Source organism: Acipenser ruthenus, chromosome 20 (assembly GCF_902713425.1).
Source record: "Acipenser ruthenus chromosome 20, fAciRut3.2 maternal haplotype, whole genome shotgun sequence".
NCBI lineage: Eukaryota > Metazoa > Chordata > Actinopteri > Acipenseriformes > Acipenseridae > Acipenser > Acipenser ruthenus.
In genome coordinates, this window is record NC_081208.1 from 22,171,727 (window position 1) to 22,376,820 (window position 205,094).

Here is a 205,094-nt window from a genome sequence, read left to right on the forward strand (position 1 = left end):
CGTGAACTGTTTGGATATGATAGAAGTGTTGTAATAATAATATCCCCCCCCCTTATTTCCATTGGCAGAATAAAAATGTTCGAGCAGTTGGTTATAGCTGTTGGTCATCTCTGTTGAAGGTAACAAAAACAATTGCTTATATATATATATATATATATATATATATATATATATATATATATAACCCAAACGTATCCTACACGTTTCAAGAATGCTGATCATTTTATTATGTTTATCTATGTCTAGAGAGTGAAGGCTTTAGTATATTCCTATAGTAGTTTGAAACTTTTAAATATGTTGATTGCAAAAAAAGTGTGCAACAAAGATTTCTTATGCAGAGACTTGGAAGGTATGTGTGGAGAGAAGCATGAAGAGTTGAGTAAGTGTCAGGCCAAAGTTTAAACTTTGCATGTTTAAAACTACCATACGCACCAGATACCAAGAAATTTGATACAGGGAAGAGCTTTTCATTGCTGACTTCCTTATTGTGTGCATCATATCATCTTGATCGTGTTGGATAGGGTCATTTTATTGCTGATTTGTCAGTGCTGTAGATTTACCCAAAGCCGGTACAGCACACAGTATACTATAGGTGAAAAACTGTAAGACGCTTGCCAAAAAAAATTGTGTTGCAGTTTCTTTAAAGATTTTATAAATGAGTGTGGAAGTTATGTTTTAATGGTGCTGATATGATTCAATATTGTGTCATGTGACCACCACTCTATTAGTCTCACCCGAAAGGCGGAGCACAAGGAGGTTAAGTGACTTGCTTGGGGTCACACAATGAGTCAGTGGCTGAGGTGGGATTTGAACCGGGGACCTCCTGGTTACAAACCCTTTAACCACTGGACCACACAGCCTCCCTATGTGACATACTGTTGATTGTCCTGATTTAAGCCTGATATTGATTTAAGCCTGATATTTGCTACGTCTCCCCTAAACCAGAAAGTGGTGGTGGTGGTGGTGGTGGAGAGAGGGAGGGAGGGAGGAGACAGGAAACCGGCACAACTTGTTTTGGCAATTGTCAATCAATACTCCTCATGTACAAAGACCAAGAAAGAAAATCTAAACATTCCTCATTTGACTTTTAAAATGTCACTTTTAAAAACAAGCAGCTGCTGGAAATGTAGCTAATGTTCCAGTTTGCTCAACACACCTGAAATGGAATTCAGCTTGTGACATTGCAAATGCATTATTTCAAGGCTGATCAGCAGAAGAGACAACTGTGTCCGTTCTGAAAATCATGTTGGATATCTGTCAATTAACTAATTGTGGCACCTTGTGGTAATGTCTTTATGCTCTTTTAAAAAAAAAAAAAAAAAAAAACTGTCCCAGTGTGTTTTTTCACATTATTTTAGAATGAAAGCTATAACATACAGTGCTTTAGGACTCGTTCAGGCTTTGTTCTCATGGTTGAACACTTTATACAAAGTCATGGTAATGATGTAACTATCTCAACCAGCTGTTATATTGTTGTGTGTGCTTCTTCTCCCATAGGACTTTAAATGTAACATCTTGCTGTCTCACCCAGTCCCTTCTAATCTTTATGAAAATAAATAGTGCAGGCGTCGCTGTTAACATGGCTGATCATTCTTCAAGACTATAGCTTGGTTTAAAGTGTTTTTTTTTTCTGTGTTTTTAACAAGGCTGATCTTCTGGATTTAGTTCTACACATGCCAATTGTTAGGTATAAATATGAACATTGTTTTTTTATGTATACTGTTTTCACCGTTCAGTTGAATTGTTTTGCATTTTGATATCTCCTGGGGTTTTTTTTTTAAATTGTACATTATTAATATTAAACATTAAATGTTACGCTAAATGCAATTGTTTCCTGGGTGATGGTTTTGTTTGACTGATTGTTGGAAAAACAAATTTGAGACGCATGTTTGAGGCGCACCTTGCCAGAATATAGATGACTCATTAACTGGTTGTTGAAGACCAAACTGTCAGAATAAAGCAATGGAGAATCACTTACTTTTCTGGAAACAGAATACAGCATTAGCTGTTTACTATTAGTAAATAGTAAACAGCTAGTAATTGATAGATCAGCCCTTACTCCTGGCAATTAGTGTTGTCATTTGCTGCTACAGCAGGACTGCCCATTGGTAGTGCGACTACTAATTTGACAAAGTTGTAAAGGTTGGCCAGTCGCCACTTTAAAAAACAAATGTATAACCTTTGTATTTCATAATGTCAGGTGCTGTATTTGTTTTAAAACTGCTTGGATCTATTTATTTATGTTCTAAAATGTGTGTGTTAACTGCACTTCACTTTATTATTTGCATTTGGCTACTTTAAGCAGTTTAGCGTAAGTGGTTTATTTGATCTTTCAATATAGAAGTATTCACACCGTAATTCACAGGCAAGACAGACTCAACATTTTTTTTTTTTTTCCATCGTCAGCTTTTCATTTCACACAATGCATTTTTTTTTTAACAGAGATTTAGGGTACACAGGCTGCGTGTTTGCCTGAGTAGAGAGACACCAATATCTCAATATCCCTCTCTTCTAGTCTTTATATGGAAGATGCAATGTATGACAGCCTCATATGAGGATGACATTTTTTTCCCCTCATATAAAGCAATGGGGGGGGAAAAATATATGAAATATGTACAGTATTGTGTAAAAAAACCCCAAAAAACCCCCCCATAAATATATGCATGAAAGAGTTAAGATGATGTGTGTTTTGTTTTTGCCACTTCCACCAAGAGGGATGACTCGAAGCCATTTTCTTTAATGTGTAATTTTGAAGTAGAAGCTCTCAGTTTCATCCTGTGGTCATGTGTAGTATAGCAACAATTATTTTTATGCAGTCCTGCAAAACCCTATTTTGCAAATGTGTTTGTAGATCAAGTTAAATGGACAGACGCATTATGAATAGTTTTTGATACAAATACAATATTCTCAGCTCCCAGAAACCATAGAATGTTCAATGGTGTATGTTTGTGAACTAAGAATTAAGAATCACCAAGAATTGAATTATTACACTTGATTGTAAAGTCTATTTTCCATTTTGGAAAAAAAAATTAGTAAATAGTGAATGTGTTTAGTTTAAATTAGTTAATGAACAGCTTATTGCTGTAAATCACATGTCGGGAGAATAGCATTCAGAGTCTTGTTTTAATATTTTTTGTTCTTTTTGGTTTAGAATGATCAAACTTGAGGTCAAGCTACAGATGGAATAACACCAACACCCATGTTGGCTTCCAGCACAGTGTGAAGAACTGTCTTTACTTTCTAGTTTCAGGAAGGCTGTAATACTGAAGAAAAACAAAATGATTGTTTAATAATTAACTTAAACAGCAGATTATCTGATATGTAGAAGGGCAAAGGCAAAAGTCTTACTGTTTTCCTGGTAGGACCGCCAGTGTTGACATCCAGTTTTATTTCAACTCTTCAAAAGTGTGTTAAGTCTTTCAGACAAAAGCAGACCCGAAAAAATGACAAGTGTTTCAAGAACTACGATCAAACTCAACGATGGTCGGCTGATGCCAATTCTGGGTCTTGGAACATGGAAGGTACTGTACTAGATTTGTTTGTTTTATTTGTACTCAAGTAAAAGTTTACCACTGTGAATTTGCACAGTAACTTTGCAGTTTTCCCATGCTTTCCCATTATTATAGTATGCATTTACCATGGTTTGCCATCTTTAGATATTCTTTACCATACTGTACCTCTCTGGACTTTACAATGCTTACAGTATGCTTTCCCATGTTTTTTACGCTCTGCTATGCTTTTACCATAGGAAATCTTTTTATAAGTTTTTTTTTCTTTTTTTCTTTTTCTTGTTTTGATTTTACTTTAATCGGCAAAATCCTTTTCTTTAAAAAAGGCACTTTGATCATTTTAAACAATTGTAGGCATGTATGCAGATCAATGAATTCCTCCATGAAAAATGTAAGTGCATTTTTGGCTTTTGTTAACTTTCAAAAATGCTGTTTGCCTGTGCAAGGGCATAATATTTCTGGACAAGGACGTTTCATGGAACACTGAACTTTATATAAGGTGTGTTCAATTGATCTAATAAATCAATAAAAAGTCACTCTAGACTTTTACATATTATGTATTGCAGAGATGTAGGTGTTAGTTGTTAAATGTTTGATTTTCATAATGTTGGTTCTCACACTCTAATTATCTTGGTGTCTTTTGATCTGCCACTGTTAATATCACATAAAAGATCCTGAAATATTGTTACACATACAGTACCATTCTCTGTGTGAAGAAGGGTCTCCTTCTCTCTGCCCTCAGTCTATCTCCACTTAATTTCTTCTGGTCCTGGTTTCTGTACCTCGCTTAAAGTAATGGTTCAGGTTAACAATGTCAACTATTTAAGATTTTAAAGATGTCACTCATGTCCTCCCTAATTCTTCTTTGTTCCAGACTAAATAAATGCAGTTCTTTCAGCCTCTCTTCGTACAGTAGCTTAGTCCTTCAAGTCCTTGGATTAGTCTAGTTGCTCTTCTTTGGTCTCTCTAGGGACACTGTGGTGACCAGACTCGGATACAGTATTCCAAGTGTGGCCTCAACAGTGCATTATACAGCCTCATCAGAACATTCTTGGATTTGTACTCGACACAAACGTTCTGTTTGCCTTTTTGATTGCTTTAAGAACAAATCCAACAAGAAGAGGATTTAAAGGAAATGTGTGACTCTGATTTAATCTATAAATAACCTCACAAAACAAACCCAGTTAGTCAAGTACTGGAGACAAATGTTTATATAGCCCAGTGAAGCCGTGTTTAGATGTGAGGCTGAAAATGTTTTTTGTTTTTTTTCAATTTGAAATTCACTATTCTGCATACCATCCTTCTAGAAGTTTTACCATGATGCATTTACATGGTTATTCTGCAGTTGTCCCATGGTTATAATATGCATTTAGCATAGTTTACCATGCCATGTTTTTTTAATGCTTTACCATACCTCTCTGGGCTCTACAATGCTTCATACTTTCACTATGTTTTATTACTCTTTTGTTATGCTTTTACTTTGGTAAACTTTAAAAAGTGCGGGATTGGGAATATTGCATTGAACTAAAACAAAGGTCTCCCCGTTAAAAGATAAGACTGTGTAATTTAAATGCTTTTTTTTATTGGATTGATTTCTATGTTTCCAATACAAAGGGCAATGAACCAGTGGGTAAAGAGACATTTTGAACTGCAGTAATCTTTTCTATAAACCTTTATTATCCAAGAAAAATAATGGGAAGAAAAAAAATGATTAATACAGAATACTCTATACAAGTTATGTTTTAGAAAATGATTACAGCAGGTCAGGCTACTTGGCTTTTGATATCATTTCAAGTACACCATCAATTAAAGTAATCATAGCTATATATATATATGTGTGTGTGTGTGTATGTATATGTGTATATATATATATATATATATATATATATATATATATATATATATATATATATATATATATATATATATATATGTTTTTATTGAAATTTAAGCAGTTCAAGTCCAGTGAATAACCTGAAATGGTACAAAGGTAAGCGGTAAACTGCCAGAGGTTAAAAAAAAAAAGTTTAGGTTACCAAAAACTGAAAAATAATGTACATTTCAGAGTTATACAAAAAAGCCTTTTTCAGGGAATAAGTAATGGGTTAACAACTTACAGCTGTTCTGCAGCAATGGAAGTAAATTAAGCCTTGAAAGTTGATGCTAACAATTCCTACAGGTATCCCAACTTTTGTTGATTACTTACAAACCCTCTGTCTGTATAAAAGCAGTGTTGGAACAGACTGTGTTACTACACCCTCTTAAGCATTATTTGGACAGTATTGTACTGCAGGAAGTAGTATATTACTCTCATAATGGCGAGAAAAAGGCAATTAACAAAGGAAGACAGACAGACCATTATAACCCTTAAAAGAGTAGGTCTTTCCTTTAGAGAAATTGCAAAGAAAGCCAAGGTGTCAGTGAGTAAAGTTTCCTACACCATGAAAAGGCACTTGGAAACTGGAGGAAACACTGACAGGAAGAGGTCTGGCAGACCCAAAGCCACAACAGAATCAGAAGACAAGTTTCTGAGAGTCAACAGCTTGTGTGATAGGCAGCTCACAGGACAACAGCTTCAAGCACAGCTTAACACTGGTCGAAGTAAGCAAGTCTCAGTTTCAACTGTGAAGAGAAGACTTCGAGCTGCAGGTTTGACAGGTCGAGTGGCAGTAAGAAAGCCATTGCTAAGATGGCAAAATAAGAAAAAGAGGCTTGCCTGGGCCATGAAGCACCGCCAGTGGACTACTGAAGACGGTAGAAGGTCTTATGGACCGATGAATCAAAATTTGAAATCTTCGGTTCATCACGCAGGGTTTTTGTACGCTGTCGAGTAGGCGAAAGGATGGTTCCTCGGTGTGTGACACCAACTGTCAAACATGGAGGAGGAAGCGTGATGGTCTGGGGCTCTTGTGCTGGATCCAGAGTCGGCGACTTGCACAGAGTGAGTGGCACCCTGAACCAAAACTGCTACCACAGCATTTTGCAGCGCCATGCAATACCCTCTGGTATACGCCTAGTTGGTCAGGGGTTCATCCTACAGCAAGATAATGACCCAAAACATACCTCCAGGCTATGTCAGAACTACCTTAGAAGAAAAGAGCAAGACGGTAGGCTTCAAATCATGGAATGGCCAGCACAGTCTCCAGACTTAAACCCCATCGAGCTGGTTTGGGATGAACTGGACAGAAGGGTGAAAGCGAAGCAACCTACAAGTGCAACACATTTGTGGGAACTTCTGCAACAGTGTTGGGAAGAACTTTCCGAACAATATTTGATTTCCATTTTAGAAAGAATGCCACGAGTGTGTTCGGCTGTTATATCTGCAAAAGGTGGCTACTTTGAGTCAAGAATTTAGATTAAATTTTGTTAAACAAAACGATTCCATGATTTCTTTTTTTATCTCCAATTGTTTATTTGTTCTATGCCTTAATTTGAGTACATTGAGACATTAAACTGCATAAATTTCAATAGAAACTGGAAAAATTGAGGTTCTAAAACTTTTGACCGGTTGTGTGTGTGTGTGTGTGTGTGTGTGTGTGTGTAATATATATATATATATATATATATATATATATATATATATATATATATATATATATATATGTGTGTGTGTGTGTGTGTGTGTGTGTGTGTGTGTATATATATATATATATATATATATATATATATATATATATATATATATATATTCCATACATGTTGTACTTCCATTAACTACATAGAGTTTAAATAAACACATATTATTGAAAACATGTATTTTCATTTTAAAACAAACATCAGGTAAAAAAAAAAAAAAACCTTCAGTTTGGTTGCCTTACCTTTCAGGAAGTCTTTTACTGCTTTACTTCCTTGGTTATTTCATCCCAGCAATGTCTTCTGGACCAAAGCATGTTAGTGGCTGAGAGCATGTCTGTCATTAGGGGAAGCAGCTGACTGAAAATACATGGTTACTAAAAAATGTGCACCTTTGAGACTGATGAATACAAGTGCATGGCAGAGAAAATAAATATGGTAAATTACTTTAAATTACTGTGCAAAAGGTTCATTGCACCCCTCGCTCTACAATCTGCCTTCAGGTGCTTCTACTGTAAATGAAATCCCTTGTTTAAAGATTGTGCACATTTGAACTTGGATGTAGATTTAATGAGAGCCGGGCTATGGTTCGTCTCTCTTTACTGCAGACTTCATCATCACAAGTATTTCAAGCAGCGGTGGAGACAGCTATTGCTGCTGGATATCGACATTTGGACGCAGCATACTGTTACAGGAATGAGAAGGAAGTAGGGGCAGCCATAAGGGCCAAAATTCAACAAGGGGTCATCAAAAGAGAGGACATGTTTATTGTTAGCAAGGTAAGAATAAATTTTTTTTTTTTATATTTGGGATTTTATATCTTTCTAGACGTGTTTCCGGTTATTCAGAATAATATAGACATCTATAATACAAGCTGGCACTGAAGGCTATGTGCTACTATTCATCTGGCACTGAATACTGCTGAAACCCCACGCTATTGTCTATAGAAAATTTTAAAAAAAGCGATAAGCTAATAGATTAAAAAACAGTGATTTTTGTAAAGAATGTAAGACCTGATTTTTGTTGCTTTCAGTTATGGTGCACATATAACGCCCCAGAAGATGTGCCTTTATGTCTAAGTAAAACCCTAAATGATCTTCAACTAGACTATGTGGACCTCTACCTCATCCATTTCCCTGTTGCTTTACGGGTAGGTACAGAAGCAGATTTCTGTGAAATTTGCAGGACTTTTGCCAATTTTCCACACCCACTCGGGACCAGTCCTATTTGTTTCCATTGGTAGTAGACAGACCATCATATTAGATTGAATTGACTGTCAGCCCCAGTTAGAATGGAAAATGGTCCCTCCTATACGCTTTGATGGAGGAAGTAGCCTGATAAGAGTTCAATAGTGCTGCAACTATGTATTGCAAATAATGCAATCATCAATGAATACTTTTGATTAATCTTATCTCCTTAAAAAGCATCATTAGCTTACTTATTTTTGTGGGGCTAAAAGTAAAGTAATTCGCCATCATTTGGGCTTGTCAGAGTAAATCTGAATGATATACTTTACTGAGTTCTTAGAATTATATTGGGTATTTCAGAAATAGTTTTTGTAGATGAACTGGAATATTAAAGTAGTGTCAAACACAAAGAATTAGGCAAACTGTATTTGGTTAAAATCCTTAAATTGAGATTGATATTCTGTTAGTTATTCCAAATATAAAAATCTAAGCCAGAATTGGTTGGTTAATCAACAAGGGTGCTAATCGTTTCATGCAGCTGTAGCGTCCAAGGCAAATTATGCTAGTGGCGGGTGGCGGCCCGCGGACTGCAGAGTCTCCCAGTGGCTCACCTGGTAAAGGCGCAGCCACGTGGTGAGCAGAGTGTGTTATACAAGTTTGTGTCCTGGCTGTGTGAAGTTGCTGGTCTTTGCTGGGAGTGCAGTTGGAAATTTTTAATTGGGGAGATAATCTGCGGTAAAATAATTAGGCATACTACATTTTATAAAAAATAAATATGCGATCAAAACAAAACTGGGACTGCATCATACATTTTCCTTGAAATATTAGCAATGATGTTAAGGAATGATCCATCTTAATTAGGAGTTATATCTATGTAATGTACGCTGTCGTCACTCTACAGTCATCTTGACAGTCTCACTAGATCCTTTTGAGTTTAGACTATATTGTACCACTATAACATGTCCTAGAATGTATTTCTACTGTATATACCCTCCCATAATTTCTTTTTTAGAGGATAGATGATGAGGTCTTTCCTATGAAGGATGGCAAAGTCCTTACTAAAGACACAGACTACCTTGACACGTGGAAGGTAACCTATCCATGATCATAAATATTATTCAAATATTTTTATTCCATTAAAATACCAGGCCATCAAGATTGAAGCATGGGAGCAATGTATTTTGTCAGCATACTACGACATGAGTAGTTTATAATCAAAATTATGAACAAGGAATTATGTTTAACAAACTGAAGAGGATATAGTTTCTGTAGTTTGGTAGATAATCTAGCTATTGTAATATATAGATATATATAATTGCTTCATTCAATAATGGTACTTAAACTGTTCAAATGACTATTGTATGTGACAGTAGACCTTAGTGTGTTCAAAAGATGTCCACCACAATTTCTTCTTTCTCATTAAAGCAACTTTTTTGCAAACACCGTTTACTAGTTTCTTAACTGATACCCAGAGGAAATCTGTACAGTTTAAAAGAGGGTATTTTTTCAGGCAATGGAATCTCTTGTGTCTAAAGGCCTTGTAAAAAGCATTGGAGTCTCCAACTTTAACATCCTTCAACTGGAGAGGTTGCTCTCTGTTGCTAGAATACCACCAGCTGTCAATCAGGTAGGTATTTTACAACTGTATTTCGGTAATACAATCCTCTGAAACACCTTATAAAAGTTGCAAGGTAATTTTGCAGTTTTACCTTGTTTTTTTTTTCCATGGATATACTTTGCATTTACGATAGTTTACCTTTGTTTGCAATGTTTCTTAATATGAATTACCATACCTCTCTGGGCTTTACAATGCTTTATTTTGCTTTCACTATGCTTTATTACTCTGTTATGCTTTTACAATGGGAAACATTTCTAAGGGAAAATTCGACATGCTGCTATTAGCAATTACAATGCACATTTGACCACATTTGTTATGATTTTAATGAGCTTACTGGTCCACTGGGATGTATTGGAAAAGGTAAACCAGTGTACAACACTATGCAATCTTTTAAAATATGGCATGGCATAACTGCTCCCAAAATCGATCATTTTATTTCATTCTAGTTCATTTAATGTTTCCCCATTTATTATTTTTCAAAACTGAAGGAAAAGTGACCCATTTTATATCAGTTGTATGCTGTTGTAATGTTCCAAATTGTGTTTACTATTGGCCGATTGCTTAACTGAGATACTGTTTTTGTTATTGGAAGGTTGAACTACATCCTTATCTGACCCAGACTGACCTTGTGAAATTCTGCCAATCCAAAAGCATTGCTCTGACGGCATATAGCCCCTTTGGATCCCCAGGGAGGCCTCCACAAAAGTAGGCTAGAATGGCTTCAGTATTTTAAAAATACAGTGTATATTTACAGAATTGATGGTCTGCATTTTTCTAATGCTTTTAAAATAATTTTACCTGCAGTCATATGGGTGATAAGGATCCAGAGAAATTACTAGAGGATCCTGTTGTTGCTGCCATAGCAACTAAACACCAGAGAAGCTCAGCACAGGTAGGAAATAGCGTGTGAAATGACATAGCAATGCAATATTGCCAGAACTGTAAAGTACAATTCAGGTTATCATGAGATTGTATAATGCACTGGTGCAAGAGAAACCAGACTAATGAATGCTCTATGAAGATAGGTTGAAAGAATTTATTGAGCATAGACCAAAAAATCTTGTGGACTTGATTGAAGTCTTTAAAACTTAAAAGGTGTTGACAGAGACTAACCCACAACAAAACAAAACGTTGATCACTATACGTAACATTTACCTTGCTAGTTTGGCCAGTGTCTGGAATGTGTATTGCATTTTCAAATGATGTGCATTACCTGCATCTGTATCCCCCGATTCTGATTCACCTGCCAAATCTGAAGCATCACTTTGTTGATGTTGTGTTAATACCACACACCACTTGCCATTTTAAAAAGGCCTACGTAGGAGACATAAAGTCTTACGTAGGAGATATAAAGTCCTATGTAGGAGTTAAAAATAAAAATAAGGAGTAATACATGCACTACCTTCTACAAACAAGCATTTGGACCCTGTGTATTGGTTGTGATCTGGTCTGGTTTGCACAATGTATTAAATATCTGGTGTTATTGCTGACACAATATAGAATTGGCACTGGGTACCACATTAGTGGGAAGTCTATTGATCAAGTACTGTACATAAGAATATAAGAACATTTATGAACGACAGGTGGCCAGTTGACCCAACTGTGCTCACCTGGCTCCTCGTAGCTGATTAATCGCAAAACTTTGGCTCTTAAAGGATCCCAGATTTATTCACCATTTCTGTGTGAAGAAGTCTCTCCTACCCTCTGTCCTAAATCTCCACTTCATTTCCAACTGCGTCCTCTGGTCCTGGTTTTTGTGCTGCACTTAAAGTATTGGTTAGGGTTAACTATGTCAACTCATTTTAAGTGTCCCCTAATTATTCTTTGCTCCAGCTAAATAAATTAAGTTCCTGCAACATATCATCTTAGCACATTCATTTAAACCCTGGGATTAGTCTGGTTGCTCTGTGTTGGACTCTCTCCAGGGCCACAGTGTCCTAATGGTAATATGATGACCAAAACTGTAGTAGTGTGGTCTCACAAGTACAGCTAGCAAACTGTAGAGGTTACATTTTAGCCCAGCCCTGTATGCAGTTTGAAAAACCTGAGGTTGCTTTATTGTAATCACACAAGAGTGAGGTTACAGCGCTGGAGAGAACTTCAAAATTCTCTAACGCAGCAGAGTTCACACAACTTTTTTTATACATGCATGCAAAACAACATCAGTATACACCCCACAAACTGTTCATGCCTTTTGTCACATCAACCTTCACAAACTGTTTGTCTCTGTACTTTCCTTTTATCTACTAGCCCCCCCCCCCCTTTCTTGTAGTCTGTTCTCTCTTGAGATCTGTTTTTAACTGTTTATCAACTCTAGGCAACTTCTCCTTACAGGCAGCATTGGTTTACAGAAAAAGCAAAAGAAGCAATAATAAAGCAGACTCACATTAACTGTTAATCTTAACTAGATTTTGTTAGTAATGTATACATTATTAATTCAAGTATTAAAAGTAATGAAAGAAAAGTACACTTCTCAAATTCTCTCATTATATTTTTTTTAATTGTTCAATGTGTTTAAATTGAATTGTTATTGTACTGTATTAATACATCATTTACTTTTCATAGATCTTATTGAGATATCATGTGCAACAAGGGATTGCTGTAATTCCAAAAAGTGTGAGACCCAATCACATTCTGGAGAATACCAAGGTAAAGATCTCAAGCTTGCTTTTTCTTGAAAATGTGATCCTTATGCTTCCAGTTGATGTTTGACATATTTTTACTGCTGTACTGCCTCACTGAGGCTGTAAGCTGACAATGAATATTTTCAGTATGGCAGTAAAAATGTCAGCTCTTAAAAACTTTAATTGCCATTGATTCAGTTGCCAATTAATTTGTTAATTGCCAACTGACTCAATTGTAAAGGTGAGGGAAGGACACTTTCTTGTTTTGAAATCAACACATTAACACAACACATGGATTTTTTAAATACCTGCCAATGAATACTTCTTGAAGGCAATTACGAACAAGAGTACTTGTACCGGCACACTATCATTATTGTTGGTTTATTTTTCTTGTTACTTCAATATACAACCAACTGATGTCCAAACCATACTGGTTTGTCTTTTAAAATTCTCATCTCTGTGCTTGAATCTTTCAGATTTTTGATTTTTCTTTGGATGAAAAAGATATGAAGTCCTTGCAGAGTCTGAACAGAGGCTGGCGGGCTTGTAGTATTGAAGGGTAAGGCATGGTCTATGATGGCATTTTTTGTAATAAAATATAAACAAAATCGAGAGCTGCATCTGTATTAATTAGTCAATGGGACTAAACATGCGTGGCTTCCAAAAGTACCTTAAATGGCAATTCAGTGGTACTGTTCCTATGTTGAAGCAAGTTCAAAGGCACGTTTTGTAAAATAAGTACTTGGTTTAAACCTACTCAGAACAATAACTGGCCTGGCCCTTGCTGAGGTGAAGGAACATAATTGGAAATTCTAAATTGGGGGGGGGGGGGGGGAAATAACTGGGGGAATACAATTATAAAATAGTCTCGTATCGTACAAGGGTAGCTACAATGAGTGGTAACATATTTTAACATGCCAATCGTATCACAATGGTACTGTATAAACCAATACACACTGGTAATCCAAAGCATTTCACCTGGGTTTGATTCCTAATTGTAACATTAAATTATTTTGGTGGTCTCTACCTAGCACCCAAACAGATATTTGTCGGACTTGAGAGGCCCAGGACATGAAGGTCTGGGAAAGGAGCCTGCCTGCACTATGCCTCACTGTATTTAATATATAGTTAATTTATTTTTGTATAACCCATATTCTTTATACACTCATTCATGTATACAGTTCCAGGTCGTGCTGGTATGGTGACATATTTGCACAGGTTATCAAATGAGATTGCTCCCTCTATTCTTGCCATTTTGTCAATCTTAGATATCTTTTATATACTGTACCATTAGGTGAAACGTATGTCTGCTTGAGTTTTCAAATTATTTATGTCTATTGCAGGGTCAAGTCACACCCCTACTTTCCTTTTTAAAGAGGTCCCACACAGTGCCATGAAGATCACCATTGAGGATGAGGACTCCAGTAAATGAGTGGTTCATCTTCAAAAATAATTCATAAACTCCATACAGATGATTTGTTTCTGTGGAAATGCACGGGAGAAACAATACCAGTATAATTTATATGGATTTAATTACTTTTTTTTTTGGTTTCTGTTTTCATTGGTTATAAAAAATGTGTCCTAATAACTGATAAATCCAAACTTGAATGTTTCAATGTGTTTCACTTGCAGCATTAATAGACTGTTCCTAAAATCCTGTATACTGTAGGTCTCCTATGTTGAACAAGTATTCAGCAAAATGTATTTGTGCAGCTAACAAAATTATTGCATAAATCTTATCTGTTGTGCACTTCCATATACTGTGTGTGCGTGTGTGTATGAAACCAAAGTTACGCCACTGGCAGTACCAGGTGTTCTATTATCAAATTAAAATAGACCATATGCAATACATACAGATTTACCGAATAGTTTCACAAAAAGCACTAAAGTAAATTCATGAACTAGTGTGTCTAATTTTATACAAAATATTTTTGTGTTATAAAGTTTTGTATGACAACCAGTTTTACTGGTCACTTATTATACCTGTAAACAGTTACCTGTGATATGTAACCTTTGCGCACCAGCCACAAGATCACACTCGTCTGAGATAAAGCAAAGAATTATTGGCAGTACTTAAAACGTAAAGTGATGAAGTCCTCTTCGCCCCCTTATCAACATGTGTGCCAAGTTGGTGACCCAGGGCTTTGTTTGAAGGCATCCCCAGTGGACCCTGTTGAGATCTGTAGCCCACAAGTCCAGAAAGTGATCCGAACTTTAATCAAAGTAATGAGAAAGCTGGACTGCATGGGACTGAGCGCCCCTCAGATTGGAGTCCCTCTTCAAGTGACTGCTTTAGAATTCACAGAGTGCATGCTTCATGAAAACCCTTTGAACGCTAGAGAGATAAAGGGGCTAGCACCCTTCCCACTAAAATTCTTTGTGAACTCCAGTGTTCGTATTCTGGACTCTAGAACCGCAGCGTTTGTGGAAGGGTGTGAAAGTATCTCTGGATTCTCTGCCTGTGTTCCGAGGTACCATTCAGTGGAAATCTCAGGTAACATTTTAATTATGTAACAAAAAGTTCATTATTTTAAAATCACAATTTGTAAAACAGATATAAATGTGTGTTTTCAGATCTACATTTTACCAGTATCACGTGCAAGAAGAACAGTATTGCTCCCTTTTAAGACTTATTCCATAACTATTAAACAATAATTTGCGTTAAAAGATCAAGTAGGATTAGAGGCTTTCTAAATGTCTTGCAAATAATGGACAGAACACCCCTCCCACCATACTAATACAAAACTGGCTTCTTTTTCAGGTTTGAAAGAAAGAGGGGAGTCTGTCTCATGGCAGACCAGTGGCTGGCCAGCCTGTATCATTCAGCATGAAATTGACTATTTAAATGGAGTGTTGTACATTGATAAAATGGACAGCAACCCCCCCCCCCCCATAATAACTTTGGGGAGTGAAAAGGATTTCAGAATATAATACTTGATTTTTTTTTTTTTCTTTTTTTTTTATATATATCCGACATCTGTAATTTTAAAACCACACAAGTATTGCTGTTTTACAGCATCTTTTAAAACTTTGTAACATGCAATATTTGTTCTTCATTAGTTTTATTAAGCCATGAAATATCCAATGTATTATTTATATGTAGTTAAGTTACATGAAAATATTAAATCAGTCAAAATGCCAGTCTGTTACTGTAGCATACATTTGGCTTCGCTGCTGCAATTAACAAAAAAAAAAACCTGTAGTGGCCAAATGGGTGTAACCCCATATAAGTATCGCTGTACTCCACTTATATATGCTTATAATTAAAACATTTCTGCAATGCTAGAGAGTAGGTGTATGATTGCATTTGTAAAAAGGTCTTTGCTAGACATCAAAGCTAATAAGGATTATGGAATGCAGTGGTAATGGCATTCAAAGCGGGCTCAACAAATGTAAGCACATTCATGATTATCTGAAGCTGTAGGATGAAACTCAGTAACAGATTTGTTAACAAACTCTTGCACTACTATATTTTACAAATTGTGCCAAATACTGCATGCAACACATGTATTAGGTAAAGTCACATTCCAACTTCTGTAACATTTAGATTTTAATTCACTGCAGCTTTCTTCATAGAATATGGTTTGACCTAAAGGTCACACAGAGGGAAACATTCCCAATAAATAAGCCTTTTCTTAAACTAAATAGTACTGTCAAATTTCAAGGAGTCATTGTGTACAAATGGTGTATTCAGTCACAAGAAACAGGTCCTTCACTAAACCCCTTCTACGTGCTTTCAGTTGCAGACCAGTAACCTGGCTCTCAAGCATTTGCATGAGTTCATTGGTCATGTTTAGCTTGTGTAAAACTGCTTAGAAAGGTTTAATACATGAGTTTATTTGTTATGTTGTATAGCGGGCCAATCATCCACACAGCATCTGAACTAAAACAGACCACATTAGAAATAGTTCATTCTGGAGCTTCAGTTTAAATTTGATTTCTGCCTTGGCTTAGGATGTTAAGAGTATTACAACTTCACATGCCATTAGAACCAGTGTTCTAGTTAATTATTATTTTTAATGGATGTATTCAACATAAGAACATTTAGGTTGGATAAACTGGAGACATTTTCCTAGCAATAACTGCATAAAGGTAGTCTGTTCAAGTTCTCCATATAGCATACACTATATACAGTATCTGCAGTACATGTGTGAAACACCACCTAATGTAGCCTTCAGAAAACAGCAATTTAAATACAAATGTTCACTTGTCCTTTAAAGGAACAAGGAAAGCCTTCACCTGTAGCCTGTTGGCAGTAAGTGGGGAAATGCAAAAGAACACATGTATTGTATTTAGACAATGATAGCAGGTGAAGACATGACATTTTGAAAGGGCAGCTGTCCGTAAGATGTAGACGTTTCCATTAGTTTAGCTACAGAAGCTTTTTAGTGAAAAGCAGCAGTCTCGCAATTCTTTAAAATCAGGTTTGGTTTGGTACTTTGTGCCATGCCTTCTAATCATGCTGGCATTGCTTTACCACTATGGTAAAATGACACTGGGAGTGCAGAGTTAAATAAACTGAAATTGAAGCTTCAGAATTGTAGAGCTATCAACATAAGGACTGTAAGGATTTCCCTCTGTCAAGACAAAATATAAATAAATAAGAGTCCTTCATCGTTCCTGCCGGAGTACTGTACCTGTTGTTAGTAAAGTCAGTGAGCTGGTTATGTAGTGTGGAAGGGGGGTTCTTTTTAAATAATATTACAACTGTCCCATCAACCCTCCTGTCCAAAGTCATCAGTAAATTTCTTTACTTTCAGAAGGTCTTCTGTATTTACTGTGGGTCTGGTGGTGGTCAGGGAACGCAGCATGTCCGACTAAAAAAAAAAAAAAGAAGCTATTACCCCTACTCCATCCCCAAATCCTCACAGTATCACATGGGTTACCCACTGCCAAGGTATACTGAAACCCAGAATAAACACAAAGAGTGCTTCCGGTTTATTTTTTTTCAATCTCTTTTTGTATAATGATTCTCTTACTTGAGCCAAGAGACAGAACAACCCCTGTTCAATGTGTCTGATTGGACACCTCAATTACGGTATCAATTAGAAATCGGTATAATGTAAGGGGGATGGTATATCTGATAGATGTTTGTAAACAAAGTAAAATGGAAATGTGAAGAATATTGATATGGTTTAAAAGGGAAACTGATTTTCACTGGACTATACCAGAATTGGAACTTAACTGAGAAAATGTATCTTTCAGTTAAACCTTTTTAGAATCCTGAATTTACCTGCCTGGTTTATAATGTATTGTTTACAGCAGGAAACCTACCATGCAAATGATGGGCTCTAAGAGTTTGTCACTGGGAACATCCATCCAGGTCATCTCAATCGCTTCTGGGTCACCAGGAGAGCAAGGAGTCAAAAGGTCATTCACAATCACGTTTGGATTTGTTCGGGATGGACCACGAACCTAAAAATAAAAGATGTTTTATTTCAGCTGTTTTAATCCTACCATCATCCTAAAACAATGAAAGCTTGTCTCTTTTTTTTTGCAGAAAAGTGGTAAATAATTAATATCTGAAACAAACGTGTGTAGTCTATTACTGTAATGTAATTTACTAATTTAAAAAGAACATAATAAAACTGATACGAACAAGAGGAGGCTATTCGGCCTATGTTCTTCTGGTTCCTAGCACCTCAGAACTTTGGGTCTTAAAGGATCCCAGTGATTTAGCATTAACAACATGAACAGGTTACCTATTACATACTCTCATCACTAACTGCTGTTTCTTGTTTAAATTCAATCTGATTCTTTTTCTTCAAAATCAACATCTGTAATGGTGGACATGAATTGTTTGGTCTTAAAATGCCAGGTTTTGGTCCTAAATGAATCAGGCCATTTAAGATGAATGGAATATATCCTACAATGTGGTCTGTATAATTGATATGGCCAGCTGTTAAAGCAATGTGGTAGTGCAACAGTTCATTTTTACTGGTACACCACAAATGAAACTAAAGAATATAACTGCATACCAATATATTAAGAAAATAACTCAACTTATATGGTCTCTGATACCAAGGAGTTTCCATCACATTGAAAATGGTTTGAACTTTTTGCAGTTGAAGTAACACCAGTAGCAAATCTGCACAATAAAATATGAGCTTCCTTCATGGGGGATGATTAAAAATCCCACAAGAACAACGTCCTGTAAAAACGCAAGCTATTAGACTTTTGATATATCTGCCAACCTTTTTAAAATGTGTGGCTGACTGTACTTTGCGCACAGGCTGCATGAGCGCGTCTCGTACAATAACGCTAATGTCAGCTCCGGAGTATCCTTGTGTCTTTTTAGCCAGCTCTCGTAGATCAGCCTCTGAGAGATTGCGAGGGGTGTTTCCCAGGTGAAGCCTAAACATCTGTGCACGGGCTGGTTCCTCTGGTAGAGGGATATAAATACGCTTTTCAAATCTGTGAAAGAGAACAACAATATCAAGAGACTAAGCATAACTCTAGAAACTTTTTTTCCCTGGGGTAAAATGCAGTAAAATGAATGTCAAAAATACCAGTATCGTATATACAGTGCTCCCCCTTTGTAACGCTGTAGCCGGGAGCCATAGTTAAGAGACCGTGCTGTTTGTGTTCCGCCTTATAACGAGACTACTAGTGTTAGTGTAATGGCATTATGGGACAAATGGGAGCCATGACCGTACCGCCATTGGCACTGAAAATTATACCAGGGGGGCGGAGTTGAGATGGCACTGTTATTTATTTTCTTCCTGTCAGTGCAGATACACTGAGCAGAACAGACGTGAGGAATACAAATAAATTCACTGTCTCAGATTTCAGTAATTTGTTCAAGACCTGTGTCAGAGAGGGGTGGACACAGGTGTCTTTTTTGTGTTTTTCTTTAGAGATTAGAAACTGTTAATAATACATTATTTGAAGTAACAAAGGGGTGAGTGAGCATAAAGACAGCAATATTTTTTTCAGTTTCGCTATCTTCCAGTTCATTTAATTGTTCTTCATCCAAATTGGCATGTCTACTTACTACTTTGGAATTTTTTGCAGGTAGTTGGTCACTCAGTTTCATAGTTACAGCTGTACATCTGAAAGTGAGTGTAAGCAAGATGGCTACCGATACTTAGTTTAAATTCTGTGAGGCAGCGCAGTGATTTAGAATATGTGACAAGGCTCCAACTGTCAGTATCCATCCAATATACTCAATAACCAATCACATTGCTTGCTTCACGTTCCATTACGGGCCGTGGATTTTATATATAAAAGAAAAATGTTTTATATATATATATATATATATATAATATATATGTTAAAAACCCCAGTAATGGCAGCTATATTTCCTTTAGGTGATAGATTACACCCGGTACTAATCCCTTTTGGTGCACCTTTTCTCCTGTCACAAAGCTTAGTTTCCTCGTCTCTATTTCCACAACTTACCTTCTCCGAATAGCAGCATCCAGAACCCAGGGGATATTTGTGGCACCAAGAACCAGGATTCCATCATTGTTATTCCCAACTCCTGCAAATCATACAGAAAACTATATAATAGCAGAAGGAATCATTTTATTAGTATTCAGAGTGAAATGAAAAAGAATCAGATGACACCAGGTTTAAATTCCAGCTCAGGAAATGTTATAATCAACTACTGATGCATCATTTAAATGTTGCAAAGCAATATTACTACAATTGTGATAGATAGTAGCTCTACAAAACAACATAGTTACTTCTATATTGCTTGTAGTGATTATAGCACCAGTTTGGGTGTGTTGAAATGTGCAAGTAAGTAAATGGTTAGTTGTGTGTACAGTGCACTTACCTTGCATTTGTACTAAAAACTCTGTTTTAATTCTCCTTGCAGCTTCACTCTCGTTCTCATTTCTGGACCCACACAAGGAATCTACTTCATCAATAAAAATGATGGAAGGCTTATGCTGACGTGCCAATTCAAAAAGGTTCTTTACGAGTCTGAAAGAAAAAGGATGATTGTTTAATAAGTAAAATACAAACACTAGAGCATACTTTACACACGTTGCTTTTTGAGATACAGTACCATCTCCTGAAAACAGGAGCATTGGATTTATTTATTTTTGTAATTTTTCCTAGACAGATATTTACCTAATGCTTACTGTTACTTACTTACTGCTTACTGAATATTATCAAATGCTTACTGTTTACTAAGGTACATCTCACTTCATAGTATTGAAGGCTCCTATTTATTGTTGTATGATTAAAACTAAAGCCTTGAGGAATTCATTGCAGGTTTTATACAAACTGACTCATCTGAGATGAAGACCTGTACCTTCAGATGTCCAAAAGAGGCTCCAATTTGAATGATTTAATACACTGGAAAACGATACTTTGACAGTTTAATTACTGATAAATACATAGTACATATACTAAACTAAGTTAGGACTTGATTACAGGTAAGCAGTTTTATCTCTAAAATGTTATGTTAGAAAAATAAGTTTAAAATAGTTTTAAAGCTTAGAGATAAATACAACCCTAGTATATTTCAATGTCAAAAAATGAACGGTACAATATGTGGAAAGATCTGAACTTACTTCTCACTCTCTCCCAGCCACTTGGACATGAGGTCGGAAGAGGACACAGAGAAGAATGTTGAATTATTGGCCTCTGTAGCCACAGCCTTCGCCAGGTAAGATTTCCCAGTCCCAGGAGGACCGAACAGCAAGATTCCACGCCAAGGAGTACGCTTTCCTTTAAAAACATGGCAAGGTTACACAACTGGTAACAACTGACCAAAAAGTACATTATTTTAGTTATTACAAAAAGAACACCCCCCCAGTCAGTCTTACCTGTAAATAGATGTGGGAACTTGATGGGTAAAATGACAGCTTCTTTTAGAGCCTCCTTAGCCCCTTCTAACCCGGCAACATCATTCCACCCGACGTTGGGTTTCTCCATTACAATGGCACCTTAGAAACAGAAACGTTACCAAGTAATTACTGTTTATTACCCATACAACCTATTTTATATAATGTATATGAGACTGAAATGCTTACCCATCAGCTGTTCCTGTAGTTTCTTCCTCTCTGGGTTTTCACCCTCACTGTCACTGTCACTACTAATTTAAAAAAATACATTTACTATAGTAAAATGCCCATATAATAAAAACAGATGATAGCATAAGCAACAGTAACAACTGGAAATCAAAATCCAACCATCTCTGTTCTGGCCTATTTAGGCACTGTCTATGGTTGCTGCAGAGAAAACTGTATTTCTTAAAATACTTTCTAACTTGCTAATGCATTACACAGCAAAACATATATTTTTTTTCCCCCTCTACTTTTTCAAAACATTTGAATTTCTTTTCACTTTTGCTACCTCTTTCCTAGGGTAAAAGATCAAATATGCTATCAATTATAATTTAAAAAAATAATAATCAAATGGGTTTGCAATATTTTATATATACTGAAATAGAGTATATTCATTGATAGAAATTGCAATAGATATAAGGAGTGAATGGGCTGAAGCTAACTAGCCAAAGCCTGTTATATCAAAGTTAACACAAATGAGTGACATTGAATGTCACTAAATTAACTTTTATTACTGTATATGGTCACCAAGGCTGTGAATTCAACTTGACCAAGATTCACCTCAAATGATTACTTTTCAAAAACTTGCGACATACATACAAACAGACAGACAGACAGCCTCCACATACTCCCAGAAATGCATTTAACAAAACAAAAACAACAACAACATTTGCTTCAGAGGCTTTGTTTACCCTTTGTCATTCTGCTGGGATTCCTTGACAGGTTTCTTCCCCGGTTTGTCTTTGTTCTTTAAATAGTCCTTCAGCTTCTCCGCACGGTCCAAATACTGCACACACTTTGCTCTGATACTCTCCTTTGCCTTATCACTGTGAGCCTCATCTGAAACACACAAGGGAATGTTCACATTTTGAGTAAATTAGAAATTGTCACCACAACTGGACCAGCAGTTTTCTAGATAAATGCCACAGATCTTCAGGCGGGGATAACAAGGTATGTCAATTTAAGTTAGACCATAAATATGCGGGGTAAAGAAGTCTTCAAACTATTAGGTTCATAAATTTAAATTTTGTTTCTGTATACAATGTTTAAAATTCTTAATAAAATATTACTGGGGGGGGGGGGGGGACACATCTAAAACGCTTATTCCATCTCCCTTTGTCACAGAACACATACAGCATATTCAGCTTGGCTCTCTTGTGCATTACTTGAAGCTAGAGTGCTTCAAAAACATCTAAATGTGGTGTGGCACATTAGCAACATCAGTTCAGCTGTCAATTGGATAATCAGTTCTCAGGCTATAGTTAAACATGTAAGGGGACTGTAGCAGGGACAGTGTCCCACCACAGAGTTTGTTGGGGTTTTGTTATTTTTGTCTGAGGTGTTCATTGTAAATAAATAATATCTGGGTATCAGTGCTGGCGTTCGCAATCCCTCACTCTCAGCGGACTCACACACCCTTTTACAGCGACATTCATATCATTGTAATTTGAAAGGGCATCTCTTAATCCTATTTGCAGTCAGTTCTAATTTTAACTCAATATAAATGAGGCTGTGGTACAACTCTTAGTATATTGTATCTTAGGGAATAACACAGAGGGATTGATTTTCCACTGTCAGCAAACTACACATGTAATACATTTACTATGAAGGAGGCAATATGCCTGCAATTTTCCCAGAGGATAAAATATAGGCCAGATATAAGTTTTAATCTGTCACAGTCTGTAAGATGCACTTACATTTAATAGCATGCAAGAAATATTCCACAGCATGCTGGTATAGCTTCAGGGCCTCCTCGTAGTTCTTTGCTTTATCTTCTTCTGTGGCTTTTGTCACAAGGTCAATCGCTTTCTGCAAAAAAGAAACACACTGGTATGTAAAAACAGAACCAGAATTGAAAGCAGAAATCTTACTGAAGTGCCAGAAAGAAACTAAATCAAAACAATATTGAGGCACAAATGGGTTAATAATGCTGTATGTTTAATATTTTGTACCCTGGGGAGGGACTGAAATAAATAATAAAACTTTAGGCCACATTTCCATCTGCCACTGGGTCTAACTTGAAAGCAATTTTAAAATCAGACCTTCAATTGGGATTCTGTCAGCCCCAGTTAGGACTGAGCTCAATCTCTCCAAATCGTAGTGACGGTGGAAGTTACAATAATGTGAAGGACACAGGCAGGTTTTAAAAGTGGAAAAATTACACTCAGGGAAATACTGGAGCTTGGTGAATTAATTCATTTATAAATAGCAACATACAAGCAATCTTTATTTGTGTAATGTCTGGTTGAAGACTGGATTTTAGGCTACAGCCCCAGTTTGATGATATTGATTTTACAGACTGGTTTCGTGTTGCAGATTAAAAGGGACATTAATCGCAGTGATTGTTCAGTGATGTGCGATTTAGCTGACTATATATTAGTCAGAAGTTACAGTAGTACAGTATACAGTAGATGGGGAAACTAACATTCTATTCTAAATCAACTGCCCAACAGTATGAAGGAATCCAAAATTCCATTAAAGACCACATTAACACAATGAGATCTGATCGAATACTTAAATCAAACCCAGGACTGCTTATTTAAACCACAAGGCCTCTTAATGTAAACTGTACATTCATTCATCCTCACCAAAAACTGGATTCAGTGAAGTCTGGGATAAATAACGGATTTACAGAGCCGTATTATTGCACACAGCACAGACGTTATTTAAAGAATCTCTTGGGGGTCTTTTTTGATGAATAAAATAAAGTTTAATAATCGTGAGAAATTTGACACAATCCTGTGAAGGCTTATAACATTACACATGCAGCATATCTAATTTTTATATATCCTTATGAAAATCACTAAGCTTATGCCATAATTAAATTGCAGATTCAAAAATCTAATCTAAGTCGTATCTACTGCATTACACTGTAATGACAGCAGCATATATTGGTAGTGCACACATTTTCATATGTATTATACGACATTCAGTTTGATTTAATGACTGCAGCCTGGACAAACAGAGGAGACCTTTATTAACCCATGGGGTGGACTAGCACCGCGTCACCCTACTTATGTAATGACCTAGATTAGCTTGAACAATGTTTGGAGCAAAATTCACCCAATCTCTACACAAAGTAGCATGGAATACAGCACGTTACAAAAAGGACCAGTATTTTAAATCAACGTACCTGAAACGCACTTTATTATATTATTATTATTATTATTATTATTATTATTATTAATTACAGTACACCAATAATATACAATACGTATTTTAGCACGAAGCATTTGGGTTCACTTTTCTTAATTTGTGGTGTCACTAATGCACAACGCTCCGGGAGTGCAGCTTTAATTTTATTTAATAAAATAAAGACATGATCAGTTACTTACGTCGTCGTGATATATTTATGGCCTCAGTAATTATAACGGCAACTCAATATAATACAATCATCGTTTTCTGTTACGGTACCTGTAATGTTGACGTTGTCATTGCATCTCATTCAAAACCTGGGAATCATCCCCTTTGAACAGTCTTAGTATACTTCAGCTTGTGTATAATGTTTCTCTTGCTGCGAAAAAATATTGTTTGCAATAATGAACATATAAACACTGTCAAACTCTGACATCAGAGGAAGCGGATATGAAAACAGTGTTAAATGAAGAGAAGTGTAGAAGCATTTCTCATGCTAGTATTAATCACAAAGGTGTGCAGATAAACGGGTGCTGCCCCCTAGTGTCAAAAATTGGTGAAAATACTTTTCCAGTGTGCAATACAAAACTAAAAACATATACTACAAAGCCAACACTACAGCACTGCCTATGTACATGATATTAATTACACAGCACTGTTTGTAAAAAAACAAGCTAAAAGCTTTGCCTTGAATCAGAGACCTGTTTCAGCACTATGTCATTTTACACTTGTAAAACCTTTACATTATCTGTTTAATTCCACAGTGGCACCCTGTTGTCTTTTACATGTGTTTTTGAAACAAATGTTGAACAAACTTTCCCTTTTAAAAGTTTACCGTGGTTAATTTTCACAGTCATTTTGGAGTGATTACACTGAAAGATAACCCTCCCTGCTATTCAGTCCTGGGCCTTTCTCAAGCAGACTGACAATTGTGTCGCTTTTTTTGGTGGTTTTGTAATGTGGATCAATATCCACTGTGTGGGTGAAGTTGTAACTGCCAAATTAATTTCACTTGTGACATGAGACAGATTCAAACACAGCCTTTCAGTGGTGAAAGGCATGTAAAACATACCTACCGTCACAAAGGAACTGTTCACGTAAGCATTTGATCCACTATACATTAATACAGGTTGGTGCCAGGCAGCAAGGATGTCAACATTGCATGCTCAGGTTCCTTTTAGTGACAAGCTGTCAGTTCCATCTGGTGATGAGCTCACTTGGAGCTGGGATCTTCAACCAATTAGGCTAGATAAAGCATTGCCCTATTCATCACTCCTCAGGTTGTCAAATACTGTTCGACACATGGCTATGTGACCTGGGTCAGTGGTTGTTGGCTGTAGAATATCATTAAAGTGCACAGCCAGACAGGATTTCTAATGCAGTCATTCAAAAACACTTCAACCCTATGCTCTCAAGAGCCATTCTGCGCTGGGTGTAACAAAGTTATCTGCATTCGGTCCTGTAATGGAATTTAATTGGTTCAATTGAATCATTTAGCTGCTAGCCTTGAATGACCATTGCTCCTTTACCCTACTGCCAGCACATACTTAAAATTGCCTTCCCCAGTCAAATGGCCAGGCTTCGCATACAAAGCTGTGTTCTGGGAACAATTTCCAATGAGCATGGAATTGCAATTCATTCAGGGCTTACAAACACAAATACACACACACACACACACAACTAGACTGAATAAGTTTAAGACTGGAAAGTTTAAACTGATAAATAAGCAATAGCATATAAGAAGCCATGAATGTCTTCTACCACCTGAGAAGTGGGTTGTATCAGTACAACACACAAGTGTGTTATTGAGCTTATAAATGGGCAGTTATCATTTTGAACCTGTGATTTTACTGACTTGAATGAAGTGAGATCTGAACCATTGATTGTCCTCTTAACTGTATGGCTTCGGAATGCAAGCAGCCTATCAGGATGCAGGGAATTTCTAAGTCAAATGCATGTTATTAATGCGATTGGGTGTCTACCTCGATACAAGTCAATTCCTGTAGCTAAGTATCCCCTGCTGGTAAAGAAATTCCCTGTGAAGGGGATAGTGGATATAGTGGAGACACTTAACAGATTTTTCCATATATCTGGAATTGTCATGAGCTCAGATGGGCAGAACAGCCTCCTATCGTTCATACATTTTCTTATGTTCTCATACACAACGTGCAATGTGACAAAAAGACAAACACACTAGGTAGTAAAAGCATAACATTTTATTAATAAAAGAGTTATGCAGTTAAAGAATGCTAAGATACATGCCTTGGCAGCCTTTAATAATATACAGTTCTATAAAACAGGTCATAACCTTTTCTTTTTGTGTGTACATGATTGTACAGAATGCACACTGCTTTGTATTTCAAACTTTGGCAGTGAATGCCTTACAAAAGCATTTTTTTCTAACAAATGGGAATAGCTCTGTAAATATAGAGAAAACAAGGAGTATAAAAATAGATTCAGCATTATCATGGCAGTAACATTTACACAGTCTATGCCTAGACTAACTTAAATATATTCAAATGAAATACATGTTCAGTTTGCAGAGGTGATGAAAGTGGGTATTTCACAAAGCTCAAATCCCAGAGGCCTGAGTTACTGTATTAACTCAAGGTGTGATTACCTTTTAAATCCTTTCACTGCACCTATTATTAGCACTAACCACATTATCACTGCTCCACTTCCCGTGTGATTAAGATATTTTTGTTCTATTTGGAATACATCAAATACAAGGCTACAGGTTACAAGTTGCTGCGGCTTTTGCCTAATCACTTCCTCTTCTGTAGGTCAATCTCACAGCTATGATTTACAGTAGGTAACATTCCCTAGCAGTTTAATGCATTTGATCTATAGTGATGTACTTAGACATGTTTATTCTCAATTAAACTGTATACAAAAAACAAATCACAGAAAACATTTCCACCATGACTTGCTGATCAGTAATTGGTTAATCAGGTTAAGAAGAAATGAGAAGATTCATTCCTTTACAACAATAGAGGTCAGAATGACATCTTATAATCATCTTCTTAAGATAGAGCATTTTATTTTAAAGTAGATGCTGAACAGGAGCTATCTCTAATTCAAAGGAAAACTTGTTTTTCCTTTAAACTTCAAATGACTTTATGGAGGTGTACAATGAGAAACTCTTTTTTTTCAAGATATTATTAATTTATTCATAGTTAGAAAATACACATTATACTTTATAATGTGTTTATAGATTATTGCTAAAGTAATAACTGAAACCTGTTCAGATATTTAAAATTAGTACTGTATTTGTAAAGAGAGTACTAAGGGTTTTAGTACAATTATTATTTTTTTTAATTTTGCAAATAATGCAGGTTAGCCTAGTTAAAAATAATGAGATCATGCAATATGACAACAAAACTGTTCTTTGCTGCTAATTCCAAACTAATTTGGCAATTAGTTAAATGATTCAATAAATATTTAATAACATATGTCCAATGGTTTATTATTAAGGACTAAATCACAAGTAAAATTCATGTATTGGTGTATTTGTTAATGATGAACTATACGAGAATTTTGTGCACATTTTGGGTTCACAAAAACGTCCAAGAAGAAAGGCTGTCTCGGGGGTTTGTAGCTTGTGATTCATTGCATAGATGAAAAGCATCCTTTAGCAATGCATTCTTATTGAGTAGTGCACTGACTGTACACAACAGACAACACTAGATTGCTCAAATACATGGCGATCCATTTGTCAAATAGTTAATTCAGTCAACCAGCAGATTCAGAAGTCAAAGTTCTTAGTGACTAAGTCATAAAGGCAAGGTGTCTTTTGTTTAGTTTTTTCAAACACTCGCAAATACTAATTGAAATCCAAGCATACAGTAAATAAAAACATAGTATCCATTCAAACTCAGATCAGACTTTGCATATAATTTGCCTTATAAAGAGAAAATGCATTTTAAAATGTATTGCTAACAAATGAATACTGTTTGCTATAAAAAGCAGTGCACAGTAAAGTTGCAACCATACATATTTCATTTGTTATTCCACTAACTTTTCATGATTTAACATTAAAGTGTTACTTTCCTGTATTCCGTGTTGTCCATATATATTTTAACAAAAGTTTACCATAGTAAAAATGTAGCAAAAGTGTAATAAAGGATAGTGAAGCATAAGTAAGAATCATAAAGCCCAGAGGTATGGTAAAGCATGTTAAAGACAAGGCAAAACATGGTAATCTATGGTAAAAGATAGCTGCTGTTCTCAGCTGTACAGAAAACAAAGCGACAAGGCAGATCTATGGTGAGCTCTAGGCAGAAGGACACTTAAAGTGACAGGACTGAATTAATTCTCTGCAATCCTCATAGCCCAAATACAATGCATTGTTGCATCGCTAGATTTCTTGATAAAGTCTTAGTTATGATTTCACAGATTACACAAACCAGGTTGAACTTAGAGAACAGTTCCCTAGATAAGTGAGGAAGAATAGTTTTGTTATGGACAAGCAGCATACTCTTTGTATTGCAAAGGTCAAGTGTGAATAACTGTGGATCATCATGACTTTAAAAATGACAAAATATTAAAAAGGCTTCTACCGCCAGGTTACAGCTATCGCTCTCAAAGCACTTTCCATTCCACAGGCGCTGCAAGTGTATACATCTTCAATCTCTCAAATTAAAAGATACAACCTTAATATTCACATTTGCATACAAGAAGAAATATGAGTGGTTTTACAGACCATGATTAATACGTACTAATGTTGGACTATCTTAAAGGTAGCATTAGGAAGTCTACAATTAGAGCTCAATGGGGTCTGTGATACTTTAGGTTAAAGTCTTGGAAGGTCTGCTTTATGAAAAAAGTGCTATTCCTACTGAGTAAATTCGATCACACTTTAATATTATTTGTATAAGAAATACTTAATTGATGTTCAAATATCAGTAAATGGTTACACCCTGTTAATAAGACTGTACACAAAAATAAGAATACACACAAATAATGATGTTTCATTCAATACTTTAGAACAGGATTTAGAATGCAGGTTAATCATATATTTGCAGAAGAGGTACATATATTAATATGCATTAATAAAGATTTCTGGCACGAGACAAAATAAAACTGATATTTGTTGTCAGTTTTATTGTTCAGTACATCTTTTTGTCCACATGGTGGCACCACCTACTTAATTGTTGCATGCTGAATTCAGAAAGGAGACAAAGGAACAAAAAAGGAATACAGCACCCTAAGTAAAATTAATCTATATCAAATCTGTACTGTCACAGCAGCAATACAGTATGGGAAAACCTCCATCTACATATATTAAAAGGTAAAATTGTAATAAAATGTATGAAATCATAATTGAACCAAATTAATATTGTGTATAGAACAATAGATATGGCCAAACAATTAGATCATATTGTACATTATTTATTATGAATTGACCTTCTTTGATACAAAGAAGGGTCTAAAAGAATGGCATGTTTGAATGGAATTGAACCTGAATGTTTTACAGCTGGTAGCCTTTTAAATTTAGCAAGTCTAAATTCTGCCAAAACTGTCAACGATTTTCCAGTTAACTAGTTAAAAATTTAGAGAGCACCTTTAAACGTATATTCATACTGCAGTTAGTGGCTTGTGGCTATTCACACATCGCATTATAAGGCAACTAGCTCTTAATTGCACAATCTCACATATACTTGCAGGAACAGCTTCCTTTTACCTATTTAGATTAGGCCCAAGTGAACCACACTTTGTGGGTTTCCAAACATTGAACAAAAATATTGAATCAACTGAAGAGGGCAGAGAGCTGAAAATAAAGAATTTGATTTAGGAACCGTGGCATTAAGTGGGAGAAGATTACTACATGGCAAATTATTAAAAATATTCATTCTTTATGCCATTAGCTGCTACCTGCTCACTAACTTATCACTTTCTATAAGATTTCTGAGGACACAGTATAACAGCTGTTTCCTGTTGTACTTTGATACTGGGATTGTCTGTGAAGAGTCATTACTTTGCGTAAATCTGTTGTGAAGATTCATAGGACTAGGTTAACAAGCGAGTAATCTTTCCAGAATTTATATATAACAAACTGTAGACATAAACTTGAATATGTAACTAATCAATACAATTAATATTTCAATGAAAATTATAATTTGATAATATGACGGCTTTCTGTAATGCAAAAATATGAAAATAACATATACATGTTTTTCTTCTTTTTAAGCAAAAAGGCACATTTGGCAATAAAAACAGTCTAGCATACATCGTAAAAGTTACTAAGTCATCAATGCTAGGAAATGTTGGTGGCTTTCTGTATTGTAGCTCTTTGTAGCAGACTCTGGATACAAGCTGAACCTTCAATTAGACACAAAGGTAACCCCTTCCAGTCTGAACACTAATTCCATTTGCAAAACCCTTTAAGCAAGTACAGTATTACATAACCTTTAGAAAATAATATTTAAACACCACCCACATCCTCTGCTGTGCTTTTCTTTTCGCTCCCATGCAAAACACAGGCAGTAAAATGTGTTCTCTGATTAACAAAGTAGAATTCTTGATTCATAAGAAAGTTATATTTTTTATGTAAAAGTAATGCAGTAATGTATGCATGCATAAATATAAATCTGTTGCAATCAAAAGTCACAAACATAAGATTAGACTTTATATTCCAATTAACTTTTCTTTTGACTTGCTGGTACCAGCTGTGTTAATGTTACATATACATATATATATTATATATATATATATATATATATATATATATATATATATATATATATATATATATATATATAAAATCTATCCAGCAGCTGGAGTTACCATAGTAGCAATTCTTCAAAGTGTAGCAAGTCCCTTTAGTGGCTTTCTGCAGGCGTCTGGGCTTCCTGACCCTGGAAGGGGTTTATTTGGAGACGAGAACAGTGTGCCCCCACAGGGCAGTGAAAGATTCCCACAGTAATGCATGTGAGCAGGGAAAGGACTCTCTCTGCAATGGGTGGCTGCAGGTCTTTCAGTCTTCCATGCAATGGTGGAGAAGCTCCAGATTTCACTTCTATCTTCTGCCAGTGCAGAATTATTGTGCTTTTTTTGTTTTAGAAAAAAATATTAAAAAACTCCCATCAGCTTATCAGTTGCTATCGTCACCCCTCATGCTAGCAGTCCCATCCGTGTCACTTTGGCAGAAAGAAAAGAATGTACAACAAAGACAACTGGTTTTGGACCAGATTGAAGATCCAGAACCTAGAAGAATAAAAGAACACAATTGGAATTCAAACTGAAAAGCTTTCACAATAGTCTTGTGGTCAATTTATTTTCAATGAGGTTCATGATGTTAATAATTTATGTTACTATAAGCTACTTTAGTATAGCGCTAAAAGGGTCGTTTATAAGTATGGGGGACTAGAGAATATGAAAAAAAGGAACCATACATATTTAAAATGTTATTCCGCTAACTTTTTATGATTTAACATTAAATTGTTACTGTGATGTATTCTGTGTTGTCCAAATATATTTTAACAAAAGTTTCCCATAGTAAAAACTTAGCAAAGTGTAATAAAGGGTATGGTAATCTATGGTAAAAGTTTTAACACAGGGAAGAGTTGGGAAAACTGCAAAATTACTATTCAAATTTACTATGGTAAACTTTTATAAGGGATAATCCTGATTGTTTTGATATGTTTATTAACACATCATGGATCATAAATCAGCTGAAAATACATTTCACTACTTTTACTCAGGAGCGCTTGCCAAGAGAAAGAGAATTTCTCTTATGAGCATCATAGTGTATCCAAATGAGCATCATAGTGTATCCAAATGAGCATCATAGTGTATCCAAATGAGCAACATATTCCTCTTCTCCACTGTCACACCCAACCCGTGAGGGTTCGGTACGGTACGGGTACGGGTGGTTCTTCACTGACTATTTGTGGAGCCGAGCGAGAACCAAACCGTGAAACTCCGGCCTCTCAAGACACCTGAATCAGTCAGTACACTCCAGAAAGACAAACAACAAGGTGTTTGTGTGATGAGAGAAAAGTACAGCCTTGGGATGCTGAGGAAGTGCAGGATCTAGTTTCTCAAACCGCTGGTACAGTACACTGAACTCAAAAACACAAAATACTACCCAATTTCTCACCCTTGACCTTTATTATTTAATATAAAGAAAACAAATGCGGAAAATAAAACAATTAGTAAACATAGTAAAACAAAATACAGCTGTACCATACGTACAACTACTGCTCTCGTTGCACCCAAACAAAAAGCTCTAGAAAAAAAACAACTACCCTTAAGCGGGATATCTTTGGCAAATCATACAGCTGTACCATCATACAGCTACAGCTGTACCATTGGTCTATTCATTTTTGAACACCATTTGTTTGTGCATCTTTTGGCAAACTGAGTTAAATCATAACAATAACATGTGACGTCAGTAGCACGGCTCGGCTCTGCAGTAAAAAAACAACCCAGGCTCTCCTTAACCGCACCGTGAGGGCTCGCACGGCCCCAGCGTGGCTTGGTTGTGCTGTGGAAAAGAGTGTATCCAAATGAGGCTCCCTCCTGCAACAATGCTGATGCTCTACTGAAATGAGTGACAACAGGAAGGAAGATGATCTGGATACACTGTGGTGCTCATTAGATAAACTATCTTTCTCCTTGTGGTTGCTCCCATAGTAAAATTTTGTATACATACTGTATGTATGTGTATATATATATATATATATATATATATATTTACACACAACGGTACAGTGCACTATATTATACCATTTCTCCTTCAGGGCCCCCAAAGTCCAGGTAAAGATTTCTGATCCCATCGTCCCCTGACATCTTTAACTTTTCAAAGGGGTAGCGGTAGAGAACGGCGTTGCCGCTGCCAGGCCCAGCCCCTTCCTTTGCGATTGTGAATCCATTCTCATAATGAACTGTCAAACGGACATCCTGTTCATTCAGTGTGCAAGCTGTCAAGGGAAAAGGTTGAGACTGTCATCAAATTTAGTGCTGACCTTCTTTCTGCATGTGAACCCTGTGTGTCTGAAAACAATACATTCTGGAAAACATAGAAGCCTTAAACTGCCACACAACCAGAAACTTTGAGGAAATCTTCAGTACATCAGATAGATTTTATTTCTAGTTCAGACTTTATTACATTTGATAGACTGACGGGTTTGTTCCTGCAATAAAACAAACAAGTATGTCCATTCTTCCTGATTTAACATGTCTCCTTTATAACACGAATAGAGTAACATGAGTGATCCAGCTCGATCTGGACAGCCTCAAAGCTGGCTTGGATTAAAGTGGCTAGCAGCTAAACAACCTGGAACATAAATCAGTTTTACAACTGAAAATATATACATTTATATCACATCACCAACATAAAAATGTGTATCGAAGCCCTGCCTACAGTGCATCCCTCCAACACACCTGAGGTGTGGCATGTATCTGGCTCTAACCCACATGGTTTTATGCGTTATTGCTTGAATCTCTTTGAGACATTGTTCCTTGGCCATTAAATTAATAATGTCTTGCAAATCAGTTTCAGTCATGATGGGCAAGACAGCAGATCTGACAGACTTTGATTGAGAACTTATAGTGGGTGCTTGGTTGGCAGAAGCTTGGTTTTTGCCCACCCCTTGTATAGCCTGTGATTTTGAACGTTATTCTATTGTTCAGCCTGTAGCAGGGTCAGTGACCTGTCACTGGCTTCTCGGGTGCATGTGTGTTACTGCAGGTGAAATTCATGTGATTTATCAAGGAGGCACAGCTGGGGAATGGGCGTGCCTCGGCGAGCTCCCAGTTTTAAAATGGAGCCGCAAACACACCCCTTTGTTCTCTGATCTTGTATACTGTGGAGAAGAGACGGGTCGACTACGAATCATAACCTGAGCGGTTGGTCAGAAGGAGCGTCAGTAAGCGTCAGTAAGAACCACTTCTGTTTTTTTTTGTTTAAAGTTGCTACCGTGTGTGAAATTGGGGCAACTTAAACCTGTATATAAGACTAGGTCTAGTTAGGGTATTTGTCCGATCCCACATCTGTTGGCAGCACTTGGCCGTTTGTTGGCCAACTTTTATTTTCCTTAGTTTGTTTTTACTGTGTTTTCTTTAGCTATATATTTCTGTTACACTGTGTCTGGTGTATCCACTCTACATGTGTTGTACCATCGTTGGTATCTGGGCCGCGGTCACCAGCAACTTCAACCAAAAGAATTATCTGTGTTTCTTTGTGAAACTAGTAAGAAATAAATTGGTTGCAGCTAGAATCAGTTCAATGGTTGTTCTGAGAAATACCTTAGTCGTTTTATACCACTTTATACAAACTCCTTTAATAACATTTGTCTTTAGCGAGGCTAGTGTTTCTAAACAGGGCCCTGATAGCTTAAGAGCCATCAGTAATATGAACAAGTAGAACACCATGTACAGTACTTGTAAAAATGTGAGTGTGATACAAGATATGTACATGAAAACAGACATACCGCCATCTTCTTAAATCCCCTTGTGCTAAAACATTACAGTTATAAGCACTGAAGACAAGAGCCTGTTTATTCCCTGATGGGAGTCTGCTGCTAACTCCAAATAGAAAGACAGCTTTCAGGACCCTCAGAAGTCAGTTTTCTCCAGTCTCATCTCTTCTTGTTAAAATAGGCTATTCTCTTCAAATACTTTCTGAGGACCAACAATCTGAGCACTTACAGAGGCGCCACTGCAGCCCTCCTTTTATTTCCTGCAATAAACCATCTAGTTGGAACTTAACTTATAAACAGTGGAAAAGCTGCAAATGATTTTGTCCAGGCATGGTTCCAGAATGAAGGCAGGCACATAAATTAGGACTGCAGGGTGACATTTCTAGGGATGTTTTTAGTGAACTCAGAGTACAGTAGTTAGCTAAGTTTAAGGAACCAGAAGGGGGGGTTGTAAGAACATTACTTTATATGACAAAAATAAGACACTTAACACCTAGTATGAACAAACAGTGTTGCTTCGCCTCGTGACTTATAACACACCCGGGGCGTGTGGATATTAGAGTATATCCCACACCCTGAAGTACCTTATTGCTTACTTATTACGCTTCTACTATGGTAAACGTTTATAAGGGATCACATCTGCAACCCTAAATGTTCTTTTGTTCAAAATAAACCTACAAACTGCAATCACTTGCAGCCAAATTCATGCAGTTATTAGAACCAACTGGACCTCTGAATAGACTCAAGTTTCTTTGATTCTAATAGGATTTCCCTAATACAGCGCCACTGGCCATATACTGTAATTACACTTTTATTTGAAATATAAATGTCAATGTCTGTCTTAAAAGGTTACAGCCTGCCATGCTTACATGAAGCATACAACTTTATATTTCCTGTATCCTGCATTGTAAACATGTCAACAAGATCAGAATGTCTTTAAATATTGTTATTCACACATCCTAAGTCACAAATCCGGTGGGGACTGCCAACGTTAACATTTCGCAATTTCTCTGGGTGGCGTATGAAAATCATCACAGTGTCCAGATCAACACAGGATACAGCCATGGTAAACACAACAGGGTGTTCTGCAACCTTTTAGAGGGGAAATTAATCTGAATCTCCTGTTGGAGCTTTGAATGATGGGAGATTGTGTTCCACATCAAAGCTACAGGTGGGCTAGGAACTCCAAATATGAATGAGGGACTTGGGAGGTCTTTATGGTGTATCATTGTAATAGTCTGGGCACTGCCTCCGAAAATCTGGACTTTATTTATTTTTTATTTTTTAGACAGATTTATTTAATGAGTCATTTATTCACTTAGCCAGTGCCAGTGACAAGACCAAACCAGAAACAGTTGTCTTGGAAATTTTTAGCAGCTGTGTTGATCTTTTCAATTTCTGCTCCTAACATATTATTGTGTTTATTTACTGGAGCCATTTACAAGTAAAGAGCTTACAAGAAATGACAAATGAAATGCAGCAGCTTGCACTGAAATAAAGACTATAAATGGATAAAAGCATCAAGAATTATAAAAACAAATTAAGGGTGAGCTTTGAAACAGCCGGGCACTGACTCAAGCCCTTAGCTTGGCCAAGGCTCGATTTTCAGTTCACTGTATCTCCCTGTCCCTCTCCCTCACACATGCAAACACTCTGGACTTTCTAGTTTTATAATATAGGGTCCTATTCACAAAGCATTAACTCATGTAATCCTTTGACGGTTTTGCCTCCCTAACCAGTGGGAGCACCAGAGCAAATGAGGTGATCTGTCTGGGATCCCCAGAGAAGGCGGCCAGCTTTGCACAGCCAGGACATGAACCTGCGGCCCCCTGACTGTATGACACCCTGGACAACACGTGGCTGTGCTTCATTCGGGGACTCTCCCATCAGCAGATATTCAAAATGGGCTTATAAACTAAGCACAAACTTAAGTTAACCGAAATGCAGTTGTCAGGAAAAACTATGAAAAACTGCCATGCAGGATCTAGCAGTATCATCACTTTGTTGCAGTATGCTATTTCAGCAGCCTCAGAGACTACATCTCCCAGGACACTTTGCAAACAACAATAACAGCCACATCTGCACCATTTTCAGGTAGGCAGAGATCAGCATAACAGTGCTGCCTCTCCCTTGACAGTGTGCCTTCTCAAGCAAAAATAAAAGGATAAGATCACAGCAACTTGCAGATTCTGCTGACCTACGATGTGTGCTGCTTCTACTAATTTAAACCTGCTCATCTGGGAACTAAGCACTTAACTAAAAAGTGGTTAAACAAATAAAACAGGCCCCAGGAAAAATATACAATGTTATCTAAGGTGTTACCTTTTCATGAGCTGCAATATGCAATTCAATACAAAGTGCAAATAATTCAGGGGAATTTTGTTTGGTGAAATCACAGGCTATAGCTGTACTCTTATTTTATATATATTATCATGAATTATTTAATTTTAATTAAAAAGACTCATAATTATTTAAACAGACAATACAACCAATACATATATTTTTAGGATTCTCTGTCACGTTCCACACGCTATAAATAAATTCAGTTCCTTAGTAGGTTATTACTTTAAGCCCTGAGATTAGTCTGGTTAGTTCAGTTTAGTGTATTCACTTTGTGCCGGTAGGGCCAGGTACATCAGGTCCACAATGTGGTGACCACAAACGAACACAGTGGAGTGTACAGCCTCATCAAAACCTCATTTGATTTGTACTCTACGCAACAACATACACATTGCACATTAAAACGATGTTGATTCATTTTTCATTTTGGTAACAGGAAATTACCACCCACCCATTGAGACCTCTTTGATGAGCTCTGCAGCGCTGTGGCAGCCCTGGACCATCATTCTAGTCCAGGTGGACAGGTCCCAGTGGGTCTCAGCGCGGAAGAGGTGCCCCTCGATGCCCTGCCTGGTGCCCGTCCTGGTGGCGAAGGTGAGTTCTGAGCCAAGTGCTGGCGAGCTTCGCGCAGAGCCCGAGTGAACCAGTCTGCAGGAGAAAGCAAGGAATACAATGAGAATCTGGAAACACCGGGAACTGCACCATTAACATACATCCTCCGTCACGACTGCAAATTCAATATTAGAGTCATCAGTATGATGAAAAAGTGGACGACCGTGACAAATAAACAGTCTTACAAAATAGTAATGTTAATTCACAATGCGATAAGCTATTCTCTGGATTAATGCAGGCATGTAAGTGTTTCATACAGACAGATGGATTAAAAGACAGACAGAAACCCCTCTATAGCCCCAGAATCTGTCACCGAAACGTAAGCTAAATAACGTTCCCACCAAGTCATGACAATTGGATAAGTGGTTCTCCTGATGTATGTAAAAACCTAAGTCTGATATACAGATGGACAGATGTACGGACAGACAGACAGACACCAGGTATAAGCAAAAATGTGTGACATTCGTCATGCACCTACAACAACCTCCACCATACCACATTGCCACAGTGCCACTGTGCCATCCTCTCCCCCTATCAGGATCTCAATTTTCTGTCTTGTTCTCTGCCTTCCTCTTGTTTCTCCCTCTCCTGATGTCACTGTGTGATTAGCCCTGTCTGCCTCTTATCTTTTCTTCTTCCATTACCACGTACCTCTCCTGGGCTTTTAAAAGGATCTCGGTAACTCACAAGATCCTTGGCTGGTTTCTCAAATCTCAAATCTCTTGGTAGTTTTGTCAGAATGCTGTTAATCCTTCTAGTAGAAACATACAGCTAATCATTCTAAAAATAATTTGATACTGCCTTGGGGTTAACAATGAGCCTCGACAGGCTTTTCCCATTGTCAGTATTTGAAATGTTCTTCTAAACACAAGGGATTATAACCCAAATATTGGCTTAAACTCTTTATTGGTACCTAATGTAATGGTTTTAACATTGTGCACTAACACTTTCTTTTGTCATTTCTTTTGTCTATACAGCATGGTTAGCTAGGTAACACAGTTTTTGTGACAAGTCAGTCACCTGTCGTACGTAGGTGTGTTTCTTCATTTATTCTGTATAGGACTTTACTGTTCAGGATCACAGAGAACTTGAATGGGCTATGCCCCCAAAACACACGAGTGTCTCAGCCTTCATATAGTCTGTGCATGCGTCCACAGACTTCATCCTTTTTATGTGTGTAAATATCTTATTTTAGGGGTGTGGCTGGAATGGTACCTTTCATGAATGAGATACACAAAGTACAGTAGTGTGGCAATTCATTATACTTTCTTTCTAGTATGCATTATCTTCATTCATTCTGTATAGGACATAGCCATTGCTGATGGCTAAGTGACCACAGTGAGGTGCAATATCCAGTACCGTACTCCCAAAAGAGCAGTCAGCCACATGATTTAATTTAGAACCTGTCTAGCAGAGCCCAGGATGTTGCTATTGTACACAGTGGATGAGCCTTACCTGGAACCAGAGCAGTAGACCCAGCCAATCTATAGCATTCTTATATATAACCCACAATCCAACAAGATAAAACTCAATTGCATGCAAGCTGACATGTTCAGCTGAAGAATGATGTCTGGGAGCAAATAAGTGGAAGGAAATTGCAGAATCAACATCAGACACAACTTCTGGCAAGAATTCCGGTGGAACATTAAATATCTTTGACAACCGGATAAAGAGATGTCAATGATCAAAGCACACACATTCCTTAACTTTTTAGCACAAGTGATTTCAGTTTACTCAGATTTATTTTCTGCAATCAAACAAAGAAAATTAGTAATCTTATAGGCGCCCCATAAAGACTAACGTTTCCATTACTAGTAGGGGGCTGAGCCTGGAATATATAATTCAGGAGAGGGATGTCGAATATTTTTCCAGATATATTATCACAAAATGTGTACCAGGTAAAAACAAAACTATCCCACTTATTAGTGGAAGGAAGTAACTGGAGATTATCAGCGAAAACAGAGCAATAGTTATTAGAATCTCTGAAAAAAATGATATTGTACTATCTTCACCATCCTCATCTGAGGAATCATGTGGCCTAACACCATCCCTGCTATCACCTCTGGACAACAGCGAAGCCGGAGGCTGAGGTACTAGCTTCTGGGATCTTATTAAAACATTTTATACCTATAAATAATACTTCATTCCGATTTGAACCCACATCTCCGTACTTGAAGCTAACAACTTGGCCAAAATGTCTGTCCAGTGGCCAGGCCCCACCATCTTCGCCCAGCGGGTTTGAGGAAGTCAATTCTAACAAGCACAATCACTTCAATACATTTATTTTCATTCACTCTAGCTGTGAGTGCAGTCTTAGATAGATCGCATCCTCTGATGAAATCAATAAACACAAACAATTCACATCATTATGGGGCATGTTAGCCATTGTCTAACAAACAGAAGTTTCAGGAATGGTACATTTAAAAAAAAAAAAAAAAAAATCAATTTGTTTTGAATGCAAACCAGTAATTTGAAAATACCTATTCCAGCAAAACACATCGATTTAGTATCTAGCAGAAGCTGTGTATTCTTTTTTGCTGTGGATATAATCAGATACAGCTGGGGTCCTCTTACAGAAGAGCCAGTCATTTGTTTGAGTATTCCCTTCATGCAGTGCACACGGCAGCTTTTCTTCAGAAAGCTTAATAACAGAGACCAACAGGGCTGCCTTTTAGGTGGTTTACAACAGCTAATAGAATTCATTTCCTGATGTACCAACACTGACGTGTTCATTAATCAGAATAAGAAGTTTCAAATGTCATTTACATTTTGCTTTTTATGATACTGTTTAAGCTGAGTGGTTCCTGTATTCAGCTGTTTATTTTCTACCTACACCTGCTTGTTCGGTCCCAGCACTTCTACAGAAAAGCTCAAAGCCAAGTACAGGCAGGTTTAGAAAAGAACTCTTTAATATTGGTCTGTTGTTGTTTGCTCTGTAGGATATGCATTTGCTTCTATACACAAAGGGGGCACCTTTGATTTTTTTTCTCCGAGCAGCTTAGATCCTTTGTTCTTCTTAAAGCTAAAGAAAACACAGCACTATTTATTGTTTTTTACCCTAGCATATACCAAACGAAATAAAAATTTTATTAAATCCCCTGAAGTTCTTGCCTAATGAATAAAATAAAAAGAAATAACAGAAAATATAAATAAAATATCCAATTTTGCATTCTGTGACACTCATAGCTCTAGGTCCAGGAGCAGAAGCATAGATTTTCAATTAATTGTGAGCTTGTATTTCACTTTGTATATAGACATAAAACATATTAAGAAAATATTATTATTATCTACCTTAAAATAAAAAAGACCTCTGGGAAGACCAGGTTTCTTTGTTAAAATGTATACCAAAAGGATTCAAATGTATTTGGATTTGTTCTGAGGTATTGTTTTATCTTAATATCACTTTCACTTTTCTTCAGGTTTAATAAATCAAATTCAAAAGATAGCAGCCAGAATGGCAGCAGTTGCTATCACACAACTGATTATACAGAGGGTCATGGAACCACATTTCTGATATATGAGGTATGCTGATTGAAATCAAAGTATCAAACATTCCACAGGCTGATTAGGAGACATCTAAAAAAGCCAAGACAACACAAAAAGAACCAAGGCTGTAACAATGCAGTAGAAAAGCATAAATCCCAAACACGATTTTATTACTATTGCATTACTGCGTGGAAAGTACAGCAGCTTGCCTGTCTCTCCTCCCCTGAAACAATACTCTATAACAGTTGTTATCCTAGGATTTTTTTCCTCATAGTCAGTAAAATTATCATCTGTATCATCACGACACAATGAATTCAAGTGCTCAGAAAATGTAGCACTGGTATGCATTTTTCTTTTTGATATTTATACAAGACTTGCCTGCCTAATACAGTAAAGATGTTCATGTCGCCTTCAACAGAAATGGGTAAGAAGTTACAAACAGCATTCAGCTTTGCCAGCACCAGCTGTGCTGTTGAACTCCAAGGTGGGGTGCACATTTCTTCATGATTTTCCATGAAATTTCTGTTTCTAATTCTTATTAGGATTTTTTTCCTACAACATCTGACTCACTAAAAATGTTCTATTTAACATCGTACAGAAGTTCATTAAAGGCGTGGGTGGATAAATTAGCTGTGCTGTGCTTACTGTATGTGTGTGTTTCTATGTCTGTTTATATATCAACTTATCAACTTATTTCTTAGCAGACGCCCTTATCCAGGGTGACTTACAATTGTTACAAGATATCACTTTTTTTTTTTTTTTTTTTTTTTTACATACAATTACCCATTTATACAGTTGGGTTTTTACTGGAGCAATCTAGGTAAAGTACCTTGCTCAAGGGTACAGCAGCAGTGTCCCCTACCTGGGATTGAACCCACGACCCTCCGGTCAAGAGTCCAGAGCCCTACCCACTACTCCACACTGCTACCCTTAGAAGTACAATGTATGGAAAAAGATAGGGTGACCAAAGGACCATGTTTTAACATCAAAAGAAACATATCTCTTATATTTGGATAAAATTCACTAGATGTGATTGAAAAATGACAAACTCTGTTTTAGAGCAGGTGCAGTGACTTTTTATTGTGAAATCACTCCATATCTAGTGTCCAATCAACTGTCTCACTAATTAGGTGATAAAGTGCATATGCTCCAGTCATAGTCACTCAAGCGTGTCATGGTCAAGGATGAATGATCGAGTGATTAAAAAGAAACCAAAAACATTTTGTCAATGTCCATCATTTATAAAAGTCCATCATTTATAATAGTAATAAGTTTCTTTTGATGCTCGGTATATGTTTAAACCGATATTTAACAGCTGAATTTGGAGAATTGCTTTCTTTAGATCGAGCTCCGCACCTGCTTAGCAATGTGCCGTTACTTAGTCATTATCTAATTGGACTTAAATCCAAAAGGCCAGCTGGTATTTATTTTTTTAAATCACTCAGCTGCATCAAATATGAAAACGTTACTCGATGCTAGTTCTCACAACACGGATGCTGTGATGGTGCTTCCAGCTATTGTTCTAGTTTGCATGAGTTGTTCTGCCAAGCCTGGAGTTTACAATTAGGCGTTCTCGAACCACTGCATTTTTTTTTTAAGTCTTTCTTATTAAAATGTTTGCTTGTTTTACAAAGGGGATAATAATCTATTCAGGGACTGCCCAGAATTAGAAAACAAGGGTTGTGAGTGGGGTTCATGGGCAAAAAATGTCACCACCCACAGTCGCCATTTCTAGAAATTGGATAACATTTTGCGGTTGTGAGATGGCTTGCTCGTGCATATTTCAGAAGACAGGATGATGATCTATTTAGGCATATTAAGATATTTGGTAGTGGGTAAAAGGGCTACAAATGACCCATTAACAGCTCCACAAAACATCAACGGTGGCCGGACCCTTTTTCCACGACGCTGTATGTGAAAGACTATGTTGTCTCCCTTCGCTGGGGATAAAACGAGAACCCCTGTAAATGACTGCTAAAACTATTATAACAAATACGTGTACTTATAAGCATTACAATGGTAGATATGTTTGTTTCTTAAACACCAGTGGTGTACTCCCAGATGAAGGATTTTCTATTTAATTTCAGGTAACTCTGAAACATGCCCCAGTGAACACATTCTGCAGCATGTTACATGAACCCTGACAGCATGTTCTCTCCTGCTAGCTCTATATTTATCCCTTTTACAGCTCTGGTTGCGTAGTAAAGGAGTGATTAGAAGAGAACAATGCTGTTGTACTTGGCTGTACGGACCACGTCTTTCCTGCAATTTAAATGTCAAGTGTCTTAAAGGTCATTAAAGTAATATGGGGCTTGTTGGCTGGCTTACTTGCACACCATGTTCCAGCATGAAAGGGAGTGGTTCACAAATTCCAACATATAGCATGAAACATATTTCATTTCAGTTTTCTAGCAAGATTTTTGTAGTCTAGTACAAAGACATTAATAGACACAACATGGAAAAGTGTAGAACATTTACCCACTGCACAACCTGACCCCCTAAACTGTTCTGTTTTTCAAAATATCTGTTAAAAGAAAAGAATCACATTGCATTTACACTGTTTTTGCTCAGGTCCTTTGCTCAGAACTGCACTTCTTCCACATTCTTATTTCTTGTTTGTATCCTGGGGACCTGGAACATTTGAAGGAGGCTAACTAATGTGCTATTTGGCCCAGCTTGTAATTTCATCTAAAGACTGTTGAAGCCTGGAGGGTTTGAATGCTTTTCTACTGAAAGTTGTTTCTATAGTGACTTTGTAAAGGCAAGAAGACATACACTAAATGTGTGGGCCGATTTGTTTTCTTTAAATGAACTCCGTTACATGATTTTCCAAACAAATTGTGCTCATAATTACCGTACAAGAAAACAAAAGAAAATGTATTCCAAAACGTCATTAGCGTGATTTTTTTCCGGATAACGCAAAACGCACCTAATACAGTTACCAAATCAGAAATAAGCAACTCAGACATTACATTTAAGGACTTGTGAGTAGTCTGAAATTCTTTGTTTTCTTCGTTTGAGAATTGTAAATTGTATTTTTTTCCCATTCAGACCAAAAAACCGCAAAATGACAATTTGGAATAAAAAGCTTATATCCTGGGTCCTTTGACCTAAAGACATACAATAAATAAAACGTAAAAGACAAGAATACATGCCTGTATCACAATGATAGAATCTCCTTACCCATTTTGATTAAGAGGTGCTTCCTTGCACATACACTGTACACACTACCACCTTCAGTTGGGGTGTTTGGAAAAGATTTACACAGAGGAATCACCTTTAGAACCCTGCTGGTTTTATACTGGAATGGTTCTGAGGATATTGTTAAAAACTCTATTTCATTTGTGTTTAAACAGAAGCACTTGGTGTACCGTGTAGCGAGTAGCGGGTGACTCAGGTTTGGCGATGCCCAGGTCTCTCTCGTCCAGGGCATGCTGTCGTACAGCAGTATATCCTTCTCTGTCAGGGCCATGACAACAGGCTTGTACTGGTGGCGGCCTCCATCCAGCTTTATCTGGAAAAAACGTGAGATCAAAAGAAGCAGTAGGCTGTAAGTACAAAATTCTCTATTAGATCACCATCACCCACTGTGTACCCACAGCACTGACAGAATAGCATTGGGGAGTAACACATTTAATGAAGTGTTGTAATGGATTACACTATATGTGAAAAAAATATTTTAAAAACAGGACTATGGCCAATGCATAATGATTAATACCATCTTGCTAGAAAATGACGCAGTAGGAGGAATTAATGGGTTAGCTGGATGTTCACATATTTCAAGATGCAGCCTGACCAAACCAAAAAAAAAAAAAAAAATCTCTGAATAATGTAAACACTGCCTGAGAACTATAACTATTTCATTTTTTTTTTTTTTTTTAAGTAATAAGTTACTGTAACTGAATTTTATTCAAGTAATTTTAATTGTAACAATGGTCAAGCATAAATTCAGGAAAATCAGATAACTGATTCCTAACTTATTTTATAGCCTTCCTTAGGTGTATTTCCATGACATATTTCTTAGGTATGTACAGTATCACTAGTGCAAATACTGGTCACCATGACCTAGTTCTGATTCACTCAAGAACTTGAGCAAAGAAATTCTCAGTTTCATAAATATGAGCTGCAGACACATCACCTGTGGGTGATAATAATGGTATATACTAGAAATAGTTATATAAATATATATAGTTAAATAGTAACATTTTTGTATCATAAAACATTGTGTACAGTATTACAAGGGCAAGGCCAATGTAAAATGTGAAGCTGGCCAAATAGATAAGTGTGGTTGAAGTGCAATCTCTTAAACCCGATCTGGTATAGTTGCAGAGTACCTGTTGGAATGTGCAGCGTATTTTTTTGCAGTAACGATGTTTAGATCTTGATAGTTTTTTATAGTAACACTCATAAATGTCACAACCGGATACAGTACAAGACTAAGTTCCAATACAGGCCAAACAGCACATGCATTAATAAAGTCATTGACCACAGAACTGAGTAGATCCGGAAAGGGGCAGCTTCGCAAAAAATAAAGAACAAAAGAAAAGAAGAATGTGCTTCCCGAGAGAAGCACAGCAAACAAAACAAGCTTTGAACACAGGACTATTTTTTAAGCCTTTTAATTGTTGGACACGAATTCAGTGTTTGTTTGCATTAACTGTTTCATGCCAGAGTATTAACTGCGAGTACTGTACCTCTTATTAGCTAGAGCTAGCAACATAATCACTGGCCCCCATGGTGTTCATTATCTCTTTTGGCTCTTTGTCTTTTTCATACTGTAATGTGGAATGGGACTCTACAGGACAGATTAAACGTTGCTGCTGCTTCCTGGTACCTAATCCCTTTCTGTGCTATGAGATACTGTATCAGCTCATCTATTCAGCATCGGCTTCCCCATGGATTGCTCTGTTCCAGTATCAACATTAAGAACTCTGCATTGGATGCAGCAGGTGTGGATATAACCCAATCAATGTTATACCAACCTGTGAAAGGAAAGCGTCAGCAAAGAGAGTCAGAGTCAGGGTAAGCTGCGTTAAAATAAAACAAAACACTGGAACAAATAAACAGGCACAAGGGCCAAAATAAAAGCTTAAACAAAACTGACTACAAACACCAATATGAGGCTGGAAAACTTCACTGAGAAACACAAAATGACACACACACACACATTTGCATTCCTATATTTTTGGGGACTTCTCATTGACTCTCACTATATGTTTATTTACTATTTCTAACTCCAGTCAGACAAAACTCTTCACACGGTGCAAGTCGACAACAAACAAAATATTTTAGCACTTTTTTTTTTTTTGAAGGCATATTTAGTTCTTAAAAATTTGTTTTACAAAGTGGGGACGTCCCCCACAATGGGGACATTTTCTCAAATTTTGTCCGCACATTGATAGTACTACCTACACACACACACACACACAGACACACAGACACACACACACATATATATATATATATATATATATATATATATATATATATATATATATATATATATATAATATCCACACACACACACACACACAAACACACACTTTATAGATGTGGCCACCCCAATTACCTAATTGGGGAATGGCCACACCTGTGATTGCTGGCAGGGACAAATTTAACCCCATCCCTGCCAACCTTACATTCCCCACTCGTTCACTCCTCCGACACCATTTTCTTGCACGATGATATGAAAAGCACCTTCATATAAGGTTTGACTTGCACTGTTGAAGAGCTTTCTGATTTATGCCTTAGCCGAAGCCTTTTTACAAATCTAACGAAAAGTAACCATGTTATTTTTTCACATATCGTATATTACCTGTTACCTGTCTGAAAAACGTAATCAGATTACAGTTACTCCCCAACACACTGCAAATAGTTTGTAGAAATGTGTTGTAAGAGAAAAATATAAAACAACTATTTGAAAGGCAAGTGTCTGAACTAGTCAGTGATAGTAATATCGGGCTTTTGCAAGCGGTGATATCCTGAAGTAGCCTTCCACATTACAAACCACACACAAATTAGATTTTATTTTAAAAATGCATAATTTTCAGAAACAATTAGAGAGATGTATATAGGAGCCACTGAAAAAGGAGCTGCCACTTTAAATACTTGCCAACTCAATAATTCATCCATGTATTAATTTATAAAAACAGCAAAAATAATAATAGATGAGATTAATAATATTGATGCTATTATCTGCATACAAGGTAGACTCAACATTTGGCCCTTAATTGTGCTGCAATTGATACATTTCTCCTTTACTGCTAATTTGATTTTAGTTAGTCAATACAGTATTTAAATACTTCATTACTGCATGCTATATTTTCTATCTAAACTGCGCTTTCCAAACAACAAACATCGTAAAGCAATCTGTTCTCCCTGGGGAAATAGAATTGCTGTGGTTTAGGGTTTATTTGAGCTTGCAAACAGAGTCCAGCATTTCCCAGTTACAAGAGGATTACAGTCTGTCGGCTACGACCCACTGAAAGCAATCATATTCCTATGCAAACAGATGCTTGAGCACAAACAGAAAGCTTTTGGCATCCAGACTTCACTCCAGCATGCCAATTTAACTTTTGAACAAAAACTGGAGGTCCAAGACAGGGAAGTAGCTTTTTTGGTCGAAGCAGTTTGTAATACTAGTACTAACAATAAAAATGTGTAGAATTGAGATGATATAAAGTGATTGTAAAGAACAAAACACATCCATAAATCGTGTCTGTTGTGCTGATGAGAAACAGATGGTTGGTTACTGACAGGAAAGAAGGGTCTCAAGGGGTGGGGACAATTTTACACTACAGATGAAATTACTATGAAAGTGCAAGACTGTCTGAAAGCAAGGCCTGCAAACTGAGATTTCTTTAACCTAGTGTAGTACTTAGATACCATGTTTTAAGATAAAAAATACATGATTGTTAAAACAGATTTCTTTAAAAATGACACATGTGAGACCTATAAAGTGCATGGATGTGAACGGCATTGAAAAACGATGGAATGACTCTGTTAGCTACAATCACTCGGAGTATACCTAACAGATTATAATATCACGTTAATGTAAATCAGAAACCAGCCAGATCTTTGTCTTTTAAAGCTGAAACTAGAGACTCAATTTAAATCTAAAAGATATCCAGCTACTTCCAAACACTGATCTTGTCAGCTTTCCTTCTGGTATTTTAAACAAGATTTCTAAATCAGACAAGGTTGGCATACTTTGCATATTTCTTGTGTAGGAACATACTCTATAAAAAATACCCAACAGCATTCTGTTGTCACCATACAGTTGTATTTAAGAGGGTGATATATTTTCTACCAAGACAGGTGGGTATGTAGTTTCTACTCATGGTTACATGCTTTTTTTATACCAGCACCACAAGCAATACAAACTGTCTAAGATAAAACATTTTATAAAAAGAAAATGTAAACGAGACTCGTCTTCAGGTATTACAGAACACCCCGCAGTGCTTACAAGAAACGCATTACTTTACCTTTGCTGTGTCCCACGTTGTCTGTACCACTGCGTTATATTTTTATTGCAGACTCTCAACATTTTTTATAACAAATCGTGGGTTATTAACACAACTGGGGAATACATTTCTCAACATTTACAAGGGAGCGTTCACCCTCACAATGTGTTCAGATCATGCTCCCTCCTGCAATCAGAGCACCAGCATTGTTGCAGGAGGGAGCATGATCTGAATATACTGGCGAACGTTCCTGGGTAAATGTTAAAACAAGGTAATTGCCTGGCTGATTTACCTATGATGTGTGAGTAACAATATCACAACAATTGGGATAATGATGAAAAATATATTCCTGCAATATGGACAACATGGGACACAGCAAAGGTAATGTGTTTCTTCTTAAACACTGCAGGGGGTTCTGGAACAGTTTAAAATCATATTGGAAACCTGCATGGATTTAGAAATGCCATGTTTAGATGAAGATGAACAATGTTTTATATAATACAGAACTGTGCTACTGCATGCATTGCTACTATGAATATTGTTTTTTACTCTGTATCCCAAATGTTCAATTGTGTGTGATAGTAATATTTTCAGAACTGGATTTCTGCCAAGACTGAGGTCTATATACATAGTAACATAGTTCAACTATAACTTCAAAAAGAGTAAATAATAAATACATGTATATAATACATTAAAGGGAAAACATACAATACTTGTCTCCTTGACTTTGTTTTAAGTTAAACCGTGTATCATAAACAAATACTATAAAATATATAGTTATTACAATTTATTTTTCAATTTGTAACTCACACTAAACATTACATTTTACTCTGCCAACATATAATTCAGGGCGAAGTTGTCACTAGCTAGGTTTACATTTGAGCTCAATTGGAAAACATATTTTGTGGGATTAAGAATTCTTAGAGAGTATGAAGGTTAAATTCCCCATTGTGGCTCATCCCAGTATTACAGAATTCATCTGTGCTAGTCTGTAACTCAACTTAAGTAGACTCCTGAAGGTGAAGGGTCAACCCTGACAGGAGTAAAGTGAGGGGGAGCAGCACGGCGCTTGATTAGACCCCTTACCTGCTCAGCGAGCCATCCGACATGCCGAACCTCCCTGTTGCTGCTGGTGTTGCTGGAGCCCAGCATGGAGTTGAGCTCAGCCAGGACGTGTGGGAGCAGGGCTGCGATGTTGGTGTGGATCGCTGTGAACCAGGAGTGTGCTGCGGCGGAGTCTTTACACCTCAGGACCACCGTGTTCCTGCCGTCAGGAGAGTGCAGCTCGATCAGCCTGCCAGGTCAAGACAAGGAGAATGGTAGCATAAAAAACCTTCACATTGAATGGATTCTTTGCGCAGCACACTGTGCCACCAGTACCCCTAGTTATTATCCCGCGTTGGGGATGAAATCCCCGTGAGTGTATATACGGTACTGCAGTGGAGGCTTACACATTTTTACTTATACATGGAGAACCACTTGTCCATTTTTTTTTTTATTAAACTTGATTCTGGAGATATACTGGGGTGTCTGTCTGTCCATATATCCAACCATTTGTATGTCATACATATGTACATTTTTGCATATACCTAATTTTACGGCTTGCTCAGGCTGAAGCTAGAAATATTCTTTGATGATCTACTGTTACCATTTTGTAGCTGGATGCTATGAAAATCGTGTTCCTATATAAGGTTTAAGCTGCACTGTTTATGTATTAGCCATAGTCCTTTTATTAAATGTAATGGTAACTATGTAATTATTTCCCATAAAATATTGTTACCTTTTTTTTTTTTAACTAAGATAATATTACATACTTTGCCACACCAGTTGAATCAACTGACAGTTTTAAAAAGGTTCTATGGCAGCATCAAACAAAGCTCTATGAAAAATGAGTCATGTTTAAAAAAAATGTTTGAAAGATGTGCACCTTTATCTGTAGCCTGATCATGAAGACTGTTCTGTGATAAATCTAATATTCTGCCATGCATGTCTAGAGACATTAAGAGTTCAAATACTTAGAAAGTCTGTGCAGGCATACTTTTGCTTCTATCCAGAATATGATTTTCAATGGCCCATAACTCACCAGGAGGGAGTACACTCAATAAATCTAACTGTATGATGACATTCAATCAAACCTTTAAATTAAATGTTTAAATTAAGAGCTTGTAGAATGTTAACACAAGTGTTTGACTTATTTGTTCATGGAGCGGTCTGTTTGGGCTTCATCCTCATACTGTATGTCTGTAAGTCTGCTTAAATCAAGGAGCAGATCTGTCAAGACAGGCTGTGCCCATTTCAAGTCAGTTTGATAAGTTTTTCCAGTAAAAGGGTGTGAAATCAAAGAACTGACGTCAAACAGACAACTGTGCTTCTGTGAAAACAAGGTATTGGTGTTCAGTGTTCGGCCATTAAAGTTTTTGCCAGGGGCTTGTTCACATTCTTTCAGGGTGGCTGCTTGTCTTCAATGCAAATAATACTCACTCCTCTGCTTACCATGAAAGCGGCACAGAATACATTAACACGTTGTTTAGTAATGGTGCCTTTTTCTACTTAACCCTTAATTTACAGCTCCCAATGCAATAGCATGAATTAGCATCATGTTATTAAGCAATATTACTTTCAACTCCCAATACCTCCACAACCCTGTCCATTTTATACAAAATGGTTACTACCCTGCAATTAAAGAATTCCAGTTGTTTTGGGAGTGTTGCGCTATTTAAATTGTAATTAATAATAAAAAAGTGAACAAAAAGTATATAAACAGTTAAACTTTTTTTGTCTATCTGCTGGCTTAAAGAAAAAATCTGTAAAACAAAAAAGTTGTTTGATGCTGTTTTCTGTAGCTCTGAAACTTGGCTAGGCAGGCAAGCTTTAACATTAGTTCTGGAAAATCGGCTTAACTTTGAGCTCCGATTTGAAGATGTCCTCTCTGAATCACAATGTCTTATTGTGTAGAACAGTACAAGCTGACAACTTGTGCTATCCATGGACAACATCTTTATCGTCATATTGTAAACTACTGTATTTAGTTTTCCAGAAACAAGGCATTTTTGAAAACAATTTTTTTCAATTTATTGTAAAGCTATAGTGAAGTATCCTCCACTCGTCTGTCTGCTTTGTGGTAGGAATGTCTACATTTTCGATTTCACAGCTTTCCAAGGGCCTGAAGTGGCTAGAGGTTGTTTGGTTTTTATCTGTGCATCTTTCACCCTAGATTTTCCATGCGGGGTCTGTGGGGGGTCATCCTGGCAAACTGTCTGCTGTGCCTACTGTCTGACCGGCAACCTGCATTTCGGAAGTTAAAATCAGGATTTTACCAAAAGACATAAAACACTAGCATTAGCATTCTTTAACAGAACACAGTGGACCTGTCCAAGGAGGAGTGGAGGGAGAGTTTGGGAGGGAGCGAGAGTTGGAGAAGGGGACTGGTGCTAGAGCTATGGATGAAAGGAGGAGTAGAGGGAGAGAAGGGTTCACAAATTCATGAAAATAAAAGTAAAAAGAAAGAAAGAAACAGGACAATACATGTACATGCCCAAAGAATATAATGTTGCTGCAGCAGTAACTTTTACCGTTTTAATAATTGCCTAACCTGGCTAATTTTAAACCACAGACCCTAGTTGTTACAAGTTTACAGCTCTTTTCTTGTGTTAAAAGATATTTGGATTCCATTCCCAGGGGAGCAAGCCAAAATCTGCCTACCTACAGAATACGTGCACACGATTTTCTACCACCAGTGGTATATTTTATGATACATCCAATGGTAGTACACAATTATTCATTAGGTCTTTTGAGTATGTTAAACAGTATGGTACGGCAGTGTAATTACAGGTCTAATATTGACTCTGAAGGCGTTTCCTTCTGAACTCTACCGTTATAACAAAACCACCATTATATGTCAAAATTATAATATAGTTACACAAAGCTTAGAGGAGTTGCTGACACGCTTTTAGCCACGAGGTCAATTAAATTTGTCAAAATATGCAAACTGTTCTGTGCCGATCACAAAAATGTAGTATCCAAATACCAAATATATATGGAATGGATTGCCTAGTCATGTTGTTGATGCTCAATCACTGGTAAATGTAAGACTCAAAAGTTTTGAGATCAATCAGATAGTAGGAACTGGACAAGTTAGATGGGCCAAATGGCCTCCTGTTATCCGGAACGTTTTCTTCTGTCCTTATGTAAAGGCACTGGTGCAATATCAACAGCAGAGTGGTTAGGTAACATGTAGCAGTCTAGCGGCATTGTAAATAGAACAGAACAGACATTCAATAATAGTCACCTAACTGCAGCTGTGCTGTAAAGCTGAACTGAACTTTCACTATCATTTAACCACAGTTCTTTTATTACATGGAAGAAGGCAGCATTGTGTTGTAACAGGAATGCTTGTACCTTTCCCAGCTGGCACACCTCCATCCCACCTGAGTCCCACTGTGATTGTATTTTCAGTAAGTAGGATTTCATGATATTATGCAAGGGAAGCTAGAGTTACTCCATCAGCACAGGGCTATAATTGCATCTCTAGGTATCGAAAGGAATCACCAAAACTAAAGGGAAGCTGTTTAGAAAATATAAGTTAGTGTATAACATACTGAATACTATAATAAATACACCAAATAGCATAAAAGATGACTTGGAGTCCAAGGGGGTTTGAATGATGCCATGTCATTCAAAACATCCCAAGCTATGATATTACTTATACTTTTCTGTTTTTAAAGATTTGTATGGATACATTTCCTTTATAAATGTTTACCATAGCAAAATCACAGCAAAGTGCAATAAAGCCAAGTGAAAGCAAGGCAAAGCATAGGTGAGCTTTGTAAAACTCAGAAAGGTATGGTAAATCATATTAAAAGACGTGGCAAACCATGGTCAACTATGGTAAATGCATAGTACAGCCATAGGAAAAGCATGGGAAAACTACAGAATTACTGTGCAAATGTATCGCGGTGAACTTCTATATGAAAGTGTCAAATTTCACAAATTACTATTGGTGGTTTTCACCGATTTTCAACCAAAATCAAGAACAAACTTACAAAGCTGACTGGAAGTGTAGCATTGAAGTATCTGTAAGGAGCGTTCAATAAATGTTCTTTACTAACAGCTTCAAATAAAATACCATTAAAAATATCTAAATTTGCCTTTACCATAATGTGTGCATTTTTCAAATAGGAAAATCCGAGACCTACGAAATGATGACAATATATATTAGGTAAAAGTTATTATTTTGTTAGCGCCATGTACTTTAAGCATTGAGAGCAAGAATTGTTTCACAAATGAGTAGAAACTCAGTAAGCAGTAAGGTAGGAACAGCTTAGTTCATACAAAATACAGAATACAGAATACATAAAAAATCCAGCATGCAGTATTTCAATGGCCTGTCAAAACTCCACATAAAGTATAGCAGTGAACTTGTACATCCTACCATAATTCCATTGACTGCAGGGTACACTCTTTAATCCAAGCACTGTATTGAATGCACACAGCGCATTGTGGCCCTCCTCTGTATTTGTGCTGATTTGATTAGTGCTCAGCACAGCAGTTTTATGACTCCTCTGCTCTTATGGCAGCACAGACAGCAATCTGATTTCCCCAGCTAGCAGCAGGTAGCAGCAGAAGAGCTGTGCAGCTGGCAGGGCTGTGGTGCCCCAAGCTTGTAAGACCTGCAGCCACTGACCCAGATGACAGCACTACACTCTCTTATAGATTCAGCATGTACTCAGAGGTGACATGGTGGGAGCCATCTGCTCTTTTCTACGGTCTGGATGCATGTAAACGAAGAAAGCCCAAAGAAAACATGCTCTTGACAATGTTTTGGCTTTTGCCTTCTTCAATTACTTATATTATACACATTATTTCTAGTGATTGATGAGGATCATGTTGGAGAATTAAATCATTATATATATATATATAAAGAAAAGGGCTTGTAACCAGGAGGTCCCCGGTTCAAATCCCACCTCAGCCACTGACTCATTGTGTAACCCTGAGCAAGTCACTTAACCACCTTGTGCTCCGTCTTTCGGGTGAGATGTAATTGTAAGTGACTCTGTATATATACACACACACAAACACATACAGAAACATTTTTGCCTCCCTGACCCGAGGGAGTGCCAAAGCCAATGTGAAACTCCCTCTGGAATCCCCAGCGAAGACCAACAACTTGACACAGCCAGGACAGGATCCCTGACTTTATGAATCACCCTGCACACCATGCGCTGTGCTTTTACCAGGTGAGCCACTCTGGGACCCTAAACATTTATTTCTTGACAGAAAAGGTAAAAGATAAAACTAAGAATACAGTACAAACTACACAAAATGCCATCACGATGAAGCAAAACAAACACTTGGATTTCGGTTAAAAACCCAAACCATTTGCCATCTGCAGAGACACAGACCTACATCTATGGAAAGAGATTCCAAACAATATCGCAAGTAAAACTTGTAGTCATAGACATTTAATTAAATAAAAGCACTGTATCGATTTTCCTCACTTACGCGTTGCAAAAGACTGGAGTACAAGTGGGAAGACTGGCAACTAAAATATACAGTTTGTATCTCATCATTGAAGTGTTGCAATATCTCAGGTTGCAATAACTGTGACAATAATAGCTGACTAGTGCATCCTGCTGCTATTATAGCCATCCATGCCTATAAGGAAACCAATACAGCCCCTCGCTCTGAGAGATCACTGCCAAGACTAGATGCTGCCTCAGGAGAAAATCACTTGATCTGCAGCAAGAGCTGTGAAAACGTACCCGGAATTACATATGGATTTCTATTGAATGAGTCAGAGAGGTTCTGGTGAAACAATGTCTTCAACATTTGATCAGTTCAGATTACAGCTATACACTTCACTAAGTGCCAAGTTTTAGTAAATCAACACTAATCAAGAAAATTAAGCTATAGAAGTTAGTAATTTATATCCACTGAAGCTCTACTTAGTCTATGCTGTTTAAGATAACTCAAATGTAAATAAATATTGTAGTATACATTCAGAAAGTTAACATTATTTTACATAAGAGAACATTTAAAAGCCAGGAGGCCATTCAGCCCATCAATGCTTGCCTAGTTTTTAATAGCCAATTGCAAAACTAGACCCTATAAGTTTAAAAAAAAAAATAATAAAAAAATCATTATTTTATTCTTTTTCCACCTCTGATGATTTTCTAGCACTATTGTGCAGTTAATTCACATAAATATTCATTACAAAATGAATATCCTTCACAGTAGTCTGCATCTAGATTTATTAGAGTTTGCCCTCATGCCTTATTTCCTAAACAAGTGGCCATCCTTCATTATAGAAACAGGTGATGTGTAGGGTCAAATATTTGCCCACTCTGTCCAGCAAAGACAGCATTGATGTTTGCTTTAAGTTAAATCTGCATATTCGAACAATGAGGTCCAGTCCCTGTAGGTTACTGAAGTTAAAACAGGGATTTTAAAATATATATTTAATTTAAGGGCATTTGCACAAGCCTGATCACTGGGAATCTGCCGGTGTAGTAAATGGATACAATGTTCACCACGCTGACCTTGAAACAGTTGGTGTTCAGATGTTTTCCTCAGATGTGGGTTGCACTTTAAATAAGTAAGTACTAGACGCTAAATTTATAGCCATTGTACCGCAGATACCCAGAGGTGCAAGACAGACTGAAACTCACACAAGAAACTGGATAGGGATTCTTAGAAACATAGAAACAGCTCTATTAAAATTCCGTCTCGTAATCTCCAATCAGGCATGGGTTTGATCCCTGGCCTCTAAAAGTTGACAATCCAACTTGGTAAGCTAGACAAAGTGCCTTAGGGATCAGAATGGCTTGTTCAGTCCCATATATCATCTTGTAGAGACTGCACATGCTGCTAACAATTTAATCCCTTTGAGGTTTAACAAATAAAATTACAGTGATCCATCAGGGATTCAGAAAAAAAAAAAACAGGAGTGGTTTAACCTTTTCAGTACCATGTAATCAGAGCCTCTTGGATCCCCTTTTAAAAGGCAGCCCTTTACCCTGCAGAACCAGTTATAAGGCAGCATGGTTGTGGCTCTCATTTGCCCCATAATACCATTGCACTAGCACTTTCATTCTCATTATATGGCAAATAGCATAGCCTCTGAACTATGGAATCTAGTTTTATGAAGGGGAAGCACTGTACGTCACTCGTTAACTCTATATTCATCTTGCTGGTGTTTTCCCAAAGTGGAGATTCCATCCATTGATCTATTACTTAAATAACAAAAATATAGTGAAATGAGGTTTGGGAAAAATCTTGTTTATAAATCACAAGGTAGCGATTTGAAGAGCCATCCCTGTTTAGATCAAAGTAGACACCGATCAATAAAGTACCTCAATCTGCCTTAGTGTTTCTGGGTCCTAATAATATTGATAAAAATCATACTACCGAAGCAAGTGTCTATCTTTAAAAAGACTGGAGATGATTGCCAATTATGGATTGTAAGCAATCAAGATTTCCCATCCTTGTTCCAGTACTGCATGATGAAACCAAAGCAAAAGACAGGGGGCCTGATATTCCACCGTGGGCAAATTATACTGAATGTATTACACGGGCAGAGGAGGCAATTTGCCCATGATTTACCCATAGGGGGAAATACAGCATAGGGAAAGTTTATGATCGATGCAATGTTGTAATTCTATGCTGGCAATGCAGAGGGAATAGTTTTCTATTCACGTGGCACTCAAAAGGTTAAAACCTTCCTCTTGCAGTGTTACGTTTTCAGTGCAGAAACTGCCATTCCGTATACACTGCATAGTACTAGTTTGAAATGGGAAATTAACACTTTGCCTTTGTAACTACATGGAACTAAGCCTCAGGTTATGACCTTCAATACGTATTTGTTTGTCTGAGTTCTTCATGTCTGTCAGCAATGTCTCTCTAAACAGTGTATTTTTTTAAAGACCTCTTTTACTGTGGATTAGTAGGGCAATGCAATGGAGTACACACTTTACAGTGGTATGAAATAAGGGGGACAATAATATAATTTCCTTAGACTTAGAATAATAAATTCCTAACTGCCAAATAAGTTTCACACTGCAATCGGTAATGGAAAATGGTTCAAATATTCAGGGTGCTTTTGTCAATGCACAAGTAATGATCCCTTAAAAATATTATGAATATTATAATGCAGACAGATCATTTGTTATTATGAATGCAAGCTGCTTATTAACTGTGTGTAACACCGAATCACGTAGCACCATTGCGATCATTATACTAGCTCCAGCTCTACAGTATTTTAGAAAAGTTTAATCCAGTTTTAAAGGGGTTACAGTTAATGAAAAAGGCGGCAGTGCATCTGTCTGTGTCATTAACCAACAAGCTGCTTCCACTGTTACAGTGACATGCTTTGACCCTGAAGATACTGATGAGGTGAAGTGAGCCCGGAAGTGTAAAAGTAACACACTACCTGAAAGCATGGCATGGGGCAACCTTTAACTCTTTCAAAGCTGAACATAGGAATCTACATAGAAAAATTTGCCATTCCACTGTACTTGGAAGATTAACTAAAATAATACTAATTTCAGATACTCTTTGACATTGGGAGAATAAGTGTATACAGTGTTTGCAGTGTACAGTATCTTGCTATTTTGTACTGTACATTGTTCATTTGTCCGCTTCTAGAAGTTATCAGTTCTACTTTGTGACGTCAGGACATGTGTGGCGTTGCCAATTTAAACAACAGCAGCCGGGCAGGATGCCAAGATAAACAGGAACATTAAAAGATTACATTCTTGTCTCTGACTGTAATTGAAATGTTAAAAGTTCATGGGCTGGCAAAATAATTCTAGTAAATCTTACCCAATATATATTGCCATTGTTTCGTAGCTCACAGATTTTCTTATTTGAAAAACGCATGCATTATGGCAAAGGTGATTTTGATTTTGCATTTATTAATTGAAGCTTTTAGTGAAGAATATTTATCAAATGTTCTTTGCAGATACTTCAATCCTATGTTTGCTAATGCTGCTGCTACTGGAAAAGCAGTGATTGGTACTCAAATTACATTGTCTAAAAAAAACTCACCTGTGTCAGAAGCATTCTTTCAATAGGAATGCAGAATAATAAAGACTGCAAGAGATTTTATTGTTTTCAACAGTGATGGTAATACAGATTAGATAACAATACTATAATTATTTAGCTATACATGTATGTACAAACACAGCCATATTAACTTGTGTGTGAACTTAAAACACAATGGGTCCTATTTTAAAGTGATTGCAAGGTTTGCCTCCCCTCTTTTCTGAGAGGAACAAACCAATTTTAATATTACAGTTGTAAGGGAGTGTACTACCCTAACAAAAATAGGGAGGCTTTAGGACCCTTGTTTATTTCTGTTTTTTGAAGAAAATAAATATACAGGCACCATCCTGTTTTCATTTCAAAAGTTGCTGGAGTGCTTTATTTTTCACATACGATGGCGTTGGTGAAACCGTCCTCAAAAAACATTGCAGACCAGTGTCCACTTCATCACACAGTACAGTATAACTCAAAAAAGAAAACAAAAACAGTAGAATACTTTGCACAATTAAATTATGCATATCTTTTGGAATGAAACATAGAAACCGTAAGGAATGCTATATCAAATCAACCATAACTTCAAACACCCAATCATAAGAAATTAAGTACTACTAAAAATAACTTAAACAAGTTAAAACAAGCAGGCTGCAACTGAAAAAAATAGCTGTCAGTGTAATGATGAAGTAGACTAGAAAGACCTACAGCATAGTATGTACAGAATAGAATAAATGATCATGAATAGTTTCCAGAGCTAAGTTTTCCCAAGAATAAGCTTTCAATAGATGAGGCAAAGAGGTATCAGTACCATGAAAAATTCTATTTCATGTGGTTGCAGTATCCTGGAATAACTTAGTAATAAAATACATGGATAGACAGGCACCTTAATATATTCCCAGATTTTGATACAATAACGTACTAAAGAAGATCGAGTTTCATCACTATTGGATGAGAGGATCGCTAGATATAAAATGTAGGTGTCACATTGTCACACAATAGGTACCTAAGCTCTGATACCATCAATAACTTGCTAAAAAATGTCCTTATCTAGTAACTGTGGGGAAGAAATTCACTTATATATATTTTTTTTTATCTAAGCTTGATTAGGATCAATACAAAAAGGACTCTGTATAAAGGCTTCTTTGTATGCTTGTCGAATGTAAATTAATCCAATGTCTTCCACTGACCTGCTTTCAAGGTCTGGTATGGTGAGGTTGCGGCTGATGTAACACATCTTCAGGGAGATCACCTTCTTGTCCTTGGTACCCGTGTGTTTTGGAGAACCTGAGTCCTCGCTACCGCTCAGGCTGGGGGACTGGGGGTGCATGCCATCCCAGGGCAGGTCTGCCACCAAGGAGGGCTTCTTAAACAGAGGGCTGACTTCTTTAATGTATTTAACTGAAAGAGGAAGGTGAGAACATACAAATATGTCAGTCATGGTCAGTAAAATCAAACGGCAATGCAAAGTTTCCTTAAAAGTGATTCCCAAGATAGTGTGACTTGTATATGAACATGTATATGTTTTCATATGTCCCCATATTTTGTTACTCCCAATAACTTTCGCTAAAGAATGTGTACATCAGGTTTCATCACAATATACAGTAGTAAGTGCTTTTAGATGATTAAAAAAGTAGAACACACAGATGGACATTTGTACACAGACAGACATCGCCACATATCACAGAATACAATACTCTCAATAAGACATGCTAAATAATGCTAACACCAAGTTTCATCCCAACTGGATAAACAGTTTTCCAGATATATGTGTGACATAGTAACCTGTAACCACCTCCATTATATTCTGTCACTGTCATAATAATGAACAACACTTATACTATTGTCTATATACAGACTTATATTAATGTAAATTACTGTTTGAGGCATTCCAGTTTAAGTAAATACTTAATTAGACACAGCTTAATCCTGAAGCACCAAAGACAGAATGCGGTCTTGATAACTCATCTCTTTTTGTATTTATCAGATTTGTATACAGCTGACCCATTTTTCTGTTTTTCTGTTAGATATTACAATAGCCATGCTTCTTCTGTGAAGCATGCAAGGCCATGCAAGTAAAGCTCAAACATGCAATGGTTAAATCTTCAATGTACTTATTTCCATCCCTGTGACTGCTGTAGTGTATCTTATTGTAGGATAATATGCAGGAGGATCAGGATAAAATGTTTCACTAATTTATTAAAATTATGATAATTACTATACCCATGAAGACAGTTAGTAATGAAAGACATAGAGGCAGTCTGTCTTTTGAAAAAACAAAAAGAACCACAATCGCTAACATGTTACTATTTAAAATCAAAACCCAAGTTAGTAAAGTATACACATTGTCCTTGTCTAGCTGCTTGAACAAATGATACCCATTTTAAGCCAGCAACATGCTCAACATCAGCCAATCCTATTTAATAGTGATGTCACATGGTTATAAACAATAGCGACTGGATGATTTTGGATGAAAAATTATTTTATTATTTTTCTGTAAAAAGTATTATTTTCAAAAGAGAAATAAAACAAAGCTACCATTCAAAGGTTATGCATGGAACTCTCTCTTTTTCTCTTCATCTAAAATTGCCAGTAATACCCCTTATAAAAGTTTACTATATTATATATATATATATATATATATATATATATATATATATATATATATAGCAAGCTATAATATATATTCAATTTGGAGCTGTGGATTAGAATTGACAATAGGGACTGTATGCATGTCAAGTTCTCTTCCAGCATGAATGACACATCTCCCATCTGAAAATGCCAAACACACAGGAGAGAGAAAAACTAATTTGTGAAAAAAAAAATGAAAAATGGGAAATGAACATCATGGTGCAGAGAGACACTTCAGGGTTGTTTGACTTTTGTAACATTTTCATACATTTCTGTGATGATGACACAGGTGCAGTTTTGGTGGGAAAAAAAATTCTTGTTGGAGTGTTACCATCACATTACAACACTATTCATTCAAAATATATGCAAGGTTTGAGAATATTTCTCTAAATTGAAACCCTACCATAACAAAGTTTTAAGCAAAGTAAGGTTGTTTATTTTTCTTTTCCTAATTCTCATTTTTAATGATGCAGTCATTGACGCTTTGGTATAAAAATACTGCCTGCTTTAAATGGAAAGAAGTTTAGTTCCCTTATCTCTGCAGATGGCGCAGTTTTACAAATATAATGGCTCAGGAAATGATATTTATAGACCAGGGCCCAGTTACAGCTTTTCCTTTGGGCTACAAGAGCAGGGTCACACGTTTCAATTATTTTACTCTTTTTTTTTTTTTTTTTCATTATCTGTTGCTCCAGTTTAGTCACTTAACTGAAACACAGAGAAAGACTTCAATCACTTATGAGCTCAAAATGGGCCACAAATTCACAATAATAATAAAAAATGACCCACTTTCTTAGTTCCTATGTTCCAGTTAATATTTGTGAAGTTTTGGAGCAGACACAGGTAAACTGCCATGTTGGTACAGTAAACAGAAATTCCATATTTGAAAAAATTGAAAGGCCTGCGATATTTACAATACAATTACGTGTAACAGGCTGTCACAAACAACAGGATTTTGATAGAAGGCAGATCTAGTAAGTGCTTGGTTGGTAGGTGCTTCTGTAGCAGAAAAGAGTTGACTCCATGGCCATTCAGGAAAACAGACTTTGCAGCAGATTTCAAACCCCATCTCCCTAGAAGGAATCAGAGTCAGTGATCATTGTAATCACTCCAGAAGACTTGCCATGTGGAATCAGTGCTATCCGGGCTGCCTATGGTGGCTTCGCACCCTATTACGGCAGGAAAAGTAAAAAAACAAAAAAAAAAAAGCAAAGTAGACAAAGGTTTTAGCTAGTGGCTTCATCAAAGTACACTGATGATGGTTCGCTGTACATACAGTATGTAAAAAATCCTTATGGTGAAAGCTTGTACAAAGCAAAACTGAAAACTGTATAACCAACGTTTATGGACAGACACCTCCATATATCCCCAAATTCCGATATGTTCAATAACATAAGAGTTTCATGTTTATTTTCTGCATATCCATAAAAACTGTTAAGAACTATGTGTGTACATCCTGGTGCCTTTGTATCAGTGTGGAGGCTGGACACGACTGCATTTATGGTTACAGAGCTTTTAACTTTATCTCACTGACAGACAACAGAATCTGTAACAGCAGTGAATCCCACAACACTGCCCATTACATGTTCACTACATCCCAGTCTTCAGGGATATGCATCCCGAGAATGGAGTAAATCAATTTTATTTGCCCCCTTTTCAAACTCACCTGCCCAGCCTTGTTCACACAACACCCGGCAGGCTAATCTGTAGATCTCAGTCTGAAAGGGAGAGAGAGGGGGAATGCAGGGACAGGCTGAGTGAGCTGATATTATCTCTGATTATCACTCCTCACATCTACTGTAAAAATAACTAATCCAGCCTGCTCAGCGACGGCTGCTCTGGGGTTTGGACACACTACGGCAACAACTGCTGTGAAGCTGCAAGATTGACAGACAATTCAACACCATTTTAGACTGTGGAACATGTTATCTTCTGGATTTGACAGTCTCCCCCCCCCCAAAAAAAATGCTTCTTTAGACATGCTAAAATGAATAAAAGATGGGTTTATGCAGTTTTTCATACACTTCTATGGCTACACCCTTCCTGTTGAATAATTATCTAAACTAAAATCTGTGGAAAGTAAGAGAACAGACTCAATGGATCCACAGTACTTTAGTTACACTGATTGTACATTTTATAACTGAAGGGCAGTCAGTTCTAAATTTAAAATTATTTGTTATGAATATGTAGACGATACTCCCTTAGTATTCATGGGGCACTGTTGTTATTGAATGAATAAGAATGGCTGAATAACTGACGAGCATCCAATGGGGGATGAGTGGGTTGTTTACAGCCATCCTAATGAGTGAAATAAACAAAGCACTTATACAACAAGTACAAAGTATGGAATGGAGAGTATGTTACTTACTTTAGATAATTACTTTTCTTGCCTCAAACCACTCATCCGCGGTGTAATTTGGAACAGTACAATTTGGCCGGTCACAGAAAATCACTCAGCAGCATTGAATATGAAAAGGATATTCAATGCTAGAACTCTCAACACTTGTTGTATACAAGTCTGTAAACAATCATTGTGAATGATTTTCAGTTTAATTAGAAATGAAAAATGAAGTCTGTGTTGAAATATTTAACATTTAAAAGTCTGGAAGAATATACAACAACATTATGAGAACAAATAAATCATAAGGTTCTTATAAAATACATTTTTAAGCTAATTCCTTCACTTTACTGGACCCAACAAGGTAATAATAATATTCAGAAATTCCTGGAAGAACCCATAGCACTGCTCAAAAGCTATTTAAAACTTAAATATGATGAACCCCTGCAATGCCTCCCTCATCTCTCACACTGAACTAAAATGAAGCCCTTCGGTCCTACTTCTTTAGTTCAAGTCTGCATATTATCCACTATGCTGCTTCAGAGGTAATATTCAATTCATTTAAAGCTGACAAGCTCAATAGTGCAATGAGAACTCTCTGCGCCATTCCAGTGAGCTACGAATCAATATAGCTTCGGAGAAGAATACAGCACTTTCACAGCTGTGATTATCTTGCTGGAAGATGGATGGTCAGGATAATAGACCACAGATGCTGCGCTGGAAAGTAAACAGAGGTCTCTGATGGGTCAGTAACTGGAGAATTCTTCACTTTTCCTCTTTTCATACTTTTTACATGATTAATTTTCACTGATGATTCACTGTTCGCTTGTTAAATCACCCACCATACGAGGATCCAGATGTTTTGTTGCGGTTCAGCTTCACATTCCAGAATGTAGAAAGTAGTCAGATAACAGATCACTCGTGCGATGCAGTATATACAAAAATGTGTAATCGAGCCTCCAAAGCAAGGTAAGAATACATATAGGAAATATCCAGTTTTGAAAGAAATACGCAACAGTAAACGTTTTTATTTTTAAAAATATGATATATGGTACTACACTTGGTTAAATAAATCTCTGTTGGCAAGCCATACCAGTAGCACTTGCTTGACCCCACCAATTTAATGGCTTCTTCTCCTGTCATTAACCAACCAGCTTCCCTTATTGACTAGCTTTCAGCCAGTAACAAAACAAACAATGGAAAACAATCTGGCCTCAAATCGCAACGCAGATCAAGTTTTAAAAACGTAAAAAATGATCACACAAAAAAATAAGAGAAACTATCCTTGAAATGCAATACACTCATTGTCCAGAATTATTTTTTTTTTTTTTAAGTAACGGGATGTGATACTAAATGCATCTTCCCTAAAGGAATGGCAACTTTGAGCAGCAGTCTGAGAAGAGCAGAACAGTACAGAACTAGCACTGACCCTCATTAACACACAAATTGGCTGGAGCCCACCATATGGGACTTCTGCTGCAAAGTGCTTTTCCTCATGGCGCTGCTCGCCTGGTATAAGAATTTAGTTCTAGGAGGCAGCTCTTGTTTTAGAATTCTCAAAGGTGGATTTCACGCTCACGTTTTAGACATGTTACAGGAAAACTAAGCTTTTCAGATTTTTTGGTGGGTAATGATAATAATAATGGCAAATTCTGTTGGTTAGTGCAGCCAAAAATTCAAAACTGTAATCGTTTTGACTAATAAGAAGAAGAAAAAAAAATACCTTTTATGCAACTGATATTTCATACACATTTTTAATATAGTGATACGATTCTTACGGTGTATATCGTTCATTTTTCAATTCAGCATTTTGCTGGTATCTGTTTTCTCAATAAATCTATAACCTGGTCCCGAGCATTAAAACATAAAATCCATGTTGCTGTATCATCAGCCTCTGTGACTGGGCAGCAAACCATAGCTCTCTTCTAATCTTAAAAGCAGATCCGGTGGGAATTCAATCCCCCAACGAACCAGCAATACAGGAAGTCCCTCCCTGTATAAACAGCCCTTCTGTAATAATGATATTCCACATGACAGGAATTCATGGCAACAGGAAATGGACAACAAGGTAGAATCAAAACCCTTCCAAGCCAAAACTGTGAGGGGGGGTGTTATCATATAAATTGTGACATTTTCAATTGCTTCATATTTCATACTTGTTTTTTTGTTGCAGCATGATCCTGATAGTAGATTTGCTTAAATTCCACATTCTTGAATAACAAAGCAATTAAGCTATAATTATAACTGCGATTACACCTTTTCTGTATTATTGTAAATAGTGTTTTGGCTTGAGTTTATACTTTTCTGCATACTAAGATTAATGTTGCAAACATAATGCTTGCAATTGTTAGTTTGCTGCACTTGGGCAAAACATATTCCCCAAAAAAAGATCTGCTTGTGCAACCACACGAAATACCTCCTTCTGCATCTCTTCAAACCGATGTGTTGCTTTGCGATTGAAATGTGGTTCAACACAAATCATGAGTACAGAGAATTTAGCATGTCAGCAGTTCTCTACTTCACCAGCTTTGACTTAATTGGCTGGTTGCTTGCCCTTAGTACATATTTTGAGTATTTTTCATGCTAGCAAAATTACAAAAAGACAACCAATAACCCAAGTTTTACTCTGCCTTTCACTGAACTAGCATTATCAGTACTATGTTTTAATTTGAAATTTCCATCCCTTCTTACAAGTGCCTGCTCATCTGTCCTTGAATTCCCTGCAGTCAAATGCAGCATGGGCAGAGAGGGGTTGAATTCAATAATACGTTTTCCCACCTTTTGCAAAGGGAGCACAGGAAATCAGGAAACGAGGGGTACGTTATTCACAATAGTATCAAGCATGTGTGACACACATATAGATTTAAAACACGTATGTCAGTAATACACCCCCATCCATGACTGAAATTCAAAAGCCATCAGTGTGATGAAAAGTTGATGACCATGACATTTCTCACCATCAGTAGAAAGTAGCAGATAATATGAAATGGCCATGCAAAGTGACTCTGAAGATTGTGTGACATACCTATGAACGGATGTACATGCACCTTGTCTGCCTATTATGTTACTCTCAATAACTTATGCTAAAGAATGTATACACCAAGTTTCATCAAAATTATATAATCGGTTCTCAAGATACACGCTCAATAATACGCTCGATAACTTATGCTAAATAATGTTAATATCAAGTTTAATCACAATTGTATACGTGGTTTTTCAGCTATATGGGAAATTGTACCATGTGGCATATGTAAGCACTGTAGAAACGTACGACCATAACCCCACTGCCAGGGCATAATAATAAATATCAAGAAAACATCAACATTGGTCATCTTTTTCTATTTAGGAATGAGAAAAGTCCCCGTTTTTAATTACTAGTTGTGGGGCTTGCAAACCAAACAGTTTATAAAAACCAGATTTTTATTTTATTTTAGTTATATTAAAAACAGCCATCTGTTAATCAATCCAAACCATATAACTAACCCTTTGTCCGCCAGAAGTTAGAAAGCACTGTAGCCTAACAATGAAGACCCACAGGAAGCCATTTCCAAAGAACCATAAAGTAATAGTAGTTGAAGTTATTTCAATTATTTCGGTTCATTGTTCAGTTTTATAAGTTAAATTTTTGCATGCAATATTAACTCATACTGAAGAATTCTAATTAACTAAACCTTAACCATAAAAGTGCTCTTACTTTTCAGTCCTAACAACTAAGTAAGCAACTTGAAAAACATAGTGGAACCAAGGAATGCAGAAGATATAAAATGTAGTTTTCAAAGACCGAATAAACAGATCTCAGATTTACCACACACAGGAGAAATTAAACAGTGTACTGCGTGCAAGATCTCTAGACTCACCGGCAGCGGAAATGAATGGAGTCATTTTAGTTACCAATGGCTTTCATCCAAGTATGAACCTCTTATGATGAACTCTTGTCAAGCAACAAATGGTTTGATAAGAACACTTTAATTACTGGTCCACAGTAGTGAACTATGTATGTTTAAAGTTAATATGTCTGGACCTTTTGTGATTTACATTAAGGAATGCGGTCATGCTGTTAGAATGAGCTTTAGAGTTTAAAAGGACATGCAAACACACCACACAGTATTGCATGTGTTTGTTTCTTCATGCACACAGCAACATGAACATGCATGCACAAAAACCCTTAACTTTCTTGGTTGATCGTTCTGTACAATGGATCTAAACTGTTGCCTTTTCACTCCAACATCAGTCTTTTCCAGCGACTAATACAGAAAAAAATGCACATCTACAAGGAACTATTATACAAAACATAATACTGCTTTTGGGCTTGATTATCCATTCTAAATTCAGACAAATATTATTATAGCATTAGCTGAACATTTTAATTAAACCAATGTGGTATATTACAATGTGTAATACATCACTGTATTACACTGGAGAAATATCACTTGATACCCCAGGAACACTCTGTGTAGAATGTGTTTTATTTATTTCAGATCTAACATCTACGGTGTCTCATTGACGACATGGAGAAAATGTAAATAAAAGTACACAAATACACGGTTTGAAATGTTGAGATCCTGAGATTTAGTATTTTATAAAACTCTCCCACTACTGACACTCCACTGGCACACTTCAAACAGAAGAAGGCAAAGCAATGAACTGTCAAGACACTTCATACTTAACAATGACAACTACAGTCTGCTTTAAAACCCTGTACAGCAATGAGTCATAGTGCTTGACTCACATGCAAACCTCTGAATCCCCATGGTAGGAGGTGATCTGATGTGATAACAAGCAAATGTGTCAAACAAAGCAAGGTTAATTTGCAAGCCATTCGTGTCAGGGTGTGAATATTGGTAATGTCACAAGTGTAAGTGGTGCTCTCAACCAAGCCCCCAGTGGAAATTAGACTAAATCACAAAACTACAAAACAATTTAGCTCAGAGTGCGACAGGAATGAATAGGAGAAGGTGTGCTTTTTGGCTTGCAGAGCTGTGAGGGGAACCTGTCACTGACATTCAGTGACCCATGAGGCTTTCATGAGCATGGTATGTTCTTAAACTACCACAGTCAAAATGGTGGTTATTTCACAGGCCACTATGGTCAAATTCCATGGCCATATTATTCCAGGTGTCCTGAAGGAAGGGTTCAGAGAGGTTCTTGCAGGTGAGTGGGGTATTGCCATGGTAGGTACAGTAATAGGAATACATGCTGTCTATGCTGGAAGCCTATTGCTTATAAGGGCAAGTTTAATAAAATTACAATTATAATGGTTAACCACTGCTACACCACAGTCAAACCATGTCCAAATTTGATCTCATAGAAACTTACAATTACGAATCCATGGTTAACCATGGTCTTGTAATAAAAACAATTGAGTGAGTTTTTACATAATGTTAAAAAAATGCATGAACATGGTTTGGCTGGTAGAAATAGTTAACCATGGTAATTGATGAAGAACAAAGAACTTTTAGAAAATAGAAAACAAATTAAAGCTGTCCTCTGTCTCATTTTTCCTTCTGTAAATATGTATCTGTGTTATTATTTGTTTATTTAGCAGATGCCTTTATTTAGCAGACGCCTGTTGGTTGCCTTTCAGATGTTTACCCCAGTCAGTCGTATTTGTTTCGAGACACAGGCAGGCTAGTTAAAGAGGATTCTGAACAGTGTGGCAGTCAACAATTAAACTGGAAACATAGCAGCTTCATCTGCACTGACAACAGCAATGCAAACTGCAGGGCACAGACTTCAAGCTGCCAAATGTTGCAAGAGAGCAGTGCGGTCTTCCTTCCTCTGTAGACAAGAATAGACAACTGTGGCTTCACTGAGAAAATAAAGATAACTTCCTTCGAAAAACGAAGTTTTAAAAACAGTTGTTGTCTGAAACAAGAGGCTCTTCTTGAAAACAAATAGAATGTGCAGGCAGTGTTCCCTGCTCTGGGGTCTGCAGTAGCTTTTGCAGGTGTTATGTGTCAACAGCACTTCACAAAACACTGCCTTTCATAAGCATACTTTACATAATCTAGAATCTAAATAATAACAAGACTTACTTCTCTGTTCTTTACCATGCTTCGGATACAGCTTTGCATTCATGGTACATTGAAGTCAATATTTACACAAGGATTAAATACAGCTTCCAAACTGGAAGGTACACTATCCTCCAACATATGAGAAAATTAAACTTAATGGAACTGCTGTATAGAGGGAAATCTTTAAATTGTTTACAAATTCAAAAGGGACTTTGAAAACTCATCAACACACAAACTAGTGACCATATTCATTTGAAAAGCCCATTCACACTCTGTTTGAGCAGCTTACTGTATTTCAAACTGCTTTATCATTGGGATCCTTAAAGACCCACAGAGTTTTTAGATCATCCAGCTACTAGGAACTGGCATAGCATTAGTTGTTAGGAGTATGGCTGGGTTTGCTTGAACTCTTCAATGAAACCCAATCCCCTTTCAGAGTTCAGTTTGTTTGTTTCAACACAAAGCTAAATCCAATACTCTAGTGCACACAAATCAAACTGAGCTCGCCTGCAAAGTTTATTTCACATGAACTCAAAAGTAATTGAGATTATTTATTCTTTTTTTTCAGAGTTGTATCCAAAGAAATTGAACTGGGTTAATTATGTGAAAAGGCCTTCAGTTTTAGGACCTGCTGACTATGAAGGTGTTATGTATGAATTATGACAAATACTGTGTGCAGGTCTCTTCCCATCTGACAGTTTAGGGGAAGTTACTTTTAAAAAGTAATCCATTACAGTTACAAGTTACTTCAATTAAACTGTAACTAGTAACGGTACTTACTACTAATGTAACTAGTACAATTACAGTTACAAATTGTAATCTCTGACACATTTTACAGTTTGGTCAGGATGCACCTTGAGATATTCTTTGAAGATCCAGCTTTTTGACTTTTTTGTTCCCTCCTCAGACACCATTTTCTAGCAGGATGACATGTAAGGTTTGACTTGCACTGTTGAAGCGCGTTCGGCTTTCCATACAGGCACATGATACTTTAGACAGATGTAATTTGCACTAAGAATAAATGCTGACTTGTGCTTTTTGTTTTACAGTCTTGAATTTAAAATGGCTAAGAGTTCCTATACATTTTAAAAACAGGAAAGGGAAAATTATATAATTGAAACCCAGCTAATATTGGAGTGTTGTGTAAGAAAACCGCAGAAATGTGCAGATTGGAACTGCAACTCAAAACTGATGTGCTAATGGATTTTAACTGTTCCTCCAATGTATTTATTCAATATTAATCAAATTAAATCTATTTCCAACAATTACAATGCAAGGGGTCCTGAGACCTAGATACTGTGCAGTAACTGCAGCTGAGCAGGAGGAGTGTGCATCATTAACACCAGCTATCTTCTAATTCAACAGCATGTCTGAACAGGTGTTCACCCTGCCATTCAATTAATACATGCTCTTCACTGGTACACAGTACTTCGTCAGCACTTGTGTTTCTCTGGGAAAAGTCACCCCAGCTGTCTGTATTGTGCAAATAGAAGCCTTGACCTGATAAGTTTAGTTCAAGGTTGATAAATGTATGAATACAAAATAAACACATTGGGTGGATATACATGCATCAACCTCACACCCAATGCTTCCAGGACTGCTGTAAGGGAACTGCAAATAAAAATAAATGTTGGTCTTCAACTTTTGCAATTGCATTTTTTGTCTGTATTATTTGGCTGGTTCTAGAATCCTGAAAGAAGCTCTGGTCTGTTTCCATATCAGTTCTGCTCACTGGTCTTTCAAAGTGCTTTCAAAGTGCTTTTCAGCAGCTTTGTGGAATATAGTGAGTGAGGCACTTTTTACAGTTAAGCCATTTCAGTTAAAGCACAAGGCATCTACTGTCTGACACTGTAAGGCATGACATGGAATCCTGAATTGACAACCATCATCAGCGTTCAAAGAATCTAGCTACCATCCTAACCTTGAAACAGCATTTCCTCTCCACTGTTTACATTATTGTATCCTGCTACACAGGATCAATTGAATCAAGATAAATAGCCCTGCCAACACTCTTTGTAAGAGGAATGGGCAACGCAAACTGTGGGGCCGGAGCGTACCTGACAGCAGCATTGACATGATCTCATCACATCGCGTACCTGACAGCAGCATTGACATGATCTCATCACACCGTTAATCTTTTCAGTGCTTCAAGCTGATATGGTTGCAGTTTTTTAAAATTATTTTACTTGAATTAAAAATTAAACACAATGCTCAGGTATAAGAGCCTGTTTGTCTTGCTACAACCCATACCTCTGCATGATGCTTTGAAGGTCATGTGATCGCACAAGTGGCCACAGGTGGGTGCAAGTGAATGATTCCTAATGCTATTTTGATTGGTTGAACTTGTCAAGCATACCACTCTGATTGGCTAAACAGACTTTCAGAATTAGAATATGTGGGTAAATATTTATGTCTTGTCAACAACTTTATGTTGTGATATCACAAAGTAAAACAGACTAAAACAATAAAGCACACTATGTGTTAGTGTGGTTTTGATCATTTTTTCATTTAACAAAATCAGTAGTGGCAGTAGTTGTCTGCTGTGATGTAGTTAACCCTCAAGGATGTCCAAGTGTACTAATACTGTACAGGATGTTCCCCAGGGATGAATTCGCAAGGTGTTTCAATTACTCTGAAGGGATAAGTGGCCATTTCTTAATTATTACAGCCTTCTTTCAGGAATTATGAAAGTGGAGAAATCTCTCTGTTCCCCACAGTGGCTATAAAGTTACTTTTGATACTGTTCCTCACGAAACATCAGTCATTTATACAATCTTGGAAAAGTACATTTTTTGATAGCTACAACCACCAACGGAATACATTTCTCCACAAAAAGGAAGGAATTCAATGAGAAAAGATACATTCTATATTTCAACCTGCTGCATGATTTGATAAGCTGGCAGGTCTGGAGAGAATACTCACCGTCAGGCAAAAACAATGGAATATGTTAAAGGAAGGCTTTTGCGATTGATATCTGCTATGCAAAGCTAAAAGGCAGTCGTCATACTAATTAAAGCAGAAACACATGCACACACAGAGCGAGGCTAAAGAGACAGAGTCTCCTTCAAGTTCTCTGCCAGCCAGCTTAACCACTCAAAGACAGCTGGCATAACACGGGCACAAGGAAATAACTCCTCAATCTTTCTCCAAAGTGTGTATTTGTATTCATTAGCAGAACTATCTCAGCCAACTGTACTGTGGTCCAGTGCGTTTGCATGCCTTTGCAAACTCTGTAAGCAATCTTTTCTACACAGGCCTGCATTTCATTCTTGTGGGAGGCAAATTTAGCAACAGTGTTTTAGGCTTTGCTGCAAAAGAAGGAAAGTATGAAGAATGATAAAGACATTCGTCACTTACAACACATAAATATGATATGGGTGGTGGTGGGTGGTAATAGGCCAATTTCATAGCTACTTTCTTCCTCAGACGCAGCATTTGGAAACTGGAAATGTCCTCCAGCATAAAACAATGTAGTCTTGGAGCATGCTGTTAGTGTAGTAATGTGTAATTTGTCATCAGATGTAACTCCTCTGTGATTATGACACTGACCTGCTGCTGATAGCAAGTCAATAACAGCAAAAGCTCATTAGCCAATTGGTGTCAAAGTAAAGCCATTCTGGACTCCATCAGTACCAAATAGAGTGGCTGCCTCTTGTGACATTTTTCCCATTTTTTGTCCTCAACTTTCCAGTCATTAACATTTAATTAAACCCTATTCTTGTCAATCCCAAATTATGCATGTCAAGTCTCTTCTGATAACAAATTATTTGTCATAAATGCTATGAATAACTGCCTAACAGAGTTAATGTCAATCACTCAGAATCCATAAAACAGGAACACTTTCCATATACGTTCTCACTTTTTAAAACCCACATCAACAACTAATAAATAGGCAAATGTAAACACTGTTTTGGTGTGTTACAAGTCATTACATGTCTGTGCATTATTGCATAAACAGTAGCTCTGTGGTTTTTCCACTCTAATTGTCTGATTACAGTGTTTGTGCTGGGTATTGTATAGTTAACTCATTGTGTTGGTTTTAATGTAGATAGTGAAGAATTATGGTTCGGGTATAAATAGGTGTAACAAAATGCATATTGAACAAAAAAAGAGGGAGTGAAAATTCCTATGCACACTACATGTGTAGGCAATCAAAGTAATAAACTTAAAGACTTGCATAACTCTAGGTTTTATTTGAGCTATTTCTATACACATACATTCCCCATTAGGTCCAGTATCTAATTTGTGGTCCTTTTATATCAATTTTGGATGAATGAGGATACAGGAGCGAAATGCTGAAATGCTACCAGAGTACTTAGCTATCTTATTTTTCAAAAAGTAAAAAAAATGATGTGTGTCATTTAAAGAATGCTCAATAAAACATGACACACCAAGTGTGGTTCCATTTTTAGACTTCCTCAAAGAAATACAGCAATGCTTTCTATATGTAGGTTGTCACAAGTACTTGTGCTTTAGAACTACCTCCATTTAAACTGAATGCAAATCAGCCCTAAACAGAGACTAAGTGTGTAACCTCAGGTAGGATGGGCTTGGTAAACAAATGTAAATTAAATTAGATTAGGGTAAATGGGTGGTGTGATTTTTATCTCAATGTCAGTGGCTTGGATGGTTTTAGTCCAGTTTTTAAATAGACAGGAGTCAACACTGTAATCATGGACTATCACACCTAAAGCAACATCGTAGATTCATGTTAATCGGGGTCTGTGAAACCACTTATAAAGTCATACTTTTAACATTTTTAACATTTACATTTTCAGATAATTTGATATCCTGCTTTTTCTATAATATTCCTCCATAACTATTAAACTCTCAATAAAGACGTCTAGTCGGAACCTGTGTCATTTAACTTATTACATTTTCTTTTAGTATTTTTAAATATCTAGAATACTCGCTTGATGTTTTTGCTTAGATAATTATTTACCTGGCTTTAACTCCTTTTCTGCTTCTGAAAATACTCCTATTGGCTGAATTTCTAAGTGATGTGGTTTTAGAAATGAATTCAGTACTAACTAATTTCAGCACACTGTGTAACAGTGCCATCAATCTCTATGAAAAACCATTAAAGAAGGGGCCGAAATTAGCTGTAAACCCTAAAGGATCATTTTTCAAGCCACCTCATTTCATCAATTAAAATAGTTAGTAAGCGTGGTAAATAATAGTCTGAGAAGAAACAACAATTGAAAAAAAGAACCCCTTTAATGTCCAGTCGCAGCTTGGTGAATGTTCAAATGTTCAGAATCAGAAGATGCTCTCTCAGCACCCTGGTGCATTATTGTTGGGGTCCTGCGCTGCTCCTTTCAGGTGACCATGGTGCAATATAATTGCTGCATCACTGTCCACCCTCCTTCTCTTACTCAGGAAATCAGAAGTTATTTAAAGCTTAAAGCTTTTTTTCTTTTTTTTTTTTTTTTAACTCAAAATTGTCATTAGCACAGATTTTTTTCAGAAAGGAAAAATGCTTCTGATAAACAATTCAGACATTTCAGAACTGTAGTCTAATGTTTTTTTCTTATTAGTTATATGATTGTTGCTGGTATTTTTACTTTTAGAAAAAGCACAGAACTAAAGATTCAGAGTAAAAACAGAATGCAGTTATTTTAAAGACCATTTTGATCATTAAAAAACATTTTATGAATGTGAATTTAATATATCCAAAAGGAAAAACGTCTTTACAAAAAATGAGTTATGTGACTATCCATGGTCAGTATTCGTGGATACAAAGATATTTACGTTTTGTTAATAAAGCCCTAAATCTTAAAGACTGGGGGAGGGATACTTGTTGCCCATTTACTTCACCCAATACAATACATATCTCAGCATCCTTGAATCCCACATTTCAACATACATAACAGATTTGAGAGAGAAATCTATCCAAGTGGAGTAGTACCCCCATTTATGACCAACTATATATTTGCAATGCTGGTGACAGTCAAAACTGATTACACATTTACCAGTTGTGCGTGTCATCCCCATTATCCCCATTTTGAAGTGTACTGGCATTGATACCCCCACCACTAGGTATGATATCAAAATTGTTCATATATTTGGAGACCTGCTTATGCAATTGTCATTAAACCTGGTATACACATTATTTAGCTAAAGTTATTGACAATATCAGAATCTGTGGATATAGAGGGGTTGCTGTCTGTTCGTACATCTGTACATCACACTTACATTTTTGCATATGTCTCTATAAGTGCTTATTAAATTGTGAATAAATATGTCATAGCTTTTATTCCTCTGATATACTGTTCTGTACATGCTATTGATGTTATTAACGTTATCATCATACTGATGGCTCTAACTTTGAATTTACAGCTGTGCCGTGTTCCTGACATATGTGTTTCATCTGTCATTACTTTCATGTTCAGCACATCTCTCAGGCTACTGTGTTTAGTTATGTATTTTTGCTCAGTTGCAGCACAGTGTTATGATGCAATACTGCTGAACCAGCAGTTTCAACAGCCCAGGCCTCTGCGTGCTGATCCACTGTGATCCCTCTTGTGCGGTTCAAAGGGACACCGACAGAAGGGAAGCTGCAACTGGTCCATATGTTTAACACCTTGACTCCCAAAACTTTCTTTTTAATGAATGTCTAGACTAGTACCAAACCTATTATATCTTTATATCAGATTTGACACTTCATTTTGGAAAAACATCAGAACATTTTGGCAAGCATGCAATCTGTAATCAGATTACATATTTTAGAAGTTGCCAGCAGTCTTTGGTAGTTATTGCAAGAGTATGGCTAAAACAGTGGTACAAAGGCATTGCATTAAGGCTTCAACTTCCATGACATTGCATTCTTTGTAGCCAATGAAACTTTAATGTCTTCTGTAAACCAATTCCCCTTAAAAGATTAAATGTGCCCAGAAAATGTGCTTGTGTATCTCATGGGATTAAAATCCATGTACTGTAACAGTCATGCACCTTTTCCTGATACCCATGACATGTATTTAAGTATTATACATCACATCACATCCTGTTCAGTCTTACTGCTTTCCGCTGTCTTCTCAAAACCCACTTATTCAACTTTTATTTGTAAATTCCTATTTATTTCTTAGAAGACGCCCTTATTCAGGGTGACTTACAATTGTTACAAGATATCACATTATTTATACATACAATTACATTATTTTTTACACATTGTTTTACATACAATTACCCAGTATAGAGTTGGGTTTTTACTGGAGCAATCTAGGTAAAGTACATTGCTCAAGGGTACAGCAGCAGTGTCACCCACGACACTCCGGTCAAGAGTCCAGAGCCCTAACCACTACTCCACACTGCTGCCCTATGTATATATATATTTGTATATTTTCCTTTATTTATATTTATTTTGTATATATTGCATATATGCGTTTGTTCTGCATTTTTATTACCTGTAACTTATATACTTTTATATTTTGTTTAATTAGCTAAATAATAATAATAATAATAATAATAATAATAATAATAATAAAGGCTCCACCAGTGTGGAACTGCACTTGATTGAAGTACACTGTTACAGGGGTACACAGTATGTTGTCCCTTGCAGCAACATCCTTAATGGTTTAAAAAAAACAAAACAAAAAAAACACATACATGTGCGAATAAAATGACATGTTTATACTGACAAACAGAGTCATCAATACCCATAGAACCTCTCAACAGCTGCTGCGTATAACAAAGTAGCTAGGCATGGATACAGCCTACACTACAACTGGCAACCCTTTTCAGTGATGAATCTGACTCAATGAACAATGCAGAATACAAAGCATTAGGGATATTTATTCAGAATATACTGAAATATGGGGTTCAATTGACAAAGCTTTAAGAATTTCAAAGTACAGTTTTATTAATAAAATACAATTTGCTAAAACTGCTCCATAAAAACAACTAGAAAAAAACCCAGAAAATTCAAGTGACCACAATATACCTGCCAAATTAAGTCAGGGATTTCTTATAAGCGCCGCTTAGGCAGGTGCTTTATGACAGCAATTTAAAATTGCAGAATTAGTGTAGAGTGTACTAAAAAAAAGGGAATTTCAGCTCTTTATTTAATGGGTAAGGAATACCTGAAATGTTGGAGGCTGCATTGTTCTTCACTGCTTATGCAATTACTATTCACTAAATATTGCAAGCTCCACACAGACAGTGTCCCAGACAACTGAAATCATTAACGACCAAACTATCGCTAAGAAGGTCGTTCTAATGCCACATTACTCTATTCTGGCTATCAAGTTTTCATTATATAACCAAAGTAAGTTCATTGTTGCATCAAAGCTCTTACAACACAGAGACTTTGTTATTTAGGCCAGAAGGCTTCTTGGTCAGGTTAACAATCATTTACATAAAACTGGGGCTATTCCAATGCCCTGCTTTTTGAAGCGTTATGCAGGTATGTACTGTACCAGTGTGCACTGTGGAACTAACCCTGTGACCACAGATTTCATTAGGTTGCAGCACAAATTAGATTATCCCAGATTCCTATCAAGTGTAAAAAACATTTAATAAAAGCCCACAGTATTTAGTTGAAGATGAGAACGATTCAGTTGCTCCAGGTTAAATCCTGTAAAGCAGACTCCAAAACCCATTAAACTAGTGTATTATTAATAAAGTACTGCTCTAAATGAGTCACAACAGCATACATACTAACTATAAATGTAAATGCAATTATGGATGGGATGTAACTGGATTGCAAGGAGGAAGCATCAAACTTCATGTATTTGAAATATCATGATTTAATAACTGAAGCCATTGGTGTAAGTACTTTGTAAGTCCCACTTAACCAAGAAAAGGGAGTTTTAGATGAACTGTGATTGTATCTTTTTCTCACTACAATATATACTTCTCACAGTGATAATTTGCAATGAAATGATAAAAATAAAAAAGAATTGTGCATTGGGTACTGTCAACAGCTTGCTTTCAAATTTGTGATGTTGCTTGGTGCGGACATTAAAATCAAGTTATTTATTTACGAATGTTATTAGATATATTTAAGCATGCGAGTGTGACGGAAAGGACAGATGTAATACTGGGCAACCCTCTGGTGCCATTAAGGAACAACCCAAGCGACTCTGGTAATAAGTTGCCCGGTATGTGTGTAATGAAATAATTGACCACTTATTTTCTAGACAGGTGTGTAACTAGCACGTGACCCTTGGGAACCTGTCATAATGCTTCTTCCATCAGTTAGGGCAGTACTAGCCCATGCACGTGTATGTATAACAGTTAGGGCATGCAAGTCATGGACTGGGAAAACCAAGAATTTTGCGATAATACTATAAAATGTGTTTTTCTGTCTTTATATAATCTTTTTTTTATTATTATTATGCTTGTTCACTGCGCGGACCGCTCTATTCTATGTTTGACTCATGCTGTGTTATCTCTGCATGACTAGCCTGGCACTTAAAACACTACCAGGCTCTCTGAGTGATGTCCCAGCCACACGCGCATAGTGGAGCTCAAGTAAAACTGTATTCAAAGAGCATGACAGTCTGCGACTGCGCACTGCCGTTATCTCCTACTGATTTCATTTTGTTTGAGGCTTCAGAGCGCCCCATAATGCATTGCGCACCAACCAAGGCAGGCAGGCTAGCCTTTTCACTGGGTCCTAGTGCCACCCAAAGGCTTGTGGTATACTAATAAATTACTGAGAAAAATAAATAAATAATAGCATATTTTCTCAAATTAATAAAATCGATAACCGGGTAGTAATATTGGACCCGGATCGTGTCGGGTAATTTAAAAACAGATGTTATATTACATGCAGAACAGAGTACAGTGAGGAATGCAGCAGTGTGGAGTAGTGGTTAGGGCTCTGGACTCTTGACCAGAGGGTTGTAGGTTCAATCCCCAGTGGGGGACACTGCTGTTGTATCTTGAGCAAGGTACTTTACCTAGATTGCTCCAGTAAAAACCCAACTGTATAAATGGGTAATTGTATGTAAAAAATAAATAATGTGATATCTGTATAATGTATAATGTGATATCTTGTAACAATTGTAAGTCGCCCTGGATAAGGGCGTCTGCCAAGAAATAAATAATAATAATAATAAGCATTTCACAACTGAAATCATATGATCTTATAGTGCTTATATATTTTACACATCGGAGTGACCAGTGGTTTCTTTTTACCAGTACAAATTCTACTGCCAAAAAGAAACGCTACCAGGGCTGGAGAAAATATTGACATTTTATTGGTCTTAAATTCCGTGGGGAAAATGTGTAGTTTTATTAATTTGTTTTGGTGTAGCTACTGGGCAGTGGGATTAGCATCATATAGGTAGTAACATTTGCCTTTAGATATTAAAACGTTAATTTGAATGCCTTTTTTAAAATATTTAAAATAAAACCGGTTTTGGACCAACATCACTGGCTAGATTGTCAGTAATTACCTAACGTATGTGATGTATCAAAGAAGCCGTAGCCTCTAATCAGCTACAGGCACAGTATTTACTTCTCTCAAAATGTTTGTGAAATTGAGACTCCTGCTTTAAAATAAGAGTAAACCCCGCGCAATTTGGGCACCTGACAGCCACGAACTAAAATCAATGCAAGGCAGATCTGAAGCATGAGAAGTGTAAGCAAAGACGTAAAACTGCCCTAAAATAAATAATGTATGCAAGAGCTGAAGCCAATCGTCTACGTGTTTTTGCATTGGCACCATGAATTATAACTTTGAGTACAATAGGGAATACCATGACCTTAGCTGACAGCTTGAAAGAGGCACTTGAATTTGTTAGGTCACCTTCATTTCTAGGAAATCGAGAGAAGATAAAATGAAAGCAAAACAAAACAAGAACAATACAAGAAGTACAAGTCTGCGTTTATCAGATATATGTCACATTTGATAAACATGAACAAACGATATCAGTCCTGTATATTTAGCATGATACGTCTACATAAGGAACTGCACATGACCAATAGTTATATATGTTGCACACTTCATAGTTACACATTTGTACAGGCTCTATTCAAACTTTACATAGCACGAGCAAATTAATTAATATTTTAAAAAACTACGATACGTAAACTACTCTAACAGAGTTTCAAATAAACTAATTTAAAATACTAAATAGTAATACAACGTATATGTGTCTTCGTGTATCCTAAGTTACTTTGTAAATATTTTCTTGGTAGAGTTTGATCATGTAACCATCTTGTAACAGAACTTTTGCCAGCATTGTTGCAACTATTGTGATCAGATAACCTGCACCGTTTTCTTTATCATATATGTTGTTTTGTGTTTGTTTTGTTTTTTTCCTTTATATTTAGTAGGCTACCGTACGGAATAGCACTTTTCTGCAAAACTATTTTAATCGCCAGGCCTGGATGAATCCCCAGAATATGCTGCATTGACTCACCTTCTAGTGTAACCTCTTTACCGGCCTTTTTCAGTGCCTGGACTGCCTGATCGTGAGTTGCTTCACGGAGGTCGTTGCCGTTGACAGACAGAATGGCATCCCCGACCCGAAGAGCCCGACTGTGGTCCGCGGCGAGTCCGGGGAAAATCTTGGAAATGAGGATAGGCATACGGTTCTCCTGTCCCCCCTTGATACTGATGCCAAGCCCACCAGACTCCTGTTTCAATACTCGAACCTTTCTTACCATCTCAGAACCACCGCTTTCTAAACTTATATTAGTTTCCCCAGACCTCACTTGTCCTGCGCTACTAAAACTAGAGCCGGGGCTGCCATAACTAGAGCCAGGGCTACCGAAGTCAGAAACAGCCCCGTTGTCATGGGGAACCCGACCCGAACCAGGGCTGTTGACCCCGGAGCTGGTATCAGTTTGACCTCGGTTTGTCCCACCACTGCCAGGGCTCCCGGTTCGCCTAAGCGCACTGTGATTCGAGTGCTGGTTGTAGGTTCGGTTCGAGTTGCCAGCTGCCGTCCCTGGTTCGGTTCCGTTTGTCACCCCATTCCACGCCCCGGGCAGATGGCTAATATTATATTCCATAGCACCTCCAAGCCCTGGTTCAGCATCAGCTGTGAGGGTGAGTGTTTCCCGGGTGAGTTCTGCCAATACCCGAATCCAGCGGTCCGGGAGCAAAAGTTCCAGAAGTCCATTCTTATCAGCCCGTGTCCAAACAGCCATGTTGTTTGCAATTTAAACTATATTCATAGTTATTTATTTTTTAAAGCACTTGGTTAAAGCGACACACCTACCCACCTTTAAACTCAACTGAAAGCTGTATGCAGTGAAAACCAGTAACAGTATTAGAAATGCGAGAAAAACTTAGGGGCAGGGTGGTTGGGGAACCAATCGCTGTGGCGTCGACGTATTATTATTCATTAGTAGGAGGTGTTTTTAGGAGTAGCTTTTTTGAAAATGGTCAAGTGGCTGGATTACATATATATATATATATATATATATGTGTGTGTGTGTGTGTGTGTGTGTGTGTCTTGGGCGCTTACGGACATGTACAGTGGCATAGCCAGACTTGGCCTCAATTTTACCGTCCCTTCCCTAAACCAATTTATTATTATTATTATTATTATTTATTTCTTAGCAGACGCCCTTATCCAGGGCGACTTACAATCGTAAGCAAATACATTTCAAGTGTTACAATACAAGTAATACAATAAGAGCAATAGTAATACTCTGTTGATTAATGGTCACTCCTAGACGTCAAGGGATTGAATAATGTATTATCGAGTCCCAGAAATGTTCAATACTTGTTCTGTTTAAGTTAGACTGTGTCATTTTATAAGTATTTTTGAAGGAAAAAAAAAAAAAAAACTTTCCTAAGAAATGTTTCTGATGAATTTTGCTGCAATGGTGCAACAGTGTGTAGTTAATAGACAAGGGATGCCCTCTAGCGGTTTTGTGGGGATAAAACCATGGACGAGACCTAAACCGTATAATTGTGTTCCCTGCGAATGTACATTAGAATGAATCTAAATAAATGGGGAGCAAAACTAGTGTTGGAGTAGCCACCCACAGTTCGAATTAATAGCAAAGCACGCAATAGTTAAAATCATAAGGAAGATACAGTATAATGGAAGGTGATTTAAATTTGAAAATGAAGACCAAATGAATACTGTGAAATAAAGCAATACAGTACAGTTTATTAAAACCAATCACAGAACCAATATCAATATACTGCAAACAAATTATTTGCCTCTTATGTTAGTTTAATAGGGTTGAATGGAATAGCCAGGGGCTGGTTTTTCAAAACTTTTAATCTGGATCAAAGTGATCCAGATTTTGTAATCCTATATTTTGTGAACAAGATTACTTTTATCTGGATCATTTTGATCCGTTTTTTCAGAAAATGTCACTGCTGGGTTACATTTATCCAGATAACAAACAATCACAATTACAAAATCCAGTTTTTTGACTAGTTGTTTTTTTTTTTTTTTTTTTTTTTTAAAGACAATTACCCATTTATACAGGGTTTTTACTGGAGCAATCTACCTTGCTCAACGGTACAGCAGTAGTGTCCCCCACCTGGGATTGAACCCTCCGGTCAAGAGTCCAGAGCCCTTACCACTACTCCACACTGCTGCCCGTTTATAATATAACCTAATTTAACAATATATAACCTAATTTAACAAAATAAATAAGATTGTGGTAATAATGACATACATAACTATTGTGTTGTATGTTATATTTTTAACAAAATCTAAATCACTTTTAATGTTAGTGCACATATAACACAAGCAAATAATGGTTATTTTATGTATTTAGCAGAAATTAAATAACTACATCTAAACTGAATAAAAATAAAACGTTTGAAAAACAAAAAAAAGGATATGTGTTTTTAGACATCTTCATCGTCTTCCTCTTCCTCTTCGGTCGGGAGTCCAGCATCTCTCAGACGAGTTTTAAGGAGGTGTATGTGGAGGCGTATGCATATGCTTTTTTATTAAAGCTATACACCACTAAATGCGTGTTTTCCTTTTATCTTGCATGGACACAAAACAAATAAATATGTAAATATTATATTCTAACACTATGTACATATAGTGTGTGTTTGCTGTGACAATTCAAAACAAAATATTGATGTTCTATGATAATTTAAAAGCACCTCCGCAGTAGGATACTCCAGGTATTCTGGATCAAAGTAATCGTGATCTCCTCTTTAAATTCTGAAAAACCCAACTGCAACATTTAAATCGTGATTAAAAGTACGATCTGACTACCAAAACGAAATCCGGATCACAGTAATCCCGATCGCATTTCGATGTTTTGAAAAACCCAATTGCACAATATAATCCAGATCAAACGCGGAAATCTGATTACAAAAGTTTTCAAAACCCGGCCCCAGGAGTATGGCAATGCTGTGTGGTCCAGTGGTTAAAGAAAAGGGCTTGTAACCAGGAGGTCCCTAGTTCAAATCCCACCTCAGCCATTGACTCATTGTGTGACCCTGAGCAAGTCACTTAACCTCCTTGTGCTCTGTCTTTCGGGTGAGACGTAATTGTAAGTGACTCTGCAGCTGATGCATAGTTCACACACCCTAGTCTCTGTAAGTCGCCTTGGATAAAGGTGTTTGCTAAATAAACAATAAATAAACAAAATTCCAGTTCTCTAATTTGACACAATTTTAATATCCACAAAGGGGCACTAGACCATTAGCTAAGATTGTCCCTCCTTTGGAAAAAGGCATCCATGGTATTTCTAAAACAGAACAGTTCCCCAGATGGCAATTTAAAAAATAAACCTCTTCATGGTATACTACACCATAGGATCACTTTTCTTAGAAATCTATGGGCCTGTAGGTATTGAACCGAACTTACAATCATGCACGTTAATTAGGAATGTCCTCATGACCCTGCATGAAAGTCCACATTTGATGCCTGTAATACTAACATGATTTTTTTTTCTCCTTTTACAAAATAGGAGTTAAAGAATGGAGGAAACCCTTTGAAAATAAACAATTACTTTAAATGCATTTCCAGTGTATAGAGACGAGGGTAACTCGTTATAAACTTCTGTCTCTTTTAAGCTAAAACGCATCACTTAAGATTAATCAGATCTCAGCTTGGTCTCAACTCTAACCCGAGTCCACAGCACAGTTGTCAGAATGATACAAACTTTCAAAATCGCTGCAGTTATTATACTGATTTAGATTTGAGAGATAGCTGCAGAGCTATTAGTTTCAATGAGGTCCCTGGTCTGCCATCCTGTTCCACAAATCAAAGATCAGATCTCAAAACAGAAAAGAAAGGGATTTTTATTTCTCCCACTTTTTTCTGCCAAGCTAAATAGCATATATCAAAGGTGAGAGGTTAACAAAATTTAAGGGCAATACTAAACAACGGCCAGACTGAAAGGCGCAGACTAATCCCAGGGTTTACTGAAATGAGTTGTGGAGATAGAATGAGGGAACAATCTATTTAGCCTAGAACAAAGAAGGATTAGAGGGGGAGGCTGAAGTTGTTAAAATCTTTAGAAAGGTTTTGAAAAGTCAACCCTAGTCAATACTCTGGACATGAACGGTCAGTGGCCACTGTAAGTTACAATAATGCAAAAAACAACATAAAATATCAACCACCATGGCTGCGAGTTCAATATATTACCCTCAGTATGACGAAAACGTTGATGACTATGACGTGCATCAACAGTATGTACAGAATATTTTAGAAGAAATGGCAATGGAATAGTTTAAATTGGGAAGCACTGTGGAAGAGCTATATGTCATAAGGTACGCAAATGAGGTTTGTATCAATGTAAAAGTACAAAGTGATTGATTTACAGTGTGTGGAATAACTTGTGTTATACATATAGAAATGTAAACGATATACAGAGAGACACCTCCGTATATCTCGCAATACGTTACTCCCAATAACCATTACTACATATTACCCTGGGCTGGATAATAAATAAATCTGCTTCAATCTTTGCATGCCATAGCAATTGACAGCATGTATTACGCACAACACACTACAGCAGTTTTACTGCAGTTTCATTTTATTCCGTGTTAAGATGATCCTTTTGCTGTTGGCACCATTTTAATACAACTAACTGGAGAATCAAAGCCAGGTAGCTTTCCCTATCGTCACAAATTTAGCATACAATCTTTTCTCATGAGAACAAATGTAGGGTAACATGACACACACAAACCAAGTGGGGAAAACAAAAAAAAAAACACAACATGATAAAGTCACCTCTACCAGAGCAGCAGGACACAAAAACAAGTTAACCCTTTTTTTTTAAATAACTTGGGAAGCAATCATAACGAAAGAACGCACTTCGGTACATCTAGGTTATTACTGCCATTATGAAAATCCATCTCATACTCCAAAAAAAATCAAGGATACTTGGCTCTTCATGCTCTAGTAGCCTTGTTGTAATTCTGCAACCACAGAATTCAATGGTTGGAAATGCAACCACTCCTGTGTAACTACCCTGTTGAGCTACGTTATTAAATTGAAAACATTCCCATGCTGTCAATTAAAGACCAGCTACTGGTGTGGATTGCAGAACTCCAACGCAAATACTGTACATCATTTTTGTTTACTGAGGGATAAAAAAAAAAAATGGTACTCCTCATATATACACATAAAAAAGACAACCAACAGTATTCTTCTGCTTTACACTAGAGATGCATTTTCTTTCATTTTGCAGCAGCAGCAGCAGCAGCAGCAGCAGCAATACACATGTGTTGTTTTTTATATACATACAAATCTTTGATCAGGAATTACTGTACATTTCCAGCCACATCCATGGTAGTTGTGATGGAAGTCCTGATGAACTATAAAGCTTTAAAGAATATTTCGCTAGGTCTCAGTGTGGACAATATAGAAAGGTTAGTGTCTTTTTCACATTTCTGGAGCTTCATAATCCCATGCTGCAGGGTCGCAGAGCAGATGTAGGTCCTTATTTTACCATCCCAACACCTTTTGTGAATCACTACCTTGCATGTTCCCTTTTTTTTAAATCCAAGCTGCACTTGTTCAGGCAAGGCAGAATGTTGCTCTCTCCACTCCAATACAGAAGGCCTATTTCAGACGTGGCTGTGGATCACAATCACATTCATTAAATACCTTTACAATGATTTTGTGATTTGCAAAGCCAATGGCAACACACTCTGTGGGTTTGCAAGGCCATACCTGGCTGGCTGTAGAGCTGTTCTTTCAGACAAGATGCTGAGGAATGTGCTTCAGGAGAGAACCGGAAGGAGAAGCTATCACAGGCAATACTGCATTATTTAGAACATGCCGGTAAAGGAACATTATGCTTTTTCAGTTCAGAGATGGCTGAATGAAGTCCTGAGTGGAAAAGGAGTTTATTTATACTTTGCAGACCTCCCAGCAGGGACACGCAGGGATTGGGCTTTTCTGGGTGTGCTGTTCAGAATGTCCAAACTCTTCCGGCTCGAGATGATGACATCACCGACAAACTTGGTGCACTCAGTGCAGGTGTCCTTCAGACTGCAGCCGTTGGTATAGAGATGAGGGAACTCCTCTTCAACTGACCGGCTGCTCAGACTCCTTAGAGACCTGGGATGTGGAAAACATATTACAAGTATATCCTTCCAAGGTCAACCATCTAGCCATGCTCAGTGGATCAATACTCTATACAATGTTACACTAACGAGTGGCAAAACCACATACTTTAATGTCAATGGTAAACCAGAACATGAATGCCCCCTCCCCCTCCCCTACAGTAAATCCTCTCTTTGCAATTTTGCTTCTATTGGGACCTATGAAGACCGTTTTGTGAATAGTAGGATTTCACTGTATACTAAAATTCACAGTTTTTTAAAACTGTTCAAAATGTGGATCCGTTTTAATAGGTTAAAAAAAATACACTTTTATAACAGTGAGTAAGGTACCATAATAGGCTATGAAAATACTGTAGCCATTTCATTTTTTAGAAGGAGATCTGTATTTGACAGCTGGATTGCGGTTGGCTTTACATAGCGTGTGCAGGAATAATGGATTTGGCTTTCCTTACAAGAGCCTCGCAAACAGAAACCAATAACAACATTTGGTCAAAAGGTTAAACTACTCAACGCTGTACATGTACTGTATATAAATCTGTGCAGTGCACTACAGTATATTGTCTTTCTAGACTATACACATGTAGCTCTGTGGGTCTGGTAATGAATTTATCATAAGGTGCTTTTTTATTTTTATTTTTTTTATTATTCTAGTCCTTTTTAACACCATCTTCTTGCAGCTGTAAACAGTCCAGGTTTCAGATGCTCAGAGTGCCATCTTGTAAACGATATGAATGAAATGCAGTTTAACGTGATTAAGATCCTGGTTAAAACAAAACCCAGCAACCAGGATCTAGAGGAGGTTTATTTAGGGGTCATCCAAAATGATCATTAAATACAGCAAGCGTATACAGGGTGCTCTTTTTGAAACCGAGAAGTAATGCGGGACATTATTTCTTTTTTTTTTTTTAGGTTTACAGAAGCTTTCTTGTATGAGGTTCTATTGACTTTTTGGAGTGGTAAAATATCATGAACTGTGACGAAAACGGCATCGCTGGTGGCTGTCGTACTATTTCAGGAAGACGTGAATATTTCAAAGCTCTGTAAAATAAAATGTAATTTTCTATCAGAGTACACTGCCCCCCAAACATGCTTTGTTTGCTTTCAGAAAACATTGATCATTTTTAACTACAGTCCAACTCAGGGCAAAACAAGATTATATTGCAGACTCTCCGGCTGTGCATCCCAAAGCGTGGTGTGCTAAATGGCTTACTGATAGATGTCATGCTTCTTGGAGTGACGGCCTCCAGTGCTCTCAAAACCCACGGCGTAAACAGGTAAGTGTGCCAGCTTCTTTGAAGGGATCTTCATCTACAGAGGAATAAAACAAAATCACTACAGTAATACTACTGATGGGTGCTTATTAAAAATAGATAATACATTCATCTAAATTTGGGTTCTAGAATAGAAAACAGGAAAAATACAGGGGGGATCATTCATAATAAACAAGACTATTTTCATGCAAAATAAATGATGCCCACAAGGATTATTATCTAAAAATGGGTAATTGTGCCCCACTCCCTTGATAAACTGAAGTTCTTACCTTTACACTGCAGGATCCACACACATTTCTGTAAGAAAAGAAAAGTCAGATATAGAGGTGTGTAGGCGACAGGAGTGCAATTTGTAAATGGAATAATACACAAGTCTTGACACGAGAGGGCAGTGTTGTCCCACACTAAGGACAATCCAGGGCCATCAACAGTGTGTTGCACAATGAATTAGTACTGTATAGTACTAATGTCAAATGTTTGGAGTACTCTCCACTCCAAACATTTGAAGACCCCTTAATTTAAACTTGGGTTTACATAAACCCTGGGTATGGAATATTAGAAACTACTTTCTAAAAAAATACTTTTCGTAATTTATAAACAATGTAATCTCATGAAAATTGTGCTACCTTTTTTGTTGCTTAGAAACAAACTTTTGTTTTGTTGGCCCACTTAGAGGCCCAGTATCCTCCTCGTAGCCTTCATTAACAAACCAGCAAGGCCTAAATTAATCCAAAAGTAGTTCCCCACGTCATATATTCTGATAACTTGTGCTAAGTGTAGGGAGTATATATAACCAACGATTCTCCGAATACAGGTAAAAAGGGAAGCTGACAGGTGTATAAACTGACAGACAGGTGCCAGATTGACAAAATCAGATTACAAGCATCTAAAATAATCGAAGCAACATACAGTTTGAATCTCAAGTAGGGCAATGATAAAGTGGCCACACCCTCTTCAGGCTTGTTCTTGCTATGTGGCCAAGGGATGTGGTGCAGGTATCAGCACACCCATATGCACGTCAAACACTTTATCAAGAGACTTCTTTATTGTTACTGCGTGCATCAAACTGGAGGTGCCTGTCTGCCTTCTGTTTTGACATGCATCTGGGGAACTACTTATCTAATGTTAATGAAATTCAGTATGGACTTTATTAAATCACACATTGGGCCGTCCTCTCTCTGGAATGTGTGGCATGTACATTTCCTTTACCCGAGGAGTCGCACCAAATGCAACACAATTAATTGCTGTTTCCACCAACACTCCTGGTTTCTGAATGCTCCAAAGTGACTGGAGCAAGTGAGTGAAAAAATATTTAAATAAAACCCATCCATTTTCCAATCGTCTTGCTCACTTTGGCTCACAGCCAGTGGGTCTGTTCTCATTGCTATGTATATATTGTATCATTTTTCCTGTGTACATGTTGCAGATTAATTTTCTACAGAACCAAGTATGTATGTATGTTGTCATAACACATTTGTATTGTTTTGATACACTAGCAGAAAATAAAATAATTATAAGTGCTATGATGAAAACATTTCAACAGGTACAAACCTTTTGCAGAAGAGGCAACTTGACGGCCATGAAAACAATGGGAACTTCACTCGACAGCAGCAACAAACCTGTGTGTGTTTCAAAAGTGAGAGTTAAAATGCTACCGGAGGGCAAACACTGTGTGTACATACAACAAGTCAAAAAGGTCAAAGCTTTATTCAACATGTATACCTTCAGTACCTCTGGTACACAGCAGATTATATTTTGGTCAATAACACCTAGAATGAAACAAAGGTGCCTAATGTGTCTATCCAACACAAAATGGCACTGCAATACAAAGCATCACTTCTCAGCACAAGGTAAGTTTGTTAAGGTGTTTGGCCCTCAACTGTCAAATAAGCAAATGCCTCTAATCTAGGTTGAGCTCTGCCATGCATGAACATGAAGTTTCACTGATGTTAGCACAAATTTTAGGAAAATCCCATGAAGGAGATTGTGCCAAATCAGCTAATTATCCCGCCTGACATTTCAACCAAACCTGCTTCCATGTTATGCAAGTCAGGCACATTGCCCACTTCTTATGTTCAGATGTTAAACATGTTCATGGATTTATAAAAGTGGGGGCCCTCTGATGCAGTTTAGCTAACACTCATTCTAAGTGAAGTTTAGACAACCTAGCACCAGGAGGCTTACCATGTTCTCAGTCAAGTACCTACTTTATAAATCTGGCTACTAGACTAATGTAACATTTTGAATACAAGCCACTATTACTGAAATTACAGTAAAACCGGTACAATCCAGCTTGGACAGGATAAGACAGTGTGCTGAATTACAGAGTTACTGTAATGCAGTAGTCATTGCGTACAGGAACACCTCCTTAGGGTACAACCTTGTGGTGAAATGGAATTTTCCCATTGAAATGCTCCACCTAAAGGAACTTCACTTAAAAGAACCCCTTTTTGGCACTGATAGCGATTCGCTGCTAACCGATTCAAAACTGATACAGTACTGTTTTGTAACATGATAACCCATCAAACTCAAATGGTTTATTCAATCTTTTCAAAACTGACTTCTCATCGTGAGAGTAATCTAGTGTTGCTGCTGCATTTAACGTGTGTAGCACGGTACTGTATTAATAACCATTGTGTTAAAATTCATAAATTACTGTTCGAGCCACTGCTGCATTTTTACCATATGTAAGGATTCATTTAATTTGTCTGATAGTTTATTAAATGTTAGTTTATTATTATAGTTTATTAACATATGCTTGTCTATTGCTTTTCTCTTACTTATTCTGTTAATATGTTGATGCACGTGCGTCATTACATATGAAATCAACAAATACAAATCTATTCATTACTTATTGTAATTGGACTTGGCATATTGTGTCCGGTGGTCAACAATATATATATATATATATATATATATATATATATATATATATATATATATATATATATATATATATATATATAAACAAACACTCTATTACTTTGCATACACCGCATTATAAACAATAATGCCTCAACAAACTCTTCACCTGTTATTAGCCCGAGCCTGTTTAAACCATTCCTATAGAAAGAGGTGTACTGTACCTGCATGCAGGATTCAGGTGCTTTCTGCTGGCACGGAGGTTTTCACTATGTTGCGTTTAACTAATCATCTTTTATTTTCAAAATGTTTGAAACCGTTTGCCTAGTGATTTTGAATTTTTCACTTACTGTAGCTCTTTCTGTTATTGTTTTGTTAAACGTTGAGCTTTTTTGATAAGCACACATTTTCTTTCAAGGAGATAGCTCTTTGTGTGGATGTTTAAACATTTTATTTGCTATTCAACAACTGCACAATTCAGAATGGCAACAGCGGGATGTGTGAGTCACAACGTCTTGCTTTTGTTTTTTACAGAAAAGAAAAAAAATGTAGAGGGTATGGATTAGACAGGTTTTACTGTAGTTGATTTGATCTTATTGAATCCATTTTACTATACTTAATTTAAGCAATACAGGGCATTGAATAAATCATGTTATCATGACAAACTCTGGAGAGCAACACAATAATAATGGGATTTCTGATAAGGGAGTGTGTAGGTCAGGGGAGCCTAACTAGTCAAATATAAAGCAGCCTGTTTGTTCACCTTCCCCTTCTTCAGATTATTACTCAGCTCCCTGTCCTGAAGGAACTTTTCCATTTCTGCTTTCACCAACACCTTGCGCACGTTGATCACCTCCTCGATGGTCAGAGCAAGACTCTCCACAGGATGGCTGAACTCCTCCTGGAGAGAGAAAACAGCTTTGAATCAGAACTCAGGAAAGACTTTCATTTCCAAGAACCATACCTTGCTCACTCTTCTCACTGACCTACTTCTTGAAGGCAGGTGCCCAGACTACACTCAAGGGGTCTATCTTATGATCCAAATACTGCCATCCTAAACCCACAAACCTGCTCCACTGCAGACCACTGGACTCAAACTCTTCTCCTGGTCTACATAGTTAGTATGTTCTACTTACTATCAAATTGATCCAATTACACCTCTGACCAGATCTCAAAGTACTTTGTCATTTAATTACACAGTACCCATTAACCATTCAGATGACGGACGGTTTGATCAGATTAGTTATTGGTCTTTTTAAATCAAAACCATCAGGAAACTTTAATACCTTTATTACACACTGTGTGCTGTCACGTTTTGAAAAACACATTTGAGAATGGCAACTCTTCAACGTAAGCTAATTGCACGTTCAGGTAATTGACTGAAGTTAGCAGGAAATATGGTGTCAAATGTCACAGGGCGCTGAAAAATACAATTGTACAGTCTCCTGCTCAAGCAAAAGACAATGAGGTTTTGCCTCCAGATTCTGATACTCCGCACATTAGGCCCATCCAAGCTCGTCCAGTAAACTAATTGATCTCAAAACTTTGTCAAATCAGGTCTTAAAGGATCCAAGTGATTCTGCCTCAACATGACTAGGTAGCCCATTCCATACCCTCAGCACTCTGTGTGAAGTGTCTCCTTCCCTCTGTCCTGTCTACCTACACTTCATTTCCAACAGTGTCCTCTGGTCCTGGTTTCTATACCGTGCTTAAAGTATTGGTTAGGGTTAACTATGTCAACTCCTTTTAATATTTGAAAGACTTCAGATCACGCTCTCCTCCTTAATTCTTCTTTGTTCCAGGCTGTAGCTCAGTATTTTAAGCCCTGGGATTGGTCTGGTTGCTCTTTGCTGAACTATGTTCCTTTGGTACTGTGGTGACCAGAACTGGACAGTTCAATGATGGAACACAAAAACATTACCCACCATCCACTGGTTTGTGGAGCTGTGTTTGGACAAAGAGCTGCCGTCTCTCTCTGACCTCTCCTCCACTGAGCTAAGTGAGCCTCTCCCAGGGGAGAATGCTGTTGATCTCTTGGCTCCACCAGCGGGGAGAGAAGCTGTGAACACACAAAACATACAGCCGCTCCCTTAGAAATGCTGACTGAGTGGAACAGGAAAGTTCATTTGGCAAATGTGAAACAACAAATATGTGCTCGGTATGCATGAACAGTGGCATACCAGTATTAACTGAAAGTGAAACAATAATTAGAATTATGGAAAGAAAATTCAGATCTTATATTTCTACAGATCCCTTTGTTACTTGAGCATTCAACTACATCGCCATGGTTACTGGTTGTTTTTCACCCTTGAACTCCAATCTCAAACCTGCTTTTGGAACCTCCGACATCCTGTTTTCTCCTTAAGACAAATTATACTAGCCCTTGTCACCAATTGACTATATTATATATCATATTCCAACCTGGATTACAAAGGTGATGCAAATAACAGAAGAAATTTGAAATAACTGTTGTTTCCAAACCCCCATTTGCATCATGTGTAGCTTGCAAGCCATAAAATGCAAGACCTACAGTACATAAGAATTTAACATTTCTGGTTGACTATTTTAATGACGAAAACAGTTCTGGATATTAATATAAATCCAATGATGTGTTTTGGTGAGGGTTGACTTATTTGCATCAAATACAATAAAATAAAGAGGTCTGTGTTTTGCGCTGAAGCATTTATATCTGGTGGAGGGAAGAAGCAGCTAGAAGCAGTGAAGAGGACAGACTGACCCCTGTAGTGAATTGCATCCCTGGTTGAGAGGCCCACACTGCCAGAGCGCGTCCGTTCCCCTCTCCCAGCCAGGTGTGCCGATGCAGACTGTGACTGTGCCATCTCGCTCTGCAGCTGGGCCAGGTCTCGCTCAGAGAAGGAGTGGTCGCGCTTCAGAGGCACCGGCGAACTCTCCACCCTCCTCATCTCCCCGTTCGGAGACTCTTCTTCCTGGAACACAGCGAAAGAAATGAACACACACCTCAGAGTGCTGCGTCTGCTCATCGGGCACTCCAGCAAGGATGGGGAAAAAATTATGATGTTAGAGGATGGATACAGTGAGAACCACATGTTAGAATCACTGGCAGTATCATATTACAGATCCAATTCCCATTCACTCAATACGAAAAACACTTATTGTAACAAAATATTCTTTTTTCTATAATAAACTTTCCCCAATTACAGACATCACTGCATCCCTTATCATGCTAATGAATGTCTTGTGGTTATTTGCAGGTTATTTTTTAATGCATGTATAACTTATATAACATATGCAGATGTTTCACTGAATATTACACAAAGTTGTGCTTCCTGGTAACTAACCATTTCCTGTGCTACAGGCCAAGTATTCTGATTGCAGCAAGACTGCTGGGAGCAACTGCTTAGTTCTTACATGAAGTAGTAAGTAAAACAGACTGACATTTTGGCATCCACTTTTCTTGTGGCAAGTAAGGTTGATTCCTATTTACTGTAAAGTTGATGAAAATAAATGCCAACTATATATAACTGAAAAGACGCTCACCACAAAAAAAAGGGTAGCAGTGATAATGTTAGTCCCATTCTTTCAGCCAGTAACATACCTTGACCCAGAAGGCACTGCTTTGGTGAAATGCCCAAGGAAGTAAAGCAGTAACAGACTTCCTGGAAGGCCAGGCAAACAAACTGAAAACTTTATTTAACCCCCATCATGTTTTAAAATAAAAATACTAGCTTGCTATGACATGGGTTTTTTCAAAACTACAAATCTGAAATCTATGTAGTTAATGTACGTGGAAAAAAAAGCTATCCCATTGTCTCCATGTAAACTGAGCAGAGGCAACACTCCTCCAATCCAGGCATAATAGAATTACTTTCACACCACGCTGGGTGGGGTCTGAGATCTACAGGTCCACAATATGGTTTTGAAATGGCAGTGCTGCTCGGCTGTCATCTTGCTAATTCATTTCAGTCATGAGTGCTACTCTCATGAAAATGCATGACACTTATTTAAATGAGCTGTGCTGTGCTTTTTCCAAAATCTAATTAAAAATGACCTCCACTTTGAAATAGCCAGCTGCAGTCTGTGGAATGGATCACCATAACAACCTGCATGCTCCAGCAAACCACTGCAAAAATACATTATTCATGGCTTTAAGATGTAAGCAATAATAGCAACAAGAAATATCTCAGAAGAATTGTATACATAGTTGAACAACATATCTTTAAACAAAACTTGTTCAGATTTAAGATAGAGGGTAGGAGACTCTTTTTACTCGAGTGGGTTACCTTGCCATGTTGTTGAGGCTCATTGTGATCCTTTTAGTGCCAACTTGATAAGTTTTGATTAAGACAGAGATACTAACTATCTACTTGTAACCTGGGCCTATATTTATCATTCATGCGCACGCAAGCATTCCCTTCTAAACTGTCCGCAGGCACATTCCAACAGAAAGCATGTGATTTATCAACACAGAGGTCTGCGTGAGAATGATTGTAGACTCACGCACACTCTGGATCGTTTCCTTGTGTTAGACTGATGGTCCTGCAAGATACGATCACACTCCTATTAAAAACTGGCTGAAGATCTGCAAACAGAGCAATATGTAAAATAATAACGTTCTCATTAGGTTTATGTCACTGATGCAAGTATTGCTGAAATTGTGATGTTTGTCTCATATAATTCTTTCATAAATGATTGCAGTTATATGCCAAACATGCTATTATTAATATTGTTATTAATATTTAGGCAGTAGTATGATATAATGTTGGTTACCACCACCATGATTATTACTTTAATAAGCAGGTGGTCATGTTTTTGTGACTGTCTTCTTTCAGTTGTGCACTGGTAATTACAGAAATTCATAATTTGAAAATGGCTGATCTCACACTTGTGGAAGACCTTGCTAATGCTGCTTTTCAACAAGCATTTCGGAATCAATTTATTCATGATTTATTCACAGCAGGTATAGAAGAACTTTTCCAAAGGCAGTCCTAATGGAACTGTGCAAGACGTTGGCTCCTAGGTTGCACAGACCAACCAAGTGCACACATCCTATTCCTGGACATATTCAAAGTCCTCGGTAGACTGGAGTAAAAATGGATTTTCATTCAATTGCTGGGTTCTCCAATGCGATCGGTGCTACTGTTCTCATGTAACAATAAAATAAAAAGCACCAAGAGTGAATTAATTACATTTTGTGAACAGAAAACATTCAATGAATGTGCCATTTATATCTGCTGCCTGTCTTCGTCTACTAAATGTTGGGGCGAAATGGCAGCAGTGTGGACACTCACCTAGAAAACGGAGCAGTGACAGACAGCTACATTTACCATGGTTGGCAATATAGGGGCGCTTTAAATGCAAATTTCCTTGTGCAAACAACTTAGAAATAGGCATACGAATGCCTTACGCAAGATTGATAAACCAGGATTTAATTATTATGGTGCGACAATTCAAAAAACGTTGAGTACGAACACATCAAGTCATTTATTCAAGCACGAATGATAAATATAGGCCCTGATGGGTATTGATGGGCTTAATGACCTCCTCTTGTTCGTAATGATGTTATTCTAGCGGACAGCTTGAGTGAAACACGGTTTGTACAGTGGGCTGCCCTGCCTTCTCTTCTTACCTCAGAGATATTCAACTCATCCATCTCAGCCAGGGTCGGGGCCTTGAGCAGGACCCGAGGGCGTTGCGGTGGTGCTCTGGCAGCACCCTCTGGCATGGAGAGGTCAATGCAAGAGGTGGACGTCACATCACTGGAGCAGACCTGGACAATGCAGGGCAGGGAGCCAAAGTCTAGGGAGAGACACATCACAATACAGTTTTATATACAGTAGCACATGAATGCACTGCAGAGGAGGGAGAAAAAAAAACACAAGAAAAGGCCACATTATAAAAATAATGCAACTGGAGTAAGCCACATTAAAAAGATGTGTTTTAAGCCTTGTTTTAATAGTCCTAGAGTATGATTTGATAGCTGAAGTTCCACAGTGTTAATGACAAAAAAAATCAGTTGTATATTAATGGAACACCAGAATATACAGTATATAGGGTGGTACTGCAGAGAGGTAGCCAAGGAGCAGGTCTACAAGAGCCTTGTACATAAGAATCAGATATACAGATCAATTCTCTGTTCTATTGGCAGCAAATAAAAAGAACTGCAATAATCGATATGTCATTCTGACTTCTAGCAATATTCTTGAGATGGAAGTAAAATATTTTAGTATTAAATGCGTGTCTCACAGATCATCTCGGGATCACCCCAAAATTTCTACAGTCACTGCAGATTTAAGTTCAATGGTTGCCATTGAAACAAACATGGGTTCCACCAACTATCAAATCACATGGTCAGTGTTGTATAGAAAGGTGCGGCATTCCCAGCAGCTCAATGCCCTTACTGTAGCTGTATTGGACAACGTGTTGGAGGTTAATGGGCAATTGCTAGAAGGTCACTCTTTCCTAACCCTAACCGTCAAGATCTTTCTATGGCGAATGAAAGTTGTTATAACTGTAAGAAATGTATGTTAAAAGTTTTGATTGTGGAATTTTACACATGCATAGTATCTATGCATGTGTAACCCTGAACACACACATTAGGAACCCAGTGATTGGTTAGAGTGCGTACTTCTCCTGTTCTTGCAGGGGGACTCCACTGGTCGCAGCTTCCTCTCTTGCTTGATTCCTGCCAGGATTTTCTCATGGAGGGTGTGCTCCTTCTCAGGCAGTGGCCGAAGTCTCCTTTCAGACGCCTAAGAATATTCAGTGGGGGAAATATATATGTTAGCTATTGTTGTTCAGCCAACCACCTGACTGAATGGTCTGTCTCGACAAGGTTAAATTAATTATAGAGATGTATGAAATGTCATAGCTATACTGGTCATCGTTAATTGTGCAATAACCCGATCAGAACAAGAAGTCCCTTATTATTTTGAAACTGATATGGAGCCCATTTCTCCTACTACTAGTCTGATAGAAGTACTCCCTAACCACTTCATGTTTTACATGAAACAAGACCTCTCATAGTTATGTGCGTGGGGTCCCAATTCAACACCGTGTTCTGGCAGGAGAAATCGTCTTCACCTGAGTCGCCTTTGGCCCTGGATTTACAGGCGTACATGTAAATCGTACTATTAAAAAAAAAAATTACCTATAAAGAACATGGCAATGACTTGGCTTAGAAGGCTAGCCATGCACCCGACAACAGCAAAGAAATTAGAATGCTAGGGAAACAGAAGCAGAGAGGGGAGAAAACTGGGGGAAAAAAAAGCAAAAACACTGTGAAAGACCCAGGCAAGACAAGCAAAGGTACAAATCATAAAGTTAAGATGAGGACAAAGTGGGGGAAAAAACCAAACAAAAAAACCAAAAAACCAAACAAAAAATAATATTAATATATATATATATATATATATATATATATATATATATATATATATATATATATATATATATAATGTATATAATGTATGTAATGGTCTAATCTTTGTTTTATTGTCTGCTTGTAAAGGAAATGGAATCATCATGGTGAAAGACCGGCAGTGCTCTATATTATAATAAATCTGAGAGCTTTTTAGAGGAGCCAGTTGGAAAGTCCTTACTAAAGAGGTATGTGACCAGCAGGAAGTAAATAATACCAGACAGGGTTAATGAAATGGGTTCAAGTCACATACAGGGTACTCTCACCGGTTTTAATGGAGGTCGAGATCTGATAAAATCCAGGATGCGTTCGTGCGCATCCTTCTTTACCCGCTTTGTGATGCTACCGTCAACCTAGGGAAAGCATTTCGATTAGGAGTGATTGATAAACTGGTATGAAGCTATTGACACGTCAGCCTCTAGCCACACAGTGTGCAGACTGTAGATTAATTTTGATCAATAGTAAAGCATGAACAGATTACAGTAAAACCTCTCTAATCCAGCCCCTCTACAAGTCTGTATAATTCGACATATTTAGGACCCAGACAAATCCCTACTGAAATTAATGGTGTCATACCCTCTACAATCCAGTGTATTTTGGAACCCGGCATGATTTGTAAGTGTTGTCTGCTTAAAATCAATGTAAACCTGATCAATTATGTTACGTAAATACATGCATGTGCATCTACAGTACAATCCTTGTTTACATAATGGAGAAGGTAAAATCTAAATGAATACAATCCTTCAATTACAGGGTACACTGGGACAGTATGTCTACTGTATATACTGCAATGGAATTTAAGATGTTTGTCAAACAGATGAATTAATGCTGGTTCAAATATTCAAACTAACATGGCTTGAAACATACCCATGGACTAAGGAAATTTCATATTTGTTTGCATTTTGACAAAAAACTAATTTACTTTATAATTAACAAGGGTAGCCTAGCATAAAGATTACAACACACTGTCACTTGAAAGTGATTAATGAACTCAAACAAACTGACTAAACAATCTGTTACTTAAACATTCCAATAATTATCAGTTATTTATTTATTTTTAAAAACACCCAGTTACATGACTGGCACTAAATGAACTGGCATCAGTATACCTCCGTATTAAACTGAACTCCTTAAAAGTCTAAATGTGCAATAAAATAATTTGTATCCTACAAATGTAGTTATTAATAAACCATGAACTTCTTTATATGCGTTTTACTCAATGGCACATTTTTTGCAATGCTTAAAGCAGCTTGACTATGGCCCCAGGTTGCTGAGCTGTTACACTAGACGGCAGAGTGGAGCAGTGTCTTACCGTGACCTTGCGCAGTTTGAAGTTGTGGGCGCGGATGTCTTGCATGAGCATCTCGAAGGGGGTGAGCTCAAACTCGGTAGGCAGCGGGTCAAACTGCTGCTCCTGGACCTTCTTCAGCTTGACACCATTCCGCAGGTCTCGCATCAACTGCACCCAGAGCCGCGTCTGTCAGGGGACACAGGGGGAAAGAAGAGATGTTTGAGAAATAGGTCAGAGCACGCTTCATGACCAAGACTCCTAGGAGCTCTGAAACCCAATATGTGTATTTGAATGCACAAGGTGTATTCCAGTGGTGTCGCCAGCACATTATACAATATATTTGAATGCAGAAAGCAGCCTTATCAACCAATGATCTTGTATGATGAAATTATTTCTGTTGCACTTCCTAAAAGTTTTAATACATTTTCACAGGAGTGTATATTGTCTTGGTATTGGTACTACAAGTGTTGGTCCGAATGTAAAGGACTAATTTTAGCTAAACTTAATCTAGATAATATGCACATGTGCAAACACACACACAAAATGTAGCTGGATATTCAGACAGAATGCAAGACCATTTAGTCAGGGAATTTCTTAAGCACAATTAGTATTGTTCTTGTGTCAATTGCTTCTTTTCATTTGTCTGCCTGCATTTCCCTTTACAGATGTGCCCTTAAATTAACAAGAGCATTTAGAGCCCTTTTCTAGAGGTAAGGTGGTTAATTGAGAGTCCCTGAATTGATTGCTAATAGCAGGTTAACAAGCTCAAAAATCAGACATTGCTGGGAAGAGTGAAGAGGGATCTCGGGCGTACCCTCACAACGATTCAATTTCTATTGGACGCCTTCATGTAGGACTAAAGTTGCTCTTTATACGAGACTAACCCTGTGGATTATGGGAAATGGTAAAATTCCCAGTGTAAAAAAAATAGTTCAACCAATTAAACTTCCATCCAGACCCTGAAGTAGTTCATTCTATAATTGTACCTGTTAAACCTGGAATGGAATGGCCTTGCAGGACTGTGATTGGACACCCCTGTTCTACATGAACTAATCCAAGTTGTTTGGATGTATTCCTAAAGAGAATGCCTATGTTGTTGAAACAGTTACAATTGCATTAACAATTCATAAGCCTACATCCAGTTATTCTTACCCAGTCTGTGTGCCTGAGCTTGTCTAACTCAGCTGTGGGTCCCGCGTCAGGGTTCTCCTCCTCTCGGATCTTGTTCAGCATCTGGAAGAGAGTCACACACATTACCCAACTGTTCTGGTGTACACAGTATATATTAAAGCAGACCATTCTGTTAGAAATCTTTATGTCCTCCCAGTAATAGCATGGGGGGAGGAGAGATTACTTGAAAGTGGAGTCTAATATATTAATTGTAAAAATGTGCAACCTTTAAATCAACATACAGGCACATTTTTTGTTTTGTTTTATTATAAAACATATTTTAAAAAGAGGAGTATATTTGGACATTCCAGATGAAAAATTGCTAATTTTGATAAAAGTACTATTTCTCGGTGAACATCCTATATCTTTGAAGAGTGTTTATATATTGTTCACACTATCTTTATAATGGAAGCTCATCGTGCTTTAAATGAAGTTTATTGTGTTCGTTATATTTTATTTTTTATAGAGCCCAAAACAAAATGCACCCGCTTCCTCAAGACCAATGTTGACATGTGCTGTAATTTACCCTCAGTGGTGGAACGACGTACCCACGGATATCAGGACTGCTCAGTCCCCAACCATCTTTTGGCGCCTCCACAAGACAGACCTTTTCAGACAGCATCTGTAAACCTCACAATTCTCGACTACACTGGACTATATGGGACCCAATTGTATCAGTACTTGCATCACCTTGTACTTGCACTTAACTGCTCCACGCTTTGCTGTATTCTACTACTGTTCTCAATCATAATTATATTTTCTTTATCTTGTGCTTACTCTTAAAGGTAACCGTATTCACGTTTTTTGCTCTTGCTCTTAATGGAATTTACTCTTATAACCAAATATTTTTAAGTTTTACTGCTCTTGGTCGTAATCACTCTCAAACGTAATTATTTAATGTGTTTTTTATTTTCTTTCATTTGATTGTTCTCTTGCTACTAATTTTATTGTATTTTATAACTGCTTTTATCTGTAATGTGATATTTTGTAATGTGATACTTAACAACTGTAAGTCACCCTGGATAAGGGCGTCTACTAAGAAATTATTATTAATAATAATAATAATAATAATAATAATAATAATAATAATAATAATAATAATAATTTTGTTATATAAAGTGAGAGCTTTTGTTTATGTCATCGAGAGGCAGTGGTAGCAAGATGTTTACTGAAAATGTATGATTTACATCACTTCTGTATCATTGGGATATAATCTTATTACTGAAGGCTAACATTGCTAAAAATTACTACTGCCGCATTGCAAAATATTTAGACTATATCAGGATCAAATTTGCTACCCACACAAGGTCTGTGTAACCTAGCAACAGGTCTTTCACCTCCATTACTGCTGAAGTGCGGAGGCTGTTGGATGCAGAACAAAGTGGATCACAGTGTTGTGCAGTAGGAAGACTGAACAGGTCTTAATGGAAATGTTGGCCAGGTTGTTGTCAATATAATCGCATCTACCGCACTCTATTATTATACCTCTGCTAGCTTGAGCAATGCAGCTACTCCTGCTCACTTGGTAGACATGTCACATACAAACCAGGGAGATTATAGGTTAAATTCAACCTTCTTCTAATAAGTCGTCACAAGTGTTGATGAGATTTCGTCACAACTGAAGTATTTGTAAGAAATCATGAAACACCAGGTTTGGCTTCCGTCATACTTTCTAAAGCAGGAAAACTAGAAGAGGCCAGATCTTTATCACTCTCTATCCCTTTCCAGTCTGAAAGGTTTTGCACATAGCATTCACACCTAAAGGAAATGTGACACCATTGTGGCTGATGATTATTATTATTATTATTATTATTATTATTATTATTATTATTATTATTATTATTACAAAATGCCCAAGTTGAAGGAAGAACACATGACCTAATAATCCTGTAATTTGCATCTGTTCTAATGCATTGCACACAAATACCTGCTTTTCCTGCTTAGCATTCTGCCATCACCAGTTAATGAGCAATCCTTTAGTCCTCTGTCTATTTAATTGGTTTTGAGTTGTTCGCATTTACTCTGTTTACCTATAGATCTGTTACTTTTTCTTTTTTTATAGATCTGTTACTCTTAAGAGTTTTAATCCACTTGGTTTTTCACAGGCTTTAGGAGGTTGGAAAATATACTAATGAATCCAGGCTAGGTCAATGAATCCATAAGGACAAATGACAAAACAAGAATCAATGGGGAAAACACTACATAATTAATAAACAAGTGTAGTGTAATGGGTGTACAAACTAGTTAAACTTCTCTTTGCACGCTCTGTACTTTTCAGACAAATTAACTTTCATTGCTGATTATTTAACAGGTCGGATTGGTCTACCAGGTCAGGAACTAGCAGGAAGTCAGAAAACCTGGAGATGCAAAAGATTGCACACTATTATTGTAAAAACCAAAACAAAATGAACACAGAAAGGTTTAGATTTCCTCATACTTTAAGCAGGAAGACTAGAAGAGGCCAGCTCTATCACCCTCTAGCCCTTCCCTGTCTGAAAGGTAGGTACTTGTTTTTCTCTGCACATAGCATTCATATCTCATGGAAATGTGAAAATCACTGTGGCTTATTATTATGATGAAATGTCTTCTGTACAAGGAAGAGCACATTACCTAATAATTATTTAAATGCTGTTGTGTCTCAATGGGATTCCCCATTTAAACATGGCAAACTTGTTTGGTATGCAGTTAAAAGGTTGCATGAACTTGTTTTGGCCTTCACCAGGTTTTTGCTCTAACCTGGTTGTTTTAACTGTTCCTTTGCCAAGTCAGTTCTCTATCCATCTTGGATCAGCGCTGAACTAAATGCAGTCAGTTTCCTGGGAGTGCCAAGGCTTCCTGACTATGGGTGAATACTCCAGTTAAAAACATCTGAATGTTCTAAAGGTTATTTGGTAGCATAAACTTCACTGACAGTCAACCTATGTGTGAAAGGTCAAGGGGCAATGTCACTGACTGCAGTCAAGTGTGAGCCTGGGCTCCCTGACCTGAACCCCAAGCAAATCTGCTTTATTGGACTGTGATTTGGACGATTGTACACAAAAAAGATTCACCCACGAAAAAGCTACTTACTTCATGTAGAAGAAAAAGATGGACTGAAAATATCTGGTCAAAATCCAGGTAAGATTAAAACTCTGCACCAACATTGTGGAGTGACATTAATAGTGGGTTTCACAGACCTAGATTTGCACCAATCTTGGACTACTTAGTCAGGGTAGTGCTAATCAGGGTCTGTTAAAACTAGCAATAAACAATTAAAAGAGAAAGTCGCGGGGTTCCGAAAAATATAGCGTTACACGTCCACACATGTTGCTACAACTGTTTAAATAACGTTCCTGTAATTTTTCTTTTCATTGTTAACATCCTGACAACTTTTTACACTTATAACGTTAAAGTCTGTTCAAAGCTCTTTTCAAAATGTCCTCTAGTGCAATGATACTGGAAGGATTATTGCCCACATTGTCAAACAGGTAACTCAGCAACAATGAGCCATGATGTGGTACAGAACAGAAAAGCCAGAGCACTTGTTATGTTTTTTTATCGTTCTTCCTGCAGTGATTTAGAAGACAGATCTCAAACCCCCAGTGCACTACAGCAGCCATTCTGAAAAGAGCTTTGAAACAGACTTTAAAAGTTATAAGTGTAAAAAGCTGTCAGGATGCGAACAATGAAAAGAAAAAAATGACATGTACATTTTAAACATTTATAGCAACACGTGGGGGACGTACAAAGCTATAAATTGTCAGAACCCCGATACTTATTCTTTAAAGCCAGCCGTACCTCCTTGGCGTTCTTGATCTTGATGAGGAAGGTCTGGAGCTCCAAGGTCTCCACGAAGAGGGCTCGGCAGACTGCCTGGTAGTGGGTCTGGGCCTCAGAGGGGTTGGAGAGTCGGGCAGCACACACTGCCATCACCTGGTGGAAGGAGCGCACAGTGCGGGGCGGGACCTCTGACTCCGGCTCCTCCTCTTCCTCCTGCCCGCTGTAGCCCTCGTCTGCAGTGCCGCTGCTGCCCCCCTCGCTATCCCCATTAGCCATCAGGTCGATGAGCTGCTCCAGCTGGGGGCTCAGCTCCCGTTCCTCGCTCTCATCCAGGCCCCAGTCCAGCGCACGGTAGATGGCGAAGCCCAGGGACTGCACAATCTTCAGGGAAAAAAACAATGTGATTAAAATCCAGCAAAATGATAATATGTGTGTGTGGAAAGTCTTGAATCAATATACAGTATGAACTGCTATAACATAGCATAGCTTGTAATACAGCAATCCATGCTTACGTAAATTACATCTGTAGCTCTCCCCAGGTTAAAGTCCCCAGGTTAAAAAACAATACGTTTTTTTCTTTTTTTTATCTCAATATTCACAGATATTTTTAGTCTAATTAACCTTTTTCTCCAGCCACATCAGGTAAAAAGGGATTATCTTAAACATGAGCCTTAAAAATGGTATCACCGACAGTACGAATGTGTACTAAAACATACCACTATCCTCCAACAGGTATTTGGAAGTTCATTTTACAGCCACGAAATTCCTAGTTTTGCATTAGAAACAGTAAAAACAAATCCAATAAAATAATAAAAGCAGACGGTTCTATAAAACCCCTCAGGCCTCTCAAACATCCTATATCTCACCAAGATCCACTATCTAGCTTCCATGGAATATATTTACTTATTTAGCAGTAGCCAGTCATAAGTTATTATCATTGTGTTTACCCTTCACATTGCCTAGCAACAACATACAGCCTGTACAATGATAAGTATAACTATTGAATAAACACACGCTTTTCCTTTTCTAAATGTAACAGAATTGCTGAAGTGTTTGTTACACACAGGGAATGCATTGGGCTTGCTGTGTGGACAAAGCACTCAACTTTACTATCACCTAGCTGCAAGGTGGCAATAAACCATGGAGGAGGAAACACACAGTACTCAATAGTGCTATATTTAGAAATGCTAAATGAAACTAAACATGTCTTTAAAATGTTGGAATGGTTTGAGATTCACAACATATACTATTGTATGGACTCCACCCCTGATTTTGTGCATTTTTAGCCATTTGTATTCTTCTCTTTTCCACTATTGCCTTGTCAATTACAATGAACTTGAGAATTAGTTCTGTACTAAGTTGAGTACTGGCTAGTACGGTACTATCTGCAGATCATCCCCAGCTCTGTACTATAGTACTAATTGCACTGAAAAAAATACAGTGAACAAAGTTTGGGATCAGCCAATCCCTAACTTTAGCACAGCCCTCAGTGGTAAACTGATCATTTCTCATTCGTGTGTGAGAAATGGCATGGTGTGGGGTGGGGAAAGTACAGTAAGAGGAGTGCTGCATTCTTCTACTGCAAATATATCACTCAAATACAGGTCATGTGACAATTAATAGGTGCATTTTACAGTAGGCTACGTTTTCAAATAAAAAAAACATTTAAAAAAATGATATTAAGTTACCCTTTCAGCACTAAATAGAGTGAGACATAAAAGTGTCAATGCAAACATATTCAGTACCTGAAGTTGAAAACATTTATCACAAGTAGAGAAACATGTGAATGGCTATCTCATGGTTTCAGCAGTGACCATGAACAGAATTTAAATCATTGTCAAGCTGCTTTATTTCATTGCCACATTCAAAATGATGTAGCATGAAAAAAAAGGTTTCATACAGACAGCAAACCAGGGCCAGATTCTAATACACATAACTCAAATAAGTGCAAAGTGCCCTGGAAATACAGTATCAGTTACATAACTAAAGGAATATTCGACTATTTAAAGCAAATGTTGCCTACCAGGGAGTACCTGATGATTCAGCAAGCACTTTTTCAAAAAGAATTATCCGAAATTATACTGTGCATTTCCTGATGTAATTGTACTAATGGGAATTGATTGAAATGAGATCATACTTGTTTTACCTTGCTCTCAGCACATTGAAAGAAATGTAATGCATGCCTGGGCCATTTACACTCTGTTATTATTGAACAAGCAGTTCACAGGAAAAGACAGTACAGTACCTTATACTTTTCTTAGATGGAATATCACAGGACTTTTTTTTTAATGTTTTAGGCCTGGAAAATGGCACTATTGATGCGATTAAAACATATTCGATAACATGTAATTTATACAGCGGCTTCTAGTGAAATGTCTGGACAACAGAACAGACTGCAATATCAAAGAAACGATTCAAACACAGAAACAAAAAATGCATATTCGTTTGTTTTATGTTTAAAAGGACACGCAAACCCGCCCAGTTCAACCAGAAACTAATTCGCCCCGCCCCTGACAAATATGCTGGTTTCAGTATTATTTTTTAAATCCTGTAACGTGGGTGTTTCCTTTGCGCGTTCAAAAAAATGTAGCTTTTTGAGGTTTATTTATATTAGGGGTGTGAACGGCAGGTACGTTGCATGATGTTTCTCTTCTAATGGTTTAGTAGTGCCGCACCTTAAGAAACAACCCAACCAAATGGTCACGTGCACCATTATACAATTTCAATACAACCAGATACTAGAGTTTCACTTTTCCATACCTGAGTGTAATTTCCTCCTGTCCTATTTTCAGAAAAAAAATTCCCCCCACCTTCAATTTTTAATAAAGAGGGGCCAGACAATATTAATGCTTACAAACCACCACAAGGCACAGAAGAAAACTGAACTAAGTGATAAACTTTTATCTAATTCACTTATTTGAAGTAATACATGAATAAGCTTTGATAATTACCTAATGTCACAGAGCACATACCCTTATGAAAGGGTACAACACTAAAAGCATAGCAAAGTGTAATTCAGCGTGAAAGCATGGTGACATAGAGTTAACAAAATGTAAAACCCAGAGAGGTATGGTAAAGCATATTAAACCAGGTAACCCTTTGTGAACTACAGTATGGTAAATGAATTACAAAACCATGGGAATACTGAAATTACAGTGAAAATGTACATAAATGAAAATTAATCATGTGTGCTTTGAACACACCCCATCGTCTGCGCTTTTAGATGTTCTCCAGGAAAGGCGCTATATAAAATAAAATTGATTGATCTTTCTCAGGTAGGTATTTTTTTTGGTTTGCTGCCTAGTAACAGTATGAGTCCAACATAGCAGGGAAGCACAGTCTTTTTTCTTTCTCCATCATTCCTGGTGTAGATGACAGTATAGTAAATTTAAGGTTTGCTATGTCCACTGTTCGAATAAAGGACATTGACATATGAGCACCTAAGGCTAAATAAGAATAAAAACAAAAGTACCTGAGAAGATATGGGTGAGCGAGTCTCCTACTATAATTATGTGCTGCCCTGACAGACTACTGTGAAAAACACATACCACTGCACATTTTATGTCTGTGTCAGTTGGGTTCAAGGTAATGAAGCAATTGTGAAGTCAGTTGTAAAGTTCTAGCACACGATATTACACATTATTAACAGGAGGGTTTTTTGCAGCACACTGCTGCTATGTGTCAGCACTGTTAGGCAAATTGTTTTTTAAGTTGGCCAGTTGTAACTGTGTTGTAAAAACAGACACACAAAACAGGAACCGCCATAAAAGCGTCACAAGCAAAGATACATTTAACCTTTAATCTGGCATACCTGTGTCGCTTAGTGGTTTTTCCTGAAATTCTAACAGGCATATAGATAAGTAGTGTAAATTAGTTTAGCACAATCTGATTCTAAACATATGACTTTTCTCACAAGCCTAATATATGCTTTAAAAGACTGTCGCAGTCATTCAGTGGTCTGGAGGGGAACATGTTAGTAGTTGTAATGAAACCTATTTTAGGTAAGAAAACAGGTAATAAAAATAGCAAGTGTAAAACTTTACACTATATAACCATTATATTTATAAATTGGTTTCCAAGTAACGTTTATGTACGGCAAGCAGGATTAACACATTTTTGTCTAGGCCCAATTTATGGGGTTGCTATGAAATGCAGGTAGGTTTACAAGAACGTAGCGATCCAGCTTCTAGACAGCAGCTGGTTAAAAACACTGAAAACCAGCTTGGCAAGGTCTCTAATGACAAACACCCCGTCACATTCAGGTCTTAAAAAGAGAAACTTGCACTTGATGCTTGGAATGAAGGGGGGTGGGGGGTCCCCAGAGACTTGACAGGGGCCCCAAAGCAAAAACCAATTTCTTCAATGCGTAGCATTCCAGCCATTCCAATTAAATATATCTGCCCAAATCAGCCAGACCTCCCGATATTTAATCATCATTATTTTACTGTCTGCTGTATATAGTATGATTTTAAACTATAACCACAACAATAATTATTTAAATGATAATGTATTTATAAATACCTAAATGCATGTAAAATAATATGCAATAATTTACAGTGCAAATAATCTTGAAATATATTTGTAGACCTAAAATACTGGTTTGACATATTTGTCTCTTTCGTCAATAGTTACCTAGAAGTGAATGCTACATAGTTTACAGGGGTGCTCTCTTTGCAACTTTGCCTGGTGTCAGTTAACATTTGGCAGTGACAGTGCAGATTCAATCCATAGCTTCCGTCAGAGGTAAACATTGACTGCAGCAAAGACATATTGCAGTAAATCATGTCCAAATATATTTATTGCACAATACAGCCACTGCACTATAATGTGCACACCAGCAAATTTGTCTTAAAGGTTCCCAAGGTAAATCTACTACAGACCTACAGTAAACTACAGTGAAGTCAAGTTCAAAAACAAAGGCATGCATTTTCAAAGAATGACTTCAAAACATGTTTGTGGTTAAAGTTTCCAGTTCAACCTGTCCAAATTGTTGGTCTTCAAAAGACATGTGGAAATAACATGGGGAGTGATGTCATCATCGAAGTCAGGCAGCATAACTGACAGGCTAAAGGCCATGTATTATAGCTGTACCATAGGACCTGATAGCATGAAACTATCAGAAGAAAACATTGAACCCCTATTGTGCTTCTCCTGAAAATACAACTTTGTATACAGCAGCATACAACGGGATTTCTACACACTGCAGCCTTGCCAATCTATACAGTTTGTAGTATCGACGATGGCTAGAAATTGCAGAAAAGCATTGGTTGTGAATGATAAACATCTCTGTACATTCAAAAAACGCAGGGGTTCCATTTCTCATTATAAACAAGGTTTATGTCAAGGCACAATGTTACAAAAGCAACCTTAGAGGAACAGTTTAGAGCAAATTTATTCAGAAGGCAAAACAGCTAGATACACAAAGTCTTAAAGAGTAAGTAGTGGGTTTCCGAAAAAAACATAGCCTTGTACATCACCACATTTTGCTACAGTTTTTTAAATAACGTACCTGTAATTTTTCTTTTCATTGCTAACATCCTGACAACTTATTATAACTTTAAACTCTGTTTTAAAGATCTGTCCTCTAAATCACTAAAGGAAGAGAGATAAAAAAAATAAAAAATAAAAAAACAAAGAAAAACACAACAAGTGCTCTGGCTTTTCTGTTCCGTACTACATCATGGATCGTTATTGCTGTGTTACCTGTTTGACAATGTGGGCAATAATCCTTACACTATCAGTGCACTAGAGCGGGCATTTTGAAAAGAGTTTTGAAACAGACTTTAAAGTTATAAAGTGTAAAAAGTTGTCAGGATGTTAACAATGAAAATAAATAATTACAGGTACGTTATTTAAACAGTAACAGTAGCAGTAGCAACACGTGAGAATGTATGACACTATTTTTCAGAGCCTCGCTACTTATTCTTTAATGAACTCTTTCTTTATATGAAGTCCATATGTTATTTTGCTGTAGTTATATACTAATCTTGGACTACCTAACATTACTTTAGGTAAATCAATACAAGATTAGTGTTAATCTGGGTTTGTAAAACCACCTCATAGTGTTCAGTTTACAACTAGCAATGTTAGTGCAAGACAATAAAACCCTATAGCAATCAAATGTGGGAAGTTCACACATATGCACAAGTATTGTTTTTTCATTATAGAATACTATTGAATTACCCTGGGGTAGTCTTTATGTAAAGGTATTCAGTGCTGAATGAGTACCTGTACACAGAAATACAAGTCCACTACTGAACGAAATGCAGTGTTCGGATTGGTTCAGATAGATAAAGACTAAGGAATATGTGAGGATTATAATTACTGAACTCTGGACTTTTATATTGACTAACACGTGGCTAATACACAGTTTTACTAAAGATAACCCAAAGAACCGTTTACTCACACTTGATTACACACCATATAGCCGAGCACATAGTTTACAGCAGTGTCATTAGCTTGCTAAGCAACCCTTTTCCTTGCATGCAAAGGTTGTCATTCCATTCAAAGCCAAGAATAGATATATCAACTTCAGAACTAAATCACAGATGACGCTAAGATTGGTAAAAAAATAAATAAATAAATAAAATAAACCACTGTTAAGCAATGTAATCCTTCATGATTGCTGCATTTGTGAAGCATTAACATCTGACGCAGATGACATTTTCTGCTAGATAATGAACCGCAGAGAGTGGAGCGGCAGAGAGACTGGAAATGCCATTTCATTATTATTTGTATCTATCCATACACCTCCCCCGAAATAGTGAAAACCTGCATCAGGCTACCCTAACCAGAGAGAGATGAACTGGGGGGCACAGGGCTTTGTCTGACATGCCAGTTTAATAAGACACTGTAGCTAATCAAGCATGTAGTAAAACCTGGACTGGTTGAAACTACTATGCAGTATGTAATTGCACCAAAACATGCACCAGCCGCCCTTTCAGTTGTGTCAAATTACCTCTCCAGATGATACTAGTTACCAGAAACCACACATCCAGCACCTGATTGCACATGGTGGTCAGTCATTCAAGATTTCTTAACTTCTAAACAGTTTTAGCTGCAGGTGCGCAACATGACTAACAGACATGCACCCTTATTAAACAGGGCAATTTTGGTTAAGCCATTTTGTATTAAGAAATATGCACCCAAGATATAGATTATATGGACCACCAACAGCACCACATTTAATAAAAAACATTTTCAGTACAATGACACTACATGAATATCCCCAGTAAGTATGGACAGGTCTTGGTTACAGATGGTGCTACTCTATAAACTGTACTTTAACTGTTGTAGCAGCCTGGAAACTCCACCATGCTCCATGAATGTGAGTTTCACTGAATTGCATTGCGCACAAAGGAAAAACTCCACGATCAGTTACTGGTATATCCAGCTACAATGCACATATGTTAACACTTTTAAAACATCCCAGCCAATACCTGATTGAATGCTACTCAACCAAATAGTTTGGCACATACTGTAGGTCATTTATGATGAGCACTTTTAAGACGTGGAGCTGCAGAACCAATGGACACTCTTGGTTGGTGCCGACATAAGAGCAAGAAATGTCCGGAGATGACAATGACTAGAAAATTACCTGAATACAGTTAACATGAAGAGTTCTGCTCATAATAAGGAACGGTCCATTAACTAAATATTTCTTGAAGTTCACTTCAAATCTATGCGATTACAACAAGCTGAAAGGTCAAAACTAAGATGCCTGCTTACGATATGCTTGAATTGGGCGTTGTCCACACTGAGTTGTTTTATAAATTCTTGCAAAGGCTGTTGAGACGGATTGATTTAGATTGTAGAGTTTAAAGCTGTCTAGTGAATAACTAGGATTATTTGACAGCTTTCGTAACTGACACCAGGAGTTATACAAACAAAAACACAAAACTCGATTTCCTGGATGAATTCAATACCTTAAGAATCTGTGCCACCAGTTGCTGAACTTCGGTCTGTAATAAAGAGGCTTACCTGCCCGTCTGAAGTTGCTTGCTCAGAGTGTTTCCTTTTCGCATCTAAAAAGTAAAAGAAAAAAAGTCACATAACTATATTTTAAATCAAACACCCTCACCTCCCAGCAGCCCCCTCTTTATTGTAACTAATATGCAGCTTTCATGCAGCCCATTTTGATTCTCTTTTCCTAGTTTGGGTTTGCATTCCAATTCCTTCTACTGTTTCCAGGTGTTGCCTGCTTCTGGGTATTACCATAACAAAGAATATGAATTCAAATTACTTGGCCAACCACTGTTTTAGTAAAATTGTCCCATCCCATCCCATCCCATCCACTTTGCTGCATGACTGTCCCTTTAATAAAAATATGTTGACCGGATGCTTGTGCACTCACCAGTCTGACAATGCTTTCCTGTCATTCACTTTTGTTGACATCAAAGCTTTTTAAAATAAAAAGCTTTGTTCACTGTGGCCCCCATGGCAAAAATTCATTGAAACTGCAGTATTGTAATAATGTACTGAAATGTTCAAAAGAATTGTGGCTCTTGACATCAATATCCTCTCCTTTTAACAATTAATAATGCCTTATCTGTACATCAGAAAATGACAATCCTTTTACCGACTGTCCTATCTATTGTTAACACTTCTAACAAGCATGAGACAGCTGGGTGGAACACAGTACAGACTGGTTTCAAGCAGCTGTGACACTGTTGCCAGAAAACTGCAAGAAAACAGCATATTTCTCAGCACCTACTGAGGGATCACATTTAGAGGGATTGCAAAGAAATTTACAATACATGGCTTAACAGAAGGACATAAAGCAGGTACCCATGAAAAAGGACAGTACTAGAAAATGAAACTCATTGCACATGAAGAGTGCAGGTGCCGTACGGTCAAGAAATAAATCTGGCTTTCCCACACTGGTTTGTTGCATCATTATAACCCTGCATCATGGAAACACATTCTTTAAAAATGTGATACATAAAATGAAAAGGATCACCAACGCACATTTGCATATACATACAATCATTATGTAACCTCTGATTGCATATATCAAGTCAACACATGCATCATCTTTTTAACACTGCTGTAGAACACCTTTAAAGAAAGGAACAGATACCATAGTTAAAATTCCCCCGAGAGCTTTACAGCTATTATCCACAGCTCAGAACCGGCATCTAACCATAACCCTTTCATGGAAACCTAACTCTGTTTTGTTTCAAATTAGTACTGCAACACTCTAAGACAGTGTCTAAGACACTAGATTGTTAATCATACTGAAAGCTTGTACATAAATTAGGTTTTTATGTAAGCCAAATCAGCAGCGATGCTAAAGCAGATTTCCTCTTTCCTAACGTTAAAATACCCCTTAAATGATACAGATCTACCCTGCCATTTACTGCAAGGAGATTAAAAACCTTGATTGTACCAACTCACACGGTACACATCTGCCAATATGATTGGAAATATCTAGTGCTGCTGAGGAAAGCCCTAGTTTTAAATACACAGGTTATAAAACCTGTCCACTGTGTGGTAAAATACAGTTATTATGAAATACAGTCTGTCAACCAGTCCCAAGAAATGATTTTCCAACAACAGAAACTTAAAGTAAAAGCTATTTAGGAGATCCTTGTTAAAACTGGCCCAGGCTTTGCGGCAGGGTGTTTTTTTTTAAAAAAAATCAAGTGCATCACATTTTCCTTGCTTCTGCTTCCCACTGCCAACAAATTCGACAAGCTGGGCCATAGAGCCGAGAAATGCATTCAAATTAGAACGCTGACATTGCGGTTGTCATTCAGCAATGTCAGAAATAACCTTGTACTTCTGAGAAAACTGAAAAAAGGCCAGCGTTTATGCCTTTTTCTGTTTATGTCACAGTTACATGTAACTATAACGTAGATACAGTAGGGTAGCCAACGTTCAAGTATATTCAACATTAGAACACTACATGAAAACGTATACTTTACTTCAGTAATGAACTTCAAGCAAAGCTACAGGTGTGCAAATATGTCCCACAAGGGAGGGGAGGGGGCCACGACAATTTGTTCATGCCATAAAGCTCTTTATTCCTGTGTGTGAATTGTTAGTAGGACACATCTTACACTTCCGTTCTATACAGAGGAAAAGATGTGGGTCAGAGGGGGTCTTATAACCTGCAACTCAGGAAGTGAATTGAAAGAGGAAACCCATCAAACTGACGGAATTGGCCTTCAAGTGAAGGTAAGGTCATGAAAACAAGAACAGCAGCAAAATAAAGGACTTTGGAGAATGTTTTCTAAAGACTAGGTTAGTACACCTTTAAGTTAACCTTTAAAAAAGGTTAAATTACATTAACGTGTACGGTACCTGGAACTACATAAAGTTTAAATGACTATTCATTCCCTTCTTGAAAAGAATCATGCAGTACATAACACAGGAATACAGGTGTCCATGATATATATTGTATTGTAATAAAGGTATTGTTTGCATCATGACAAGAACAAAACCACAATAAAGCGCATTTCACCAAGTGGTTCTTGAATGAATAAGTGTATAAATTAAAAACATACTTTATGTGCTTTTATATAATTGGTTGCAACTGGAGTGTTTTTAACTTTGTACAGTGCTCTGAGATGCCATGGCAAGAAGGGTGCTATATAAAAAGAAATGTATATTGTATTGTTTTTTATAGTCGGAATGAATACGTACCCTCCCTATCTTATTTAAATGTTGTTGTTTAACAAAGTGATCTTTTGATCTTATTATGCATCATTCCAGTTGCCAATCTGGACCACCACATGTATCGTGATACATATCGTATCGCCACCTGCACATTGTGATCTGTATCGTCCCATTTAAGTATATCATTACACCACCAAACAAAAACATTTTCTTTAAGTGAGTGTATTCTACATGATTTCATATCAGGCAATAAATTCGTTTCAGAGGAGTTACACAATATTAGACATTTATTACGTCTCAGGTAACTATATTTCCCATTGAGGGGATGAAAGACTGAATTTCATATTGCCACTGAATAACTGTCACAATTTCAGCTGTAAGGAGTTGAGGATTGATTATAGGGTTGTGTAAATGGGCTCTGGATTCTCATTATATTATCACATCACAGGCCTAAAGACGCTGCTTCCCACGGTTTGAATAATAATGAACACAGTATATATCATGAGGTTGTGGCCTAGCAATGATGCTTTTTTTGTTGCTGTTGAGTGGGATATAAAAAAAAAACTGTCAAGGTTTTCTAGTCAAGCATTTGGCTGACATGGTGATTAAATAGACAAGGGGGTGTAGCTAACTGGTTTGGTTTCTTGTACTTGTTTTTAATGTTTTTGCTGTAGTGCTTTTATAGCAGGACTCTTATTGTAATGTTGTTTGGTAACGAACCAAAGAGTGATAAACTACCAGCAGAGGATGAACGCTCCATCCTAACAGTGCATCTTTATTACCTGAAAACAGTACTGATCTGCTTTCTGCAGTTACAAGCCTGCCTTGAAAAACGCCAGTGTATCTTAAAGGAGGGGAAACCCTTTTTTGTATTATCCACCTCAGTTGCTAAAAATACTCTGAATTGAAGTGCTGCAGGAGACTCAATTGAACATGGATGGAACCTCCAGCTTAGTCCAAAGATTACAGCAAACGCATAGAACCAATGAATTTACAGTAATTTATAATACACACACAAAGTATTTAACCCACAGAACTGAACAAACAAATCAAACAATATACACGCGCTCCAATAAATATTCAAAGTGTTCTTTAGTTTCGATATTGATAATTGTATATACTAGCATATGTTTAATGTGTCTAATTTTTTTTTTAATTTAATTTTTTTTAAACCGTAATCAATGCAAACTTGAACGTTGACTACTCTACTGTATCTCTGTTATGGTTATATGTAACGGTGACAATAATACTGTAAATAGATGTTTTGTTGAAATAATGATACATTATTCTGTGTCAATAAAATTGATTTAAAATGAATCTTATTTTTTTTCAAAAGGAGCTAAACAGATCTATTCACTGGTTTGTTTACCTTTTGGTTAATGCCAGCATGGATTAAATTAGTCCATACCTGGCATAAACCAGTTTAGATATGTCACTTGTATACAATGGGATTTTCAATAATATAATTATTGTGAAGCCAACTCTGTCCAAAGCAGATACAAAACTACACAAAAGATGTAGGGCCAGACATATTTAACCCTAAAACACAGTACAAGCCATTCTGAAATACTGTGCTTAGTAAATAATTAATCGTTTTCCCAGTTTATGTAATATTTTATCAGCAATAACAAAACATAAAGCAAAACCGAATGGATGCAATTGTTCAACCCGCGATGAAACCCCATGTTTGTTTATTATGTACCGTATATATATATATATATATATATATATATATATATATATATATATATATATATATATTCTTAAAACAACCCATTGAATTAAAAACCAAAAAAAAAAAAATCAAATTGACAAATAAAGCATACACTGGAGTTAATGAAACAAAAGGCTTACCTTCTATTGTGATACTATTTATTTAATTAATTAAAATCGATTATTGACAGCTCACTTTACTTACCTTGGGTGCTTTGATCCCTATACAAGGTGACTGCACCATCCTTGTGCAACAATATGGATCCAGGATCCTTGACTCTCCCGAACTCACACTGGTCCTCTCCCGGGAGGAGCTGGCTTAATCCCCGGCAGCACTGGTAGCACACCGCCCATGCCTGTTCTTCATTAATGGGCTGTTCGTATGATTTCAGCACTTCTTCCAATGACAGCTCCTTTGGGTCATACAGCTCCCGAACCTCAGCCCGGTCTTGGGGAGACACGGTATCGTTGCTGTCGCTGTTGCCGCTCGCTGATCTGGCCATTTCTGCTGCTGCTCCATTATTCCAACAACCAAGGAGCCATGTTCTCCCTTTCACAAAGCCTTGTAACTGCTGCAGCTTCGGGTTTCCATAACAGCAATGATTCATGAACGAAAGCTGGCTTTGATCTGCTGGAATGTCAATCAGCGGCTGCTGGTAAAATGAGAAAGTCCAGCCCACAGCTGCAGGGACTGCCCACTGCAATTCATACTGTATCCACAGTTTCGACTCAGCACAGTGCCGGGTTGAAGACGCATAGAAATCGATTTTACGCCATCTGTCTGCTAGCTATAGATAAGGAATAGGTCATTTAAATATATATATATATATATATATATATATATATATATATATATATATATATATATATATATATATATATATATATAATGTTGTATTGATAAGATCGTTTATGAATTCATTTTATTGGAATTAAAAACCGACCCTCTTCCCACACACATTCTGTTTATTTTAACACTACACGTCCTGCAAAGGAAAATGTAATTACATTGGTAATATGTTCACACAGTTGATAGAATGTATTTATCAACAATCTGTCCATTTTCCTTGACACTTGTAAATGGAATAAGTCGGTGTGTGTGGTCTATGGGAGTAGTTCATGAATAATTATTTTCAAACTCTAGGGTTAATTGGAAGGGCGTCGATTTAAGCCGCGTTGTGTAACAGCTCTCAAACAATGGGTTATCTACGCTCCAGTATCCATATCCACAGGAGAATATCTACACCTTTTACAAATGCTATTAGGAATGTTGGGCAGATTTTTGTTTTTTAAAGGAACACCTTCTTAAGTCGATAATATGCAGTTATGTCATCAAACTATGACCAATGTACAGACTGTGGTCTAGTACTGGTTGAGTCACTGGTTTTACACAAACGAAATACATTTGAGTCACTGAATACTAAGGCGTGCAGGACTCCAGCCCCAGCAGCTCACCACCCCACGCAGTCCCTGAAACTAGTCCCAACATCCCAGGAATTACCTGGCTCTGCTATTATATCCTAGTTTAGCCCATCGTGTTTTTGACAGGGATCAAAGCTCTGCTAATTCATGCATTATATACTCTTATCTGGTCAACACTCGGCAAAACAGGATTCATTGTAAACACGCAGAAATAACAGTGGCAAAACATTATATTTAAATAAAGTTTATAAAACCCTACTGGCCTCCAGGCCTTGGTTTCATAAACAAAGGTGTATCATGATTGGTTCTCATCTCTCTTTACCCAGACATGTGAACATTCTGCCCTTTGACCTCACCTCACTGGGGTAACATGACCTTCACGAGGAGAATGCTAATACAAAAATGCGATTATAGGTAGTTATCGTTAAAGGGAAAGTCCATAAAGACCATCTTCATTCATAAATGTGATGTCTTTAGTAACGGGCAGCAGTGTGAAGTAGTGGTTAGGGCTCTGGACTCTTGACCAGAAGGTCGTGGGTTCAATCCCAGGTGGGGAACACTGTTGCTGTACCCCAAGGTACCTTACCTAGATTGCTCTAGTAAAAACCCAACTGTATAACTGGGTAATTGTATGTAAAAATAATGTGTAAAAGAAAATTATGTGATATCTTGTAATAATTGTACGTCGCCCTGGATAAGGGCGCCTGCAAATAAATGCAATTGCTAGAGTAGTAATGTATATATATATATATGCACTGGTCTTCGACTTCATTGCATTTTAATCAAAGATATTCTATTAACAAAATACCCCTGCGTTAATTCAATACATATTTGTCATTGAATCCCACATCCAGTAAAGGGCAGGGTTAAAAGAAAAGACAATAACCAATAGGGTTGAGTAACAATTCAGTCCTCCAACCAATCCTAGTAAAGAGCGCGCAACTGACATTTTAACGGAAGTCGAGAGAGAGAGAGAGAGAGAGAGAGAGAGAGAGAGAGAGAGAGAGAGAGAGAGAGAGAGAGAGAGAGAGAGAGAGAGAGAGAGAGAGAGTGTTCTGAAAAATAATAAAAATATAGAACCTTTGCATAAGGATCACAGCAGGATATTCCGGTACTGTATTTCTTAACAAAATAAAATGCATACACACCACTAAAAGCAGAGTGCCACGTAATGGTAATTTGGCGTTTTCTTTATTTTAAAATTATGAATACTCTGTTAAGAGGCGCCTTGATAAATATGTAAACATGTCTGGCGATACTTCAGTCTTTTCAGAGTCTTTTTCGCAGACTACGACAACCCAGAAGAGAACCCTTTCTGCTTTACTTGGTGAGTACGGCACCATACGGTGTACCGTCCAGTCACTGACTAATCACATCCTGGCTGTGTATCACCTGTCAGTACCATGATGACAGCACATTGTTCAAATGTTTACATAGAGGGCTTTCCCGTCATTGAGTAGTATGCCATTTTGCCTATAAAAAGTGGTTCAAGTGTACCTAAATTACAAACTTAGTTATGCATAGTAAGTTAACATAAAAACAATTGTGTATTTTTTTTCTGTATACAAAACGAATACCACTACAGACATGTAGATTTATTTGTTTCAGGTATATGCTGTATAGTTTCCCGACATCTTGTTTTCCTCCGGACCCCACCCGTTATGTATTTAGCATACATATTTTAGCAGTCCTTATCTATGTAAGGCTGTAGATGTTTAATTTGGGTGTGTATGTCTTATTTAAAAAAAAAAAAAAAAAAAAAAAAAAAAGTTCCAGTTGCTGAGATGCTTGTGAGGCTGTCTGTAAGAAACTTCAAAAACAAGAAAAGTAAAGGTATGAGCTTTTTGAGAGGTGGACACATTAGCTTGCTGTGGGATGCAGCCCCTTGAAAGTGTGGGTTAAAAAAAAGAAATACACGTTTGTCAATTGTGCATGTATTGTTTTTTAGCTGCTAGACTAGTGAAGAAAAGACACCAATCTGAAAATGAGCAGGATCTGCAGGAAGCTGCCATTCAGTTGCTTAACCATCATCAGAATCTAGGAGACCTGCTGCTGGAGGTGAGAGTACTGAGATACAGCAAACATGTTTTTAGAGATCTGCTGCCACTTCACAGGAGCTGGACATGAAAACACCACCCGTCACGCTGTGATTAAGGTGTAGGCTGGCACTGATTCAATGTGACAAGCGTGCAAGCTGCAAGTTGAAATTGTTCTGGAGGGATATGTCTAATACCTTTAGGGCAGTTAGGGGTTGAATTGTGGTACAAATTCTCTTCCCCAGAAGGGTCTCTTCAATTAACTTTTTTGAGACTGTGCCTCATGAAACATCAGTAATCGCAATACACGCCATAAACGCCTCTATTACGATACATTATGCAACAAGTGGACACTGCTGTCCCGTTGTGTTCTGTGGAGGTCAGCTGTTCTGTATCACTCAATAACAGAAAAGATGATACTAATTAACACCTGTTCTAAAACCACTGCATACTGATGAAACGCTACACTTGATCAAGTTCACTTGATCTCTGCTCTCAAAAATGTAACTCGTTCAGTGAACTACAATGATTATTTCAGGCCAACTGAGTAAATAAATACGTTGTAGTATAATTGTAATGATGACATTGTTGTGGTCTGTTCCTCAGTAAATAATGAAACTTCATTATTACAATTATAACACACCACAACAATGCTATTATCCCAAAATATATCATGTAAATAAAGTATCACAATTCATCAATGTCTGCTTATTATTTAATTTCTAAAGCTTTTCCCTATTGCATCTCCAGGTAAGTCCTCCTCCTCCTAAGGTGCTCTGTTCTAAAGAGGGAAGTAACTGTGGCAAACCGGAGGTGCAGACTCTGCCAGTCAATGGAGATTCTATTCTGGGTAAGTCTTTGGTGTGTGTGTGTATATGTGTTAATTGTATTCCTTTTGTAAACAAGCTTAGTGTTTTTCTGTATTGTGTTTATTACTGTATTTCATATTCTCCATTTTGCTAGTCTCCGCTCTTCAGAGGCAAGCCTCTAAGCTTGGTGTTCCTGTTAGTGTCCTGTCAGCAAGGACAATCGTGGAGAGGATCTGGGAATTGTCCATGGTACCTGAAGGGACTAGTCGAAGTGTACTTCTGACCACTGAGAAGAGGGTATTGCTACATGTCTTCCAATCCTGTCTCTGATTTGTGTAACGGGCAGTGCTGTTTGATGCACTGTCGTTATGTATTCTGACCGCTGTTGGTGACATGAAATGAGAGGTGGTTAAAAGCTCTGTAACCATGAATACAGACAAGCCAGGTTCTTTTGCATTGTCATTAATATGCTTCCTTGCAATGTGGTGGTCGCTGGTTTGCGCCCAGCCTCCGCCCTGTTACATTTGCATAACAACAAATGGTGCAAGGAGATTTATTAAACTGATTGGTGCTCTAATCTCAATATTACAGTTTGGACTGAATAATGAAAAAAAATAGGGGTACTTTTCTATCCTAAAAAAATACATTAAGAATACATTGCATTCAAGTGTGTGTGCTTTTAAATCTTTGAATAGAATAATCTCTAAATCAAATAATGGAACATATATTTGATCAATTTCAATAATAATATATCCGATTTAAAGGTCACATTAGCAGCACTGCTTTTTTTTTATCTTTGCAGGATAAGATGGCCTGTTTGATTCTGTCTTCAAAGAATCTCCTGTCTCACAATGCTTTCAGCCGGCTGCTCTTCTGCAAGGAAATCTGGAAGGCAGAGGTAAGCATAAACCCTGATTCAGCAGCAAATGTGTACAATACCTTATACATCACTGACGGCCAGTTGCAGTTTTGCTTTTATGTTATATCACAGTAGTGTACACTTTGGAAGCACCTACTTTTTGGCTTCAGTGTAAAGCATAAAAAACTGTTTGGTATCAAAATCTGTGCAGTACATTTGTAACGTTTAATAACAAACAACAAAATTAAACATAACATAGATTTATTTTGGACGCTCTACATGGTTTCCTCATCGAAAGTTGTATGGTCTTTATATTTCTGCTTGCGTTCTTCATGACATCATTCAGGTAATTACCTGACCACTGCTCAATAAGTCAATTTTATTTATTTATTTATTTATTTATTTATTTATTTACTTACTTACTTATTTTTTTAAGTTTAACCTTGGCATATTTTAATCCCCTGCAAGAGGTTTTTAAATCTTGGTGTCACTTAATATTTTATTTATTCTTCAGTAATTTTTATATTAATTTGTATTTCCCTCATGGAGGGATATTTAACCTAAATGGAAAATACAGGTCATTATCTCAAAAACTAGAGTTTGATTTTATGATTTTGTAGAAACCTCCTGTTCTTGAAGTGGTCTGGCATCTTCATAAAGAAAGCATTGTTAGTTTGGAAGAACTTCTGGAAAGGTAATTCAAATTTAAATGAGCCATGATTTTCTAAATAACAAAATATATAAATACAATTAAATACTTTTTACATAAATATATGTATTTTTTTACATATGTTGTGGGTTTTTCCTACAGTAGTTTTATGAATAGGAAATGTATTTTATTATTAAAACCTGACTGAAAAAATAGTATTCAAAAATCAGTTTGTGAATATGGCCCTAAGTATATCTCGAACTACAATCCAATTTTATAAAATTGCGTAGAAATTTGATACGAGAAACAAATTCATTTGAACATGTACGGTATGTTGTATGCTTGGATTTCAGCAATAGCAAAAGTGCAGCAGAGATAGATTGGCTCCACAACGATCTTCGTCTGCTTTGCAGTGACCCAGGAGATCCTACCCAAGGGTCGGAAGTTTGCTGGCAGATATTTTCAGGTATGTTTTGTCCACGCAGACAGCTTATTGTAATGCCACTGTAAACATCTTACATTTCCAAAAAAATCTGAAAATGAGTAACAAATAAATAAAAATAATGTTCTTATTTTTTATTATTTAGACTTTGTTACAGTATTGGTAAGAAATGCTTTCCAGGAATCTCAAGAACTGTCAAAGCTAAAGAGAATTCCACAGGTAAGAAACATTTATAAAAAAGGTATGTGATCAGTGGGTAAATATAGTGGTATCACGCATCATTTTACTATATACTCATGCAATTAACAAAGTTAATGAGAAGCAATATTTATTTTGATATGTTGATAATTTATATATATGTGTGTATATATATATATATATATAATTATTAATTTATTGATTTTTTTTTTTTTTTTTAATATTGCTATGTAAGTTGGATTTGCTGGAATGTATTTTTCCCCTTTTCCCAGCTAAACAGTTTTTGAAGGTTTGAAATAATACAATTTTCTTGGCAGGTGTGTTTTACTGTACTGGATGCAATGCTTTCATGTGAGTATCATGTCACCTTCTCTTAATTCATTTTAGTAATGCCGTATTATGTGATCCCTCGGAATAGCAATTTGAGAAATAACATCTGATTGCACTGTAGCTTTAGAAGGCTATCATTATGTCATGAGGTTAAGGTTTTACTTTTGCAAAAGTATTCTTTTTAATGTAAACAGTGCTTAATATAATGTTTAATTCATTTTATCCAAGTTATTCCCAAAAGGTAATAAGAAGGAATTACTGTGTAATATGTTTTATATGTTTGGTTGGATTTGATGCCAAATATGGATGTAAACCATGTATTAGGGTTTCATTCTAGGATCTTGCGTATCTGACATTTTGGGTCTTGTCCTGTCCAGGAACACATTTACAGAGCTTAGATCTTATGAAATACACTTTATTGGAATGGTGACCGTAGTCTGAATAAGTCTTGAGTTTTCATTTTGAGTAAAGGACCTCTCTCCTAATGAGACTACCAGGCTGGTTAATCAGAGCCTATGCAAATCTGAGGCAGGTTTGTGTGGAGCAGGTTGGCTGTCTCCCTTTCATTCCCACAATGCACCATTCAAGATAAAACTGCATCATTAGGTCAGAGTTCCATTGGCAGCCATCCTATGTTGTTTTTACAACAGCACTAGGTGTACAAATTATTTGTGTTTATGGTGGTGAAGAATGCAAAAGCATTCATGTCAGTGTATGAACAGTTATTCTAGGTAAAATACTTTTTTATAGTTTAATAACTTATAGATACCTTATTTTAATATAAAACATGCTACCCCGTTTTGTGTTGTTGTACATTTTAGGGGTCCTTGGTGCTGTTTCTAATGACAAACAGGAGCAGGAATCTCTCAGAGTAAAGGCAGCAACTTTCTGGTATAAACATTCTTTTTCACCCTCAGAATTTGTTGGTTAAATACCATTGTAAGGTTCTCTCTTTTTTAAGCATTCCCGTGAGGGGTGCTTGTATTAATTTGACCATCCATTGCCACTTCTACACTGTTAATTTCTCATAAACCATTTTCATTTGCAAATTCATATTTTCAGTGTTATGGAAATAAGTGGTATCTTTCACTTTGACCTGTGACTTAACGGGTGCACAAGGACCATTTTATTTCTCAGAACTATATTTTCCATCGCCCATCTGCTCACATATGTAACTGAGATGGATTTACCAGTGAACAGGGGGATGTAGTTCTGAGAGGTACATGGGAAGCCATCTTGAGGCAGGGAATGCAATTTAAAAGTTTAAAAAAGTGGTCAAAATGTAAAAAAAAAAAAAAAGAATTAAAGCAGTACACGCCTTATGTAAACAGTTGTAGCAACACATGGGAACATGTAACACAATAAATTAAAAAGGTCCTTATGTACCCTTTAAGATTGCCATATTGGTCAGAAATTATTTCCAGCTACAGTATACATTTTTGATATTCTAAAAATGTAACTTCGAAAGCCATTGTCTTATTCCAAGCTCATTTAGTATATTCCTAGAAAAAAACGCTCAAAACCTTCCAACTACATAGATACATTTACTTAATCTATCTTAATGAATATGAACTGATATATAAAACTCTGTGCATATTTAACATAAAGATCTTGATAAAGCTAGGTAAAAAAAATAACAGCAGATACATGCTGGAACAATCAGAATTGCATTCCCCCCATTTGCCCCTAGTAGTTAACTGTAACTAGCACTTGTATGTCACAAGGGAGGGAATGCAAAGCAGTTTGCATGACAGAAGAAGTTCTTTGTTGCTTTCATTTCAATTACCTTTTTGTAATCCTTTACTTTCAGGTCACATGGGTTTGATGTGTCTGTATATCGAGGGGCCATCTCAGTAGGCACTCTGAAGCAATTTTTCATTCACACGCTGACACAGATCCTAACCTACGAGCCTCAGCTCAAAGGTCAGAACATTTAGATCCAGCAGGGAATCACTTTATTTGACATATGTAAGCACTGTTAAACAACGGCCAACTTGTTTCTTTGTTTGAAGTAGGAATTTACATCTGCTCTGCAAACATGTAAGTGCAAGATATGTAGTAAAAGGAGTCTGTAATTTAGTAGTTGTATGCACTGAATCAAATTCCTGGACAAATTGTCAGCATATGAACAGTTTATTGCTGAAAATGCTTATGGAATCTTTTTAAAAGACTTCTTTTCAGAAGGCAATGGGTTGCTGTTGACTTTGTATTTCTGTGGTGCTTCTGTTCCTCAGTGTCAGATGCAATTGGAATGCAGTCGGAATGGAGTTTCGCTAAAACATGCCCTCTGTTGACATCTTTGTATCGTAAGGTAAGGATGTGCAGAGTTATGTGTGTACATTTCATATACATTACGGTAAGCGGTAAGTAAAACCAACAGCAGTGTTGAGTGTTCTAGTGTACACGGAGTGCTGTATTTATTTAAATTATGGGCATTGACTGCAAACAGCCCTCTTGCCCCCTTTGGTTACTCAATCATCTTCATTCATGGAATAATTACATGAAATTTCATTGAGTATAATCAAATCTGATGCCTCTGGAAACGAGAAACGAGTTGTTAAAGAGTTTAAGTGCCAAGAGTTTATCCTGGTGGAAATTTTTTTTTTTAAATAAACCATTTTATGTATAATTTCCATTATCATATATGGGGAAAAAGTATGAACACAAAACAAAACCAATAGTGTAAAATACAAAAAATGAGGTAACCAAACTGACTATTGAGATTTGTGGTTTTTTACCTGACAAGAAAAGAAACGGAATTACCATTCAAAGCATGTTTGCTTTACTTTCAAAACTGAAAATTAAGTTAATTTTTCTTCAGCTCAAATGCAGGTCAGTTCATTGCTGCTATAGTTTCCAAAAGGTATACAATAAAATTAAATGTTCATCAGTGCATCCCTCGATCTTGGTTAGCAGAGCTGGGTGTTGCCAGCTACTCTTGGTACAGCAATGTGAGAACAATCGGTTCTTAGAAAGGAAAGGGTAATGATCAAGGAGTTCATTATAATTCTAATCATGCATTCGTGCATAGTATTTGTTTATCAGCTAGCTCACATTACCACATTACAAGAATGTGTATATGATAATAAGTCACATGAAAAAAAGTATTTTTCTATTCATGCCTAGATTCTGTTTTTGTCAGCCTTTTTCTTTTTCATTAAATAACTTTATTTGACGCACACAGTAATGAACAGTTTGATGCACTTTTGCAAGTACGGAAAGGATTATGGGAATATTGTATTGCCCTCAACAGTCCTGGGAGTTATTAATTGACATTTATTGACACACCTATTAAAATGTAATACAACCAATAACTCTATATACATTAGTCAAATGAAGTTCACAAAAATAAAGTTTGCTCATTTTAGAGCAGTGGTATTAAGATTTGCCTCTGTTTAGATCAATAAAATAAACTTATAAAAGTTTGCCCCGGTATTTTTGCATGGTATTTTTGCAGTTTTCCCATGCTTTTTCCTTGGTTTATACTATGCATGTACCATAGTTTTCCATGTTTATTAATATGCCTTACCAGACCTTGTTGGTCTTTACAGTGCTTACCTATGCTTTACCATGTTTTCACTGTGCTGTATTACCCTTTGCTATGCTTTTACAGTGGGAAACCATTATAAGGGATCTCAGAAGTGTAAATCTATTTTTCTCCCAAAAATCAGCTAAAAATCTTTCCATGTGTTCCAAATCATCAGTACTACATAATATCATGAAAAAATGAACTAGTATTAAAATACAATCACTGTGTTTACAAGAGATTTGCAATTATACCACACTACTGAAAAATGATAAGCTAATAATAATGCACTGCACTAGTGTCCCAGTGTGTTGCATCATTAACATTGATTTCCTTCCAGTTGTTTGTGCTGTTCACTGCAGAGGAACTGATGGCTCATTTACAGCAAGTCCTAGAGACTCATGAGGTGAACTGGCAGAATGTGCTGTCATGTGTATCCACACTGCTGGTGTGTCAGGTACAAGCACAGCAGAAGCTCAAAGGTAAAACTCAACTTAACAATGTAGCTATTCAAGAAGTGCCATTTGTTCTAATCTATTGCCTTCTCAACACCAATTGCTTAGAATTCAATGCAGGCTAATAAAACTCCACTAAGTTTTAGTTGGATAGAGGAAGTTCTGATTTGATAAATGGCATATATAACTATCTGATAAGGGTGGGATTTTGAATTAAAGTATCTTAGACTGGAGGGTGATTGCTTGCTTTTTTTTATGTAGCATGCAAGTCTCAGCTCATTTTTTGTTTTCTGTATTTTTTCCAAAGATTTGCTGACCCATCTCTTAACCAGTGCTTTTGAGGTTTATGAGCTGGAGAGTATGATTACTGCTTTCCTTTTGGCTCGTCAGGCCTCTCTGGAGGGACCTGCTGTTTTCATCTCCTATTCAGAGTGGTTCAAGGTAACTTTGATCAAAGGGAATGGTTTCATCTGTTTATCATGGTCACACAAATTACATTGCATAGGTCTCACAAGTAACTAACACTAAAGTTTAGAAAGGGGTATAGAAATACTGATGCCTTCAGTGGTCACTGGCTGTAGACAGATTTGAAGGTATGAAAAGAGGACAGGATTGAAGTGGAAATGCAGGATGGCATGTAAGAGAAAGGCAGGAGGAGAGGAAAGAAAATGGTTAAAAAAACAGGCTTACACTAGACACTGGACTGGCTGGCAGTTGCCATTTAGGTGCCCTTTGCTTAAACATACATCTTTTCTTCTTTTATGAGGGATTATATTGTCTCCTGTCTCTAAAATGTGTGCTTTTATTTTATCAGATTTCCTTTGGGAATGCCAGCAGTTACCATGGAAACAGTAAGAAATCCCTTGTGTTTCTTCTCAAGTTTCTCTCAGACCTGGTGCCATTTGAACCACCGCAGTATTTAAAGGTGAACGAAGTGTATTATTTTTGTTTAGCGCCTGTTAGTGAATAAGGCTTGCCTGCAAAATGGCACGGATGGGAGATCAATGACTCTTTTAAAAAGGGCATTCCATAATAAAGCAGCACATACCCTCCAAATGTTTAGTTGTAATGATGTTTACAAGGCATAGAATGGCAAATGCAATAACAGCACATTTCACAAAATTACAGGCATGTACTCTTAACTGTTTTGTACATTTATTTATTTATTACGGCTCCAGGATATAGTTTTAAAAGAAGTATAAAAATACTGCTGCCTGTCTGCAGAGATATTTGGCAGGATGCCACCTGTTTTTGTAAAGATCACTGGCAGCTATATCATAAACCGCAGGCAGGTCCCAGTGTCTCATTGGCAGCTGGGTTGAGAGTCTGGTTGTGAATAACCATTTTAGTTTTCAGATGGTCAGTACAGTTATTCTTTTTGATGGTGTTGTGTTCTGTTTTTAGTTTTTGGAGCGTTGAGTACCACCATAAGTGTTTAGAGAATTACTGTGAAACAAATTGAACAAATGCGTCTTTCATCCTTACTCATCCACATTGTGGTTTATGGCATTCCTCATTGTTGACGACCCACCAACAATGTATTACAGTCTTGAGTATTTTGAAAGGTAAAGCGCCAGGAAAAGTCTAAATATGTGACGCAGTAAAGAAGTGCTCTTTAAAAAATGTTAAGGTAATTTATTGTCTAAAACAGTATTCAAATCTGCTTATTTGGTTAAATATAAGTTACAGATGTACTACTCTGTTTTTGTTACCTGTGAGTGCCATCTAGTGGTATTGCTGTTTTTTATAATTACTGTGCAACATTTTCTATATTATTTCAGGTTCATGTGCTCCATCCTCCGTATGTTCCAACAAAATATCGTCCTTTGCTCCTTGAGTATGTATCGCTGGCTAAGACTAGACTAGCTGATTTGAAGGTTGGTATTCCCAGTTTCCCCATGATTGCATTCACACCCTCAGGGTTCCCTAGATAATCTTTTTTAAAGACATATAAGCTGCACCTAAGCAGTTTGAGTAATTAGGTTTCAAGCTGAAGGTAGTGTTTTTGCTTGGAACTTTACATTCTATTTTGTCATTTAAAGTTGCCCTCTCCCACAATCATTCAGTTTTACAGCACAGTGTAATTCGTTGCAGTCTGTTTACTACATTATTTAATAGTTTAGCTTTCTGTGCACTTGAGTTTATCAAGGCAATTCCACAAGCTATACATTAATTAATAGATGTTTTTTGTAGCTCATTACGTTGAACAGAAATTGGGATTTCCTTTTGGTGTTTTTGTTATACTTATTTTTACTGAAACCACTGCAGAGCTGACATTAACAGCATGATTGCAACCTTCTGAAATATGTAAATATAAATAATCAAATAAAACTATATAGAGCCATAGACTTATTAGGCTTAAATTGTGTAACATTTTACTTAATTATCTTTTTTTCAAGGTCTCTATTGAAGAAATGGGCCTTTATGAGGATTTGTCTGCAGTAGAAGCAGCAGCCCAGGTTAGTGAGGTTTATCATGGTATTTGATGCTTTCTTTGTGTTCTATCGCATTAAAACTGGTCTTCATTTAGAGAAAATTGAACAAACCAAAAATGTGTGATTAGGAGACTCACACTTCCTAGGTCATTTCACCTAGTGTCTTATATGGGTCAAAGCATGTTACTGGTTGAAAGCATATCTGTCAATAGGGGAAGCAGTTGGTTGGTTAATGGAAATTACCAAGAAGTGCATCACTATCTGAAAGTATGATTTGAAAATAGAGATTTACCATAACATTGGTTTCTTTCAAAACTACACAAACTGAGTTTAAATCATAAGCTGTATTGGTTGATTTTAAAAGTTTTTGTGGCTATTTTTTAATAGGACAGTATTCTGGGGGACAGCAGATGCATATTATATAGACATGAAGCCATTTTGAATACAAAATCCACGCTAATGTTTTTATTGTTTGCTGTTGGGTGTGTTTTTGTTTTGCAGAAATGTGTTCACTCTAAACCCAGAAAAATATCCTGATTGTTCATAGATGTACAGCTATTTTCTGTGATTCGATCAGTCAGATTCCTTTACCAGATGTGTCCAATTAAGATTAACCAGGGTGCTTTGTTTTTGATAATAAATAACACAAACTTCTTTCCAGTTTAAGCTAAATTGCAATTTAAACTGGTTCTAGCCCCAGTGCCAGGCAGAGCAGGATGTTGAGAAGGCCATCGTTCTGTTTGTGAATATGAGGAGAATCCCAGCAAGTGTAATGGAGGCCAGGTATTGCTTCATTTCATAATCACCATACACAGTCGTTCTGGTAGACAAAATATTCAAAGGTAACATTTGTAAACCGTTTCTTTCTTTCCAGTATATTTCGAAGACCATACTACATGTCTCGATTCCTGCCAGCCTTGCTGTCTCCACGTGTGGTTTGTATAATTTTTTTTATAATCGTTATTTAGTATGCCCTTTTATAAAAAAGACGTACTATACTTTACACTATCTTTATAAAAGTTTTCCATAGTAAAAGCATAGAAACATGTAATAAGGCACAGTGAAAGCATGGTAAGGCACATGGAAAACAATGGTAAACTATGGTAAATGCATAATATAACCACAGGGAAAACTGCAAAATTAACTTGGTAAAGTTTTATAAGATTACCGTTGAAAGCAATTTAAAAATACAATCAGTAATATAATGAAACCATCTGTCTTCTAAAATACACTGCATTTTAATGTTTTTTCAGCTACCTGATAAACCAGATTCTCAGATGACATTTATTGAATCCCTGAAAAAGTAAGGAAATATTACACTGATTTCCATATGCGAGGAAAGAAGAGCGGGCTGATTTATTATAGGGAGCTGTACATTTTTAATTTATGTTTGCATTTTATTATTACAAACATTTGTCTAGACAAGGAAGCTAGTGGTTACTGAATGTTTTAGTAGTTCATGTTCTGTATGAGGAATAGTTCATTCCTCTTGAGTGGCATAGATAGAACATAGTATTGTATTTTCTCAATACAGTTGATTGCTAATGTACTGGCCATGGATATGTGTATCTATATACTGTTGATAAATGCATATTGACTCCTTCTTTTTCTAGAGCAGATAAAATTCCAGCAAGTCTATATTCCACGTATATTCAAGCTTGCCAAAAGGAGAAGCAGAGGCAGCTAGAAGGTTAGTAAGAATCTTTAACAGCACATCAACTTTAGGATGATAACTTAGCTGAGATGAGTGCTGCTGTATCCCTTCCGTCTCTTAGTAAAAATCAAACACCTTGCTTTGGCATAACATGCTAAATTGAAAGAAGTGGTAAATTTAAGGTCTGTCTTTTCCCTTATTTTTATAGCCCTTGTTATAAGAAATAGTCTCATAATAAAATCGAGAGCATGTATCGCAGCAACTGCATGGCACATTAAAAAAATCTGAATAGTTCAGATCAGAATGTCTTTATCCATTTTTCAGGTGTATCAGTGGAAATGAAATCAGACAAGCCAAGGGAGCCCCTCTGTCTATTAAAGGCTGGACTGAATGAGCTGACACACTTGATCTCTGACCAGGACAAGGTGGAAGGTACTGTAGGTATAAGAAGAAAATAATCTTGCCTCTTAATAACCAGTTCGCCTATTTCAGTTTTCAGGTGCATTGTTTAATAAGTGAATCTATTATTATTAATTCGATTTTTATGAGTAGTTAACAATACATACATATTTTACATGTTTAATCTGAAAGGATATCTTTCAAACCGTTAACATAAATTCAGTGGTAAATAAATGTGATAAGTGCAGGTGGTGTACAGGGCAAGTGCAGGTGCTGTTTCCCACAGGGCAAGTTCTTTTTAATTCTGCTTTTCGTTGTAGATTGTAATAAAGATTAATTTTCTGAAAAAGAATACAAATTGAGCAGATTGAGAATTTGACATGTTTTAGAAACTCATTTAAATTATTTAATGTACCTTTTCCAGATGTATCTGCCCAAATTGCATTGGTCTCAGAGGTACTGAAAAGTATTATAAACGACAGCAGTGGCGACCTTTTCAAGGAACCATCAATAAAACTTAATGTTGTGGCACCCAAGTTAGAGCCCTTGGAGACTGAGGTAGGTATAACAAAAAAATATAAAACCTTTGTAGCTGGAGATTTACCTGTTGCAAACACTGGTTAACCTCATAACCGATTCAGTGAATTGAATTCAATTAGATTTATTTAAACCTGTTGTGGAATTCCACCTTTTGTTGGAAACCAGCCTGGAATCAGAATTAAAGATGATTACCTCTACTGTGCGTTATAAACCAATCCCCAGTTACCATCAACGTTATTGCTTATATTACAAAAACCTGCAGCGTACAGTAACTTCTGTATTTTCATTTTCCTGAGCTATAATGGTTAATTGCTTCTTTTTGACTACAAAAACAAAGTGGTGTTTTATTTATGTAGGTCACAGACCTTATAATGAAGAGCTTTTGTCAGAACCTGCTGGAATCCTCAAAAAACAATCCCCCAAATAGGTAAACATACCATTATATACTAGATATTGAGACGAAATGTTTTCTTTTGTATAGTATTATACTGTGGTTCTCAAATATTGTACTTGTGCCTCTACAATTTCAGAAGTAGACCATTTGCCTAATTCTAAAGAAGCAGTAGCAGGCAGTAGTAGTAGTCGTAGTAGTGGGAGGAAGAAAACTGGAAACAAACAAGCAAAATGTGTGATTTTATAAAACATATTATTGTTGCAGATCACAGTATAGACAGCTTGTACGTGATTTTGCAGTACCTAACTGAACCTTTTTCCCCACATATTTGGAATTCGAATTTATTTTGCAAGTATGATGTTACAATGTATCTTTGTATAAATGTATTAGAAAATGCAGAGAGCTGAATTTCCCTGCTTATTTTCACTTTATTACAGACACGGAAACTGGGCCTCTCTTTATGTGAAAATGCTGTGTGGGCACAGACTTCTTCTAAAGATAGTTCTAACCAGATTATTACAACTGACATGCCATCAGGTATCAACTGGATAACTACTGTTGTACCAATAAAATAATTGGTTGATAAATGTTTACATTTGTAAAAGGATTTGTCACAAAACATTATCAGGATATTTCATTTTTTGTTTAAGTCAGGGTAAAAAACCAGTGTGATAAAGTCATGCTTAATTACCATACACTCTTAAAACCTTATTGCTTTCTTTTGTCTTGGATTGTAATGGTATTCAAGTCTGATTTCAAAACAATAACTTGATTAGCATTTTTTTTTTTTCTCCTGTAGGGTCCATCCTTAAGTGGGGTACATATTTTAGGCTTGTCTGCTTTTGTGATTGACCTGCATGAGTCTGAGAGGATGGTTCCACTTGTAGATACTGGGGTTCACTTGGTCTCCTTTACTGAGTGTGTGACCCAGTTACTTACATGCAGCACCGAGGAGTCCATGACGTTTTGCTTGAGGTTAGTGAATATACAAGGTGATTAGAAAGTATGTGTGATAGATGTATTGAAGCCATAGGAGTCCTCTCAGATGTAAAAAGTCACCAGGATGTAATGGATGCACAGGAAATAATAAACATCTGACAAGAAGAAAACAATAGTTCAAACTAATAGTTCAGACCCATACTACATGCTTTAATTACCAGTAAAAAGGAATGTCACTTTTAACAAAACTTAATCTGGCCTGAAAAGTTGTAGGTTTTCTGAAGTTGTTATTATACATAAAAACATTTTGTTTTTTTGCTAGATTTTGCATTGCAGCAGTTTCCTATGGACTTTGCAAATTGGAAACCGGGTCCGTTGAGGAAATGCAGGCATATGTACCCCATGGCATCTTTAAGAAGGTACAATATTTATATGGTTTTTTTGTCCTTTTTGCTGGACTGTATTTTTTTGGGGGGGAATTCCTGTCTTTTTATTTTTTTTCAGGGAGCCTAATACTACTTCCAGTTTAATCCTGTTTTTGCACCAAGAGAAGTTTATCATTTTACCAGACATACTGATAATTTTAGCACTGTCGACTTTTTAACCCAGGGTAAATTTTTAACATGGGTTTTATTAGTGGCATTTAATTGGAGTCGCTATTTATCAAAATCTGTTTAATTGGTCTATTTGATCACAAATTGTCGTCTTCTCATTTACCCTGGCACAGAGTACACACTGAGGTGTATCTGATTCAATTTCAGCTGCAGTATTTAATTCCAAGGCTAGCCGCAGAAGCTCGAGTGGAATCTGTAGAAGATGGAGCAGAATCTGTCTGGAGCATTTTGTCTGATCCTTGTTTGAGTTGGAAGAGCTCTGCTTTGGCCCTGTGGAGACATTACAACTTTAGAAAACTTGCAAAACTGGCAGAGTTCAAGGTATGCATGTGCAAAATAATTGGAATACCTGTAAGGTGTACAGATGGTAGTGTGAACAAAAACTGAACTTGTGTTTTTGTTTTTTGTTCAGCTAACTTTCAAAGATTGGGTCATGGCTGAGCTGGATGTCCAACCTGGCAGGGATGCTTTGTCAGAATCAGAAAGGTTAGATCAATGCATGTGTTGTAAGCAAGTTAAAAATATAAAGTTGTATTTAGGTAAACTTTATTTAGATATTAAGAATATATTGTATCATGATGAATAATGTGTGTATTCAATGTGTGTATACCCTCATAGACAGGAGTATCAGCACTGGGCCTGCTATCAGCAATATTTGCAAGCTTGCCCTGATGTGGGAGGCTGCGCTGGAGACCTGGTAACTGCATGTACTGTCCTCATTAATGCCATATTGGATCACAGTCAAAGGTGCTATTAATATGTATCTTTAGCAGTTATAAGAATGTTTAGACCACAGTTGCATTTTGACTTGCTCTGACCTAAGACTACATGTTGTCCTTTTATAGTTTTTTCAAACACATTAAAAACCTTAAATGGTATGGTGGGGCTCAGTGAGCCATATGCTGTAGATGATAATATTGACATTTAACTTCGACATCTCAGAGACAACTAGTAAGTCAGCAATCTCTGTGTAACATCTCTTTACAGAATGGCAAATGTCTCATCCTGTGATATAATATACTAGATAAACTGGTAATCAAGTCCTTGTGTTAAAGCTAATTCCATTCTCAAATTCCATTCCGCTTCTGATAGAAGGGTATGACCAATACTCATTATTGACTTTCTGAACAGGTTTTTCACGTCCTTTTGTTCATTGTACATTACTTTCTTCCCTACAGGTCTAAGACTGTCAACAGCATGCAGCCCCTAGGATCAGTGCTCTGTTGGTATTCTAACACGTGTTACACAGACATTATCTGCAGACTCCAGGTAAAACTATGACTAACACATTCAAATAAGTCATTATTGTTTATCATCCTGATGCCCTTTCAATCACCATTAAATATTTTTGTAACGGTAATATCTCTTGCTTTTCATTGTGTTTAGCTCAGAAGCCTATTTAGAAGTCAAACTTACTGGTTTTGCGTGTGGATTTGTGTGTGTTTGCTTGGGTGTGTTTAGATGGAAATTATAGATAGGTAGGTTGATTTAGTATTTTTGATTTAGTATTTTTTGTGAGCTGAAGATACCGTCTTTTTGCAGGAAATGGTGTTTGATTTGGAGTTGATGCAAGCGAGGGCAGTAGCTGCTGGTGCCTTGCATGAAGATGGACACTTCTTGTTTAGATTAATTCGTGAGAGGTTTTCTAAGATTCAGATCAACCAGAGCCTCAGTAGTCAGCTAGTACAACAGCAGGAGCTCCATGCCATTACAAGGTAAAGCCATTTAAAAAAGGACAAAAAAGCATGCAAGGGACAACACAGTACCTCTCCTTCTCTGTATTTTACTCGTGCTTTAAGAGTGGGGCTTTTTTGTTTGTTTATTTTTAATGCATCTTTTTTTTTTTTTTTTAAGTGCAACATATAGACTAAACTGTGCACCTGCTTTATGTTATCATCATGTGCTGTTGATCTTGTTCACTCCAGTGGTCTAACAGCAATCTGTCAGAAGTGATTAGGTAGCAGAAAACAACTGTTCAAACTCTAAGCATTTTTTTAAATTTTAGAAATCTACCAAAATAAGGAAGCTAGGAACCTAACTATCTTCAGCAGTAGGGGGATTGGTGATACACGTTACATGAGATTACTGTCTTTGTTTACTGTAAGGTGTTTTTTGTTTTTGCTTTTTAGGATTATCACAAGTCTCCCTCCTTCTGTCCTTTTAAGAACTAATCTGGAAAAAAAGAAAATCTCTTTGAAATGTGAGGATTTCTTCCATTTTGTGAATGCAGAGCAGGTATTTAAGCTTCTCTTCAGTCGAGTTGTGCAGTTTACTGTTCCAAGTACTGCTTTGTTGTTACTTACAGAATATTCTGCTTCTTTCACAGAAAAATGGCTGCTTCAGAGCATGTGTACTGCCATATGACCTCACTGTGCATTTCTTTCGAGTAAGACGTTTTAGACTTTATTGTTTTATTTCCTTGTCCTGGAACTGGTTGGGTAATCTGGTTGATGTTTTTTTTGTTTAATTCCTCCCATCTAGGGTTTGCTGAGTTCAAGCATAGCTTGTAAAAAGCCGTCACACGCTGTTAATGCAGTTTTCACTGAGTGCTATCTGAAGTGTCCTTTGCTAATGTCTTCTGCTGGGGTAAGGAAACACAAGCATTAAGATCTTTTTTTTTTTTTTTTTTTTTCAGCCTGTGTTCCTAAAGCAAACAGAAAATAGAGAATATATTATTATATGTACAGTATTATAGGGATAATATTTATCATCTTTATTTGCATTAGATAATATTTTCAGTGAGACGGGTTACCATTTGATAGACACACTTTCTATTATTAAAACAACCTTCATTTTGTAGGCAAAACTGAAATCACTATTATATTCGCTACGCTGGCAAGTTCCTATTTTTATTGATTATGAATTCAGGTTCATATACTAGATTTGCAAGTGCTGTATCTTCATAACTGAGCCAAGTGTATGCTGATAGTATATATAATAGTATCATATGGTTAATCATCCTTGACTTAGTGTTACAGAACAAGAAACACTGTAGCTTTGCTGTGCCCCTTGCTGTCCATAGTGCAGTTATATTTTTAAAAATATTGCTGACTTTTGAAATTTATAATCGCATATCATGGGTCATAAATTAACTGGGCAATACATTTCTCAACATTTACTCGGAAGTGTTCGCCAGGAGAAAAAAAAAAGTCTCTTCTGATTGATTGGAGTGTATCCAGATCACACTCCCTCCTACTATGATATGGATACAAAGAGATACTGTAATGTGTTTCTTGTAAACACTGCAGGGGGTTCTGTAGCACTGTAGAATGTAACTAGAACGCTAAACTATGGAATCACTTTCTGACAGATGGTGGCCATATTGCACAGGTAAATCACTTCTAGGCTGTCCAAATCATCCTACAGTATGTATGGAGCGACTGTTTCTAAAAGCTGAGTTCTGAAGGTGTTCCAGTAGAGGTGAATGCAGTCTAAACTACAAAACGAGTGATGGTAAAAACAAGCATTAGTTTCTTTTGTCCTTTATTTTTTCCTTTGCAGTTCTGGTGGCCGAAGTTAGAGCCTGTTTTGTGGTCCCAGTGGAGCAGATTGATAGAAGAGCCAGTGCCTGCGGAGCTGCAGAAAATGTCAGACTGCCAGATATGGGCTCGCAGGTTAGTTGAGGATAGCACAATACAAGCTTCATAGAGAAGGATAAAAAATAGGTTCTTATGAGTTTAGAAACTTGAAATTCCTTCAAGTTGAAATTCCTATATATATATATATATAAAAAAAATTCTAAAAAAATAAATGTAAGTGAACCTTTTTTCTGCTTTTTTTCTTAATTCTATACTGTGAATAAAGTTTGTTTGGTGATTCTTATGAAATGTGTGACCCAGTGCAAAGTTGTCTGTTTTCCCACAACAAAGTGCATTCACAGTATCAAAATTCCAAGAGCAGTGAAAAGATAAACACTAGCAGAGGGCTTACGCTTATGATTTATTATGTTCTTTAGACTTGGTTCTTATACCTGGTGGATAGTAAATGGAGAAAGTTAATAAGTATTCATAAAAAAGCCAATATAATGTACTTGAGTTGTACATTATGTACGTGAGTCACCTCCATCTGTGTGCTCATTTCTTCCATGTTTATTGTTGCAGTGCTCTGTGTGGGAAAGCAGGCAGCCCTCCATCTGACTCTCCCTTCGTACTGGCAGCCTTTCTGTACTTCTCTTTCTTGAGGCAATCTTCGAACATAAACATTGGTGCTGTGCTTGGAGGCATAGATGAAGATTGTGAACAAGTAAGGACAAACAAAGAGCGTTATTATTTGTTTATTTAGCTGACGTCTTTATCCAAGGCGACTTACAGAGACTAGGGTGTGTGAACTATGCATCAGCTGCAGAGTCACTTACAACTACATCTCACCCGAAACACGGAGCACAAGGAGGTTAAGTGACTTGCTCAGGGTCACACAATGAGTAAGTGGCTGAGGTGGGATTTGAATCAGGGACCTCCTGGTTACAAGCCCATTTCTTTAACCACTGGACCACACAGCCTCCTATATCTAAGCTAGTTTAGTGTACAGGATTCTGTCTAAAAAAAATAAAAAAAGATCTTGTAAAAGAGGTGATTATTACAACTAAGACAATACCCAGATGAATAAACAAATACTACAAAAATGTGCTACTTTCTATGTCCCTCATAAAAATACAATATTAATACTCAGACTTGCTATACAGAAGAGCTTAAGATCTTTCTACTATTGGACTCCCCTATTTGTAATGATCGTGGGGTGGCTAGTCATTGGTAATATTGCGAGTTGTTGTTTGGTATTTATTGAATGCTCTGATTTGGACACTGACACACATGTTTTGGTTTGTGTTTCCAGCTGCTGGTTTTCTTATTGTTTTTCTCTGTGGTGGATCTGATCTCCTCCAAGCTGCATCACACGGTATTTATACAACGTCTCAATAAGCTGCCTTTTAGAATAGGGACATTGCAGCTGAAGTAGACCAAAGGGGGTTGCTTGATTCCAAATGTCATTGACTTGCATCAATTCATTGTTTTTTGTTTGAAAGCCTTTAAAATAAGCTTTAAAATGATGACTAATATTTATTGTCTAGGTCATCGCCCACATGGAGAACAATTATGCCATCAAAATGGTATTTTGTACCACCACAGCTCATATTTTGCATGCACACATCACTCACAAAAGGAGGAAGTTGGTCCACTTGAGCAGGAAGGACCCAATAGTCCTTTTAATGCATCTGAACTATTAATTTAGGATCACATCTCTGTTTTAGGATTCACATCTCGGTTTTAGGATTCACAGATGAAACATAGTCACTTAAATCTCAAAACACATTAAGGGAAGCAAGGGACTGTTTTCATAGCGCTACAGCAGAACCTAATTGCCAGTCGCTCGGTAGAATAGATAGAATAAATCAAATCATGACTTTGTCTGTGCAATTTGGATTTGAGTACAGCCTGGGGATGGAGGGATGTGCCATGTTTCTGGGTATCTTGTTTAGTGCACTGTAGGGGTGACTGTCTTCACTGATTAGGTGAGTAAGGCTCTAGAGGGAATGGAAAAACACAAACCCACAAGAGTGGGGGCTGACAGTGTACTTATTTATTTATTAATTTAAATTTTTTATATAGCGGCAATTGGCATCAGGGTGCTGTACAAAGCAAAAAACATAAAAATCATTTAACATATAGTACCATATATAAAAACATAGTACATCATAAAATATATAAAAACACAATATTGTACAACGTAAATATATTGCACAAAATGATACACTTTCAAATCATGTATTAAATTATTGAAACCATTCCAGTTTCTCTAGTTACACAAATGTTCTTTGATAAAAGCGAAGTTTTTAATTGCTTTCTAAACTTAAGAAGGCTAGAAGAGGTTCTAATTTCCACTGGCAACAAATTCCATAAATGAGCTGCTCGACCTGAAAGGTGCAGCCTCCCAAATTAACTCAGGAATAAAGAGGAAATATGGAGGGAACCAACGTACATTCCTGGTATTAATTCTAACAGGAAGAACAGCTTGAAGATAGGCTGGTCCAACTCCATTTAACGCTTTATAAACAGTGCAAAGGATCTTAAAATCTATTCTCTCATGGACTGGGAGCCAGTGTAGCTCCCTCAGTACCGGAGTGATGTGGGAGCGCAGCGCAGTCCCAGACATGAGGCGAGCTGCCATGTTTTGAATCCTCTGAAGTCTATTAGCTGGACCATAGGAAGGCCTGAATAAAGAGAGTTGCAGCAGTCCAGCTTAGGGCTTAAAAGTATTTGCACAACTGTCCGAAAAAGGACACCTGGAAAAAATGGTTTAATAACTTTTAAATTGAGCAAGAGAAAAGTAGAATAACCACCTGATTTAATTTGGGGGATAAACGAAAGGAGATTATCAATAATCACTCCCAAGTTCTTAGCTTTGGTAACTACAATATGTGTGGTTCCATTAATATTCGGAGGGGTTAAGCTATAGTTGAGCTTCTTGAGAGTCGCTGTCAATCCCAATAATAAAACCTGATTTTGAAGGGTTTAGTTTCAACCAGATTAAATTAAGCCAGGTATTCACTTTTGACAGGCAGCACTCCAGACCAGCCCTCAACTCCTCAACATTGCCCGAGACACACACATATAGCTGTGTGTCATCAGCATACTGGTGGTACTGGAGTCTACATGCCTCAATGATCTCCCCCAGGGGCTCTATGTAAAGATTGAATAAAATGGGGGGGGGAGATCTGTTGGAGAAAACAAAAACTTAAAAAAACATCCATCAGGATAACCTTTTCTTTAATATTCATTTTCTTTTCATTGTTTTTAGTATCTCTGTCTCCACTTTTACTTGATAAAGGGAACTGTATGGTCTTTAAATCCTGCAAATGTTCAACTTCTATTTTGGTCCAAAAAAATGTATCAACAATTCCAGCTCAAGTGGACCAAATTTTGGGGAAATATTTGTAGTTGATGATACATACCAAATTGCTTTGAAAGTGTCTGGAGAATTCTTTATAAAATTATTATAACTCAATATTGGAGCAACTGAACCAAGAACGATTCAACATAAATTAAAAACATCTTAAAGGCAAGAAAAGATGACAAAATAAATAAAAAACCATTTGAAGATGTCTGCTCTTTAATTTAACCCCAGATGGTCTTATTGAGCTGGAATAGCCCACATATAAACAACAGCTGCAGAAAAGTTGCTGTAAAAATAGTTTAGAATAGTTGCCTTTCATACACTACTAATCAAATGCTATGGTGTGTTGTAAAAATCTTCAGCAACAGAGTGATCTGATTGGTTAGAAAGGTTGTAATGTGTATTATGAGCAATAATTGTTAAATAACAGTACAGTAGCAAAGACCTTGGCAAAACCATATACTTGGCCTGTTGGGTGATTGCCTCTAATCTTTTAAATCCAAAGGAGACCATGGATTTACTCCGAGCTAAGGAATGCTGTATAGACATTGTAAAACATCTTGAAGACACTGGCAATTTGATTATTCTTTTCCATGTACAAGAGAAAGGTAAGAGTGGTGATAAGTAAGGCAAAGTATTTTTTTCTATAAATATGCTAAAAGTTTGGGTAAACAAATAGTTCATCAAAACTGCTCTTCAGTGTTACTCATCTATACAAACATAAAAACACTTTTTTTTGGTTACACAAACTTCAGAAATCACTAATATTTCTTACTCAGTTGGTATAATCAACAAATAATGCAATAAAGCTTTTACATTCAAACGTTTACATTCAAATAGCATCCTATTAAAAATGTCAATGCATAGTTTTATCAAATAAAGTGGTACCCAAGATATAACGTAATACCAAGTTGATCTACTTTTTTTACATTACCGAAAGCTCTCATTTTGAATTTGCAGTCGTTACTTTCATGCTTACTAACTTTGCTATTTGATTTGCATTGACATTTTGTTTAAACATGAAGATTAAACATTAAAGATGTTCTCATGTAAGCTTCCCCTTTTACTAGGGCAAAGTCCCTACCAGTTACTGTACACAATGATGCCTGATCTACAGATAGAGCTGATGCCTCTTGCTTTCTATTGGTAAGTGGGAAATGTGTATGGGTTTTGGGGGATTGTATAAAGATAGTGAGTACAGTACATAACCACTTACATCCAGAGGTTAAAGAAAAGGGCCTGTAACCAGGAGGTCCCTGGTTCAAATCCCACCTCAGCCACTGACTCATTGTGTGACCCTGAGCAAGTCAGTTAACCTTCTTGTGCTCCGTCTTTCGGGTGAGATGTAATTGTAAGTGACTCTTCAGCTGATGCATAGTTCACACACCCTAGTCTCTGTAAGTCGCCTTGGATAAAGACGCCTGCTAAATAAACAAATATATATATATATATATATATATATATATATATATATATATATATATATATATATAATTAATGTTATTGACTCAATAAAAATGTACCTTTTATTAAGAAATGTGCTTCCCAATATTATGTGGGTAACTGAAATTGTGTACAAGCAGTATGCAACTATTATGTTGTTTGGCTTTTTTCTTTTCCCTTGTGCAGTGTGTCTAGGACTTGGAATTAAGTCAAATACTGGGGGTCAATGTGTGCATGAGAAATGTATGGCGACGCCATAGCTATACATTATAATAGCTCCACCATAATTTAGATTGACTACAAGCCTAGTTCACTTTTCTCACCAATGTATTGTCCTACAATAGTATGTATGTTATGATTTCAGGCCCCAGGCAGAGTGTAAACTTATAACCAGTATCCCTTCCCCCTATAGCCTTTTTCCCAGCCTGGATCAGAATTTGCTTTCTTCTGTAATGAAAAGGCAAGATTTTTTACACGTTGCACTCCAGATGTACAGTGGGATGGTCAAACTGTTCTTGGATGGAGTGGACGTCTCTACAAGTAGAGATAAACAGCCAAGCTCTAAGCAGGTAAAATGCAAGAACACTGATTTTGTAAAATAAAAAATAAGTTTGGATAATTTGTTGGCAGAAGGTACAATAGCACTACATTACAAAGCAGCATTCTGTATGTTAAAGTGGCACACTTAAAACATTTATAGCAATGGGAAAAATAATGATTTAAGATGGATTTGGCAATATATTAAAAAAAAAAGTTTGAAATACTGTACTGGTTTTGTTTGTCCAGTGAATGTTTATTAAAAGTTTTTAAGTGATCATGATTTATATCACAATGCTTTTATAAAGTGCTAGTTTACACAGTTAATAGAGAGCGCATGTATTTGGTCACAAGCTTTTCTAGGACAACCCTATTCATGGTCTCTCTCTCCATTCTGATAGAGTGCAAATCTGCCTTTATAAAGACCCATCTTTAACATAGCAGTTTAACTTTGAAACAAATGACACTTGCTTTTCTTTGCTCAGGTTGATTCTGCAGAGTTGATGGGAGCTCAGCAGTTTCTGCTCCAAGTTATTTCACAGTGTCCACAAGAGAGTTTTGCATACAGAAAACAGGTAAATGTACTTTTGTTTATTTTTGTTTATTACCTGTATACATTCAGAGGCTATCAATTGCACACAAAACCTTTGCTTTGGGACAGTGGTGCAATTATGATGATTTCACATTAAGTGAGTTGAACAATTATTCATCTTTACAGCATGTATTTATTTGTAACTGTTTTTTCCAGCTGGAAGATGCATGTGCGGACCTAGACCCAGAGGTGAAAGCTGCTCTTACCTTCCGCCTGAATCCTATTGATAATGATTCACTTTATGAAGAGCCAGACTTTCTGTAAATATGTAAATTGTCCTTTTTATGAAGTAATTATTTATCCACTACTTGTTTTTAAGCACAAATACAATTTAAGTGAATTCTGACACTTCTTTATTCATCCATAACTAGATAAATGACTTTACCTTATTGAGGAAAAAAAATAAACAGCCAATGTCTTCCTCAGCACTCCTTTAAAAATAATTAAAAAAAAACATTATCACTTTATAAAAACAATATGAAATGTTCAGTATTGTGCATTGAAATGTCATTGCAAAATAAACTTTACTCAAGAATGTTTAAAATGTATGGGTTGATATAGTGTTCAGAAACAAATATTTAATTGCTTTAAAATTCCAGTAGCTTAACCTAGCAAACTGAAAGCAGTATTTTATTTGTAGTCTCTGTTGTTGGTTTATGAGGGTGTTCAAATAAAAACACAGTTGAATTGTGTCATATTGTGTTTTTTTATAGCCTTAACAGAAATGCTTGAGAAAGCAACATGGTTCTTAAAATGTTCACTTAGCTTCCCCTTCAATCTTGAAATGTGACAGCATTTTTATTAAGCAATATTATCCATTCCATTTTTTTTTTTACAAAATTGTAAAAATGTGTAGTGATTTTTCAAAAATAAAAATATAAAAAGGAACTAAACCTTTTTCCTAAACAACAAAAGTTGCCTTGCATACTAAACTATGGAATACACAGAAACCAAGATGATCTATTTACATTGTATACATACCTGTTTATTGTATAAAAAAATTGCTTTTTAAATGCATGCACAATCATACACGGTCCATTTTAATGTTTAATATATACTATGCTGCCTAATATCAAGATATCATTTAAATGTAATCTGCAATTTTTAAAGTACTTTTTAAGTATACTTTTACAGGCACAAACATCACATTGTTCTTTTCCTTTAGAACACCTGACTTGATATAGGCATTCACATGCTGTCCTGTAAACTCTTCTAGTGAAACTTTTTGTACATGCTGAATGATCACATAACCTTTAAAATGCCTCATCAATTCATACACTTGGCAAAACATAATTTTTTAATGTATATTTATTTTAAAAAATCTGTACACAGATTGTGTGCAAGCAGGTGTTGTACAGGATAAAACTGGTCTGATAACATTTTAGCAAAGTGACCGTAGCATTTTCTGCTATGATAAAGAAACCGACGAACATTACAATTCAATCTTTAGTACATGACGTTTCTATACCTCCATTTGTATATAATGGTAAATGAAATCTAAAGCCCTAATCATATCATACTTCAGTTAGGAAAGTCATTTACGAATAGTTTGAGAATCAAACCCTATTTGTGTCTCCACGGTACAGCTGCATTACTGTATGTAAAACCAATGTTCGGTTTTAAAGGAAGTCTTCAGTTGTGATTCACAGGATACTGCATGTCTGTGACATACAACCACAGTAAGCAAGTGCATATAAATATTTTTGTAATATTTGCTCAAGGGTGTAGATAGAAAAAATAAATTATTTTTACATGGCACTTCTTTCATATATATTTTTTTGCCTAGGTACAGTAATGCTACATTTAACCTAAAATACAGAAATAAATCACTTCTGTAATAAATGTTAGCTGAAACCTTATTCCAGGTTACAGGTAACGGGTGCAAATCAGCCCATAAATACAAATTAGAATAAAAACACATTTCATTTTGAAACTTATAAAAATGTTACAGTAAAAAAAAAAAAAAAAAAAAAAATTTAAAATGTTAGGCAGTCCATATTCCTTTTGGGCCAGTTTACTGTTGACTCCTAATATTTAAGCCTTTTTAAAAAATTATTTTATTTGTGTGTTTGCACCTAAAATAGTGGCAAAGAATCTAAGTAACTCTCACACAATTCTGATGAATTCTCTTCTCGTGGTATTAAACCTGAATGCTAGTATATAGGTTGTTGGCTTGACTGCAATTGACTGTAGATAACACTGCAGTCCTTAGTATGATCTTAAAATAAATCAGTACCCGAGTTCTGATTACTGCATCTTCTACAAAAGTCCATCTTCTCTCCTGGCTTGTGTTTCAGTTGGTAGTCCCTGGTGGATTAATGGTTCTGTAAGAGTTTCTGGCATTCCCTGTGGGTCACCAGGTGGCAGAAATTGTACAATTCCATAAAATTTGTTCTTATCCAAACTCTGGGTCAAGGGATGCACCATGGACATGTGGACATTCAGGTTGTGGGCCTTTTCAAATCGTTTTCCACACTGGTCGCAAGCGAAGTCCAGTTCTGCCTCTGCCTTGTGCTTCGTCATGTGGTATTTAAGAGAAGCCCTTTGCCGGCACTGAAAACCACAGACTTCACACCTGACAAGCAAAATATTTTTCCCATTAAAACAGTTTCACTGAAAAAAACAATGCTGGAGGTATTTATTCATCACTATCTACACTTACAAAAGCTGCATATTCTGTATTACAGCATTTCAGTTATACGCCAAGGGGACCATTCACAAAACTTGAAGTTATTTTAATGTATTTGCAGCCAGACAAAAGTAATAAATATATACTAAAGTTATGCTTTCTGTCTGTCCTTCTTGCTCCATATTCCATACATTAAAAGTTGGTGTCATAAGTAAACTAAAGGGTTAATTTGATCAACCTTTACTCAGCCTGGATAAACAACAGGTGTATTTTTTAGAGCATTTTACAGCAATAGCTAATCACCCTGAATTACATCAATCACCTATCTGTGTATCCTAAGATTGCCCCTAAAAATGCGTGCTTCATACAATCCAAGAGCATTCCCTCTTGGAATGCTGGAAAAATGTCCACCTTAAAGAAGGCTCAATAGTTAACGCTCAAATGTATCCATCCATCCATCCATTATCTGTAAGCGCATAATCCCATATAGGGTCGCGGTGAGCCGGAGCCTAACCCGGCAGACACAGGGTGCAAGGGACACCAGCCCATTGCAGGGCAACTAAGGGGCAATGAGAGGCCAATCCACCTAACCAGCATGTCTTTGGAATGTGGGAGGAAACCAGAGTACCCAGAGGAAACCCACGCAAACACGGGGAGAACATGCAAACTCCACACAGACAGACCCGAGGCTGGAATCGAACCCAGGTCCCTGGAGCTGTGAGGCAGCAGCGCTAACCATCGCGCCAACTGCTCAAATTTAATATGAACAAAAAAGAGGAACACATTTCTACCAGTTTCCAATTGCAATAGCCAATACCAAATTTCTTGGATCACTCATTTAGAATTCCAATAGAAACTTCACTTTCTCGAAGTACTTACTGCAGAGGTTTCGCTCCAGAATGCCGCATTTGATGAACTGAGAGGTGTTTCCGCTGTTTAAATGTTTGTCCACATTCATCACAGATGTAATTCCGCACCTCTGTAAGATGATGATAGATGTTAAAGCTGAAATGCTTACAAACTACATGAAGTTGACATTAAAAAGGAGATAATGCACAAGAATTTGATTCCAAACAATGACTGCGAAAAAAACAAAAAACAAACATGAAGCATAATAAAACTGCAGTTTACCATCCCCAACGAAAGCCGTGCGCTTTGTAACTCGAATGTAAATGTTTTTCAAGACCATGTACAGTACATTGCATCATGACAGTTCATAAATCAGTGATAAACATAGTAGTAATTAATTGATATTCGCCAAAACTGTTGAATAAGGGATATAGTGTTAACTCTATTATTAGGATCACTTCTTTATTTGACTACAGAACTCATTACGAAATAATACCCAACATGAATCTGAGACTAGCCCACTCACCTGTGTGTATGAGCTTCACGTGGCGCTGCAGGTATCGGTCTATCATGAACACCTTGTTACAACCTGGGTGGGGACAGGGCCTCTCACGGACTTCCTCATGGTGCTCTTTGATGTGTTTCTAGAACAACAAGAATAGGGGGCAGATGCTATTACCTTGCAACGTGTCATGGAATTACATTTTGCTAATCTTACTCAATGTAATACCAAATTGATTTTTCATCCGAAGAAAGCTTCTAGTCCAAAAAAATGTACTTAAAAGGAAAAATTGTCAGTAAAAAAAACTGCAGTTTAATTTGTTATGCACTGGGGTGTTTAGATGCAAGATATTTAATGATTTTAATGTTCAAACAGCAAGTAAGAGACCAAACATTATAACATTAAATGTGCAGAAAACTTTCATACCTATCAACATTTACTTTCATTTTATATTGTTTTGGCACCTGAGTTCAAAGTATATTTTTAACATATACTGTAGTTTTACAAATGCGGCAATTCTAAAAACTGTGAACTGCATTGCTTAAATAAATACAGTAATAACTTACCTTCATTCCATCAGCCCCTCTATAAACAGCAGTGCAGCCCTGGTAAGGACACTTATGAATTGTAGGCAGCTCTTCTCTGTAACTGAAACACAAGATCAGGATTATCTTCTGTAAACCAGATTCAAAGCCCTTTCCTAATCAGTGATGACTTGAAACCCAGCAGCACTCCAGGTGACAAAACATCTATCCTATATCCACAGCATCACTTAGCAAAGGCATATTAAAATGTTTTCATAAATAGATTCCAGAACAATTACACAATTTCTTTAAGAAATAGGGAAACAAGTTTTCACAGCATATAGTTAACACCTGTCTCCACATGTTTATTTCATGAATTTGTATTTTTAAAATTTGTTAGCTAAAAAGTCAAATCAATTGCATCCTTAGCCTCTGTATCCTCATCTCCTACCACATTTAAGGATGAACACATGTCGTACCTTTCAGTTTTAATTTTATTTTTCCATCCTGGCTTCGGACCTGGTTTCTTCCTTACTTTTGGTTCCGTCTTCTTTTTTGCCTCTTTACTCTCACTGTTTTTTGAAACTTTACTAAAAAAAAAAAAAAAAATTCAAAAAAAGAAAACTCCTCTGCTGCTTCTGTCACAAAAAGTTTCATTTTTGTAAGATCATTAGTTAAAAAAAATACTATAATTCATAAAACTGCTGATCTAATGCAGTCCAGTGTAAAATATAACGTGAATTTCCACTCACATCTTCTCTGGGTAAGGTTCAAATAACTCATCCGAGGATCCATTTTTTGTCTTTTCCTCATCGTCGCTTGACAGAATTAGGTTAGAACTACAAATCAATAGAAGCCAATAATTTAACAATCACAAATAATAACATGATGGGTTGAGAATGCCAGCCAATTTACAGATAAGACATTTTCAAGAATTTGAATCAGATTGTACTTGCAAAAAACATGGCAAACTTTCTGCATCTTATACTAAAACATGAAAATAAATTTAAAAAATGGTATACTGGTACAATATTTGAACAGCACTATTCCATTGCAAAAAATAACATATTTTCATGGTGTAAGCAACATCTAATTTAGAAATGAAATTTTCAACAAAGGTAAATGTAGAGACATGACTTTTTTGGTTTTTATGTTGGACAGCACAAGATTTCACCCCAAGAGAAGCATGAAATTAGGATGCTTTTTCCCCAGTGGTAAAGAAAGACGAGTACAGCACAGTATTGTTTATTTATTAGCTGTGCCACTTTCATTGTCATCACTTCCTCCCTTTGCTTCACTGCTTGGTTTTGAGGTTTGATTTCCACTTAAAGTTTGTTTGGTTTTTACATCAACAATGTTTTGGGGACAAATAAACAGAGTTCCCTCCAAGTGAACCAAGACCACCCTTTAAACTGATCTGGTCCACTTTGTTTGATACTCATTCTTTCTTAATCTGGTTACATTTCAGAAGTGAACCAAACAGCACTTCAATGTGCATCAAACTATCCAACTAACCAAGCATGAAAAAGCAAATAAATGTGTCGATATCTTTGATAGCACAAGGATGATGATATCTATGAAACTCTGCCTACTCTGATTGCATTTAAACTGACACTGGGGCATCAGATGTGAATCAAAGGTTTCATATTGGTATTTGTTTTATTTACTAATAGAAAAAAAAAAAGAGGATAAAAACATTTCACAAGACCAAAAACCGGACAATTCTTATGACAGCAACCTTATTTAGTTTAAACACCCCTGACTGTTAAATTAATAAATAAAACCAGCTCTGTCATTCCCCTCATTTTGAAGGCAAGTTTACAAATGGGTAGCAGCAGTCATGTTAGTTATAAATATAAAGGTTTTGCCACCCTCAAGAGGGTGAATTATTTAAGATTACCTGTCGGATAGATCACTATCTTCCTCTTCCCCATCCAATGCCTCTCCTGGTGGCACTGAACTGGGCACCTCTTTACTGCTTAACTGTCCTAATGAAGAAAAAACATATGTGCTATTATCCAATACAAAGAAATCATACTTGACCCCTTTCAAAAAGTTGCTATTTGCATTTCTATCCTGCAAGCATATTTAAAAAGTAGAAAGTGGCAGCAGAATTCAAAAACCTTTGCACGGAGCATTGTATTTTTGGATAGAAAAATAACTATTGGTTATCCAATTTTACCTTTTTTTTTTTTTTACCGTACCTTCAATGCTGTCAACAGGTGATTGCTGTGCTTTTTTATTACTCTTTATATGGTGGTGCGATGCATTCTGGTTTCGTGGAGTCCCTGCGTTTGTCACCAGCGTTGTTGCCGATGGGTAACTGGACTGCTGGCATTCCGAGCTGCAAGGCTCCGTCGTAGCCAGCTGTGTCTGCCTGCCATGCTCTGTAGAACTGTTCCCTGAAGCTGGCTTTCCTGAGCCCTCCCCACCCTCCGGTTTCACTGCTTCTGCAGAATGGAGCTCCTGTGGGGTGCGATCAGAGTCAGTGTCCATGACATAGTTATGCCCGTCTCCACAGGCCCAGACTGCCCGGACCACCCCGCAGTACTCTGACGCCATCACCTCCTGCAGGCTGGGGGAGGACTGGCACGACCCGGCATGCTGGTGTGCCCAGGATACCAGGCTGCGCAAGCACTGAGGACTTGATGTAATCAGATCATCTGTTCAAACAAAATACAGTACAATACTCTTTCCATCTTACATAGAGTTTCCATAGCCATAAATATATTTTGCCTGGTTGGCTAAGTCCGTTAAGCACGTTATTTTGTGGTTACTGTTGTTAACAGTCCTGGGGCAAACATGTTTGAATATTCTTTCAAACCCTACAGTAAACAAATCTCTCACCAATAAGCCCAGTAACCCATGAAATTACCTATTTAAAAAGGTGTGTTATTTATTTCAGTTGTAGTTAATACATTGGTTTCCTTTGAAGGTATCTTTTTGATACAGTCCTTTATTAAATTATATGAACAAATACAAAATTGGTCAATTTTATTTGAATATTTGTCTCAGCAATTAATAAAAATCACAAGAAACTAAAATGTAAACAATTACATTTGTGATATTGAAGTACCATAACAGCAAAAAACAATAAATATGAGTTGAATTACAATAGACATGTACAGCTTATATAAATTGAACGTTATTTAATTGTGACTACTTACCATAACTTGAATTCTCTGCATCTGAATTTACAGAAAATGAATTTCCCCTAAAGAGGAAAGAAGACAAAAAATGTACAACCCATATTTAGTTAACCTTTTTACAGCAGACTTTTTTGTTGGTTTTGTCTTGTTTACAGCTTAATGCATGCCTTTGTGAAAATTACTACTAGAGACATACAATACTATACAATAGCAATTAGTCCTCTTATTTTGTGCAAAGCACCACCAGGTGGCAAATGTTGTAATTGAAAGTCAAATATGTTCCTTTTGCTCACATCTAGTGTCTATATTAAAATATGGCATTTACAGCTACACAACAATGTAACACTTTGTCATTTCATTTCATCTCACAAATAAATTGCAAGCCCATGAGGTATGCCTCAGTTAAAGACTGTGATATGTTGCAATTCTGCCGTGTTGGTCTGTGAAGATCTTCCAAGCTGACAAAACAGAGGTTCAGCTCAAATTAGGAAACTTTGCAGAAACTTGAAAACGTGTTAACTTGAATAGAGCTCAGGATTAAATCGAATGAGAAATCCGGTTTCTCTCTGACAAGCTCTTCACTCACTTGCACCCTGACCTCACTCTCCCAGCTAGTGACACGTTAACCCGCTGGATAAACGTCTGTAGGATGCTGGAGCATTTATAGAACTGGGTGTGGCAGTTCTTGCAGATGAACTGGGAGAGGACTGGATCCTGCATCACCGGCACACCCACCAGGCGCTGGAAATCAGTAAAGAAAACCTGCTGTTTCTGCTTCTTCTCGGGGCCCTGTCCAATCACAGGGATCTTCCCAAAGGCACTTCGCAGGCTCCGGGATGAAAATTTCCCATGGCAAAGCCGGCAGAATGTAGTGGTTACAGTCCTTCCTATACCTACAACACCAATAAGAAAATACTAATCACACATTATGCATTGTATTTGCAACTGATCAGCTCAGACATAGACCACCGAGCTACCGTGCTAATCAGGGTTCAGGCTCCAAACGAATTAAATGTACCAGACATCACACCGCTGGGTGCAAGGCTGGGGTACATAATCTAGAGCCTCAACACATGGGCCACATGGAGGTCTCTCAATTACACACAGTTTTTAAATACATCTAGAAAAAGTGCTTATAATTGTGTTATTTAGAGTAGCAGAATCAAGGGGTATTTGAAGGCAACTGTCTGTCTGTCTGTAAGTCAAACTTACATTTTATATGTGTATACAGTGGAGGCCATAGTGATCTACTGACAGCTCCAATTTTTTATGTATAGCTGTGGTAGGCGATGAATTTCACTGACATGCTTGTTTACAGACACATGCAGTTTTAACTTGCAAAAGAATCTAGCCTACTGCAGCCTTAAGGATACCCCACAACTACTCCACAGCTGAGCTAAAGACTGAGGCAACTCCTTTAAGTAGGGTCATGCTGCACAAAACAAATTGCTAATATAAATGCATATTTCTCTTTCTGTTAAATTAAGCCAGGCAAATAAATCATGAATATTTCACTTTCTTCAGCCCTGATGTTAAACTACCGGCAGCAGTCTTTTGGGAGGGTTATCTTACTGGAAGTAGTAGAATCTGTACTTGAAATAAGAAACCCCCATAAACGAAAGCTGTACCTGCAAATGATACAGACGTTACACTACAGTAGGATTTTATGGTACATCAAGTAAGAAAATTGAGCCAAACTATAACTTTTTGTAATTTGTTCTAGTTTTCAACCGTCCATTTCATTTGTGTAGCAAACTAACCCGATTCCTCTGATCCGCCTTCAGCACCACCTACTACAGCTGAAGGGGCGAGACTTTCTTCTGTGTGCTGTATTTCAATGCCGGTCTCATTCAGATGCTCCTCTGGTCTCCCTTGGCTCCCTTCGTTCCTAGCCCCTGCCTGGTTCTCCCCAGCGGTAGATCGCGGTCTTCCACGGCGGCCGCCTCGTTTACTCACAACAGCCTGCTGTCCCAGCTGAGTCTCCTGCACCGGAGCACGGAACCGACCGCACCGGTCCCGTTTCATCATCGACTTACAACGACAGCGACAAATAGCTCTTGTTTAAATTGATATAAAATACAATATTTGCGGTTAAAACTTTTAAAATGTACAGAATATCTCATTCGAACCAGATCCGGAAGTAGCTAAACAAGAAAAAAACTCACTGGCATCCCTGAAAAAAAAACGTTCTGATAGCATCCACAGCGCCTCTATTGGCAATATGAAGAACTGCACTAAGGCTTTCTTTGTAGGTAAAAACTAGTACTGAAGTTTTGTATGCAAAATATTCACTTTGCATAGTTGAATGGGAGAAGTAAAAATAACGACCATGGTAAATCAATCACACACACACCCTTGGACCGGATTAAGCCCGTCTATACTGTTTTTATGAATGACCCTAAACTGCCCAAAATTCTGAAATGTATATTTTCTTTGACTTGATAATTGTCAAAACATACTTATTTTATTAAAATGTCAACAGTGGCTAGCCATTAAGCTGGAGATGTTGAAAGTCTATATTGGTCAGGTGCATCGGGCAGATAGGTGTGGGGGCTATTTGTCTATCCTTTATGTGCTTTCTGTGAACTCGAATTTCTGCTAAATTAGCATCTATTTAACAAGCTATTATTGGTGCTTTTGGAGGTGTTTTTTTTTTTGTGAGGACTGCTATAGGTGTTTTCCATTTATATATATATATATATATATATATATATATATAATTGCGTGCACGTTCTATATACTTTATTCATGACAACACCTAAATAAGATGATCATAAAGGATTTGCATGGTAGGGTATGATCATTTAAAATAATAATTACAAAAAATAGTAAAGTGAGAACCTTAGCCGCGATAAAAGCACGTCAAATACCCATTAAACTAAAAGCGAACCAATCACATCGCTCTTCTTGCGCGTGCATGCAACAACATAACAAACCAAGGATTATATAATCTAATATTATATAAATCTTGCAACAAACACGGATGTTTACACCACAGATATTCTACGTGGTTGTTTCCCAGGGGCCCCCTCTACTTTGCCACTCAGTCCGTCTGTTTATGGAAGTCCGTGCTGCGCACACTTGGATGTATTCGGTCCGTGTATTTTAGACGAAGGGTTGTTTAATTCCAGGAGTACTCGGTTCCGCAATGTCCGCTGCCGTACCAGACGGAGGAGTGAAACTACTTCAAAATGCTATGAAACTAGCCAATGTGGCCATAGAACTGGACACTAATAACAGACACAAGGTAAAATAGATACGTTATTGAGGGTGTAAATGCCAAAGGACAGGATGTGGATTAGCTAGGAAGATGTTTATAGGGCCGATGTAAAGGGCTGTCAATATGTGTTCATTTGTAAAGGGACTACGACAGTGCTTCTTTTATCGTAAAACTAAAATACATGAAATTATATGAAATTATATGAAACAGCATTTTAATGTGTGCAGTTCATCCGGGAACTGAACTGTTTACAGCCTGTGATACAATACTTAAAAATAAACACTTGACAGTCCGTGAGGGCGTAAGTAATCACCCTGGTGTCCTGGAATCTGCATACCACCTACCCTGCCCGCTGGTTTGTTCCCATAAGATAATGAACTTTCAAGCAGCTTTTTGCATTTGCCATTTTTAGCATAACTGTTCGATGCATACATAACCTTCTTGTTTTGACATGTATACACAGGATATTAATGGGTTTAAAATAAGGCTAAGATATGTGTATTGTGTTTGAAACAGCTGACATACACGGCATTATATTATTAGTGTTGAACCTGTCATTGCATTTTGTAAAATTATATATTTCTTTCAAACTACACACAACTTACAAATTATCATAAGATATAATTTATTTTCTGTCTAATTCCCATTCTCCTTTAATAGTATTGTTCATTTTTTATTTAGTTTTTAATACATTTGCTACTAATTTTAAAGCATGAAATAGTATGACTTTTTATGTGAAATTGAGATTTTGGCCTCAAAAATCATTTAGCACTTCCGAAGAAAGACAGCATTTTGCTTTCTAGTAAGTACTGCTCCCCATAATGACAACACAGTACCAGGGTTAAGAAGGCTTTAGATATTTATTTAGTACATCAGGGACCAGGAAAGAAAAGAAAGATATCACAGATAATAAATACTTTCTTTATATATTACTCCTATACTAACTATATAAAAAAAAAAATCATTTGTTGTTTTAATATGCTAAAAGTGTTAACAAAAGTGCTGGTAGTCTGACATTTTGTTTCCTAGGAGGCTTATTGTGAGTACCTGCGGAGCATTAACTTTATTTCACAAGCACTTTTAGAGGAGGCAATACCCAAAGGTAAATATTTTGTTATACTTTCTGTATACACAGGTATTTTTTTATTATTGCATACCATGTTTAACATTTAAAATGTCTAATATCGAAAGCATTTTCTGTATATAGGAGTGAACTGGCAAACAAGAACGTAGGGAGGGTGTTGCCAGACATGCAGTGTAAGAAAGAGCAATGCCATATGTGTGGTTTTGTGTCATATTGCAATACCATGAATGTCAGTCCCATGTCTGCTTCTGTTGCTCTTGATGACTGGACTTCCTGCTCACACCTCGCATTTATTGACAAAAGAGGCTGGTTCCCTATTGTGGTTTGGTATTTTGCCAGTTAAATGTGAGTTGTGTTTCCTTTTCTTTTGGGGCCTCAGCCTTTCTTAACATCCACTTTACATTGTGCTCTTGTTCTCTGCATTGTAACTCATGCTAATAGGATTAAGGCTACATTTTACCAGTTGTTTCTATACTTATTTTGTTTTACCTTTGACACTGGTTAAAGAGAAAATAACTAAGGCTAGACTTCCATTGTACCTGCATCCACATTGTGGATTCACAAACTGTGCAGCTGACCCCGCCTGAAACATGAAACTCAATTTTCTGCACAAAGGGAGAAAGATGTGATCCTAATACCACAGGGAATTAACCTATAGTGTTGTGGCAAGATAAATGGGCTTACAATCCAGTGTCAAATAGTCTGAAAAACAATCAACAGGCTTACAAAAAACTGCTTGCTAATGAGAGGGAAGAACATGTATTGGTTAACCTTTTAAGTCCAGTTATCCTGCCTCAACAATGCAAGTGTGATGGAAGTCAACTCTCACTAGCCCAGTGCCCAGTCCTAAGATTTCAAACTCCCCTTGTTCAGGTATATTATTGAAATGACCCGGTGCCAGAAATTTGAGCGATCTGACCTGTGATTAAGAGTATGTCTTTACTTAGTCTGTAATTTTATTACCAGTTTTCCAGCACTGCCAAAATGTAAATGTGACATACAGATAGGTATGGATAGGTCTTTTCAGTGTCAGTGACTTCTCTAATGAAATGTGCAGCAAGCTTTCTGTTGGTGGTTAGCCAGTTACTGTAGCTCAATGCTTGCTTTACAAGAATTTAACTGATTGTGCTGCTGTCTTGTAGATGAGTGTGACATTGTGACACCAGACGCACAGAAGATGCTGAAGTTGGCAGAACAGTGCTTAGAAAGGGTCAAGTCGACAACAACTAAACTAAGTAAGTAATCCTTGTGGAATGGATTTGGCATGTCGCCAGTCTTCAAACACATTTTAAAAAATTCATCCACGTGCTAACATCCAATGGAGAGAACAAAAAGAGGATTCATATTCATAATGGGCCCAGTTTTACAACGGGTCCCAGTACATTTGTGCTGGGGCATAATTTATTTAGCTTTTTACATAGTGTGTCAATTTCCATCCAACCTGGCCCAGTAACCAATAACGACTGTTTGATATTTAAGTGTTATTTTTACTTCAAGGTAAAGTGGAGGTGCAGCCTGCTGTACTGGAGCCACTCAAACCCTCCTACAAGCCAGGGCATCGCAGAGTCCTCTCCGATGGAGGAGAAACAGCCTCCCCCTTCCTTCCCCCTGAGATCTTCCAAAGAATGCAGATTGTAGAAGCACACGGTGCCAGAAAGTAAGTTAATATCCAATTACTCATGGACAGATAAAAAGGGCATTCTGCTTGTAAGCTTCCTTGCAGAGATAACGTCAAGTCTTAAGCTTTCTTGCATCCTGCACTACACAACATTCAGTTATACTGCTGCCTGCAGTCTGCTATTCCTATTACAGATGTATCACCTAGATCAGGGGAGGGAAGCTTTGTTTCAATCATTTTACTAATTGTTTCATTAAATAAAGTAAACCTCCTCCCATGTCCTAGAGCAGTTTGTTATTATCTTTAAAGAATGGCCTTTCAGGACCGGACTTGCATGCACCTCACCTAGATCAATATGGAGCCAAGAATAAGTACAAGACTAAAATCGGTCACAAATCAGCAATGTAGCTTGCGTGTAAAACAAAATCTCCTTGATTTTTTTTCCCAGTCGTATTGAAAAAGACCTTATTCAATGCAACACCGTATGTATGTCACCTAATATCTAGCTGGGGGTTCGCGTGTTGAATGGTGATTAAACTTGGTACAAACATTCCATGGCACTAGATTATGAGGTTATTAATAGCTAGGCGAAATTAATGTTACCAACATACTTGGTTGATGTTAATAGATCAGAGTTTACATTTTTTCCAAGTGTTAAACGTTTACAATTGCATACAATATGCATGTCAGGTCTGCTGTAGTTTTATACAGTAGTATGTGTAAAGTGCAAGCTTGTTTATTCAATATTTATTCAAAGGCTTTTCCATATTCACAAAATGTGCACATAGTCTCATCCACTTTAATATCGCAGTGCATCATAAAAAAAAAAAGAAGTAACCGCACTCCAACCAAGGGCATCTCCTGAAGGCTTTTTTGATTGTTTACAAAAATTCACAGTACATTAAAGTTGACACATTTAAACTTGTGTAATCCTAAAGTTTAAACATTTAGGACATCCCTAATATAGCTGTGTTCAGTATAGTACTTTCAGATGATTTCCTAAGTTTGGGTACAGCAATGAAAGTTACTGTGAGTGTTGCTTGCTTTAGGGAGCTCACTCCGATAGAGGAAGCATCGAGGCTAAACCAAAAGCTGAAGGCTACTTATGAGGCTCGAGTTGCTCGTCTGAACCCCAACCAAGCCATGCAGAAAACCTCACTGGTGAGTCCGGTATTGTCACTGTCACTTTGAGGAATAAAGCATTTTATCAGAACGTCGTCACCACATCAAGGGGCAGTTTGCTCACAAATTACCTTGTTCCTCAAAGTGAACATTGTCATCATTAAAATGTATTCTTGATATCAATGTGCTTCTTTGCTTTGTTATTCACATTGACTTTTTGCCAAGTTTTTTTTTTTTTCATGTTGCATTTCAGAGGAAAGTCAATCTGATGGTGGGAATAGGATTTTCTAATAAAACTTATCTGAGTACTTGAATGCTGGTTCAATGACTTGTGGGCTTTAATTTTGTATTTTAAGGTGAAAGGCTGCTATTAATAAAATGGCTTAATATGTACACTACATAGGGCACCAATAAACGTGTATCATAATTTTTAGATATTGCCATGCACCAGTGTAAAACTCATTCCAGTAATTTCAGGTCATTCCTGTAATGCGTTAGCTGGATTACACACTACTATGGAAAATGCGTATACTTTATTCCTTGGCTGAAACTTATCATTCTAGAACTCAGTAATTATATGTATGCAACACTCAAGGTCATTCCAGCTATTCATATTTTACAAATGCTGTTATACTACATCTCCGAATGGAGCTTGCATCTTGATTGAATCTGAGACAATTTAGAGCCGTGGTTCAATTCAAACACAGCACTTCTCTATTTCTTTAATGTTCCATACCCGCCTCCTCCATATAACTTTGTATAAGTCTTAAATAATGTTGTTACATTATGGATTTTTGTTTCCAAACCTGGGTATTGAAGTAAAAGCACAATATAGATGTATTATGCATATGGTTAGCCTCGTTAACTACTGGACAGCGAGGGCTGGAAACCCTTATTAAAAGGATGCACAAAGTTTTAAGGAGATGGTCAGGAAGCCCGATTGTTGTGTAGTTTATTGTGAACCAATCCTAGGAAATAAAAACCAGGCCTCTGGAGTGCCTCGGGTTCGATTGCAGCATTCCACTTATTTAGACCAGTGGTTCTCAAACTGTGACCAGTGACCTCCGTGAATCTGCAAAGGTTGCCTAGGGCCTCCCCAGGAAATTCTGGAAAATTCAGAATTTTGTAAAACAGCATATGTCCAGAAACATTTTCTTTCACTGTTGTGGTGAAACTTACAGACAACATAAATATATATTCTGTTTTCACTTCAGTTCAGTTTTTCTATCTTGTTTATGATTTGCCTTTTCCTTAGTTTGCAGTGGGAGTCTAGATTCAAATTGAAAAAAAAAAAAATAAAATGAAAAGGAGTGAGGGTCCCTCAAATACAGTATGTTTGAGAAGCTCTGACTTGGACCCCAGTTAAACTATACTTCAACGTGCCGAACAAATCAGCAACTTACTGGTTTACTTTAGACCCTTGAAATCAGTTCTTTGAAGACATATACATTTATTTTACATTTAATAGCAAAGTTTAAAAACAAGCATCTGAGAAAGCAGTTCAAAAGAGACTGCAATGGTGCACAGGACAGGCTTGGTACTAGAAGAACCTGTCAGTTCAATGGCAGTGTGACACCATAAAAACAAACCACTTGCATTTAAACCGACGATAACACAAACATGCTTACAGACTCGGCTATATATATATATATATATATATATATATATATATATATACATTTTTTATTATTTGTTTATTTAGCAGATGCCTTTATCCAAGGCGACTTACAGAGACTAGGGTGTGTGAACTATGCATCAGCTGCAGAGTCACTTACAACTACGTCTCACCCAAAAGACGGAGCACAAGGAGGTTAAGTGACTTGCTCAGGGTCACACAGTAAGTCAGTGGCTGAGGTGGGATTTGAACTGGGGACCTCCTGGTTACAAGCCCATTTCTTTAACCACTGGACCACACAGCCTCCTCCTCCTATATTGCTGAATAGTCCAAAGCAACTGATTCACTGCAACAAACTGGTTACTTTGGGGGCTCTTCAGCAATATTATAATACATTTTAGTTAAATCTTCTTGGTTTTTATAACCCTAAATAAATAACAATTTATTATTAATTTTCAATACAATTAAAACAAATGCACCCCTAAGCAGAACTACAACATTACCATGGGTGACATTTAAAATTAGATTTTAGATTTCAATTAACACAGGGGACCAAGTTTACTGTGATTGAACTCAAAATGTTAAATATACTTTTCTAAAGCTGTGGTATACATAGAACACTGTAAGGTATGACCACATGTGTACATTACTTATAGTATGAGCTGTGTTTTTGTGTGCTTGCAGTGTAGTTTAGTACACTAGAGCAAATCTGGGTACTGTATCTCCAATTGTGGCACACACGCACTAAACTGTGGGCAGCGATGAAACTAACCGGCAGATGTGTTAAGAACATGTACACCATCATATTTGCAATTGCATTTATTTATATTTGGCAATTGTTAAATTTGGCCTGTTTAGTTGTTTGATTTACATCATCACTGACTAACATACACTTCGACACATTATATCATCACTGACTAACATACAATTGGACACATTATAGTTAGGTAGCATGTATTTACAGAATGTGGCATTCAGAAATTAGGCTTATTCCCAGTATATTATTGCAGTCACGCCCAACCAATGCCATAGTTTAGTGGCAAGAAAAAGTGGAGGAGGCATTCCATGCCCCATGCGACTTTGGTAATGATGATGACCCACCTTTTATTTAATTTTTTTTTTTGACCCCACCCCAGACACCAGTGTCCCACAGCTTCCCCAATATCTGATCAGCCTTAATTAAACTCACGTGTGAATGATGTGGTTTAGGAACTGGTTTCCATAGAAAACGCAATGGCAGTATGTATTTTTCTTACATTTTAAACTGTTTTTTTGTTTTAAATCTAAAAACAGCAAACATTTGCGGGCTGGGATATCACTTTTGACAACTGAACAGCAAGGTGTTTAACCCCAAAAGAAAAACGGGGTTAAATCATTTTCAAAAGAAAATTCCGGCGACTTTTTCAGGGATTTAAATGACAATGCGTTACTATTGGAAACAATTTAAAGCGTTTTTAAAGGTATTGTACATTGTGCTTTTTTTATATAACGTATCTATTCCATTTTTACAGTTTTCGTGGCTAAAATAGTTTACAAGCATAATATACAGCACTATAATTCTAAGTTATTGCTAGAGTATATTTGAGTATATCTGAATTGTCTGCTACTTAATACATAGATAGTACATTACAAATAGGCTTGGGGTTTTATTTTTGATCACATGACGTCCCTTTAAATTTATTTTGAACCGATTCTGTTTCCTAATTAAACTCAGAAAAAGCTGTTAATTAAAAAAAACAATGTCACTTGTTTTTATCTTCATTTCTTGACTGGGCCTGATTCTGTTTAGCTTAAAGTTAATTTTTATTTCAAACAGAAGTGACAAATTACGTGAATTGCTCATCGCTGATCCTACATCGTTGTGCTTTTGTTATTTTCACTGGTACATAGTTGTCCTGACAGATTTTGTTTTCAGTATAAAATACCCAGTAAGGATTGTACAGTGAAAGCAAGTTCATCATTTAACATGTCCTTGATTTTTAGCAAAGAAATAATCTTAAACCCAGTCCATTATTATTCGTTTTTTCGTTATTAGGGTGCAGATTTAACAACGGGTAATTAACATTTAAAAATAGGTTTGGAAAATACAAACCGAAAAGTTAAAGCCCTAATTACAAATAACTATTTAGCTTAAAATATGGTTTATTTTAATTTATACTGGATAAAAATATTATGTGTTAAACAGTTGGTTTTTTTTGTCATATTTTGGGGACTGACATGTTTTATTATTTTTACTTTTTTTTTTATATAATCTCTGATATGAAATGGTTCAAAATAGTAAGATTTTAATATTTTCTTACAATGCCTAATATATGGAGGTGCCTTTACAACCTTGGCCAGATTGGCTGACTGACATCCCCGTTTTGTGTCTCTTGTGAAGATACTGTATGGTTTTATAGATTAGGTTATTGCTTCTATTATTCAGATAAATGAATTGCAGTTTTGTTAAATATTTTTTTTTTACTATACTGTACAAATTCAATAATAGAAGCAATCCTGTAGACATGCTGGAAAATATTCTTATTTTAAAACATATTTTTACATAGGGTTATGCAACATAAATATTATTGAACTTGTGAATTCGTTTTTCAATGGTGATGTGAAGTGTGTGAATGATTCACAATACTGAATGTCTAAGACAAGCAGAATTAAGATCAAATGGGTCTTTGAATGTGTATTTGCTGCGTGTTAAGCCCTGAAGTGGATTCTGTGGAAACTGATGTCTGTCTTGTTTTCATTTGCAGACATTGTCCCTTCAGCGTCAAATGATGGAGAATCTTATTATTGCAAGAGCAAGACAAGAGGCGGTATCCTTTTATTAGTAAGCCATTTAGTCTAGTCTGGAAGCATGAGTGACAGTGAATCACTGTGTTCTAAGCTACCTGTTTAAATATACACTAACGTTCTGCACAGGTTTAAAATAGATTGTTGCCATTTGATCCTCAGGTAAACAGGGCAGTGAACAAAGGCTGCTTTCTGATATTTGTCACATAAGGGAGGCTATACTATGGAAGACTGTAGAGAGCAGACACCAAGCATTCCCATGTTAATACAAAATTGTGGAAGTTGTGCAATTCTTCCGTAATAATGGAACTTGCGATAAATTGTGAACAAGGGTGTACCATTATTCCCAAGGAACCATTATCACTGTTGTATACGATAGTTTTAAAAGGTATTTATTTATCTTGTTTGTCTGAAATAGTAATCAGTAAGCAGTGGTTACAGAACATGTCATTAATTAGTGTCCTCCCAGCTGTGCTTTTATTTGCAGTTCTGATAATAAGTAATTACAGAATGGCTGAGCTCCCATAGAAAACCAATGGGAGCACAGTGTCTGGATGTTGTACAGCAGTGGTCTCCAACCCTGGTCCTGGAGAGCCCCTGTCCTGCAGGTATTGCATGTGTCTTACATCATCAGTGGCTAAAGATCTGGAACACCTGTTAATCTTGACCAATTAAGCCAATAATTGGTGCAATTAAGTAACTGAGAACTTGGTTGAAAGTTAAACCAGCAGATCCAGTAGCTCTCCAGGACGGGGGTTGGAGACCACTGTTGTACAGTATCATTTCAAAGATTTTCATTTGAGAAACGAATGCATGATCTGTGTAAGGGGCTGAAGCTGAAAATGGTAGTACAAATACAAAGCTGCTTTTTTTAATTAATTTTTTTGTAAATAAGGGGCAGGCACGTGAAACATGCTTCTCATTCTACAGTGATGTGAGGAGTCCATGTGAGGCTTTCCAAGTTGATGGATTTAGTTACTCTGGAAGAATGTGATAGTATTTATTTTGGAAGACATTCCTCTCCCCTTTGATCTAGTTGGAGAAACCCTGTAAACATTGTCTATGCTAAGTCAGGACTGTCATTTGTTTTTGTAAAGCCCTTTGAGATCCTAAAGAGTAAACCACTTCAAAACATTTGCAATAGAGTTCTGTTCCATATTGAGTTGACTGATCTAATTGTCATTTGTTTGTGTGCACTAGTAATTAACTACTGTAGATATAGTGGATCAAGGATATAAGTCTAGAGAACTGCTTGTCCAACTAACGTAAAATGAAACGTAATGGTAATTTATTGAGAGTATAAACTCTTCTGGGTTTTTGTGTCATACAATTTTACATGTACAGGCACATGCAGCAGATGTTGGTGCTTTTTGCTAGAGATAACAAAGATACTCAAAGGATCATGTTTCTTATAATAATAATAATAATAATAATAATAATAATAATAATAATAATAATAATAATAATAATAATAATAATATCGTTATTTGTATATAGCACCTTTCACAGTGGACCACCATCACAAAGCGCTTTACAGAGGTAGGCTGTGAACTGTGCATTATATGCAGAGTCACATACAATAGGACATTGATTTAACATCTCATCCGCAGGATGGAGCACAAGGAGGTTAAGTGATATTCAATACAGTAGGAGTTAATACCTCGGTGCAAACAAAAGCAGAAATGTGACAACTGTAGGGCGGAGTGTTGGGATTAGTGATTGATTTAACCTATTAAACCGAGAGGAATTTCAGGAATTCCCTAGTTTCGGACTTCCTTTAATAGTGCATGCTACATTTACAGGGCTTTTGTGAAAATCTGTTGATTGCCAAGTAAATAGATTTAATTAGCTTTAATAATTGACATGATACAGTGCTCCCTATTCATGTCATTATCTGACTTGCAGATAATGGTCTAATGGTGAATTTACCAAATTGGTATTATTGAATGGTGAAATATGAAGGAAGCACTGTAGTTGTCTCTAGCTTGCTTTAGGCTATGTGATGGGCAAGTTTTTTATTTTTTTTTATTTTAGCATTACAGATTATCATCAAGTAAACTGGTTGCCTCTACATCAATGAATTGCTTGCACCTATTTGTAATGAAATATACATTTACAGAGGTAGGCTGTGAACTGTGCATTATATGCAGAGTCACTTACAATAGGGCTATGGTTTGTAGCTTGTTTATATTACAGCACCATCTTGACGTCGCTGATCTTAAAGCATTTTAAATCAAATATTACAATAGCTTTCATTTACAGGGTTATAGTAGCTGTAAATTAGGGTATTGGTAACCGCTTCACTCACTTTTAGATTCTGTGTAAAGCTATACTTCCATCATATGTCTACCATGAACATGTTAGAAATTGTAATATTTATTATAAAATATGTAATGTTTGTAATGCTCTGTAATAAGTTACTAATTGCACAAATTTCCGAGTAGAAAGATGTATTTATTTTTTTGAATGCATGGTTCCTTATCCAAGAACTAAACAGCTTCAGAGGAAGATGGAAGAGAGGCGGCTGAGATTGCAGGAGGAAGCCAATAGGTAAAACCCTTTATTTTTTTGTATCACTTTATTTAATTATTATTATTTTTTTGTTGTTGTTGTGACATTGTTGCTTTAGACAACTAGGACATATTGACTGTTTCTCTGGCTTGATACCCACAATGGTCATGGTGGTAATTCACTTTAAAACATATAAAAAACTAAATGAATAGAAGTGTTCTTTTAAAATTGCTTTTCCTAGTTCATCTCAATCTTTACAAGTATGCTGAGTTTTAATGAGGATCCGTCTGAATTTATTGTTTTGTTTTTTCAACAAGAAGCACGTGAAGAACAGTGTTTTTTTTCCCCCACTTTTTATTTCTACTAATCACTCAACAAATTGTTTTGCATGTGCTGTTGGTGTCTAGGTCTGTACAAAAACATGAGTCATTCAAACAATCAGAATAGTTGTCGTGTTACCCTACAGTTTGGTCCCGAGTCACAGCTGTTGTCTTTCCGTTCTGTAGATCTCACATTGATCCCTTTTATTCTAACTTGGCAGAAGTAATCGCCATGATTCTCAATTTTGGCATTGAAGTATTTCTCCTTTTCAGAGTAGGTTTATGTGGTCATGGTGAAATAATTTAGTCCACTTGTTTGTTTAGGAGCTTTTCCAGTTCTACATCTTTAACCCCTGAAGAACAGGAGCAGAGAATCCTGTATGCCAGCATTCTGGAGTACGAGCAGGATCATGTAAGTTCCACAGAGAGAGAAGTAATGTCTACTACAGCCATTGTACAGTATGTTGGGATATAGTAGACTTTTTTATATATGAAGTATGAGGAAACTGGGTGTATACAGTCTGGTTATATTTTCTTGTATCATCATCTCATACCTTGACAATAACAAGGATGGCTCCCAAGACCAAAAACTACTGCAAGTGTCTGGCTTTGCCAGCTTCAAAAAGCCAGCACTGGCATGTTGAACTTTGTAGCCTGTAAAACCCAAATTATTGAATTCCCTAATAACCAAAAACGGACATGAAAAATACCAATTGACTCATTTCCTATTATGATCACGGTATGATTTTTACAATACAAATTATGCTTACCACAAAATCATATACTACAAGATCTTGTTAAGCGCATACAGCAGCCTGCCTAAACTGGAATGCACTGCGTGTATGTGCTTGGTTTTGTGCACAAGCTTCCTTCTGCCTGATGTTGCATGTTACTTGCCAGCTGACCTTATGGAAATTTGACTGTGGATACTTTGTGCTTCATGACACATTTTAATGTCTTCTGATCCAGTCATTCAATTTTGATGAAACTTGCTATGTAATGGTGATTAATTAACGTTTGATTAATTACACTAATGAAGGCTATGTAATATGGACATTTGGTGTTTGAAATCTTTTATCTTTTAACAGCTGTTTTAACAGCTATTTATTTTCATGATGGTTTCCTGTGTGTAATTATCCTCCAGGATTGGCCAAAACAATGGAAAGCAAAACTAAAGAAAAATCCAAATGACCTCTCTGTGGTGTCTGGTCTTATCTCTTATATCTTCAGGTAAATAAACTTATCTTAATCTTTTTAACACAAAGTAGCCAGCGGGCATTTATATTCACAAACATGAGTTTCTGAGGTTTATACACATTTTTTAAAAAAATGTAAGGAAACACTCCACATAATACTGTTTTAAAAGTTTTTTTTTTTATTTATTTATTTTTTTATTTTTTTAAAGCTGTCCAGAGCATCCTATAATGAAGCTCCTGAAGAGACTGCAGTACAGGATTTACAACAAGCTCTACCCCATTGTCAGCAAGGTCACGGCCCCTGAGTCACCATCCACATCCACCTACAGGGGGTGCAACATGAAGTCCTCCCAAAGCATCCACTGTATGCAATCAGTTCAGGAAAACAACAAAACAAACAGCCAGAAACTAAGACACAGTCTTTCAGTCACATCCCTGCCCATCATTGAAGACTACAATGCCAACACGTGTGCTAAAGAACAAACACAAACTGGGCAGAGCACTAAAGCGGACAAGTTAGTGCTGAGCATGGGAGAGCGGGACAGTTCTTTTGAGGATTTGGAGCAGTTTCTGTCCCAGTTTGAGTGCCCACCTGCCAGCCTGCCAGATTTGTCCAAACCTGCTGTGGATGTGGATCCCCTGATTCACAATCTGGAGGAGGGGGTGCTTCAGGCACACCTCAGGAGCGTTGTGAAGGATATCCACAACTCTATAGGTTAGTGGAAGAAATGGACACTCTCTTATTCTTCCATGGCTCTGGATTAACAACATTTTATTTTTTGTTTATCATTTTAATATGGTTTACATGCTGTAAGTTATGGTTTCTTATGATTTCTTTTTGTTTGTTGAGTTTGTTTGTATTTAATATAAGCCATTTAAAGCAATAATGCAGGTTTATTAAAAAACATGTTATTCCATATTTGGAGTGCATACATGTACAGAAACAAGACAAACGCTTATCATTAAACAATTTAAAATCTCATCTCCACGGCTAAGCCAAACAGACCAGTGTGGGGTTTACATTTTTTTTATTTATCCATCTGTCTCTAAAGTTGAATGAAAGACAGTGTTGAGCGGGCAAGTATTAAACAGGGTTTGGGTTAGCTAAGTTACATAAATACTTGGTTATCTCATCAGTAATGTTGTAGTAATATAACTAAACACAGGTAATAGCTTTTGACTTTCAGATATGTTCACCTTGGGCATAATTAAGTGAAATGAAAATGTTATGTAACCCGCACACTGAAAGTGCTCCAGCAAGTGTAACAGGTGGGAGTCGACATTCTTGCACCTGGGCTCATGTGTGTGTTCACAAGAACTGCCTTTTTTATTATTATTTTTTTTTATTTAAGCCTAAAAATCATTTCAAAACATGAATCTACCTGGTGACCACCAGGGAGCAGCACTGTATATACAGTTCATTTAGACCTCAATGTCTTAATGAGATGTGTGTAATTTTTTTTCAATATTTATCTAACCAGACCGGCTGCTGTCCTTGTATATTCTGTCCTTCGAGCCCCTGAACACGGCTGCCTCCAAGGACCGGTGCCTCGCCAGCATCGAGGAGGCTTTCTTCCCACCCATCTGGCCCTTGTTGCTGGCTCTCTTTAGGTAATTTTAAAATTAAAAACAACTAACACAAATAGGTTTTAAAAATGGTGACAATATCTTGAGATCATAGTCCTGGCGCTATGTCATGTAGCCCGTTCTTAAAGGACAAATTCTTGCCTGCAGCATTGTTCAAAATATCAAGAATTTAAAAAACATTTCTAATATTACAAACAAAGAAAATTGACCAATTTGGTAAGTTTGTGTCCCCATATGGGTGTAAGGTGCTAAAAGGTTCCTCAGGAGGGTATGCCTTTCTCTGAAAAAAAGATGATACCTTGTCATGGAGATAGAAAAAGTTGGTCAGTAGTTATCGTTACTCTCTATAGATTCAAGGGTAAAATAAATATCTCTCTTTACCAGCAGATGGCGCTGCTGCGTTTAGCAAGGAGTGACTGGATTGTGAAGTGTTCTATTATGTACAGTATGGCCATAACCAAATTATTTTTCAAAATGAATGCTTCAGTAGAGAGCCTTCTGCTGTTTCTTATTCATGAAGCGATCATAAAGTTCCTCTTCTATGCCTGGAAATGTGCTTCTGATGTTTTTTAATTATTTTTTCCTTTCTTTGCAGAAAAGTTTACGGACACAGAGAGTTAGCTTTTGAAAAGAGTATGAGACTGTACAGAAATAGTAAACCTGGAGATATTGGTGTTGCGTCTAAACTTTGCCCCTCAGAATCTCCTCCTGGTTCTTACCCTTATGAATCTGCTGTGCAGGAACTGAGGCTAATCGCAAAAGATTGCTGTCCACAAAAGAAACTTGAGTGTATTGGTGAGTTTCTGAGGATACCAATGCACATTCATTGTCTTTCCAGCATTATTAAAGTAAACCAACAATATGTTTTTTGACTTTGCATAAGGTTATTAGAAGCAGTGTTTTTAATTGTCTGGTTGTCAGATGTGATCTTCTTGCTTGGTGATAAAGTGCAGCTAATGAATCTTGATGATTCAACTTCTACTCCAGGCTGGTCATGAAAGCCTCCCTGCCCAACGGGCAAGTGGTTCCGAACATCTTAAACTGTTCAGTTGTGTTTCAACCTACCTGAAACAATTCTGAAAATATCCATTCCACATATTGTACTATTTGGGCATTTATTAAAACCTGAATTATTCTGGGCAAGGATGTAGAAAGAAGGCACTGGAATTTTAAAGACCATGGTTGACCAAAGTTTTTTGCAAAGTAAAGTTTTCTGTTGTCCCTGACACCAAGTTAGTCCGACTTCCTCTTGCATTTCAGTGCGAACACTGCGTCTGATCTGTGAGTGTGCAGAGGAGTACCGCACCTCCCATGAGCCGACTACCTTGCACAGCTCTGCGGCCATGTGAGTATCCACTTGGCATTTAAACCCCTTCCTGCGCGACCTCTTCAAGGCTCACCCAGAAGGACACTGCCTCTCCACTCAAGATGGCTGTAAACTGCCCAGTCCAATTTCTGAAATAGTTTTTATTATTATTTTAAGCAGAATTACTACCATAGGTCTTCTGAAGTCTCAGAGACCTGTACTTTTATGGGCAAAGAATGAAATGCAGGTTTAAAATTATTGTTTAGCTCTTTTGTTAAAACAAACAGGTATTTCTACCCACTATGGGAGATTTCCGAGGAAGTGCTTGTCATTTACAGCTCGTAATGAAATCCTCATTCTTCATTATGTGGTCATTGAAAACAAACACAGGAAAAATTGAAAAAATGACTGTCTAAATATTATATTACATTTATTTTGTTTAAGTCTCATGATTACATACAATTAGAAACATGTTTATTCAGTCAGCAAGCACATAAAAGCTACATTTTTAAATTGCTTACTTTTTAAACAATATTTTCAGATCAATTTTTTTGGCATACCAACTTGGGGAGGGGAGGTGGGGGTGTTGTGGTCTGGTTTTGTTTAGCCTTTTTAAGGAGACTGCTTTTTCTCAACAATTTTAGTATGAACTGTAAACTTTGTTGTCCTTATCTCAGTAAATAGTAGTTTGACAATATAGTGACTGTCCTTGGCAACAATACCTACTATTTCCTTTAAACAATACTGCAAACAACAGCTCATAGGATTACTGTGTGCAGGATTCCAGAAACACCTGCCCATTACAGCACTGTGCATGTACCCAGTTCAAGCCCAGAAACAGAATCCGGGTCTTTAGTTCATCAAATCCAGTGAATGAAGCACCACTCTGGATTTGGTGCTGATTGACTCCTCCTGTTGTATTGGCTTGGCATCTTATCTGAAAAGTGGTATCAATAGTAGTAGACAGATGCTTGCCTGGTTTTGCTGAAGCAGTGAAACTTTCCCACGGTGAACTGAATGGCTTGTGGTCAGGGATTGCAATGATGGGTTTTAATTTTATGTAAGGAACAAGAGGGTCTGGAAGCTTGTTACATCTTTAACCAGCTGTGCTCCGATACGTATCCTATAGATTAGTGCATCCAACAGGTGAATACAGTAGTAAAACACACAACTTTATTTATGTGGTGGTTTTCCAAATTGAGTCACTATGTGTTCATTTTGCCAACAAATTATTTTTGCTGTTTACCTTTGCGCTTCATAGTAAAGATATTTGAGACACCCACGGTAGTGTTCTACCCTGGTTTCTCTTGCTCATTTTAGGTCATGCGAATATTCCACATAACCGGTATAAAAAAAACAAACAAACAAAAAAAAAAATCTTTGTAAGCAGATGGATTCTCGCAGCTGGAACAGAAACACAGTACAACTCTCGACATGTCAAGAAAAAAAATAAAGAGCAGAAGAAAAGTAAAAATACACAGGTTTAGCTGCGTAACTTGTATTAAGGCTATTATCTTCACTGTTGGTGAAAAATCACACTAATACAATTGTCAATTTATGAGCAGAGACAAGTGACTGCAGCAGGATAGCCTGCTTATTCAGTAGTTATTAAAGTAGTTTTGTTTCAACAAATTGTATTTAAGTGAAGAAATCATTTGTAACAACATTGGAAGCTTACTTCTGCAATGTCGTGTGAACTGTAGACATAAGTGCAAATGCGTCTTGGTGTATCTTTTTTTTTTTTTTTAATGGTTTTGCTATACATATTTGTCAAATAAATAATTCAATAAATAAAGATGGTAGATTTGGAAGCAGTACACCAGGGTACCGTCTGCAGTGTCATTTAGTGCTGAGGCAACCAAGCGTTGTACACCTCCCTGGCTTAATGGTTTTTAGTTCTTGGATAGTGCACTCGAGTCTACTGTAATCCAGTGCACTTTTCTCCCCATCTAATTAAACATTTTAAAAGAATATATGTATAATAATCACACCAACTTCACTCATTCTAATACTTGAACAATAATAAGATGTCATTTACAAAGATTTAAGGTCACTTGATTCCAAATCTCTGGAGGCACAAAGCAGCATGAGTCCCAAATCTGGGTCACACGATTGCTCATCTCGGACAGTACAACTAAAACCTGGGACTCTGGTGTACATTTTGTTGCTAGCCTCATAATTCAGTGAGTAAATGGGCAGTGGCCCATTTCCTAAGTCGGTAGCACAGTGCTTTTTATTTTATTTTATTTTTTTGGGGGGAGGCAGGGAAGCACATGACCATTCCTAGAAAAGGCCCTGTCTCCAAAAAGTCAGGTCCGTAAGTCAGGTCAGTTTTTAGACTTGTAATGGTCTGCTGTAGCCCTCCAGCACAATGAGAATCATTTTAATGGATGCAGGATGGATGGTTTATGACAGGTCAGGGCACCACATGCTTGGTGGCTTGTGGGTCTGCAAGAAATGTAAGAATGGTGTTTCAATTAGTGTGGTTTTAACTTGTCACATTGGGGTGGTGGGCTGGGTAGGCGAAAGAAAGTACTCCCAGACTTGTAGTTGTATAGCATGCTGCAACGCAGATATAAAGTGAAATGTACAGTAGAAATATAACCATTTTATTGATTTATTCTCTGGATATATTGGTGAAACTGATCTTTTCAGCATATCTGTATCTTACAATATGCTTTTTATATGCATTTAATATTTTCCCTGGTACATTCTTATTACCTAAAGGATGCAAGCAACCATATATGACATACAATTAATGTAGTGTGGGAGGGCTTGCTATTGATTGACCAATTAATCCATATCCCTCACATGAACTAAACAAAATGTGTTCTGTTTTCCTGGTGAAGAAAAATTTGATGGCTTTAAACATTATGTATATTATACGCAAAAGGCCAAAGTTAAAAAGGTGTCATGTTTTTTTACGGCTGAAAAAAAATAACAAAGTAGTAATTAAGTGCCCGACTGTATGGGAGTAGTGAGGATTCCCAGTGCCTGCACATGCATTCTTACCTGTTGGAACACACACTCTCCCACACCCTGTTCTATTATCCTGCCTCCCTTCTCTTGCCGCAACGCCCCCCACCCCACACCCCCTGTACCCCCGAGGGACATGGAGACAGGCCAAAGTTTCTATATTTTCACTTGCAGGTTTGTTGATGTCACATCAGACATAACATAACCACAAACTAAATACAGAATTATTACCAAGTTTGCTAATATAGGCAGGTGGCGTGTGAAGGAGTGAAATGATTACGATATTCTAATGAAAGGAAATTCACAGTAAAGCGGGGCTGGGGGTCCCTGGCTTCATCCACATGCAAAAAAAAAAAAGCAATTTAACAAAGATTAATGTACTGTACCGAAGAAAAAATAATCCATTTTATTTCTTGGTGAGTTGTTGGTCCAATTACTGTTGCATGAACCATACTCTAAGCTAGTATGTTTTATTGTGATCTTGATATCGTGTAATCGATTCTCGTTTAAGCAGTCGTTAAAGATCTCTGTGAGGGGAGTTGATCTGTTATCGATCCTTTGCTGCTATTTCAGCTGCTGTCATCGCATAATCAATTTTGAGATGCTAATTTTATGTTCCATGGAAACTCCTTTGGCAAAATCCCTACACTTTGGCCTGTGATAGCTGTGATATTGTAGTCATTTGACTTTGGTTCCCAGATAGATTTAAGGCTTTGGAGTATTGGCTTCCTTCTCTGGGTCAAATTCACGATATCCTACCAGAAAAAAACATTTTTGTGGCAGTCCTTTTACAAAGCTGCTGTCACCCCACTGCCAGAGTCTCGTGTGTAAGAGGCCATTTTAAGTACTGACTGACATTGACTTGTGACCTAAAATGGGTTTTCACAATTTAAGTTCCATTACTGTTGTCCAGTAAAAAATAACCGTTAATACACTGGTTGATACCTCATTCAAATAAAGAAATTTGAAATGTTCACCCCGTAGGACCATGTTATAAACAAGCTTTAATCACACAGCCAACTGTCTTTACAGTTGGTAGAAGGCTGTTTTCTATGATTCAGTCAAGTTCCATTACCAGTGTTTGACTGTGAAAATTAACTGATGGAGGTCCGTCTTACTTGATGTTTACAACTATTCAGTGATGCAATTCCTTAGAAATTTGGCTCTATACTGTATTGCTGCCTTTGATGAAAAGCAGCTGTACCCTTATTCCACGGGTGTTTTGATTATAACACAGTGATTACTTGATTGCTTTCCTTTGAGTAATAGCACACTCCCCATTGCGACTGGTGGAAAAAGGTCGCCAGGCTTATATTTCTGATTATCTTAGTTTTTCAGGTTCATTGCAAATTTAAGCATTTTAGCCTGTTGCGTGAGGAATTAAGACTATTTGTTCTTTTTGGAAGATTGTCCATGTGGTGAATTGTATTGCAAATAGAAGCTGAAACAAATATCACTGCTCCCCTTTTTTCTTTTCTCTTCTGTTTTTGGTTCTTTTGATATTTATTTTTACTTTATTAATTCAAGACATGCAGGACTTCAGCACAATGAAAGCAGGACCAGTGATTACATTTTTCACACTAATTTAGCAAAAACTTGGATAAATTGTATTGTAGTTACAAAAGCAACAAGAATATTTGATCTGTATGCCAGATGGATGCGAATACAATTTTTTGAACATTGCATGTTTTTAACCTTGGATCGCATCTATGTATTGCAACAAGGCACTCAAGCCCAATGTGTTGTGTTTAATTTATCCTGCAATGAAATATCTAAACATGGTAGTTTTTTGAGGCTGCCTGCCCTTCTATTGTGACACTGTGCCCATTCTGGTTTAGTTCTTTTTAACCAGGAGGCTTGTGTTCCAGTCTTCAGTGGTTGTGGCTGTGCTTTTCAGTCATGCTAGAAGACTTTGTCCGTTACAACCACAGTTTTTATTAAAAGTTAATATAATCTGTTTTTATAACGCACTTCTGATCTTTGATTCGTTTAGTCATTGCCTTTAGAACTAACTACAGGGGACAGAAATGTGTATATATAAACACTTCCTTCAACTTGATTTTATTTCTTATTTTCCAACTGTTGGCTGACCTTTCAGTGTCTGTTTTATAAACACAATAACAGAAGCAATTCAATATTACACATTTTTTTGCAAGGTCTTTGATTTACCAAGGTGTTTATTACCCATTAAAAGGGAGAAGCGCACAATGGAATAAAAAAGAGCATTCTAATTCCTGAAACCTCTAATGTGTCTTAATTTGGGGGAAGAGTTGTAATTCCGTTTTAGTTAAGTCTTTCACTGTTTGGTGTTTTGTTTGAGTATCAAAGGTGCAGACTGCAGTAAAATGTTAAGTATGCCATTCCATGATTACATTGATTGCTTTTTTTTTTTTTTTTCGCAGGCAAATTCCTATATAGTAAATATGATCATATCTTTTATTTTTTGTAGCTATCATTAGAGGGTATGTGATATGCCCAGTTCTATCAAAATATCACTGTGAATTTGGGATAGAATGAATAGATGAGGTAAAAATAATCATGCAAGTCGACTAGTCGCCAGTTTTAAAATAAATAAATCATGTATTTGATAATGTCTGGTGCTCTATTTGGGAACACACTGTTTATAAAACTGCTGTTTGTGCAATGTATTTTATAACTGCTTGATTTCTGTAACTATCTTTATAAAGCTTCACAATTATTTTCTGCTTTCATCTCAAATAGCTGAATACAATTAAAATACTGACATTGCTAGTTCACAACAGGTATAAACTTTAAACTCTACTATGGTAGCTGCTTTTGCATTAAACATTTAAAGTTGTGATCTAATTATTGTGATGAGATTTCAAAACAGAAGGAATACAGCATTGTCAGTAAAGTTGCAATTACCTTCAGCTTATTGTAAATGTATCCTAATTTACTGAATCTCCTTGTTTTATGCTGTGCTGGAAACATACTAGTGCTGAGTGAACCAGTTATCGGATTAGATTTTATTGCTTCAGTTATTCCAATACTTAAGCGTAAGTAGCTTAACATGTCAGTTAAAGTGCTTAAATGTTTTGCAATTAATCTGAGTGGTTCTTGGCTATGCCCAGTACATTGTACACTAAACGCATTGCCCTGCTTTATTAATCATTGTGAAGCTACTGGAAGCTTCAAACAATCTCTTGGCCTACAAAACTTGTTTGTTTTCTTGCAAACCGTGTTTTTTTTTTTTTTTTTTTGTTCCCATAATGCGTTTTGGTAATGGGCGGGCATGCGTGAGTCAAGTTAACACAGCTTAAATATGAAATGTAACACCACAGCACACTGTCACGCACAGCAATTGCCTGTCATTGAAGCTTTGTGTTTACCTTTTTGCAGTGGCGTTGCTTTAGTGTCCAAATTATCTTTTGCTTGACTGTGTCTTCAATTCTCTCTCTCTCTCTCGATGGATCAGTTGTCAGTGGGCTGGCACTCTACGGTACTTCCATTAAGCTGGTGTGGTGCAACCTGGAAATACTCTATCCTTGTGTGTGGTGCAGGAAAGCACAGAGCTAAGAACAGAGCGATCATCTGATTTAAAGATAGAAAATGTTCCTCCACTATAACCTCTTCTGAGACCATTAGATCCTTTTTATTTTTTTATTATTATTATTATTATTTTTTTTTTTTAAAACATGTTACAAGATACAAAGCCTGGTTTAAGGTTCTCCTTTTGTGTGTGTGTGTGTTTCTTGTTTTCCAAATAGAAAATAATTATAGATTTAGAAAAAAGAACAGTAAGCATTATCTTGGAGAATCAATAAGAATATTGTGATAAAATGATAACATTTTAATGATAATCTACCAGGACAGTTAACCAGAACACTACACAAGCAAAACAGTTAACCCCAGGCAGGATTTAAACATGTGTCAGTGTGTCCTAGAAGAGGTCGTGCTACCTATTGACCCAACGGAGAATGTGACCTGCATGCTAACCTGTCGCCTTTTTGTCTCCTCCCCCCCCCCCCCCCCCAGCGGTGCTGATGACCTGTTACCCATATTGTCCTATGTTGCCCTGAAGAGTGACCTGCCACAGCTGGTGTCAGAGTGTGCAGCGCTGGAGGAGTTTATCCATGAAGGGTACAAATGCTTTATTGGTGATTTTAAAAATGCAGGAGTCTAGGTGAACCACTTGTGTAGTTTACCGTGGGTTACAGCTGTTGGCCCTGTTTATTCAGTTTAGGTTATCTACACAGGGTTTTCACGTTCAAAATGACATGCGGTACAAGAAGCCAACAGTGAGGTAGTCCATATGTGCTTCCACAGGGAATAACGCACTTGAAGATGAAAGGATACTTCAAGATTGTATTATTCTTACCAAGTCATTTCAATATGGTGCTCTCTATTGTTCCCTGTTGTCTTACATTGTAGGCATTTAAAATGTGTCAATACTGTAAATGCAAATGCTTTCACAGCTACTGGTTGGCATATGAAAATCACATTCTTTTGATTAAATTTTCTTTCAACTAACAGAACCTCCCGTTTCTGGGAAAACAATGGTTCTATTTATAGCCTGCAATTTCCTTAACTTGTAGTAAGTAGTTTAATAGTGACGCAACAACTGCATCACTTATTAATATCCCAAAACTATTTATTTATTAATATCACAAAGCTGTTTATTTATTAATATCACAAAACTGCTGCTAATCCTTTGCTCTCAACAGCATATTTTGTACTACCAACTAACTGATGAACTGAAACAAGCTGGTGTCTGTATGTATGGAAACCACATGTACATTTTGTGATGAAACATTCCTTACAACTTTTTGAATGTGCCAAAAAAGGTCTCATGAACTGCAAACATGATTTTAATTACTTAAAACCATCCAGAAATGTTTTGTAAATGAGGCCCATTGAAACACTATTCTCGACTTAATTTGCTATAATAAATTTTAAATACACAGACTGAACATATAGGACAGCGAGGAAACAGATTTTGGTCTATATTGAAAGACAACATTCAGAGGTAGGGTGCTATAAAGGAGATGTTTCATCAAGCAGAAAACGGAGGTCAAACATGGTTTGAAAGATGACATTCAAGGTCCTTTACGAGACTTTAGGGACCTCATATTGACAGATTAGGGTTAAAAAACTACCTGATCCATTTTCTAATTTTAATTTAAACACACCTTTTAGAGGGCTTGTGGGTTGTTAGGTTATCCTCATTTGTGGAAAACTACATAACTGATCATTATGATCATTCTTCCTTTATAGATGCTGGGCAGATATGTATATCAATAATTATCATTGGTGAATAGGAATACAGTGCTAAGTAGGATTTGTGTAATTTACTAGATTAGGATAAATTAATACCAGGTTTATGATCAAGCCCTGGTTGATGAGCAGCTGCTGCGTCCAATTCTATTAAACTCTACTCTGTACCATCTCATGTTTTGGAATAAGCCTGTGCTAGGGCTGTGGTTTCAAGTTTTCTGTTAACATCCCTTAGTTTGTCATAGTTAGCTGTTAAAACTGGGCATTTCCCATTCGTCTCCTGGAAATTAAACCTATTTACATTTTTTTTAAAACAGCAGTTCTGCACAGGGATTTTTTTGTTCTGCTTTTTGAGCATCTCTTCAACTTGTTCCTAATCGTAATCGCATGTTACAGTTTAGGAAATAAAGGCTGCAAACAATATACAATGCATTAGAAACTAGACACCTATTGCATAGCAGTTTGAACCATACACAGTGACTAATTAAGTTCACAGTAAAATCTGGAATTAACCCTGAAACTGGTGATTCACGAATTGCCTCGCCAAAGTCAGAAATGAATCACATTCTGGGTTTTGCCCGGGCAGATCTAGGAGTGTCCAATAATGTCCAGTCAAAGTGCGAAATTGATCTCAAAGATCTTTAATTTTATGTTTAACCCACCTACCTGAATAGTGTCATTCACTCACTCGCTCATCTCATTCATAAAAACTACACAGGAAGTCTAGTTTCAGAAAATACATATATTTAAAAATGTGTTTTTATTGACGACATTTAATGAGATATATATGACTAATTTATTTTAGACAAATTATGAAAATCTAGATCTGTACGTACACTTTGTCACTCCGCCCCTACAACTCTTGGATCGCTTGTCATAAACACTGTCGTGAATCAGCTAATCATTCATGTTCCCATCCAGTAAGTGCATCCATCTCTCTGAGACAGTTCAATACAACTCCTTATTATTCTTATTATTATTGGTTATTACATTATTAATGATACTCCTTTTTGTATGCATGTGTCAATGGGGTTTCATGTTTATTCCTTGTTCCGAAAATCTGCCTATCACTCAGAACAGGAATAAAAGAACAGAGGGAGTGATTCGGACTCTGCCCGAGAAGCAATGGGCAGACCACAGTTTGCCTAGGCAAAGCACGAAATAAGTTATTTTAATTTTTGCCCAAAGTCAGTGGGCTTTGCCCGTAACATACAGTATGTATATGTGGGTGTCTAATGGTGGTCTACTTTTCATTATAGTGATTACTGTAATTTTAGTTTTTATCATTATAGAGAGTGTATAATGTATTTTTCTATTTTTTAAAGCCATTGCGGTAACTGGCTTTAGATGATGCAGTGGTTTGGGAATTTGAAGTTTGTGTTTTTTTGAAAAAAAATGGCATTTTGTCACCACAAAATACTTAGTTTGAAAACTCATTAAAATAAACATAAGAAAGATATGTGGATTAGCTTGCTAGAGTTGCTATGTAAAAACTTCTCAATTGCAGGCTTCTGTGAAAATTCATTTTCTGGGGCTGATTTTGAAGAAAAGTTATCAGCGTTTGTGAAATTGGGATTTAAAGTAAAAGTGGATGTTTCCTTGGATAATTATTGAAAAGGCTGTAGGGTTTACAACTAAACACATTACAGCTTGCTGTTGTACGTATTCCTGCAATGTCTTTTTTCAGCATAATCCTTACTTTTGTGGACTTTGTATGAGCATATAAAGGATATTGCTCCAAATACAATCAAGTACATGCCACATAATACAAGGAGAAGCTGTGAGGGCAAGTAATAGGACTAATAACCAGCACCTGGTGGTCTTCTTTCATAACACTGCCCATGCCATACCTCTTCTGCTAACATACACTATACAGCCGTGTAAAAAAGAAACACACTTAAAAGACCAGGGCCTGAGCTTAAGAAAAGGAAGCATTTTCCAATAGCTTTGGCAGACGGGAGCCTCTTCTCTCGTGTCTTGGACTAATTATCAGGAGGTCACCCAAAGTTAACAGCAGTTTTTAATTCAGAGCAGTCTATTGTCACGATATCCTCAGCTTCTGCTGGGTTCACTTATGATTCCTTGTAGAAGAGGATAAACTGTTTGCTTTCATTTGTATGTCATTTTCTTTTTTTTTTTTAACTGAAGATATGTATCTGAGATAGGGCAAAGCTTACAGCTTTCATTAAATTTTGTCACTGCCAAATTATGCAATCCGAACCAGGAGTGTGGTTGTTAAGTATTTGGATATAGGATTTGTGAAAGTTTAAATAGCCTATGGTAATCTAGTTAGGCTTTGGACAGTTTTTTTTTTTTTTAATTTATGTTTTAGATGCCAAGATATTGCATGGAAATGCAAGCATATGTCTTGAGTTACAGGACCCCAATTTCCTAAATGTTTTGTTTCAACACAAAAAAAATGTATAAACTTTCAGTAAAAACAAAATTGTTCTTCCCCTATATAGCTGCATGAAAAACTGCAAATAGTAAACTTACAGGTAAGACGTGTTCATGCAGTGGTAACTAATCTTTTTAGAGCTGACCTTAGCAGGGGTCATGGCCCCTGGTAATGACAATACATATAAACAAGACAACTTCTCAAAACCAGGACTAGTGTGAGTTTCTAAACCTGTATAACAAAACCAGTAATGGCCAACTGACTACATTTCCATCTGCACCGTAAAACTAACCTGTGCCATTTTGCAGATGCTTTTTCTAATGTAGAGGGCGAGAGAGAGACTGCCCCGAGACTAAGCTGGCAGAAACTTTGCATGCCATGTTGCTGAGCTTCAGTTCACAAGAACAAAGAGCAACATTCCAATTTTAAACATTGATACTGTAATTGTGTGCTTCCTTTTGGGGAGGGGCACAAACAGGAAGTGTCATGATGAAAATAACTACTTGCATACAAACTATTCAGATGTGACTGCATTATCTGTAATATGGTTTTACATGAACCTCTTTGGTAAAATAGCTATTCTGTTTTGAAGTCTTTGAATACCAGGCTGCTTTCCTATTACAAAGATTTAGTGATACACAATCTGTGTATTAACCATAGGAAGCCCAACCGTCTGGGATTAAGGTTTTGTACATAAAATAGTGGTACACCAACATGTTCAGTCTTGGCTGATGCCAGGTTGAGCCCTGGCTGTGTTCCAAAAGCCCAGTTTCTTCACAGTCTGCTAGACTAGTTTGAGGCTAAATTGTGACTAAGTTCATTTTAAATCATGGCTCTTAAACACACTTTTATCGAGTTGCTTTTCGGTGTCGGTTCTCATCTCTCTTGTATTGTTTTGCCTTAAACAGTCTCTTATTTGTGGGAACAACAATAATTATCTGTTGTCCCTGAACATGGACTCAAGCTGTCAGAGTCAGTGACCATCTTCTGAAATGTATATAAAACTTGTAACACTGTATGGTACACTACACTTTTTAAAAGAGACTGTATACAGAGCTGTGGTGATAGTAAGGGTGGGACAGTATTGGAATGTCTTTCCATTCCTACTGGCTTATAAAGTATATGGGGTGGGGATTGATTCTTCTTTCCGATACACACTCAAGCAATGAAGTTTGGCAGTGGTAGTCCTCACTGATATCAGAATATAGACAGTTGACGACATTCTGCATGTTAAAGTAGTTAAGGTTCAATAGTGAATAGCAGTGTAAAGCCTTTGTTTGCTTGCTTTTAATGAGTAAGTACAGTACAAGGTAAAATGACAAATGTGAATGCTTTTAAAAAAAATAATAAAAATGCTTTACTACTGTACGTACACAATATAATAAACACAATTCCTGTTATTAACAAGAGCCTGATTAATCTATTCCTATAGAAAGACATTCACTTGTTATTCCTTTAACTGCAGGATCCAGGTTTTCTTATTTGTTGCTTTAAGGAGGCAGTTTTTATTTTCAGAATGTCTGAAACTTGGATCTTTTTGTGTTGGTTTTGGTGAATATTCAGCTTTTTTTAAAACCGCAAATTTATCAAGAGATAGCTTGTTGTATGGATGACATTTTATTTGCTGTTCAACTGCAGGATGGCGCTGGCAGGACATGTGAGTATATACGCAACATCTTGCTCTTGTTTTTTTGTTTTTGTTTTATTTTTCATACTATCACATGACCTGGTGCTGGATTGCACACTCGGACTTTCATTGATTTCAGGCAAAGAGACTTCAAAATCATGCTGGATGTCTTTTTTTTTTTTTTTACCATTTTATGATATTTCCAGTTACAGTGCTTTGACCTGAGTTCAGGAACAGCTCTTGAGTTGCATTTGCCAGATTATATCTTCATTTACCTACATAACAGAGGCTACAACAACAATAGACTACAAGTGTCTGTTTAGGTTTATAGTGTAATTGTTAACTAGCGCCATCTAGCGAATACATTTATTTTGTGTTGCTGTCAGTATGCACGTGTGTAATATCTGTTCACTAGATGTGTTGTAAGCCTACTTGCCTGCCAGATATCCTCGTTGCAGTCAATTTGACCAACAACTCGTACATACCCTGGCAAACCTTCCATGTGCTGTTCACAAGGTGTCTGATACAGTCATCTGGTGAAGACCAAGAAATGTATATTGACACCCCGATGTATAACAACACTTAAGGCTTTACTAGCGTACTGTTAGCCTGAGGGCAGTATCCAAAAAGATTCTATGCAGTCTCAAGAGTATAGACTATAGGGTCAGAGTGGCTCCTCTAGTAGGCAAAATCGTCAAGGGCTGTTTCTCCTCATCTGCTACAGCTGGCCAGAAGTCGGTAGCTCACCGACATGCCGTCAAGCTCCTGCGTGCAAAGAGGCAACAGACTATATAGGAAGTATTTTGAGAGAATAAGGGAAGGATGCCATTTCACTGGAACACACCACCCACACACCTTATAAATACAGACTCCAGTTGAACATTAAAAAAAAAACTGTGCAATTATTTCATTAGGATGAGCTTAATATCCCAGTGTTGGGATGTTTAAAACAAAACAAAAAAAAGGATTAGAATGGTTGAGATTAAATATGTCAAATGTCTATAGGATGGATTGATTTATGTGTTGTGTGGGTTGTGTTGCTGATGTGTGCTTGACAGAATTACGATGTGCAAAGTAAATTGTAAGCTCTTATTTGTTTTGGATTTTTTTTTTTTTTTTTTTGCCTGCAGGGTTTTACATTATTTTAAACGTTTATTTTTATTTTTTTTGTTGTTTTTTGGATATTTTTGTTTTTATTTCTATCACTAGAATGTTACAGCAAGTCTAGTTAAAATGATGTTAAAGAAAGCTATCCCAGACTTCTTAACAGAATGAATGCTGATGAAGCTGTGCCCAGTGACGGCGGGCGGTAATGTTTTGGAAGTAGGGCAGCACTGGCCGCTGGCGTTATGTTTCCTGTGCCGCTTTCCTGTCCCGCGGTGGCACAGCAAGCACTTTGTTCACCACTATATTTGTTCATCGTTGTCAGGAACGAGAACCAAAAAAGACAAACGAGCTTAGAGTTTTGATGAAATCCCCTGCTCTTGGTAATCTGTTTGGACCAATTATGAGGCTGAAATAAATAATTGCCTACAAAAAAAAAAACTGTTGATCCTCAGCAGGCCAAATTTCAGTATCTTCTGAGGCATGTCCTTCTGGCTAGTGCTTGTAGAATCGCATTGATTAAATTTCAGATCTGTACACATTAACCTTTATAATGCATTACAAAACATTGTTTAGTTCAACCCCTTTTGTTTCCTTTGGAGATTAGATACGTCTAAATGTATTTTGTTCATCAGCACTATACTGGCAGCATAACAAGCAATACTGTAAATCTGCTCCTTGGGCTGTCTCTAACTCCATCATCAATCGGAGCTAGACCAGAAAATCGAATCATTGAGGTCATTTCTCAGCTGTGCTTTATTTGCTGTTCAGTTATTGAATAACAACAGAATGACTGACCTCTATAGAAAACAATGGGATAGCACAGTCCATTGTGTATAATTCTTCTTTAAATGTAATCCTCACATTCTTTGATATCCATTTGGTACATAGAGGTCTGTATTTTCCAATTTTAAATTCACAGAGCAGCCAAGCTAAATACTTATCAGTAGTGGGAAAACCCTGTTTATTATTATTATTATTTGTTTATTTAACAGACGCCTTTATCCAAGGCGACTTCCAGAGACTAGGGTGTGTGAACTATGCATCAGCTGCAGAGTCACTTACAACTACGTCTCACCCGAAAGACGGAGCACAAGGAGGTTAAGTGACTTGCACAGGGTCACACAAAGAATCAGTGGCTGAGGTGGGAACCGGGGACCTCCTAGTTACAAGCCCTTTTCTTTAACCACTGGACCACACAGCCTCCTGTTTATAAGAGACCACAATGAAATTTAGGGGCAATGTTGGTCCTTCACTAACTTCACTGTCCCTATTAAAAATAATATGAATAATAATAATGTTTTCCAAAAACAGGAAAGCCATCACACTGGAAAGTGTAGCAACCCCCATTTCTTGCAATTCTGTCTTTCAGGTATCTGATTGGTGAGGAGGGATACTGCCTGACATCCATGCAGAGTGCAGTGACTTATGTGGAATCTCTGCATAAAGGAGGTGCCTTGAAATAAATCTCTTCCTTGAGTGTGTGTCTGTCATATATAATATATATATATATATATATATATACACACACACACACAGTCTAACTTCACTATAACAAACCCCGCTGGGACCTGGAGAAATGTTCGTTATAGCAGGTTGTTCACTGTAATAGGGTTTGGCAATTTGCTGTATCAGAATAATGAAGAAACGCCCAAATTGAATTGAACATCTTTATACAGTATACAGCAGTTCTTTCAAGATAACTTCACACTGATCCACATTTAAACTGTATATTTTTAAATAGTAAAGAAATGAAAAAAAATAAGTAGTACACTTACATGCTGAATACAATAATTACGTGCCCTTTCTCATGAAAAACATCCAGCGTAGATTGCTTCATATTTTTCGTGCCTAACACATTCACACTGCAATAACACATTCACACTGGAGAAAGTTCAGTGTCAGTCACTACCAAGATCGTTTTATCCCGGTAGATTTTGTAAAAGAAACGTTTCTTGCTACTTTGATCGTTAAAAGGGGGATCATTATAAGAAAGGTTTGTTTTAGTGAAGTTAGACTGTGTATATTTATGTATATGTGTGTGTGTGTGTGTGTGTGTGTGTGTATATTCAATTACAAATTGAAACCCCCCACATTATAAGCTGTGAATCGGTATTTGAGAGTTTTAATAGATAAAAACAGATTTTATTGAATAAAGTTGCCTTTTCTTCCCTACCATTTAACTGTCCCCTATGAAGTGCCCTACCACTTATTTGAGTGCTTATTGTTAATACTGCTTTTGAATACTAATGCTAATGGTTCAGCTAATCATAATAGGGTGATATTTTAAAATGTCGTGTCTAACCAATTTATTCTCTATCTAAACAAAGACATTATTTAATAGGGCAGATAAATTGTGAAATATATGAAAACACTACTTGTATTTATAGGCCTTATAGGGCTTCTGATATTAGATCTTACTAAGATTTTAGTTGTGTAGCCCACACTGACTTTTTTTTCTGCAAGGTTTTGGACTTGAAATAAAATCCTATATTGCACTAATGTTTTGAGGGTTCCTGATTTATTGAAGTCCATTTAGGCTACTAAATAGTGACATGCCTTTTAATGTTTGGTAGACAGCTGTATTCTATGATTCTCAGTTAAATGTTATCACTGTTGTTGACCATTACAAATAACCATTCCACTGCCACATTGCTTTAATACATATCAGTAAATCAGTGGTTTCTTTACAGTTGGTACACAGCTACATTCTGTGATTATTTAATTAAAGTTCCATTATAGGTAGTGGCCAGTAAAATGAATGGTTTCACTGCAACACTATTTTAACCTCTCGACCATATCAGTGATACAGATCTTTACATATACTTTTACTTCGTAAACAATCTAATCTGATATGCTATTCTGCTTGCAGCATGCCCAAGGGAATACTGCGTTTCTAGTTTTGTTTTGCCTCTTGCTGTGTAAATTACTCACGATTTAAGAGGCATGCATGCTGGCAAGGTGCATCAGAAAATATTTACATTATAAAATATGCTGTTTGTTTACAAGAGAGTAGCATGTCAAAATTAGTGTGTAGAGCCTACATTAGCAACAAATTCAGAGCTCACACAGCAATCATGGAATAATGTTTTCTTAATGTTTGTGTTGAATTTGCTGCTCACTCACAAGAGCAGAGCTGACAGACTTCATGTACAGCTGTTTTAATGTTTGTTTATGCTCTGTAGGAGTTGCCCTCCCCATGTTTATAGCTACCTGTGTGTTTGTCTGGATAAAAATACTGGTATCTGACAGGTGACTGACAGTCTTATTCTTAATGTTTTAGTTATTTACTTTAGAGATTGAGATATTTTGCATTGTGTTATTTAACTTGTATTATGTAATTAGATGTATTTGCATGTAGACTATGAAATAGCAGAATGTATTGCCTGATTTGAATGTACAGTTGTTGTATTCTGTGTTTTGTTACCATTGTGTTTGCCTTAAATGCACCACTGGTACAAAAGACAATAAATAAATATATATATATATATATATATATATATATATATATATATATATATATATATATATATATATATATATATATATATAATAAAACAAAGATACCATCTTGCTTAAGTTGTGGAGATCCTGTTACAAATGTATTAAGATTAAAAAAAACCCTGCTTCAGCGGAGTGCTTCCAAATTTGATTAATAAAGAGATGATGTCCTCTACCTGAATGGGCCATGTTTCATTGCATACTCAAACCTTTTGTGGGTTTACATTTCAACCCAGACAGATCATTGTTTGTCTTGTACAGTTACCCTTTTAATGATTAGCCATGTGTGACTGCTTACTGGTAAATACCTTTCACATTTTTCTGAAGTTTACAGTTAATTGTAAAATGTAACGTTTGTTTTAATATTGACTTTTAATTTAAAAATTAAAATAGAAATCTCAAAATTGGCACGTTCAAGCTCAACATTTTAGGTTACTTCGGCACGTCCTGCATTCTGACAAAGTACTTTGGTTTAAGCCGTTGTTAGTGACTAAAATGTCTTTAAGAGCAGCGTGGAACATTAATTTTAGGAGTGTGTTAACTTATCGCCTGCTTTTGTTCATAAAATGTGTTCTCAGACATTATTACAGTATTCATTTACCTGAAGTAGCATCACTGCTCTGGATGTTTTCGTAGTACTATAAGATGCACGCCATTGAACCAAGATTTTGTCCTGTTCTTTCAGACATTTATGCTTGTGAGATTTAGTTCTACTTATTTGATATGAAATACATTTGAGTATTAAGAAAAGTACAACATACTAACATTAAACACATTGAGGAAGCAAACAGAAGAATGAAACCTCATGCATCACCCATCTGTCTACATTGGGACAATGCCAATGTTTTCAGAATGGCTGTAAATAAAAAGCAGATTTAAGACTGTTGCCACAATTGCCGCACTATAAACTTTTAAAGAATATTAGCATAAAAGGGTTGATGTTGCATGTTGGTTGGGTTCTGTAATCACAGGATTACTTAATATGTCACAGTTTGTAATCCTGTTTAACTTGTATACAATCCTTTTAAGTTTCTAACTTATTGTTTCACTCTGTGACTGCTGGAAATGCACACGTTCATTTGAGAAAGTGTTTTAATGTGAGTACCAATTCACTTGAGCTGTACCCCAATCAGGTTCCTGTCAGTTATCCTTAACCAGTACAGTTAAGTTATTTAGATTTAGCTTTGGCCTTATTGCTAATACCTGAAACCCAATTTATGTCAAGTGGATCAACACCAGAGATAAACTGCTGTAACTTCATGTAATTTTTTTTTTCTTTCATTTAAATTTGCTTCTGCTGTGTGTTTTTTTTTTTTTTGCAGCTTCCTAAGGGTTTTTTTATAGAGGGAAAGGCGCCTCTACAAGAGCCCAAAGCTTTTTTTTTTCTTTTACTAGTAACATGCAAATAAACTGTTTTAACATTCAGTTAAAATGGGATGTTTTGTCTTTTTTTCTCTGTTTTGTGATAACATGCTCATGTTAGGTAAAGCATTTCAGTAAAGTACTGCCACCGTAAACAGTGCTATCTGAAAATGTATCCTAATTGGTTGTATTTAATCAGAAGGCTCTTCTCTCTGATAAAAAAAAAAAAAAAAGAAAAAAGAAAGTGTTCAATTGACCTGTACTGCCAAGATCATGTGATCGGTGTGTCATTACCGCTCTGAAAAGGACAAGGGTCTAAAAGATGGGAGCTTTTCTTACAGATTTTCCTACACTTTATTTTGATTGGCTTTTGCATTTGAGCGACTTGTAAAAATCAAACCCAGGAGTTGTAGAGCAAATATCTCAAAGGGGTTCAGGAATGAAAAATTCCGGCCTGTAGTTATTTGAGCTGGGGATGCAGCTAAACCTACAGACTGCAAAACATTAAACTGTCCCACTTAATACAGTGCTTTTCTTGACTTCTGCAATCCTGCCAGGATACTTACAAACAGGACTATATTTGCTAGATATTCTTTATGTCGTCGGTGACACTTCAATGTATGCCTCCACACCCAGAATGCAAAGTGTGTCGGAAATCCTGGCTGCATAAAATGACATTCCCTGCCGGCGATCTTCAATGCAGTGTGCTTGTTTGTGGAGGACAGTGACATGGTGTGAAGGCCAGAAGCACGTCATTATCTGAGATAACAACAACTTCAGCGTAGTGACAGGCAGACAGGCCCATCGGGCCACACAGAGAGCCAGCATGTTAGAAACAGGGAAGTAAACATGCCATGCCGCATCAGCCACGGGACGCTGACTGCCCAAAAAACAATTCTGTGAAATGAGCCTGGAATGAGTGGACTTCTCCCCTCAGCCACAACCACCATTCCAACATTTCTCTTGAAAGCACTAGGGGACAGTTTAATGAAATTATTTTGTGAGAAAAAAATGTCCTTTTGCCAGAATTGATTTTATGCTTCCATGTCAGCAAAGGATGCTGCCATAAAAGTTTTCTTTTTACTTAGTTCTAGTTTAATGTTTTTGACTGAGCTTTTTTTGAAGTGATGGGGCAATTCGGATTTCACTATATTGCAAAGACAGTTTTAAAGCAACAAGCCTGTCGTGACCTTCAGAAATGTACTCCTGAAGCTTTCAATGTGTTCAGCAGTTCTTGGAAGTTTACACATGAATATTTGTGTTCATGGAAAATGTGCTTGCAGTCCCAGAAGACATTAGACATGCAACTGTTATTTAGTTGTCAGACTATGTGTCCCATGAGATCCTGGTTTCTGGCCATCTGCCATGGTTTAAAACTGGTGTTTACTGCAGCCTTATCAGTTTTAATGCTGACTAACACGCTTAGGTTCTTGTCCACTGGCTTACAGCTGTAATTGCAGCCTCAGCAATGACATTTTCTAAGCTTATCAAAGACCCAGGAGGATGTAATGTTTCATGCTGATCATTGGCTTTTGGTATTGTTTAAAATCCTACATCCTAATTTGAGAAAATAAAGGAAAATGTGAACCAAGTAACTAGATTATGCTCATAGATCTATTTTTTTTTCATCAGTACGTAGTGTTTTGGAGGAACGCTGATAACAATCTGCGTATTGTAATGAATGGGCATCTCAGCCCATTGAATTGAATGGAAAGAGAAGGAATGGACACAAAACTACAAACTCCAAAGAGGTTATGGCGATTGACTGGAGTCCTATGAAGGGCAACCAGATTAATCGCAAGGCATAAAGCACTGCGCTGTGAAGAAGGGTTGAGATCAATCCGCTACTAGGAGCTAGATGGGTGGCATGGCCTCCTCTCGTTTGTAAGTTTCAAAATGTTATGTTCTTGTGGTTCAAAGAAGAACATATTACCATTCAACTAAAGAGCAAGCTCTGTAGTCAAGAGGTAAGTATGTGTCTTATGCTGATGTCGGTATCATGAAGTCAGCAGCCGCTAGGAGGTCCATTACAATATGTATGTGTTTTGTTGTCCCATGATTATGAAGCTGTATACAGATTAATCCATGGTGTTCAGAAGTTATAAGCCTCACAAGCTTTCATTGAAGCAAACAAACAAATCAACATCCATTCTAGAAAATGTATAAATACAGTGTGCACAGCAGCTCACACACATTATGCAACCTACACCTTACTTATATAATCAATTACTATTAGGAGGACAAAAAGAAGTTGGTCAAGCAGCAATGACATTACAAATGGGTCAGTGGAAAGATCCATCTTTCAGTTGATTTTAATGAATACACAATGTCCTGTGTTCATAATATTTACAGTATTAAAAAGAAAGACATATTTTAGTTCATCTTTGATGTTCTGCAAGGTTCTATCTAAAAACTCATAAAATCTTCTGAAAGTAAACACAATGAAATATACAAAGACGCAATTGAGGCAGAAAGACTGGTTTGATTGACATAGATGCCAGCTGTACACTTTCCAGGCCTTAATATTTTCGAAATTAAGAGAATTGTAAGCATATGCATGGGGAATTAATAAGGACTACAGTGCAGGTTGCTTATCGATGCCAAGGGTTTTATTTAACCATAGGTTGGCTTGTCTTATGGTACAGTCACCATATCTTGCAGCAGTCTTGCAGCTTTACAGGTACGTCACCATCTTAACTCTCTTCCTCGAAGAACAAAACAGGAAAAGGAAATAACATCTTGCATATGTAATGCAGTGAACTAATAACAGTTCTACTCTAGAGTGATTCCCCCAAGCGGAACACATGATAAGGGTCTTGTGTTATTAAAATAAAAACTTGACAGTTCTGTTATGTGCAAAATATACAAATAGCAAAAAAAAAAGTGGTTAATCTATTAAGTATTAACACTGCTGCTATACATTGTTCAAACATTAAATGTTAAATTTGCTGCTGCACAGTATCTGTATGCTGATTTGGAAAAGTGAATTGTTCAAGCAAACCTTATGTGGCTTTTATTTTGAGGACAACAGCACTTTTCAAGTAAAAAAAAGTGGTGAAAATATGTAATGTTAATATAACTGATGATATAGCATAAATATAGTTTCCTTTTATACATGTATTACACTTTGAAGTATGAGCTTTTGATAATAACCCCCTAATGCAGTCCTGTAGTTGAGGGAGATCTGTCTTTATACACTGAAACACAAGGAGAGATTTCACTTGTTTGGATCCTGCATGATAGATTCAAAGCTTGGCAAACCTCACTATTTGCGTGGGTGTAGATCTGTCAAAAAAACCCAGATAAATCCTTCTTCGTGTCTTCTCCTGGCAGAGTGATGTTCAGTTTGTATTAGTGTCTTCACTGCACACTGCTGTCTCCTCAAGCTCACCACGGTATTTAAATCCTCTTTACAGTCTGAGAACCATGCTGACGGGATAGAGTAAAAAAAATAATAAACTGCGTAAAGTGTTTTAATAATATGTACTGTGCCTATTATCTAAATTTAACACTTGGCTAAAGACGTCTCTGTTTGCAAGCTGTGCTTTCAGTCAGTGTCGCGCTTGCTTGGTAATTTCACTTGGCGAATAAAATTGTTCCCACCCCTTCAATGGCTTCTTTCCTGTCATTAACCAATCAGTTGCTTCCATTATTAACTGACATGCTTTCAAACAGTAGCATGCTTTATTCCAGACACTGCTGAGATAAAATGACCCAGGAAGTGCAAGTGCACTAGATATCCTATAAATAAGGCTTAGAAACTTAGAACTTTCTTTAACCTAAAGTAGTACCAGGTGTCATGTTTCTAAATGCAAAAAACATTGGTATAACATGTTTCTTTCCAAACTGTACAACTGAGACCTATGTAGCTAATGTAAGTGTAAAACAGGCCAGATTTATGGAATTATTTTGTTAATTAAAATTACTTCAACCTTTGTCCTTGTTTGCAGACCTACCATGTTTCTCTTTAACTTCACAGCTACAATACTGTATCCTGGAGGCTTGCACAGTATTGTTTTTTCTGAACTGATAAAAACTATTGGTCCGCATGTCCGTCAATTATCTTAACTATAACCACTCAGTAGTGCTACACTTAGAAATAATACAATAAACGTAATGCATTCAATGACAAACATTTTGACTTTCAGACATTGAGAAAGACCTACTTAAAACATTTGGCATTGAATTTGCTAAAAGTGAATGAGCAGCAAGCTCACTGTCGTCAAAAATATGCATTACTGAACTGGGGATATCAACATGAATAGTATAGTTTTGAATGCTTGTGTCCATGTGACTTTCAACACTTTGATTACCATGGAAATATAGTACCTCAGACAACACAAGAACAACAAAGAACACAAATAACTCTTCTCTAAAAAAATATGCATAATCTACTGTGTGCACATGTAAAACAATCTTGATAGTCCTATCCCCAAATATAATTTTAACAACTATGGGTTTAACTAGATTTCACATGAAAATGTTGCTAAAAGTTTTAGATTCCTTCAATGAAATACATTTTCTTTTAAGCTCAGGTGAAGCTTTTTAAAAAAGAATAGTTTATGTTCTTGTTTTAATTCAACATATTTTCTGCACAAGTAACAATTCATCTGTGTAAACGGTTTCATGAAACCTCAGGAAGCATCTACCGCAGTGTTTCAGTCACACCATCAGTCTGAGAACCCAGCCCAGTGCAACAGAGGACATGAACCTGGCTGCCTGGGTGGTGTGGATCCTGAGACATCTAGAGACAGTGATGCAGTTATAGAGCAATGACTCACTCACTTGTTTAAAGATGTGTTTTTACACCAAACCAATACACTGAAGGGCTGCTTCAATCAGGTAGGTGCACATGAGCAACAAAGTCAGTCATGCAGCCGATTGTCTCTGGAGGCCTGGGTCTGAATCTGGCTAAGGGGAGTTGTCCTTTCCTCAGTAGATATCAGTCCTCAATCTAAAACCACCATACAATACGACAAAGTACCAGGGAAGCCACAGATTGAAGATGAAACCTTTGTGTGGATTAGCACAATGTTTATGAATTAATGCATGAAATACTTCTTTCAAAATATTTTTGTAATGTGCATTCCTTTAAGAGTTGACTTGGTCTGCAACTGTGTTTTAAAAATTCCCCAAAATGAGAATTGATCCCAGTGTTACTAATCGTCAGGAGTGGCAAGGTGTGTCCTGTGGAAATAATGTCTGTAATGAACATTCTACGCAAACAATAATTTGCAACACTTGCAAGTAGGCTATAAGCATTCCAGACAGTTTTCAATGATGTTTTACCTGCAGCCAGGCTAGGCATGCCAAACTGTATTCTGAAGACAAACATAAACACACTTTGTTACAGTAGGAGTTCTTAACACCAGTGAGCCTGACAGATTCCTGTGTCTTATACATGGTAGTGGACTCCCCTTGTCCACACAAAGGTTAGTTGATTCCAGGGCCACTCTCTGCTATCCCTGCTCTGGGAATAAATACTATAAAGAGGTTGTGCCAAAACAGCACCAGAGTTGCACACACAACAAAATAATTAACAGAAATGTGGTTAAGATAGTAGTTCCGACCAATTAGCATAATCTGGAATGCGGCAGCACTATTTATTAAAACGTAATTGAACATCAGTGTATTACTTATTTATTTCATGCAACAACAACAATAAAAAAACTTACCTGAATTTTTGTCATTTGTTTCATTTTTGCATCAATTTAGATGTTGAATATAAAAGACATTAAGGTTTAGAGATTTTTTTTTCCTTTCATCCTCATTCACTGTGAAAATAAAAATAACAGCTTATTTGAATCTCTTTTAAAGGTTTACCACAGTATTTTTTTGCGCTGTATTTTTGCAGTTTCCTCATGCTATTCCCATGATTATACTATGCATTTGCCTTAGTAAATGGTGTGCCATGTTTTTTAATATGCTTTACAACAATACTACCTTCAGTACCAATATTGAAAAATACACTTTATCAAGATGATTGACTAGCGAGCTAAGACTTTTCTTTAGTTTAATTTGTGTGTGTTCAAAGTAATGGAGAAATCATGTTTTCGTTCTGGTACATTAATATCAAATCGTACCTTTAAAATATGAAACAACACTTATTGATAGTTAAAGAAATATCTGTTTGCAAGCCATGGTTTCAGTTAGTGTTGCATTTGATTGGTCAATTAGCCTGGAGGGTAAAATTGTCCCCAACCCTTCAGTGGCTTCTTCCTGTAAAAAAACATCTAGTTGCTTCCACAATTGACTGACATGCCTTCAACCAGTAATATGCTTTGATCCAGAAGGCACTGCTGACATGAAATGACCCAGGAAGTGTAACAGTTCACCTGCAAAAAGCATAGAAACTCAGAATTTCCTTATACCTAAAGTAGTACCAAATATGATGTTTTAAACAGAAAATACATGTTTGCTGTACCATGTGCTGCTGAAAAAAACTGCACATTTCAGACTAAAATAGCTAATGGGAGTGCAAAACAGGTAAGGTTTATTAAATTATTTATTGTGAGCTACATTTTTTAACAAACACAATTACATAACTTAATTAATTAATACAGTTACTTGCTGTATTAAATGTTAGACTAACACGAGTCATTGAAGAAGACCTTTTACTAAAGTGGTTGACTTGGACGTTGTTAGGAAAACCCTCTCTCTGAAGCACCATAATCCACAAGTCCTTATTGTTTTTGTATATTATTTTATTCTTTACTAGCTATTTTATTTTACTGAAGCATGCTGCTACATACTGTACACCCCAGGCTGCACTGCCCTGCCTCATTATGCGGTTACCTTTGGTATTCTCTGCAGCTAAGGTTTGGTTTTTGAGTTTTACATTTTTGATTTGGGCTCGTACATGTTTTAATGGCATAATTACATACTTTAAAAGTTACAATAACCCCAAATTAACTCTTATTCACTGAAAAAATACATTTAAAAAAGCAAGTGATTGGTTGGGGTTATTTTTGGTGTTTAACATTATTTGTGTACCTTTGTGTGAAATAATTGTTTAATAAGGCATTAATTGCCACTTCAATACTCGGTATTGGTTGCAGGTACCTGCCCTGATTGGCATTTAAGACGATGCACCTGCTGTGTTTGACTGCCTCCTTTTCTCGGTTGCAAACCACTGCAGGTGATAAGGTCAAATCTGATTTTAAATTTTGTAATATGAATCACTCTTTAAAACGGTAGAATATAGGTCTATACAATATCTAGCTTGTCTCTGGACTTTATTAATTGAAGGCACCATATATGTTTTTGTTAGCTATGAGCATGGTTGTAATGTAGTTATTTGATCTGTATAAAGAATATCTTCCCATGTTTCATTTGTTCCTCTTTGTATTGCTTGCTGTGTAATGTATTGATCACTTAGTCAGTGAATTGAACTGGTATGCCTAGGTTGCAGTAGAAGGTGTTTAAAGAAGAATATACATTGTAACTACTCCAGTAGACCGACACAGTAACATTATTATTTATTTCTTAGCAGACGCCCTTATCCAGGGCAACTTACAATTGTTACATGATATCACATTATTTTTAAAGACAATTATATTATTTTTTCTAAACAATTACTCATTTATGCAGTTGTTTTTTTTACTGGAGCAATCTAGGTAAAGTACCTTGCTCAAGGGTACAGCAGCAGCGTCCCCCACCTGACATTGAACCCACAACCCTCCGGTCAAGAGTCCAGAGCCCTAACCACTACTCCACACTGCTGCCTACATGTCTTTTTCAATCAGTGGATCTGTCTCAGTACTGTCTCAGTACTAGGTGCTTTAGTTTTCTGCTTTAAACATCTGCTACCAAATCACAAAATAACAAATTGCAACAGTTCATTTGTTGAAATCAACCTCATTACCTGGAACGCTCAGGGTTAAAACCACACAGTTTATACCAGCTCACTAATTATGATCTTAAAATTACTGCGATTAAAATCGTGTTTGAATCTCAACTCGTGTCAAAGAAAGAAAAGTGTTTCAAGTTGAGGGTGAAATTGAAAGCACCTCAGTCTGGGCCACAACTGAATCCTGGATTAGAGTTTATCATGTAACAGCCTAATACTGCTTTAAACATTTCTTCAGAACTACCTGTGAATGTTTGTAATTGATGCTGGTATGAATCTAATGTAGTTTCTTGAGCTGAATTGTTTTAAATAATGAATTGTTTCTGTGAGTTAGTTGTTGATGGCCATTCTTTATGGCCCACTTTAGAGTCTATTGACCGGCTTTCTTTTTGTTGTTTTATTGTTGTCCAATGCAGCTGTCCTTATCTGCAAGAAAACTAAGGTTACTGAACAAAAGACTAGGTCTGCTTGAATTGTATGTTGCTATATACAGTTTCAAGATTTTGTTAGCTTCAGTCAGATCCTGATTGGCTGAGATAATCTATTGAACATATCCTAATATCCGGGTATAAGGAGGCTGTTAGTCTGTCTGTCTGACTGTCTTTCTTTCTGTGTTTAGCTTTTTGCTTTTTCTCTGAAGTTATTGAGAGTATCAGAATCTAGGCATATTTTGAAGTATCTGCCTGTCTGTACGTCAAACTTTAATTTGTACATGTGCATATAGGGGATACAGGTCATGATCTACTTTTTCATATTGCTGATTGTCCATTTAATGCCGTGGCAGGAAATACATGTCACTGATCTGCATATTTTAATTGTCTAAGGCGATGCAGTCCTGATAGTTCAATACTTTGCCTGACTGAAAAAAGATGAACCACTGTCACAGAGAAAACACTTGCATTAATTTTCAAAATTTTGGATTTTATCTAGGCAGTTCTCTTCAAGCAGACTTTGTGGCTAGTATAGTAGGGTTAACTACCCCATAGAACAGCCATACCTGGTGTACTTTGAAACCTCTGAGCTTTTTTAACTTTGACACACATTCAGTGTATCTTGGACGGAGTTCAATGATTCACAGAGTCAAACTCGTTGAGTAATACCTGGTGCTTATGTTCATATCTCTGGGGGAGGGTTTAACCTCACTGTTGGGGGAATTGGAGAAAAAAAAGCCCTGTAAAGAAATGAGGAAGTTGCTTTGCTGCCCATCAGACAGTTTGTATTCAGTTTATCAAGGAGTCACGAAAGAGTAGGTAGTGGTGGGTAATGTGGTGCACGACAAGGGAGATTGGAGCTGCCTCTCATGCAATGGGGAGACAATCAAGATGAGATTGCATCTACAGTGTTGGGCTGGCATCCAACACTGTTTAAAGCAATTAAATGAACTGCTGCTTTTCAACGGAGCATAGCAATGAGGGTGCAGGGTACACTCATAAACTCCCTGAAGACTGTGCCAAGCGCAATGTTCAATGTTCCTTCCTACAGGTATGTGCCTGTTATGAAGTGCAGAACTCGTGAATCACCCAATTTCATGAGGTACCACTTTTCTGCATGTGAAGGACAGCGAGTGGCATATACTTAAACTGAAAAGAGCCAATTCACATCCATTAGCCTTGTTTGCATGTGTGATGCAGTTCTGTGCAAATCAGACTAATTATGCAGCATGGTTTAAATATATGATCTACATCACAGTACATTGTTCAGATGAAGACACCGCTGGGGTGACAAAGCGGTAACAGACTTCCTAGAAGGGAAGGCCAGCAAACTGAGACTCTAGTGTAGTACTGAGTCTGTTTTAAAATGAAAATGTTTGCTATACCATTAAAACTGCACATTTGAGACCTATGTAGATAACGGAAGTGAAAAATGTAAGGAATTATTTTGTTAGCTACAATGTTTAAATATGAATTAGGGAGAAATCTATTTACCATGCAGGAGCTAGGCTGACATCGCCAGAGGTGTTCTTTTTTCTGGGCACATGGCCTTTACTTTGAGCTGCAACCCATGAAATACAAATATATATGCAGCTCTGGAAAAAATTAAGAGACCACTGCAAAATTATCAGTTTCTCTGGTTTTACTATTTATAGGTATGTGTTTGGGTAAAATGAACATTTTTGTTTTATTCTATAAACTACTGACAACATTTCTCCCAAATTCCAAATAAAAATATTGTCATTTAGAGCATTTATTTGCAGAAAATGACAACTGGTCAAAATAACAAAAAAGATGCAGTGTTGTCAGACCTCGAATAATGCAAAGAAAATAAGTTCATATTCATTTTTAAACAACACAATACTAATGTTTTAACTTAGGAAGAGTTCAGAAATCAATATTTGGTGGAATAACCCTGATTTTCAAGCACAGCTTTCATGCGTCTTGGCATGCTCTCCACCAGTCTTTCACATTGATGTTGGGTGACTTTATGCCACTCCTGGCGCAAAAATTCAAGCAGCTCGGCTTTGTTTAATGGCTTGTGACCATCCATCTTCCTCTTGATCACATTCCAGAGGTTTTCAATGGGGTTCAGGTCTGGAGATTGGGCTGGCCATGACAGGGTCTTGATCTGGTGGTCCTCCATCCACACCTTGATTGACCTGGCTGTGTGGCATGGAGCATTGTCCTACTGGAAAAAACAATCCTCAGAGTTGGGGAACATTGTCAGAGCAGAAGGAAGCAAGTTTTCTTCCAGGACAACCTTGTACTTGGCTTGATTCATGCCAAAGCTGCCCGATTCCAGCCTTGCTGAAGCACCCCCAGATCATCACCGATCCTCCACCACATTTCACAGTGGGTGCGAGACACTGTGGCTTGTAGGCCTCTCCAGGTCTCCGTCTAACCATTAGACGACCAGGTGTTGGGCAAAGCTGAAAATTGGACTCATCTGGGGGTGCTTCAGCAAGGCTGGAATCAGGCAGATTTGTCTTTGTGAAGGACGCATGAATCAAGCCAAGTACAAGGTTGTCCTGGAAGAAAACTTGCTTCCTTCTGCTCTGACAATGTTCCCCAACTCTGAGGATTGGTTTTTCCAGTAGGACAATGCTCCATGCCACACAGCCAGGTCAATCAAGGTGTGGATGGAGGACCACCAGATCAAGACCCTGTCATGGCCAGCCCAATCTCCAGACCTGAACCCCATTGAAAACCTCTGGAATGTGATCAAGAGGAAGATGGATGGTCACAAGCCATTAAACAAAGCCGAGCTGCTTGAATTTTTGCGCCAGGAGTGGCATAAAGTCACCCAACATCAATGTGAAAGACTGGTGGAGAGCATGCCAAGACGCATGAAAGCTGTGCTTGAAAATCAGGGTTATTCCACCAAATATTGATTTCTGAACTCTTCCTAAGTTAAAACATTAGTATTGTGTTGTTTGAAAATGAATATGAACTTATTTTCTTTGCATTATTCGAGGTCTGACAACACTGCATCTTTTTTGTTATTTTGACCAGTTGTCATTTTCTGCAAATATATGCTCTAAATGACAATATTTTTATTTGGAATTTGGGAGAAATGTTGTCAGTAGTTTATAGAATAAAACAAAAATGTTCATTTTACCCAAACACATACCTATAAATAGTAAAACCAGAGAAACTGATAATTTTGCAGTGGTCTCTTAATTTTTTCCGGAGCTGTATATATATATATATATATATATATATATATACACACTACCGCTCAAAAGTTTTAGAACACCCCCATTTTTCCAGTTTTTATTGAAATTTAAGCAGGTTACCAAAAACTGAAAAATAATGTACATTTCAGAGTTATACAAAAAGGCCTTTTTCAGGGAACAAGTAATGGGTTAACAACTTACAGCTGTTCTGCAGCAATGGAAGTAAATTAAGCCTTGAAAGTTGATGCTAACAATTCCTACAGGTGTCCCAACTTTTGTTGATTACTTACAAACCCTCTGTCTGTATAAAAGCAGTGTTGGAACAGACTGTGTTACTACACCCTCTTAAGCATTATTTGGACAGTATTGTACTGCAGGAAGTAGTATATTGCTCTCATAATGGCGAGAAAAAGGCATTTAACAAAGGAAGACAGACAGACCATTATAACCCTTAAAAGTGTAGGTCTTTCCTTTAGAGAAATTGCAAAGAAAGCCAAGGTGTCAGTGAGAACAGTTTCCTACACCATCAAAAGACACTTGGAAACTGGAGGAAACTCTGACAGGAAGATGTCTGGCAGACCCAAAGCCACAACAAGCCACAAAGTAAGCAAGTCTCAGTTTCAACTGTGAAGAGAAGACTTCGAGCTGCAGGTTTGACAGGTCGAGTGGCAGTAAGAAAGCCATTGCTAAGATGGCAAAATAAGAAAAAGAGGCTTGCCTGGGCCATGAAGCACCGCCAGTGGACTACTGAAGACTGGAAGAAGGTCTTATGGACCGATGAATCAAAATTTGAAATCTTCGGTTCATCACGCAGGGTTTTTGTACACCATCGAGTAGGCGAAAGGATGGTTCCTCGGTGTGTGACACCAACTGTCAAACATGGAGGAGGAAGCGTGATGGTCTGGGGCTCTTTTGCTGGATCCAGAGTCGGCGACTTGCACAGAGTGAGTGGCAACCTGAACCAAAACTTCTGCCACAGCATTTTGCAGCGCCATGCAATACCCTCTGGTATATGCCTAGTTGGTCAGGGGTTCATCCTACAGCAAGATAATGACCCAAAACATACCTCCAGGCTATGTCAGAACTACCTTAGAAGAAAAGAACAAGACGGTAGGCTTCAAATCATGGAATGGCCAGCACAGTCTCCAGACTTAAACCCCATCGAGCTGGTTTGGGATGAACTGGACAGAAGGGTGAAAGCAAAGCAACCTACAAGTGCAACACATTTGTGGGAACTTCTGCAACAGTGTTGGGAAGAACTTTCCGAACAATATTTGATTTCCATTGTAGAAAGAATGCTAAAACTTTTGACCAGTAGTGTATATATATATATAATCCCTGTCCTTCAATACAGACATACATCAGAATCACATTCATGCACAACTACCCACAGGAGTAAGAATCCTGTATTGTTTTCTAACAGCTGCCTCATTCAAACAGCAGGATAATATTGTCAAGCTCCTGACAGCATGGAGGTGGCTGTGTGTGTGATGAACACAATTCCAGCAATGCAAGCGAGTCTCACCGGCACCTCAGGAAGCCCAGTATCAGGGTCACCAGAGCAGTCCTTCGTGTGTCTGGCTGGGATTGTGTTTGTGTGTTGGCTGTTTGATCTGAGAGGCTGGGCAGGGCAGGCTGTGGAGGAGCTTGCATGTGAAGCCCTGTTTTAGCAGCGCATGAGTCACACCAGCTGCGGCCTCCACAAGACTGACTTGCCCAATACTAGCAGGCTTCTCCTAAGCTTTGTGATGCTGAACAAAAGCATTTTAAAAACTTGACTAGATTCAAATGTACTTTGGTGTAGAGGAGGAATGTTGTTGTTTTAACTTTAGATTTGCAAATGGATGCATCTGCCATCCAAGTCTGACAGGTATACATTCTTGCCAACACATGTATGAAAACATGTCCGGGATGCCATTTGGTGTGTGCTACATGTTATTTCATTATTAGGAAATAAAGCAGGCGCATCTTAGACATTTTGTGGAAAAGAGCTGAACTATGACTTGTCTCAATGTCTGTCTGTGCTATATACACAGCCTAGAGAATCTATTGGTTAGACTCCCATAACATTGTAAGAAGCAAACCTTGCAGCCAGAGAGTCCAGGACCAGTGACAGGTGACTGATAGGGAAGATGACAGACTTCTTCATTTCCATCAGCAGCAGATCGAGATCAAAGCAATTTCAACTGGGAACCTGTCGTCCCCGGTTAGGGTAGCGGGCTGGCAAGAACTGGGGGCTATTAACCCAGTTGGTTATTATTCTCCTGGTAGTGCAATAGACAGAGGCTGTTTGTACTATGAAGCTGTCTTAATTAAAAACATTTCAAACTGTGTGCCTGTTTGTTCATGAGGTCACCTTCTTGAATATTTTCTGTTCTGTTGTTTCCATTTCAAGATTTGGAATTAACAACCTGTGCAGGAACCAGGTTGCTTGTTTTAGATTCCCGAGTTCTGTCAATAATCCTTTGTCTATGCAAGAACTGGTAAATAGCTCCAGTATGTGGTATATAGACACATAACTGCCTTTGAAAAGGTAAAACAATATTTCTAGTTACAAAAGTGGTTTTCTCCTTTATAAAAAATAAATTAGTAATTTACTCTTTGGAGTAAAATCAGGCCCAAAGTTAATACTGTTCTAGAACTTTAGGAAAAAATGCTCCTTATTCTGATTATCATGATTAAGCATGTCAACAGCCAAAAGTGAAAGTAGTTGACTTGGCATTTGCCTCTAGAGATTAACTCCCATTGTTTTGTTAGATTATATAGCATTACGACTCAACACGACAAGTTCTACCTTGTCAAGGGAGAAATAACCAGACATGGTGTAATGAAAAGAAAATATGTAAATTACAGATTTCTTCCAAAACATTTTTATTACCCCTCAAGGATGTTGTTTCAAAATCAAATGATCAGGAAAAATAAATGCCTATTATATACGCATTAGTAGTGAATCCCAGGATACACTATGCAACTGCTTTAGATCTTGTTTCGTTATAATTCTAATAAATAAATTCTAAATGAATGAATTAACACAGGAAATCAACCGCAACTCTCTCGAAGTGTATAACCATCACAACTTTTTGCAAAATGAAGACGCATTATTTGGGCTTGACGAGGCATAGCCCCAGCACTTCTTCAGCTATGAAAGTTAAAAATGTCATTAAATGTTTTGCTCTCAAATGCATTTTCTTACAATTCTCAACACAGTTTTATCCATTCTGCAAGTTCTTGTGTGCGCTAAACAGAGACAGTCCACTGCCTGGGATATTTAATTACTTTACCAATTACATGCCATAAAGATGACACTGGCTTTGAAAGAAGGACTGCGACTCTATTGTCGTTTTTTATACACAAATGAAATAAGCTTACTTGATTTGAAAAGCTTATTGAACGATACAAGCAGATTCCTACACTACTTGGTTTGATTGAGTAGCACACAACAAGCTTCAATATGAAAGCTGAACATTAATTTCAATAAACAACAAGTTTTTAATGAAAACAAATATTGTAGCCTACTTCACTAAGGTGAAAACTGGCTTCTGTTATTTTTAAATGCCACTGCTTCCGATTATACTACTGCTTAATAACAAGAACAACATTTTATTTAGGGTTAGTGTAATACTGGTGTCTTCAGCCTTTTCCTCCAGCTTTGTGCACCTGAATTTCTGCAGCCTTTTATCCTCACCTGGATCATGTTACCAAATTGAACACTTCATAAATTAATTAGCCCACCAATCGAGACCCACAGTTTCCTCCATTCCAGCCATGTTCTCATGGGAGCCAGAAACCAATTTCCATGCAGGGATAGTGACACCACACCCTGCCACAAGCACCCAATTAAAAAAGAAATCAACAAAAAGATGCTTCCAGATAGCTGAAGTTCTTTCTGACAACCAGACCCTGAAACTGCTGTCCAGAATTAATTATTTAAACAAGATCTAAAGCAGTTCTATTGCAATTTATTATGAGAATACAAAAAAAATCTAAAATAAATGAGTATAGATTACAAACAGAAACATATTTTCACATTAATAGTGCTGAATAAAACTAAGTAGTAAGAATGGAAAAAGCATAAACAAATTGTGTAAGTGACAAGTAATGTGTTTACTTTTAATGAAAGTGATCTTCACACTTGATTAAGACCTAGGGGTGTGTTCTCCCCCCTGGTTAGCATCTTGTCGACTCAGTTATTTTTCATTGACTCACTATTTGTTTAATGTGTTACAATGTTCGTGTTGCCACATCAGCCTTATTTTGTGTTGTTGACTGCTTGGTAGCATCTCTTCAGACAGGTTTTTTTCTTTTTTCTATTTATTTTCATTACTGTGGGTGCCACTCCTTCCCTCTTGGACCTGACAGAGTCTGCTGGAAGACATTGCAATGTGGATTAAACCCAGCCCTGAATCCCAGACACCACTGCCTAGAGCCACATGTCGTGTGAAATCTTAACTTTGTGTGTTGAAAAGCTCATCTCAAAAACAGAAAAAAACAATACTCTAAGTACATGTGCAGCTGAGTATGATGTCACCACCACCACCTGTGCAATGGTGTTATAGAGATTTGACTCATCTGTGACATGCTACAAACAACTGGGATAGAATGTGCCTTAATTGTCATTGTGCTCCGCTGGTAGTAGAAAAGACTTTTTTTTTTTTCAAGGAAGCTGAAGAAATTAAATAAGCAATTCCCATCTTTACCTGAGA

General features: G+C 37.0%; 7 protein-coding genes and 1 pseudogene across 10 annotated transcripts; 4 read left to right on the plus strand and 4 right to left on the minus strand.

Moving 5' to 3' along the window:
• The first annotated feature begins 3,215 nt into the window (after positions 1-3,215).
• Positions 3,216-14,261, plus strand: zgc:56622 (uncharacterized protein LOC326033 homolog). 2 transcript variants are annotated; one of them, XM_034042708.3, is made up of 10 exons: positions 3,222-3,521; positions 7,691-7,861; positions 8,116-8,232; positions 9,282-9,359; positions 9,780-9,896; positions 10,480-10,592; positions 10,692-10,779; positions 12,453-12,536; positions 12,988-13,070; positions 13,855-14,261. In XM_034042708.3, exons 1-10 carry the CDS (start codon positions 3,444-3,446, stop codon positions 13,883-13,885), a joined length of 960 nt encoding a protein of 319 aa, XP_033898599.3. In that variant the 5' UTR covers positions 3,222-3,443; the 3' UTR covers positions 13,886-14,261. The 2 variants fall into 2 exon arrangements, with proteins under 2 accessions (XP_058849650.1, XP_033898599.3); XM_058993667.1 differs by lacking the exon at positions 9,780-9,896 and having other exon boundaries at positions 3,216-3,521.
• Positions 13,905-15,443, plus strand: LOC117425850 (peptide deformylase, mitochondrial-like; annotated as a pseudogene).
• Positions 15,444-16,328: 885 nt separating this feature from the next.
• Positions 16,329-25,129, minus strand: LOC117425623 (vacuolar protein sorting-associated protein 4A). The gene is made up of 11 exons (XM_034042707.3): positions 24,946-25,129; positions 23,229-23,340; positions 22,224-22,371; positions 21,499-21,560; positions 21,292-21,411; positions 21,037-21,193; positions 20,292-20,440; positions 19,913-19,994; positions 18,706-18,925; positions 17,786-17,926; positions 16,329-17,328 (listed from the first exon to the last, which is right to left on the minus strand). Exons 1-11 carry the CDS (start codon positions 24,964-24,966, stop codon positions 17,227-17,229), a joined length of 1,314 nt encoding a protein of 437 aa, XP_033898598.1. The 5' UTR covers positions 24,967-25,129; the 3' UTR covers positions 16,329-17,226.
• Positions 25,130-31,417: 6,288 nt separating this feature from the next.
• On the minus strand, positions 31,418-82,234 carry LOC117425162 (beta-2-syntrophin-like). Its single transcript, XM_034041883.3, has 7 exons — positions 81,376-82,234; positions 60,214-60,424; positions 50,078-50,285; positions 44,900-45,042; positions 37,882-38,078; positions 33,397-33,590; positions 31,418-31,872 (listed from the first exon to the last, which is right to left on the minus strand). Exons 1-7 carry the CDS (start codon positions 82,106-82,108, stop codon positions 31,780-31,782), a joined length of 1,779 nt encoding a protein of 592 aa, XP_033897774.3. The 5' UTR covers positions 82,109-82,234; the 3' UTR covers positions 31,418-31,779.
• A 1,124-nt stretch (positions 82,235-83,358) lies between these two features.
• LOC117425161 (protein spire homolog 2-like) lies at positions 83,359-118,190 on the minus strand. The gene is made up of 15 exons (XM_034041882.3): positions 117,758-118,190; positions 113,200-113,243; positions 105,238-105,600; positions 101,443-101,523; positions 100,312-100,476; positions 99,266-99,352; positions 98,208-98,331; positions 97,209-97,378; positions 94,338-94,548; positions 93,526-93,659; positions 92,364-92,501; positions 90,290-90,357; positions 89,008-89,035; positions 88,678-88,775; positions 83,359-87,462 (listed from the first exon to the last, which is right to left on the minus strand). The coding sequence occupies exons 1-15, from the start codon at positions 118,158-118,160 to the stop codon at positions 87,249-87,251; spliced, it is 2,328 nt and encodes a 775-aa protein (XP_033897773.1). The 5' UTR covers positions 118,161-118,190; the 3' UTR covers positions 83,359-87,248.
• A 1,806-nt stretch (positions 118,191-119,996) lies between these two features.
• Positions 119,997-145,404, plus strand: LOC117425888 (Fanconi anemia group A protein-like). Of its 3 annotated transcripts, none has more exons than XM_034043180.3 (43): positions 119,997-120,301; positions 120,923-121,032; positions 121,761-121,860; positions 121,974-122,116; positions 122,622-122,717; positions 123,299-123,372; positions 123,681-123,793; positions 123,915-123,988; positions 124,285-124,318; positions 125,119-125,188; positions 126,108-126,220; positions 126,532-126,608; positions 128,164-128,305; positions 128,586-128,719; positions 129,093-129,203; positions 130,060-130,155; positions 130,678-130,737; positions 131,408-131,496; positions 131,588-131,648; positions 131,967-132,016; positions 132,327-132,403; positions 132,692-132,808; positions 133,191-133,324; positions 133,663-133,733; positions 134,138-134,237; positions 134,500-134,675; positions 134,962-135,058; positions 135,401-135,574; positions 135,666-135,739; positions 135,872-136,000; positions 136,432-136,522; positions 136,796-136,968; positions 137,383-137,488; positions 137,580-137,639; positions 137,735-137,839; positions 138,755-138,867; positions 139,354-139,495; positions 140,084-140,146; positions 142,647-142,749; positions 143,212-143,287; positions 143,997-144,153; positions 144,607-144,696; positions 144,870-145,404. In XM_034043180.3, the coding sequence occupies exons 1-43, from the start codon at positions 120,220-120,222 to the stop codon at positions 144,975-144,977; spliced, it is 4,365 nt and encodes a 1,454-aa protein (XP_033899071.3). In that variant the 5' UTR covers positions 119,997-120,219; the 3' UTR covers positions 144,978-145,404. The 3 variants fall into 3 exon arrangements, with proteins under 3 accessions (XP_033899071.3, XP_058849652.1, XP_058849653.1); XM_058993669.1 differs by lacking the exon at positions 119,997-120,301 and adding an exon at positions 120,695-120,807; XM_058993670.1 differs by lacking the exon at positions 119,997-120,301 and adding an exon at positions 120,696-120,807 and having other exon boundaries at positions 132,692-132,799.
• A 119-nt stretch (positions 145,405-145,523) lies between these two features.
• On the minus strand, positions 145,524-154,634 carry LOC117425889 (zinc finger protein 276-like). The gene is made up of 11 exons (XM_034043182.3): positions 154,127-154,634; positions 152,953-153,259; positions 152,385-152,431; positions 151,422-151,880; positions 151,118-151,205; positions 149,970-150,056; positions 149,697-149,807; positions 149,260-149,341; positions 148,718-148,835; positions 148,222-148,321; positions 145,524-147,288 (listed from the first exon to the last, which is right to left on the minus strand). The coding sequence occupies exons 1-11, from the start codon at positions 154,392-154,394 to the stop codon at positions 146,973-146,975; spliced, it is 1,983 nt and encodes a 660-aa protein (XP_033899073.3). The 5' UTR covers positions 154,395-154,634; the 3' UTR covers positions 145,524-146,972.
• A 528-nt stretch (positions 154,635-155,162) lies between these two features.
• Positions 155,163-187,571, plus strand: LOC117425724 (VPS9 domain-containing protein 1-like). The gene is made up of 15 exons (XM_034042936.3): positions 155,163-155,613; positions 156,616-156,688; positions 157,813-157,905; positions 158,168-158,327; positions 159,338-159,449; positions 163,770-163,832; positions 166,307-166,359; positions 166,965-167,052; positions 167,785-167,870; positions 168,046-168,551; positions 169,318-169,447; positions 170,019-170,218; positions 170,684-170,768; positions 177,702-177,806; positions 185,442-187,571. The coding sequence occupies exons 1-15, from the start codon at positions 155,515-155,517 to the stop codon at positions 185,533-185,535; spliced, it is 1,947 nt and encodes a 648-aa protein (XP_033898827.3). The 5' UTR covers positions 155,163-155,514; the 3' UTR covers positions 185,536-187,571.
• The last annotated feature ends 17,523 nt before the right edge of the window (positions 187,572-205,094 follow it).

Coding starts and splice junctions, on each gene's coding strand:
- zgc:56622 (XM_034042708.3), top strand. CDS start 3,444: ATGACAAGTGTTTCAAGAACTACGATCAAACTCAACGATGGTCGGCTG. Junction 3,522..7,690: donor TGGGTCTTGGAACATGGAAG/GTACTGTACTAG, acceptor TCTTTACTGCAG/ACTTCATCATCACAAGTATT. Junction 12,537..12,987: donor ACATTCTGGAGAATACCAAG/GTAAAGATCTCA, acceptor TGAATCTTTCAG/ATTTTTGATTTTTCTTTGGA.
- LOC117425623 (XM_034042707.3), bottom strand. CDS start 24,966: ATGACAACGTCAACATTACAG. Junction 20,441..21,036: donor TGGCTGGGAGAGAGTGAGAA/GTAAGTTCAGAT, acceptor TTTTTCTTTCAG/ACTCGTAAAGAACCTTTTTG. Junction 17,329..17,785: donor TAGAGCCCATCATTTGCATG/GTAGGTTTCCTG, acceptor TTTTTTTTTTAG/TCGGACATGCTGCGTTCCCT.
- LOC117425162 (XM_034041883.3), bottom strand. CDS start 82,108: ATGGCTGTTTGGACACGGGCTGATAAGAATGGACTTCTGGAACTTTTG. Junction 60,425..81,375: donor TAAAGAGGTTACACTAGAAG/GTGAGTCAATGC, acceptor TTCCTCTTTCAG/TTAAATACATTAAAGAAGTC. Junction 31,873..33,396: donor GGGGCCCTGAAGGAGAAATG/GTATAATATAGT, acceptor TTATTCTTCTAG/GTTCTGGATCTTCAATCTGG.
- LOC117425161 (XM_034041882.3), bottom strand. CDS start 118,160: ATGAATCATTGCTGTTATGGAAACCCGAAGCTGCAGCAGTTACAAGGC. Junction 105,601..113,199: donor AAGCAACTTCAGACGGGCAG/GTAAGCCTCTTT, acceptor TTTTCCCTGAAG/ATTGTGCAGTCCCTGGGCTT. Junction 92,502..93,525: donor GCTCCACAAACCAGTGGATG/GTGGGTAATGTT, acceptor TTCTCTCTCCAG/GAGGAGTTCAGCCATCCTGT.
- LOC117425888 (XM_058993669.1), top strand. CDS start 120,705: ATGTCTTATTTAAAAAAAAAAAAAAAAAAAAAAAAAAAAGTTCCAGTT. Junction 121,033..121,760: donor TAGGAGACCTGCTGCTGGAG/GTGAGAGTACTG, acceptor TTGCATCTCCAG/GTAAGTCCTCCTCCTCCTAA. Junction 135,740..135,871: donor GCTTTGTCAGAATCAGAAAG/GTTAGATCAATG, acceptor ATACCCTCATAG/ACAGGAGTATCAGCACTGGG.
- LOC117425889 (XM_034043182.3), bottom strand. CDS start 154,394: ATGATGAAACGGGACCGGTGCGGTCGGTTCCGTGCTCCGGTGCAGGAG. Junction 149,342..149,696: donor AATAAAATTAAAACTGAAAG/GTACGACATGTG, acceptor CTTGTGTTTCAG/TTACAGAGAAGAGCTGCCTA. Junction 148,836..149,259: donor GAGGGGCTGATGGAATGAAG/GTAAGTTATTAC, acceptor TTGTTGTTCTAG/AAACACATCAAAGAGCACCA.
- LOC117425724 (XM_034042936.3), top strand. CDS start 155,515: ATGTCCGCTGCCGTACCAGACGGAGGAGTGAAACTACTTCAAAATGCT. Junction 167,871..168,045: donor CTTATCTCTTATATCTTCAG/GTAAATAAACTT, acceptor ATTTTTTTAAAG/CTGTCCAGAGCATCCTATAA. Junction 177,807..185,441: donor GAGGAGTTTATCCATGAAGG/GTACAAATGCTT, acceptor TCTGTCTTTCAG/GTATCTGATTGGTGAGGAGG.